The 288,358-nt window shown below is 43.2% G+C and overlaps 2 protein-coding genes and 2 long non-coding RNA genes across 8 annotated transcripts; 3 read left to right on the forward strand and 1 right to left on the reverse strand.

Moving 5' to 3' along the window:
• Positions 1–2,038: 2,038 nt before the first annotated feature.
• On the forward strand, positions 2,039–39,812 carry KBTBD11 (kelch repeat and BTB domain containing 11). 3 transcript variants are annotated; one of them, XM_053286185.1, is made up of 4 exons: positions 2,039–3,152; positions 4,556–4,625; positions 25,933–26,223; positions 29,227–39,812. In XM_053286185.1, the coding sequence occupies exons 3-4, from the start codon at positions 26,199–26,201 to the stop codon at positions 31,227–31,229; spliced, it is 2,028 nt and encodes a 675-aa protein (XP_053142160.1). In that variant the 5' UTR covers positions 2,039–3,152; positions 4,556–4,625; positions 25,933–26,198; the 3' UTR covers positions 31,230–39,812. The 3 variants fall into 3 exon arrangements, with proteins under 3 accessions (XP_053142160.1, XP_053142158.1, XP_053142161.1); XM_053286183.1 differs by lacking the exon at positions 4,556–4,625; XM_053286186.1 differs by lacking the exons at positions 4,556–4,625; positions 25,933–26,223.
• Positions 39,813–72,765: 32,953 nt separating this feature from the next.
• LOC128340702 (uncharacterized) lies at positions 72,766–76,621 on the reverse strand. The gene is made up of 2 exons (XR_008313898.1): positions 76,476–76,621; positions 72,766–73,203 (listed from the first exon to the last, which is right to left on the reverse strand). It is a non-coding gene; the product is annotated as an uncharacterized LOC128340702 (long non-coding RNA).
• An 8,851-nt stretch (positions 76,622–85,472) lies between these two features.
• MYOM2 (myomesin 2) lies at positions 85,473–205,389 on the forward strand. 3 transcript variants are annotated; one of them, XM_053286188.1, is made up of 37 exons: positions 85,473–86,047; positions 111,263–111,396; positions 113,706–113,822; positions 117,589–117,727; positions 117,894–118,051; positions 123,716–123,808; positions 133,613–133,701; positions 133,790–133,840; positions 134,973–135,137; positions 141,469–141,630; positions 143,253–143,394; positions 144,199–144,398; positions 145,981–146,034; positions 149,650–149,777; positions 151,505–151,688; positions 153,448–153,622; positions 156,200–156,321; positions 158,690–158,877; positions 160,388–160,514; positions 169,905–170,083; positions 170,205–170,319; positions 172,338–172,494; positions 172,602–172,708; positions 174,179–174,223; positions 174,709–174,845; positions 181,740–181,884; positions 181,988–182,047; positions 184,254–184,321; positions 187,816–187,929; positions 190,537–190,624; positions 192,361–192,399; positions 193,285–193,390; positions 199,402–199,565; positions 199,913–199,949; positions 200,156–200,178; positions 202,827–202,882; positions 204,449–205,389. In XM_053286188.1, exons 2-37 carry the CDS (start codon positions 111,290–111,292, stop codon positions 204,797–204,799), a joined length of 4,392 nt encoding a protein of 1,463 aa, XP_053142163.1. In that variant the 5' UTR covers positions 85,473–86,047; positions 111,263–111,289; the 3' UTR covers positions 204,800–205,389. The 3 variants fall into 3 exon arrangements, with proteins under 3 accessions (XP_053142163.1, XP_053142162.1, XP_053142164.1); XM_053286187.1 differs by lacking the exon at positions 85,473–86,047 and adding an exon at positions 97,779–97,892; XM_053286189.1 differs by lacking the exon at positions 85,473–86,047 and adding an exon at positions 98,671–98,690.
• A 1,162-nt stretch (positions 205,390–206,551) lies between these two features.
• On the forward strand, positions 206,552–221,465 carry LOC128339571 (uncharacterized). Its single transcript, XR_008313099.1, has 2 exons — positions 206,552–206,597; positions 221,092–221,465. It is a non-coding gene; the product is annotated as an uncharacterized LOC128339571 (long non-coding RNA).
• Positions 221,466–288,358: the final 66,893 nt, after the last annotated feature.

Raw genomic sequence — 288,358 nt, forward strand, 5'->3', positions numbered from 1 at the left:
GTGTTTCATTGCAGGATGACTGGAGAAAATTTGATCTTACACTGAAAGTAAAATAGTTGTGTAAAACTTGATGTTTTTATAAGGAGGGTTAGCCATGCATAAAACAAGCATTGTTGGCTAATGTTTCACTTCATGGCTTGTGCTCTGTTAAGGACAAACAGCAGCCTATGACAGTATGATTTTAAAATGGCACTGCAAGCATCATCTAAAAGAGCTAGAGCTATAGACTATTTCAACATAAGGTTGTATAGATGGATAGGGACCTTCCCCACACTTTCATGACTTTTGCTGTAGTGTATTGGGCCTGTTGTAGTTCTATTCTACACTGGTGCATACTTGTAAGACTATACATAGCCATTATGTGCAGTTCCTTTTGTCACTCTGCATCTGTCTACAATTGTCAATGGACATCTGACTGGTGGTCAGTTTGTTTAGTATGTTTCCAGGCAAAAAGGAACATACTTTAGGAAGAAGAAAACCCAAAAGGAATCTTTCTTGAAATGCATTCTCTGGATAGTAGAACGGAGCCACTGTATGGAAATGACTGTTTGTGGTAAGGACAAATAGAAATGGAAAAGCTTTAGACTAGGTGGGACTAATTTTATGATGTGGCTATTGATCTCCAAAACAGTAACATGCTTCAACTGTTCCAGCTCACTTCCCGTCTGAATCGAGCATAGAAACAAGTGCTCTGGCAGGTGCGCTAGCACCCAATTTGTTTCTGGGCTCATGTCAAGATGTTGGTGACATTTACAGTCCTAAATGTCCAGGTCCAGCATATTGAAGGAAACCGCTAAATTCAGGACAAAGAGCAAGGAAAAATACATTACCTACTGCCATACAAAAATGGCATCACTTCCCTACTGTACTTCATGAGTCATAATATTAGAAGGAATATATGCTCCAACTTCTCTCTCTTTGGAAACTGCCTCTACCTCTTGCAAGCACTTTAAAAATTAAATAAATAAATCAGATTGAACAACCATATTCTGTTCCTTGCCACACACAAGCTGGCACCTTGGTTTTCCCTCCCAGGACTATTCTTCTCTGCAGGAGTTATGCACAACTCTGTCCCCTGCCCCCATTTCTCTTGCCACAGGCAAAGCATACAAGTAAATTTAAAGAACAGGGTCCCCCTCAGCACATGCTCAAAATCAGCCCCAGGAGATTACAAAACATAAACCCATACATAATACATAAATCCCCCAAATGTCTTTCCTTTTAGCATTATAATTTAGAAAAAATTAAAATTAAAACTGTGTCTGTGATTGAGTCATTATGGATAAAACATGAGAGAGAAGTCTCTTATTGTGTCACACCACCTTAGCCACAATGCCACACGGGTTTCTAATGGGCTGAGCAACCTAACTGATAAGAAATCAAGATAAATGACTAAAGGGCCAGACTCATTCCATTCTGGGAAGGTTATTTCACATGCATCTATTTTGGTGGGATCCATGCCATTCCTAAATTCATCATGGTCTGCTTATACTTTTGTCATTTTTCACCAGCTTCGCGAAATCCAACCGGCATTCCCTTTGGTCACTTGCAACTGATTTATTCTTCAGTGCATTGTTGCATCACATCATGATTCTACTACCCCAGTATGCACACAAACAGGAGCATTGCAATGACAACAACGATCACGCCAACCACGTGTCATAACGCTCACTCACTGTGGCAGCACAGATACAAACTGGAGAAAGGTTGGATGGCTGTAGCTGCGTGCCAGCAATCTTAAGAGCACTGGTCGGGCTCAGTTATTAGTGCTTGACGACTTGCGTGGTTTTTCTGTTTTCCACCTATTGTCGTTCCAACGTGTCACGTGCAATGACCCTCAAACAATGGGAGCCACTTCCATGGACACTTGGGTTTGTTTTCGTGCGTCCCTTCCTCCCTCCCTCCCTGCAGCGCTCGGCGTTGCCTTGGGTAGGCGTTGGAGAGGCTACCGCACTTTCTGTGGCTTCGGTCCAATCAAAGGTGGCTCTAGCGCTGCTGGGATTGGGGGTAAAGAGGCGGAGGCTTTTTGCGCCAGTAAGTCGCGTGGGCTACTTCCCCCCATCTTTCTGCCCTGTTTTGGAAAGGGTGGCTTTGGTGCCAGCCAAACCCCTACTGAAAAGCAAAGGCGTTGCTGCTGCTGCTGCAACAAGATAGAAAATCTGCTTTTGTCACCGCCTGACTGACAGGAGCTGGTATTTCAGCATTGCACCTCAGGCAGCAACAGGTTTCGAGTGCCTGTTCTTCTCAAAGGCGAAAGACGACCCGGCTGTGAGCCAGAGGGCAGCTTCCTCCCCGTTACCTGTGAAAGAGTCAGGACTCGGAATCTGGCCGCACGTCCTAGAAGCTCAGCAACGACGAACGCATTGGGGGGAGGGGGCGGGGAGGCACCGAAAGGAAAACAAGAGTTGCCCGCCGCCTCGTTCCGCGAAACAAAGGGGCATTAAAAGGAGCAACGCGACACAGGGCCGGTGTTTGAGCCTCCCTCGTCTGCCTGTACAGGCAGGAGAGACAACCTCAAACAAAGGCATTCCTGGCAATCCCTTTCGCAGGCTCCTTCCGAGCACAGTCTGACCTCGAAAGCGACCCGCAGAGCCTCCTCAAGCAGAGGCGGCGGCGGCGAATCCCGGCGCTTTGCGCGCGCGGCGTGCCTCGCAGTGGCGCGCGCTCTCTGGCACACGCGCCCGCAAGCAAGCTCTGTGTGCGCAGGCGGAGGGGAGCACGCAGCAGGGGCCAGCGCCAGCTCCCCGTCACGCAGGGGAGGCGAGCGAGCCGGAGTCACATGCGGGGACACTCCCCTGTGGTGGCGCGGTGACCACTTCGGAGAGTTTGGCCCGTGTTCAAGCCTCAGCCGTGCCAGGACTGACTGTTGGGGATGGTTCTTGCAGTTGCTCTGGACTCGGTGGTGGCGGCGGCAGCAGCGGCGGGCGCGCTGCGCGTCAAAGCTCGGCCAGGCGCATCCCTCGCAGTGCCGCTGGCTTGAAGGCGGGACTGGCATTTGGCACGGCGACTTCCTGCGCTCCAGGGAAAGTGTGGGGTGGGGACTCCGGAGGAGAAGACTGCAACCGACCCAGCTCGTGGGGCTGCAAATGGGACGGGAGATCCGCCTTCACGAAGCGGCCGGGTGCCTGCCTGACAGTCTTGCCCAAGATGAGGTAAATGGCCCAGAGTCCTCCTTTTATGCACCAAATATACTCTGATCTCTCCTGGGGCGAGTATCTGGCGTGCATAATTGCCAGCGGGACACCCCCCCCGCACTTTTTTTCTTTTCTTTTTGCAAAAGATGCAATACACGTTTCTCTCCCCGCCCCTCCGCACCCCCTTTATTTTATTTATTTTTTATTTTAATCTCATCCTGTATTCTCTTAGGGCCCAGCAAAATATGCAGGGAGCAAATAGACGCCGGAACGAACTTAATGTCCATCCCTTATACAAATAAATGTAATGCGCTGGCTTTAAGGATGTCGCTTTCTGAGTTGTGAAAGGGTGAATGAAAGGCATGTATTCTGCATTTACTGAATCCTCGGCTGGAATTGTTTGGTCTGATTAATCCATCATAATGCAACAGTTAATTAAGCCGCAGTCTTGTAAAGATATAGAAGGCGAAGAGAGACGGATCTAGCCAGGGCAACAAGCGGGATGTGTTTGGTAATGGAGATTTGGAACTGTGTCAGTTCTAATCATGTTCCCCCCCACCCTCCGTCTCTTCTCACAATCCTGATTAATCCACTTCACTGCCTAGCCTGTATAATAGACCTGGAGCTGCATTGAGCATGCTCTCATATGCAGAGGCATATTCTCTTGTCTTCTTTCCTAAACCTAAAACCACACTGAGAATTTAGGATTTTTGTGGATTTGTTTTGTTTAATTCCCCCCTCCATTCATCTTCGTGGTCTACCAGAATTGCTAAGTGACATTGCAGCACTATTCCAAGACTATTTGGTGTTTTGAATGTTAAATATACTCCTTGGATGTCTTGAGTCTGCTATTAATATTTTATTAGAAACTGGCTCAGCCCCTCTAAAACCACCAAACCTTCAGTGTTACACAACAGTCATTGCCTTGCATCATGGTGGTTAACAACCCCTAGGAAATGTGGACCAGGACAGGATGACAGCAATAGGGTTTCAGTGCATATAATTCTAAAACCAATACCGTGTAATAACACTTCAGTTCTGTAGGTTTTTGTAAAACAGTTTTATTTTGGTGTACAAATTGAATTTGAGAGATGCACTTGTGGTCGTTCGCAAGAGACAAGACTGATTATTTCCAAGTCTCTTTAGTCTTTCAACTACCTGTGTAAAAAACATTTTTTCAGTTATACAAAATATTTTCTCCCCATTTCTTATGTCCAGAAACAAATACATGGTGAGATGCAGCCACCCCCTTCAAATCCCTTCCCAAAACCCTCCTCTCATGATGCATTTTTCTCAAACTGATACAGTAGAACTAATCCACATTCTGAAATAAACCTAAACACATATACCTGAATTTGTGTATATTCTTTCTTTTTGTCCTCTTTGTCTTGCTCTGTTCCCCCCCCCCCCTTGAAATGCAGATTGTGATTTCCTCAGGGCAGGGATCTGCTTGAAGCCTGCTCTGGAAAGAGGAGAAGCAGACCGGAGAAGGTAGCAAGCTTTTCTTAAAAAAACAAAACAAACAAAAAAACTTTCTTCATACAAACAGAAGGTGGAGGAGATTTTGAGGGGCTGGTATCTCTTTAGGGGAGAAATTCCTCTGTGTGTGTGTCTGTGTCTGGTTTTTGCCAGGGCTTGTCTTTGTGGCTGTGTAGCTTTCCATTTTAGTTTCTCTCTTGCCTGGGGAGAGCCAGTGGGAGGAGCCAGCTGGGACTGAGGTGAATCACAGCTGGTGGAAGGGGCCACATCCCTGTTGAGCCTGTTTGCCTCAGTTTGAAGCCTACTCCCTACATAAGAGAAAGCGGCCAGGGAGTTTAGCGAACAGGAATTAGCAAACAGTTATACAGGCGTTTAGCAGGGAAGTGCGCAGGGGAACTTGAAAGGAGCTCCCTTGATCACAAGTAGCCCAGCAGGAAGAGAAGGTAAGTACTACATCTTCTTTCATGTTCTCGGAAAATAAGGTTTGAGCTGTTGAATAGCTGATAACTTCAGCTAAGGCCTGACTTTCAAACAAACAATGTCCAGATTAAAAACAACAACCCACCACCCAATCATAAAGACAGAAAGTCTGCAGGGATGGGGCGCTTCTCAGTGTATTGCACAAAGTGTTGCATGTGTGACTATCTGCTCGTGTGTGTGTGTGTGCGCGTGTGTGCTCAGTCAAAGATGCTCCTGGCTCTCAAGAAACAGGTTTGTTCCCTCAAAGCTGAGGTGGCTGATCTGAAGAAGCTTAGAGAGTCAGAGAGGTACATAGATGAGACCTTCAGGGATGTGATAGAGGTATCCCACTCCCATGCTGATGGTTCCTCTGCTGTCAGGGAGAATGAAGGTCTCAGGTAAGGAGGACATCATTCTGAAGAAGAGGGATACACTCATCATTCATGGAACCCTCTCCATGAATGATGAGCCCATATCCTCTCACACAGGGGAAACCCCTCCGGGTGGGGGTGGTGGGGGTTGGTCTCCTGGTAGTGGATCATTCTATCATTAGGGGTATAGAGATATGGGTCTGTGACCCTCATGTAGACCGCATGGTGATTTGCCTGCCTGGTGTGAAGGTTGTGGATGTCACACAGCATCTAGATAGCTTGCTAGGCAGTGCTGGGAAGGAGTCAGCTGTCATGGTGCGCATCAGCACCAATGATGTTGGGAAATGCAGTCAGGAAGCCCTGGAAGTAGCAAAGTCCCCTTTAAAGCTGAGGAGAGCAGATCCATACCTGCTCCTCCTCCATTTGCCACCATTGCTGCCATCCTGGCACTTCCCCCAGTTGCCCCAGCGTGGCGCCAGCACACACATGACCTCTGTGCACAGGGGCAGCTGGGAGATGCCTCACCAGTGCATGGGCATAGCTGGGGGGCATAGCTGGGATGGCGGCAAGGTCAGACCTCAACTCTGCTTTAAAGGAGCTGTGTAAGCCCTCAATTTTAAAAGGAGGTGCCCACAATTTGGACAGCCAAGTCATATTTTGGCACATCCCTAATAAGTACTGTACATTAGTATTCTGCATATTTTGAATTCTAGAGAATTAATTTGGAAGTTTAAATACCACCTATATGTTTTATTGACTATCTGCCAGCCTTTTTCAGGAAAGGACATATTATTATTAAATGCTATATTCAGGCAAATGGAAGCACTCTTAATTTAAGTCTCATTGATTTAAATGGGACAAGTGCTGAAATCTCTCCTGTGGAAATCAAGAGCACTTCAAAATGCTTAACTTCAGATAGTTTATGCCAATAATCAATTAGCATTTATTTAGCTATATTTGAAGCCTTCTAGGGTATGTTTTCCTCGCACTGTTAACCTTGAACTACTTGGATTTAAGTGGATTTAGGGGATGATATAAATGTGCAGGGAAGCACATGCTCTGGCTAGTCCATCTAGCTCAGTATTGCCTACACAGACTGGCAGCGGCTTCTCCAAGGTAGGAGTCTCTCTCAGCTCTATCTTGGGAGATGCCAGGGAGGGAACTTGGAACCTTTGGCATGTGAGCATGCAGGTGCTCTTCCCAGAGTGCTCCCATCCCCTAAGCGGAATATCTTACAGTGCTAACACATGTAGTCTCCCATTCAGATGCAAACCAGGGTGGACCTACGTAGCAAAAGTGGCAATTCATGCTTGCTACCACAAGACCTGCTCTTCTCCCATATATGTAGGGGGCCACTTACTTAGTCACCCAATAGGGAGATGGGTTTGATCATGTTTCCATTAAGTTATAAGGAATATTATGCTGCATGTGCGTAGAAGTTTCTGCACACATATGTACATGTGTGTGGGGTTTTTTGTGAATGTGTATGTTTATCTGTTTCCATTTTGAAACAGAACCTGGTACAGGCCCTCTCAAATGCAGGGCACAGATAGGAAATGTATTACTATACATGAACTCAGAATGTGTAAATAACTGTAAGTTCGTACAAATCTACACATGCGTACACTGTACACAGATTGTACAGGTCTTGAATACAGGATAACCTTGTTATTCACAGAGGTTCCATTCCTCGCCTCCTAACAAATCAGTGAGTAACAAGGCATTATTCCCATGGGAAATGGGGGGTTAGGTTCCAGGATGGAGGGAAAGTGCTTTAAAAGTACAACCCACACCCACCCCCAATACACAAAATTATGTACTATACCATGCTCCCTGGGGTCAGCATGTGCCCAGGATGTGGCCAGGAATATCCCCCAAGCCACTAAAATCATGCAAGACCACAGAAAAAAATGAGGTTTTTATCAGGAAATGAGCCATAAAATGGCTCCAACAGACAAAATGGCAGCTGGAAGTGACCTCCACGGTCACTTCCAGCCCTCTAGGAACTGCAGATACATGGGTTTTAACCCTTTTGTATCTATGGATACTGAAAACAGGTGTCAGTCAGACACCCCACGGATACGCAGCGGAACCGTGAATAGCGAGGTTCTTCTGTATAACATTTGAAGAGGGCATACATGGCTTGACTTTACATACACATAGTTGCAGCTGTCCTGACATGTATACACTACTACCAGTTGTCATCTGAATCCACTTTTAGGATGTATCTGCATTAATGTAAGTTGGGTTAAGAGTCCTTTCCTCTTCCTAGGGAACCCTGGGAACTCATTCAGGGGTTGGTGGGGTGTGGGGGTAGATGTTTCTTACAGAATTCTCAGCACTTTCACCAAACTACAGTTCCAGGATTCTTTGTGGAAAGACATGTAGATGGACTCTTACAGGTGGTCTTTTGTGCCAACCGATATTCCTGTTTCTTGGGCACACCTGGTGCAGTTTGTACTCCATCTCAATTTTATTCCTGATTAGGGTTTCACTTGTAGATTTCTTTTATCGAAGAAGTGAGTGCTTCTTTAGTGTTTTTAGTGGATGATGATGATGAATTAGAGAATGTATATACCACTTTTCAACAACAAATGTTTTCAAAGTGGTTTACTTTGGAAGAGGAAATGATTCCCTGTCCCATAACAGCTCACAATCTAAAACAAGTGTAACTTGGACACATTATTGCAATTGTTAGTGTTATTGGATGTGAATTGTCTTTATTTTCCTTATTGTAAGCCACGTTGAATGTATTTTATACAGAAAGATATATAATGAATAAGCTGAACTTAAATAAGCTGTACTTGCCCCTTCACAGTAGCAGGTTGCTGCTTGCATCGCAGTGGAATACTCCCAGGAAGAATCTGTTCACAAGTGCAGCATAGTCTCTGCAGACAAAAGCTGTAACTGTAGACAGCGGGGTGGGGTGGGGGTCCTTGGAGCGCATCAGTGCAGGGATGGGGCTTGCAAGTGCCCTCTTGGGGACACTGCATGTGAATGCAGACTCCCTAGTTTTGATTAGCCTGGACTCTAGTCTTATTGAAATGAATTGTGGATAGACATGCATCTTTCACTGACTGATATCACACTTCCCCTTTAATTCAGTATTAACTAAACCACGTCTTTCCTACTCTTTCCCATGATAAACATTTTTCAGGGGCTTAAAACAGTTATTTCTGAAGTGTTTATGGATTCAGAGATGGAAATTTTTCTCTATCTCAAGCATACAATGATCAAAACCATTTACTGGGTGAAGAAGGGTCCTCTCATATTCCATTCTACTGATATGTTTCATTCTACTTGCTCCTGCAAAGAGGGGTGAACTGGATGATATTGCAGTGCCAGCAAGGCATCTTCTCCAATATAAGTTGGATTGGAGTATCTAAACATGCTGTGCATATTGGATGTATGTATTAGGGATGTGCGAAACGTTTTGGGTACAGAACGATCTGTACCCGAAACAGCGAATTTCGGGTGATTCGGAGCCGAACCGAATCACCCGCAGAGAAATCCGAATAATTTTGGATCCGAAACGAATCACCCCTGTTTCGGATCCGAAATATTCGGATGTTTCGGAGCTCCATTTTGTGGCCTTCTTTCCCCCCCTACATTTTGAGCAATGACGTCTATTTGAATTTCCCGCCTTTTTGCATCCCATTGACTTCAATGCAAAAAGGTCTGATGTGACGTCTGCTCAAATTTCGGGTCCCAGGGGCAAAAGAGTGGGGTGGGGTGGTAGTGCCTAATGGGTGGAGGCTACCACCCCAATTACAGTGTGATTGGGCAGAGGGCTGATTTTTGGTGAATTTCTGAAGTTTACGCGTTTTTAAGGTTTCCCCCCATTAGGTATAATGAAGGGTGTATCGCTTCACGTCGGGGGGAAAGGGGTGGCCTAGAGCGGTGTGGGGTTGGTGATAGTGCCGGGTAGGGGCAAGGAAGCTACCTGAATTTTTTCAAAGGATTTGGGCAGAGGGCTGATTTTTGGTGAATTGTTGAAGTTTACGCGTCTAAGGTTTTTCCTCATAAGGTGGTATAATGGAGCTTTCAGCAGCCCCATAAATGCACTTGGGGGGTGTTGGGGTGGCCCAGAGCGAGTGGTGGTTTCTGAGTGTGGAATCTATGATAGCAAATTAGAGTGGATTCATGGTGTCTCATAGAAAATCTCATTTTCTATCATAGAATCCACACTCAGAATACCTCAGAAACAACAGAACCCTGTACCCCATGGGTTAGAAACCCATGGGGGTGGTTGGCATCCTATGTGAACTACACCACCACTCGCTCTGGGCCACCCCAGCACCCCCCAAGTGCATTTATGGGGCTGCTGAAAGCTCAATTATACCACATGAGGAAAAACCTTAAAGACGCGTAAACTTCAACAATTAACCAAAAATCAGCCCTCTGCCCAAATCCTTTGAAAAAATTCAGGTAGCTTCCTTGCCCCTACCCGGCACTACCACCAACCCCACACCGCTCTAGGCCACCCCTTTCCCCCCGACGTGAAGCGATACACCCTTCATTATACCTAATGGGGGAAAACCTTAAAAACGCGTAAACTTCAGAAATTCACCAAAAATCAGCCCTCTGCCCAATCACTCTGCAATTGGGGTGGTAGCCTCCACCCATTAGGCACTACCACCACACCCCACTCTTTTGGCCCAGATTCCACGTTATGCCCCCAATCTGCCCCAAAGACACTAAAGCTTCAAAAATTCACCAAAAATCAGCCCTTTGGCCAATCCCTCTGCAATTTGGGTGGTAGCCTCCACCCATTGGGCACTACCACCACACCCCACTCTTTTGGCCCCAGGACCTGTTTTTTTAATCCGAATCGATTCAGTTTCGGATTAATTTGGATCCGAATCGAATCAGGGGTTATTCGGATGGACAATATTCGGATACAAAACAGAACAGGGGTGTTTCGGTTCAGATCCGAATCGAAACACCGAAAATCCGAATTGCACAACCCTAGTATGTATGCATGCCTCATTTACATATTACTTTAGGCTCCTACCCATAACACATACAGTATTTCTGCATTCATCTATATGAACCAGCTCTACGCTACTACTTCATAGCTATACAGTGAAGTCTGTTATCCAATTGTATAGGAATGCTCAACTATGCAGTATTTGGGACTGTCCTGGGTTTACTTCAGAAAAATGAATTTCATATAAGTAAAAGACCCAGCTCATGGAAATCTGCTGAGCATGCTTAGTTGAGTTTTCCAAATGATGGTTCGGTCTGTGGGAAGAGGAAGTTGAGGGAAGTCCAAAATGAGTGTGAAAAGGTTATGGAGGTTTCTTTCACTAAAGCCACAGTCCTAAGCACACCACCTCCTCTTCTACCACCACCTCCTCTTCGATGATGATGATGATGATGATGCTATTTACACACAGTCTACCAGATGTTATTGACTGGATTTGGTACTTTGACTGGATTTGGCCCTTTCCAAGGGTCTAGGATAACTTAAGAAAAATTAAAGATGTTGTTGTTGTTGCTTACACAGTCAGACAGGTGTTATTGACTGGTTTGTTTTATCCAGACATCGAGTCCTTCCCAAGGACCTGGGATGGCTGGATTTTATTATCAATGTTGTTGCTGTTATTATAGATATCGTCACAGAATATAGGCTGTTCCCAGTAAAGTTGCTTTTTGTCATTGGCTGATGGTGATTTCTGTGGCCCCTATGGTGTTGAGGTGCTCTTCAAGGTCTTTTGGAACTGCACCTAGGGCACCAATTACCACTGGGATTAATTTGGTCTTTTTCTTCAATTTCAATTTGTAGATCTTTGTATTTTGTGATTTTTTCTATTTCTTTTTCTTCTATTCTGCTATCCCTTGGTACTGCTATGTCGATTATTTTAACTTGTTTTTCTTTCTTCTCGACTACAGTTATATCTGGTGTTATTATTGTTGCTGTCCCATAAAATGTTTGCATCTTCTTTTTCTACAACTTTTTCAATTTGATGGTCCCACCAATGTTTGGCTACAGGGAGCTTGTATTTTTTGTAGATGTTCCAGTGTACAATCCCTGCTACCTTGTCATGCCTTTGTTTGTAGTCAGTCTGTGCGATCTTTTTACAACAGATGATTAGGTGGTCCACCGTTTCATCTGCTTCTTTACAAAGGCGGCACTAGCTGTTTGTTGTGGATTTTTCCATGTTTGCTCTTATTGCACTGTCCGGGCAACGGGCAATCCGGTATAGATTTATTAAAGTTATGTCTCACCATATTGTTGATGGGAGAGGCACTCTTTGTCTGGCTCCTCTGGTGAGACCTGTCCGGTATTGTTGGACCTCTGGCATACCTCTCACCTTCCTCAGAGCACACAAGCCCCACAACCACGCCAAGGTAGTGCCTAACAACAACCCCCCAGTGAGATTATTATTAATAATAATAATCCCCCAGTGAGACACTACCTTGGCGTGGTTGTGGGGCTTGCATGCTCTGAGGAATGTCAGAGCTATGCCAGAGGTACAATAAATATATACCGGATCGGTCGTCGCCCGGGTCAACAAGGACTGCGCCAGGTGCTGGAGTCCCTGGACATCTGGTGGCAAGTGGGCAACAGGACTCAGGATCTTCAGTTGAGCAACCAAGGCTGGAGACTGCAGGGTTACTGGAAGAAACGTCGCTTAACCGAAAAAAATATATGAAAAATGCCAACAAGGAAATAATGATCTGCTATTACAAGTCTAGTCCAACTGGAAGAGGTTATTTAAAAAGAATGTACCAATTTGGAAAGAGAAGCATCCAGATACAGAAATAACAGAACAAAGGCTAGCAGACCAGACAAGATTCATAATAAGAAATAAAGTATTCACAGAAGTTGAGCTGGGAGAACTGCAAAGAGCAACACAGGCTCAAGATATGGAAGAAGAATTACCACCAACAGAAGTTGCTCAGGCACAGGTGGAGGAAGTATAGGAAATAGAGGATGCCATTGTGGCTGAACTGTTTCAAAATCAAAACCAGGCAACCTCCCTTTTGCCTGCAACTCAAAATCCTGAATGCCGTTTAACAGGAAAGCAACAAGAACTAAAGCAAAAAATAACTGAGCACATGAGCCAAACAAGCACCAGGGTTTGACTTCTAGCTCTAAAAACAGTTGCCAAAAAACAACTTGCTCAGGCATTAAAAGATGTCAATGCTGCACTTGCAGAAATAACAACCAATAATTTGCAAGAAACAAACCAACTAATGTACAGTGCAGCAACAATAACAACACAAGGGCTCGGATATAAGAGAAGTGGACCTGTAAAAAAAGAAAGTAGTACATCACCTAAATGGAAGATTAGATTAGAAAATAAAATCGCCAGGCTTAGATCGGACGCTAGTAAATTGAAAGATATGAAAGACAAGAAGCTGAAGAATGAAAACACCAAAGAGTATCTGATCCAAAAATACCACCTAGAATCAAGGAAAATTAGAGATGTCCTGGAAATAATAAAGCAGCAAGTAACAGCAGTGTCAAAGAAGATTAGCAGATACGAAGCTAGAATTACACAACAGAGGCAGAATCTCCAATTGCAGTCGAATCAGAGACGTTTCTACCAAAGCATAGAAGTAGAAACTGCAAGAAACATCGAAACACCAAATAAAGGAGAAACAGTGCAATTCTGGGGGAAACTATGGGACAATCCAACAGATTATAATAAAAAAGGCTGGGTGAAAGAGGTCGAAAAATGTAACCAACAAATGCAAGATCTAACAATAACACCAGAATTAATAAGTGAAAGAGCAAAGAAAATTAAAAATTGGACTGCGCCAGGCGACGATGAACTGAATGGCTTTTGGCTTAAACACCTAACAAGCCTTCATAAACAACTATCAAAACAGTTCAATCACATTTTGCAAGGCGGTGATATTGAACAGTGGCCAACAACTGGGAAAACTCATCTCATCATGAAAGACCCAGCAAAAGGTGCGGTTACAAGTAATTATAGATTGATAACCTGCCTGCCAACCATGTTCAAATTATTAACTGGAATAATAGCAGATGAAGTAATGCAACACTTATTAACTAATAAGCAGCTTCCAGTTGAACAGAAAGGAAATTACCTGAACACCAGAAGCACACTGAAGTTAAAAGAAAAATTGGAAGTGAATACATCAGGAGAGTTAGAAAAATCCTTAAGTCCAAACTCAATGACGGGAACACCATACAAGCCATAAACACCTGGGCTATACCTGTTATCAGATGCACTGCAGGGATAATAGACTGGACCCAGGCAGAGCTAGAGATGCTGGATCGTAAGACCAGGAAAATAATGACCGTCAATCATGCTCTGCACCCCCGCAGGAATGCTGCAAGTCCATCAAACAGTAGAGGAGGAGAAAAGAGGCCTTGAAGAATATATCAAGGACAGTGAAGAAGATGCACTTAAAATGGTCAAGAACGAGAAACTATTCAACACCAATGAAACAAAGCAGGCCTACAAGAAAGAACAAGTCAAGAACCAAGCAGAAAAATGGAGAAATAAGCCCCTGCATGGTCAATATTTGCACAATAGAAGTTGAAAATCAGACATCTCCAACACCTGGCAATGGCTTAAGAATGGTTACTTGAAGAAAGAAACAGAGGGTTTAATACTGGCTGCACAAGAACAGGCACTAAGAACAAATGCAATAAGAGCAAAAGTGGAAAAATCCACAACGAACAGCAAGTGCCACCTTTGTAAAGAAGCAGATGAAACCGTGGACCACCTAATCAGCTGTTGTAAAAAGATCTCACAGACTGACTGCAAACAAAGGCATGACAAGGTAGCTGGGATGATACACTGGAACATCTGCAAAAACACAAGCTACCTGTAGCCAAACATTGGTGGGACTATCAAATTGAAAAAGTTGAAGAAAATGAAGATGCAAAAATATTATGGGACTTCCAACTACAAACAGACAAACATCTGCCTCACAATACACCAGATATAACTGTAGTCGAGAAGAAAGAAAAACAAGTTAAAATAATCAACATAGCAATACCAGGGGATAGCAGAATAGAAGAAAAAGAAATAGAAAAAATCACAAAATACAAAGATCTACAAATTGAAATTGAAAGGCTGTGGCAGAAAAAGACCAAAATAATCCCAGTGGTATTTGGCGCCCTGGGTGCAGTTCCAAAAGACCTTGAAGAGCACCTCAACACCATAGGGGCCACAGAAATCACCATCAGCCAATTACAAAAAGCCGCTTTACTGGGAACAGCCTATATTCTGCGACGATATCTATAAGAATTGACAATAAAATCCAGCCATCCCAGGTCCTTGGGAAGGGCTCGATGTCTGGATAAAACAAACCAGTCAATAACACCTGTCTGAGTGTGTAAACAAGAAATAATTTAATTTATATATTACCCATCCCAAAATGGCTCAGGGTGGTTAACAATTTAAAAAAAACCACTTAGAAATACATTTTAAAATATTAACAGAACAGAAAACAACTTTAAATATTAACATAAACCTCATTTAAAACCCTTGAAAACATCTTAAATATTATTAAAAGCCAAGCTGGCAAAGTAGGTCTGTGTGGCTCTCTTGAAAGCCTCCAGGGATGATAAGCCTCTTATTCCCACAGGGAGCATGTTTCACAACCTAGGGGTGGCTGCTAAGATGACTTGATCCCAAGTTTCTGCCAGGTGGACTGATGGCACCCGGAGACACACCTCTGGAAGCAAACACTATTGAACTCAGTAGCACTTCCTTCTCAATAAACATGTTGCTGTGTCAGATTGTAAGACACGGACTCAAGCCCATTTTTCCTGTGCCTCTGCATTAGAAATGGATTCTGCAGCCATCATGCTGTTTGGTTCTGCCAGAAACAAACGTCCTGTGGCAATGCAGGTGAAGAATCTGTTCTCCTTAGTAGAGCAGAAAACCATATATGTTTTTGTTACCTTTCTCTGGCTCCTGAATATTAAAAATAAAATAACACAATTTCTCACTAGCAGATCCACTGCTATAATATGTTTTCTATATAAATAAAATAAGATGTTAGAAGCAAACCACTTTATGATTTACAGAGTAAGTGGAGTAATTACCTTGGGTATCTAACAAATGTTTCCCTCGTATTGTTTAACATGCTCTGAATCACTGTACAAATAATAATAACATTTTCTAGAAAAGGAACTGGGCTGTTTTCTGTGTTTAAGACATGAACTGATTCAGATATAATGATAGTGGCTCATATACTGTGCAAGGCTCCGTCAGTCTGGGAATGGAGCATTTGCATTAAATTGCTCAATTGCACAAATGCAGTTGCGGTTTGCACAATTAAGTGGTATTGCGCAGCTGTGCAAATACTCGGTTCCTAGGCTAACGGAACTTTGTGTAAAATGTCAGCCAATATTGTTTAAGCCACAGACAGAGATGCCAGTCAGAATGAAGATACTGTTTGCTGGGACCTGAACAAACGGCTGTCTAGATAGAGTTGATGGATAGTATACTATTCCAGTGTGTTAGAAGATAGGCGTCTCCTCAAGAATACATACAAAATTGTTTAAAAGAAGTCATTATTTCTAAAGCCTCCATTGTATTTATTGATTGTAGGACCTGCATCCTGCCTTTCATCATGATATATTCAAGGTGACTTATTGTATTAAAAACAAACAGTGCTATCACAATTATAGGAACAAAAATATAAGAAGGATAGAAGGAAAATTACAAAGTCATGAAAAATGTTATGAGGGGAGCAAAGAAAAATTGTATAAAAGGCAGGTCAAGAGGACTACCAAAGGACTACCCAAACAAAAAGAGTCTTCAAAAGGTGGAAAGCAAGCAAAGAGTTCACTGTGGTGGATAGGTGGGTACATATGAGATACGGCAGGGGTTCTCGACCAGGGGAACTGTGCCCCAGGAGTACTGGAAGTGCTCGCAAGGGGGTACGCTGAGGCCTCCTTCCTCCCTGTGCTCCAGCTGCACTATTTGTTTTTCATCTTTGTATCACTGGCTTGAAGCCAATGCAACCTCAGCAATGTGGCCTCTGTATCAGGGGAGGGAGAAAGTGAAAACCTTCCTCCCTGATCGGCTGGCTATGTGCTGAAGCTCAGCATATCCCTCCCTTCATCCTGAATGACAGGCTTCAAAAAATTAGCACTGAGTATTCCCATTGAAATCAATAGAGCCCCATCAATTTCACTGGGAACACTCATGAGTAAACTTAGTCTTGTTGTTAGTCAGTGACTAGAGTAGGCTGTCCCATAACGGAAAAATTTCAGTGTGTATGTGCATTCGTGTTCATTCCCTCTCCCCCACCCTCTCTCTGGGGCACTTGAGCTGAAGGTTTGTGACAGAAGGAGAGGAGAGCTGGTCTTGTGGTAGCAAGCATGACTTGTCCCCATAGCTAAGCAGGGTCTGCCTGGTTGCATATGAATGGGAGACTTGATGTGTCTTCCCTCAGGAGATGAAGCTGCTCTGGGAAGAGCAGAAGGTTTCAAGTTCCCTCCCTGGCTTCTCCAAGATAGGGCTGAAAGAGATTCCTGCCTGCAACCTTGGAGAAGCCGCTGCCAGTCTGTGAAGACAATACTGAGCTAGATAGACCAATGGTCTGACTCAGTATATGGCAGCTTCCTATGTTCCTAAGGGGTACACCTGCTAAAATAGATCATGAATCCCTGAGAATAAGGTATGTCTTGGCCCGAGATTGTAGGGTTTTAAAGGTAATGATCATCACTTTGCACCTAGAAATGAATCTGTAGCCAGTGTAGTTGGTATATAAGAGGAATCATATGATTTATTCAGTTTGTCTGTTCTTCCATTTTCCCCTCTTCATAAAAGAATGAGATTTTGCTTTAAATTACTAGGTTGCAATCACCAGGTTGTTTATTCAAAAAGAGCTTCGTAAGTATGTCATTTGATAATTAAAGCCTTGCACCTATAGTCCAAAACAAGCATGGAATGTGGGTATAAGCTCATGAAACTTTATGGTGTCTCTGTAGGAACTTGGAAGGGGGCCAGATACTCATCCACTGAACCTCATACTCCCTCCACCTTGTGCAAACCTAGCACACAAATGGGTTGGATAGAGAAGAGGGAGGCTACTTATATTGGACCAGGAGGAAGCAGTTGGTTTATAATTCCCCTGCACACTGTTTTGGGGCTGTAGTCACAACATATTGTAGCCTCCAAACAGACTGTCAAAGCTCAAGATGTGCTGCTCCTAGACAGTGCTTGTAGAGTGCTCACAATGACTCATACCCCCTTGCACTACTGCCATCCATGTGTGCTCTTCCCTTGGAGGTGAAGACTCAGGGGAACAGCAAGCTGCTGTGTGCTCAGCCTGGGGAGCTGCTGTGTGCTCAGCCTGGGGAGTGCCGGTGCTGAGTCTATTGTGAGTCACCTCCATGGAACAACGGCTGCTTTTTGGTCACACCGTGCCTTTGTTTGCCCTCTGGATAACCAGTGAGCCCATAAGGGTTGCTCCTCCATGCAGAGATATCTACTGGAGGTGTGTGTTGGCAAAGAAATTGATAATTCCTTTTTTCTCTGAGACTACTCCCTCCTTTAATCACAAATGAGCATGGTCTCTGCTCAGACATTTCATATCCAGATTTCAAATTATACGAATGCTACATGTGCCTATATTTATTTCTGCTGGCATTTGTTCTGATAAAGTAGTGAACAGAAGGGAGAGGATGAGAACCTTGTTTAACCCATGGAATAAAGTCCTCAAAACTGTATCCTTAAAGCAATAGACCCTACAAAGAGGAATCTGTGAACAGATGTTTGATAATCAGCCTTTGCAGAACTGAATTGTTGCAAAGTTTAAAGTTCCAGCTGAAAGTCTACTGTCCCCTGTCTGTTAGATAGGTCAGTCTCTAGGACTAGGATATAGTTGCCAGCCAGCTTTGCAAGTTACCACAGGTGTCACCCACTAATTCATCTGAGTGACCTTTTACTCCTTTAAAAAAATGTATTTCCTATATTGCTGCAATTGATTCAGAATCAGTGTTCTAATTATAAATACTAACTAATTAGTATGTACTTTTATTTAGGAAATATCTAAATAAATTGTTTTAAAATTTTTAATTTGTGATTGAAATTGTCCTTTTTTGGTTATTTAAACTGTGACTTAATTCACCTTAATTTAAATTGTAGACACAAAGTCATAGACATTGTCAATATTTTTTGCTGTCCTTCCATATATATATATATATATATATATATATATAATATTTGTATATGCTTTATTTAGACCTACCTAGCTAAAGTTGATCTAGAATTTTGTGTTGCTAAAAGTCATTCAATTCATCCACAACATTTTTGTAGTATCTCTTGCAGAGTGCTCTTTTGTAGTATCTCTTGCAGAGTGCTCTTTTCTATTAATGACAACAGCATCAACAACACTAAACAAGGTCATTTAAGCAATACGAGAGAGAGAGAGAGAGAGAGAGAGAGAGAGAATGCTGGCTCTGCCTTGTTTTTTCAAAATCCTCTACTTATTATTGAGGGCAGCTGATAAAATCTGCTGATCTGCACTGTCAGTATAACTTAATAAAGATTCTGCATGCTCATGCTGGCTTCTTGGTTTTACAGTTCACACAAAACAGTTTCCAGAAGAATGTTGTGCACTGTGACATCCTGCTGCCTAACAAGAGAATGGCCCGTGGCTTTTAAATGAGAGGATGCTGAAGTCTCCTCAGTGGTGATGGGCAGCTGGAAATTTTCCATGCTCAAATGCCATGTTTGTTTTGAAAGATCCAAGGTGAAGAGTTCAGTCAGAGGAAGGGGATGCAAACTTGTTTTCCCTTATCTATCTCCCCAAACCCTGCTCAGCATAACAGAAGCACAGATTTGTAAGGACACCCAGGCTGACCAACTTCAGCCCTGTTCAAGGTGGCAGGATACACTGAATCTAAACATTTGCTAATGTTCCTCCCCTCATCTCTTCTTATAAACATCTAGAGAAGGAGTTCCACTACTACCCAAGACAACTGACGTTAAATTGCCTTTAGCTTTAGATTTTCTTCCACCATGATTTAACCTAAAATTTGCCATGCTTTGATTCTTAACATTTGTGCATCATTTTTTGAGTGTGCAAAGCATTTCACATGGTTTAGGTTCATGTAATCCTTACAGCAGCCCAGTAAGATAAGTGAATATTATCCCCACCTTGCAACTGGGGTAGCTGAGGTTGAGAGGGAGCAGCCTGCCTAAGGCCACTTAGTGAGATTGTGTCAGAAGTGGCATTCAAATTGGAGAATTCCTGATTCACAGCATAGTCTCTTAGACATTACAGGACCAGCTGTCATGCAGACCTCATGCAATTATCAAAGAAACTCAGAGCACCATCCTCCCATCAGGCTTGATATTCTGGTGTTAAGGGCTGAGCTCCACCCTACACTACCACTTACTAGAACACGATATATGTATTTTTGTTGTTGTCCAGTTTCTCTTCAGTTTTCATAACATGAAGAAAATGACAAGTTGTATATGAGCAATATACTGGGTATTTAATGTTAAGAAGTAACATTTTAGACTGTTCCACAGTCACACCCTGGGCAGAAATAGAAAGGCTGCCGGCATAGCTACAGCATACTGTCAGGTGCATTTCTGTCTTCCTCTCCTCTCCTCTGCTACTGCTTACTTATTGGCTCAAGAGATGAGAAAGAAACTTTACACCAGGTACAATAGGCAACGTCTGTGTGGACTAGAGCAGCACAATAAGAGATCATATACTTTGGGTGTGGACTATGCCCACTTCTCCAAAAGATTGGTCACCATGTCTTAAACATGATCAGAATCCTATAGTGACAGTTTCAGAAAGGAAGGTGACCTTCCTAAAGATAATTATAACTAGACTACTAGACCAGTAACCTGGATTAGCAGATGTTGGCTGAAATCCTAATTTACAAAGCACTGATGAAATGGGAGAAGCACTGGTGCTTCTGAAAAGTTCAACTTAACTTGGCTCCCCTGCTGGTCCATTGGTGGGGCGGGAGGGGTGGATTTAGATGACCTCTCCTTCTCCATTTCCAGGTGACACAGAGGGCCTCCAGTGGAAGGGGAGGTTCTATGTGTGTGCACGTGCACACACACACACACACACACACACACACACGAAAGTCCAGAACTTTTCAGAAGCACTGGTGTTGCACTGGTGCTTAAATCAGGATGGCAGCCACTATAAGTGTTAGTGAAGTCAGGATAGAATCTTGAAGTCATATATAAGGAAAGTAACACATTGGATGGATTCATACAACTTTGGTGAGGTTAGTCTGGGAGAGTGTGGCATGCAGACTCCTATGAGGTGTGTTGTCTGAACCTGTCACGCCCAGTTGGCAAACAGCCAGCCCAACCCATTACCTACCTCAACCTGAGATGCATAACCAAGGGCTGAAGCTGGCTTGACAAGGTTGTTAACAAGTTGGGTTGGCCAGTTGTTAACCAGACTTGAGCTAGTTCAGACAACATGCTGCTCAGGAAAGTGTGGGTCATGGAAAACCTTTGGTTTTCTCTCTTGGACTTCATAATAACCTGTAGCAGGTTGTGTAAACCCACCCACTCTTTTACATGCCTTACAAGCCTAATAGATCCCAGTGTGTGTTATGCTTCGTTCTATAGCAATCTAAGGGAAGAAGAATCAGTCCAATGGCTGAATAAATGCCTGCTGCATAATGATGTCCTGGCATTACCACACCTTGCTTGGTTGGACATTCAACCTTGACTGGACATTCAACCCGATATAGTCTGATGTGCAAGGCAATACAAGACTATGCACAAGGCAATGGCTGGCGCTGCCGCACATATGAAAGCCAGCTCCAGAGATGTTGTGCAGGAGTCAGGGGCATAGCAAGGTTGGAGTGGGCCCAGAGACAAGATTTTAAAATGCCCCCCCCCACACTGAAGCTCAGCTCATGAAGTAAACAAATCTTAAATGAGGCTGAATAGTGGTAACAAAAAGCATAGTAAATTTATACATATATACATACATATTAAAAAACCTATGTGCCACAATAGAACATTATCCTAAATTATTTTTTAAAACGTTTTGTAAATTGTGGACGATGCAAGTCATTTAATGGTACTAGAGAAAGACATGCTGTTCTGGTAGCTGCAGGTCTTAACACTCACATCCATTTCGGAGGATGAATACAACTGAAGGAAGCCCGGGCAGGTGTGTGGCTGGGGGAGTCAGTCATGTGACTTGCTTCTGGGGGGGCAAAGGCAGTGGGCCCCCAGACAACTGTCTCCCCTTGCCCTATTATAGTTACGCCCCTGGCAAGAGTGCAGTTGTGCAACTACTTTAAAAAGCATGCCTTCACTTATACAGTGCTACTTTCATTGGAAACCATGCAAGTGGCACGATGCAAATGTGAGTACTCTATGCAACTGTACCTCTTACACAATACTGTTGGGAGTGGCTTCCACATACACAGCAGCAACAACTGACTTGGAATCTCATCATGTGGGCTGCTAACATTATGTATTGTAAGTTTTTATTTAGCTAGAACTTGCTAATTCCTTGTGGGGTTGGAAGTAACTACATGTGTGGTCCTAATCAGGAAAACTTATTCTTGGAAGCTTATTTGTTGAAATTGCTTGAGAAATTTTGTACTTACTAGATAATTTTTACTTTTTTTAAGCACTCTGGAAGTGCAATATGGCATGAGGGGTCTTGAAGAAGTTTAATAAGTACCTTGAGAGTAGATGTAATGATACACTCATTATGACATAGAACGTAGTTGAGGAAAGTTATTCTATTATTTGATTACCCCTCTAGTTTAAAAAAGCAAACAAACCACACTCTTCCCCCCCTGAAATTTCCCATATGCGAATTTTCTCTCTGGTAGAGAATAAAGAGTGTTTTTTAAAACAAAGAAAGTTGCTTTTCATTTGCATGTTCACTTAAATGTAACACTTTTAAGGACCCTTTATTTTAATGAGCCAGTTAAGCACACTTTTAGGATGCTCACATTGAAATCAATTGGACTTAAAAATGCTTAATGTTATCCCCACACACACCTTTATGATGTAATGGATTTCCGAAACTTTGATTTATTGTTTAACTTTCAATATTGAGAAGGACAGCTTTATATATTTAAGACATTTATAACATTTTCTGGCAATAGAATAAAATGGCAAATATTTACAGTGTTAGAATGATTTATTAAAATATACTAGGTATACTTGAGGGCTATGTCCACTGTTGAGATTTTTGTTCACAAGAGCACTTGCAAGCCAATTCTTGCAATTTTTTTAGAATTTTTATACTGGCACAAACTCAGGGTCAGACTTGGATTTAAACACTTCTCCTACCTAATTTTCAGGAGTGATCTATGGTGGTGAAGAAAAGATGCATACTGCAACCTTCTTTAGTTAAAGATACTTTACTGCTGAATATCCTTTGAATCTCATTAAAACCGATGAGACTGATACACATGAGATAAGGTTGTACATTACTAGTGTCTATGTGCCACTGTACCATGTGGCATGGAAGCTCTGCCCACCAGTGAGTCAGGCATTTGATTAGAAGGGAAGGATTAATAAACATTTATGTTATATACCGCATTTGTATACCAACAGCCTTTCCTTCAATTAACACAAGGAAAGGAAAGAAATTTAAAAAACAAACGCCCAACAAAATTTGGAAATGTGTGTCTAAAATATGTGTAGGTAGGCAAATACTTAGGAAATATGACCTTCATTATCTAATAACAGCCTATCTCTTGGTCAAAACACCATCTCAGAAGGCTGTTATTGCTGCCAAGATTTTCATAGCCACGTTATGTCTCAGTTTGCTAGATCAGGGGCACATGTCCAGGATATTGCTAGTATGCCACTGCCAAGACTGTCAGCACAATTCATGGTTGCTGGAGATTCCCATGTCTGTTACTTTCTTACAGTTCCATTCATCTCAGTCTAAATCAATGGTGGTTAAACAAACAAACATCTATGAATGCATTTAGCTATCGTTTCTTTAATAAATGAAACGTTTCACATCACATTGATTGATATACCGCATTTTTCCACCAAGAACCCATGGGTGATACTATCTTTTTACAAATGGAAGTGGGGAGGGTGAGAGCTTAAAAGGGTGTGGGTTGTCTTCCTAAGCATAAACATTTCTCAGCCCGCCGGCTCCAAGCACCCCTGCCCCACAATCCATTCCAGGAGGCTGTTGGGGCTACTGCTGCATGCACTTGCTTTGTGAAAATCCCCATGGAGAGCAGCTGGGTGCAGGCTTTCAAATTGTCTTTTTATGAGGATCCTTCTGAAGTGCGAGCAGATGCTATGGGTGGAGACTATGTGCAAAAATAGGGTACACAACATTTTCTCTTTTTCATGGAAAACAAGCTTTTTGCACCTAAGCAGTTCGATTCTGTGGTCGGTCACATGGAACAAACTAAATAGGGCTGCTCAACTTTGTCCCCACCAGCTGTTTTTGGACTACAGCTCCCATAATCCTTAGCCACAGTGGTCAATAACCAGGGATTATGGAAGTTGTAGGCCAACATCTGCAGAAGGTCCAAAGTTGAGCAGCCCTATTTAGTTTATTCCATATGACTGACCACAGAATTGAACTGCTTAGGTGCAAAAAGTTTGTTTTCCATGAAAAAGAGAAAATGTTGAGTACCCTATTTTCGCACATAGTCCCCACCCACAGCAACTGCCACAGAAGGATTTACAATGAGGATGGTGTTAGTCCACATTTTGCCTGGAATTTAAAGTTCTAGGAGTTTTACATATACCTGCTTAGAGGCATTTTTGTAGCTTTGCTGAAGACTATTTAAGAACAGCTTCATTTATAACTGCAGCTTAGATTGTTGTTATGCTCTGAAATTAAAAATTAAAATGATTTTTTTCCAAAGTAAAGAACTTGCCAAACTTGTATAATAAACTTTCCAAAATAATTTATGGTTAGAGAGGCAAGTTGAAGAAATCCAGAAATGAACTACTGATGCAAACTAAACTGGCTTAAGTGGAAATCATGCTGCCAAAAGAAAACTGACTGCATGTTTTGCAACATTTCAGATTAAAATTGTTTATAGTTAAAAACTAGATTAAATTAGTTATGTGAATTACATCCTTAGCTTTAGTTTTAATTCCAGTTATAGTTTTAGTTTTAATTTCATTAAAACTGCAGTGTAGTTAGAACACTGATGAAAACCATGATAAATAGCATGAAGTATCCTTCCAAAGGAAACCGTTTTGTAGATCAACAGAATTACTTACTTGGCATCCTTAGAGCCAGGGCCAGCTTTAGTATAAACCACCTATGGCTGCTGCTGTGGACCCAGCTCCCCTTATTATTTAAGAGAACCTCTTCCATCTGAGCCCTACTGCTCATTGAGATCAACTGGAGAGGTCCATCTGCAGATCGATCTGTCTGTCTGTCTATCTATTTATTTAACACACTTCTATACCGCCCAAAACTCACGTCTCTGCATGGTTTACAACAAGCAATTAATCTGGTGGCTACTCAGGGATGGGCCTTCTCTGTCTCCCCCCCCCACCCAATTTCTATTCCACAGTGCCCCATGGAGCATTGCAAAACTACGTGAGCCATTGTGGAGGAAATGATTTAATCGGGTGATAACTGCCAGCTAAAACACTGTTGCTGCTGCTGGCCTTGTGTCCATTGTCATAGTAAGAGGAGGAGATTGCCCAGGTAGGAAGGGATCTGCAAGATGATTGATACCTTAAACCTGAAGCCAGCTCACTTTTGGCCCATATGCTTAGACTTGCTGATTCTGTAAATATGTGCTTGGATTACACTGGATGCCATCCTATGCATATTTACCTAGAAGTAAGCCTCGTTACAAGTAAATATGCATAGAATTGCACTTTCTATCAGTTGCCAGCGTGAGCCAGGAACAAAACTCCTGGCTTATATTTGTGTGTGTGTGTGTGTGTGTGCATCCTGTTACTTTCACAAAGGGTTCCTCAAACAGCTAATGTCAGACTAGTTTTACAAAGCTTGTATGCCTTCTAGAACAAGTGGTTTGAGGACCATGGCCTTATTGCTCCAATCCACTAATGGAGATCTGCATGGAAGTTTATGCTTTCATACACACAGCAGAGCTGAATGCAGATGTACACCTGCATATGGATTTATATACACATAACAGTTTTCATCTCGGCCCCATTGAATAGACTGGATTCATCTGTTGATGTGGCTGAAAATGCCTATCTCCATCCCAGACCAACTGCTTGTTACACCAGATTACTTGCTAGAGCAAGATGCATTTTACTAAATGGGTATGATAAAGCATTCATAATTAGTGCATTGGAGCATTATACTCTTTCATTCCAGTAAAAAGCAGGAGGATTCTAAAATGAATTGCAGTTTGGGGTCTTATTATCAGAAGACTTTCTGAAAAAATGTAGATTTAGTTTATGGGATAATCCAGAATCCAGTATTAAAGGGAACTCAATTACAGTAGTTATATAAAAGCTCCCTTGGGGAACAATTCAGACAAAACACATGTCATGTGGATTGTTTCATTGTGAAGTGGAAGAATAACCATATCTTTTTTATATATATTATAGGTGGAGAAAAAGTCTACAATGATCCTGTAAGCAATGGAGGATCTCTTTGAAGTTCAGTGAAAGCTCCTATGCCAGCTTGCTCACCAAGGAGAGACTAATGTGGAATCTCCTAAAATATTCTGACAGTGTAAAGTATAGCAATTAATTTATTCCACTGAGATAATTGCAGAAATAAATTTTGGAATGCTATAGTTGAGACTCACTGACCATCAAAAAAAGGGGACCAAATTTCCCAAGCACTACACACTGAAGAAGGAATACAAAGGATGCCATCCATCACGAGACCTTCAGGTAGCAGGACCTTAAACTAACTTCTCATTTAAGACTGTCAGCCAATTAGCAGTAACTGAATTGATTCTGTCTAAATAAATCTGTATATTGACACGCCCTCATGAAGCTCAGCTTTTCCCATTATGTTGCTGCTGCCCATTGTGGCAAATCTGCAAGATAGGGATCCTGTAGCTTTAAGATTTGTCTCAAAGGAATATCTGGAGCAAGAGCTGGTCAAGATCAGTGTGTGTGTGTGGGGGGGATGTTCAAAATCACAAAAGAATGCTTTGCTTAATTAATCACAGTGATTAATCTTTTGAACTTCAAACCTTATTTTGCATGTATATACTGATCTTTCCCTAGCAGCTGTTGCAGCCCAAGGCCCCGTGGCTGCTCCTGATGCGGGAGAGCAATATGCTACCTCTTTCTGCAGTGCCGGGAGTTTAGCCAAACCCCACCACTAATATCTGTCTGTCTCCCACTCACTTTTACACCACCACACCCCCAGCTTGTCATGCCCCCTTCCCTATTTACCTCATCCAGTAGTGGGCAAGCCAGAACTGCCCACCTTTGCTCCCACCCTTGGTTTTGAAAAGCCAGGGAAGGAAGCAGGAGGAGGAAGTGTTTTGAGTCAGCAAGTAGAGTGATGGCCTAGAGCATCTCCATGGAAACACTTTAGGACAGCATTCTGGCACCCAGTACATTTCCTTTTGCTCCCTCTGCCATCCTCTGTCTTTTAGCAGAGCATGAGCAGAGGAGGAGAGGGCCATCTGGGAGCCTCTCTTTAATGTAGCACCACTAAGAGTGGAGAAGGGAAGAAAGTATGTCAGTGGTGGGGCTTTCACCCCGTGCCCCCCAAATTAATCAGTCAATCAATATCTTTATTTTGGTCTTTGACCTGCATAACTCTCAAAACCTGCCATTCTAGGTGTCTGTCTCACCTCACCTCAGGGAAGCCTGGCCTACCTAGAGATTGACACTATTTGCAAACAATATTGTCCAATTGATCAATTGCTAAATCAACCCCCACATAATTCAGCCTGTTTTCTCATTTGGAAAATGCTCAAGTTTAGGCTTTTGTAAACTCATGGGAAACTAAATCAGTACATGTTGTATGTTTGTTTGTTGTGCTCTCGCCATTAAGCTTCAATCTGCAGAAGGGACTAAATTTCAAGAGGATGTTTCCAGGTGATGGTACAGAATTATAATATTAACTTGCCTGTTGGATATTGTTTGATACTTGTAGGAAGCAGTCTTGTACAAACCTGGATCACATATAAAGAGTGATTGGTGCTCTGTCCTAAACATATTTTCTTGGGAAGAAGTACATGTTGTGATGTTAGTTTGGATAAACATAGAAACAGGGCACTCAAGTTCCACTTTTTGGTGGTGCGGTAAGTTCTCAAAAGTTTTTACAATGTTGTGATTCATACACAGTAGGGACCTGGTTATGTATTGAAGCATGTGCAGATAATACTGGGTCACTTTGTGAACAAACTTGGTGCCATCAACTGAAGCCATGGATTGAAATTTGGGTGCTCTTCTGATGTGTGAGTCCACTGCTAATCTCATTGCTTTCAACTGAATGTTTTGCAACCTTTCTAATGCAATTTGTGTGCTTCAGATTACAGCCTTTATGAGGAAGTCATTCCCATTGGGTTCAATGGAACTGGCCTCAGTAAACATCCACAGGAGCATGCTAGGAAGTATGATTGCAGTTGGATACAGCCTTATTTGGAAGGAAGGGCCAGTAGTCTTAGTGAGACTATTCTGACTAAGTATGCACAAATCAAGCAGTTACTGAGAACTTGTTTCCACTTTTGAACAAGCAAGTTTCTTAACCTCAAGACTGGGCAAATAGTGAGGGATGCAGGATAGCTCAGCAGGTTTCATAATTTCACCACAGGATGTGGTGGTGGCCACTAGCTTGGATGGCTTTAAAAGGGGCTTAAACAAATTCAATGGCTACCAGTCTGGTGGCTATAGATGCCTTCAAATACCAGTTTTAGGGGGGTAGCAGCAGGACAGAGGGCATGCCCTCTTGCATGTGGGCTTCTCCCAGACATCTAGTATGAAACCAGATGCTGGACTATATAGCCTTGGGCCTGATCCAGCAGGGCTGCTCATATGTGGCATCAGAAGGCAGTGGATACCTGAGCGTGGGTTGGGGAGCATCTCCAAAACTGATTGCTTAATATGAGTCCAAGTTTCCCAACAAAAATACACTTTGTTCTCCCCACTTGCTGTCGCCTTCTTCTTTCTGTTGCCAGAGCAGGCAGGCTTATCAGTGGTCAGAGCAGAGGACTTAAAAAGCATGCGGAATAAATGTTGGGAATATAAGCAGATTTACTTTACATATAAACTTTGTAGGCCACAGAATTAACATTGTCTTGGGGCAGTATTTTGGTTATCTTGGCACCGTGTGTCCAGATGCTGCTAATATATGAATATTAAGGGCAAAGGCAGGAATGGGCATGAAGCAAGGAATCATCACTGTTGACCCACTAACCATGTGATGTGCTGAGAAAAACACACATTCACCGTGCCAGATTCCTGTGGTGTGGGGGGATCCTCTGCCCTCTTCTTTCCGCCCCACCTCCCCAGGAACTGAGATTTGTTATTGTACTTTAATCTCTGCGGTGCCACCCATGGAAGCTCTGCCTGATCAAACAGCGAGCGTGACCGGGCAGCCCGGTGGCTCCGGATGAACTATACACCCTTTGACGGTTCAAAAGTTCAGCGGTGAGCGGCTTTAGCTGCCACGCCTCATTCAGAGAGCAGCCCGCCCCACATGGGTACTGCGAAACGAGTGAGGAAATTGGTTGCGCCAGGAAAGCGGCGCTGAGCAAAAGCCCAAGTCCGTGGTCACTTCCGAAGCTGCAGAGCAGCACTTGGAGGGCGGGTGAGGGAGAAAGGTGTCTGTGAGAAGGGCAAGCAAGCGATGCCAAAATCGAAAGGGCGGCTTCAACCAGGAGGGTCCAGCCGGGAGAACTCAGTGCTCTCTTGTGTCCTTCCTTTCCCCAGGTGAGAATGGGACTGTCAACGAGGCGCAGAAGCGCTGCGGGGAGATGGAGCAGCAGCAGGTAGCGTCGCCAGGGAAAGGTGCCGGCGAGCAAGTGGCGGAGCTGGGTAGTTGCGAGCAGCCCGCCTCGATGGAAGGGCGCGTTGCTCCGGAGGAAGAGAACGGCGGCAGCTCCCCGGGACAGGGCGCGCAGCTGCCCTTGCAGGCGCCGTGCGGCTTCAGTTCCTCGCTCTGCTTCAGCTCGCCCGGCAGCGCAGACAAAGCCCCGACGCCGGAGCCCGACGTAGCCTCGTCCTCCTCCTCGTCTTGCAGCAGCAGCCGCCGCGTGGTTCAGAGCCAGTGGGAGATTAACAACGCGGCGTCCGAGTCCGAAGAGGAGGAGAGCGCGGACAGCGGGAGAAGTTGCAGCAGGGGCCCGCCGCCGCAGCCATCCCCTCCGGGCGCTTTCCGCCCAGCCCCTGAAGCTGGCGAGCAGCAGCTGGAGCCGTGCGCCTCGGAGGTGACGACGGAGGAGCCGGACCTGGTGATCGAAGTGTCCGGGCGGCGGATCCGGGCGCACAAGGCGGTGCTGGCGGCCAAGAGCGACTATTTCCGCGCGCGCTCCTCGCGGGACATCCTGCGCGTCAAAGGGGTGAGCTACGGGGCGCTGCGCCTGCTGCTGGAGTACGTCTACACGGCGCGCATGGGCGAAGTGCGCCACGACAACTTGGCTGAGGTGGTGAGCGGCGCCCGCGTGCTCCAGATGCCCTGCGCCTTGCACTGCGCCGCCGAGGCCATGAGGGCGCAGCTGCGCCTCGACAACTGCTACCAGCTCCTGTGCCTGGCCAAGAAGCAGCGGCTGGCCGAGCTGCGAGAGGCCGCCTACCGCTTCATGAGCGACCACTACTTGCAGGTGCTGCGCGAGCCCGCCGTCTACGGACGCCTTACCGGCGCCGAGAGAGACCTCATCCTGCGTCGGCGCCTGGAGGCCGGCAAGCCCTGCCTGCTGGTGGCCGAGGTGAGCGACGCCTTCGAGAGGCTCAGCGCTGGCAGTCGGCCGCAGAGCCGCGAGAGTAGCCGCCCCCAAAGTCCTTCTTCCGTGGTGTCACTGGACGAGAGCAGCTACTTGCTCTACAGCTTCCAGGAGGCGGCCAAGGAGTGGAGAGTGCTGACCCGCCTGCCCGAGGAGGCCAATGCCAAGGGGTGCGCCATGTGCGTTCTCTACAACTACCTCTTCTTTGCCGGGGGCATCTCCACAGCGCCAGGCGACCAGCGGGCCAGGCTCTCCGACAAGGTCTTTTGCTACAACCCTTTGACTGACACCTGGAGCCAAGTGAAGCCTATGGGACAGCCTCGCTCGCAGCTGAAGCTGCTGGCTCTGGATGGCTATCTGTATGCTGTGGGGGGCGAGTGTCTCTTCACAGTGGAGAAATATGACCCCCGGGCAGACCGGTGGAGCCCAGTGGCCCCTTTGCCAAAAGGTGCGTTTGCCGTGGCACATGAAGCCACCACCTGCAATGGGGAGATCTACGTTTCAGGTGGGTCACTCTTCTACCGCCTGCTGAAGTATGACCCCAAGCGGGACGAGTGGCAGGAGTGCCCTTACAACAGCAGCCGACGGCGCTCTGCTGACATGGTGGCCTACAAGAGCTTCATCTACCGCTTTGACGTGAGCAGCAGTCGGGAGCAAGGGCAGGTTGGTGGGGTAGAAGTCTTCCGGTACAATACAGTGGCCAAGCACTGGAGTCAGTGCTCTTCCTTGCGCCCCAGCAGCAGCAGCCCCGCTGTGCAGCCCTTCCGCTGCGCCGCATTGGGCAGCACCATCTACTGTGTCAACCGGACTGGAGTGCTCTGCTTTAACTTGTCCCAGAATGGTGAGGTGGAAGCAGATGGTGGGCTCAAAGGCACCTTTGACGCAGAACTGCTGAAAGCCCCCTTTGATACTAAAGGGGTCCTTCTTCCATTTGTGCTCACTCTGCCGGAGAAGGAGAAAATGGGGGAGCCAGAGAGTCCTCTGACATTGTGAGAGGTGGCCTGGGAATACCATCTAACACACGTCTCCTCTCAGTGCTCTGCCCCCACCTATCATTGTTAACAATGCAGGGCCTCCACCAAGGAAAAGTCTGGACTAGTGCATCTGCTTTCCAAACTTCAATGGTAGCAGAGCAGGTGGGTGGTGAGTGGGTTTCAAAGGCAGTATAAGCAGCAGCAAGAAATCCAAGGGTGGAATGCCATCTGTACATTCCTTAACACCTTTACAGCTACAGAAGCAAATTGAAGGCCAATGTCAGAAATGTCCTTCATTTTGACCTGCATGAACCAGTATGGAGAATTATTATGGTGTCTCACCTAAAGTGACCAGCTGGCTGTAACCATTCTAAGCTTTTTAGTATACTTTGTGTGTGGGGTGGGGGGAATCACCTCTTGGCATTACATAACCAGCTAGTGAAAAGCTGCTGAAATAGGTTAATTATTGCACAATGCCTGTGCCACTTTCCAGACTAGAATGTTGTGTGTTAACGTATGCCTGGAGCTATATAAAATTCAGGAAAGAAGAAGCTTTTAAAGGAGTTTCAATTACAGGATGGTTTTTTTGTACATACACATCTTTGAAAGAGGGTGTATTTTTGCCACCCTCTACTCTTGGTTTTCTTCTGGATGCTAGTAGTGAAAAAAGTTGCAGGCGTTGAGAGATTCAATAGGATGGAGGCTTTAGAAAGATTAACAGGAGAAAACAGAATATATCCTGTGTTTATAAGCAGTGGACTATCATCTGCGTCACCATATTTCTCTTTTCTATTTTATTTTCAAAGTGTAATAGAGTATATTGAAGAAATGGCATTGTGCAGCTTCAGGAAGTGGCAACCACAGTGCATGATTAACAGGAGCCAGATTTGAGACAAGTTAAATATAATATAATATGTATGTACTGGGAATAGGAGAAAACTGAAACAAAACCATTGTATCTTTTCAGTTTAATTTTTGCTTCATTTTTGTTCTTAACATAACTTTGGTGTTGTTTTTCAATCATGGTTTTGCATTGTAACTCGCATGGTCAAATCTTGACAAATTGGCAAGACTGAGCATATCACCAAGTTCTTTGTAGGGAACTTCTTGGTGTGGTGTCGTTTTTCCACTTTTCTTTTAGTGCACTGCTGTTAACTGCAAATTAGCAGAAGCCAATGAAAACCAATGTGGTTTACTTGAATGTTATTGCACAAAACCTGAAATACTTCACTTTTATGTCCAGAATCTGTTAACAAGAAACAACTCTTCTATTGCTCACATAAGGAAACAGGGAGAAGTTTGCTAGACAAGGTTATTTCCATTCTGCCCTGGCAGCACCCTAGATTTTAAATGAGGGTGATTTATTATAGTTAATAATTAACTTGTCAAGTTCATTACATACAGAGGCCATATAAGTTTGTTTCCATTCTAAATTTTCTGCTGAATAATTGCGTACCAGGCAGCACATTCTGAGAACGATAGAAACCTTCATGCTCATGGGCAGGTAAAGCACATTATCTGCCGTATTATACATGGATTGGTGTTGAACTGAACATTTTCAGTTATTTAAAGTTTGAACAAGGGTGATTTCAAGGCTAGTGATCTTCACTATTTTTCATGCAGGAGCCACTTTGGCAAAGAAACAAAATAAACCCACACATTCGAGGTGAGAGCCATTTCCTACTGTGCTGACCTCTGTACAGTGCTGTGCTTTTCTCAATGCTGGGAGGGCCCTTTAAGAGAGACCGAACCCTTAAGTTCTCAAGGAGAAAAGCGCTGGCAAAGGAGCTACACTTCACAGCACACTGTGCATGCCAAGATGGTGCAGGGACTCAAGAGGACACAGTTTCCCTTAAAGGAGCCCCCTGGTGCTAAGACAAGTGCAGCACTGCATAGTGGGAATGGTAGTCTCTGCATAGTATGCATAAACCAGATGGATCTGCACTATGCTAATCAAAGGCCATTTAATAAATATAGCCGGCACAACTAATATGAAAGAATAAATAGTAACACAATGTAACTAGTATACTAAATCCCCAAATCCCAAGTACACAGAACAGGAAATATATTCAGCATAGGTGGTGCAATGGAAGATTGAATCAATCTGTATTGTAGAAATCCACTCAGTCTGTTTCGTTAAAGTCCATTCTGTTACCAATGTATTTGCACATTTCAGGTGCTGTCTATAATATTTAAGAGTTAATAAAAATCTGGCCTTAGAGTGGGAGATGTTCTCCTGCTATTGGGTATACATAATATCAACTTGGAAAATTGCTTATGTCATTGAAGAAGTGCCACTTCTGTTACCCTTGGAATTGCCCACAAGTTAATTGACCTGGGCGCTTTCCAGACTAGCTGCTCAACAGCAGCAAAATGCCTCTGTTCAGGCAAGTCACATTGAAAACGTAAGCAGCAGGGGGAGCAGTCTCACAACAACTAACAACCCGAAAAAAACCAGCAACTTCCTTACGCCAGATATACGACATCCTAGCTCTGTATCACAGCGATTAAATTTGAGACAAAGCATTGGCAATGTGAACGGCACCCTGCTGTCCGCGTAGGAACTGTGGTGTCACAACACAGGAAGTGTGGAAGCACACTTCAGAGATCCGATGTGACCCTGTTGCAGGGTCTAATCTGGAAAGCGCCCTGGATCCAAAGCGCACTAAGTTGTAGTAGCCTAGTGAACCTTTAGATATTTGAACAGCTTTCCCCCACCTATGCCGTATCACACGCTGCTTTTGAAAGGACCCTCCTTTTCAAAACTGGTTTTCTCTTAAGCTTGAGGGAAGCAGAGAAAAACTGCTGTTGGAGGAAAACCAGTCTACACCTGGGCATCAATAATTAGTTTCATGTTTTTTTGAATTCTAGCTATCCCTCTTTTAATGAGAAATGGCCAAGGCCTATGCATGTTTCCTTGTAAAAAAAAGTCTAACCAAGTTCAGTGAGATTTAGTCCCAAAGTAATATGTATGCAGCATTCAGTTTCAAAATGCACTCTTAAGTGTAAGTCTTCTAAGCACAAAATATTTAAAAGGTGTATTTGCATTCATATGTGTGTGTGCATATATGTGTATCTGTGTATCTATTATATACATGTACACACATACAAACACACACAATAGATTAATTTGCCACACTGGTTTCTTTCTTCACTCAGATAAATAGAGTTGAAAACAGATTCTGTGAGTGTGATCTATGTGCACTGCAGGTATAGCAACCATGCATGGAGATTTTCCATAGACTCTACAGAGCTTTGCTTTCCCCTCCCCCTATGCATGTGCATGGACAAGCTATACATGGAGTGCAGCAGGACATTAGGAGGTGAAAAGGAGATTCACTCTGTAATGAATCTACATGGTGTCTATACGTGGAGTACATAGTTCCCATATTCCCATCCAGCTGTCTTTCTCACTTGTTTGTACTTGTAAGGTTGCTTGTTTAGAGGCCAGAGGAGAGGCTATATGGGGATATGGGAAGTGTGCACAGACTGCTCTTTCCTCCCAGTGTCCTGTCATGGTGCCTTTGTGGGTGCCTTTGGGAATCCTTCATGTGTGCCCCCAGTATTTTTTATCAGTGATAATTCAGCAACCTTGGTTTGACCTTACTTCTGAGAAGATTGGCTTATAGCACATAACAACTTTGCTCTGTAACAAAGGGCTATAGAAGACTCTTTTAAAAATCTGTCATTTTAGCATAATACTAATATTAAAAATGGAAATGTTCTATTTCCAAAGGAAGACAGCCGGTTCTACATGAACAATCTTCATGAGATTGTTCAACGGAAGCACAGCTTGCTGTTTCAGGGGAACCTGCTAGTGGTTGTGCAACACCTTCCACTGGCATATGAACTAGTCTGGAACGGAAGTTCCTTTCTTTGCACTACACCCTTGCAGCTTGTCCTTATGCTTGTGTAAAGGCATTAAGCTAGTGTTATGCTAGTCTGGATCCTGGTGACAGGTTCAAAATGATTGGCACAAGTATGAAATATTGAAGTATGCACGTTCTTCTTGAAGTGGAGAAGGACTTCTGGACCAATATCTATTAAAACTGACAAACAGGAAATTAAAAAAAAAAACACTCAGAGTGTTTTGAATCTAAACATATATTAGGGATTGGTAATCTACTTTTCTACTCAGTCTGTGGAATTTAGGAACAAGCCATGAGAGAGTCTAGCACAGGGATTCTCAAACTTGGGTCCTCAGGTGTTATTTGACTTCAACTCCCATAACCCCCAGCCTCAGTGGCCTTTGGTTGGGGATTATGGGAGTTGAAGTCCAATAACACCTGAGGACCCAAGTTTGAGAATCACTGGTCTAGCAGTAGCCTTTATTTATCAGATTGCTTATTTTCTTCCTGGTAAAGGTATTTTTCTCTCAACGCTGTTGCCCCTTTATTAAAGAAAAGTTAAAATCAAGTGAAAGACTACTATTGCTATGTCTGATATGAGAATTGTTTTGGCTAAATGAATGCATTGTAACTAGTATAATAATTGCATCCTTGAGAAATTTAGACAGAGGCTAACGTTCTGTGCAGTGGAACACCAGGTTTAGGAACCTGCTCGGGGCTGCTGCACAGTGTGAAATGCAGCCCCATTAATGTTATGCAACATGGCAGTTGTGCAGCACAATGACCATTGTTTCCAGTGCAAGTAGCACTGTGCATCTGCTGCCCAGAAGCTGCTCTGAGCTATTGCTCAGTTGCCCTGTCAGGCAACACCATTGGGGCTGCCTTTCACATTGTGCAGCAGGCCTGGAAGGTCTCTGATGCCAGCGTTCTGCTGCATGTAATGTTGGGCATTTAGTCCAGGCTCACCCCACAGTCCTTCACCACACCCTTTGTTTAGGGGGCATTTGTCTCCTTCCCCCCCTCCCTCCCTCCCTCCCTCCCCCATTGGCAGCCCATCTGTGCTCGGAGACCTGTACTTGTGGGAAGACTGCATTTCTAATGGCATGCATAGGGGACCAACTGGATTAACTCCAAAATGTTTCCAGGAGTGCAAGGAAGACCAAGGAAGACCAGATCTGTGTATTGAAGTGTTGATAGGCACATCTAACCTAGCTTGAAATGTTCCGTAACAGTCAGCTAACAGATTATAGTGCCCTAAACGAAAAGCAGAAGAAAAGTAGTGTTAGAACTGCCTGTAGTCCATGGAACAACATTTCCAGAAAGAGGCGAAACACTTCCATATACTTCAGCCAGCCATGCTCTGCTGCACAGTACAGGGGAACAAATGACACCATGTGGTTTCCTGGATATTTCATCACATAGCCTGAGACAGCATTTTTATAAAGTTCTAGTAAGGAATATACCAACTGTACCATTTATTTATTTCATGCCTAATTTGGCAGTATTTTTAACTTCTGCAGCTGGCTCAAAATCAGGAAATTGTAGCAATACTTTTATTTGTAGAATTATTCCCCTAAAAATCCAACTAGGCTTTTATATCATGGCCCGGCCCTGCCATGTAATAGACTCCCTGTAGATCTTCAGAAAGCATTTGTGAAGAACATATACAGAAAAACCTCATTAAGCAATTAAATGAAAACATTTATAAGCACTGTTCCCATTTTCTCTATTTCATCTAGTCCAAAAACATATGTAAAATTCTAATCTTGCAATACTGGTAAAAAGGCGTCCTCTTTGAAGTTAAAGTTGAGTACATGAGTGAGTTTTTCCAGGGCCATAATCTGGACTTAATTACTAGCCATTAAATGCAGTTTCCTTTATGTGATGCCTGCATAATCATAGCCAGATTATTGACTTTTCTAGCAACATATTGGCCACTTCTAAACTGATTTCCTGCTTGATGCCCTTCATTTTCTCATGCACAGGCCCAAATCAGTCCTGTTGTGCTTTTAATTACAACATTAAGTTGGATATAAAGCAAGTTTTTCTACCACACATTAGCTGAAAATGAACTCGACTGCACAATAACACTGAATACATTTATTGCTTTTTAAAACAGATCCGGTTTATGCCATGAACTCTTTTACAGGAATAGCTGAGAAAGGAATAACTCTACATTTGATCTACAAAAGATCTCATTAACTAGAATGGGAGTTGTGCGAATCGTACCTATTTAATGAATTAACTATTGTGCAGTCTTTAATGAGTATTTTATGCATAATGAACTCTCATATAAACAAACACCTGATACAATTTCAACTACTTAAAAAGAATACATTGTTCCCTTGAAGGAAGTATTTGTCTTGTGCTTTTGGTTAGCAAGCAGAGGAATTGCTTTCAGTACTCATCAAAACTTCCATGAGTGGTTTATTCCTGAGTTCCGCTCCTCGGTATTTGATTTGACTTAGCTACAGAAGCCTGTGGTGTCTACAAAATAACACTGATATATCAACACTGACACAAGAGCAAAGCTGTAAAACAGGAATTTATGCTGGCATTATAGAGTAATTACAGCAGAGTCCTATGTGTTCTGGTACAGGTTCTTAGAATGGGGGTGGCAATGAGGCGGCCTTTATAGATTATAGTGGTGGGTAAAGGCTTGGCAGGATGTAGATGGGGCCAGTCGGACTGCTCCTTTCTACACAATTGTCATCTGCTCAGGATCAGGGACATCAATAAATAATCAATCAATCAAATGGAAATTGCCCATGCGACTGGCTTTTCCCACATGGTGCCAGGTCTTTAAATGTCATAGCAACAACGAAGGATGAAACCATGGGAAAGCAGCCCCCATGACAAGACTTACTTCTGAATAAACTTGCATAGGATCAGGACATTCACTTTAAGGGACATTTTATTTTGATAGCAGAGTGGGGTCTCTAAGGTATAATAATGTTTTGTACACATCTATTCAGAATCCTCTTGTAGGTATTACCAATTTCAATAGGATTTTACCTGTAATTCAGTTTAGATCTGGAATATAAAACAATGAAAATAACCACAGACTGCTAAATTGATAAATTATTTGTTATGGAGTGATCTCGTGCAGAGTAGCTATTTTACAGAATAGGTGCATTGTGGCCATAGATCCAGAAGTCTTATAGTCCAATCTTTCAATAAATTCAGCCATATAGTATTTAATGATATCAGACAGACTTTTGTTGTGGAATGAGCTGATGGGCTCATTCACAAAATACAGCTGCAATTTTTAAAAAGCACATGGATGAATCAGTGCAGTCAGTCAGAAAGCCCCCCCTCCCCCAGAGGAGTTTCTAATGCCACCTACAATGGTGGTATAAAGTACCAGGAAAGTGTGCAGGCGGTGCATGTCAGAGGAAAAAGGAAAAACCTGTGGCATTCACATAAGGGCCGAATCTAACAAACTGTTACTTGGAGGAATACTTGAAATTTTAAAATAAGTTTTTTTTAAAGTTACCCTGATGAGAACAGAGTTCAGTCTAAAAAAAAAATCACAGTCTAAAACACTTTGCAGTTGGCATATTCATTTTTGGCCCATAAGGACTAATCTTTCTACAGGACTAATCTTTCGTACCTTATATTTAAGCAGCTTTCCCACTATGCATACATTTCAAGCTTTTTAAAAAACGAAAAAGTGCTTAGCTCCTGGCTCCACTGAAGTCAGGGGGTGGGGGAGCACAGATGTTCATCTTAGGGAGGGAAAATGTGAGTATATGTAATGGGCTTTCTTTTCCAAATCTATTTTTCACAGCAAAATAATAATGGGTGAAAAAAAGGAGATGGTACTCCCAGTGTCGTGCAAGTGCCTATGGACTGAGGTAATTGTTTCCTGATTGCTTGGTGAGATTCCAATGGATTTAGAAGGCCTTAAAATAATGAGTGTCCCATAGATTGATTTTTTCAGGGTTCTCAAAACATGGTGACCATGTAGCCCATTGGGTGTGAGATCCATTCAGGCAATTTAGAGAATCCCGTTCAACAATCCCTTGAAACAAACATTGTATGCTACACTGACTGAAAAAGTTACTGTAGGATAGGAAAAGAACAGTAATCAAAGCCCCCACCCCCAGCTGCCTTCAGTCCTATGGGACTATTAACAATAAGACTGTTAACACATGACTAATTGGATGCAGGACTGAAGCCAACTTGTACCATCATGAGCTCCATTTAATTCTAACTAGTTTTGAACACTTGACCTGTTTTCCAGCACATTCCAGCCAGTTTTCCAAACATGCCCATTATACTTAAAACAATATTTTAGTAATGGTTAGGTTTTCTTCCCTGCCCTGCCCCAGATTCTTTTCTGTAGTGAGAGAGCATCTTGGACAGTATATGATGTTTCAAAAAGTTGGTTTGGAGCTTTGTAAGGTTTGGAGTTTCTAATGGAAAATTCTGAATAAATTTCTTCAGAGATTTGTGTTGATGCTGCCACTTATCACAGATTAACTAATGCAAATGCTTCAGACACTGTGCGCAATTCAAGTGAACTACATGCAGAGCAAGTTTAATTTGTTACCAGTTTATAAATGCACAGGCAAAGATTTCCATAAAGCTTTTTATGTACTTTGGCATATGCTGTAATGGAATAAATACAAGCAGAAAACAAATGCAGCCTCATGGAGGTTTGCAATTGGTCAGTGTCTTTTTTTAAAAAAGTATCATTCTAACATTGTTTTATTCATTCTCCTACCACCACTAAAAAGGGTTGTGCTGAATTTCACGTTGTGATGTGTTGTGTTATGAATTCTAATATAAAAATCCCTCACACTTTGAAGACAACCACTAGAATTGCCAGAACAAAACATTTTGCTTTTACAGCATGTCATTTTGCAAGATTGGAAGACATTGTATTGAATGTGATTGGGTTCTCATGAAGCCTAATTGCACTGGAGCCTGAAGGCTGAAGTGCTTCATCAGCCTAAGTACCAGAAATAGCAAGAACTTGAGAACTGATCTTGTGGTAGCAAGCATGAATTGTCCCCTTTGCTAAGCAGTGTATGCCCTGGTTACATTTGAATGGAAGACTGCATGTGAGCACTGTAAGATATTCCCCTTAGGGGATGGGACTGCTGTGGGAAGAGTATCTGCATGCTTGCATGCAGAAGTTTCCTAGTTCCTTCCCTGGCATCTCTGAGATAGGGCTGAGAGAGACTCCCACCTGCAACCTTGGAGAAGCCACTGCCAGTATGTGTAGACAATACTGAGTTAAATGGACCAATGGTCTGACTTGGTATATGACTGCTTCCTGTGTTCCTGTGTTAACAATGCATATTGAATATGTCCAGATGGGACAAAACTAGAGAACTATGAACTCTTGTGCTACTTTTTTGATTTATTCCATGGCAGGGCTGCTTTAAAGGAAAATTTGGAACAATACAGTAGTATGTGATTGTAATTCACACATGTAGTGTGTGCCACTACAACATGTGCATTCTGTTTATTAGAAATGAATTTGCTGATGTTCAGAGACCCTTTCCTCCAGCAAATCTCTTAAGGTCTGGACTCTGATAAAAAACAGACAAGGGAAATAAGTTTGCATAAGGATACTTAAACATGATCTACTATAGCTTCAGATAGTCCCTTGTAGTACCAACCTTGCAGTATCAGAGTCTGGGGTTCTAGGAGTCTGGATTGCTCATTTGTCACATTGTTATCAGTCACTATCAGTTAACATGAGACAACTTTTGTATGTCTAGAATTTCTGAACTTCACAAATGTTTTCTGGAACTATTCCCCCCCCCCGCTTTATTTCCTCCTGGAACTCCATATTTTGTGTCTGGTTACATGTTTCAAAGAAAAGCCTGCCACATGGGGCAAATAATAGCTGGTGGAGTATTTCAACAGAGAAAATGGCACAGGGTTTTTTTGTTTGTTTTTTGTTTAAAGATCCCTGGCACTGCAAATTCCACCCCCTTCAACAGATGCTTGGTGATGGGGAGAAATAGTGGTAGAGCCTCTTCAAAGATTCTGCAGAAATTATGATTTGGCCCATAGACTCATCACCATTGTTAACACAGCTTTTTAGTTGAAGGACAGAGCAAATGTAGAGGGAGGGCAAAGTCATCCTGCTTGATGCCTGTAGGCCTTTCTCAAGCCATTGATGCTGATTATAATATAGATTTTGGACAGAGATTGAATAGTTGTTTCCACAAGCTAACAATGCCCTTCTCTAATCCTCTCCATGGCACATGGAGAACAGTCATTGTGGGCAGAGGCACTCTTACCTCCACAGCCCATGGGCCTCTCCAAATCCTCTTTAGTCTGCCCCAGCTGCTGTTGACATCTGGCTGAGCATGATGGTGCTTAATTTGCAGGGGAGGGAGGCCTCCAAAGGCCTTTAGGTCCAGGCTCCAAAATTACCTAGGTGCACCTCTGATTGTGGGCACTGTTCACACAAGGCCAGGAACAATATAGGCATGATTTTCCCCATGCCTTTCATTTATGTGTGTCTCCTGCTTCTAATGGACTGACTTGCTGCACTCAGTTCTAGCCCTACTAGCTTAAATGGGAGGCTCCCACACAACATATCCTGATGATGTGGCAATTTGTATTTGTGGGGCTCAGACACATACGCCTGTATAGGTCAATTTGCTCATTACTTATTTCTTAACATTTGCAGATGAGTTGTGGTTTTTTTTAAAGGGTGTGTACCTTAGTGTGTACATTAAAGCTGTAAGATTTTTTGTTGATATCTACCAACTGTGATGCTAAAGAGTAGGGGTGTGCACAAAACAATTTTTGTGTTTCAATTTGTACCAGAATAGAAACACCCCCATTTTGTTTCAGGTCTGAATCTGACACCCCCGAATCATCCCTGATTTGTTTTGTACCCAAATTATTCTGAATCCAAATCGATATGGATAAAAAAGGGTCCTGGGGGAAAAGAGTGGGTGGTGGTGGTAGTGGCCAATGGGTGGAAGCTACCACCCACATTGCAAAGGAATTGGGCAAGGGCTGGTTTTTTAAAGGAATTTTTGAAGTTTATGCGTCTTTAAGATTTTTCCCATAGGGAATAATGGGGATTCCAGTAAATGTATCACTTCATGTCGGGGGGGAGAGGGGTGAGTGTGGAGTGTGGTGAGTGGTAGTGCCCAATGGGGTCAAGGAAGCTACCAGAAATATTTCAAAGGGATTGGGCAAAGGGCTTATTTTTTGGTGACTTTTTGAAGTTTCCGCATCTTTAAAATTTTTGACTAGGGAATAATGGAGGTTTCAGCAGCCCCATAACTCAACTGGGGGAGCACCAGTGGCAGTATAGTGCTCATAGGGTGCCAACCACCTCCATGGGTTGCTAACCCATAGGGTACAGGGTTTTGTTGTTTCTGAGGTGTTCTGAGTGTAGATTCTCTGGTAGCAAATGAGAGTGGTTTCATGGTTTGTCATTGAAAATCTCATATGCTACCAGAGAATCTACACTCAGAACATCTCAGAAACAACAAAACCCTGTACCCCATGGGTTAGCAACCCATGGAGGTGTTTGGCACCCTATGTGCACTACACTGCCGCTCTCTCTGGGCACCCAGTGCCCCCCCCATTGGAGTTATGGGGCTGCTGAAACCTCCATTATTCCCTATGGGAAAAATCCTAAGGATGCATAAACTTTTTTTAAAAAAAATCACAAAAAATAAGCCCTTTGCCCAATTCCTTTGAAATCTGTGTGGTGGCAGGCACCCATTGGGGCACTGTCACTTGTCCCACTCTTCTACCCCCCAAGCCCCCTTTCTGCCCCAGAGAACATTAACAGCACACATCATCATCAACAGTAGAGCTTTTCAAAGAACCAAGTCTCCAAAGCAAGCATGATATCACAGATACAGCAGACTAGGGCCAACAACAGCATCAAATGTGCCCTGTCCTCCCTCCCCCAAGCCTTTTTTATCCACAAGCAACAGAGACACAGCAACATCTGTGGCACCCGGCCATAAAAACGGGTTAAATAAGGAAGAGTGCACTGCAAAACAATATTCTGCCAGTGGAACAGTGAGCTATGGCCCCCCTCCCACCTACACAAGTAAAAGAGTGATGATGACAGCAATGGCACACCATTTTTGGTGCTTTTTTTTTTTTTTGAGATTTCTGCCACAGATGCCTGTGGTACCAGCAAGTGCAACCTATTGTAGATGCAAGCAATCTAGTTTGAATAAAAGTGATATTGCTAGAAGTCACAATATGACCCAATCTTTATTGCAAAGAAATCTAGAGAGAGAGAGAGAGAGCCTGTCCTGTGCCCATCCATGATGAGGTCCCCAAAATACACAGGCATGCACAACAACAAACCAAACCAAGGCATTTGAATTGCATAATATTGTAACTACTAGTAGGGAACAGATACAATAGGGAAGAGATAGTACTGAGGGGGAACAATAACTAGGGGAACAACAGAAGATACAATAACAGATACAATATAATGGATTGAGAACAGAATAGATACAATATAACTAGGGATGATACAATAGCCCCAGAGAATATTAATACTGATGAATTATGGGGCAGCGGGCTGGAGGACAGACTTCTGTTTTTTTGTGTTTTTTTAAAAAAATGCCGCCCCCCCCCCCAATCTTTGGAATGGGAAAAAAAGAATTGTTTTTTAAAACCACAAGGCTACACTACCTTAACCACCTATTAATACTATCTAATGGGGATCCCTCCCACACGGAACACTAAACAACACACAACTTTTTTAATCCAATTGCAACCCAAAACCTCCCTCCAAACGGGGGAAAAACCCAATAATACAGGATTCCAGAGGGGTGTGTGTGTGTGTGTGAGTGAGAGAGCAAGAGAGAGAGCGAGAGAGAGAATGAGGTACACTAACTCAGTCTAGAGCTTGACCCACGTTGTGTGTCCAGTTCTCACTTCTGTGGTCTGGTCTCTGAGTCTACTCTTTCTTCTTCAATCTTCTTCTTGACTTCTTCTTCTCCTTCTTCAGTCTTCAGATTTGAAGGGGGCGGGAGCTGGGGCAAAAGCCTGGAAAATCGGGTGTGTGTGTGTATGTGTAAGCTGGTCAGGTGGCCATTGGCCACAGGGGCTGGGGCTTATGGTCGCTGCTGGCACAGACAGACAGTGATTCTCAGTCTCAAGGGGGTGAAAAAATATTTCTTCTCAGGATTCAGCAAAAAAATAAAAAAGTGATGCAGCAGAGATAAAAAAATGAATCCATTCCCAGGCTGGTAGCCACATTAGCCACTAGCCAGCCGGGGCAGGCAGGCAGGCTGGGTGGGCTCAGGCTGGCAAAGCAGCAGGCAATAGGCACAGGGCGGCAAATATGGCATGGCAGCATGGCAACTGCAAACAAAGCAAAGTTTTTCCTCTCTTTCTCCCCCACTCCCTCTCCCCTCCTATGAGTATGAGGCAGGCAGAACAAGGTAGAATGGTGCTGCTGCCTCTTTAAATCTGAATGATTGACTTTATGAATAAGAATTCCCTCCTTTAACCCTCTCCCTCCCACCCTTGCCCTTCTTCTACCCTTCCCCTGGCAAATGTGGAGTCAATCAGGAGTGGCAAGAACCAAAGGAACCAATCAGAGGCAAGGAGACAATTGTCAGCATATCAGCCAATGCTTTCATTCACTGCTCTGAAGGTGGGAAATTCAAAGAGACGTCAAACACAAAATGGAGACTACAGTGAGATCGCCACAAAATGGAGGTCTGAAACAACATACATTTTGTAGCTGAAACAGGGACGATTCATTTTGTCTACAAAACTTTTGGATCTTTAGAAAGGGTGATTCATTTTGGCTACAAAACACCTGAAATGGGCTGTTTCAGATACAGATTGTTATGTACCCGAAACATTTCGCACATCCTTGCTAAAGGGTGTTTCTAGCAATTGTTCCGCTTATCAACGATGCCACTAAGAATGACACTGTTATCACTTCAGGATAGAGAAGCAAAAACAGCTCAGCAGTGGCACCTACTTGGAAAGACTGAAAAACAAGTTCATCTGCAAGGGAATTTGATTTGAAGCTGAAAGGGGGACGAAGAAGTGTGTGCTGTCTTTACAGATACCCTTTCCATTAAGGTGCTGAGACCAACACTTCTAACAGTTCTGTCTACTTTGGGGCTAGAATATGAGAGGTCGTTTTTAGACTATGTCTGCTTTTTTCATTTGTCGTGGAATTGTATATCTCTGCCTGCACAATTCCAAATGACATGTCGGGCAAGTCTGCCAAGCTGGTAAAGAGCTTCCGAAGGGTAGAAAGTGCTTTTTCCTTCCCCTACTTGAATTTCTTTTTGTACTGCAGAAAATAAAGAGTGAAGAACTTGCTCTTCTTGTAGCTTTAGGATTTTGCCTTTTAGCCAACATGAAGGGGGCGGCAGAATCTCCGGACCCTCATATGCATTCAAATAACATAAATATATGTGGATATATTATGTTGTTGTATGCTCACTTTTATCAGTTGCATGCCAACAGTGAGGGTCGGTTTACTGTTGCCTCTGTGATCATGACAATTTATCCCTGAAGTGGGAATGCAGATAAAAGTCTCCTTGAAGTTCCATGTCCTGGAAAAGCAGGAAGCCCCCATCTCTGCACTTTGCTTACTGCACAATTCAATGTTCACTTTCTTGAACACAAATGCAGATTCCACTCTCTTCTCAGATACAGTGGTGACTTCCAACCATTAAATAATAGGAGGGTAAGGCAGTAATCTTCATTATTTTTCAAGCGCAGGGCCCTTTGGCAAAAGCCTGCAATTTGGCAGCTATTCCCCACTGTGCTGACCCTCACACAGTACTGTGTTTTTCACAATGCTGATAGAGCCCTTTTAAAGAGAGCACTAGGAAGAAAGCTCTTGGAACATAGGAAGCTGCCATATACTGAGTGAGACCATTGGTCCATCTAGCTCAGTATTGTCTGCAAAGACTGGCAGCAGTTTCTCCAAGGTTGCAGCTTCTTCAAGGTTATTATGTGCCACAATAGAACATCATCCTAAATTATTTTTATAAAGGTTTTGTAAATTGTGGACAATGCAAGTTATTTAATGGTACGAGAGAAAGACTTGTTGTTCTGGTAACTCCAGGTCTTAACACTCACATCAATTTTGGAGGATGAATACAACTGAAGGAAGTGGCCAGGTGTGTGGCTGGAGGAGTCAGTCATGTGACTTGCCTCTGGGGGCCTCCCCAAGGCAGTGGGGCCCCAGACAACTGTCCCCCCTTGCCCTATTATAGTTACGCCCCTGATCAGGCTGCCAATTATGGAAACATCCATAATCATAGCTATGGTATTTGCCACTGCAGATAATCGCTGCTGTATGTGACCAGTGCAGGCAATGAGATGACTAACATGCCAAGCAGGACTTCTGGATCCACTTTCAATGCTGTAATTGTGTACAGCAAGGTCTGAAGAGGGCTAATGACTCTGAGGGAGGATCTAACATACCCTGCAGAATAGAAATGCTGGCAAAATTCTCCCGAGTCATGCTCTGATAAGAATTTCAGGGTCCTGCTAAAGCCTCTGAATTATTATCTGACTCAATTAACATATAAGCAGAGAAGAATTGCTGGTTCCCTTCTTCCAATGTAATGAAGCTCCATAGCTCCATTACATTAATTGGAGTGGAATGGAGAATTTTGAAGAGCTGCTACATGGAAAATGTGAGGTGCTCGGGCACCTTAAGGTTAGAGGATCTCCTATGGAAGGTTGTTCTCCTCTCCATTTTCGAAGGTGTAGCCCTTCAGAACTAGGCCTGGGGCAAGAAGTGGAGATTAAGCTAAGCAAGAGATCATGTTTTGAGCCTCAGATTGGCTTAGATGAGGAAATGTGGTTTTCTCCAATTTGAGGGGCAATAACGACTCATTTTCAAGTCTTCCAAAGCAAACTGAAGAAGGTTTCACATCTCTGCCAAAAATGCACAGCCTTGCAGAGATCCTGAATCCAGCAGTTCCATTCGTGTAAGTTTTATGTAAATGTAGAAACAGTTTCATTATTTCTGCCTGAATGCTCTAAGGCAGACCAGACAATGCTAAGCCAGACAAGGAAAGTTGAAAATGAGGCTTCCTCAGACTTTAATTTCAATCCATAGGGGGGACTTCGATCTGGCAGTAATTTTATTAGAAAGGCAGAGCAGTCCAGGCAATTTGGGTACAATCTAATTAAAAGGAATTTCACATCCTCTCTGAATTGCTTGGGTAATTCTCTATTCTTGTCTGTCACTTAATTAAATTGAGATATTTGGGCCAGCAAGTAGAGCCGGTTGTGATCTCAACCACAAATTACTCTGTTAAGATTCTTTTATTGCTCACTCCCCATTTCCCCCCAAAGTATTTCCTCTCTCTTCTTTTTTGTGTCAAGACATTGGGTGTGAGAAGTAAGACTTTTTGATATGTGCATTTGAGTAAACTTCTTGCTAATACCATGCCTAGAAGCCGAAGTTTCCTCACAGAGTAACTAGTTTATTTTAGTGTCAAAGCAAATGGTGCATAAGAAACTGTCACTTAAGTCATGATATAATTTCTACACATTTTTGGAGTGACATAGTCACTGGTTACCTCTTAACGCACTAGTCTTTTAATGGTGGCCTCGGGACCCACAACTGGGTTGTGTCATATTGTGGTTTACCACCACCACCACCACCACCACCACCACCACCACCACCACTTTCTTTCTTTTATGTGCTTAGGGCTTTTTGAGGAAAAGAGAAAAGGAAAAAGTCAATAGTGTGAACTGCTTATGTGAGAAAGTCTTACACAGATTGCAAGTGGATCTCATGTTGGATGGGGCTAAAAATCTCAGGTCTGGGCCATTGCTAGGTATATATAAGATCCAGAGACTGAGCCCGAGGGCCTGGCTCAGGCCCATGACTGGAAAACTAGTATAGAAAGAAAAGCTAACAAACCCCACTTTCCCGCCCCTCCAAAAATAAACCACAAAAAGATACATTTCCTGAGAGAGGAAGCTATATTTTTAATCCACCTTATGTGGTGCAGTGGGAAATGCTTGACTGACAAGCAGAAGGCTGCTGGTTCGAATCCCTGCTGGTACTATATTGGGCAGCAGCAATATACAGTAGGAAGATGATGAAAGGCATCATCTCATACTGTGCGGGAGGAGGCAATGGCAAATCCCTCCTGTATTCTACCAAAGAAAACTGCAGGGCTCTGTGGGCACCAGGAGTCGAAATTGACTTGATGGCACACTTTACTTACTTGATGCTATATTTATAGGCTCCAATCCTATGCACATTTACCTGGAAGCAAGTCCCATTCAGTTCAGTGGGACTTACTTCTGCATAGACATGTTTAGGCTTGCACTGAGATTGTTTTTAAAAATGTGTATAAATTGGGATATGTATATATGAAAGTAAACACCCCCCCCCCCCCTGAAATGAATATTTACAGAAGAGAAAGCTGAAGATATTTATATATTGCCTTTAAAGTAGTCAAGTCCTTACTCTGTCATTCTCCACAAAGGGTTGCCTTGGGTCTCGCTCACTCTTGCTCTTCTACCAGTAAGTGGTGGAGATGGTGCCAAGCACAGCACACCTCCTCTAAGCTACTGTTTGCCTCACAGTGGTGGGAGGGGAGAGAAGAGGAAGGCACTGCTGCTGGAATACAGCATCACACTACAGGAGCTTCCTGCATGAGCTGGAACTTAGTGCATGTACCACACGGTAAGGAGGCTGTTGCTTGCTGCCATTGCACCATGGGGTGGGGGATGCCTGCAAAGAATGCAGAAGCTGTGCAGTGCGTGTGGCAGGGGGCTGCTAAGAATAACAGGGAAATGCCAAGGCTCTTAAAGGAACAGCACACCCCGTGTGTCAGACATCTCATGGAGCACTTGGACATTAAACAATTGTTCTGGGTTGTTTTCATGCAGCACTGTCCTCTTGCACCATACTTCAGGCTCAAAGAACCAACTGAAAATTAAGTAAACTTTGTTTATTGATAGAATGCTTCTCCAGCTAATATAGCCACTACTCTTTCTCTACATCTTCTGAACTATTCACTCCACCCATTCACTTCCTGTTCCTCCTCTAAACTCCATCTCCCCATTGCTGCTTCTAATACTACATATTGTTGCATGGGGCACATGCCCTGTTGGCCCAGTGCTATCAATACCCCTGACCAGGTCTGAAAAAGTCAAAGACTTGAGACAATAGAAAGAAGCAGACTGTTTAGACATGTACTTTCCCCACAGAATCACCAGAACAAATCATATAAAGCAACAAATACATTGGGAATGAAAGTATTAAAATTAGAGAAGAGGTTAATACTTGCTACTTTTATCCTTGTTTCTTACCTATAGTTTTTTATGAGTGGGGAGATGGATTTTGTTGTGGAGGGTGGTGGAGGAAAAACCCAGGCCCCTCCCCACTTTTGCTGCTGCCCTATTCCCTCTCACATCTCTCAATGCAACCACTTCCCCCTTTGCTCTGGCCCCACACTTCCCTCTCTTCTCTACTCTCATTCCCCTCAAGGAGCAACTTGCCTGCCTGCCCTGGTTGGTCTGCTCAGAGCCAAATGATGCATTTGAGATGGACCTTAAGCAGGAAGTGGACTTGAAGTGGCCCTTTAAGCTCCGAAAGAACTTCCATTTAGGAAACAAGGAAAGAAATGTCCTTTAGTTATATTTTCTCACTGATGAAGAAGGATGCTGACCTGTTGAAATAAATTAATTCCTCTTCCCTTTGAACACATGGACAATTCAGCACAGGAACATGGGGAGGGTTAACACTTCCCCTCCATTTCTGTGCCGAGAATCATGCTGCTTTTCAAATCAGCTGTTTGCAGAAAAACAAATGCAACCCGCAGGAAGGCCAGGTGGTTTCATGAAGTGTCTTCTCCCTTTCATTCCAGATGTGTGGGGTCAGGCCCAGTCTCAGTATGCTTAGGCAGGGGAAGCACCCTGCTGAGTTGGTACAGGAAGGAAAAGAAGGAGTTCGGAGCCACTTTCCCTTGGAGTGACAAAGCTGGAAACATGTATTTATTTGACCACCCATCTAAATCTGTGGCTGCAGGCGTCTCTTTAAATTATAGAACATTTCTGTCTAGTTTCTCCACATTCAACACAGATCGCTTTTCAGCGTAGGGGCCTGATAGCATACCTATTACTCCAAGAACTAGTTAGTGGATTGAGATCTTAAATATTGCTTTTGTTTTCTTTAAATAGCCTCGACACTGTGGAAGGGCACAATTTCCACAAAGCAGCGGGGTAGCTTTAATTTGCCTGCTAGGCACAGGAGGGGTCCCCCTAGCAACTATTTCATATATCTGACAGAGGGAGAGACAACTTGGAAAGACAAAATGCAGAAAAAGGGAGCTTAAGAATAGGCAAATGCAGTGAGTTGGAGCTGTTTCCCTTGCAAACTACAGCTATTTAAGTGTCTGTTACTCCCACATATGTCTTAATGTTACAGCAATTAAGAGGAAGCAACGGCAACAAACACCTGCGGAAATTTTGCAATAGTATTACTTTTGTGGTTGTAACTTGGTTCAGGCCATTCACATGCGCAGATTCCGGCTGCATTCACACAATGCCACACCAGAGTCCAACACGGCCATTTCAGTTTGAAACTCCACATCTCACTGCAGTCGTTCACAATGGCAGGTTACCGTATAGGCATTATAGGCAACTGCCTCCAGTGGCAAATCTTGGGGAGTGGCATCTTGGGATAGAGGCTTTAAAAAAAAACCACAAAAAAACCTTTTAAAATGTCACCGTGTAGCGGCGGAGACTCTGCTCACCTCCTAAACCATTACAGGAGGCAAGGTCAGGCACTGGAGGCAGGCAGCAGAGATGGTAATGAAACAGGTACTCACTCAAGCCTAGCTTACTTGCAAATGACACAGAGCGGGCGATTTTGAGTGAGGACCTCTTTCGCCGCCGTTCTCCAGTGCCCAACCTCACCTCCTGTAGTGGTTTAGGAGGTGGGTGGTGCCTCCGCCACCACATAGCAGAATTAAGTTTCCCTACCTGCCCCCTTACTCTTTCCCCTGCAGTAGTAAATCTTCGGCTGCCTATGGACAGCAAACAGATTAATCCGCCCCTGGATATTCACCAAACCACAGCCCACCAAACTCCAGTTCCAGGAGAGGGGAGCCCCTCCCTGCTGCTCAGCTTCCAAGGCAGATCCGAGAAAGCCCTAGGGCCAGACTGTGTGCAAAGTGTCACCATGACAGCAGGGCGGCTGCAATTGGCCACAATCTTGAAGGGGGCGTTCTGAGCATGATCGTGCATTTTCGGACTGCTCCATCTGCACTCAACAGGGAAAGGGCATTTAAGCCCTTTAAATGCCCTAACATGCCATACCATAGCAGCACTTCTGCCAGTGATGACACTGCTGACCCACAAGTAACCCAACACCCTGATAGTCCACAAAAGCACGAATTCTTAGGGGAGTTGGGGTCTTGTAGGGGGGCTGGTATTCCACTTTTAAAGGGAGGGGAACATTCAGACTTCCTAGGAGGGGATAAATAGATGAGGGAAGGCAAAGGATGCTGGGGGTCTGTCCCACCATAACCAGGGAAGATGTGAGGGGTAACCCCTGTAAAGCAGTCCATGCAGACACAACTGAATTCCTGTTGACAGGAAGCCTGGTGCCGAGCAAGCTTGCCCTTTCATGAGAGGGCCAGTCTACTGGGGAAGGCTGTGTCCATCCAAAGGGCAGTGCCCCACCCAAAGACTGCAAGTTCACAAGTGGAGCCAGCCCACCCACCCATGCACCCAAGGGGGTTCCACTTCTGTTCGGCCCCCAACTCTCAGTGGTAGAAAATAGAACAGATTCTCTGCAACCTCCCTCTCCCCAAATCCCTTTGAAGCTTTGCATGCACCCCAGAGGAAATTTTGATACCCCATTTGCCATAGCCTTGCTGCATGCACAGATTGGGAGTGAGAGGCCAGGATGGACATTTAAGCCCATCCACCGGGATAGACCTTTAAGCCATTCTGGGGCATGGGCAAGGGTGCACATGTATTTATTTATTTCTTTTAACATATTTCTCTCGGCAGTTTACAATTAAAATCACTTAAACATTAAAACCAATTAAACAATTAAAATCTTTTACATTAAAATGATTTTAAACCCAACATTAAAAGTATTAAAACTAGAAATCTAATTAAAAGCCTGGGTGAATAAATATGTCTCCAGTGCCTTTTTAAAAGTCTCCAGAGATGGGGAGGCTCTTATTTCAATGGGAGCACATTCCATAGCCTAGGGACAGAAACGGAGAAGGCCTGTCCCCGAGTTGCTGCCAGATGAGCTGGTGGCAACCACAGTCAAACCTCTCCAGACAATATTAACAGGTGATGGGGCTCATGGTGAAGAAGACGTTCTCTTAAATACCCAGAGACTAAGCTGTATAGGACTTTATAGGTAATAACAAGCACTTTGTATTTTGCCCAGAAACCTATCGACAGCTAGTGTAGCTCTTTCAGCAGCGGAGTAACATGGTCTGTCCTAGATGACCCAGAGACTAACCTGGCTACCGCATTCTGTACCAACTGCAGTTTCCAGATTACGTACAAAGGCAGCCCGACATAGAGTGCATAGCAGTAGTCCAGCCTGGAGGTAAGCAGCATATGTACCACCTTTCTGAGGTTATTCATCTCAAGAAACGGACACAGCCGGTGTATCAGCCGAAGCTGATAAAAAGCACCTCTGGCCTCAACCTGAAACACTTGGGAGAGGTTCGGATCCAGAAGCACCCCCAGACTGCCTACTTGTTCCTACCGGGGGAGCGTGACCCCATTCAGAACCATCAGATCAAAATCATTTCCTGAGTTCAACCCTGCACAATAAGTTCCTCTGTCCTATCTGGATCCAGCATCAGTTTGTTATCCTTCATTCAGCCCATCAGCAGCTCTAGACAGGCATTTAGGGAGGTTATGCCTTCTCCCAATGATGTTGACATGGAGAAATAGATTTGAGTGTCATCAGCATATTGATAACACCCTGCATCAAATCTCCTGATGATCTCCTCCAGCGGTTTCATGTAGATGTTAAACATGGAACACAATATGGCCCCAGTCCTGCACACACTCCCCACAGATGTTCCAGAGAGACAGCAGGCCACAATATTTCATGTAGATGTTAAACAACATGGAACACATGAGGTAGGAGTGGAACCACTGAAAAGCAGTGCCTCCCACCTCCAGTCCCCTCATATGTTCTAGAAGGATACTATGGTCAATAGTATCAAAAGCTTCCAAGAGAACCAAAAGAACCGACAGAGTCACACTGGTTGGAGATCATCCATCAGGCTGACCAAAGCAGTCTCCACTCAATAGTCCATCCAAAAGCCAGTTTGAAATGGGTCTAGATAATCAGTTTCCTTCAAGACCACCTGGAGCTGGGAGGCCACCACTATTTCAGTCACCTTGCTCTGCCATGGAAGGTTGGAGGCAGGCCTGTAGTTGCTTAACTCTGAGGGATCCAAGTCAGGCTTCTTCGGAAGTGGTCTAATAATTACTTCCTTAAGACAAGGAGGCATCCTGCCCTCCCTCAGAGAAGCATTTATAATCTCTACCGGGCCCTCTACAACAGCCTCCCTGCCAGATAGTATAAGCCATGTCGAGCAAGGATCAAGAGGGCAGGTGGTAGGCCGTACCATTCCAAGCAACTTGTCCACGTCCTCAGTAGTACAAACTGAAACTGATCCAGGGTCATCACACAAGGGGAGCTGCTGGACACCTCGGCATCAGACTCTGTAACAATTGTGGAGTTTGAGTCTAAGTCGGCTTGAATACAAAATATTTTGACCACAAAAAAACTCATTTAAAATGTCACAATGAGTAATTGTTGGTTCCAATTACTGATTCAAGGGGGAAGGGGCACACACTGGCTCTTTTCCAACCCTGAACATCTCTGCTGGACGTGAACTTGCAGATGTGATATGGGACAGACACTTTGACAGGGATCTGGGCGAAGGAGATGTTCTTATAGACCACAGCCACTCCACTTCCCTGCCCATGTCTCCTCACCTGCTCCTTAACAGAGTACCCTGGAGGGAGAAGCTGAGACCAGACTGGACCACCAGCATCCCCCAACCAAGTCTCTGTGATGCATAGTATGTCAGCCCCTTCATCCAGAATCAGATTATGGATGATTTCAGGTTTATTCTAGACTGACCTGGCATTACAAAGGAGCAAGGTGAGGCTCTGTGGGTAGTTGGCACTGCTTTCCAAGGTCAAAGAGCTGGCAGGATAGCCAGAAGGGGAAACAGCAATTAAGTTTCTGATTTCCCTTTCCCTGCAATAGCCTGCTGACCTGCCAACGTTGCTTCTTCTATTCCCCTCCACCACTGGAATAGCTGCCCCATAATCAGAGGATACAACCCCTGTTCTCCAGTCTCCAGACAGATGTAGGCACATTAAAAATAAACTCAACCAGGATTGCAAACAGAAGCCAGATTAAAATACCCACCCACCTTTACACGTCCACAAAGAATCCTGAGCCAGACAGATTGCCCCTTGCCTTTGCTATCCCTCAAAGTGGCTCCCCCAAGGGGTGACCCCCTTTGGTGTTGCCCCAGGCCCAGAGCTGGGTGTATGGTACCAGGAATGGCTGAGTCACTCCTGCTGGCCCCAGTCCTGCACACACTCTCCACAGATGTTCCACAGAGGCAGCAGGCCTTATACTATGTACACACGGGCAGGTGGGCTGGCAGAGAGCACAGATTCGCAGCAGCTTGTCTGAAGTCCCTAAGACAAGGAAAGCAGTGTCCTGTGTACCCCTCACCATGGCTCCCTTGCACACAGCATCCTGGCTCCATTTAGAGCCCCCATGGCCTGACACTTTAGTGAGGGAGGTGTCCATGGGACAAGGGCATGTTTTGCCATCTAACATCCAGGCAATTATCTCTGCTCCTTTTTGATGGTCCTTCTCATGAGTTGTGTGGGGATGTTCCCATGGCTTTTCACTCTCATGACTGAGCAGTGCACGCCGGGTTGGGTGGCCATATCTTAGCAGCAGAGCTGCAGCTTCCCACTAGGGGTGTGCATGGAACTGGCTGGTCTGGTCTGGTTTGAGTCCGAACTGGACCCAAACGAGCCGGGGCCAGTTTGGTCCAGCACCCCTTCGAACCCTCCGGTCTTGTTCGGTCCGGGGTCCCCCCCCCCACCGCAAATTGTTTTTTAAAAAAAATATATTTTTCACTTACCCCATCTGGGGGAGTCCTTCGAGGTGGTGGTAGTAGGTAAGCAGAGGCTCCCTTAAGCCATAATTCAGCCCTTAGTGTGGTGGCCATTTTGGAGGCCGCTGTGCCTGCGCAATGGACCTCTGCATGGGCCACACAGAGAGAGGGCCATTGCACAGGCACAGCGGCCTCCAAAATAACTGCTGTGCCAAGGGGGGAGGGCCAATGAGCTACCAAAGAGGAAGGTTGGCGGGGTGGGGGAACCTCCACAGACACCCCCCCGGCCACCTTGAACAACTCCCCTGGAGGGGGATAGAGGCTGCTCCCCCACTTCCCCTACCTTCTGTGGAAAGAATAACACTTGGCTGCTTGGGCATCCCTGCTGGGGGCTGCCTTTTAAACCCTGCCAAGAGCACCCCTCCCCCTGAAAACCATTCACATGGACAGTATAGACACCAGGCTCTGGCATGGACCTTTAAAGCCATTCAAAGTTCTCGGGCACGGTCCGGCGTGGTGCCATATGCAGATCTCCTGGCATGTGGATTCCCAGGAAAGGGAGCCCCAGCTTCTAGGGACCCTGAGACAGAGGGTTCGCATTTCAGGGCCACAGGCAAGGGTGAACATGTACACATGGGTGGGCTGGCAGGCAAGGGGCATGTTTTCAAAGCAGTTTGGCCAGGGCAAGCAGTCCCCGGGGCACCCTCTGCACAGCTGCCATCCACAAAGCATTCTGACTCTGTGCGAAGCCCCCGTGTCCTGGCACTCACTTGAGCAGACACTGTTCACCCTGGGTCTGTACCTATCCTCATCACACAGAAAGTAAGAATGTCTTCTTTTGCTAGTGCAATGCTGATCCAGCTGCCCAGCCCTACTCATGAATAAGCCTAGGGACTGCAAAGGTATCCCTGGGTAAGGGGATGAGCTTTCCTTCCCCAACCTTTATGGGGGGAAAAAAATAGAACTTTACTGCTCCAGAATCCCTGCTTGGGGTCTGCATTTTATACTCAACCTGGATACACACACAATTCCCCCCCACACAATTTGCTCCCATCCCAGTTCTGTGTTGGGTTATGGTGGCTTATGTTGTAATTGCCCCATTAATTTCAGTGGGACTACTCATGAGTAACATTGTCTGGCTGTTAGCCATGAAATAATCCTATGGCATTAATAGGGATTTACTAGGAAATAATTATTAATGGATACAGCCTACTGGTGCCTAACAGATACAATGGATTTCAGTAGGCTGGTTTAAAACTGAAGTACTTTTAGTTAACAAGTTTGTAGGCTCCATATATTCCCCATGCTTATTCCACTTTAGTGAATTTTCACTACTTCTCATTTATTCTCATTAGTGTCTTATACTGATTTCTTCCCCCCTCCTCCCCCAAATCAGTTTATTAAGCAAACAGAAATGAGTTTATCCTTTTCTACAGAGCTTGTGTATTCACATTTGAATATTCTGCATACTATTTGTAACCATCAGAGTTCCAAACTGCAGACTAGGGTGTAGTTTTCACCAAAGACACATAAACTTCAAAAATCACTTAAAACCCAGCCCTTTGCCCAATTCCTTTCAAATAATTCTGATAGCTTCCTTGCCCCCCTTGGCACTACCACCCAGCACAGTCTGCTCTAGGCCACCCCTTTGTCCCCGACGTGAAGCTATACATTTGCTGACACCTCCATGCTTCTTTATGGAGAAAAACCTTAAAGACGCGTAAACTTCAAAAATCACTTAAAAATCAGCCCTTTGCCCAATTCCTTTCAAATAATTCTGATAGCTTCCTTGCCCCCCTTGGGAACTACCACCCACCACACTCTGCTCTAGGCCACCCCTTTGCCCCCAAAGTGAAGCTATACATTTGCTGCAATCCTCATTATTGCCTATGAGGAATTCAAAAATACTTTTAAAATTCACCAATAATCGGAGGAGTGTCTGATTGCCTTGGGGTTTTTTGGGTAGTAGGCAACCCTTTTGTGACCCTAGGTGCTCCACAATAGGGGATAATGTCCAATTATACACGATGAGAAAAATAATTAAAAATATTTCAAATATCCATAAAAAATCGTAAGGTTGTCTGATTGCTTCAGAGTTTGGGGTGGTTCTTGGCACCCATGTGTGCTCCACAATAGGGAATAATGGGCTGGTTCAAGTCCCATTATACCCTATGAGAAAAAAATAAAAATAAATTCAAAAATCCATAAAAAATCGTACGAGTGTCCAATTGCTTTGGGGTTTGGGTGGGAGGTACCCATGGGTGCCAGCCACCACCCCATCCACTTTTGGAGGTTCAAACCAGTTCAAAATGGTTCAAATTCAAACTGAACCGGGGGGGGGTTCGAGCAAAACCAAAACTGAACCACCCCCTCCCAGTTTGGATTCGAACCAAACCGGGCAAACCGGTTTTGTGCACATCCCTACTTTTCTTTATTGCTTACCATCTATCTTGAAGAGTTCTGGGGAACTCAAAAGCTTGCTCACTGTCTTTTTCTGCTAGTTCTAACAGTGGCATTATTGTTACAGTGGCTGCTTAGCTTTTCTTTAATGCATGGCTGCATTTTTTTTTGGTCTACTATAGCTAGTGTTACCTATATACAGATGTTTTTCTGTAGAATAAAATATATGTATAATTTTAAATATGATAACAAATATATATGTACGGAAGCTCCATTTTCTTTTCTGTGGATATCAAAGTCACAAAACAGAACATCAAAGAATTCTGCTGACACCCCCTCACTCTTCTGCATCTCCCAGGTAACAGAGGCTTAATTAGGATTCATCTGTTAGTTTCTCATTGTAACTGTGTGAGTTGGCTTGCAATAGTACAAAGGGGCTTGGGGGCGGGCAGGCAATTTAAACAATCTGTTTAATTCCACTCACAGATCCTCAAGGCATACATACATTCATGCATTATACAACTAGCACAGGCTTGGGTTGGCATCAGCTACCACTTACAATTTTGTTAAGAGTAAGATTTAGACAAGATGTATTGTTAAGGAGGTGTTTGGTAGATATGTTTGCTCCAGCAGATGTTTATTCAGCCATAAATGATGGGTTTTTAAAAAACATGTTTATCCCATTCTTCCTTCAGGAGAGCATATAGGTCCCTTTCCCCTCACAAGAAATCCTCACAGCAATCTTGTTTAGACTAAGAGAGAGCAACTCAAGGTCACTCAGCTACATAGCTGAGTGAGGTTTTGAACATGGATCTCCCTAATCCTCGTCTGACACTAACCACTATACCACACTCTCTTCTCATGCCACCCAAATCCATGTATTTAATACATTTAATGGTCCAATGGTCTATTGATTTCAACAGGGCTTATTCATAACTAACTTGGTCTTGATCCAGTCCAGGAAATCTGACAGTACTTACTCTTGTTCTTACTCATAGCCTGGGGCAAGATGAAAAGAAAACAAGTCGTTCTAGTAAGAACTAATCAGCCTACTTTCCTTTCACTGTCTCTACAACTGAACTAAATTTGGTTCATATCAAGGTCCACAAGTTATACCTCTTGTACCTCAAATGTTCATGCGTCTGCCATCTTGGATCAGGGTGGATGACATCATTACAAACTACACAGTTGAGGTGTCCCTGTGTGTCACTCACTACAACTGTACCAAATTTGGTTCAAATCAGTTAGACAGTCCTCAAGTTAGTGCACTTGTGCCTCAAAAGTTCACACATCCACCATCTTGGATCGGAGTGGCTGACATCATCACAAACTACACCACTGGGGCATCCCTATGTGTCCACACAGCTGTAGCAAATTTGGTTCAAATTGGTTAGTGTCCATAAGTTAGTGCACTTGTGCCTCAAATGTTTACATATCCACAATCTTGAATTGAGTTGGATGACATCATTACAAACTATGCTGTTGAGGTGTCCCTATGTGTCAGCTGTAGCAAATTTGGTTCATATCAGTTAAGTGGTTCACAAGTTAGTCCATGCACCTCCAAAGTTTATGCATCCGCCATCTTGGATCAGGGTGGATGACATCATCACAAACTATGTCCTTGAGGTGTATGTTTCACTACAGCTGTAGCAAATTTGGTTCAAATTGGTTAAGTGGTTTACATGTTCGCCCACTTGCGCCTCAAAAGTTTACATGTCCTCCATCTTGAATGGGCTGGATGACATCATCAAACTACACCATTGAGGTGTCACTTTGTGTCCCTACAGCTGCAAAAATATTGGTTCAAATCGGCTAAGTGGTTCATAAGTTAGCCCACTTGCACCTCATAAGTTTACACGTCCATCTTGAATCAGTGTGGATGACATCATCACAAACTATGCCGTTGAGGTGTCCCTGAGTGTCACTCACTGCAACTGTACCCAGTTTGGTTAAAATTATTTGTTTGTTTGTTTGTTTGATTGATTGATTGATTGATTGATTGATTTTTATACCACCCTTCCAAAATGGCTAAGGGTGGTTTAAATGCGCTAGATAGTCCAAAATTCGCCCACTTGCACTTCAGATGTTCATGTAACCACCATCTTGAATTGGAGTGGATGACATCATCACACACCACACCATTAGGGCATCTCTATGTGTCCCTACAACTGTACCAAATTTGGTTCAAATCGGTTAAGTGGTTCACAAATTAGCCCACTTGCACCTCAAAAGTTTACGCGTCCACCATCTTGAATCAGTGTGGATGACATCATCACAAACTACACAGTTGAGGTGTCCCTGTGTGTCACTCACTGCAACTGTATCTAATTTGGTTTAAATGGGTTAGACAGTCCACAAATTAGCCAGCTTGTGCCTCAGATGTTCACACGACCACCATCTTGGATTGGGGTGGATGACATCATCACAAACTGTTGAGGTGTCCCTGTGTGCCCCTACAGCTGTAGCAAATTTGGTTCAAATCAATTAGGAGGTTCACAAGTCAGCCCACTTGCACCTCAAAAGTTTCTGCATCTACCATCTTGGATTGGGGTGGATGACATCATCACAAACTGCGCTGTTCAGGTGCCCCTGTGTGTCCCTACAACTGTACCTGATTTGGTTCATATTGTTCCAGGCATTGCAAAGTTGATGGCGGTGGGGAAACACACACGGATGGATGGACATGGACACACAGAATGCTGGGTGATCTCATAAGCCTGCTGTAAAGTAGGCTAAAAAGAGGAACCGGGTCGGGGGGGAGGCCCAAACCCCACAGCTGCCCCATAACTGATTATCAACACAAGAGAGGAGAGCTGGTCCTGTGGTAGCAAGCATGACTTGTCCCCTTAGCTAAGCAGGGTTTGCCCTGGATGCATATGAATGGGAGAAGTGTGAGCACTGTAAGATATTCTCCTCAGGGGATGGAGCTGCTCTGGGAAGAGCAGAGACTTACAAGTTCCCTCCCTGGCATCTCCAAGATAGGGCTGAGAGAGATTCCCACTTGCAACCTTGGAGAAGCCACTGCTAGTCTGTGAAGACAATACTGAGCTAGGTAGACCAATGGTCTGACTCAGTATATGGCAGCTTCCTGTGTTCCTATGTTCCTATATAGGAGCACATGGCCCTTGTGCATATCCTTCAGCTGTACCCTGGCCCTAACTGTATTATTTTAGCTTTTGTAGTTGAGATCTGGATGTTATAAGAACAGCTTTGCTCAATCAGGCCTAAGGCCCACCTAGTCCAGCATTCTTTTTCCCACAGTGGCCCACCAGTTGCCTCTAGGAAGCCCACAGACAAGAGCTGAGGGCATGCCCTCTCTCCTACTGTTGCTATCCTGCAACTGGTATTCAGAGGCATCCTGCCTTTGAGCTTGGACGTACCCTATAGTCATCAAGACTAGAAGCCATTGATAGATCTGTCTGTCTGTCTTCCATGAATTGTCTAAGCCCTCTTTAAAGCCATCCAAGCCCCTCGTCATCACCACATCCCATGGCAGGAAGTTCCATAGATTATTTATGCTCTACATGAAAAAGTACTTTTTCTGGGTCCTAAATTTCATAGCAGTCAGTTTCATGGGATGGCCCTTGGTTCTGGTGTTGTGAGAGAGGGATAAAAAATTATCTCTCTTTCCCTACCATGCATAATTTTATAGATTCTATCATGCCTCCCTTCTGTCACCTTTTTTAAAACTAAAAAGCCCCAGGTGTTGTAGCTTTGTCTCAAAGGAAAATGCTCTTGGCCTCTGACCATCTTGGTTGCCCTCTTCTGCACCTTTTCCATTTCTATAATGTCTTTGGTTTTCCTACAACGCATAATCAACTTATGGAATTCTCTGGCACGTGATGTGGTGACAGCCAACAACCTGGATGGCTTTAAGAGGGGTTTGGATAACTTCATGGAGGAGAGGTCTATCAACAGCTAATAGTTGGAGGGCTATAGGCCACCTCCAGCATCAGAGACAGGATGCCTCTGGGTACCAGTTGCAGGGGAGTAACAGCAGGAGAGAGGGCATGCCCTCAACTCCTGCCTGTGGCTTCCAGCAGCATCTGGTGGGCCACTGTGCGAAACGGGATGCTGGACTAGATGGGCCTTGGGCCTGATCCAGCAGGGCTGTTCTTATGATATGTTCTTATGTTGGTAAGATATAGTGACCTGTACAAGGTACTCCAAATCCAGGTACACCATAGATGTATATAAGGGCATTATAATATTAGCAGTTTTATTTTCAATTCCCTTCCTAATGATCCCAAGCATTTAATTTGCCTTTTTCAGAGCTGCCACACGCTAAGTCAACACTTTCAATGACCCCAAGATCCCACTCCTGATCAGTCACGAACAGCCCAGTCCCCATCAGTGTCTATGTAAAGCTGGGGGGTTGTTTTGGTCCCAGTATGCCTCACTTTACACTCAACATTGCTGACTGCTGTGTCAACAGATTCCCCTGCCCTCCTTGCATTTTCGAAAGTAGGTCTAAACTAAGCAATGTGAGCAATTTGGCAGACATGAGGGAGGCACAGGGCACCCTGTGTTGTACTTGAAAGCAGCACTGAGTGCTATGTCTGCAGACTGAAACACAGCCTGAGGGTCATATTATTGGACAGCCATCTTTGGCAGTGTCTCTTCAAGATGCTTTGCTATCATTGCGTCCTGTGGTTTCAAATTATTTTGTTGGAAAACAAAGCATCTTTAAACAATATTTATGATCCCTTTGAAATACTCCTTAAACCACTGAGGTTTCTGGGCTGAAACAAAAATGAATGACTGAAGATCCTGAAAACTGGTTACAATCAAGAGAATGAATATTGGGACTTTAGCACGCACTCTTTTGACCTTTCCCCTTCATCCTCCACTGCAGTGTTCTCCTAAGAGAAATCATGAATTGTCTGGATCCTACTGAGTGCATTTTTAGGGTCACCTAAAAATATGGGACCTTTAAAGGCTAATTTCAGGCATCAGAAACCCATTTCATACCTGCCAACATGTCATTTTCCCATTCATCAGAATGGGAAAATAGGGACATATTGGTAGGTATGCCATTTTGAAATTAATTGCATGACAAACACAAAATCATATCCTCTGTGGGGAAAAGAGCTCTTACAGAGCTCCTTTGCTTCCTATGGGAGCAAACATCTTTTAAAAAACAAAAGACTACACTACATATTACATGCAATTATGTTCATAAGAAAACTCAAACACAAGAGACCAATTTTCAGCTGAGAAGGTGTTGCATCCAGGCACAGTTAATTAGCTATGCATTGTCCCTTAAAGTACAAGCCAGACTTTCCCCCTCCCTCTCTTTTCTTAGCACAGGAGAAATCCTGCTGCAGGCCTGTGTTTCAGAGTCCTGCCAGAGAACCTGTTTATTAAACCAATTAAATTACCAACACCTATGTGGAGCCCGAATCTGTAATCAAGGTTCAACGCAATAGTGGCTGGTGAAGCTGCATTTTCCTCTGTAGGGTCCAGGCTCATGTTTTCAAGGGTAAATATATACACATCTGGAGCTTAGCAGTGGGGAAAACAGCTTGGGCTCCTGGTTTTGGCTTTGGTCTGACTGCTGCTTCCTCTTGCTCCTGGGGCTCTAATTGGGAAATGGTAGCGGTGGCGAAGAACCTGCAGCTAGGATTGTGCTGCTACTCTGGAAGGCTCACATCATTCTGTGTGTCCTGTCGCTCATTCACCAGCTCCTAAGGGCCAGCTGAAGTGGCTTGCCTTTGTCTGTCTGTACACTTCCCCCACCTCCCACGCCACCCCCCTTCTGTTCCGGTAGGAGAATGAATGGAACTGAATAGTTCTCTGGTGTCTTGCTGCTGCCTGAACTTCCTAAAGAAAGAGCAAAAGGAAAAGGCAGGTTAGCAGCCTCCTCCCAGCCCCAGTCTTATCTGGAGCTGTTAAGTATTTCCTTGTGCCTGCATTGCAGCATGACATGGGAGCTATTCCCATGATCAGGCAAAATCGGGCTAGGGGAGCCTAGCCTGATTTTGCCTGATCGTGGGAGCCACAGGGCTCGCAGGCGAGGCCGATGGCTCCCAGGTGGTTAACCCGCCTAAGTAGCCCTCCCCTAAAACTGGGTTTGTGGAGCGAGTGCTCTGCAAACTCGGTTTTCAAGATCGTGAGTAGCCGCGGCGCGGTTCTACGCTGCGGCTATTCACGAGGAGACCTCCGGAGGGGAGGTGAAAAGCTGCCTCCCAGCTCCGGGGGTCTGCACGCATGGGGGTGGCTGATCCGGCCGCCTAGGGCTCCCTCCTTGATCGTCTGTGGGGAAAGCGGGCTTAGCCCCCACTCTCCTCTCTGCTGCACAAACCGGGTCTCACTGATCATGAGACCCAGATCATGGAGTGCTTAATACAAAAGAGATGAAAATAAGGATCTAGAGATGAACCATAGTGTGGGGAGCCTAGTAGGCTGTGTACGTACATACACTCTTTCTCTTTCTGCAGGAAATCTAGAGCTGGAGGTCTGGATTTCCCAAACAAATGACAACCCTGCCTCTATCTGAAAAAAACTTCCAGTAGCATCTCACACTGTGCAGGAGATGGCAATGGTAAACCCCTCCTGTATTCTACCAAAGAAAACCACATGACTCTGTGGTCACCAGGTAAAAAAGTAAAGTAAATGACTCTGGGGTCACCAGGTAAAAAAGTAAAGCACAACTTTACTTTTTAGGGAGAGCCCCATCTCTCAAGTAATTGGGACCATCATTGAAACACTCTTTGAGGCTCTTTCACAATCGGTGAGAAGAGCCTCTAGGGCGTTTGCGTCCTCACAGACAGTCTGCTCTGGGTGGCCGCAGTGGCCACCCACACAACTGCCGGCTCCGTGATGGAGCCAGCGGGGGTTGGGGGGATCGGGGGCCACACGGCCCCCGGAAGCTCCAGTATGCCCTGCACGAGCACGCAGGGCATACTGGAGAGACCCCTGAGCCTGGAGGCTGCTTTTAAGCCTCCTGGCTGGGGGTCTACTCACGGGTACCAATGGTGTGGAGCTGCGCCGTGGCGTCGCACAATTTCGAAAACCGGGTTTGTGGAGCGCTCGCTCTGCAAACCTGGTTTAAGGAGAGGGGTAGTTAGCAGGTTAACCACCTGGAAGCCACCGGGCTCGCTGAAATTGCTAATGTTTTTTTCCAGCACCATCATTTCAATAGTCTGTAGGCTCAAACCTAAGGATATTTTTCCCCTGATTCTAATCTCACAGCAAAAACATGTTGTGATAAAATTAAGTTGGAAGAGATGTGCATGAATATGTTGGTTCTTCACCAATTTGTGCTTGAAGAACTGAAAGGTCTTTCTCCCCCACCCCCGTAATTAGTGACTCAAGGGAAATAATAAACTGTTTCTACTTTAAGAACATAAGAACATAAGAACAGCCCTGCTGGATCAGGCCCAAGGCCCATCTAGTCCAGCATCCTGTTTCGCACAGTGGCCCACCAGATGCCGCTGGAACCCACAGACAGGAGTTGAGGGCGTGCCCTCTCTCCTGCCGTTACTCCCCTGTAACTGGTACTCAGAGGCATCCTGCCTTTGAGGCTGGAGGTGGCCCTCCAGCTTTAACTGCAGTATTTTACAGTGTTGGTAAGAGAAAAGTGCTTGATTTCTACAAAGATAGTAAAGGAACATCTGATGCTATTGCCAAAATAATTAAAGATAGTCTTGCTGAATTCAGACTACACCTTTCATTTCTGACCACATACTTGGCCAAAAATGCCACTGTCAACTATAGGAAAATATCACTCTGTTTGGGAAGTGCTGTTGGTTCAGTGTTGGTCCATTGCCTCTAATACAACCAATTTTGCAGTCAAAAGTCTTGGGAAATGGATGCTGAGGCACTAGTGCCATGTACTATATTATGATTTATCCTATTCACCAAAGTATTGAAATGCTGTTGTGAACTTGGAATAGCAGAATGTAGAATGTCATGTCCTTATGAAGCAATTAGTTTACAGGAAAGTGATCTGTCATCTAGGGGCCTCCTACTATGATAACGAAACAAGCCTCCCTGTTTAGAGGCAGTGTATCTTTGTAACCTAGTTGCTGGAAGACAAACAAGGACTGAAAGGAAATGAGTCATTAGGGATGATGTGCTATGGCCCTCTCAGGGGCGGAGCCACCATTGTGTGAACAGGTTTAAAGAACCCAGGCCGCCAATGGGAAAGGCCACCAAAGCCCACAAGGGTGTGTGGCTCAGGCTCCAGAGAGCCCCGAGTGAGCTCTCCCCTGCCCATGCCAGGGCTCCAAAGAGCCCCAAGTGATCTTTCCCCCATCCATTTGTTTGCTGCCGGACAGCCTTTATTTCCTTTTCTCTCCCTCCAGCGAGGGAGAGAAAGAGAAATAAATGCTTTCAGGCAACAAGTGTTAGAGTTTGTAATTATTTTTCTAAGTGCCAACAAAGGAAGCTACCTACTCCAGTTACAGAGCAGAGTGCAGAGTTTTTGTTGCTGCAGTCATCTAGAGAACACACATGGAGATTGTAATACAATCTAAACTAAATAGGTTTATTGGTGAAGTGAAGTACATTCTGGATAGTGAAGACCTAGCCCCACTGTCTAAGAGCTACGTAATGGATAGATTGTGTGTGTGTGTGTGTGTGTGTGTGTGGGAGATGTTTCAATCGACTCTCCAAGAGGAAAGGAAGTGGAGTGACTCTCTACAGGAAGTACCTGAGCAGTCAAGGCAGGGGTTATAGAATAGAGGCAAAGTAGGGACAGGTAAGGAGACCCTCACTAGCTACCTGTACTCCCAATGCCCCTAGTGATCATTAGGATAGTTGGTGCAAAACGTTGATGCATTGAAACTCCATCTCCAACAGCAAGTGCTGCCTGAAATGGATGGGGGAGTGCTCACTTGGGTTATCCCAAGCCCATTGTGCATGATGTCACCTGGTGTGAGATGTCAGAGTTGTAGAACCATCGGGGAACAGTGACCGTAATGTGAACCAGTTCAGCTTATATGTGAGTGGCAATGCCAAGAAAATCTAACACAGATGTGTTGGACTTCAGAAGAGGAAACTTGTAAACAATGTGTGGTCTGGTATAAAGGAAGATGAAAGGAGAATTCAAGAGGGTCAAATCACTCCAGAAAGCATGATGCTTATCTAAAACCTAAATATAGAGGCTCAGTTGCATACCAAGAAGAAAGAAAGGTACCACCAACTTCAGGAGGACACCAGCATAGCTAACAAGCAGAGTCAGGGAAGCTATAAAAGAGAAGAAGACTTCTTTCAGAAACTGGAAGACCTGCCCAAATGAAGAGAATGGAAAGGAACATAAACTCTGGCAAAGGAAATAAAAGGAGACAATAAGGGATGCAAAAAGAGTTTGAGGAGCATATAGCTAAAAGGGTCAAGGGGAATAACAAAAACTTATTGAAATATATCAGAAGCAGAAAACAAGGAGGTGGTTGGATCCTTAGATGATGAGGGCATGAAAGGGATTATTAAGGAAGATAAGGAGATTGCAGAAAAACTGATTGAGTTCTTTGCATCTATCTTCATGGCAGAGAATAGTGACCATATGTCAACTCGAGAACTGAGCTTCTCAGGCTTGGAGGCTGAAGAACTGGTCCAATTTGAGGTGACAAACTATGTTGAAAAACTAAAAATTAACAAATCACCAGGGCCAGATGGCATCCACCCAAGAGTTTTGAAGGAACTCAAATGTGAAATTGCGGGTCTCCTAGCAGAAATATGTAACTTGTCTCTACAGTCAGGCTCTGTACCAGAGGACTAGAAAGTAGCTAATGTAACTCCATCTTTTAAAAAGGGATTTGGGGGGATCCAGGAAATTACAGGCCGGTTAACTTAACTTCTGTGCCAGGTAAATTGATGGAAAGCATACTTAAGGACAAAATTGTTAAACACATAGACAGGGCCGGACTGGGGGCACTGAGAGGGTGGGGGAATTTATGTGAGGAGGGCGCCAGGTTTATTATTTATTTATTTATTTGATTTTTATATCGCCCTTCCAAAATGGCTCAGGGCAGTTTACAATTTTTTAAGCAGAATGGGTGGGTTTCACCATACTTTTTTGGTTTCATTTAATAATTATTTTTTTCTGTTAACTTTTGATATCCGACCTCTGTTTTCTGTTACTTATAGGTTACTATAAATATTTCAAATGAAGTATCACTTGTAACTATTAAGAAGCACAATTCTATACTAATAAAATAGTTTAGATATATGTGTTCCTATGTAATCCAGTTCCTGCAAGTTTGTTAGAAAATGAAGTGGGTGGCATCTTAATAGCACTACAATAGCACTGTTTTAAGTTCCCTCTCCCCACCAATTTCCACAGGAAGCCTGCCCTCTCACCCCTCAGCCCTATACACCTACCCAAGAGAGGAAAATTATTTTCAGTTCCTAACAATATATATAGCCTCATAGAATTTCAAAGCATTTAAGCATATCATTGCAGAGAAATGGGGGTGAAGAGAAATGACGGCAGGGGGAGAAAATAAATAACTGGTGGAAGGGAGTGGATAACTATGTGAGACAAGGGCAGCTGGGCTACAAGAGCAGCCTGTAGTGTTTGGGTTGGGGGGCAGGGCAGAAGAGGAGAGCCTCACATCATGGCCAGGTGCCCCAGCCAGGCCAACCAGCTCTGATTCCTTCCCTCTCCAAGCAGGGACTCCCCACCAGCCTTGCTCCTTCCCCATCCAGCCTTCTGAGGCAGAAGTCTGCGATGTGTGTCTATACACTACAGAAAGAAAAGACACCATTTTGATTTCAAATAGGACAGCAGAATGTCATATACCGTATTTTATGGACTATAAGACTCACTTTTTTCCTCGAAAAATATCCGCCAAAATTCAGGAGCGTCTTATATGTTTTAACAGTTTAATATGTTAAAACTCTGAAAAACTGGATTAAAATTAAGGTGCGTCTTATAGTCCGTAGCGTCTTATAGTCCGTAAAATACGGTATAGAGTAACCCCAATTTTGTAGAATTTAAAGACAACCAATCATGGTACATAAGAACAGCCCTGCTGGATCAGCCCCCAAATGGCCCATCTAGTCCAGTATCCTGTTTCGCACAGTGGCCCACCAGATGCCTCTGGAAGCCACAGGCAGGAGCTGAGGGCATGCCTTCTCTCCTGCAACTGGGATTCAGAGGCAAAGGAGTTTCATGGGCAAAGGGGTTTTAAAAATGAGTTTCTTGTGAACTGATTTGCAAAGCCTTGTTTTGAAGCAAGTGTACAAAAATAGACTTTTGGTGGGGGAGCCTGCTAGAAGCACAGAGCAAAATAAAATAAAAATGTTTAAAAGGGGAAACATGCTGAGAGAGCCATTTTGTCATCTTTTGCTATTTAAGCCATTTTGAGAACTTTGTTGCTTGAAAAAGCTGCATATCAATATTTTTAATAAGGGTGGTGGTGGGGAGAAAGAAACCCACACAGAGAGACCAGATTAGAGATAGGGGCAGGAACAAAAACAACAGATCCATTTTATTATTATTATTATTATTATTACACCTATTAGAGTATTACTCCCCCCTGTCATACCATTCTTTTCAAAGCTCTTAATACTTTTGCTTGACTAATTTCCTCACAAAAAGTATACTGTAGGGATGAGGATTTTTCTTAAGTTTGCACTCGAGCAGTTAAGCTTAACACACACACACACACACACACACAGACTTCTGTAGCCTGTACAAAACACACACGGTTCCTGCGGGGGTGGGGAGAGCCAACACGGTACAATCAGCAAATAGTTGGGGTTTTTCTTACCAAATGTGTTGCTTGCATTTCCTTCTTGAACAAGAGCAAGCAGCTTGGCGGGCTCTGTAATTACAAATGGGGGGGGGGAGGAGCACAAGACAGACTCCAGAAGAACCAATCGGGCTGGGAGAAACATTAACCCTTGCATTACTCTCTGCTACTGCCAATCTCTGTGAAACTCCACATTCATTCAAAGGGCGTGCAAATACACTCTTGCACCCTCCTGGCAGAATGCAGAGCAGACAGAGAGGGAAGGGAAGCCGCCCGATTGAAACAGCAGCCTGTCTCTGGCTGCAGGGATTCCCTGCAAGAGATTCCTTGCAGAGAGAGGCAAGTGCCGGCGGGAGGGAGCTCAGGAAGAGGGTGGAGGGCGCAAATCCAGAGGGAGCAGGGCACAGAGGCGAGGGGCGCACCCGGCATCCGGCAGGCTGCCCGGCAGGCCAGTCCAAGCCTGCACATAGAAGAACAGGCCTTGCTGAAGGAGAAGCAGCATGGCTTCTGCAAGGAAATGTCTTGCCTCATTAACCTTTTAGAGTTCTTTGAGAGTGTCAACAGGAATATGGATAAAGGTGATCTGGTCGACATAGTATTCTTGGACTTCCAAAAAGCTTTTGACAAAGTTCCCCACCAAAGGCTCTTGAGTAAACTTCGCCATCATGGGATAACGGGACAGGTTGAATTGTAGATTGGTAACTGATTGAAGGAAAGGAAACAGAGGGGAAGAATAAATGGACAGTTTTCACAATGGAGGGAAGTTAGAAGTGGGGTTCTTCAGAGATCTGTACTGGGACCTGTGCTCCTCAACTTGTTCATAAATGATCTAGAAGTTGGGATAAGCAGCAAAGTGGCCACATTTGCAGATGATACTAAACTAATGAGGGTAGTGAAAACCAAAACAAATTGTGAGGCACTCCAAAAAGACCTCTCTAAACTGGGTGAATGGAAGACCAAATGACAAATGCAGTTCAGTGTAAGCAAGTCTAAAGTGATGCATTTTGGGACAAAAAACCTCAACTTAACATATACACTGATGGGGTCTGAACCGTCGGTGACTGACTTGAAGAGATATCTTATGGGTTGTGGTGGACTAGAAATATGCATGAAATGTGATTATAGCTCCGAATCTCAGCACATTCCCCACGCCTTTAACAGGGAGGAGAGCAGGTGCATACCTGCCCCTCCTCCTCTCAACACCACAGGAAGTTTGATGGTGCTTCCCTAGATAAGATCGTGCACTGGCAGGGCATTTCCCAGCTGCCCTGAAGTGACACCAGCATGCACATGGCCTCCGTCCATGTGCAGCAGGAGCTGGGAGATGCTGCACTGGTGCATGATCGTAGCTGGGGAACATCACCGAACTTCCTGTGGAGGCAAGCAGAGCAGGACGGGTATGGACCTACTCTCCTCCCTGTTAAATGTGTGTGAGATGTGCCACTACAATTCGGAGCTAGAATTATGTTTCATGCACATCCTTGTTGGTGGACAGCTTGTTGAAAGTTTTGACTTAGTGCGCAACAGCTGTGAAAAAGGCAAAATCCATGCTAGGGATAATGAGGAAGGGGACTGAAAATTTAAAAAAGGCTAATATTATAATGCCCTTATACAAATCTGTGATGCAGCCACATTTTGCGTACTGCATACAGTTCTGTTCATCATATCTTAAGAAGTACATTGTAGAACTGGAAAAGGTGCAGAAGAGGGCAGCCAAGATGATCAGGGGCCTAGAGCACTTTCCTTTCAAGGCAACGTTACAATATCTGAGGCTTTTTAGTTTAGAAAAAAAGACGACTGAGGGGAGACTTTACACAGGTCTATAAAATTATGCATGGCATGGAGAAAACTGATAGAGAGAAATTTTTTTCCTTCTCTCATAACACTAGAACTAGTGGTCATCCCGTGAAACTGATTGCCAGGAAATTTAGGAGTGACAAAAGGAAGCACTTTTTCACACAACATATTTTCACACAACCTTTGGAATGCTCTGCCATGGGATGTGGTGATGGCCACTAGCTTGGACGGCTTTAAAAGGGGCTTGGACAAATTCATGGAGGACAAGTCAATCAATGGATACTAATTGGTGGCTACAGGCCACCTCCAACCTCAGAGGCAAGATGCCTCTAAATAACAGTTGCAGGGGAGGAACAGCAGGGGAGAGGGCATGCCTTCAGCTCTTGCATATGGGCTTCCTAGAGGCATCAGGTAGGCCACTGTGAAACAGGATGCTGGACTAAATAGGTCACAGGCCTGATCCAACAGGCTGCTCTTATGTTCTTAAAAAATGGAGGAGGGCTCTTGCCTTCATGCACTGCTTCCCCAGGAGGATCCAGCAAGCCTTTGTTGCTCACAGGTTGCTGGATGGATAAATGTTGTTGTTGTTGTTTTAAAGGCAGGTATCTGGAAAATCCTAGCACCAAAGCTATTGGGGAGGCCAAAGCACCAAGCATGTGTTTATATTTTGGTGGCCACTAGCTGCTCTTATTACCAACGGCATGCTATTTATTTTTAGTAGGGAAGTTTCCCTGCTTCTGATAATTAAGTACACTCCTCTTCACCCCATTCATTCTCAAAAGCGTTAACTTTAAAGGGCTTCTATGTCTTAGGTTGGGGTAGAACCCTCCCAAATTAAACTGAGGATGCTCAGTAAAGATCCTGTTGGTAGACCAGCTCTCCCTGGTGGAAAAAAACACCACTTTGAGGCCCATTTTCCCAGACAAAAAGGTCTCAAAATGGTACTCAAATCACTCAAATTGATTTGGGCCAAATCTGGGGTGATTCTTTTCAACCCCGAATCAGGCTCTTTAATTTGATGATGATTTGATTCCAGGTTGAATCGCCAAATTGCCTTTGATTCAACCTGAATATATTTGAGGTCAAATCGAAAACAGTGCATACTTTTTGCCAGCAGAGGGAGATGTCTATAGGCTTGTTTTTTGTTTTTTTTAAATGCAAATCCCACTTAAAGGAAACATCAGAGTACTGTGTTTGTCAGTCTTTGATCTCCCTTTGAGGATTCTTCTTATCTCTTTGCTGAATTTCTTTCCTTAATCAGCAATGTATTAAAAAATCCTGATAAGTTGGGAGAAGAAATGGAAGGACTTTATTTCCCCTCTTTCATCTTGTTTTTCTCTCTCACCTCCTACTGCTGCTGTTACAGGATTTTAGGATTATTTCTTCCAACCATATTAAGAGTGAAAGAGTCTTAAATGTAAGATTTGTTTTTTAAAATCGACATCAGATGTGGAGATGTGTATAGATTGGTCAGAAGGAAACATATTAAAAGTAGGACAGTACTTGCCAATAGGAAACACATACTTGACGATAGTGATGTGTTGGAGAGAAATTGTCAACAATAGAACAACTTGTCAACAATAGAATAATAACCATTTCTGCCCATAGAGGGCTATGCCAGTAGGGGAAACCCACCCTTTCCACAACAGCAGTAGGAAAACTTTGCCTCCCATTAAGGAATCATAGGAACACCATGCTTGTCAACAGAGGAATTGTTTATTTTACCATTAGTAAGCCCACGCTTTCCAAAAGAGAATCACAGGAAAGCCATGTTTACTAAAAAGGGGTCTGCCAATGCTCAAGTTATTACTTTACATATTGTAGCAATTACTATAGTGCTACAGCTGCCAGTTGGCTGAGTGTGTGCTTTGCTGCTCTTCTCTCTTTCAGGTGCTGCCTTATTTAACCAAGGCTCTGCCGGGAGAATCAAGCCTTGGTTGTGAGCTGAAGGACGAAAGCAGAAGGGCTCTTGGCCTTTGTTCTCAGCCTGAGGTGCAATAACTATGATCCTTCAGAAGATTATCCAGCCTTTTCATTTATTTTGAGACGTATGGAGAAACTACAGCAGCTACAACCACTGCACGGTGTGGTCAATCTACCTGAGAGCCTCTTCTTTCTATCTGGCCCTCAGAATTCTGTAGGAGGAAGAAAGAAAGCTAAGTAATATCAGGTCATTCAGGTGCTATGGAGAAGAGAGAGAACTGCCTAGAGTGGACTGATTTGTTCTTCCATCCCCCAGACTGATCAACTTCTGCCTTGGCAGGGACTTTCTGGGGCAGGGGGTTGAACACTTTGACACCAGCATGCAGGAAGGTAGCTGCTGGCAGGTACACCACAACAGGGGGAAATACCAAGCGGGGTTACCCCTTTGTGTCATTTTTTCAGGGCACTGGGATGGTGCAGGCATCTGACTGCTTCCTTGTGGGTTTTGGGGGTGATCTCTAGTGAGAGAAGTGAGTACTCCTTTGACTTCTGGATTGGGCCAATTGTATAGAGCTGGTATTGATTCACCCACCTTGTTGGAGATGTGGTAAGAGCACAACTGAGTGTTTCCTTTGGGTGTGAGTGGGGAACAGAGGTTTATTGGGCAGTTGTGAACATTAGGGTTAGTTATTTGGTTGGGAGATTAGGGGCATGTGTTTAGGAGACTCAGAGTTGTGGGGAGGTCAGGGGGCTTCAATATATCGTTGTGGTTGGTAGAAGGAGATGGCAGTGGAAGTTGGACAAGCCATTCCAGGGGAAAGTTGCACAGACAACTGTGGACTGTACCTCCTTCTGGCCCTCCATCCAGCCCAGGGTTGTTGGGGTGTGCTGGCAATGTACCCTCAAGTTTGACAGTCCTGTTGCTCAATGCCAGGTCAGTTAATGGAAAGACATAAGTCATCCAGGATCTTATCCTGGACAAGCATGCTGTCCTGGCTTGTGCAATGGGAGCCTGGTTGGATGAGGAAGGTGGAGTTAATCTCACCCAGCTAGGTTCAGCAACAAGCCCATCTTGAAGCTTGGGGAGGTGAAGTTGCAGTAATTTATCATGAATCCATTTCCATCTCCAAATGTCCTATTGGACAATCTCAGAATTTTGAGGGAGGGCAAGTTTCCATCTCTTCTGAAAGAGGTGGCCATTAGATCTATTTTGAAAAAGCCCTCTCTAGATTCCTCCTAACTACAGGCCGGTTTGGGGTAAAGTGATGGAGCGTGTGTTGGTGGTCCAGCTGCAGAGGGTCTTGGATGACACACAATATCTGGACTCATGTCAGTCTGGTTGTCAACCTCATTATGGGACTGAAACTGCCTTGGTCACCCTAGAGAATGATCTGCTCCAGGAACTGTGTGCCAGGAACTAGACAGAGGGAATGTGTTCCTGTTGGTTCTGCTAGACCTCTCTGCAGCTTTCAACACCATCAAACGGTATCCTTCTGATCTGCTTCTCTGAGCTGAGGCTGAGAGGGACCATCTTGGACTAGTTCCAGTCCTACCTGAAGGGTATGACACCAAGAAGGTATCACTGGGGGAACTCTTGCTAGGCCCCATGGCCATTGGCCTTTGGGGTCCCTTAGGGCTTGATTTTTGTCCCCCACAGTGTTTAACATCTACATGAAACTGCTGGGGGAAATCATCTAGAAATTTGGGCTTCAGTTTTAGCAATACACAGATAACACCCAGCTCTATCTTATTATGTATTCTGATCCCAGGGAGGCAGAGGAGGTTCTGAGCCATGGTTTGAAAGCCGTGATGGGCTGAATGGGGACTAATAAACTGAAACGTAATCCTGACAAGACGGAGGTGATGGTGGTTAGGGGAAAACCTGATCTGGGGTATGGAGTTTCTAGATGGGGTTACACTCCCTCTGAAGGAGCAGGTTTCCAGGTTGGGGGTTCTCCTGGACCAAGTGCTGCTCCTAGAAAATCAGGTGGTGACTGTGACCAGGAGTGTCTTTGTTCAGCCTTGGTTAGTAAGACAGTTGCGACCATTACTTTAGACGGCTGATCTGTCACCCATGCCTAGTCACATCACGTATGGATTATTGCAATGTGCGCTATATAGGGTTGTCCCTGAATATTTGGAAACTACAAGTGGTGCAGAATGGAGCTGCCATATTGATTTCTGGGACCGCAGGCAGCAGTATGCATATTTCACTGATTCTGAAGGCACTGCACTGGCTACCTATTTGTTTCTGGATATAACTCAAGGTGCCTGTTATTACTTTTAAAGCCCTAAATGGCCTGGACCTTAGGGACTGCCTGCTCCCTGCTGAATCTACTCACCTGACTAGATCGACTGGGAGAGCTCTGCTCCATGTGCTGACATCTGTGAGGCTCATTTGTCGAGCAAATGGGACAGAGTCTTCTCAGTGATTGCCCCCAGGCTGTGGAACTCACTCGCGGTTGAGATCAGCATGGCTCCCTCTCTAGCAGCCTTTCAGAGGAAACTGAAGACAGCAATTTTTGTACAGGCTTTTGGCTAATGAGTGGCCCCCAGCGCTCTATTTAACATAGCTGTGTTTTTGTTTTGTTTTAGCAGTTTGTGTTTTTTGAAGCTTTATTACTCTTCTTATCTTGTTGTTAACTGTCCTGTGATCTTTGGATGAAAGGAGGTATAAAAATATAATAGAGTGCTGGAGAGACACGAGTCTCAACCTGAGTGCTTGGGGAGTCCCGAGTTCAAATCCCTATTCAGCCATAATACTTGCTGGGTGACTCTGGGCCAGTCACTTCCATCTCAGCCCAGAGATGGAAGTCACAGGGTTGTTGTTGTGAGGAGAAACTTAACTATGCATACTGCTCTGGGCTCCTTGGAGGAAGAGTGGAATAGAAATATTTTTCATAATAATAAATAACTTAAAAAAATGTAATTGTAGTCCATTTTAAAACTGTTAGTTTTAAAGGTTTTTTAAAATGAACTTAAATTGAAACAAAATACTTTCCTGAATGAAAGTCTGTATTCAGCATAGGGGTGTGTGTGTGTGTGGTAATTTACAAAGCTAGTTTGTGGGGAATTTTACTCTTTTATAATTAAATGATTATTTAATTATCAGGTTCATCAGAGTACAAAAGTATGAGTCACATTATTTTGAACATTCACACATTAAGAGAGATGAGCTGGTTGTCTGTAGTTAACATTTTACACTACTACAATGCAGCCTTTCACTTGAATATAAGATTGAAGCTTTGGGTTCCGAGTAGGTTTCCGACAGTCTGAAGTCTACATCAATACATCACTTGAATGTGTCTTGAACTTCTTTGTATCAAATATTGTTTGTTTCTCCTTCCCATTTATCCATATGCAAGGGTTTCTTGATGTATTGCAGATGGATTGAGGGAACATACCAGTCTCTGATTTTAGATTTTGCATAAAAATGTGCTTGCTTCTCTTATTTCTTGTTTGTGTAAATTTTTGTGTTGCAGACCTTGGAAAAACAGAAGAGATACATGTTTGTGGGCCTCCTTTGTGGCTGCATGAAATGCTGCCTATTCAAGCCTGACAATAGGCTCTTCCTCTTGGATTAGTTCTTCAAGCATCTTTCTCTCTCTTCTTTGCTGTCGCCACTGTTGTCCTCCCTGGATGACATTCAAGGAACAAATTAGGAGAGCCAAATGTCTTTGTCTGCACAAAGTGTCTCCCTCAAAGGGGCACAGTGTTATGTCTGACACAATATTTAATGCTTGAAAACTGTCTCTGGTTTATTTGGGGACCTATTTATTTTTCTAAAATCACTTTTAAAACAATGCACTTATTCACAAACGGGGAATACAAATCATACAAAACATACGTATGCAGATCCCTGCAAGCGCAAAGCCTTTCAAAAATTGGTGTTTATTACTTACAATCAAGTGGTTATGATTAAGTGATTGTAATGTCACCAAAGTGCAAGATGCAGGATTGCGCCAGTAATTACTTGCAGTTTCTTTTAAGAAGTCCACATAATTGTTCCATAGAAATCAAGTATAAAAAGATGAGAATTTTGCATGACCATGGCTGACCTCCCTGAAGGCCTTCAAGAGAACCATAAAGACACACACACACACACACACACACACACACACACACACACACACACAGCCTTTCAGCTTGGCTTTTAATAATATTGTTAATATTTTGGTAATATCTTAAATGGCTTTATTTTTTATTGTGAGCAGTCCTGAGCCATTTTTGGACGGTGGTATATAAATACATGTGTAAGGAGGGATTGTGGGGATGTGACTGGGGCTTGTGCACAGTTTCCCCAGTCCTTCTACATGTACACCATTGCGCAAATGGGGGAAATGCTTCCACTTCTGCCCATGCTTCAGAAGAGAGGAAACACGTCACCGAGGGACACTGACTCCTAGCTCCTGCTAAAATAAAACTACCAACTAGAAGACAAATAGAGAAACTGGATAAAACTCCTTTGCCCCGAAGAGGCTGCTTTCTCGGAAGTCCTACATGCTCAATAGAAGATTATGACACTCAACAGCATTATGAAGTCCCCAGTTGCTCACAACTGACCATCTCCATAAAATAACAATGCTTATTCAAGAATATTAACATACCTTCCTTGAGATTATATAAATGTAAGTTTATGTGTAAATGTTCAAGATAGGGGCAAGATTCATGGGCATTTAGAACCACAGTCTCAGAAGGGTGGGAGTGGTGGTCATAATACATGGTTCATAAGACCAGTGTCCTTCTCTGAGACTCTTCTTTCAGTCCTTGATAAATGAGCAGTGTACAGCCTAACCCTGTTCTGGGCTGTTGCTGTTTTGCTCACCATGGCAATTCTGTGCGTAAGGACCAGTGGAGTAGAGCTGGTTAGTTCTGTCCCACTTGTCACTAAAAGCAAAGAGGGAAACACTCTTAATTCTAAGCCAAATTTGAGTTAGCAGTTAATTTGAGAGAGGGCTCCAAGTTGATACTCTTAAGGCCTGGGTAGGTTCATATGTTTAAAGGTGGCCCTGTAGGTCACTCAATCCTAAATCTGGAGTTATGGGCCCACCCCATGAATCACAACTCCAGACTTAGGATCAAGTGACCTGAAGGACCACCTTTAAACATCTGAACCTGCTCTCTCCGCATTTCCTAAAAGTGTGGTAGCTTGTGCAATTTTATTTATTGTTTGATTTCTATACTGATTTTCATTAAAATAATCCCAAAGCAGTTTATAAAATAATTAAAACAATGCACCATTAAAATACAAAAGTACAGATATTATATCGGAACATAGGAAGCTGCCTTATACCAAGTCAGACCATCCAAGTCCATCTAGCTCAGTATTGTCAACCCATCTAAAAGTTTTTTAAAGCAATGTAAATCATTTCAAACAAGTATTGGACCTAAGCAGCAGTGGCTAATGCTTGCTTTCCTTTCAACACAAGGGCTAGGGCCGCTTTTGCCGAAGGTGAGCAGAGTTTCCCTTAGATCCAACAGTTAAAGCTCTGAGACTCAGCAGTATTCTGTATGCAACGTGCCCAATGGAACACAAGATCAAATTTGTAGCTGCGGAATCTGTCCATGATCAGTTTTCATAAGAAATCAACCTCAAGCTCATTTCAGCCACTCATTTGTTTGCTGCTTGAACCTTTGGGATTGTGTGGGTATTGAAGAATCAGAGGTTGAATGAATCTATCCAAAGTGTCCAGCTAATGGCAAAATTAAGAGGGGATGACAACTCCCCCTTACTTGTAAACAGGTGGAACATGACCGTCTCTACTGAGTTGCATCTATGTCCACATTTCTACAGAGAAACACAAGGATCTGTGGATAATCCAAAATAGCAGAAGGACTGTATGGTTGAAATGTCCTGGAATCCCTTATTCATCTTGATTTGGACCATGGATACAACCGGATGATAAGCCTATATGCTCTGCATTTTGGATGTGCAAATGTCACCCATAGAATGTGCCATATGGGCTGCTGCAACAGTGCAATGCCATGGATCATAATATTAAACCAGTGTTGTAACCAGATGTGCAGGTACAAGTATAAGTATGTAGGATTGGACTGAGTATGACCCTGTTTCATCAATAGGAAATTAGATGATGTAAGGCTGGTACTTTAAGAGGGGATTATCATGTCATAGTTTCGTGAAGCTCTGTTCTGCTGGGAGGCAAATGCCAAGGAAGAATGCAGACGATTGCTTGTGAAGCCGAGTTTTACTGAAGGCACATAATACTTTTGCTCTCTTGCCCCTGGCCTTTCAGAATGCTGGCTGACCTAAATAGCTGTTGCTGTTTTGAACAAGAGGTACTGGGGAAACAACTTCCTTCACCAAAGGAAGAAAAAGCCTGCTGGGGCATACTTTCTATGAAAGCATCCCAAATGAGGATGTCACTTTGCATGGCAGATTCATAGAGAGGCCTGGAAAGTTCATTTTCAGACATGCCATGAGACTGTTCAGTTCTCTTGGTCGTTTGGGCACCCAGTAGAGGCAGAGTTTACTTCCAAAAAGAAATCCCTGGCTCAAGTCTGTTTGGGAGAGTTATGTCCTTGCATCTGGAAACTGTGCCCAACCATGGGAGGCGGGAAATGTGCCTATAATTACTTTGCCTGAATCAAAACTGATTCGTGCCAATTAAGTGTCAGGTAGAGACAGGAGGAGCTTTTGTAGCTTGATTTGGGTTATGTGGAACATCTTTGACCGCACTCAGACTCCCTTAAAGGTAAAGTTGTGCCATCGAGTTGGTGTCGACTCCTGGCAACCACAGAGCCCTGTGGTTGTCTTTGGTACAATACAGGAGGGGTTTACCATTGCCATCTCCTGCGCAGTATGAGATGATGCCTTTCAGCATCTTCCTATATCACTGCTGCCCAATATAAGTGTTTCCCATAGTCTGGGAAACATACCAGCGGGGATTCAAACCAGCAACCTCTTGTTCCCTAGGCAGGTTACTTCCCCGCTTTGCAGCCACTCACTTCTTTCAGTGGCCTTGCCACCCCATGAAATTTGGCAGGTGGGGGTCTACTCTGCATTAATCTCTCACCCCTTGAGCTTTTAGAAAACATTTTGGACTGGAAGCTGAGATGCCTCTGGGCACAAGGGTCACTTGCTGCCCCGCTGGCTGAGAGCCTCTTGCCATTCCAGCAGCTGAGTGGCTGCTGGGAGAGAGGCCTGCCCACCCCACCCCACCCCTCCATGCCTGGCCACTGCCTTGCTGCTGAGCGTGAGAGCTGCCTGCCACCCCCTTCACCAAGCCTGGCAGCTGAGTTGCCACTACGCACAATGGCTGCCCACCACCCTCTCCAGCATGCACAACAGCTGGGTTATCACTGGGTGTAATGGCCCCCTTCACCATGCTTAACTACGGGTTGCCAGGGGTTGCCTGCTGCCCTCTCCACAGGGGCCAGCAGCTGGATTGCCACTGGGCACAAGGCCTGCCCGCCACCCCTTCCACCAGGCCTGCGTTGAGTTGCCACTGAGCACAAGGGATGCTGCTTGGCATCCCCTCCACTGGATCCCCTCCACCATGCACCCCCTCCACTGTGCCCAGCAGCAACTGTGTTGCCGCTAGGTGCAAGGGCCTTCCTCTACCCTCTCTTGTTCTGGAGGCCTGGGATGCCGCTGGGCTTGAGGGTTTCCCATTGTCCTCCTCCCTCCCTGGAACCTGGCACCTGAGTTGCTATAGAAAGGGAAGGGACAGAGACAGCGGAAATGGGGAGAAGGTCCTTGGTTCTGTCCCTCCCCGCTTTGCATTAGAAGTGCACAGGGGGTGGGGAGGATAGCGTAGCAGTGACAGAGGAGGGAGTAATGAGGAATGCCTGAAAAGTTCCAGCTCAAAGCATGCCCCTCCCCATGGTCTCCTGCTGCTTCCAAAGGAGGCCAAGGGTGGGGTATGGAGGGCCAGGCAGCCCATAGGTCTGGGCACCCTGCCAGGCAATGAGGGCATGTGGCCCTTGTGCCCAGTGCGCACCACACCGATGTCAGCTGCCATCCCTACCGGCAGCAGAGGCGTGTTGCAACAGGATTTGTATGGAGATAGGGCAAAGGTTTGTGCTGATAGGATACAATATAACTCAGACGGGAGGGCCAACCCAGAAGCTAAAGCATGCTGTACAAAGGGGTGTGTGACTGAGCAGCACTACGAAGAGGAAACGTTTACACAAACAAGCCAAAACATCTGTAGCTGAATTGGGACAAAGCAATGGAAAGAGAGTCAAACACTTCTCTAAAAAGTGTTAGAACTTAGAAAGCAAACTATAGGATGTTAACAAGAGTAGCAGCACTGAGAGGAGAGTGGGCTGGTCAAGAGTGGGAGTTGGGGAAGAAAAGCCTCAGAACTTCAGATGCATATAATTGGATTCTTTCCCCCTAGTCTCCAAGAATGTATGTAGAATTCAGTTGAGGAGCAAAAGGAATGCATTCCTCTTAAGAGGGGGTATGTGTTGCCAGACCTTTCCTCTCATTTGCTTACTGGACACTCTCGAGTGCTATGCAGACGTTCTTTTAGGAAGGCTTTGTACCCCTGGCTGGGCAGCTTGTGGCTGCATCGCTAGACCTGCTCCCTCAGCATGTCCAGCCTCCACAGGTTTAGGAGGCCTCCATTGTGGCTGGTGTGTGTGAGCTTCCAAAAGTGCAGTCTCTGCCGCAGAAAAACAAGGTGTACAGGTGGCCTGACTGGAGCTCATGCAATGCCTGGGGCCTATTGCTAGGTCCTGGGTGTCAGGGGCGTAACTATAATAGGGCAAAGGGAGACAGTTGTCTGGGAGCCCACTGCCTTGGGGGGGCTCCAGAGGCAAGTCACATGACTGACTCCCCCAGCCGCGCACCCGCCCAGGCTTCCTTCAGTAGTGTTCGAAATTGATGTGAGTGTTAAAATCTGGAGCTACCAGAATAGTATGTCTTTCTCTAGTACCATTAAATGACTTGCATCGTACACAATTTACAAAACCTTTTTAAAAAATAATTTAGGATGATCTATTGTGGCACATAGGTGTTATATATAAAAATTTTACTGTGCTTTTTGTTACCACTATTCAGCCTCATTAAGATTTCTTTACCTCATGAGCTGAACTTCAGTGAGTGGGAGGGGGGGCATTTTAAAATCTTGTCTCTGGGCCCACTACAACCTTGCTATGCCCCTGCTGGGTGTGTGTGAGGTTTGGGCATGTAGGGTTGGGCATGGGACCAGTGGTGGCACTCTTCTGCCCCCCACTTCAAAAGTACTCAAAATAACAACTGTGAAGGACTCAAACATGGAGTTATCGAGTGATATACTTGCATGTCTGAATCAGTCCTAAAGGGACAGATGAAAATGTCAAATGATTCATATTAGTAAAGTGCATTTTAACCTAGAATATTGTTCACAATAGGATAAGCAGGATTTTAAAACACCCACGCCAATACAATAAAACCACTAAATAACGAGCAATTTGTTTTATGTCACACTAACCTAATAGCCAAGATAAACCTAAAGTGAGAGGGGCATTTGCAGATGGGGATGATGGGAATTGTAGTCCAGCAACAGCTGGACAGCATTAGGTTGTCACTCTTGGTTTACTGGATCCCCCTGCCTTTATACTGACCAGTTTTTTGCTAGGTACTTAAAAGATCTGGTGCCTAGGCCCACAGCCCTTTCTTTTGATAATTAAAAGGAAACTGGAGGAGACAAGTGCTGTACTGGGAGCTAGGCAGAGCATCTGTTTTATCCCGACCACGGCACCTTTTCGGGAGGAGACTGGAAGCAGAGAGGCTGCTGCTCCTTCTCTCCGAACAAGATGGCTGATGAGATTCAGGGCTCTGAGCCATTCATTGGGGGCCCGAACCCCATGTAAAATAGAGTTGTGCTGTCAGGTTGGTGTTGACTCCTGGCAACCACAGGGCCATGTGGTTGTCTTTGGTAGAATACAGCAGGGGTTTACCATTGCCTCCTCCCGTGCAGTTTGAGATGATGCCTTTCAGCATCTTCCTCTATCGCTGCTGCCTGATATAGGTGTTTCCCATAGTCTGGGATTCAAACCCTGCTGGTATGTTTCCCAGACTATGGAACACATCTATATCGGACAGCAGCAATATAGGAAAGCTGCATGGGTTACCCTCTAATGATGTCCCTGTTAAAAACCAAAAAATTTCTACTTCCACTGTCCTTGTATGGTAACTAACTGGCATGTGACAAAGCTTCAGCCCAGATTATTTTAAAGGGATGTTAATTGTTAGGAAGGGACAAAGCAGAAACTTTCAGCCACTCAGATTGCTTTTCTGCCTCCGTTCCTTCCCACTCGAGAGAGAAATTTTCCCCTTTTCTGCATAAAATAGACTCGACTGTCATCATGCTCATACAGCTGTTCTTTAATTTTTGACAATCCTGTTTAGAGTGTCAATTCTTCTTACGTCATTTTGTCCATGTACTTTCTGTCAGTCTTGAGAATAGAGTGACATATTTCTCAGCACCCAATTCCCTTTTCTTTCTTTCTTTTTGGCATTAAACAGCAACACAAAAACTTTGATGACTTGTGGCACCATCTAGTGGAGGAAAAGATGAAATGAAAAAGAAAGAAATCATGGTAAATATGAACATCTTGTTCCTTAAAATAAAGATGATATGTACTGCTGCAAACTGAGCAAAGAGACACCTTTTAAAGTAGTGATTCTCTTATATTTAGCAGCAGGAGAGCAACTGGCCCTTTCCAACCCCAGCACAACATCTCTCTACTTCAAGAACTTTGGTTGAAGAGCTGTGTATAAATATTCATAGTAATAACAGATAAGAACCAGAGTACTCCTTCTGTTCTTTTTCTTTTCTTTTTGCATTTTAAATTTTTATTGGCTTTTACAATAGCGTACAATTTAGTAAATATTGACTTCCCGCTTACCTGTCTGCGTGGTTCACGTTAACTATACATATAAACCATTGCTATAATAATTCAAATCATAGATAACTCCACATTACTACTCAATTTTACCCAATCCAACCTGCTGTTATTACTATATTTCAAACCCTGCTGAAAAGTCCATATTAGAAAAATAGTACTTTAAGTAAAGTAAGAATGGTTCTCAATCTACTTTGAAAGATTCCAAATTTTCATCCCATATAAGTGCTGTAAGCTTTGCCATTTCAGCATATTCCAAAAATGCCGTGGTTGCATACATAAAAATGTTAAATTTCTTCTGGAAAACTCTCCTTGGGTTATTCCCAACAGGAAGGATTCTGGCCTCTTAGGAAATGTCACTTAAAATGTTTTCTTCAACTCATTATATATCATACCCCCCAAAAGCCTTTGCCTTCCTGCATGACCACCACATATGGAAGAAAGTTCCTTCACATTGTCCACATTTCCACATTTGTTTGAAACATTTTTATACATTAATGCTAATTTTTTCAGTGTCAGATACCACCTGTACATCATCTTATAATAATTTTCTTTTAAAGCATAATAACATGCAGTAAACTTTAAATCAGTTTTCCATAATTTTTCCCAAGCAGCCATATCTATATAATGACCCACATCTTGAGCCCATTTTATCATAGTCGTTTTAACCACTTCATCTCTTGTCTCCTCCAAAAGCAACAACTTATATATCTTAGAGACTAATCTTTCATCATTTTCACACAACTCCTTCTCGAATCTTGACATTTGATCCACAAATCCAACTTTAAGATCCTTTTTATAAATTTCATTTAGCTGATGATACTGAAACCGATTACTAACCAAATTTTGTACTTCAGTTAAAATTTTTAATTTACAGCCCTTCTCTTGAAAACATAACAAATCCTTATAGGTGCCCCATTCAGATTGCATATTTGTCTCTTTACAGAATACTCCTTCTGTTCTGACACCTCACTGAAACCAAAGGAGTTAGGTAAGATGGGAAAAGATGTTCTAATTGGGCTGGTAATCGTCTCGGCAGCCAATCCGGACACCCTGATCATCTGCAGGGAGAGCAGGTCAAGCCTGCTCTCCACGTAAACCCCATTTCGGCTCTACACATGGATCATGTGTAGAGCCTTTTGGTTTCCTCCAAGGGCAAAACCCTCATATCTCCTTTCCTCTCCCCTAGTTATGTCTAGTATAACAAAATGACATGACATCATCACGATCCTAGTTTCTTTGCTCCCTCTTTTTAATTGGCTGTGGCTAGCAGGGATGAGGAAACTACTTAACCTCAGAAGCAAACTGCACTGTCTGGAACTTTCTGACCAGAATGGATAATATGTAAAAATTTCATGGAAATTTCTAGACTTTCTAATACATTTTAGAAAGAGTTGGCAACATGACAATAACAGAGAGATAGATTCCTTTCAGTTTCCAACAGTATTCCACATAAGCTCTTGGAGACCTTGTATAAAGGAATCTTATTAGGCTACTGGAGTTTTGTGGCTCTCCACTCTTGCACAGTGCAGTTGCGTCACATTATGTGTTTTCTCCTCCTTCTCCTCCTTCTCCTTCTCCTCTTGAGAGAGCAAAGAGGAGGGACTGCTGTTTTCAGGGACAGCTATGAGCCTCCTGTTACTTCTGGTTGTGACATAAGTCACAAACCTGAAGCAATGTATGACATTGCAAGTGCCTTCAGATTTGTTCCCCGAAATCGCACTACCTTCAGAGAATACATTATTTGCTGCACAATGCTTGGTTTAAAACAAACAAAAAAATAGCGATATAGTCATGTAGACCCTTCTTCCAGAAGTATTATTGACCATATTTGATGGGTGGGTGAGGGTTTCTGAGTGAAATTGTTTTCTGGACTCTGAAAGCTTTCTTTTGGAATCCAAATGAGAGTACTTCTCACATTCAATCCTTTGTCATATCTTCATTATTTACTGGCTCTTTGTATACTTACTTTGTACTGTAGTTGCATCACTACAGTATACTACTGTTGCATAGCCAAGAGCAAAGAACAAATGACCCAAATATGGACTACGAAAATACCAAGCAGGAGCTGTGAACATAGTGCTGACCTTTCTGTTTTCTTCTGTTTGTAACTCTACTGGGAGCTAATTCTCTTCGCTACTTGGGAGGATGAGGCAGACAACCAGCATACCAGCTAGTTATGCAAGCAAGCACATAACAGTGAGTAACTACTCAGTGAAAGTTCATCATCTATATCCATCCTTTGAAATAATGAAAGGATCTTAGGAGAGACCGAGATTTGTGGCCTGTTTTCTCTGCAGTAGCTGCAGATTTCCAAAGTTCGCCAGCAATGCTGCTAAAGCATGTGTGGCACTTGTGGAAAACTGCCAGCAAATGTAATTAGACGGGACAGTAGTCAGCGTATGGTGGGAGAACAGCTGTCTCAAGAGTTCAGGGCTTTGCATTCAATGTGATCTAGGCTTCAAGACATGTATTAAGCTGGAAGGAAGCCTTTTTTGGTCCCCCAACACTGGCTGGATTAGAATTTACATTGATCCAACCCCTAGGTGTAGCAGAGAGTGAGAATGCACCTTCTAGTCCTACTTTCAACACCAGTAGACATCCACACGTGTGCATAAGGTTTTAATAGGATGCACCACCCGGAAGGTCTGACATGCTCATGGTTAATATTCCAGATAAAATCCAGGAATTGACCGCAGTATTTGAACTTACATCTTCTTGCTATTGGGGATAACAATGGGAATTCATCATGAATTTACTTGTAGAAGGGCTATACATGAAAAAATATAATGTAGGAATGTCAAAGTCCATACTGAAGGAGGTGCAATGCCCGTGTGAGAAGTGTCGATAAGTTCCAGAAATCCAGTGATACACAGAGGTACACATTACGGATACAACATGTGTGCCCACCACACAGAACAGGCTTTGCAGTGGCTGCTGCACTACATCTAAACGGCCTGGGAGAACATGACTGGAGGATGTTTAAAGGACACCTCATCCATGCAAAGTGATCTTGCGTTTGTACTCCTGGGTGTAGCTAATGGTGGTGTTCCTGAGTTGAACTTTCCTATAGCCAGAAAACTGGACTTTTGATTTAGTGTGAGAGGTCCAGCTAAACTTTGTTTGTGGTGGTGGGGGCAGTATTGGAATAGCAACTGTAAGTATAAACTTAAGACTTGTGTTTTGTGTTTATAAATAACTGGCAAAATGCCTGTTGTCATGACGGGCTGGGTGTGTGGATGCAATGCTTGTATCTCTTCCAAGATGCTTAGGGATGCATTCTGTTTCTCTGTGCTTAGCAAACAGAGAGAAGTATTCAGGGATCCACAAATTTTGACTGGCCTTATAACCAAGCCAAATCGCCAGGCATTTTCCACAACTTGGGGCAATGGGATCATGCCCCCTACTCCAGCTCCAAGACTGGGAGTTAAATTTGGGCATGCTCTCAATAGAGGCTGGCTTAACAGTTGAGGCTGGCTGAACAGATGTCGATCATGTATAGTGAAATAAATTCTGGAAGAATGTACATATTATCCTCCTGCAGGATCTCTGTTGCTAAGGGCTGGGCAACATGGAGCTAGGGGGAGCAGCTTTTCCCACCCCAGTATACTGTAGTCTCAAGGTACAGTGCTTTACTTTTCCACACATGAAGGAATGACAAGCATTTACTTACATGGGAGAAACAAAGAGGTGCACATGGACCCTCACCCTGCTTCATGCCCCTGCTGATCCCAGCCTTTGAGAATCAAGCCTGCTTCCATCTGTCTTTAGCCCCAGCTATTCATCTTCATAGTCATTCATCTGCATATTCATATGGGGTGGAGATTGCCTTGGATGGCTGGTGATCTCCAATTGGGAATTGACAGAGGAAGTGTGACTCTCTTGGTCCTTTGGGACCTCTTGGCAACTTTCGATACTATTGACCATAGTATCCTTCTGGAGCGTCTGATGGGGTTGGAGGTAGGAGGCACTGCTTTGCAGTGGTTCCAATCCTACCTCTCAGGCAGATTCCAGCTGGTGTCCCTCGGGAACTGTTGTTCTTCAAAATCTGAATTTCGGTATGATGGATGTTCATCATGTCAATGGATTCAGTATTGTCTCCGATGTTATTTAACATCTACTTGAAACCGCTGGGAGAGATTATCAAGATATTTGGTGCTGGGTGTTATCAATATGCTGATGACAACCAAATCTTTTTCTCATTATCAGAAGAAGGCATAACCTCCCTAAATGACTTCCTGGAGGCAGTGATGGGCTGGATGAGAGATAACAAACTGAGACTGAATCTAGCTAAGACGGAAGTACTTATTGTGAGGGGTTGGAGCTCAGGAGATTATTTTGATCTGCCAGTTCTGGATGGAGTAACATTTCCCCAGAAGGAACAGGTACGCAGTCTGGGGGTGCTTCTGGACACAAAACTCAAGTCTGTCTCATCCTGGACCATTTCTTGGTCATGGCGGTATTTGATGGAATCTCGAAAACTGGATATCAAGAAGATATCCATACACATTCCCATGAACATTTCAACAATCATTTCAACATGTTTGTACTTTTCAGATGCATCCCCTGCCCCCAGACTATTTACAAAGATTTTGCCTTATTTTAAAAAATTAACAACAGATGTTCAGCTAGCCAGTTTTTGGTTTAAAAATGTATTATTAATTAGAGTGGGGCATTCCTACCACAGGCAGCAGCAGAATATTTTACACTGCCCTCTTCCTTGTCTGCTCATTGCAGGATGCAGTCACCCATAAAAATAAACACTTGAAAATATTTTGCTGCCCTAGGCAGCCCTGTGATCTAAGTATGTTCTTGCACTAGCCCCACATCAACTCTTAAAAAAAAAAAAAATCATACATCAAGGCAGGCTTATGTACCTCTCTGAGTTCAGTACCTTTCAATTGACTTCATAAACTAGGTACTTAGAAATTAAATTGGTATTGACTGATTTCCAATACTTCTTCCTCCTTTCAACCCTAGTGTTGCAGTACAGTGGCTCAAGAAACCAAAAGCAACTGAATTGTGGTGGGGAAAGCGGGACTTGTGGACAGGGATAAAAATGCTGTACTGAATACTAATTCTTTCCTGGGGATAGGGAAGTACAAAGCATTCAAATGAACTGATTCAAATTCAAATTGATTCGATTCTAAGCTGCTCACACAGAATGGGATTCATTTGGATCTATACGAATCCAGGTGAATTCAAATGGATTCAAACAAATCCCATTCTATACAAACAGTTTCAAATTGAATCAATCTGAATTTGATTTGAAATCAAATCAATCCATTCAAATTTTTTGCACATCCCTACCTGAGAGAGAACCCACTGCCATAGAGGTGACCCAAGGTATTACAGTGGCTGAGGCATCCTGCCTTACATACCTGCTGGGGGCCTGCCCCCTACAAAACTGACCCTTGCAAGCTTCAAAAGTGGCATGAAGAGGTGGGAGGGTCACCAGCAGCTTCTTCTCATGCTTCTCACATGCTTGGCAAGGAGTGTGAGAAGAAGGCAGCCTTCACTCTTCTGCTCACACTCGTTGCAATGCTTTCAAGGATTAAATCGGTCCCGAAGGGCTGCTCCACTGATGGCAGCTGTGGATATCTTGCTATCCTATTCAAACCTCAATAATCTGCCACCTGAGGCAATCACCTCCCCTGCCTGATGAAAGGACCACCCCTGCACTGCCAGATATTTCCCATATTCCCCATTCAAGTTGCTGTTCTTTGGCATGATCTTTTCCATACATGCACTGACTTTGCATCAGAGACAAGTGTAATTAGGGTTGGGGCAGGTGCAGACTGCAGGTGAACAGTGTCTCTAGGGTACAGTCTATTCACTCCAGTGGGGGAAAAGTCACACATTGACTTTGGGACATCATTGGATTAGATCTCATTGGGATGGTAAACCTGTATCTGGGCTGTACCACTTCATACTGTTGGTAGGAGCTCACATAACTGATTCTTCCTCCATGCAATCAATCAATCAAAATTCCCCACATGAAATTCTAGCATATCTCAACTCATATCTCATATCTCATAGCTCAACTGTAACTTCTAACTAGTTTTCTGTGTGGAGGAAGTTCTTTTGTATACAGAACCATTCAAACAGGTATGCCTTTGTAGGCAGTCTAAAGTGGTACAGCCCAATCTCAGATTCCTTCCTCAGGGAGAGCTAGGCCATTGTGGTGGGAGAGAACATGCCTTTCACCTCTGGCTCGTTCGTCACTGACAGATATGCTGTTGGAGTGATGTGTGTCTCTAGCCCTATTCTGATATTATGTTGAACATTTGAACAATGCACGTACAGTGTACACAGGTACAATTCTTCACATGTTGTTGAACCTTGGTACAGGAGTACACTTCCTGTCTGTACCATCCATCTCAGGTGACTGTACCCAGGATTACTTTTTAAATTAACTAGGTGCAGTCATTCACATGAAAACATATATGAGTATACAGACACTCATACAACATAATAAGGGTATTCACATATGCAGCCTAACTCTGGCTAGGGCGGCCCAGCCTGGGTTAGGCTGCACATATGAAGTGCTGGGAATGAGGTAGCTCCCAGCGCTGCCCTCACACCAAGCTCCACTTTTTATGATGGCATTTAGCTGTAGTTCTCTGAACAGGGGTGTAGCAAGGTTGGAGTGGGCCCAGAGACAAGATTTTAAAATACACCCCCCCACACACACTGAAGCTCAGCTCATGAAGTAAAGAAATCTTAAATGACACTGAATAGTGGTAACAAAAAGCATAGTAAAATTTATATATCTATCTATCTCCTGTGTGCCACAATAGAACACCATCCTAAATTATTTTTTAAAAGGTTTTGTAAATTGTGGACGATGCAAGTAATTTAATGGTACTAGAGAAAGACGTGCTGTTCTGGTAGCTCCAGGTCTTAACACTCACATCCATTTCAGAGGATGAATACAACTGAAGGAAGCCTGGGCAGGTGCGTGGCTGGGGGAGTCAGTCATGTGACTTGCCTCTGAGGGGCCCCCCAAGGCAGTGGGCCCCCAGACAACTGTCTCCCCTTGCCCTATTATAGTTACGCCCCTGTCTCTGAACCTCAGCCGGCAATTGTCTGGGTGATTGCTGCTGGGTTAAATCGTTGCCCCCTGGCCTGCTGCCTTTCCCAGCAGTGAGCGAGCTGGAGGGCAGTGAGCTTGGGGAGGAGGAGCAGCTGCACCAAATGCAGCAGCTGCTCTAATGAAAGCGGCCACTATGCTCGTGACCCCGGGCACGAATGCCAGCCACTCATCTGGCAGGGAAGGCAGGTGAGCTCTTGCCTTCTCCACAGTGAAGTCGTTTGAAAGATCTCAATGTCTGAATAGGGCTTTGGTGGACAGGTCATCTATCGATGCCCTCCCACCGTCCTAAGCATTTGACTAATTTAAATAAGAAATGAAATATATTAGGCTGCAGAAGGTTGCCTATGGTGTACAGAGAATTTCACAACTGAAACGCATGGCAGCAAGGAAGATTCCCAACCAGCAATCTCGTGTTTGTTTGACTCCTGTAATTTCAGTAACATAGTGTCATTTCTGTTCTGTGGGTGAAAAATCTTAATAGACAGTTGAGACTTCAGAGATGACAACTGTAGATCTCAGAGAAATGTATATCTCTGAGAGAGTGAGGATGACAGACATACCAGCAGATAATCAGGCCTAGGAGATGTCAGACTAATTAAATCCTTTCAGTGACTGCTTCTGAGAAACAGGGATGCACCTGATTGTGCATACAAGTACCCAGATGCAGAGTCCTGATTGCCTACCAATGCACACATAACTCCTGTTTTCTTCAGTGGAGGGAGCAAAAAGGGACAAACTGCACATGACATTAATGTTGTTGCAAGCATATTAGGGCATAGATGCAGGAATACAGAACCAGAGCAGGGGCAACGTGTTGTAGGTCCTCTACCCTCCTGCCATGGTCATGATCTGGATCAGCCTCCATGCTTGTGCTATTTAGTAAATATCCTTGGCATGTTTGTAAGGAACTGTCAACAGCACATATAGTTTGGCCCTGAATGTGGAAGTCCATGTCGGCATTCATTGATGGGCTGATGGACCATATACTGGCAATGAGGGGGTGATGAACGGTGAGGTAGCCAAATTCAAAGGCGGCATCAAAGTAGTAAAATCCAAAGCAGGCCATGAAAAGCTCTAAAAGGACAACTCCAAATTGAGTGATAATGCAGTAGAGATGTGCATGAAACAAAAATTTCAATTTGTTTCAAATTCAAATCAAATTTGGATCTGGTCTGAAAATTTGATTAGAATTAGAATTTAATTTGAATTGATTTTGACCCTGTTTTGCTGCCTTTCTTAACCAATCAGGGTTCCTGAATGGTTTTTAAAATGTGCCAGATCACTCTCAAATCAAATTCAAATCAAATTTCAAAAATCTGATTCAAATTCAGATTGAATTGCCCTTTGAAGGAGTGATCCAATTTGAATTTGAATCACCCAGATTAGAGTCAAATCAATTTGAATCTGAATAGATTTGCACATCCCTACCAAGCAGTGTAAGTGCAAAGTGGGCACTGGGGACAAAATAAATCCTAGCACAGATGCTGATAGGTGTCTAAATACAGTCGTCCCTCGACTTACAAACTACTCAACATAAGTATTTTTCGAGTTACAAACGGCAGTTTTAGATCCGGTTTTAGATGCGGTTTTTTCGACTTACAAATTTTTAGATGGGGTTTCCTCGACTTACAAATTTTTAGATGGGGTTTCCTCGACTTACAAATTTTACATGCGGTTTCCTTGACTTGCCTGCCTGTTTACTGCCTGTTTATTCTTGAAAAGAAATGTTCCTGTGCAGTTTGCAAGCCTTACTGGGGGTCTGGGTCTTTTTTCTAGGCTCCAGAACGCATTAATCCGTTCCCAATGCATTCCTATGGGAAACTGCTTTTCGACTTACGAATTTTTTGACTTACAAATGTGCATTCGGAACGGATTAATTTCGTAAGTAGAGGGACCACTGTACTAAAGTGGCTTTAGCAACTCAGGGAAGGGATACTGGCTTATAATGGAAAAACCTAATTGACTGTAGCTGTTGTGGTGGGAATGTCTTTTAGTCAAAGAGGCTACCACAGTACAGAAAAGAGTGATCACACAGAGCATCTTGTCTATTAATAAGGCTTAGGGCAAGGACTTCCTCTGATTTTTATAACACATGCAACAATGACTGGGCAGCATCACACAGGTTTATAAACTTGTGCTTGAAGTAGAGAGGAACTTTGTGGGCTCAGCAGGTTTTGGGTTTTCTGAGCCTAACAAACCACAGCTAGTTGAATCATTTGACCCAGCCCACCGTCTAATTCCCATTTTACTCTCTGGCAAATCCTCACTAATTTTAGTGGAAATGAATAGCATTCATGAGCAGAAATGGTGGTAATCTATGGTAATGGCTGACATCTGGACTAATGAAGTGTTTGTAAGAACATTGTGTAGCTCCACAAAGTCATGGGGATTTTTGGAACTGCACTCTTGGGCAAAACTTCCCAGCAAGACATATGAATTGCACCACAGATTGTGCAACATTAGTCGGGAACCAAGGCTGGCCCTAAGATAAGTGCCTTTGGCAAACAGCCCCCCGCCCCGGTTAGTTAATCAGTGTTGCCCAGCAATGCCTATGAAAGGGTCCAGAGCTACTCCTCAATACTTTGTGACTTTGCTGCCAGTACCCTCCTGCCCCAGTTCTGGGAGGAGCCCACTGAAATCTCATGGGCCTTCTGCAGATTCTTGTTCTCTTTCTTTGCCCTCTCTTATTAAAAGAAGACCTTTCTGCTTTTTCCTTCCCAGCAGACAATACACTCCAGAAACAGCCAGTCACTAAGCTCAGCTTGTTGCCCTCTTCAGAGAGGTGCCCTAGCAACTGCCTGGCTCACTCACCCCTAAGACCAGCCCTGTCTGGAACACAAGCTCCTGACTTAGAGCCAGTAGCTAGCACATTTGTGCAAGTGCGCTGTTAGTTGGGTTGTCAGCCAATAACTCTGCCCCTTCACCAGCCTCCTCCTTAAGGCTGCAGTTCCATCAAGAAAAAGATTTATTGTCTTCTTTTTTTAATGAGAGAAATAGATGGAGAGAACTCCTTACTCAATTTCATCCATCTCCAGCCTCCTTACACACCACCCACCCACTCTCAATATCGCTCTAACCTGGTTTAACTTTCTTGACAATAACTACTTTATTTGACTGCCTCTAAATGCTATCAGAAGCCCTTGGAAAGCCAGCAATTAAATTTAATAGAAGTTATATTTCTTTCCTCTCCTGCACCACTAGATCTACCATCTGGTTTCACAATTGGTAAAAACTTTCAAATAACAGTGATGCTATATTAAAGCAGAACTCCATTCTGGCAAACGTTCCAATTTCTTTTCTCTTGTTTCCCTTTTTTCTGATGAACAATAGTCCACAGTCAGAAGTGAGACAGGTGCAGGAATCGGTTCATATACTTTGTTGTCCCTCTTTAAACAGGAATGATTTGTCCCCACTACAAATTCCTGCTGCTTTCACTTCAGTAGGAGTGCAACAACCTTGCATTGCAGACATAAAGCCAATGCTATTTCTCAGTTTGCTGTCTTCAGATCTGAAGATTTGTTTCCACTATTTCCATCAGCAATGAAAGTGAATATTTGGTCTTTGCTGTGTATGTATTTTGAAACCTCACTGTTTCTGCCTGCCAGTCTTTAAGTTATCCTCCCTCATTAGTAAAGTTTTGTTTTGTTTTGTTTTTTGCTTCTTAAATTTTTATTAGATTTTACAATAACTTTAACATTCAATTACATTCATTTCCTAACTCTACACATAGATAAATATTGACTTCCAGCTCACTTATCTGCACGGTTCACAATAACTATACATATAAGCCATTGCTATAATAGTTCAAAATATACAAACTGCATTCGATACTGCTCGATTTTACCCAACCTGACCTGATGCTATTACTATATTTCAAACCCTGTTGAAAAGTCCATATTGGGAAAATAATTCTTTAAATAAAGCAAAAAAAGGTTCCAAATCTTCTTTAAAGCATTTGAAATTATCGTCTCTTATAAGTGTTGTAAGCTTTGCCATCTCTGTATATTCCAAAATTTTTATCAGCCAGTCTTCTTTCGAGGGCATTTTAGTGTCTTTTCACTTTTGCGCATAAGCTATCCTGGCTGCTGTGGTTGCATATATAAAAAGTGTTAAATTTCTTCTAGGAAGCTCTCCTTCTATTATTCCCAGCAGGTAGGACTCTGGCCTTTTGAAAATGTCATTTTGAAAATTTTCTTCAGTTCGTTATATATCATATCCCAAAAGGCCTTTGCCCCCCCTGCACGACCACCACATATGAAGGAAAGTTCCTTCACATTCTCCACACTTCCAACATTTATTTGAAACATTTTTATACATCAACGCTAGTTTTTTCATTGTCAAATACCACCTATGCAGCAGCTTATAATAACTTCTCCCTCATTAGTAAAGTTAAATATGCTGGAGTGTTAACCTTTCCTCAGAGGACTTGCATCCTTAGCCTCTTTGTTTTCTTGCTTTAGAAGCTCCTCCAATTCATCAACACACAGAGCTGACCTAACAACTTTGGAGGGAACATGCTGTACTACCCAAAAGGGAAATGCAGAGTGTGAGCTAACCAGGAGCTTGGAGCAGGACTGAACCGCATGGTGTACTGTTCCTTGTGAGTTGCTGTTGCATCCCCACCCCAAGCAAATCACTAACACATTCATAGGCACATACTCCTTTCCTAAAGCTACTGTAGTTGAACTTGCCCATTGCTGTGCATGATGAGAAGCATGGGTACAAGTGAAAACTAGCCATTCCAGCTTACTTGGTGCACCACACACAGACTTTAGACTGAAGCTTCACAGTGGGTTTCACTCAGCCGTTCATTTGACCTAAACATATAATTGTCGATTCAGAAAATGACATCAACGCCAGAGTTTTGTTGTTCCTTTCTCAAAGAATTGATGTGAGCTTTGCAGGCTTGGGACAGCATCAGTTAAGCTGGCAACTGACAAGCAATACATGAAATGTGATTTAATTACCTTACATCTCAAAGTGCTCCGTTGGAACAAGTCCTACTCTATTTTTGGCAATCTATAGAAGATTTAGATGAGCACACAAAGGAAATCGTGTAGACGATGTTGAGAGATAGGAATAATTTCATTCACATACTCACCACATCAGAGCATTTCCCATCCTCTTGCTGTGCTTTCATCCAGCGTTTATCCTTTCCCATTTCCTTCCCTAAAATGATATAATTTGACCCATGTGGTGCCTCTCTATAGACATTACAGATTAACACAAACATGGACCACAGCAAAGAGCTGTATGGTACATTATACAGGCAATCCTAAAGTGGTGATGGGCAGCAGAATGTGGCCCCACATATTATATACGGTCAGTTCTAACTTATAGTTACTAGGTCATTAATTTTGATTTTCAGCTAACATAGCTGTCCGTTGCATTACTTTTTATGCTAGATGCCACAAACTTTTCAGTGTATTTTTATCCCTCTCACACACCCACTTGCATCTTGTCCTCACTCCTTCGCACATAAATTGTTATGGTATCTTGTTACCTTGAAACCAAAGATTAAAACTGTATGTGCATTCAATGCCCGCCCCCCCCTCCCCCCCGCCACCCCTTGTTCCTCTTTATATGGCTTTTTGTGCTGTGGAAGACTTAACTGCCAGGGGCACAATCCAGCCCAAAGTGAAGCACTTGCGGATTTTAAAAAGGAGAATTATAGTCCAAACTTGCTCAGGAGGATTTTCAGACAGCAGGCTTCACTGCAAGTTTACTGTGACATTTTACTGTGAATTAGAAGTGCCCCCCTCCCCCAAATGATGCAAAAAGTGATTCTTTTACCCTGGATATACATTGGACTACACTCTAATGTGCAATGAAAAACCTGAATCATGTGTGAAGTGTTTCCTGATAGCTTGCAGGGACTTGGGGGGTAAATCTGGCCAACATGTGAATGCACACCCTCCATTCCGGAGGAGATGCGAACTAAAAGCCCTGTGTTAAAAACGCCCAGGTTTGCTCAGAAGTAAATCCTATTGATTTTCATTGGACTTATTCTGAATACGTTGGATTAGAACTGCAGGCTTAAGCATGTGCTTAGGTTGCCAACATTGAAATGAACGTGGTGGAAAAATGGTCAACTTTGCCTAGCTTATCATCTCTACTGTAGTGTGGCCATCATTGCAAACTGCTGCTGAATCCTGCCTTTTTGATTTCTTACACTCTGAGCTCCTCTTCTCCTTCAGGATATATTCTGTATTCCTCTGCAGTTTTGTGTAATAAATGGACATCATTCCAATCTTCAAGCAAGTTAGCTGTACAGTACTGAAAACCTGGCAGCTGATGCTTTGGAGGCAGAGCTAAGAAGTGATCGTAGGAGCTGGCCTTGATACCTTCTCCATGTTAACGAGCTTTTTTTAACTTAGATGATGTGGCTTAACATATGGCAACCATGTTTTTGATAATCCAGGCAGCCCTTAAAGAGACTTTGGGGAGGATCAATTTACAGCTTGGCCACCACGGATGATCTCATGTCGGCCCTAATAAGATTTTAAAACTTAATGGCTCTTCGTTAGCCTTTTTAAACACTGTTGCTGCAAATCCACCTCTTGGATATTAAGTGGTATTTTATAAACATTTTCTTCCACATGACACTCTTTTTTAACATATCGTACAAAATACACAATTTTAATATATGTCAATAATTAATTGTCATGTATAAGGCTCAGCCCACCATAAAAAATGGGTTCCAAATGTGGTTACTTGGGAATGTTCTTTCTCTTCGATCACACTTTAATGCTTATTAGACAGATCTCTGGTTTGTAAGAGCAACTCAATTGATTCTATATATAGCATCATGGCTGTCCATAAATGGGAGGGAAGGGGGCAGTAGCCTTCCTTTAGAGTTAGATATTATTTTTGTTTTCCTCAGCCCAGAGCTTGGTAAGCTGGGCACGGCTGTTCTTCCTTCTGCTTTGCCATTTTGAGACCACACAGGTAAGTATGTGTTAGGTTTTTTTTTATGATATGCATGATTTAGAATAGAAGAAATGCTCTTTTGAAATAAGTATATTTGCTTTTGTGTGAAATTAATGACACATGTATCCAAGAACAGGCAGAAACAAGGATAAGTTGAATTGCGAACCTTTCATTGAATGTGCTTTCCAACTACTAAGGCTACAACCCTGCACACAGTTAGATGGCTTAAATCCAATTGATCTCTTAACTCCTGAGAGATTCTGAAGGAGCTTGATGGGCAAAAGAGTGCAACCTAATGGTCCAACCCAGCAGTCTTAGAGTCAATGAGCATGTAACATGTACATCAATAAAGGAATATTGAACCCTAGAGCCATTTACATGCAAACAAGTACAGATTCTTCCTTAAAGAGAAGTATATAAAATATCAATATGTACTTTATTTATATGGAACATCAATATGTACTTTATATGTACTTTATATTTTAGAGTGTGGTTATTAGAGATAGTTTGGGCAAAAGCTGTTACCAGAGTTGGCCAAGGAATTATTTTCAAGTAGCCAAAAATAATTGTTTTCAATTCAACAAAGATGCCATTAGCAAAAAATGTCAAAGCACTTGGTGTTTTGTTTTGTTTTAAATCCATATTCTGCCTGACCTATGTTTTCACCTCCTCTCTTTTAAAAGATGGAGTACTGTTGTTTGGCATGGTCTAGGGTATACTGCTTGGTATGTTTTTGTACCCAGTTTTGAGTTTGGAAGTGCAGTTCACGTTCCTGAAAGGATGCCTGCAAGAAAGAGGGACCATGGAATCAGATGAGTAAGTTACACAAGCCAATGAAAGTGTTGTAATGAAGGATAGCAGGAGTTGGGATGGCTGGAAGCACAACTCCTTCTCATCATCTCACTTGTTTCACCCTCTCTGCTGTCTAGTGCAAAGGACAGGAAGTATTCAAAGCACAACTGGAATCTTCAAACTTAACAGGGTGCCTACTGCAAATCCCTTTTGGCTGCAGGGAGTTTAGTGGATAAATTTTTCAGATTAATCCAAATTAGGCTGCAACAATTTGTAGGTCGATGAGTCCCTACTAAAGCATGTGGATATAGATCCAGACCAAATTATTCATGACTGAATCACATTGAAATTCATGGGACTTCAATTAGTCCTAACTAGCTTGTCTCATTTATTTCAATGGTGCTTAGTCATGACTAACTCAGTCTGGATCTTGCCCAATGCTTACAGCATTTTGTCATTGCGTATTTATAGCAGGTTGTAGACCCTAAGAGGAAAATTCACTTCTCCTCAACCCTAAATACTGCATATAAACCAAAAGGCAAAATTCCTTTCTTGTGCTCCCGAAATGGTATATTTTTCCATGTGATTAGGACAACGTAGCTCCATGACTCCCCTCCCCTCTCTCTTATCAAAGAATATTGTTTTCAGAGAAAGAATATGCACCCAGTGGCTTATGTGATTTTGAACTGTTTTAGTTCACCAGCTTCTCAACATGAGCAGGATGGGGATGTCATGGGGGTATGCCCATCCTGACATCACTTCAGGACATCCTGATGTGCTGTCAGGACATCTTTTAATTATGTGAGAGGGGCATTCATCTGAATTGCCCATCTATACACACTGTTTAAACAGGGTTTCGGAGTGCACGTAGAGATGTGTTTAAACAGTGAGGCTTTTCACACGAATGAGCAAAACCAGGCTAAGGGAGCTCAGCCCGGTTTTGCTTGCTTGTGAGAGCCACCAGGACCGCATCTGATCCAAGTGGCTACACAGAAGCAAATCCACCTACGGAGCCTCCTGATTAAATGAGGTTAAGGGATCGAGCGCTCCCTTGACCTCATTTAATTGATTGTGTGTCTGCTGCGGCTGCTTGCAGTTGCGGCGGTCACACTCAGGGGGGAGGTGCATTATTTGGATGGTGCATTATTTCTTGTGTGGTACATTATTTGGGCTCGGGGGTGTGCTGCTGCGCAGTGGCACTTCCCTGCACCTGACCCCTGGAGTGGCTGGACAAGCTGCAAGCAAGCCGCAGAAGAGCTGCCACTTGTCTGGGCAGGCGATCCACCCACCCAGCGAAGGGCAAGTGCTCATCTGAGGAGAGGGTGGGGCAAACCTGCTCTCCCTGCAGACTTCCGAGGAGCTCTTCTCATTGATTGTGAGAAGTGCTCCAGTGTTTTGGAGCATGTGAACTTTGGGGTGATACAAATAGGACAAGAGAACATATACATTTGATCAAATCGGTGACCATTTCAAAAGCAGGCATGTATAAAATAGTTTTTAAAAGCAACTTTCAATGGATATGAGTGTGTTCCTGGCAATTACTCTTTAACATATGTCTCTCATGGCCAACTATATTGTATTTTCCAAATTGATCTGGCTAAGTATAGACAACAAGGACCATTGGCCAGGTTAGGAAAACTATATGGAGTCAACCCAACCACACTCTCAATAAAATGAAAAAGCCCAAGGTAGCACACATGTGGTACTTTTGCCGATGCATGAAGGAAGCCAAGATAGCTCCTTAACTATTGCTTTGGGTGAGGCAGACTTTGGCTGAGCATGCTCTGGCAATTTCTGCCTCCAAGACGAGCAACAGGAGACATGGTGGACGTGGGCTGATGGAATGAACCATGGCCCAAGTCAAACCTCTGAGGCTCTTTCCTTCACTTCCTCTGGCTCTGCTGCCTGATTCACAAACAATGTAAGTTGAAAGCAAAAAGGAGACGGAAGTAAGCCTTTGTTTATTTTTATGTATTAAAAGAAAGTGTGTGTGTAACTCCATCCTGTGTAAAATTAATCATATATGGTTTTGTACATACCAAAACTCTTCTCACGTTAATTGAGAAAAGCCAGAGGGGAGTCTGTGGGGAAGAGGGATTAAACCTACCTTCCCCGCAGATGATCGAGTCGGGATTGCTGGGTGTGCTCCCATGTGCCCAGACAATTCCCCATGTGCCGAGGCAGTGGGGAGGGCCAAGGGCTGGGACGTGTCATCCGGGGCCCCGGAAATACAATGGCGCACTGCGAGAGTGGTGACACATTATGGGGATCCTCCCCTCCCTGTGCTCCCTCCCTCCCCTCCATGGACTTCAAGCAGCCATGGCTGCCACATGATCAAGAAAATGGGGTTAAGGGAGTGCTCGCACCCTTAACTTCATTTTCAAGGGTGCCTACATAAGTAGGCGGGTTTGCCACTGTGTGGCCCCTGGGGTCAGCCCCGATCCTGGCAATTCACATGCACTTGCAAAAACAGGCTGGGCAAGTGTGAATAGCCTCACTCTCTTCTGCTCCAGCTCCTTCACCAACCATGTGTGAATATATGCATGTAATTTATGGGGTGTGTCTGTATTGGTGTGTGCATGTAAGTGTGTGTATATGTGTGGGTGGAAGAGGAAGGCAAAAAGATGATTTTCATTTCCTAGCCCATCCACCATGTGTGTATAATTCATGGTGTGTCTGACCATGTTTTTGCAACATTCATTCATTCATTCATTTATTTCACATTTTATATCCCGCTCTTCCTCCAAGGAGCCCAGAGCGATGTACCACATATTTAGGTTTCTCCTCACAACAACCCTGTGATGTAGGTTAGGCTGAGAGAGAAGTGACTGGCCCAGAGTCACCCAGCAAAGATCATGGCTGGATGGGGATTTGAGCTCAGGTCTCCCTGGTCCTAGTCTAGCACTCTAACCACTACACCACGCTGGCTTATGTGTCTGCGTGTATGCATTCTCATGATGGGTGGAACAAAAGGATATAGGTTTATGCCTCGGGGGCCCCTCCTCACCATAATAAATCATATGCCACTTATATATTTATAGTAGTTTTAAAATAATATTTCTGTTGACAGCAGGAGCTCTGCACTAGGGAGATGAGGTCAAAAATACTACTTCTGTTAGGAATTTTCAACCAGAAGTCCAAAGCTATTCATGATGAAAGGACTTGCTATAAATGACATGATCGTCATTTTATAGAACTGTGGATTCTCAGGCTCTTGAAGTCTGTATTGAAATTGGACTAGCCTGGGTACATATGTGTTGTTGATCATCAGCTTCAGAGTTGACAGGAACAATGAGATTAGAACTCTGATTCTTTCTATTTGGGTTGTATGCATTAATCCACTATCTTCAATAAAGAATTTCTGGTGGCCATGGCCTGATCATAGCTAGAACTCTTCCCTAGCCCTTGAAGCCGCCTCCTCCATGTACTGGGAAAGCCGGGGCAGGGAGGTGGGATATCTGAAGGACAAGTCATAAACGGCTTGCTTACAACCGTTGTGCCTCATTTAAGAATTGAGATATTTGGCCCTCAGAAATGCTTGTAAGAAGCAGGAGGGTGATCTCTACAAATGGAAACAGCTAAATATTAATGATTAAAGCTAAGACCATTAAGGTCATTCTTTGCATTTTAACACATTTGACATGTATTGGCTTTTTGATTTGACAAGAACTATCTTATCTGTAGTCATTACTATTACAGTTGGTCTAGATCTGGGTCTAAGGCCTCCCTGCCCTTCCAACAATGATGTTTAAGAGGAAGACAACAACCAGGGTGACCTGCCTGACCCTTCCCTTAGTATAGGTTCCTTCTCTTTGCACAACCCCAGTCTATGACCAGGAGTGCTGCAAACAGAAATAACCTCAGTGTTGGTGGGAGTATCCTGCAAACAAGGTCTAGTCCAGGCCCTGTCTTGAAGGCTTCTCTGCTGGGATGCAGATGAGGCTGGCATTATAGCACCATGGGGTGCTCTCGCCGTATACACAGAGGGCTCCACTGTGGTTGCAAGTGCCAGAAATCCTGCAGAGCACTTCTTGAGTTGCATTTGCATAGAGGCCCCCATACCTCTGTGCATGGAGGTGGGGGCTAGATTAAAGATCAAATACTGTCTCTATGTACTGGAAAATGAATTATACAGAAAAAATATTTTTAAAATAAGCTTGTTACATATAAATTTAATTCTGATTCTCTCTGGCTTCTGGTGTGTGTGTGTGTGTGTGTGTGTAATTAAAATATATTCTTATCTTGCTTGCATACAAATTTAAACTGTTAGCAATTTGTAGCTCTGAATGTGCATATAGGTTGCTCCTAACCCATGTGCTCAAGCCTTCCACTTGAAACACTATTGTTTTGTGTTTGAAAAGGCTACTTGTAAAAACAGTGGTCAGATCTATATTTAACCAAATCCTGAAAAGGGGAATCATTTCTATGGTTATATACTTGTCTCATTTAGATTGTGACAGTGGAATTCTTAAGAAAGTCTCACCATAACAGAGTGATGGGAATTTTTTCCCCTTTTGTTAACTTATATGCACACAGCCAATTTCCATGGAACACACTTCAGACGTAAACAAGTTACTTGGGACTGTGTGCAAAGACTGGAACACCAGGAACTTGAGGGTGGGGGCTTGAGAGTGGGTGGTGGGCAAGGCAGCAGAAGCTCACTTCATATTTGCATAGCTGATGAAATTTTATATAAGAACAACATACAATAGCAATTTGTTGCTCATCAAATTGTGTCAGCTTCTGAAGCTCTTTGTATACTCCTCCACAAGGTGCATACTCCAGGATAAGGTAGACTCTCATAGCATCATGGAAATAGCCATATAAGTGGAGAATATTGGGATGCCAAAGATGAGATTTTATTTCTACTTCTTGCTGCAGCTGATGTTTTACACCTTCTTTTTGTAACTGTATTTTAAACAAAGCCTTCAGTGCGAGGATGAATTTGATTTCTTTTTCACGAGCCAGATACACATATACTAAATTACCCTTTCCCCAAAGGAGGACCACTCTCAAAGCAACCACTGTTTTTTTGTTGTTTCAGTTTTTGGATTTGATGTTCCTAAGCCCCACCTTCCTTTCTAACTGAAATTTCAATGCATTGAAGTGCCTGGTTTAATTTTCTCAAGCCAGCCAGAAAACGGATAATATGAAATACACTGAAGCTCTAGTTAGATTTTATGGGGCCCTTAATGTGCATGCAGTCAGAGGTGTGAAAAATCTTATGCAGTCAGTCTCCCTTCTGTTTCTAGCCGCCAAGAAAGTCAGAGAAAGTAATAGGCTTTCCCTGTTTCTCAAGGGAGCAATAAGGAATGACCTTGCGGCATCTCCTGACACTCTTAGAGAAATGCAGTTGGCACTCTCTCCCACATAAAAAAAAGGAGTACTTATCAAGTTCCTCTTGAGCACCACATGTGTAGTTTTTAGTGAGACCAATATGTAGATAAGGTCTCCCTACGAAAGCTGACCTAAGTAAGAACTTGAAGTTCTGACCCAGAATGCTCTCCAGACCTGGTAATAACTTCAGCCACCACTGTAACCTGATCACCTCTGGTGTGGAATGTGATGCATGCACTACTGCTTATAGCAGTACAACCTAGCCATTTAGGACAGGAAGTGAAGAACTCTTACATCCAATTAAAATTTTGGGTAAAATTTGGACAGGCAGGAAGTGATACTGAAGGCCAGGAGATTGGTGATACCACATCTTCACAAGTTTCAAGAAGTGATAGTAGTAATCATCTTGAATTTTGAATAAGCAGAACTGGCTTTGCTAGCACAGTAGATTCTCTCAGTGTTTGGTAATTAGTTTAATGCTGATTCAGTCACAGTGAGAAGCCTGCCACCTACAGAAAAGCAGTAACATTGCTTCCAGCAGGTTCCCTATTTTAATCATATCAAACCCAACCATGCTTTGAACATAACATAAGAACAGCCCTGCTGGATCAGGCCCAAGGCCCATCTAGTCTAGCATCCCATTTTGCACAGTGGCCCACCAGATGCTGCTGGAAGCCACAGGCAGGAGTTGAGGGCATGCCCTCTCTCCTGCTGTTACTGCCCCACAACTGGTACCCAGAGGCACCCCACCCCCAAGACTGGAGGTGGCCTACAGCCCTCCGACTAGTAGCCATCAATAGACTTCTCCTCCATGAAGTTATCCAAACTCCTTTTAAAGCCATCCAGGTTGTTGGCTGTCACCACATCTCGTGGCAGAGAATTCTACAAGTTGATTATGCGTTATGTGAAAAAGTACTTCTGTTTGTTGGTCCTAGATTTCCCAGCAATCAATTTCATGGGATGACCCCTAGTTCTAGTGTTAGAAGAAGAAGAATTTGCCTGGAATGGATGTTAAGCTAACCGGCCTGTAATTTCCCGTATCACCCCTGGATCCCTTCTTGAAAACTGGTGTTACATTTGCTACTCTCCAGTCCTCTGGTACAGAACCTGATTGCAGGGATAAGTTATATATTTTAGCAAAGAGGCCAACAATTTCACATTTGAGTTCTTTGAGGACTCTTGGATGGATGCCATCCGGGCCTGGTGATTTGTTAGCTTTCAGTTTTTCAAGACAGTTTAGAACATCATCTCTCGTCACTTCTATCTGACTCAGTTCTTTAGCCCCCATCCTCGAAAAGTCTGGTTCATGAACAGGTATATGCTCAGTATCCTTTGCCGTGAAGACGGAAGCAAAGAACTCATTTAGCTTCTCTGCAACCTTCATATCCTCCTTAATAATCCATTTCACTCCCTCATTGTCTAAGGTCCAACTGCCTCCCTGGCAGGTTTCCTGCTTCTGATGTATTTAAAGAAGTTTTTATTATTCCCCTTGATGCTTTTAGCTAAATGTTCCTCAAACTCTCTTTTTGTCTCCCTTATTGTTGCCTTGCATTTCTTTTGCCAGAGTTTGTATTCCTTTCTGTTCTCTTCATTTGGGCAGGCCTTCCAATTTCGGAAGGAAGTCTTCTTCTCTTTTATGGCTTCCTTGACATTACCATTAACCATGCTGGCATCTTCCTGGACTTAGTGGTACCTTTACTCTTTTTGGGGTATACAATCTACCTGAGCTTCTAGTACTGTGGTTTTGAGTAAACTCCATGCACTCTGGAGCGAAGTGACTTTCCTGATTTTCCCTTTCAGCTTCCTTTTCACCATACTCCTCATTTTAGAGAAGTTTCCTCTTCTGAAATTCAAAATGTCTGTTTTAGACTTCCTTGGTGATTCTCTCCCCACATGTATGCTGAATTTGATGGCACTGTGGTCACAGTTCCCTAAAGGGTCAATGACACTGACATCCTGCACCAGATCCTGGGTGCCACTCAGAATTAAGTCCAAGGTTGCCTTCTCTCTGGTCGGTTCCAAGACCAACTGTTCTAGGGCACAGTCATTTAGCGTATCTAGAAATTTGACCTCTTTGTCATGACCTGACTGTGAATTTACCCAGTCTATGTGTGCGTAATTGAAGTCACTCATTATTATAGCCCTGCCTCTCCTTGATGCCTCCCTGATTTCCTGCTGCAACTCCCTGTCACTGTCAGCGTTTTGATCAGGAGGGCGATAGCATGTCCCCAGTAGCACGTTCTCTTTCAGGCCTTGTATTGTCACCCACAGGGTTTCTGTGAATATGCTTTAAAAGTGGCCCCTTGATATACAGAGGAGTTACGGGGTCTGAAGCAGCAAAGTAGGAGACTGGAGCGCAAGTGGAGGAGAACTCGGCTTGAATGTGACAGGACACAGCATAGAGGTTTATGAAGGTTCATTTGAAGGTTTGTGTGGAGGCAGTGCGTACGGCAAAAATAAATAAATTCTGGTCTGTGTGCATTGTTTCTGCAGGTTCGCATCCTGCAGAGCTGTCCTGAGTTGCTCCTTCCAATTGCTCCTTCCAATTCAAACCAATCCCCAGGGACTTTGTTCTGCTGCAATGCTTTTAATGGGTTCTTTGCGGACAAAATATCTTGTATCCGGGCCGACTTGGACTCCACTGTTTCTGCAGAGTCTATTAAGGTGGTGTCCAGCAATCCCTCTTGCAGTATTACATTGGATCAGTTTCAATCTGTGATGCCTGATGACGTGGACAAGCTGCTTGGGGCAGTGAGGCCTACTACTTGTTCTCTGGATCCTTGCCTGACTTGGCTGCTTCTATCTAACTAGAGATTGTTAGAGATGGCCTAGTTTATATCATTAGCTTATTGTTGAGGGAGGGTAGGATGTCTCCTTGTTTGAAGGAGGCAGTGATTAGACCACTTCTTAAGAATTCCCTAGATCCATCAGTGATGCATAGTTATAGGCAAAAGTTGGGCAAAGTGATTGAGAGAGTGGTTGCTAACCAGCTCCAGGCAGTTTTGGAGAAAACTGATTATCGAGACCCATTTCAAACTGGCTTTAGAGTGGGCTATGAGGTTGAGTCTGCTTTGGTCGGCCTTATGGATAACCTTTACTAGGGAATCGACAGAAGGAGTGTAACTCTGTTGGTTCTTTTGGATCTCTCGGAGGCGTTTGATACCATTGACCATGGTATCCATCTGGATCGCCTGGGGGAATGGGGGATAGGAGGCACTGCTTTGCAGTGTTTCCGCTCCTCTCTCTCAGGCAGATTCCAGATGGTGGAGCTTGGTGGCAGTTCCTCTTTAAAATGGGAGTTACTATATGGAGTCCCTCAGGGCTCCATTCTGTCACCAATGCTTTTTAATATTTACATGAAACCGCTGTGTGAGGTCATCAGGAGATTTGGTGCAGGGTGTTATCAGTATGCGGATGACACCCAAATCTATTCCTCCTCCTCCTCCTCCTCCTCCTCCTCCTCCTCCTCCTCCTCCTCCTCCTCCGGAAATGGCATTCATTCTCTAAATGCCTGTCTACAGGCAGTAATGGGCTGGATGAGGGATAACAAATTGAAGCTGAATCCAAGCAAGATGGAGGTGCTCATTGTGTGGGATTGGAATTTAAGGGATGAGTTAGATCTTCCTGCACTGGATGGGGTTACACTCCCCCAGAAGGAACAGGTACGCAGCTTGGGAGTGCTCTTGGATCCAGGCCTCACCCTGGTATCTCAGGTGGAAGCTATGGCCAGGAGTCCTTTCAATCAACTTTGGCTGATTTGACAGCTGCATCCATTCCTTGAAGAGAATGATCTCAAAACAGTGGTGCATCAGCTGGTAACCTCCAGGCTCAACTACTGCAATGTGCTCTATGGGGGGCTGCTTTTGTACGTAGTTCAGAAACTTCAGTTAGCTCAAAATGCAGCTGCCAGAGTGGTCTCTGGGGTAACCCTGAGAGACTATATTATGCCTGTCTTAAAACAGTTGCACTGGCTGCCATTATGTTTCTGGGTGAAATACAAAGTGCTGGTTATTACCTTTAAAGCTCTGAATGGTTTGGGTCTGGGCTACCTTAGAGAGTGCATTCTACTCATTGAGGTCATCTGGAAAGCTCCATTTCCAGTTACCACCAGTACGTCTGGTGGCGACTAGGAACTGGGCCTTTTCTGTAGCCGCTCCTGGCCTATGGAACGCACTCCTGGCAGATATCCGTAGTTTAGGCTTGCTGTCAGCCTTTAAGAGAGCCCTAAAAACTTATTTGTTTGGCCTGGCCTTCCAAGGTTTACAAAGTGTTTTAAAAAGTATTTTAATTGGGTTTAAATGGTTTTAATTGTTTTTGAATTGTTTTTATATTGTTTTTAGCACTGTGTTTTGAATTGTGTGTTTTTATATCTTTTTAAAGTTGTTGTACACCACCCAGAGCCTTTGGATGGGGTGGTTTACAAATGTAATAAATACATAATAAATAAATGATAAATTGATTGTTTGATTGATTAAGTGCCATCAAGTTGCTGTCGACTCATTGTGACCACAAAGATAGATTCTCTCCAGGATAATCTGTCTTAAACTTGCCCTCTAAGGTCTCTCAGTGGTATATTCATTGCTGTCATAATCAAGTACATCCACCTTGCTGCTGGTCATCCTCTTCTTCTCTTTCCTTCAACTTTTCCCAGCATTATGGACTTCTCAAGGGAGCTGGGTTTTCACATTATGTTTCTGAAGTATGATAGTTTGAGCCTGGTCATTTGTGCCTTGAGTGAACATTCTGGATTGATTTGTTTGATGATCAATTTGTTTGTTTTCCTGGCTGTCCATGGTATCCTTAAAAGTCTTCTCCATCACCAAAGTTCAAAAGCATCAATGCTTTTTCTATCTTGCATCTTCAAAGTCCAGCTTTCACATCCACAGACTCTCATGGGGAAAACCATTGTCCAAACGATTCTAATCTTTGTAGGTATAGACACGTCACGGCATCTAAATATCCTTTCCAAGGCTTTCATTGCAACCCTACCAAGTGCTAGTTTGTGGCCTATTTCTTGACTGCTGGATCCTTTACTGTTGATGGCCAATCCTAAAAGGCAGAAGCTATCCACCACTTCAATGTCTTCATTATTAATTCTGAGGCTGGTTGCTGTACCCGTTGTCATTAGTTTAGTCTTCTTGACATTTAGTCATAGCCCCATTGTTTCACTGTATCCTTGACTTTCATTACTACTGCTTGCAGATCATCCGCATTCTCAGATATCAGAGTGGTGTCATCAGCGTAGCACAGGTTATTAATGCTTCTTCCTTCAGCTTTAAAACTATGCTTATCTTCTTCCAGTCTAGCTTCTCTCAGTATATGTTCAGAATTTAAGTTGAATAAATAAGGAGAAAGTAGATAGCCTTGTCGTACTCCTTTGCCAATCTGGAAGCAGTCTGTTTCACCATGTTCTGTCTGGACTGTGGCTTCCTGTCCTTTGTATGGATTTCTCATGAGAATAACGAAATGTCCTGGGACACCCATTTTTCTAAGGATATTCCACAAGTTGACATGCTCAACGCAATCGAAGGTTTTTCTTTAGTCAATGAAGCACATATTGACTTCTTTTTGGTATTCTTTGTCTTTCTCAATTATCCAGCGTGCATCAGCAATGATATCTCTTGTTTCTCGTGCATAAAACTCATCAACTTCCTCTTCTTCTGCATCAGTTGTTGGGTCATGTTAAAGGGTTGTCCACGAAATTGAATTGATATTAGTCAGTCACTGACCGCATTAAACCCAAGTACTATCATTGCTATATCCTTCCTGACTATGAAAGCAATACCGTACTTTCTTTGGTTTTTGTGTCCAGGGTAGTAAATGGTATGATTTCTGACTAAAGTGTTCAATTCCAGTCCATTTTAATTCAGTGATGCTCGAGATGCCAATCTGTAGTCAATTCATTTCATCTCTCACTGTGTCGAGCTTTGCTATATTCATGCTTCTTATGTTCCATGTTCCCATTGTAATTCTGTCTTTGCAGCTTTGGATTTTCTTTTCCTGCACGGCAACATCAGCTGCTAGATGTTCAAAAGGCTTTAGTCTAAGTGCATCATAAACACCATTGGTACTCTGAGAGATCCTCAGCTGTGAGGGGCCCTTCATCTGGCACCACCTCGGCAATCGTTCTATTTTGTCTATCCTTGTGGTTTTCTTGGTAAAATACAGGAGTGATTACCATTGCCTTCTCCCATGCAGTATGAAATGATGCCTTTGACGTGATTGTCCACCTCCAACCCTAACCCTGCCACAGCCCCTGCTTTGCTCAGTGTCAGCCATCCACTCTCATCCCCCCATCCCCATTGCTTGCTTGCTCACTCGCCCCTCCCCGCTGCTTGCTTGCTTACTCCCTGCTCACTCTCTCACTCTCCCCCTCCCCACTGCTTTGATCTCTTACTTGTCCTTGCTCACTTATCCCACCCCCCACCGGTTGCCCCCTCCCCGCTGGTTGCTCACTTGCTTGCCCCCTCCCCATTGCTTGCTTGCTTGCTCCCTCCCTCCCCGAGGCTCACTCACTTGCCACTCCCTGCTGCTTGCCACTCCCTGCTGCTCACTCACTCACTCCTAGCTCACTCTCTCACTCACCCCTCCCCACTGCTCTCTCACTCGTCCCCTCCCTGCTGCTCACTTTGCCCCCTCCTCGCCACTCACTTGCTCATCCCCTCTTCACCACTTGCTCACTCATTTGCCCCTACCTGCTCCTCTTCCCTATCTGCATTTGGAACCCCCACTGCCGAATCACCATGGATGGCACTTCTCTTCTGTTACCTCTGATTAGTATAGCACTGTGTGGGTGGGGCTTGCCCACACAGTGATTTTTGTGACTTTAGTGTATTATATGTATAGATTGTCTGACACTTTGCTGTAACATTCCAATTTGGTGGATGAGGGTATGAAATGGGGAGCTGGAAGAATTTTAGGGGGAACACCTGCTACCCTTTGCAGTCATCCATGATTGCCCATAAGGTCTCAGTCTTATACACACTTACCTTGTAATGTGTCTCATTCAGTCTAGCAGGACTTTCTTCCAAGTAAACATGCATAGTACTGGGAGTGTGGGTCTCAGCATAGAATTTTTACATTGAATCCAGTGTGTTTGGTAATATTTGCCATCATCTTATACTACCGCAGCAATTGGCATTCCCTGTCAAAATGTCTTGTTTTGGTGCTGCAGCCCATTTTAGCATCAGATTGTAAGGAAAACAATAAAGTAGGTTGAAAGCCTAGGTTAAATATAAGTGCCACTGTTTCTTTCAAAGGGCCAGTGAGCTGCAGCAGATTCCAAGATGTCTTCGAAGAGAGTGCCATTCTACCAAAAGAGACACAAGCATTTTGATCAATCGTATCGCAATATTGAGACAAGGTACTTGCTCCAAGAATATGCAGCAAGGAGGTAAGCACTGCACTTCCCACTACCATGTGAACATGACTTTTCTGCTTGGCCTATACTGTATGACCATGCATAAGCTCTGACCCATGAAGATGCATGAATTTGTAGGAAGGGTTGATTTTAAGGGTTTAGTGCTGTTGTGTCGGTATGGGGAGGGTGCTCAATGGCAGAGCACATGCTTTGCACACAGAGGGTCCCAGCACCTCTGTGCATTTCTTGGTAAGCAATGGGAAAGACTTCTGTGCCTGAAATTCTGGGGAGGCACTGATAGGTCAGTGTAGGCAATACTGAGCTAGCTGAACCAATGGTCTGGCCAGCTTCCTAAAACAACTCCATATCTGCATACTAGTCACTTACCCTTTAAATGATGCTGGATTTTATGTACGCATTTATTAAAATATTTAAGTCTTACCTTTCTGTGCTAAGCAAAATGATGCTTCAAGGCAGCTAAAACCATCACAAAGACAATATCAATAAAACAAAAAACTGATGACCATTCCAAGGTATCTACTTACAAAGGACATGCAAAGGTGCTTACACACTACATGTGTTGAAGATGATCAGGGCCAGTCTCAGAAAAGTTACTGCATGGCTTAGAAGGCTTGTAAATGGTGTAGCAATGTGGTTTTGTACTTAAGCAATATGAAGATCTCTCTTGATAAGCAGTGAAAAACTGGGCAGACAAATCCAAGCACAGGATATTGTTTTAACAGCTACTGAGAAAACTGCTTCTTTAGTTACAGCAGCTCAAATGAGTGTATAGCTAAAATGACACCTACTAGTATTATTTCTCCAGATCTGAATTTCATTATAAAATAATTTGTGCCGTCAAGTCGGTGTCGACTCCTGGCGCCCACAGAGCCCTGTGGTTGTCTTTGGTAGAATACAGGAGGTTTACCATTGCCATCTCCCGCACAGTATGAGATGATGCCTTTCAGCATCTTCCTATCACTGCTGCCCAATATAGGTGTTTCCCATAGTCTGGGAAACATACCAGCGGGCATTCAAACCAGCATCCGCTTGCTCCCCAGTTACTTCCCCACTGTGCCATTAGATGGCTGGGGGAATTTCCCTCTTTGAACTCTATTGCAAGTACATCCTCTTCATGGCTATTAAGCATTCTTCTTAAACATGTAGGTGTATTTGTTGGCATTGAGAGAGAGAAAAAATCACATTCTGGATACAATTATTTTCCAAAATTCAAATATGAATTTCCTGAATGTCCTCAAGTTTTTATGAGGTTTTTGTTTGAACAGTGAAACTTCATTTTTTTCCTGGTTGATGAAATGTTAGTTTCATTTGTTGAAACCTGAAGTTTGAGTTTTGCAACCTGTCAAAGGTAATTAGAATTCTTGTCACAGATTAATCTTAGTGCCTAAACTTTGGTTTTTATAGTAATCAATATAGAAATAAGTTGTTCCAAATATCTGTGAATTTCCCCATTGTATTCAGGTTGCAAATGACTGAATGCACTTCCATATTTTTCTTTTTAAATCCACTTAGATTTTTTTTGTTTATCCTCACAACAATCCTGTGAGGATGTTAGACAACCCAATTATAGTCTAGCTTTCTATGAGTAGGGATATTTTTCTTTGCCAGGGGCATTGCATCATGAGAGTTCCTACCTACTGTCTGAAATGAGAGCATCCAGAGATAGGTTTTTCACTTCAGCAAGAACTCAGCTTAAGTGTGGGTTTGATTTTCAGATTAATGTTAGTTCTGTTGCTTATTGATGTAAAATGCTTTTCAGCTTTGGGTTTACTTCTCTATCCCTTTCCCCTCCAATTTATGCTATGGACAGTCAGACTAAAACTCTCCCAAAATCTTGTGGCACAGTTCTTGTTGTCATGTGTTATGGGGTCAACTGCTTTCTTGGTGTCAACTCTAAAAATTGGTGTTGTATCAGATACTTGAGAAGATGGCTTCCTTCTTGTGCCCATAGTTAAGAAGGGCTGATGGAAAAAGCTTGTTCCATTGAGATGTCTTTTGTGACCTTTGGGGCATGCTACCAGGCTATTTGTCTCGGTGTTTCTTTGAGTGATGCAGAGTTGATTAGATTCATGGTTCAAGGTTGACATTAAATAAGCAGAGCCCCTTCCTTCATCTAAGCTGCCTAGGATCACTCCCTCTTGAGTTTGAAAGACATGTGACCGTTGTAGCTACTTAGACACCTTGGTCTCCTCTGCTTCAGTGCTGGGCCAAGGAACATTTTAAACTCACATATATTTCATGCATGCAAGGATGCCAATGGCTAGTAACCCCTTCAGTTGACACTGCATTATTTTAAGTTATCATTTCTTTGCTGTTTGAAGGGCTGCCTCTAGGCAAGCCTATCAGACATCTTCTAGCCTGGGAAAAACAACATGTAGACTCTGCGCCCGGAAGTTCCATGTCTCATCTGAAGAGGAGTCACAGGAACTCCAAGCAAGGTAAAGCTTTCTTCAACCTGTTTTTCTCTGGATATTATAATGCATTAAGGCATTTAGTAGGGGTGGTAGGGAGAGGGAGGGCAAAGAAAGGGCTTAGTGGAGTAGATGGGGGTAGGGAAAAAGGAGGCAAGGGCCACAGGAATCAGCAGGCCAAGAGCATTTGATGGGAGGGAAGGCATAGGAAAGGAGGTTTGGCGAAGAAAGAGGTTGGTCCAGATGAATGGGGTGAAGAGGGCCAGAGGGAGGAGTTTGAGACAAATACCAGATGAAGGAGTGGGCTGAGAAAAAGAAGTAAGGGAGCAAAAGTGAGAAATTCATTAATTTGGAATGACCAGTGACATCTTTGACAGGAAGCCTCTAGTTTCCTTTTAATTGTCACATGGAGCACCACCTTTATCTCTGTGGTACCAAAGAGTTGTGCTAACAGACACATCACTAAATGGGCCTAGGAACATATTTACAATGGTTGATTTCAGATTTAAATAGTACTGAAAGAAGTGGTGACTGCCCACCTTAAGAACTCTTAAAACCTCCTCAAAACCCAGGTAATGTAGCTTTACTGGCAGACCTGTCAACATGATGAGATTGTAGTGCACCAGGTTCTTCATTAATTTATTTGGCCTGGAATACCAAAGCATTGAGTGTCTCATAAATCTTATAGCTAACATATGCCAATACTGAAACTACACTTTTAAAAGTGGATTAAATATAAATCTCTACTGAATATGAGTTTTGTTTTCCTTCAAGCAAGTATATTGTGTGCTTTTGCTCATCGCTAAAACTCCATGTTTGAAAAATGTACTCATAATCTAGTTATCTTCCTCACATCCTGTTTATCACCAGGGGGATTTAAGGTGACATCTCAATTTCAGCCGAGAGATGTACTCCTGTCATAAATATGCTGACTGCTCTATTCCTGTTTTGTGAGTGGATGTACGCCCACTGACGTACCGTACAACAAATATACCAGAGACATGGACACAGTGTGTTATGAAAGGTAGAGCTGTGGAAATGTCATCACCTTTTCCCTCCAGACAAGTTAAGGATCTCAAGTTACTTGTTGGCAATGGCAACACTGATACTGCAATGAATGAAAGATGAATGCTGATATTAGTTTAAAACACCTAAATTTGAATATTTAGTCTACTGTAAATATCAGGAAATAAATAGGAAATATCAAAACTGGAGCATGATATAATAAGAGTTGATTTCATATGATATCTTTCGAAATGGTTGCTATTACAGGGCCACTCCCCTGTGACAGGCTTTCATGTTGCATCAGCAACATTTACTTACTTACCTATTACATTTTGTACCCCCCTTGTCCTAAGATTCCCGGGCAGTGAACAACAAATTAAAAACCACAATAATAAATGTTCCATGAAAAACACACTCAAAATAAAGCAGATAAAACTACAGTCAACTAAAAGGAAACAGAGTGTCAAAGGCCTAGATAAAAAGAGTACTCTTCAGTTTCTTCAGACTGGGCATGAGGGAGCCATGTTCATCTCATCTGAGAGCAATAACTGAGATGGCCTTGTCCCAAGTGCTCAACAATCAGACTTCAGCAGATGTCGGAAAGTGGAGCAGAGTCCTCCCAGCTGGGAGCAAGTGGCCATTAAGGTACCTGGGGCTCAAGTCATTTAATGTTTTTTTAAAAAAATAACCAGCACCTTGAATTGCATTTGGAAACAAATTGGCAGCCAGTGCAGTGTCTTCAAAATAAGTGTAATATGCACACAACAGGCAGCTTCCATTGGAATGTTTGTATCTCATGGCTAGGCTGATGGATACTTCTGTGCTATCATTAGCCCCAGCAGATCCTCTCCGTTCCCAATGGAGAAGGGACCGTAGCTACCTCTAGGTTCAGAGGCAGGATGCCTCTGAATACCAGTTGCAGGGGAGCATGCCTTCATCTCCTGCTTGTGTGCTTCCCAGAGGCAACTGGTGGACCACTGTGAGAAACAGGGTGCTGGGCTAGATACGCTAAATCTTCGGCCTGATACAGCAGAGCTCTTCTTATGCACTTATCCTAGATATCAATGTTTGGGTGCCAACCACATCAATCTCTTACCTAACTAAAGGGGAAAGAGAATGGTATAGTAACATCCAGGTTGCTTTGGGGGCATGTGAGAAAGTACCAAAAGATGCAATTGATGCACTTTGAGGTTATAGCAGCTGGCTAGGTAGGATGATCAGTGATACAAAACATGGTGCACAGCTAACCAAGCACCAAGAAGGGGGAGTTTGCACTCTTTACGGACCATGTGGATTTCTTTGCCTTCTCTGTATCTCAAACAAGTGGTCTCTTACATACATTCAAGCCCATTGTAGTGATGGCGCCCCCTCCCTGTGATTCATAAATAGATTGGGTATACTGGACTATTTACCCAGTTATCTGAACGGAGTCTTGGCATTTCAGAAATCTGAAATGGTATCTTCAATTCCAGAAATACCAGTCCCTGGTGCTTAAAGTGATTCCAGGTTGTTTCTGCAGGCTTGCCCCTGCTCAATGCAACTTGGCTTTTTCAGAAGCTGGGTATTCATGTGATCATTTTGCCTCCTCTGAGAACAGGAACATTCTACAGGGTAGACTAGACTATTCATGAAATGAAGGAAAGTTGCAATATTATTAATTCCAGAAGAGACATTCCTATCATTATTCATAAGTGATAGGAATGTTATGGACACAGTGTGTGATGAAAGAGAGAGGTGGCCTTATTATGTGTCAAGGTGTAATGGCCGTCCCAAGTGTTAGAAGATTTGGGATTAAGGATAGCAGAGTAGGAGATAGGCTGCTCCACTAGGAGTTTTCATGACTAAGAGAATTCCTTTTGACTGCAATGAGCTAGGGGTTGTTATCCCTCCTGTCTGAGACACATCCTTGTCACATTTTGAGTTTGACAATGAAAATTGTTAAATTTAATTTTGACTCATTTTCAAGCCCTTTCCCCACAACTGAATATGTTGGGGTGTTTGTGTGTGTGTGTATAGCCCTGCTCCAACTTACATGCGTTTGGTATACTGAGTGAACAGATCCTACATGTATGCAAACTGTATGCCCATAGGCTTCTTTGTGTAATGGGGGACCTTAGTTTTTGTTGCTGCTGCTATTGCAGGCCCCTCAATGACACGTTTAGAGAGCCTAAGCCTATTGCACACAGGTTGTACATACATTGATTCTGCTTGCAAGCCCCTTTCAAATGTCCTAAGAAGTGTCCATTTGGGGAGTGGCATCATGGTGGTAAGCTCAGCCTAATATCTATGTGTTCAGTAGAGAGAGCCTTCCATGCATATTACAGTGCACACATTTCAGTTGGTGCAGTCCTGCTCAGCTCCCCATATGCATCCATTAGAAGGTCTGAAAGGGCCTATACGGCATACTAAACACATCTGCTCCCATGACCCCAGTCCCCTCCCTGAACATTCCATCACCTTCAATATCTGGTGTGGAAAGGTTTCAGCTAAACTGGGGGGAAAGGAAGACCCCACTGGCTGTTCCAGTTGGTACTAGCTAAGGTCTAATTCTGGGAGCCAGTCATAGCGAAGGAAGGACAAGAAACCAGAACACCCATGCATCTGTTTCCCAAGATTCTTGTTGCATTATAAAGGGGAGGGGAGGAATAATTCACAGTAAAGTATATGTATCTCCTTAATGCTGCTAACGAGTTGTTGCAGCCATCATCTGCCTGCAGCAGCCTTTCCAGAAGAATCTGAGACTTTGATGCTGGGTTAATCTTGTATAGTTTTTCCTCTGATCACACAGGAGTCACGAGCAAAGGTCCCATGCAAGTGAAGAAAGAAGGATCCGGTTTACCACCGATTTGGCCTCTATAGAATCGGAGATTCGTTCAGCCAGGCTGCTTGCTAGAGAACAACTGGATAAAGTTGCCATACAGAGGATGGTACTGTAAGAGCATTTTTGTTCCATTCTTAAGCACTGCAATACATTTCCAACCAGCTTAATCCAAAATCCCAAGAGTTGCTTGCTTTTCTTTGCTGCTCACATGAGGACAAAACTAGTTCTCATTGGCTTCTGCTTTTTATTTTTATTTTCTGCTTGTATTGCAGGTTGAAGAAAAGATGGCCTTGGAACGGTATGCAGTTGCAGAGACAATAAGCCGGGCTCCTGAAATTTTGGTCCGACTCCGGTCTCACACTGTTTGGGAAAAGATGGCTGTCAGGCTGTACTTCACTGTCCAAGGATTTCCCACTCCTGTTGTACAATGGTAAGACTTTCACCCTTTCCAGGAATCTCAACATGGTGTCAAGCTTTCTTCATTTGGTTTCAGCAGCTCAGCTATTAAGTGTCACATATATAATGGCTCTGTTAAAAACCCTTTATAATCCTCAAAGATATGCCGGATGGTTACCATTGACATTGCAGTAAAAGGGGCAGAAGGCTTGGAGTTTATATTACAGACACACACTGGATATTTCAGAACTCATAAACTGTAGGATACTACTCTAATGACTAAGAAAAGGGCAAGGGAAGACACATGATCTGCTTTTCTGAACAGCATCAATTCGAATATACTTTACTCCAATGCAAAGCAATGGCAGAACTCCCACTGGTTTTAATGGAGCAGGATAGCAACCAAAGGCTCCAGTTTCTGGTTGAAAATAATTAAGCATTGTAAGGTGACCTAACAAAATTAGAGTTAGTTGGGACACTATACACAAACATATGTGTATATACCCCTTAGCTAAGCAGGGTCCACTCTAGTTGAATTTGAACAGGAAACCACATGTGAGCACTGCAAGATTTTCCCCTCAGGGGATGGAGCCACTCTGGGAAGAGCAGAAGGTTTCAAGTTCCCTCCTTGGCTTCTCCAAGATAGGGCTGAGAGAGACTCCTGCAGCCTTGGAGAAGCTGCTGCCAGGCTGTGAAGACAATACTGAGCTAGATAGACCAATGGTCTGACTCAGTATATGGCAGCTTCCTATGTTCCTATGTTTTAAGTTCTCTAAGTAATCTGCTAGCAGTATTTGGTGTTTCATCAAGATAAATCATTCTTAATAAGCAATAACTGCAAGTTGGTTTTTCTGAGTGAGTTCATCACCCAGTGATGGCAACATCAAGTGATAGCGCTCTTCAAATAGTCTTCACAGATGACACCCCTCAGACAGAGCTTTCACACACCATCTCAAACACTGATCAACTGAACAGAGTTTTGTATTCAGCTGAGAATCATCCAGCAATAAGTCACTAGGTGGCTGGTTATTCGCACATGGCTTCATGCTTCGGGGTAAATGTTGTGAAAAGCCACTTCCAATCACACTTCTGGCACTGAGGGAAGCAACTACTCCCCTCTGCTCTCGGGTTTTGTTTTGATGCAAGTTCACATGGCTGCCTCTGTGTTTTCCTTCTAGCCAATGGTGTGGAGGAAGAGAGATTACTAAAGAGCCACATCTGCATTTCTAAAGAGAGTATCCCTCTTATCATGCTAATGATTCTACACTAGTGCCTCTCCCTATTTGCTCTGGTGTTTTCAGAAAAAGTAGCTTAAAACCAGCATTTTAAAAATCTGGAAATACCTTGAGATAAGCTAGAATTCTCAAGACAAAGCCCGACTTGTGTGTGGAGTGGGTCCAAGGATCTTGAAGGGACTTTGGGGTAAGTTTGGCTGGTGTGTGAATGCACACACTCTCTCCTGAAGGAGATTTGGGGTAGAAGGCCTGTCTGAAAAGCCTCCTGGTGGCATCAGCAATGTGTAAGTGACTCAGCACACAAGTAAATCAACCCTTAGTCTAACTTCAGATTGCAGCACTTGGATAACTCTCCTTTACTTTAACTGCATAGAATAGGCGACTCCATTTTTCTTTAGAAAACAATGACCTGTGCCTTCTCACTTCAATATTGTGTCTGACTTTGCCTATATATGCATCCGTTAAGCATGTTCGCAATCTTAGGGGTGTGTGAATGATGGGTTTCCACTGTGCTATATGCTAGCAAATATGTTTGCTGCCCCAAGGTTTTCCACTGCTGTATCTATCCGAGATTTATATGTATACAGGAGGCGCTGTTGGCCTCTTTTAACTAGGGATGTGCATGGCTCCGAACCGGTCTGGTTTGGCATGGGGGGTGGTTTGTACCTTTAAGGGCAGGGGGGGTAGTACTTACCACCCCCCCTCGCTGCTCTTCCCCCTCCGGCGCTGTGGTTTTTGGTAAAGTTTCTGGGGTGGCAGCGTTCCTCCCTGCCACCCCTGCCCCCGTTGTTAGCCTGCCAGAGCCTAAGTAACACGCATGCGCCCGTTCCGGTGTGTGTGCGCACCTGCTGACACTGCCACACACGCACTCCACATACATCACACGTCGATGTGTGACGTATGCGGAGTGCATGTGTGGCAGCGACGGGTGCGCATGCACGCCGGAACAGGCGCATGCATGTTACTCCAGGCGCATGCATGTTACTCACTTAGGCTCTGGCAGGCTAACAACAGGGGCAGGGGAGGCAGAGAGGAACGCTGCCACCCCAGAAACTTTACCAAAAACCACAGCGCTGGAGGGGGAAGAGCGGCGAGGGGGGGTGGTAAGTACTACCCCCCGCCCTTAAAGGTACAAACCCCCTCCGTGCCGAGCCGCCAGACTGGCTCAGATCCGAACCGGTTCGGAGGCCTCCAGCCTGACCTCCGAACCGGTTCGGGCACATCCCTACTTTTAACCTGTCCTGCTATGCTGCAGAGCTGTGTTCACTCTTTTTGTCAATGGGTGGCAGTGCATAAAGACCAACACTGACAAAAAGCCCGGTGAGACAATGTGACACAATTAGTCACATCTACTGGGAGATTTGGACAGCCATTACATGATGGGCAATCAAAGCTTACTTCATTGTGTCTGTAACCCAATGTGGAAACAGCCGCCTGCAGTTTTGGACCATATAGGCTGGGTTCACACTATTGCAAGGATCGTGGCTAAAGAGTTAATCAGAATTAGTGAGCCCTGTGGAGCCGATTGTGAGAACCCACAATTTCAGGGCAATCCTGAAAATGAGAATTGGTGTGTTTTTGTATAGATTGTTAGTTGGATGGCAAGTCAAACTGCTCCCATTAACCAGCATTTAATCAGCATTTGATCATACAGTAAGCAGTTGAATCCTAGTTATTTTTGTAAAATGCTGGTTAATGGGAGTGGTTTGTCCAGGCCTTTTCTGAGTTCTCACAATCAGCTCCACAGGGCTCACTAATCCTGTTTAACTTTTTAACCAGGATCCTTGTGATTGTGTACCCAGCCATTGTTGAACTCGCATTTCTCAGTGCACCATTGAATTGGAAGCTACAGCCATTTAAAAGCTTATTGTGTGGAGCTTCTAACCATATAAGTAGACACATGGTGAGAAGCTCCATACAGTGAACTTTTAAATGGCACCTGATCATCTGAACTGACCCATCAAGCAAAGAGAGCCAGCAGTGACTAATCGGCTAATTAGCAGGACTAGATGCCAAGGAAGACCTCTTATGCTTTAATAATTTTGTCAAAGAGGGACTTATAGCAGGTGCAGCTTGTCACAGATTTGTCATATTACGTGACAAGGGCTTTTTACTGTGAACTGCTTTGAATATTTTAATAGAGAAGTGGCATAAATATTTGTAATTAAACAGTTGAGGAAAGTGGCACCTCCTGAAATTCTCTCTTCTGTACAATTAGAATAAGTGTAGGGGTTCCATCCTTCTTTTGTGGCTAGCTCTCCTAGATTAGACTGAGCGGTGAAAGATAGTTGTGAGAAAAATAAGAATTTTGTAATGGATTGTGGCATTTGGTCTGAGTCAGGGATGTGTGTAAAGTTTATATTCAGTTGTTTTTCACCTTAGATGTTACTGTGGCTTATATATATGTATATATCAGTGATTCTCAAACTTGGGTCCTCAGGTGTGATTGGACTTCAACTCCCATAATCCCCAACCAAAGGCCTCTGAGGCTGGGGATTATGGGAGTTGAAGTCCAATAACACCTGAGGACCCAAGTTTGAGAATCCCTGGTATATATACTTCTGTCTCCGCTGCCACCAATGAGAAGAGCTTTCAGGCTAACTGTGGGGAAGGAGGGTTACCTTACCCGGAGAAAAGCCTCCATTGGTCTCTGGGAGGGCAGATCGCCCGCCCAGATGAGCGGTGGCTTCCCTGCGGTGCTCCCACTCCTCACTCGGGCACTCAAGGGGTTGGGCACATGCGGCACCCTGCCCCCCGGAGCCCCAATAATGTACTGCATGAGCCCACTCCCCTCCTAGTGTGTCAGCTGCAGTTGTAAGCAGCCACGGCAGACACACGATTAAAAAATGAGGGTAAGGAAGCACTTGCTCCCTTACCCTCATTTAACAACGAGGCTACATAGGAGGTTTTGCCACCATGTAGCCATCGGGATCGGGCGCAATCCCGGTGGTTCACACAAGCAAACAAAACCGGGCTGGGCTCCCTTAGTCCGGTTTTGCTTACTCGTGTGAATAGCCTCATCGTTTCTTTAGCCTGATAACATGGCTTTGCGGACCTGATGAGGGTTTGTTACAGAAATCACTGAGTCAGATGTACTTTAAAGCAAAACAAGAATATTTATTTTGATATGTTTTCTGAAGTCTGTTTGTTTCACTACTGAAATTTTGCTTGGTTACAAAGTTGATGGTTTGAACTTCTTACAGCATTTAGTTACTTTATACACAATATATAAGGCTTTACACCTTTGAACCCAGTTTGTTCCTAGAATTTTACTTCACAAACCAGTCTGTAATACAGACTGAGACTCTTCTCACAAGCAGCCCAGCCCTGGCTTAAGCAGGCAAGCCTTAGTTTGGCTGCCTGTGAGAACCGCTGAGATCAACGCGGATCCCAGGGGTGTCATGGTGCCAAGCCCAGAGCTGGGTCCTGGCCTCAGAGTGATCCGCCCTGCTGTAGGGATATGCATAAAACTGCCTGGCCCAGTTTGGTTTGAGTTTGAACCAGACCCCGACTGGACCAGGGCAGTTTGGTTCTCCCCCGCCCTGCATCGAACCCTTCCATTCAGTTCATTTGCGGGGGGAGGTCATCAAACTTTTTTCCAAAAATCTTTTGGAACGTAGCAGCACTGATTGCGCATTTCCACCAAGCACAGCACAATCATCTGCGATAGGCAAGGTTTGCAAAGCCTTCTGCCCGCCTGCCAGGTCATGTGAATGGCTCCACTGTCCTAATAACTCAGTCTTTTATTTTTTAGACTCTCTTATCCTTTGAGTCTCAGAACAACTCCTCTTTGAAACTGTTCCTACCCAGACACAAATCCCCATTATAACTGAACTTCACTTCCCACTTATTTCACTTTCTAACTGCTTGCTATTTATTTATTTATTTATTTATTTATTTATTTATTTATGTTCCGCTCTTCCTCTAAGGCGCCCAGAGTGGGGTATATAGTTCTGTTTCTCCTCACAACAACCCTGTGAGGTAGGTTAGTGATTGACAGGTCCAAAGAATTCTAAGCCAGTTTGCACATAAGCAGTCCTGCACCATTTCATCACATGGATAGTCATAGAGGTCACTCACACAATCAAAAACTGTTCTATTTGGGTTTGGGAGGTGTGTTTGCTCCCAATTTTCAGTTGTGTGAAAGGAAGATAGGAGGAAAACCTGGGTAGAAGTTATTGTGTGGAGTAAGGTAATAGGAAGACCTGGGTAGCTGTTCCTCCTATCTTGCTTCCACACAACCAAAAATTGGGAACACACAGAGCTCCCAAACCTGGATAGAACAGAGTTTTTGATTGTGAGAATGACTTCATAGTTTTGGCATTAGTGGTTTTATTTATCTGTAAGTCATTAAAATGGAACACTCTACATTCTTACTCTTTGTGTCCAAACTGCAGTAATTCTTCTGTATTTACTGTTGCAGTGTGTTTACTAGTATAGTGTTTTTTCTTTTCATTTGTCAGGTACAAAAACGAAGAATTGATTACTCCTGCAAGTGAGCCTGGAAAGTACAGAATTGAAAGTAAATATGGAGTTCATGTGTTGGAAATAAACAGGTAAATTATCCTCAGATCTACAGAACATTATCTGACCAAATGAGTAAATGACCTCTTTAAAAGTAGTGTACTGTGCAGCAACAATGTGTGATGTTGATCAAATGATCCTTTTATTAGGTCAGAAAATAATAATTGCCTATTTCAGGGATTGGCAACATAAGGCCTAAAGTGTGTATCTAGCCCAGGCATCCCCAAACTGCGGCCCTCCAGATGTTGCTGAACTACAACTTCCAGCATACCCAGCCACAAAAAATTGTTTCTAGGCATGCTGGGAGTTGTAGTTCAGCAACATCTGGAGGGCCACAGTTTGAGGATGCCTGATCTAGCCTCTCAAGCTTCCCCTCACCCCTGACCTAAGCAGACCACATTCCTTCTATCACATGATGATTTTTATCTCTAGGTCAGTTGTTTAAAGGGGAAACAACTTTTCTTGGGAGTGGGAAGATAAAGATTGTGAGTCTTGCATTGCGTGGTCCTGATTTAACATAGACAGATGAAACTGATACATAACTTTAACCCTGTGCAACCTGCCATAATTATACAATGTCAATGATGGTTTGGCCAGTCAGATGATTAAAATCAATCAGGCTGCCATCCTCTGCAGCAACTACTGGCAGAAAACCGAAGCAGCCATATGCTAACAGAAGAAACAGAAACACCCCGAAAGCCGTTATTTAAAAAAAATTCTCTCATATCCATTCCCCAGGTGCGGCTCATGAACACGCCTCCAGGGGAGCGGCGGGTGGCTTCTTTAAGGTAAATGGAGCTGGTGCTCCGTGCCTCCCAGCAGCCCCCGCGGCGGGGAATCGCCTCCGCCACTCATCTGGCTCCCGTGAAGGCAAGCCCCCGCCAGCGGCCAGGTGAGTGGCGGAGACAATTCCCCGCTGCAGGGGCTGCTGGGAGGCACGGAACACTGGTTCCGTTTACCTTAAAGAAGCCGCCTGCCACCACCACACCCGGAGGAGAGTTCACAAGCCACACCTGCCATTCTCTATAGGAACGATAGGAGAGGAATTATTTGCTCTCCTAGAAATTAAAAGCATTTAACCCTCACCACAAACCCCTCTAACAGCTGCTTGGGCCCTGCCCCAGTTTAATATGTGTGGTCTTCTGCAGTTTTTTGTTCAGAAACTGACTTTTGGGCAGGGGGCTCATATCATATCAGCCTTCATAACATTTTGGTGATATTGCTTCTTAGAAGCCAGTTGCAAAAGAAGAACTATGGGGAAAATATTCCTAGAATCTAAGGAAAGGCCAGTGAATTAGGGATGCTGGGAAATATCTAAATTTGTATTTTCTTCTGTGTTCCTTCACTGCCAGCACGTGGTGCCCTTCTGACTTAAGGTGTGTCTGAGTGAATGTGAAAAATTTTGGACACTTTATGGAATTTTTTGTGAACCTGCTTAGGTGGAGAGCTAGATGAAAAAGAATTGGATAAGTTTGGTGATGTATACGAGTGGAAAACTTGAATCACATTACTTTTTACATAGTTGTCTAAGTGACAGTTGATAAATTAATGAGTACCAGTGAGTAGCTGGATAACACGGAGTTATATTCTCCCTTAACATTTCTGGGGATCTCTCTCTCTCTCTCCTTTCCAAGTGCTCTTTTCTACACTCATGCACATTAAGACACCTAGGTTTTATTAACTGATAAAATTGCCTGGTGATCCTATGCCACCATTTGACATCCTTATTAGCCTATTTCATCATAATCTCCTGAGCTCTTCTTTCCAGTTAAATATTCATGTGCACTGTTGTGAATTATGGCTAAATGATATAATAAACTAAATTGTATTACTGTATAAGGAAAGGCACCTATTGTAGCTGCTACTTAGAACCTTTTCAAAGTGAGCAGAGTGCTTTACATCACAGTAGTCTGTACAACAGCCCTCTAAGGTAGTCCAGTATTATTATCCCCATATTACAGGATGAATCTGCATGAAGCTGAGGTGGAGGTGGAGATATTGTTGGTACCAAGAAATGTAAGTCTAAAATCAGGTCAGGCTTCACATGACAGGATGGAAGGATGTAGGAACTCCCTCTTCACGCATCTCAACCATCTTTGGAATGATGGGGGGGGGGCGGAGGTTAGGGAGAGGAATGGGTTTTTTTTAACGGCAGCCATGAATGTTTGCATAATACAGTCTATATTCACAAGTGTGTGTGTACACACTTTTTTCCTAATGACCAGTCATGTACATGATTGGACAATTTGTTATGGTGAGGCTAACAAAGTTTATTATTATTTATTACTATTTTCTTATTACACAATTTATCCTTGTACCTTTGTTCACAAAGACAAGCATTAGCATTCACTAGGATGAGACTTAGTGCGTAGCACTATTGTCCTCAGGTAATTCACAACTGACTTGTTCAACAAGCATGTAAAGGTAAAGTGTGCCATAGTGTTGTTGTCGACTCTTGGCGACGACAGAGACCTGCGGCTGTCTTTGGTAGAATACAGGAGGGGTTTACCATTGCCTCCTCCCACGCAGCATGAGATGATCTTCCTATATTGCTGCTGCCCAATATAGATGTTTCCCATAGTCTGGGAAACATACCAGCGGGGATTCAAACCGGCAGCCTCTGGCTTGTTAGTCAAGTCATTTCCCCGCTGCGCCATTAGGTGCCTTCAATAAGCAGACGTCAGTAAAATTAACTGATGTCACTAAAATTAACTGGTTTCCAAACCAGAAGCAAATAATTTAGTTGAATGAAAATTTCTTGCGGGGGGAAAGAGAGAGAGAGAAAAGAAACTTTCTAAAGGAAACAAGTTATTATTGGATATTTTCTTGTATTTGTGATTGGTTTGCAGGAGATACCAAACTACCAAAGGGGGGGTATTAGATTCATTATTAGATTAATTAGATATGAAACGAATTTTTTGAGTCCTGAAAACCTGCTTCTTTTTTGGCATGGGCGAGGGGACAAAAAATATCTGGTTAGTCCTTTTTCAGTTATAAATATTGGAATGATTCAAATATCTTTTACTGTTAAATTATGGGGATATGGAACAGTTAGGATTCTCTGCCTATTTCAGTATTCTTCTCAGCTGTTCATACCAATATGCTGAGCTTCAAGTCATCTGATACATGGCCACTTAAAGCAGCTTAGGAATGTCTTGCCTGTCATCTTAGCACTTCTCTGAAGCTTATACAGAGAACTTTTCCTTCTGATGCAAGTGTGACATTGATTCCTATGAATATACTGGGTGCTCCCTGGCTCCAGTGGAAAAATTCTTGAGGAGCCAAAGAGGTGGCATCACCCCATCATTTTAAATTTGCAACTGGATATACTTTCCTCTCTACATATGCCCCTCTGAAGGCTCATGCATCTGTACAAAATTCTGCCAAGTTTTTGCTCTGATTTTTACAATCCCATGCTGTACCCATTTGTATTTGTGCTGCGGCTATTTTTGTGCGCTCTTGATTTTTATGTACCTGTTTATTGGATATAAGCAACAAGACAAAATGGCTTCCCACTGACCTCCACGGCTTTGTAATTGTCCTGTGTTTCCACTTACTTTTGGAATCAGCAAATGAAAGCCTAATGTATAACTCCTTCATCATATGTGAGATTTCTCCTATGCTCAGTGAATTATCCACCATGGCAATATATGATTAATAATTATGGTGATGTGCATGAATGGCTTCATTTTTTAATTTACAATACACATACAATGTATAACCCAAGATAACTATCTACAATTTGTTGAAATTTATAGGAAGAGGTTCTGCTCAACCTTGAGCTGCCAAGCAAAAACAGCCCAGCAGCTATGTACCCTGCCAGGTCTTCCATAATATCCCACAGCTTCAGCCTCAGACCCTTGAGCCCTTTAGTGATCCTCCATACATAGTGGGTGGGCAGAGGCGTAACTATAGGGGGGGCAGGGGGGGCACGTGCCCCGGGCGCCATATTTTCTGGTCACATGGGGGGCACCGCCATGACCAAAAATTTTTTTTAATTTTTTAATTTTTTTTGTTAATACAAATGTTTCCTGCTCAGTGCAGCAGCGCTGCAGCAGTCAAAGGAGCGCGTCGGCACCCCCTCCCCCACGAGCGGTCCCTTCCACGCCGCCTGCGCCCCCCCCATTGTTTTGCTGGCGCCTGGTGGCCAGTCAGTGGCCTGGCTTGGCGGCGGCGGCGGCGGGCACTTGTGAGGAAAAACCTAAGTATAATGTAGTATGTTGGGGGCGGGGGGGCGGGGGGCGCCATTTCAGTGCTTGCCCCGGGCGCCATTTTCCCTAGTTACGCCTCTGTGGGTGGGCTGTGTTTGGTTTTCTAACCTGCAAGTTGTACAGGCTTGATCCAGATTTTTATATTCATGTTTTAAACTCCCCATAATCAAAGTGTTTCTTATGTGAAAAGAAAACCTCAGAAACTTCTTTTCAGGAGGAACTGACCAATTCCATGATACTAGCTGGGTGACTTTGGGCCAATCACTGTTCTCTCAGCCTGACCTACTTCACAGGGTTGTTGTGAGGAGAAACTCAGGTATGTAGTACACTGCTCTGGGCTCCTTGGAGGAAGAGAGGGCTATAAATGTAAAAATAAAATAAATAAATAAATAAATAAATAAATAAATAAATAAATAAATTCCGACAGGGTTTTTCCTTTCCTGGATTGTTTGGATCAACATAACAATATAAGCTCCCATTGTAGAATCAAAGAATAATAGAAACAGAGAGCTGGAAGGGTCCCCATGGGTCAATGAAGCCAACCCAACTCTCCTTAAGAAGCAGGAATCCTACTCAAAATTAAGCATGTAAAAGAGGGATCTGTAATGGACATAACTGTTTGCAAGTTGGCTTGCCAGTTGACCAGAAAACATCCCTTGCCAACTAGGCAAAGAGGCACCTTTTAACATGGTGATTCTCTTTATTTAGCAGGGGGAGAGTAACTGGCCCTATCCACCCCCAGCACAGCACCTCCAGTGACTGTTGCTGGTGTCTATCTTATGTTTCTTTTTAGATTGTGAGCCCTTTGGGGACAGGGATCCATCTTATTTATTTGTTATTTCTCTGTGTAAACCACTCTGAGTCATTTTTGGAAGAGCGGTATAGAAATTGAATGAATAAAAATAAATAAATAAATAAATAAATAAATAAACCAACATTGATTTTGGGGGGGGGGGGGGGCTCAGTTGCCAAAGGCATTTCTTCCATTCTCATCCTTTTCTTCCCCCCTTCACCTTTAAAAAAACCTGCACATTTTAGGTGAAGGAAGCGATTTTGTTTTGGATTCTGCTTCCAGATCCACCAAAAGCAGCTAGGCTCTGTCCCCAGATGTACATTAAATCAGATTTACTTTAAATGTCACACCCTAATCCATTCTGATGATGCCCCCCAGCTTGCCCAGATACTAGAATTTTTTGTTGTTGTTATTTCAAAAGTTAGTAACCCTACTGGCTGGAGGATAACTCAAGATACACTCTGCTCATCCTGTATCTGGGTTCAAAACTACATGAACTACTCCAACTAAGTGCTTGCCTAACCTGATTAGAAGCCGCCAGGAATGAAGAGTATTGGCAGTTCAGAGGTAAAACACATGCATTGAAAGCAGAAGGTCCCAAGTTCAACCCCTGGCATCTCCAATTAAACTTAGGAGAAGACCCCTGTCTGAAATCCTCAAAAGCTGCTGCCAGTCTGTGTAGATAATACTGAGCTAAACATATTTCACCTCACCCCTAGTCAACCTGGCATTGTGCTCTACTGAGCTTGGAGTTAAAAAGTGCTTCCTAAATCTTTTCAGCTTCAGTTTGAGCCCTTTATTGTTGTTGTTATTTTATTATTCCTGTTGGCTTTTATTTGAAATCTGGTGTCAAATCCTCTCTCAGTTTTGTTCAGATATAAGGAGACTATGTCCTTCAGTCTTTCCTTGTAGGTTAAATTCTCTAGATTTCTAAGTGCTCATCACTGGATTATTTCCAGCTTTTCTATGGGCCAAATTACAGAAGATCTAGCTGACATATTTTTGTTTATTGCAGAGCAGACGTTGGACTGGAGTTAGGCTGCTAATTTGATCGGAGAAGCAGTGGTAGGGGAGGGTTTTTTAAAAAATGTCAAACTATTTTCCTTGGGGAAATATAAAAGAATGGGGGAAATGCTCTCCACCAGTGATGCTCTTGTGATGAAGGCAAGTAAGGATCTTGAAGCTAGAGTGTTCAATTATTGTGGGTGCTGCTGCTATTAATCGTGTTCTTTGGATGCTGATTTTTGTGTTTTATATTTGAAATGTTGTAAGATGTTTGGGTTATTTTTGGTAGCTGTAGAGACATTCCTTCTAGCCCCCACCCCTTTCTCTGCCCCTTTTGCAGGTGATGGAAATGGGCATTTTGGAAGTTGGAGAGCTAAGAAATTAATAAAAAGTTTCAAGGGCAGCTTACTTCTGGTGACAACTGTCCTTTCTTTTTAAAATTATTCTGAACTTTCCCCCCTTGGTTGTTTGCTTATGGTCTGCAGTAACAACAGTGATGGAGCTCTTTTGGGTAACTGGCTTCCAATGTCTGTGATGTGTTTATATCCAGAAATGACAGCACATCATGATAAACAGTGCATCATGTTTGGAGGAGGCTTCTGGGAAATAAAATGGTGGCTACCAGGGTGGGAGCCAATTCTTAACGAGAATTTCACCACTGCTGGTGATGCAGCCAGCACTATACAACTTGCAAAAGAAGTTTGAAAGGGAAAAAGAAATGACAGCCACTGCTGCCAACCAGTAGTGCATACTGTAGTCCTTGAAAGCAGTATATTCAGAGATGCACCTAGGTAATTTTGGAGCCTAGACCTAAAGGCCTTTGGAGGCCCCATCTCCCCTGCAAATTAAGCATCATCATGCTTGGCCGGGCACCCACACTACCCATGACAGACTCAAGAAGATTTGGGGGCTCCCAGGGCCTGTGGAAGCCCTGGACTTCGGCCCTGAAGTCCAGGGGTAAGAGTGCCTCTGAGTATACTACTGATTATCAGTTGCTGGGGACAAACAAAATGGGAAGGATCTCACCTTCATTCCCTGCTTGTGACTTTCCAGAGTCACTTGGCTGGCCTGGCTGCTATGTAAATAGAATTCTGGACCAGATAGACTTTGGTCAGATTCAACAAGGGAAAGTCTTATGTTCTTATGAAGAAAGTTCATGCTACACTATAGTTTTTCCTTATTGCTGGATTTTATGCCTCAATGTTAATGCTGAGTAATATGTCAATATTTACATTTCTTTCTGTATTTTGTAAAATGATTTTAATACAAACTTGAATAGGAATACGATGCATGATATTATTATATAGGCTAAATTAATTAGTCAGCATTCAAAACATCTTAAGAGAGGAAGACGTCATAATTTAACCCATCAGTTTAACCTTTTAAAAGTCTGGAAACAGTTTTGAGTACAGTTTGTGCTTTGAAATAATCCACTGTAATCCATGCTAATTCAATGCAAGTATATTCCTTGCATCCACAACATCGTTCCCCCACCCCTCCTGGTGGCTATGGAATGCAATTTTGTGATGAGAGACTTGCGTTTGGGGTGGTATATAAATGTGTGTTAAGTAAAATAGCACTCTCTATTCAGTACTCTATGATTATGAATTGCGCTGCTTTGCCTAAGATTTTACTTTTGCAATGCAGGAGTGATGATCTGCCTCTAGGAGGAGCTATAATCCTTATATATCGCTAGAGCAGTGTTTCAGATTTTCTATCATTTGTAAGCAAGATATCGAGATGAAGTTGTGCATATTCTACTTCTCAGTGTTGTGTAAAAGACATAGTGCGCACAGTGGAGGCTGTGGCTACAAGTCTGTCCTTTTCCTCTTTTTCTTCTTTCCTCATCTTCTTCCTGTTCTTTTCCCTTACATAAAGCAGGGCTGTGACATATTTGCCTTTCTTTTCTCTCATAAACTATGTAGCATGCCACAAAATCTACAGCCCCGTCACACTTGAGATCCAAATTCTCTGTGTAGTTCTAGTCTGTTGAATTGTGTGTTCACAGGCAACTGTGAAAGCAACATTTATTCACCTGACTTTAAAAGAAGGTGGTGACACATTGATATTTGGAGGGGAAATCTGATGCAGGCATGCCAAATGTTCCATTAAAGTCATGGAAACTTCAAAGTCGTGACGTGGGGGGTGAGGGTTGGAGGTGGCAGCAGCGGGGAGTTTGCACAGCAGATAGACAGCTCTGGTTAGGACATAACTGGATTTCACACAAGCCTATGCAAGCACCTATTTTCAGTTAGGGAAAACCAGTGTAGGAGTGTGCATGGCAGCTGACTGTGCACATTATTGACTGGCGAGTGCCTGTGACATTGCAAACCCAGCAATCCTCGTGTCGTCCCCAGAGCAGCTTTGCTTTTTTAAAAAATAGGTTTTGGTTTTGTTAAAACAATGAAGGGGCAAGACTGAATCAACATCCAGACTGCTGTTATGTCAGTTTGTTGTTTTCATAGAAAAGCTACGAGGAAGCTGGACTAGGGCACAGCTATAATTGAACAGATAGGGGTGGAAATGTCCCTGGGCCTCTGGAGGGCCCCCCTCTGCCAGCTGGGTGACCACTCACACTTTTCTCCCCCCCCCCTTGTGTTTCTCTGGAAGAAGTGGGGGCAGGGGCTCATCTTGTGAATAATTCTACCACTAGTCCAGTTCCTTGTTAATGCGGACTATTATGTAAGCATCTTGTGCTCTGAAATGATTTTGGTCCAGATCTAGTAAAGTTTCTTGGTCCGTCTGTGTTTATCTTGCTGAATTTGTGCAGAAGGGCTAGAAGCAGGTGATGCCCCTCTGTGAGGGAGGGAAGCAGAGAGCTGATGTCCCTTTCTTTAACAAAGTATCTTTAGGAGCATACGAAGAGATGAAAAAGCTGCAGCTAGTAGGGGCCACTGAAAATGCTTTCGCACTTTAAGGCTCTCTTTCGGCTCTTGTAAGCTGTGATAGAATCACAACTACGACAGGAAGACAAGAATGCATAACCTTGACTTTGCTTTTGCTTTCCATGCATTATGGGCTGCTTCGGACAATACTGCCTTGCCCAAATGTTTGGTGAGGTGCATATGTGTGCATGTGGTGCACATTCTGCCTCACTGTCTCGCTACTGCATAATCACATGGTGATTTAAATTCATGCAGTAATGGGAATGTCAGGCATCTTGCCCCTCCACTTGATTATATGGTAGCAGGGTGGCGCTGGGTCGGGAGGACACATGCGCATGCATACCTCCCCATGTGATTTGGCAGCATAGTTAGGACTATCAGCTCAGCAGGCATACAATTGCTTTGTTTGCCCTTGCTTCAGCCATGAAGTGCGATATACGCGACTGTAGAAATATGCAACTGCAGATGTCTGTACACGCAGAGACACACACGCATGAACATGCAGAGTTCTTCATGTTCGGTTGGCCATCTTCCATCCAGATAAGACCCTCTTGTTTCTTTCTTTCAAAGCTGAGGAAGGTGAAACCCACAGCTATAGCTTCTCCCATTATAATTTTGCAATGATGGGGGAAACGGCAAAGCCCATGAAGCTTGTGACCCACTGAGCTGAAGATGGCCCACCCGTTGCTTATTATGGCCTTCCAGGCGATTAACAATGTCAGTCCACCCCACTCCCTCCATTTTTATGGTCCTAGGCAGTAAAAACAGGTTTATGGAGCCCATGGTGGCTACCATGCATGAGTAGAGAGCTACATTTGGCTTGGTGACTCATGTGGTGTTCAGGTCTGCTAGATTACACTCCTCTCTCATATGTCAGCATTTGAAAGTGAATATAAATGATTATATTTCTCTTTAATGCACATCTCTTTTTATCCTATTTAGATCTCACTATGATGACACCGCCACTTATACCGCAGTGGCAACAAATGTGCATGGACAGGCATCCACCAATGCAGCTGTAATTGTGAGGAGTAAGTAAGCCAGAAAGAGCTGAACTTGGAATACATATAAGCTGGGCTCTCTCATGTGCTTTGTACTACAGCTGTTGTTTTGTTCCAGGGTACAGAGGGGATGAAGAGCCATACCCTGCTGGACTCCTGTATGGTCACTGTAAGTCAACTTTGAAATAGATCACAGTCATTTGGGTTTGAGAAACCAGTGGCACTCTTTTTTTCAAGAAAAATACAAGTGGCTTCAAGGTTATATATAAGCCATGGGACCAATATATCTTGAGTTGCCTCTTTGAAAGAGCTTTCCTCTCCGACTTTTCCTACACTTCAGCAGGTAGCATCTCTTGGGTTATACCTCCTGACAAATAATATCTGCAGGGGCTAATAGCAGACCCTTCTCAGCCCTGGTTTTGTGGAACTCTCCCACCCCCAAGAAGCTCACCAATGTACATTCAACACTTTAAACCTCTGTGGGAGACTAAACTATATTGTAGTGAATGTTTAGCTCTTAAAATTGTCCTCCCAATTTTTGCATGAGTTTGTAAAGTGGTATGAAACTTCAAAAAATAATTACTAATAACTGGAAAACTTTCATCTTTGGGTTCAGTGTTGAGCAAGAGGGACCAGTTCTTCCTGAGAACATTGTTCAATTTTCTTTCTTTTTTGAACATTTTTCAAATAGATAGTGGGTGTGCACAAACTCCTTTTACCTCATCGAGAAAATTTGCTTTGAGCACACGTTTCTCATACCCCTTGGAAACCACACACACAACTGACATGATCAGTGAAGGCTGGATTGGGGCCAGCTATAAATCACAGAGTGGACTGAATAAAAATAATACCTAGGGAAGATAGGATGGGGATGAAAAGGTGGATAGGTGAGATCTGGAACTTGGTTGTGACTATTTACATAAACTATTTAAATAAATATTTAACTGTTTAAATAAATAATGGTATTATTTATTTAATGCCATTACCATTTGACAATGCAAGAATATATACCAAAGTATATATTTTTTTCATCCTTTGGTTTATTCAAAAGCATACATCAAAGAATTAGAGAGAGATTTGCCAGAGCAATAGTGAGATTGGTGGACATAACACCGGCATAACATCTCTATCGTACCACCTTTAACTCTCTGGAAAAGTATTATTTGTCTTCAGCCTTTGAATGTGCCCCTTAGTCCTCTGCATCATCACTGCTCCAGAATGAAGGAGTGTCTTTAAATTATGTATAATTTGTATTTCTTCATCAGTACGTCTCACTAGACTTATTCTCACTTTGCATACAGTGCCTATGCCATTGGACATATGCTTCACCCATTTTGATGTTCAGTTTTTGGAGAAGTTTGGTGTCACCTTTGGCATGGAAGGGGAAACACTGACCCTCAGATGTAGTCTTCTGGTCACACCAGAGCTGACCCGTCTTCGACCTCGTGCTGAGTGGTACAGAGATGGTAAGAGTTTTTAAAAGTCTGGGTCTGACCTAAAATTGTTGTTGAGTGTTTCAAGAGGGATCATATGGTGCTATCACTTGGAAGCCTGCACTGTAGGTGTCCTTGGGATGCTTCTTCACCTTCCCAAGAACAGCAAATGTTCTTAAGATGACAGCTATCGCTATGCAAATCTGCTGTGGCTTCCACATTCCATTATTAATAGTGTTAGACCAGAAATCTGGTAGAAAAACCTTTTAAATAAGAAGGTTACTTACTAATAGACTGAGTATGATGACTCTTCTCCTAAAAGGTTCTGATTTTAGATTACTTCTACATAAAAAGCCAGGTTTGCATTGCCCATGTCATGCAAGTCATGCTTCACTTTTTTTAGTTATTAAAATAATATTTTATTTTTTCTCCATCTCCCTTTCTGAGTTAATTATATGAAAGACAAGCTGCTGAGATGGACTTCTGTGGCTTCCTTCTGCTAATTAGGCCTATAAGCATACTGTGCCTGCTCCAAATTATGAGAGTTTAAAGCATTTATCAGCCATTAAACTCTGGGGGATACAGTATATATTAAATATCAGCTGCTGTGGTGTGGTTCACACATTGTGGAAAAAGACACATTTCAGATTCTTGTTGGAGATTAAAGTACTAGAAATCCCATTCCAAAATCATTGGAGATTAAAGTACTAGAAATCCCATTCCAAAATCATTTGTGAAGGCCCTGATCCATCTCTGCCAGGTATCAGACAACTGGCAATCATATTGATCCGCTGTTTGCTTGGGAGAATGAGGAGAGAATCTAGCTGTTGTTCTTCCTTCCACACAGCTGCCCTGTACTATCAATGGCTGACATTCTGACTAAGGAACCACTGGTTCAGCAAGAGGATCAGAATAATAGTGTTTCCAGATGAAGCATCAGTGCACTGGGGAAGGAGCAATTTTTGATGACCTCCCCTTCCCCAGGGAGCCCTTGTGCCACACAGAAATACATCCCTGAGGGCTGTGCAGCCCTCAAGGGAATATTTTCAGTTGGCAAAGAGACCTTTAGAGGGAAGGTTTGAGCAGCAAAACTTACCCTTCCCTGAGCCAGTGCCAACACTGCTGTAGTCTGGAGCTTGTACACATGTGCTTCCTTTGCTGCACACTCACTTCATTAGTCAGTATGTCAACCAGTGTGCATCATCCAGACTAAGCTGATCATGACTAATTTGCCTCATTGGTTTCAGTGGTGCTTATCCATGACCAGCTACTTGTGTGGTGTCCATTGTGAGCAACTCCTGTTTGCATATTAGAATTTAATTATCTTACACTCATCTCCTGTCAGTGGACACGACCATTTGATTTAAGTCATGCACAGGAATCCCAGGCAAAAGGCAAAGAAACCATGTCTCCTCAAACATTAGCTATTCAAATGATTATTGTTTTGAAAAATTTGCTAATACAAATGATTCTCAGACAAATTGCAAGGTGCTGTTTATTAGAATCCTTCTGTAGAAAAGTATCATAGTAGGTTCCATTGTTTAATAATGGGAAAAAACCCCTAATCATAAAATAAATTTTTAGTGCTTTAAAAATGGTAGTATTAAACCATTGTAATAAGGGATGGACTATGGTTAAATTACTAAACTGAATTTGTTGGGTTCCAAAACACATGGAATAATGTAAGGAAAGAGACAGGCAATGGAGACAGATAGTTATAGAATGACCATGTGAAATCAACTAATATCTGCCCCAGTATACACAAGAGCATTTATATGGATACTAGCTGATCTCACACAGAGCATCTGTGGGGCAGTACACTCCCTCCAAGCCTTCTGCCCCACTCCCCTCCCCCCAAGCCTTCCTCCTCGGCTTTGGCTCCATCCTCTTTCCCCTCCTCCTCCTCACCCCCTCTAGGCCCACCATTGGTCACAGCTGCAGCGGGGGCGTGGCAATGTCTACAAGAATTAATAATACTGTGCGCGCTTTCGGGCCGGCAGTTCCCTCCCCCTACCTTCTGCCCCTGTCTTTCCTGCCCTCCCCCTATCTTCTGCCCCAGTCTCCCCTGCTCTGCCCCCACCCGCCTGGGCTCCTCTTGGTGGTGCAGCTCCACTGCCCGTCTCCTCTCATCCCCGTGGGTGCGGCGCAGCTCTGCTGGCCGCCCACCCACCTGGGCTTCTCTCAGTGACACAGCTATGCTGCCCACCGCCTCCTCCTCTTCCTGGTGGTCCAGCCACCTCTCCTTGCCATTGCTGCCTCCTCCTCACCGCCACCACCTCTCGCTTCTGCCCCCCACTTTCTTTCTCCCCTCCTGGTGACCAAGCCTGGGCCTGGGCCTGCCCGCCACACATCCCCACACATCCCCACGCATTTCCGCCCACCATGCACATCTGGCCGGCTTAGAGAAATAATTATATAGATATTCAGGCTTCTGTTTGTTACCTCCTAGAATATGGATGGTGATCACTGATTGCATTTTTGGTTCTTTTTCAATGTGAAGAGCTTGAGTCCCTAAGCTGATGGTGGTGTCCACTGACAGGAAATGAGTATAAAATATCCATACTTTCTTCCAGCAACCAAGACTTAAGAATTATATTGTGAATTAGTATATAAATATTTGTAGTAGTAGTAGTAGTAGTAGTAGTAGTAGTAGTAGTATGGGCTAGCGTCCACGTTGCTTACGTAGACAAGTAGAGATTGGCAGCCTGTGGAAATGTTGTCATTGAACCTTTATATTTAGTTAATTAGTAATTGATTGGCACTCAAGCTCAAAAGCTATGGCTTTCCTCTTCAGGTTTAGTGTTTTATAGAAATTCCTGTGTAATCCAGAATGAACTTTTCTTTTGATAAATCAATCCTAAAAGCTCAAGCAAATTAACAACATCTTTTTCAGAAAATTGAATAAGTGACCTAATTTTCTAGTAGAGTAATTATCCTGCCTTGTATTCAGCCCAGATCTTTGCTGCTGCTACTACTCCTACTACTACAGTGGCGGCCCATGAACACGCTGCTGAGGGGTGGGGATGGCGGGAGGCACTTTTAAGAGTAAATGCATTAGGTGCTTACCTCCACAGCCACCACACCTGAATGCTGTGCAGAGAAGTGGTGTGCCGCCCAGCAGCCCCTGGGGTGTGTGTGTGGAATCACTGCCGCCACTCACCTTGCTGACATGGAGCCAAGCCCCCACCAGCAGCCGGGTAAGTGGTGGCGGCAATTCCCCACCGCAGGGGCTGCTGGGTGGCATGCCACTTCTCTGCACAGCATTCAGGTGTGGCAGCTGTGGAGGTAAGCACCTAATGCATTTACTCTTAAAGGTGCCTCCCCCGCCGCAGTGTGTTCATGGGCCACCACTCTACTACTATGACAATGATGAACATTTATATTTATATACCACTTTTCAACAAAAATTCCCAAAGCGATTTACAAATAAATAAATAAATAAAATGGCTCCCTGTCCCCAAAGGGCTGACAATCTAAAAAAGAAACATAATAGACATCAGCCACAGCCACTGGAAGGATGCTGTACTGGAGTTGGATAGGGCCAGTTTGTTTGTTTGTTTGTTTGTTTGTTTGTTTGTTTGTTTGTTTATCATATTTTTACACTGCCCAAAATTTATGTCTCTGGGCAGTTTACAACAAGATTAAAAAGTAAAACATTAATTAAAAACAAAAACAAAAAATTTAAAAGCAAGAAATCTAAAACACAATTTAAAATTTTAAAACAATATTCTAAAAATGATATTAAAACAATCAAAACAATATCAGTTAAAAGTCTGGGTGAAGAAATGCATCTTTAGAAACTTTTAAAAAGTTGTCAGAGATGGGGAGGCTCTTATTTCACTAGGGAGTGCATTCCAAACCCTCGGGGCAGCAATGGAGAAGGCCCGTCCCTGAGTAGCCACCAGCCAAGCTGGTGGCAAATGCAGACGGACCTCTCCTGATGATCTCAATGAGCAGTGGGGTTCATAACGAAGAAGACGTTCTCTTAAAAACCTAGGGCCCAAGCTGTTTAGGGCTTTATAGGTTATGACCAACACCTTGTATTTTGCCCGGAAACATATTGGCAGCCAGTGTAACTCCTTCAATACGGGAGTAATATGGTCTCTCCTAGATGACCCAGAGACTAGCCTGACTGCCGCATTCTGGACCAACTGTAGTTTCCGGACTATGTACAAGGGCAGCCCCACGTAGAGCGCATTGCCATAATCCAGTCTGGAAGTTACCAGCAAATGTACCACTGTTTTGAGGTAGTCTAACTCAAGAAATGCATGTAGCTGGCATATCAGCCGAAGCTGATAGATGGCACTTCTGGCCACTGTCTCAACCTGGGACACCAAGGAGATACATGGATCCAGAAGCACCCCTAGACTGCGTACCTGTTCCTTCTGGGTAAGTGTGACCCCATCCAGAACAGGCAGTTCAAAATTGTCTCTCGAGTTCCGACCACACACAATGAGTACCTCCTTCTTATCTGGATTCAGTCTCAGTTTGTTATCCCTCATCCAGCCCATTACTGACTCCAGGAAGGCATTTAGGGAGGTTATGCCCTCTCCCGATGATGACAGTTGCTCTCTCCCTGCTAAATATAAGAGAATCACCACTTTAAAAGGTGTCTCTTTGCTCAGTTAGCAGGCATCAATACATACATACATACTTATATGTGTTGTTAAAATAACTTTGCAGACCATCCAAGCAAAACGATATAGGCAGTATCTAAAAAGCAACATATAGGAAATATTCAGATGAGTTTCTGATGAAGAGATGAGACACAGATATTGCAGCATGACACATTTTCATCAGAATAAAACATACAGAAACTATACAAGTGACAGAAAAACAGATTGCCCAAAATCCTGACTTACGCAGCACTTATGCTGTGTGAAGAAATTCTGGAGCTGCTGACGAGTTCCCAACTTACACAGCACAATAAGAGCCTCCCTATCTCTGACAACTTTTAAGAAGGGAGTTAAGACACATTTGTTCAGCCAGGCTTTTAATTAGATTTACAGTTTTTATATAGTTTTTAACAGTTTTGTGTTAAATTTTAAATTCTTTAAATGTTTTAATTCTGTTTTAATTTGTACTGGGTTTTTTTGTAAAGTACCCAGAGACATAAGTTAGCCCCCACTCTGCGCTATAGCTGCTGCTGAGTTAGTTGAATCCACCCACAGCATGAGCTCATCTCACGTAGCACCGATACTGCATTAGTCAGGATGTCAGCCATTGTTTTGACCTGTTTAAGCAGATGGTTGTGTGTTACTGCCAGCCTTGTGTGAAAATGTGTGGCACAGTTGTCAATCATGGTCTCTTGACTGTCCAATACATGTAGTCTCTGTCCAGGTGCCCTTCTGATATCTTTTAAAGTAGCCTGTGTGCATTTTATTGCAGCAACAGTGGACTGTTCAGGCAAAGTTCTGCGAAATGCTCTTTATAAAAGGGCTGCATTGATTAGAATAGTTCTGTACAGAACAGCTCTAGGGAACTGGGGTGGAAAACAGAATAAAAGCAACCAATCAATTATTGAGATAATAGCCAGGAACAACAGTATTTAGGAACAGGTAGAAACTTCTCAAGAAAAATTAAAATATTCTGCACATTTCATTGCATCAATTGCACTAGTCAATCAGATTAATTTACATTAATCTTGAGTCACAACCTCTCACCTGTGAGAAATTCAAACTTAATTTGATTCACTGCTCAGCAGGAATGCCCACAAGATTTTAAATTAAGTGTGTATTTATAGCAGGCATCAGATTAAACTGAATTCTGGCCTTAAGTCATTTTTCCTCCTTCAATTTAATCTGACACACACGTTCAGTGGGGAAGTTTATTAAAAAGGATCAAAAGTGCATAGAGTGATAACTCCTGATTAAGGACGCCATCCAGCCAAAGTTAAGCCTTTTTAAGTCCCATTGATTTCAGTGGAAAAGCAAAGTATGTGCTTAACTTGCTTCCATTGAAATCAATATGACTTAAAAGTGCTTAACTTTGGCTGGATTATGCCCTAGATTAGATTTTCATTACATGGCTTCAAAAGAACTCTGTGTGTGTGTGTGTGTGTGTGTCTAGGTGGGTTTGTTTATTTAAAATGGCAATGGGAAGACATCCGGTTGTTAGGTCTCCAAGGGACAGTGCAGAATAGTACAAAAATAGAGCACGTTCATCTTTATATAATCACAGGTGGCATAAATTTGAAGGTTGACAGTTCAGTCCTTAAAGGTAGAATTTCAGAATATTTCAACTCCCTACTGAATAAATTTTCCCTACAATGGCTGTCTCAATGAATCATGCAGGGTAGAATCGGATGAGGGTCAATCATCGATGCTAACAGGATGACATATGCTTAATTGCAATTCTCTTGCAGATGTGCTCATGAAAGAATCCAAGTGGACAAAACCATACTTTGGGGAAGGTCAGGCAGCACTGTCTTTCAGCCACCTGAACAAGGATGATGAAGGTTTATACACACTGCGCATAGTCTCCAAAGGTGGAGTGAATGAATATAGTGCATTTCTGTTTGTGAGAGGTATGGCATTTATTCCCCCCCCCCTTGTTGCATACTACTCCATTTATTATGTCTCTCGCCATCAGAGCTGAAAAAGCTAAGGCTCCATTGACTGTTTCTACCTGACCCTGGTTAGGGGTCACGTGCCCAGGAACTCTTTCAGATGGTGACTTTATAGTGACTTTACTTTGGGAGGTGGTGTGTGTGTTCACATACCAGCCAGATTTGCACTGAAGTCCATGTTATAATTCAGAGAGCACTTCACACACAATTTGGGTTTTTCCTTCCGTATTAGAACCTAGCCCAATTTATGTCCGGGGTAAAAAAAATCCTCTTTTTTGTGACAGTGTATCTGTTATGCCCTGAACTCGCAGTAAAGCCTCATGGTAAACCTGAGGTAAAGCCTGCTGTCTGAAAAACAGGAGGGACTTAATTTGAATCATGACAGTTGTAACTGACTGTCACAAAGAGACCAGTTTGGAACTTTTGTGTCCCCATTACAATGTCCACACCCAGTAGAGAATCTAGCCCAAGCTATGTAATGCCTGAGTAAGGGAAGCAACAGGAATACTTAAAGAGTTAAAAAAAATTTTCCTGCCCATGAATGAAAAGGAGTGAATACATTAAAATAGACAGAGGGGCATCATTTGACCTCACATTTACATTCACAATTCCCCATGCAAGTCAGAATAAGGTTACACAAGTCCTTATGGGCAGAAGCTCAACTTTCCATTTTTATTTCTTTTAAATGAGCACAGTTTTATATGTGCAGCTTTTAGATTCTGTTCAGGCAGACTCCTAAGCATTGTCTGCTGAAAGCAATGGAGCTGTGCTGATTTATACTCTTTGGCAATTTGGCTCTTATTTGGAAGTAAGGGAGCCAGTGTGGTGTAGTGGTTAGAGTGCTGGACCAGGACCGGGGAGACCTGAGTTCAAATCTCCATTCAGCCATAAAACTCACTGGGTAACTCTGGGCCAGTCACATCTCTCTCAGCCTCACTTACCTCACAGGGCTGTTGTGAGAATAAACATAACCATATACACCACTTTGGACTCCTTGGAGGAAGGCCGCCATTGTTTTTCAAGAAACAATGAAAGGATAGAGAATTCTGCCTCACAAGACTAAAGGTGGTGGAAGCAGGACACAGAAGCTCAGTGTTCACAGTGTCTGCCTCTAACTTGTACCCACTAATGGATCTTTGAACTGTTGGGGAGTCAGGACTGTTGGAGTTTTGACAGGATATTTGCTCACTACACTACACTACACTACACACGTGTAGTGGGGGGGGCACACGCGGAAAGTATGTAATATGCCTATGAAAGAACATTTCTTCATATACATAAGACCCTTTACTTTATGAGATTACAATTGATTCAATAGCACAGAGGCAAGCGCTCTCTCTCTCTCTCTCTCTCTCTCTCTCTCTCTCTCTCTCTCTCTCTCTCTCTCGCATAAATGAACCATGATGTAGTGTACTGAAATGCCAGTCTGGAAGGTTTAGGATTTGACTTTTTAATGCCAGTGGATTTACTCCTCAATTGAGTTTAACTGAGATCCAGAATGAGGCACCATGTGCCATCTTTACAATATCCATTGAGTCCTAGCCAAATCTGATTTCATTTGCACTTCTCCTTGGTTTCAGATGCAAATGCACTAGTAATAGGGGCACCAGGAGCACCAATGGATGTGAAGTGTCATGATGCAAACAGAGATTATGTTATTGTTACTTGGAAACCACCCAATACAACTCATGAAGCTCCAGTTATTGGATATTTTGTGGACAGGTATTTGTTTTATGGGATTAGTGTTATTTTGTATGTCCAATCTTTGAACAATATAATTAAGGAAATCAAACTGTTTATCCTGAAATATTACAGCAGTTTTGCTTCCTTAGGCAAAACAGAGTAATATTCAGATCTCTTTGTTGATCTTCTTTCTGTGTGGTGGTGTGATGTCTCCAAAAGCAATGTCTCTCTAGCTTAAGCTCCAGGACACTTTGAGCCATTTGTACATGCTCACGCATCACTTAGTTTTTCATGATGTGATTACTTAATAAATCACAGCTGAATGTGTGAACCAATTCCACTGAGCATTATGTCTTGAGGTAACATGAACATTCTGTAGTGGTATATGATTTGTGATGGTCAGCAAGCCAACATATAATGTGGAAGTCATCAAGTGGTGGATATGCAAGTATGAACCATTTTGTTGTCCAACATTTCTTGTAACAGCACCTATTTTATGGATCACTGCAATTTGTGATTCTCGGTTAGATCACCTAACCACTATGTTCTGTTTGCACCTTTACTTACAGTAGGTTCCTTCTCACGAACTATTGCTGATTGATCCTACTTCACATTTAGGGTGGTTGGAACTCCTGATAAATGTAGCAATAAAAAAAATGCATTCAACAAAAAATAAGCCTAATACATACAGTATACAATGAACTTCCTGCATGTCTGCACATTCCATGTGATTCCATTATCCAAACATTCCTGGCACAGCATGGAATCAAGCCACAGGAAAGCATCTTATGTTCGACAGAAATTGGTTTTTATGAATTTTCTTTTTGTCATTTTTAAAAACAGGTGTGAAGTCGGCTCTGAAAACTGGGTTCAGTGTAATGATGCGCCTGTAAAAATCTGCAAATATCCCGTGACTGGCTTATTTGAAGGACGCTCCTACACATTCCGTGTGAGAGCGGTCAACCAGGCTGGTATCAGCAGGCCATCTAGGATCTCTGAGGCTGTCGCAGCTCTTGACCCCCTTGACTTGGAGAGGTTGCAAAGTAGGTAACATATAAACTAAGAAACTCCTCAGTAGCAGAAAGGCAAATGAGTAGCTATTGCTACATTTGGGTGGGGGAGTGAGTCTGCTTTTTCTTTTTCCTGAGTATCTCCAAGACAATGCAACGGGGAACAGACCTTGTGGCAGACCTTGATATATTTGCATTGCTTGCTGTTAGAATTAAAAGTTAGATTCTAATCAAGTAATATCCTTTATTTGTGCTCAAAAGTCTGAGTGCATTTTTAAAAAATGTAACATTATAGTCCACTATCCAGCTGTGATAATCAGAGTAGTTTTCCATAACCAACCAGTCCCGCTCCTACCTTTCTTTGGTTCCTTTTTCTCACAAGCCTCTGGAACTATTTGGATTATTACAGGTTACAAAGCAGAGCTAATCTAACATTGATCCCTAGTCAGTTCATTTGAAAAGTCATAACATTCTTGTCTCATTCTTGCCACTGATGGGGCCCTAGAGAAATGAAATGATGTTTATTTCTCTATGTTCCCATCCCATCAGTGCTGCTCCAGAGGGTGGCCACTGCAACTGACTGGTTCGGAGGAAGTATTTACTTTTGAAGAACTTCAACAATGCACAAATTGCCAGTCAAAACCACCATGTAGACTCCACCTGAGATCATTTATGAGTTGGCCCATTGTACATGATTGTTTCCATTCATCAAGGAAGTCAACATTATTATTCAAAGTAGTCTTTGTTTACAATCTTATTGAACTTCATCTTGTGGAAACTTCTTGAGGAGGTTCTGTTAAGCTCAAACCCAAGAATATAAGAATTGCCTGCATCAGACCAAATATCCACCTAGCCCAGGACTCTGGCTAACATCCTAAGTAATATTGCGTGACCCTCAGAAATATATTTCTGGGTTGCACAGAGCACTCCTGGGATATGGAGAGATCAGTGAGAATGACCCCCCCACCCACACACACACAAGCACCCATGCTTCAGAAGTGGGAGCACATCCACGGTATGTGTACTTCTTTTGGCTGCATTTGTGCCACATTAGTTAAAATGTCCACCTTTATTTTCAACAGTGACTAGTCAGATGCCCCCGGGATGGCTAACAAATTGAATCCAATGGAAACAGCCATTCTCTATTGCTTGTTTCATGAACTTGGTGGTCAGAACTGTATAGCTCATGATGCTGGGGGTTGTGTTCATAGCTAGTAATAGACCTACCCTTGATGTATTGGTCTAATCCTTTGCTGTCACATTAACTTCCATAGTTTAATAATGTAATGACCAAAGCACTTAATTTTGTTAGTAATAAACTATCAATTTAATTGAATAATTCTACTTTCTAGTGTTTTGAGACACCATAAGAAGATGGTTTCTAATCAGCCTATTAATCTAATCAGTGTAAAAATAGGATTTTTACTTCTTGGTTAAAGTTTTGGCATAGTTATCTACCCCTGTACATCTGAATCAATAAAATCATATTGATGAAACCAGCAGCATTTAATTGAATGATATTCCCGATGTAGAAATCCATAATATTGGGTGGTGATAGCAAATGGAGATCCATAAAAGAGAATTATAAAGAACTAATTTTTCTTTCAATCTTCAGCTGTTCATCTGGAAGGAGGCAAGGAGATTGTTATCTATCAAGATGATCTTGAAGGTATGTTGCTTGTCAGTTATTTTGCTTCTAGGCACTGTACCAGTGCTCTTCTGTGGATTATGCTTTGTTTCATCTCTGGTTTTCCCTTAATTTTTGTCTATCACCCCCTTCGTCCATACATGCTCCTCATCTTGGCTCTTTATGTAAAGCAAAACATGTGCACATTTACCTATACATATACAAATAATTTTAGTGGGGGAGTGACCTTGATTTCTCAGGGGCTAGGGATATCAGATGATATCAATTCTGAATGCTGGAGAAAGTGGGGTGCTGCTGTCTTGTGTATGTGAGCTATTGCTATATTTGCAGGGTATGTCTATACTTCTATGTTATTATCATGGTTTCCTCCAAACAAAGCTGGGAACAACAGGTGCTTAGCAATCCACTTCCCCAAACTACATTTTCTGGGTGTTGAATGTTAAATAGGGCTTGGGCTGAAAGGAAACAGGAGTCAGGTGTGGGGGATCCCTTCATATCATGGTTAGGACTGTGGGGCAGCAGCAGACCCAGTAATGAAGTGGTCCTGCTGGCAATGGTCACAATGAGGAATGTCTTGAGACCTTTGCTCAGATAAACCCAATTGGCACTGTGGGAAGTGCCAAGTGTTGTCTGGATCAGCTCTTGCCAGCTGGGCTGGAGCCAGTGATGTTGCTGTGCTGTGCTGCCCCTCCCCAGCCAGTCAGCACCCCCACCCTGCCTCATGGGTTCTGATATTGTTCCTCTTTCCTCTTGCCAGTATGGCAAGGTAATATGGAGTATGCAGAGGCGTATCTAGGGGCAATAGTGCCTAGGGCAAGCACTGAAATTGCACCCCCTGTCCAAACAGCTGACACCCATCTTTCAGATAACTTTACCATAATAACAGCTCAAAAATACAAGTCAAGCTTGTTAATCTTTTAATATTTCAAAAACTATTTAGCAGTGGACGTAGGCAGACCAAAAAATGCTGGAAAACTACAAATTTCAGTATGCTGGGGCTCATGAAATACCCAAATACTATGTGGAGGTGTACTTGGAAAACTAAACAGAAGTGTCTGTCTAATTCTCTACTATGCATTGTTGCATCACTATTACATACATTTTAAAAATAAATGGAGAATTTGACTTTTCCTAGATACTCTGAAAATAATTAAAGGAAATGCACAGTAAAATGTGTCACTGCTTGGAATATATTCTAGTATTTCAGAAAGACAGTTAAAATGAGAGAAAGAGAGCAAGAAACTCCCAGTGGCCCTTAATTACTAAGGATTTCACACTGATTCAAAGACAAACTCACCATTAATAGCCATATTATTAAGACATCACATTTAACTCATTTATCACAAGAAGCAAAGTAAGAGCAAATCCTAGCTCCTAGATACAATCCTAGCTCATATGTTTCAGCTCAGTATTCACAAGCCCTGATTCTCTGTACATAGTGCCAAACTAAATATGTGTACAGTGACTTATATTAATTTTTTTTTACATGTAGCCCCTTTGGGGGGCTTCCTGAAGGCCATGGGGGGGGGGTCTGCAAAGTTTCCCCATCCCCCTGCTGGCCTCTAGGGCCTCACAGGGACCATTTGAGCATGTGTGGTGACCATTTTTTAATTTTTTTTTTAATCGCAGCTGAAAACAAAATGGCCACCATGAGTGCTCAAATGGCCTCTGCGTGTTCTGGCATGGCCTGGGGCTCACAGAGGCCATTTGAGCATGCGTGGTGACCATTTTGTTTTCAGCAGCCATTTTTTTTAAAAAAAATAATTTTTGAAAATGGCGCACCCATTCAAGTGGCGGCCGGGCATGTGCCCTGCCGGCCCCACCCTAGATATGCCCCTGGGAGTATGGACCCAGTGGCAACAACTTCACCCGCTTGCCGCTTCTCAGCACTGCACCAGCACTCTTTCTTTCTCTCTCCTCTCCAGCAGCAAATCATGTGTGCTTTGTCTGCTCCTGACAAAAGTTTGGTGTTGGAGGAAAGAGAGAGAGTGAGCTGGTGTTGGCCTAGCAGCGGCAATGAAGAGAGGCCAGAAGGCCACTGGATGCCTGCTCCACATGGCCTTGCCAGCCTACAACAAGAAGAAGCCATGCACCCCAGAAGGGTGAGGACAGTGAAGGGGGGAGAAGGTGGCATTGGACCTGATGAGGTGGCGGTGGGCCAGTGAGGGGACTAGTGATGAGAAAATGGCCCAAAGACAGACAGCAGCAGCAGTAGTAGGGAGGAAATGGGGCTGCAGCAGCAGGCAGGTGGGGTGTAATGCATGGCAGGGGGTGGGGCGCTCATACTCACTGCCTTGTGGCACACTTTCCACATCAGGCTGTGGTCTTATTTTGCTGCATGAGAGAGTTAACAGTTCCACCCTTTAAGTGGCTACGATACATGGATGTTAACCCAGTGTTTTCTGCAGTCAACACTAAAGTATGAATGACAAGAATACATTCTTAAAGCCCTTTGAACATGTGCCTTGGGAGCCCTGATTAGTCGGTGGTTCCCTGATGCATCTACAGGGCACACACTTCTGTTATGCTTAGTGTTATTTGTTTCCTGGGGGAAACAGCTGGTGTGCCCAACAAACATGATTGTCAAATAAACTAGGGATCCTCTAAGAAGAAAACTAACTAGGCCAGAAGAGGTTAGGGTGGATGCAGCATTTTTGCAATAAGCAGCTGCCTTATTGCTCCTCCTCTCCCTTCCTGTAATGTCTAGTAATACAAAACACATTCTGATGATGTTGTTATACTCTGAGTTCCCGTACTCTCCTTCCCTGCTTACTTCTTGTAGGAAACATAGAATGTGACAGTGTCACAGCTCACATCACTGGACGTTTCAGGGATTAGATGAGGCGAGGGTTTGGGGCTCCTTTTTTCGTCTTCCATAATGTCCAGATACACCCTCAAGGGCTTGACACAGAATAAAGTGCCAACCAGACCAGACAGACTCTGATTTTTAAGGAGGTATCAGGCAAACTCAGCCACTGCAGGTAGATGCTTGAACTTCTCATCACATTTCAGGTTTCCCAAATTATAAGTCTTGAATCGCTGCTTGGTGGGAGTATGAGTGCAAAGGTGGCTCTAACAGCATTCATTCCTGTGTTATAAATTACATTGTTTCTCATTGTCATTACTGGAGTAGAAGAGAGATTTCTTCCATGATGCTTTCCTCTCCATGCTCTACCTGTACTGTTTTATATTTAATTGCTGTGATCTTTCAAGCGGATTCTTCTCCTCTCCCATTTTGCAGCAACGGCAGCTCTTAGGCGCGTGTCTTTGATCAACCCTGTCTTGTATTTGCATAAAGCGCGAAGACTTTATCAAGCCATTTAGTACAGCAGATTAAAGCGATTCAAATGTGATCAAAGAAAAAATCTTGTGAGACGAATACACATAGATTTTTCTTGCCTGCTGAAAATTTTACTTTCGCTGTGAAAAATCGATGCTCCACTTTTAATTGGCTGGTTTGGGTTTCTTAAAATAGAAATGAAGTAACTTTAATAAACTGTAAAGCTGATATTATAGGCCTTAATAGCCAGGCAATGCACTCTAGCGAGGGAGTTCAGAAAGACGAGTTCTTGCATAAGCACTGACCTGGGAGGTTAATCTGGCATTTAACACTTACTGAGTTTATTACTCCTCTAGGCGATGTTAAGATTCCAGGACCTCCCACCAATGTACACGCTTCAGAAACCAGCAAAACATATGTTGTGCTCAGCTGGGATCCACCTGTTCCCCGTGGCAAAGAGCCATTATCATATTTCATTGAGAAGGTACTGTGCCATATAGTTGCATTGAGCTGCAAGGCATTCTGTGGCCACATACCATTTCATTTTCAAATCTTTTTCTCGGCAGAAGCAAGAAAAACAATACAATTAGTAAACCTAGGCTAGGTGATGGGATGATAGAGAAGGCATGGCATTCTGGGGTTTTGTTGCATTAGTTAATAGGAGTTGAAACACAAGACACAAAAAATAAAGGGCTCTTTCAGCATTTGGTTAGTCTTGGGCAGAATGAGAACAAGGATTGTACTGTATTGTAGGGACCACTGAGAAACTCTGACATTTTCATCTTCCTATTAGTGTGGCACAAGGCAGAAGTGCCAGGAGTGAACAGGTAGCCTGGAGAGATGCCACTTCCCAAGAGAAATGAACTGGGCCCCTTTCTTGGAAAGTGAGGTTCACTTCTCCTTTAATGCTGGCAGATATGCTAGATAGCATCCTGGTACACCATCAAGCCTTAGCCATATTCTGGTGCATTCTGGCCTGTTTTCTTCCAGCAAGCAGGGGTGGAAGCGAAGTCAGTTGCTCCACACGACTAGCTTCAGATCAGTGCAGGTGACCAAGTGTCAAACTGGATTTGATGGGGCAGATGTGAGCATGACTGCTCATTCATATCTGAGGTGGGAGTGTACTCTTGACATAAAAAAGATAATGGGTGGGGGGAGGAAAACCTGCTCTCCCCGTCTGCCACATCAGTTCACTCCATTTTGTTTTAAGCCTGGGTTCGATACTAGGGCTGGGCTGGGAGAAAGCAAAGGAGCACAGTGATATAAGGTGGGGAGGGGAACAGGTTCCTTTTCATGGGGGAAAAAACATGCCACCCCATTTATGAGGCAAAAACTTCCATATAATATACACAGTTAGCTTACCCATGGCAACATTGATACTGTTGACACTGCTGCCTGCCTGCCCCATCCTCAAAATTTGCAAATTTCTAATAGATTTCCCCCACATAACTGATATGGGCTTCTTACCCCTGTCAAGTGAGCAAAAAATCATCAAAATTTCAGCAAAATGCTGAGATTGAATAATTTTGACTCAGCCTAAAATAAATGCCTTCATCACGACCAAGCAATTTTCACAATGTGGTTTATCCCCAAATTACTTTTTTAAAAATTCCAAATTCTCACAGAGAACAATTCCTGCATCTGGTTCAAGAGTCTTTCCAAGATCAAAACTAAACAAAAACCCCTCTTCTTGTTGTGATTCTTTTGATTGTGTCAACAAATATAGTATTAACAAATTGCTACAAGATGAAAGAAAATGATCGCCATATGTGCAATTTGGCTGTGTGAATCCATGCTTAGTGCTATCATATCAAGCAGATAACTAACCAGAGAACTGGCTGTCTGCTATCAAGGAACAATAAGGATTTGTGCCTATGATTCATTGATTCCACCTACTTACCCCTGTTAATCAGTTGAGACGCACCTTTTAAAACGGTGACACTCTCATATTTAGCAGTGGGAGAGCAAATGACCTGTTGAACTCAGGTTAGCATCTCTCCCAGTGATTGTTGCTGGTGTCTCACTTGTATTTATTTCTGTATCAGGGCAGGAAACCCATCTTCTCATTTGTTTGATTTGTAAACTGCTTTGCAAACAATTTTTGACAAATAACAGTATTTAAATGATAGAATAAATAGTTGAAGCATGTCACAGCAGAGAACTTCTGTCTACAGCTCTTTCAAAGTAGTAATCTCTTTCATGTTTTCCTAGTCTGTGGTTGGTAGCGGAAGTTGGCAGAGGGTCAATGCCCAAGTGGCAGTCAGATCTCCACGCTATGCTGTGTTTGATCTTGCTGAAGGGAAGCCGTATGTGTTCCGCGTGCTGTCAGCAAACAAGCATGGGATTAGTGATCCCTCTGAAATCACAGCTCCTATCCAAGCGCAAGAGGCCATTGGTAAGGTGGTGTTTAAAACAAAATGATGCCAAAAAGCAGTATGTTCTGTCAACAAATGCACTTGTCCATTTACAATCATATGTATTTGTTTGCTAACTTAATGGCTGACATGTTACACAGCTTTCATTAGTGTTTCTGAATGGCCTGTGCTGCTGCGAGTGTCTAAAAAAGTTTCAGCACTCTTGCGCAAATACTTAAAACCAGCACACATGCACTTCAAGAGTACTTCTTACATTGGAAAAGATTGTGGGCCAATCAGAAACACTGGTATAAGCATGTGTTGTTACCCACTGTAATAATTTTCTACTTTTCCTTGACATTATAGCCCATGCAACTAACAAAACAACAACAACAACAATTCAACACATTACAAGAGGTTTAAGATAACCATTCGAAAAACACAATACAATGAAACACAATAAAATAAAACTAGCTAATTCTACCAAAATCCAAAATAACATTCATGGGTCTAATGTTTCTTAGAAACTAGCACTTTTCTAAATCCATAAACCAATGGGTCATCGGCTTTGGAGTCTAACCTGTCTTGTTTGAGATTTTTCATGGTTTTCACACCTCTAGATGGGAGTTAAGATTCTTTATTATTAGCATCATGAGTGTGCATGTTGCTTTACAGTGTATAAAAGGGCAGGTCTCTTTGAGGAGCTTACTGTGTAAAATTTGACTCAGGAGACAACAGAGGAAGGGAATGGAAGCAGGAGTAGACAAGGGCAAGATATGCAATTATTTCAATCACACACATTTAGGTTTAGTTACTGTAGGGTATGGGGACTAAGAGGTTGTGCCAAAGGCTTCATGCAGAAGAGGAAGCAGCAATGTTAATTTTAACCAGCAATCTTGATTAGCTCAGTACTGGTAAATGTTTGTGTTGGTATATCTGTCTGCAGAACCAGAGCAACATCATCATGTTGCCAATGCAATGTCACAAGGCACAGTGGCTGACACGATGCACACTGCTAATGTAGATGGAGTGACTTTCAGAGCTGCTATTGCAGATAGGGACTGTCTGCCACAAGAGCTAGTCTTGTGGTAGCAAGCGTGACTTGTTCCCTTTGCTAAGCAGGGTCTGTAAGATATTCCCCTGTGGGGATTGGGAAGAGCATCTGCATGCTTGCATGCAGAAGATTCCATGTTCCCTCCCTGGCACCTCCAAGATAGGGCTGAGAGAGATTCCTGCCTGCAGCCTTGGAGAAGCCACTGCCAGCCTGTGTAGACAACACTGGGCTCAATGGCAGCTTCCTATGTTCCTAAGCTCCTAGCAGTCCTGTTGCAGAGAATGGACATCAGCGCTACCTGCAGTACTGTATCTCTTCCTGTTGTCGTAAATGGGAAATAGTGTGGCAACACTTCCAGTGCTAGCGCCCATTCTGTACAGCGGTGCCACTGCTTCCCTGCCTGCAGCAGCAGCTCCACAAATCACTCTGTCTGTATGATCAGTCAATATAATGTCAGCCAATATAAGCACCAGTATAATATCTTGAGGCACAATTCAGCCAGCTAAGCTAAAGGTTTGGTGGAAGAAATAAGCACAGGCTTCAGCTTTCCTGTCCAGATCAGTGAGATTTCAAAGTGCTTAGCTGTGATGGCCCTGTGCTAGTTCAGCCGTTGGGATACATTCTCTTAGGCACTTACAGGTTTGTGCAACAAGTCTCAGGATTTGGAAGTAAGCTGGTTACATGCTGACATATATAAATTATAAATTACATGCTGACATATATAAACGCTTCTCTCTGTGGCACAGTTGTTCCATCTGCACCGGGACGTATAGTGGCAACAAGAAACACAAGGACCTCTGTTATTGTGCAGTGGGACAAGCCAAAACACGAAGAAGATCTATTTGGCTACTACATTGACTGCTCTGTGGTGGGATCAAATCACTGGGAACCTTGTAACCATAAGCCTGTCAAGTATAACAGGTAAGTGAAATGTGTTTTATTCATTTATTCCATTAAAAAACAAACCCAGCCCTTCTTCCAGATTGCTTCAGAAACACAGATAGCTTCCAGATAGCTATCATTCTGTTTCAGACACTTTGTCCAGGCACAGGCCAAGGTCACATCTGCTTAGTTTCCGAGATGGAATTACTCAGATACCTAGATATCATTCTCGGGTCCTAATTTTTTCTTAGTTTGTAATAATAGCCAACAAGTAGCCAGTGGAGTGTAGGGGTTAGAGTGTTGGACTCGGACCAGTAGATCTGAGTTCAAATCCCCGGTCAGCCATGAACCTTATTGGATGACTCTGTGCCAGTCACTTCTCTCTCAGCCTAACTACCTCACAGGGTTGTTGTGAGGATAAACATAACCATGTACATCGCTCTGGGCTCCTTGGACGAAAAGCGGGATATAAATATAAAAAAAATATATAAATAAAAATACCCCTCACCGCTCATTCAGTGACTGATGTCCATTCTGTGTCTATAGCTCTCTTTGCTTTTGTGAGGTGTGATGTGACTAAAATGATATTCCATGGCTTTGTAACTTGAGTCCCAGCAATGAAGTACAAGCCCCTATTGATACATGGCTGCTGGTGTGTGTGGGAGTCACTTTCCCTTGACCTGGTTCCAAATCAGTCGGGAATTCATTTGCTCCTTTCTATATGAGCATTGCCTAATTTCCCCAGGAAGGGACACTTTGGCACAGGAAGGAGCCATATAATTTGCTCCATCTAGGCAGAGAGGTGTAGAACTGGACCACAGAGAAGAGGTTCTTCCACTGCTGTGCTAATGTATACATCTGTTCCCAGGGGGAGGTGCCACAGCTTACTGGCAGAACACATACTTTGTGTGCAAAGATCTCATGCTTAGTCCACAGGATCTCCAGTTAAAGGATCTGAGGTATTAGTGCTGGGAAAGACTTTTCCTTAAGCTCTGGCTTGCCACTGCCAGTCAATGTACATAATACTGGGCTAGATGAATTGGTTATCTGACTTAGTATAAAGAATTTCTCCATGGCTTCAACTGCTGCCTTTGGTAGCTAAAGCTGGCATAGTATAGAGAGTTTCTTCCTTCCTGTTGGGAGGTATGGGGGCTGCCATCTAGACTAAATTACTCCTAAGTTGTTCTATTGAAATTAAGTAGCCCTTTGGAGTAACTCTTGAGTAGCACATTGAGTTAATATTCCGTAACTTAGTCTAGATGTCAGCCACCAGCTTCCAAAAGCCATATTGACTTGTAAAGTTCTAAGCAACATGGTCCCTACTTCTCAAAGAGGGCATCTCCTTGTTTATGTCCCTTTGTGATCTTTAAAGTCAGTCTTCCTGGTGATACTATCTATTGGTGTCATATCTGACTGATGAGGGCATGGAGAAAGATATTCCAGGTGGCTATTCTACAGCTAGGGAGTTTCCCTTCCCTGGAGGTTTCTCACCATCTGAGTATCTTGAGGATATAGTTTCATACAGGCAGATGCCATCTCGTATCGGTAATTTCGTAGTGGTCACTGAGCAGCTATGGAATATTTCAGCTTTGCATTTTTAACACACACACACACACACACACGTGTCATCACTCTTGCTGAGTTATGATAGGTTAAAAAAACCACAAATCCACTAAGAGCCTGCTCCAGCCAAAGTTAGACCAATCACATCCAAGAACACAGTTTAGTTTTGTCTGAAGTGTGCCCTAATTAAATAACAGTGCCCTAGTGAAGGGCATCCCTTTTACATAAATCACAAATAACAAACAGTGTTTGCTTCAAAGTACATCACACTGTTTGTAAGAATTGTTTGTGACAAATTTAACCAAGGGCTGAACAGAATTCTTGTTTAATTTTTATTTGTAATGACCTTTATTCACTTTGGTAAGTGTTGCCACTAGCTAGCTGAGAAGCACTGCTTCCTCTTGTGCTGTTTTATTTTCCCCTGTACCCAAAAGCACTAAGTACCTTCTTACTGATATAAAAATAATGCAACATCCATACAATAGCAATGCAGGTAATGGCTGCTTCCTATGACAGATAGCCTATATATTGCTGTAAGTCAAAAACACATAGAAATGTCACTTTATATCACTAAGTAGCTTCAGGATGTCAGTGTAAAAACTGCACTTCCTGCAAGGGAATATGAATCAGTCTTTAGCTTTGAGCACACATATATTTTGTCATGTTCTTTGGTTTGCCCTTTGTCTCACTATTAGGAATGAGAGAAGCATCCATAGGAGAACCAGTTACTATTTCCCCAGGAGCATCTCTGTACTTTAATGGAAAATTGACTTAAAATGGAAAGCTGTAGAGATCCTGTGATGTGGTCCGTGTCCATTGTATGGACTGGCCAGACAGCCACAGACTATGGAAACCTCCTATATTTGAACAGTTGGACACATCACATACTTGCCTCTTTTGTCTACATTGATCTCCCACATTTCACCGACTTCTTATTCTTCATCTTGTGCCCATTCTTTTTCACATGGAATGTACTTTTGACGCATATTTAGGGCAAAGATTCACATTCTGTTATACAATCCAAGCACAACCTAAGCCTCCTATTTCTTCCAGGTTTGCTGTGCATGGCTTAGCCACAGGAGAGAAATACATCTTCCGTGTGAAAGCTGCAAATGCAGTGGGAATGAGTGAAAATTCACAGGAGTCTGAGCCTATAACAGTGCAGGCAGCTCTCAGTAAGTGAGATTATGTAAGGCCTAAGTTGTTGAAGGAGCAATAAAAGACAAACCTATCTGAGAACCCTTTCTTACTCACATGTGTATAAAGGCTGGTGTACACATTATCTGATCCTTACCGCAGCCAGCATTAATGTGTAACTCTGCTTCTCACACAGAGAAGAAGTGAGTTTTCATTCCATTGCTGGATGTTCATGGATGGAGGCATCCATCATTTGCACAAAAACTTCAATATGAACAGAAGTTTCCACATGTGAAGTGATGTGACATGTATGGCCAACATCCCCACTAACAGTGCAGAGGTGCTAGGTGCAAAGTGCCACTGCATTTAGTTATGCAGAGTCCCACTGTGCACATGAATGAGAAGCAATTTCTGATCTTGCTGTCCCCTAGAAGCACTCTTAAGTATATGAAAATATGTCCCTGGGGGCTGTGGGGCCCTCAGGGACACATTTATGGATGTTAGAGTATTTCTAGGGGAAGAAGAGATTGGCAAAAATTGTTCCAATGGGCATGACGTGGGACTTGGGGTTACTCCGTGCTATGGAGGCACATTACACAGAGTGCCTCCGCACTGTTAATGAGGATGTCAGCCAACATGTATATAGAGAAGTGGCTTTCCACACGGATCAGCTAATGTGCAGTCTGCTCTTGCTAGTCTGGAAGACTAGCTTATTACAGGAAATAATGGTTTTAAATAATGCTTTGGTTAACCCTTGGTTGATAGCAAGATGTACTGTATCAGTCTGTTTTGGGGGTCGAAAGTGCCCCCAGAAAGCCATTACAATAAAACACCTGGGGATGGTATTAAGCATGACACTATTTGTAAGTTGTGGTTGTTTTAAAAGTCTTTATTAAAAACTTTCCATTTTCAATAAAACAGCAAAGAGCTCATCAGGTTCAACAATGCCCAACAGTGTAATGTGTGTAAGACCTACAAGATCATTGTTTGGAGTCTAATGGACCCCACTGGTTTTTAAACATAAAACAGCACATTGTGTCATTTGCTACATATAACATAATTATAACAGTTATATATGTCCCCCAAAGACTATACTAATCAATTTTTCACTAGATTTAAGCAGGGTGGTGAACAACAGTTATGCAGTGCAGTGATCATAAATTGTGAATTACTTGCAACAAAAACAAAATTTACAGAAATTGTAACCATAGCACAGGCTACAGTCCCCCCCCCCCCCATGGAGTACTTTTGGACTATTTTTCTTCCCTCATTTGCTAGTCAGAAGCAGCAAGAACATGACTAGCTTGCTACAATGTTTGCTATTCAGAAGCAACAAGAAATAGAATATCAATAATCAACCACAGTAAGCAATCCAACTAGCCTTTATGATATGACTTGAAAGGATATCTCTTAAGTTTTTTAAAAGATGTAGGACCTAACGAGTTAAGACAAAAAAAATTCCCACCACTGATTAGCTAAATCTGCATTTGTATTACAATGTGCTGATTGGTTTCAAAGATGCCCGAGAAAAGAGGTCATCCAAAAGTCCTTGACTGAGAAGTGCCATTAATTCTGGCCACCTATTCAGGTTTGAAGTTGTAGCTTGCTTGTAAACATCTGCAGGTGCTTTTGGGGACCCCAAAAGCAGAATTAGGACATTTTGCTCAACATGAACTCTGCAAATAGCTCCTACTGAAAAAAACAGGTTGTGCTGGATCACAAGGAAGCATCTAACTTTTAAAAAGTTTGTAAAGAGGTTTTGTAAATCTGTGGGGTACTGTTGACTACTTAAACTTCTTTGTTATATTAAGAACATTAATAAATATGTCTCTTCATAAAATAGACAAAAATATTGTATTTTCAACCTTTCTTCTCCTTTCTTACTAGAAAAAATAGGTTCTGATCTAAGCATTTGCAGACATAAAGAGTAACTAAAACATTAACTATCAGTTTGAAGGATCCTAGAATCTTATATGCATGCTTTTTGAGGGTTTTTTGGTCATGCAGCTAGGGGTAGAATAGATACCCAAAGCCGTAAGACCACCCTAATAATTTTTTTCCTAGGTTTAGGGAGGGTGGGGAAACAACACATGACAATTCAAACCTTGGGGTAGTTGAAGAATACATGAAGCATGGAGTTGTAGAAGACTTACATAAAAGTTTATGAATTATTTCCATCACCATTGGGTACATTTGATCTCAGCTGTCAGCCAAGGGTAAAGCTTGCCTCTGCCTCTGATGTGTCGAAGCGTTAAGCGTATAGTTTTCTTAAGTTAGGGCAATCTCAGAATCCATTGTTTAACCATAATCCAACTGAAAGATAGAAGAGAAGCAACTGTTAGTATTTATGTGTGCAACTGCATTTTTGGCCATTATTCTAATGTTCCATATGCTTATCTTTTAAAGCTTGCCCATCATATCCTTATGGTATCACACTTCTCAACTGTGATGGCCAAACAATGACTATTGGCTGGAAACTTCCAAGATACAGTGGTGGATCAAACATTCTGGGTTATTACATAGACAAACGGGAAGCACATCATCACAACTGGCATGAAGTCAACTCTTCTCTTATTAAAGAGAGGATCTATACAGTCAGTATTGTTTTGTACCGTTGGTGTATAGATTTATTTTTGCTTTCTTTCTCCCGTTTCATCATTAGGATGTGGAAATCACATAGCTGTACAAATCAGGTTGGCTGGTTAGTTAAGCATTTGTAACCCATCTTTCTATGATAGATCGTACACATGGCAGCTTACAAATATGAAATATATATTTCAGCAAATGTAAGTAGAATGTCCCCAGCATGTCCCCCATAATGCAGTTTTCAAAATATTGACTGAAAGGAAAGGAACAGTCAATCCTCCCACTTGTGCAGCTGTGTGTGCATTGCAGAAACAGGATCAATGGAGCCCCTTAGACCTTAGCCAGCCATGGGTATATAGCACCATGTGTGGCCATTACATTATGTGGAAGACCATGCACACGTCCCATATGCAGATTCTGCTACTTCTCCTGGTTTGTAAGCATGGGTTACTTATGTTCCAAAATAGGCTGCCTTCGCACAAAGTGTGAAACCACAGGGTGATGAACCTGAGGTTAATCCTGGAACCCTGGAATCATCCTGCAGACCATCTTCCAACCTGGGTAGGGCAACCTCTGGATTCAGGGCAGAGCAGCCCCTCCCTTTTCCTGGTCTGCTGTGGCCGCATCCCAGCAAGCTCCATAGCACTCGGGTTGCCAGATTGTGGGCAAGGTGTCAGCATGTCAGCAGGGCAGCAGCCATTGGCCATGAACTTCAAGGGGGCGTGCCCAGCATGATCATGCCTTTTCGGCATGGACTGCCCACCCTTGGCAGGGAAAGGGCATTTAAACCCTTTTAAATGGCATTTAAACCCTTTCCCTCACAACACTTGCACTGCCACCTGTGTAAGAGCCCCACAACCAAACAATCTCACAAAAGCACAATGACTGGTAACAGAGGGGATTGAGAGGAGTACTATTTTTTCTGTTACTCTGGGAAAGGATCATGATTACTTCCTAGGAGGGAATATGTATATGAGGGCAGCCAAAGGATCCTGGGCTCTGATCCACTGTGACAAAGGATGGTTTTGTGAAGGCAAACCTGGTCAAAGCAGTCCAGGAACCCCGAACACACTCCTGCCCCCCCCCTGACCTGCTAGGGATTAGCTCTCTCATGAGAGGGCCAGCCCACTGGGGAGGAAAAGAGGCTCCCTGAACTTCAGTTCTCACTTCTCCATTTATTGCCTTCAAAACTCTCTATCTCTCTTTCTACCTAATCCAGTGTTCCATGCCTTCAAAGCTCATATCTCCAAAAGTTAACTATTAAGGTACAACAGATCACTTTTTCTTTCTTTCTTGAAGTAGACCAACACACTTACTTTCTCTTCTGGAACTGCCCAGAATATTATGTAGCAAAGCATGTAGAGCAAGATGTTTTTGCACACTCAACTCTAAGCACCGCAGTAGAAGTTAACTCTGAATGATTGCATTGCATCATGAGATTGCGTGTTTTACTTTTGTTAAGACAGACATATGACTCTCATCTGCATTTTATGTTTTTATTCCAACTGTTCTGCAAAGGTAGAGGACTTGACAGAAAATGCATATTATGAGTTCAAAATTGCTGCTGCAAATATAGCCGGTATAGGACAGGCCTCTGACCCTAGTGAGCATTTCAAATGTGAGGCTTGGACAATGCCAGAACCTGGTGAGTAGTTTGGTAACCTGTTTTTTGTTTTTTTTAAAATAAATTGCAGTGTAAGATTTGTCATATCAGAGTAATAATTAGCACTTTTGATTTTTAAGCATGTTTCCCAATTCTCCCCTGAGAAAATGTTCATACAATCAGTTAGTGAGAGGCAACATAAAGTCAGTGAGATCTGAACAGTTAGCCTAGTCTCCCAGATGTGATGATTCAGCCAAGTGAGGTGATTATGGTTGAGAAGCCTTCAGAAGAAAAGCCTTGGTGGGCCAGACTGTGAAACCATGCCTTCTCTTCCAGTACCAGTGGGCATCTTTTTAAATGGGTTGTGATGCCCACTTGCTCGATGAGACAGGATTTTGTGACTTTTTAACCTTCTGCTCCTCCCCGTTTCAATCCTGTCTCGCTCCTGAGCAGATCTCTACAAAACAGCTCCAGCCTCAGAGTTTTCTCTCTCTTTCCTTCTACTTTATTCTTTGTCTCTGCATTCTCCCTTTGTTCTCTGCCCTTCTCCCAACCTTCCTCCTGTGGATTTTATCTACTTTAAAAAAACAACAACCTTAAAACTTCTGTTTGCTTCTACTTTCATTTTCTCCTGCATTCTTCCTTCTCCCCTCCCCTGCTGGTATACTTATTCTTTGAGGCCATGCAGCAAAGAATATAGTTGCTCTCCCTTTCAGAGAACACTTACACGATACAAGCAAGGCAGAGAATCCGAGCACGCAAGGATCACGGCCGTGTGGCCCAAAGACATGCACGTAGGGCCCTTTCCAGAGAACGGGTGGGGCCTTCGTGGTGCACACACCAATGCTCAGCGGTCCCCTGGGCAGATACTTTGTTGAGAAGGGCTCAACTCTTGGCAGCTCAATCCACTCAAACCTTCCCAGAGAAGGAAAGCTCATCAGCACCCCACCACTCTCCAGTCACTGTTTGGGTTCTAGAGCACCAAGAAGAAGCAGCACAATCGCCCTTGCAGCAGGAGCCCCTGAAGCCGTCTAGCTCACCGTTGCTGCGTGAATGGCCTGCTAGGTTTCCAACGCACGAAGAACTTGTGAAGCACCCCCCAGGACCAACCACTCCAGAGCTGTCTCCTCCAGAGCCACCGGTAAGTACCCCAGCTGCCCCATGCTCCCCTCCGACCCCAATCTTGCCACGCTAGGTCCCCATGCAATGGCATTCAGCACCCTCATCGCCTCTCCCTCCCTCCCTCTCTCCCTCCCTGGAGAGTGTTTGCCGGCTGATCTCTCCAACTGGAGCTTGTTACAAGGGAGATTTGTCATCTCCGAGGCCCTCCCTGCTCCCCAGCTGGCAGAACCAGCACCGCCTCCTGTGGACCGACCCTCCAGAGCCTTCCCTTCCCAACCAGCCACAGAAACTGGATGAAGTTCCTGTGCTACTGCCCCCTGCCATTCCCATGCAACCAAGGCCCAGGGATAAAAGTTCCCAATCCTAGGTGCTGTCCAGCCCTGCTCATATACCTATACCACCCTGTGAGTGGGCCTGCTTTAGACCAGGAGCACATTTTGCTATCACCATAGATGCAGGGGCAGATCTTCAGAGAGTGGCTCCAGGTAATCGCCTGACCCCAGAGACTATCACAGGGTAAAGCACAGTTGTTAAAGAAGCAGGTCCCCTATTAGACATAGGAGGTCCAGATCCCACTCTCACCGTGCTGGCCCTTTGCCCAGAGACACAGAGATGGGGTTCAGACGTAGATGGGAATGCTCTACCATTGGTGCCTAGCAGACCTGTGGGGCCTATCTCCGTTCATTCTGCATCAGAGTTCTCCTTACATGCCCACCCAGTGCCTTGAGATTTCAAAGGTGGTGGTGCTCTTCTGCTACCCAGGATTCCCCACAACACTGGCACCACTTCAGTACCATTGCCCCCACTCAGATGGACCCCACCCATCCACCAGTCCCCACTCAGGAATCACTCATCCCAATCTAACCTAGATTCAGGGACAGACCCCCCAAACATGTAGGAGGCGGAGTGGTCTTCAGAAGAAAACCAGGGAGATGAAACCTCCTACCCAAATTGTTTAAGCATGAGGACTTTGACATCTTTTTGGTCAAAGCATGTAAAAAACTTGCAAACCAATCCAGTAATCATAACCACAGACAATGTGCAGCTCCCCCACATCAGAAATGTTCCCCACATCTTCTTACAATGCTAAACCTGTATTGTCCTATTCAAGGAGGTCGTACATGAGGAGTGGGAGAACCCCACATCATCAAAGGCACCCAGCACACTTCCTAAAAGATTTTACACCTAAGGACATGCAGGACTAGCTGGCAGCCCCCTGGTTCATGCACCGGTGGCCTCCCTGGTATCAGGTGTGGTCCTTGCTAAAGAGGGGGAAGAGTGCCTCAGGCCCCTTAAAGATAGAAAGAACGGCTGTTTATTGAGAAAATCCCATGAGGTGTCGGCCAATGCCCTGAAGTCATCAGCTGCCACCTCCATATTTGCCAGGGCCTCCATAGTATGGGCCAAAGACCTACTAAACCAGCTACCTCCAGGCCGGCATAAGCTCAAACAAGGCTCGTCCAATATATCCAAGACTGCTTCCTTTATGGCTGATGCCAGCCTTGATAGGATGAAGTTCTCTGCACAGACCATCGCAGCAGATGTAGTAGTACGCAGGGGACTCTGGCTTAAGTCGTAGAATGTGGACCTTAAGTCTAAAACCAATCTGACATCCTCCCCCTTTCATGGAGCCAAGTTATTTGGGGCTTCACTAGAACCAGTGTTAGTAGAGATGAGAGATAAGAAAGGCTATGGCTTCTTCTCGAGCAGGGGGGAGGGACTGTGATAGGACCTAGGCATTCCATTTGATCTAACACTTTCACTCAGGTAGAGGATCCTACAACTGCTCATGAGACACTAGACATGCTTGCCCAGCCTGGAGGAAACAGTGGGTCACTAAGGCCCATCAGCCCAATAGGCCAAACCAACCTGTTGCTTTCACCAATCAGTAGTTCCCTCGGAACATCAGCAGGAAGCAGACCCAGCAATGATGCCGTGCCACCTCCTGTGGGGAGATGGCTTTTGGAATTCATTCAGCAATGGTGCCGCTTCACACAAGATGTCTGGGTCCTGGACACCATCCACAAAGGAGACACACTGAACTTCCAATCCACACCAAGGGAGAACTTCAGGTCCATGCCCCATTCCAAGAAACCAGAGAAGCATGCCCTGATGCTGCAGGCCATCCAGCATCTGCTTCATACCCAGGTGATAGAATCAGTCCAACCAACAGAGTCATGGCAGGGCGTTTACTCAATTTTATTCTTGGTTCCAAAAAAGGACGGTTCCTGGAAGGTGGTGTTAGACCTGAAGAACCTCAACAAATTCATAAGGAAGCACAAGTTCTGGATGGAAATGCTTCACACCATACTCCAATCGTCTATGTAGAGGTAAATGTGTAGGCCCTGAAGGGGCATGTGGGCTACCAGCACTACCATCAATTTGGTGAACACCCTGGAAGCCGATGAAAGACCCAATGGTAGTGTCCGGTATTGGTAGTGTTTGCCCATGTAGGCAAACCTCAGCAACCTGAGATGGGGCAAAAAGATATGTAAATATGGTATGTAATATGGTATGTAAAGATAGGCTTCCTGGAGAACCACTGAAGTAAGAAAGTCTCCCTTATGAGTGCATAAGGGAGACTTTCTTACTTCAGTGGTTCTCCAGGAAGCCTATCTTTACATACCATATTACATACCATATTTACATATCTTTTTGCCCCATCTCAGGTTGCTGAGGTTTGCCTACATGGGCAAACACTACCAATACCGGACACTACCATTGGGTCTTTCATCGGCTTCCAGGGTGTTCACCAAATTGATGGTAGTGCTGGTAGCCCACATGCCCCTTCAGGGCCTACACATTTACCTCTACATAGACGATCTCCTGGTCAGGTTGCGCTCCCTCAGGCAAGCCCAGGAGGACATCCAGCTAGTCATCTTCATCCTCCAGAAACACGGTTTTCTGATTAACTTCAACAAGAGCTCCCTAGAACCATCACAGTCCCTGAAACACCTGAGAGTCACCATACCAACATGGCCAGGATCCATCACCTTCATGCCAGACAGGAAAACCAAGCTCTGCACTCTGGTTCAACTAGTACAGTCACACTCGACTGCAGACCTTATGACTCTAGGGCAACTGCTAGGCAGCATGATCTCTTGCCTCAACACTGTTCCTCAGGCCAGATGGCACTCCAGAGTGCTCCAGTGGGCATTACTACCACACCATGACATCCTAGCCACCAACCACATTAAGATTCCAGTATCACTATTCTTACATCAATCATTGAGCTGGTAGTCATCCCCGGCTCTGGACAGAGACACACATCTCAAGATACCACAGAGGAATTTAATCACAACTGATGCCAGCACCACTGGGTGGGGAGCTGACTGGGGTCACCACTTTGCACATGGCACATGGACCACTACTGAAGCCCATCACAGCATCGACTGGATGGAGCTGAGAGCCACTCACCTGGTGTTACTCCACTTCACAGATGACATAGCAGGTTGCCATATCTTGATCCAAACAGACAACATGGCAGCCAAAGCACACCTCATCAGACAGGGTAGCATGCAGTCCTGATCCCTCATGGAGGAATCCAACCAGGTCTTTACATGGGCTGAACAACACCTGGACTTGATTCAGGCAGAGCACCTTCGTGGGCAGGACAACACACAGACAACACATGGGCTGACTGGCTGAGCAGACACCAAGTAGACCAAGCAGAATGGCACCTCCACCCAGACGTATTTCAGCTAATCTCTCGACACTTTGGTCACCTGGACCTAGACCTCTGCACAGCCCAAACTAACAAGCAGTCACCAGCCTTCTTCAGCAGATACCAATGTCCCCAGGCAGCAGGTACAGATGCACTGGTGTCACCGTGGCCACAGGGGCTGAATTACGCCTTTCCTTCCATAGCACTATCCACACATTCTACAGAGATTCTGAGACCAATGCTACCCTCTCATCCTGGTAGCACCATTCTGGCCCCAGAGGCTGTGGTTTTCGGACCTCAAAGACCAGATGGCAGCGGCACTATTCCAAATGCCAGACCAACATGACCTACTATCTCAGGGGCCACTCTTCCATCCCGATCCATCCTGGCTTCATTTTCACACCTGGCTACTGAGCGTGCCATCCAGCCAGAGGTTACTCGAAACACACTCAAGCTCCTTGCCACTTGTAGACAGTCTACAATATGCATCTACCAGAATATGTGGTTGTCTTTCCTCAAATGGGCCAAGCCTAAGTGGATTGATCTCCTCAAGACAACAGTGCCTCAACTACTGGACTTTGTTCAAGCAGGTCTGGACAAAGGCCTCAGACCAGCTACTCTGAGGAGGCAGGCTTCCACCCTCTCATCAGTCTTACACCCTCAGGCTAAGGAATCTCTTGCAGTTCACCCAGATGTGAAACGCTTCCTCAAGGGAGTGGCCAACCTGGCCCCACCGACAGTCCTCAGATTTTCCACGTGGAACCTCAACAAGATGCTCAATGCGCTGACTCTGGCCCCCTTTGAATCCATATGTACAACATCACTGAAACTACTGACATATAAAGTGCTTTTCCTTGTTGCCATCACCTCTGCCAGGAGGATGTCTGAGTTGGGAGCACTCTCCATGCACAAGCACCTCTGTATATTTTAGCAGGACTCCATTGTGCTCATTTTGCCCCAAGGTGAATTTGATGTTCCATCGCAACCAGGACACCATACTCCCATCCTTTTGTCCTGAACCAGTTCACCCTAAGGAAGTCCTGTGGCATAAGCTGGATGTCAGATAGGCTCTGAAAATCTACAATGGAGCTCCGGCACACCAACGCATTGTTTGTGTCCTTCCTGCCAGCCTCGCTTGGAACCAAACAGTCCAAGGCCTCCTTAGCACAATGGATTAAGGTATGTAGCACCATTGTGTATGAAGCACTTAACCTAACCCCACCTCTCAAGATCACCATGCATTCTACCAGGAGTGTGGCTATGCCAACAGCCTTCTTGGCAAACACACCAATTGAAGACATTTGCAAAGCTGCCACATGGACGTCAACCTCACCGTTTGTGAGACACTACAAGCTCTCCGTGCATCAATCAGCCCAGGCAGCGTTCGGGCGCAGGGTGCTTCAGCAAGTGGTCTTAATCCAACCTCTTCTCTTAGCTTTCTTCTATCTAACATTGCCTTCTCTCCCTCTGACTACTGCTTTGGTATGCCCCATTTAAAGGGATACCCTCTGGCACTGGGAGAGAAAGGAACATAGACTTATCATGAAGGTTCTTTCTTCCCAGTGTCTGGAGGGCATCTGACACATCCACGATGGTGGGTCCAATTTGTCTTTGCTGATCAGGCTTGTTTGGAATATTTACCTGTTGTGTTTTCCCGAACTGTTGGTCATTGTTATGTCTGTATTATTGTTACTAACACTTCTCTCATTTATACTTGTTACTTATAGCACTTTCACTAGGGGTGTGACTATTGTTGGTCATCTGTATACCCTCTCACCATGTTGCCTGCTATTTTTAGGTCACTCTGATTTACACACACACACACACACACACACACACACACACACACACACACTTGTACTTCCTTGGAGCTGGAGCACTTCCTCTTGTTGCATCGCATCATCATGAAACAGTCTCAAAACTGGGGAGGAGCTGCACTGAGGCAACATGGGCAGGTTAAAAGATCATGAGATCTTGTCTCATGGAGCAAGTGGGCATCACAACCCATTTAAAGAGATAACCTCCGGTCACTAGGAAGAAAGAACCTTCACAGTAAGTCTACCAATGTTCCTTTCTGATGCTTACTCTTGACTTAAGAGATAGCCAAGCCTCTGATAGTCCTGTGCTAATAGCTGGATTTTAAAATTTTATAAGATTTTGTTTCAGACGTAATTTTAATTTAAAAACCAAAGCAAACTGAAGACTTTCTGGGTAATGCTGTTTTTCTGCTTTCTTTTTGATGGCATGCCTGTAATAGCAAGTTCTTGATTCTAAATAGGTTCATATATAAGACTGCAATTGTCATGCTTATATCAGTGGAATATAAGTTATTTAGTTATCAGTGGAATATAAGTTAGTTAGGCTGACATCCTAACTAACCAAGCACTGGTGCTTCTGAAAAGTTTAATTAGCTCCGCTCCGCTGCTGACTCAGCTGTGAGGACAAATTTTGAGGCCCACTCTTCCCCAGGAAATGCTCTGTGTGCCACTCAAAAATATGTTCCTGAGGATTGCACAGCTCTCAGGGACATATTTTCAGGTGACAGAAGGGGCTTCCAGGGGAAGGAGCAGTCACTGAAATTCCCCCTTCTCTCTCTCTCTCTCTCTCTCACACACACACTCTCTCACACACACACACACACACACACACACACTATAGCAATGCTTCGCCCATTGCACTGGAACTTTGCTGTACTTTAGCCCTGGTTTATTTATTTTGAGAGTGTTTATTTCTAGCTTGAGTCCTTTCTCTAACCTTCCACATCAGACAATAACCTTTGCATATGCTTGCAAAATGTTTGCTGAATCTCCCACTGGTCTTTCAATCTTTAACAGATGCATCCAGAACAGAGAAAACACTGAGTTTTTATATACACACTGCCTTGTCCTGTATTTTTCTTTTGAATAAAGAACCATGTTGAATTAAATTTAAAGTCTTTCCCATAAACCTGCTATGTTTTCTCCTTATATGAAGGTATTTTAATACACAAGTATAAATATTAATACAGTGAGCTGTGTTGCACTGGAACTATTTCAACAGCAGTCATTAAAAAATAACTATGAAGTGAAAATTCAGACTCTCAACACAGACAGACACAGGGAAGGCACCTGCTTCTAGATGATGCCAAGGGAATTATTGTTCAACTCTTTTTTCTCTAACCTGCCACTTCATGCCCTTTCTTGCTCCGTTAACATGAAAAGTACTTTCCCACAAAACATAAGGAGATTGATATGAAGCCCCCTGAGACAGAAATTCATAGGCACTTGCCATCTTGGTGAACTTCTATGGAGACTCCTGGTTTCTATTTCATGCATGCTATCCATGTGGAAAAAGTAAAATCAATATAACTGGAAATGAAATCATTTGTATTCAGTGACAGGGTTGATTCCAAACTCAGTGGAGCAGCATGGTGCATCAGAATAATGAATTAAAAAGGAAACACATACAAACACACTTTGGTATGAACTCATGGAGACTCTTCTCACAATTAGTGAGAAGAGCCTGGGGAGGGTTTGTGGGGTGCTGAAGTGGCCACCCACACAACTGCCGGCTCTGTTATGGAGCCAGCAGGGGCTGGGAGGATTGGGGGCTGTGCAGCCCCCGGAAGCTCCAGCATGCCCTGTGCAAGTGCGCAGGGCATGCTGGTGAGACCCGAGCCAGGAGGCTGCTTTTCAGCCTCCTGTCCGGGGGTCTCCTCATGAGTTGCTGTGGCGTGGAGTTGCGCCGCCGCAACTCATGATAAAAAAAAACAGGTTTGCAGAGTGTTTGCTCCGCAAACCCGGTTTAAGGGGAGGGGTAGTTTGGCAAGTTAACCACCTGGAGGACACTGGGCTTGTCTGTGAGCCCAGTGGGTTCTCACAGCCCACCAAAATCAGGCTAAGCTCCCCTAGCCCGATTTTGGTGCACCATTGGAATAGCCTCATGAATTTTGCCACTAAAATGCATCTTACGTCAGAATTAAGGTCTAACTTCTAGGTAGCAACTTTTGCTCTTTAAAGATATCACTCTTATACAAGGAAAATAGGTTGAATACATGTGAACATTTACCAGTGCTTAACACTCCACCCCCCCTCCTGTGTGTGTGAAAGCACTTCATAAGCTGATCATCCATGTTGTACTACTGAGTAGTGAGGACAATTTTATATTCCTTTGCTTCTTCAGTTTTCTGATTGGGTACAGATGTGTGGTAGAACTGTTTTTTAATAATATCCCAGATGACCAGTTCACTAGTTATTGTACACATTGGGCAACATCCAGACTAAATTAGTCATTACTAAGTAAGTCCCATTGAAATTAATGGGACTTTAGTCACGACTAATAGTCTGGATGTTGCCCAGTGTTTATTTTTATTTTAATAATTTATATACCACTATAATTTTAATAATTTATATACCACTTTTAGTAACAAGGCAACTAACTTGCTATGGTAAGTTACCCATTGGTAAATGGACATGTGTCCATTCGGACCCAAAGTAGAATAAAACCACAACAGAAATTAGGTTTGTACCTTCTAACCAGGGAAATGATTATAGGAAGGAATCTACCTCTATCAGAGAAGAATGGCGGTATAATAGAAAACATTGTAAGAGAGACCTCAAATGTTGAGAAATGTATATTTGACTTCATTGTTGATATCCTGTATCTAGGACCTCCCTATGATCTTACCTTTTGTGAGGTCAGGAATACGTCCCTTGTGATTCTTTGGAAAGCTCCCGTATACACTGGCAGCAGCCCTGTTACTGGATATTTTGTGGACTACAAGGAAGAAGAGGGGGAAGAATGGATCACATTCAACGAGAAACCAACATCACACCGTTACTTAAAGGTAGAATGTCATTTGCTGAAGTGTTTTATTTTTGCTATAAATTTGGAATGTTGCTAGCTTGGATTAAAATTGGTAGTGGGTTATTCGTTTTAAAAGAGCTTCAATGTGTGTTTCCTTGAAGGTCACTGAATTACATGAGGGTAAAACCTATGTATTTAGAGTTCGTCCGGTGAATGATGCTGGTGTAGGCAGGCCATCTGATGTTTCTGAAGCTGTGCTGGTTCACGCTAAACCAGGTATGTTCAAATGGTGTTGCTCCCAGCATTTCTACAATGCTGAAATATTTACAGTATTGAAGAAGTATACACATGGCTGGGTTTACATGTAGCATAGAATCGCTAGTTTGGCCAAGCTGCAGCCCTGGCACATGCATACATGAACACTACTTCCAGTCTTGGGAACAATATACTGATATTGGGCATGATGTACACAACCACCAATCTCAGCATATTTTGCCCTACTTTTGGCACAGAACCAGACACCTGTAACTGAGTGAACGACAGACATGATGATATAATAACCAACTATGTGTTTTAGATGTCCCTATGTGTCCCTGAAGCTGTACCAAATTTGGTCCAAACTGGTTCCCACTTGTGCCTCAAATGTCCATGTGTCCGCCATCTTGAATCAGGATAGATAACATCATTACAAACCATGCCATTGAGTAGCGCCTTTGTGTCACTCACTACGACTGTACCAAATTTGGCTCCCACAAGTTAGCCCTCTTGCACCTCAAAATGTTCATGCATCCACCATTTTGGATTTGGGTGGATGACATCATTACAAACTTCACTACTGAGGTGTCCCAGTGTGTCACTCACTGCAATTTTACCTAATTTGGTTCAAATTGGTCACACGGTCCACAAGTTAACCTACTTACACCTCAAACATTTACGCATCTGCCATCTTGAATCGGGGTGGATGACATCATCACAAACTACGCCATCGAGGTGTCCCTACATATCCCTACAGCTGTAGCAAATTTGGTTCAGATCGGTCAGGCAGTTCACAAGTTAGCTCCCATGCGCCCCAAAAGTTTACCTGTCCACCATCTTAAATCGGGTTGGATGACATCATCACAAACTATTGATGATGCTGAGGTGTCCCTGTGTGTCACTCACTACAACTGTACCAAATTTGGTTCAAATCGATTAGACAGTCCACAAGTTAGCCCACTTGCACCTCAAATGTTCATGCATCTGCCTTCTTGAATTGGGGTGGATGACATCATCACAAACTACACCATTGAGGCATCCTTATGTGTCCATACAGCTGTAGCAAAATTGTTTCAATTTGGTTAGGTGGTTCACAAATTAGCCCACTTGCACCTCAAATGTTCATGCATCTGCCATCTTGAATTGGAAACGATGACATCATTACAAACTATGCCATTGAGGTGTCCCTGTGCGTCCCTACGGTTGTACCCGATTTGGTTCATATTGGTCCAGGGATCGCAAAGTTGATGGGGGAGACAGACACACGGACATACACACAGAATGTCGGGAGATCTCACAAGCCTACTGGAAAGTAGGCTAAAAACTACGAAGGAGGGGTTAACGTTTTAAGTTCAGATGGGTGGAAGCAGAGATTGTGAGGTATATTTTTTTTAACTGCTTGACTACAGGTCGTGGGTGGTATCCAAAGAGTCAAGTGTGCACCCTGGAAGTGACTTTTCTTTCTGGTAGCAGCTTGTTGCAATGTGTCATTTATGCTGCATTACAACTTTTGCAATGTGGCCCATCTTTGATATCCCATTCCATTAGATTAGGGTTTCCAAACTTGAGTCCCCAGATTTATTTATTTAAAATATTTCTATACCAACCAAAACTTGCGTCTCTAGGTGGTTTACAATTAAAATAATTTAAAACATTAAATCAATTAACAATTAAAATCATTTAATCTGACATTGTTGGACTAAAACTCCCATCATTCCCACAATAGCCCAGCCTATATTAGGATTTTAGGATGACTTTATTTATAACCCACCTTATGTAGACATCTCCAGGTAGTTTATATACTGTTGAAAAACAACCACCCACAATGCCCCCCATTTTTTCCTGTTGCCCATTCTAAAAATAAAGTTGTGGTCTTTTTTCTATTTGTTAGCTTTGCATTCCTTCTGGCAACAGAAGCAAATTGACCTAATTAAAAAAAACAACTTTCTGAACTATAGAAAACAAATGCTTTATTGAATGATAATTTGGAAAAATTGCAATTAATAAATTGCATTTCTAACAGTAATCATATATTACAGATACCCAGGAAATCAGTGCAGGTGTGGATGAAGAAGGTAATATTTACCTTGCCTATGAGTGTAAAGAAATTACCGATGCTTCTCATTTTGCTTGGAGTAAATTCTATGAAGAAATAGATGATCCTGACAGGTTTGAAGTTGAAACAGTTGGAGACCAGTAAGTTCCACAGACCTTTATGGAAGTCAAAAACTGAAAATGAAAAGAAAAAAAAAAACACCCCAAAATAATTATTCTTACATTCTACTTTTTTTCCTTTTTTAAAGTTCTAGACTCTATTTCAAAAAACCAGACAAAGATGATTTGGGAACCTATGCTGTTGCTGTTAGTGATACTGATGGTGTTTCATCCAGTTTTATTATGGACGAAGAAGGTATGAACCAACCCTTTCCCCTTGAACCATAGCACTCAGTTTTCTGATGGCAGAGTTATGTAAAACATGACAGAGTTATGTGAAAGAGGTAAGGTGTTGTAAATCAAATTGAAACCCAATGGATGCATCTGACCTTTCTTTGAGATGCTTGCAACCATAAAATAAAATCTTTGGAAAATAAAATAATTGGAATTTTCAAATTCTGTAGTTTTTGGCATTTTTGTGTGTAAATTTTTATTTTAAAAATTACTTAAATAATAAAAAATGTTCCAGTGAGAGTTCACTGTATTACTGTACAGTGGTCCCTCTACTTACGAAATTAATCCGTTCCGAATGCACATTTGTAAGTCGAAAAGTTCATAAGTCGAAAAGCGGTTTCCCATAGGAATGCATTGGGAACGGATTAATGCGTTCCGGAGCCTAGAAAAAAGACCCAGACCCCCAGTAAGGCTTGCAAACTGCACAGGAACATTTCTTTTCAAGAATAAACAGGCAGTAAACAGGCAGGCAAGTCAAGGAAACCACATGTAAAATTCGTAAGTCGAGGAAACCCCATCTAAAAATTTGTAAGTCGAAAAAACCGCATCTAAAACCGGATCTAAAACTGCCGTTTGTAACTCGAAAAATACTTATGTCGAGTAGTTCGTAAGTCGAGGGACCACTGTATATCATTTTTTCAGCTCCACATTATTATTATTGCTATATATCTTTATTGGACTTTACAACATTCAGAGTCTTTGTTTATTACTATACATCTCCCATGCCTCACTATTCAGCTCCACCCATTCCCACAAACTAGTAAGAAAAGCTTAATAAAGCTCGGAATGAATGGGACTACCTTGTGCATTAATACATTTTTAGATGGGACTACCTTGTGGATTAATACATTTTAAAATGAGACAGAAGATATGTTGGTTTCTTCAGTGATTCACTTGCTAATTTAATCTTTTCTTTCTTACTTGCAAATGTGCACGCCATGCAATTAGTTCCATTTTCTGAGCCTTTATTAGCAATTCTAATGTTGTAAGGCTAATCTCTAATTCAGCTATGTAGAACCCAGCCTTTTGCACCATTTCTGTGAGGATATACTGTACTGACATATGCATTAGATCTCTGTAAACATTTCTGTCCATCAGCTTTCACTCTCTTTTGCAAACTGTCTTTTGCAAAAGAAGGCCCTTTTGAAATGATTCGCCTGGGAACGGGGGACAGATGAAAGGAAGCAATAGAGGCAGATGTTTTATCGACTTGCCTGGCCCAGAATCCTTATTAAACCTGTGGGCCACATTTTTAACATTGAATGTATATTCCCATCCCCCCCCCTTTTTGTTTTCAGAAACTAAATTTTCATAGGTAATTCCTCATTAAACTGAAGAAGATTATTGGTACTTGAAGATTTCATACACTGTTCTTAACATTTATGTTGACTGTCAGAATAAATTAAAATATGAAAATTGTTCTTCATTCCAGAGCTTGAACGTCTGATGACACTAAGCCATGAAATAAGGAATCCAAGTAAGTAGGACTTCTGAATCTAATATTCAGCCCCAGAAGGAATATATTTACACACCGTTGATTGGAGTAAAGTAATGAAAACTTTTTTCCCCATAAAGAGCAGCTTGCTTATCCTTCTATTAATTAAATGCAAATATTAGTTTCTGTTTAAGAGAGATCTTCTTCACCACTGCAAATGTATTGGGATGAATGGATTCAACTTGGATATGACTAATATTTACTGGATTATGTATTTAAAGGCCCTAAATTGTGCAATAAATACGCACTTCAGCTTCTGCTCTGACTCATGCAAAAACAGCTTTAATACACATCTGTGCAAATACAGTTGAGAGTTTCCATTTAGCTTTCATAACATTTCACTTGTTTGTTGCTTAAGATTCTCAAAAGCTTTAAACCACTGGGGCTTATGTTTTGCTAAGTTTTGCTAAATTATTCCAAAAGGCCGTCTTCACGTGTTTATTTTGTGCTGTGCTGTTTTCCTGCAGCAATCCCTCTGAAGTCAGAATTAGCCTATGAGGTTTTGGATAGAGGACAAGTTCGTTTCTGGCTTCAGGCTGAGAGCGTTTCAGCAGATGCCAGCTATAGATTTGTAATCAATGACACTGAAGTTGTCAACAGTGATGTAAGTACATGACTAGAAATCTGGCACTCAAAATCTAGTGCCGGATTATGCTGAAGCCACTTTTTGTATGAGAAGTATGGAAGTGAAGGAAAATATTAGATGGCATCTTCCCAGATAGATATATGGGTGGTGCAGACACTGGATATGATCTGATGAATGGCAAATCCCCACTGCTACCAGTGAGATACTTCATGTGAATAAGGAAAGGAAGTTTTAATTTATTATCATGAAGCATGAATGATGCTCATCTGGGAGCTGGTGAATAGCATTAGTGCAGCAATGGGATTTTGTTTTCCCCATCAGAATTGGATTGCAGGATAGCTGTGGAATTGCTTCAACTCCCCAGCCTGTCTTCATACCATCCTGCCCATGCTTCTTACTGCCAGCCCATGACATCCCCTGTGGTGGAGAGCCAGCAGTCTTGGTGGATTGAGAACAAGCACATTAGTCTATAAAGGTCCAGAAGGACAGATCTTACTAGCTCCTTTTATTGTGTTTCCCATATGGAAGCTGTATATCACCAATGTTAAAATGCAAACCATCAGCTTATATAGAGGGCTTCTTCTTTCCTCTGATATACACATCTGTCATCTGCAATTTTCCACCATTTTACAGGAGGTGGGCCCAATCCTAGCCTACACCACACAAGCAATAGCTGCTTGTAAGATCCTTAGCTTTTTTGGACCCCTTGTGAGTTATGGGCCAAGCATTCCTATGCCACACCTCCTCCCACCCCATTGTGAGGTCTGTAGTATAGACTGAAATTCCTCTGAACGTCTCCTTTTTGTGGCCCGTACTGCACTTAGAGTACCACTGTAACTAAATAAATGTGTAGTAGTAGTAACTGCAATGTATTTAAAGAACACATTCTTATTATTCTTCTGCACTGGAGTGGCTTTATAATGCTGCTTAAGAAAAAGAAAAACTTCCCAAGGCCTTATGTAAGAGAGCATTTTTGTGTGTGAATCCTTTCCATTTTTGTAAACTCTCAAGAGTAAGGATAATTTCACTGGTTTATATATAGGCAGACCTACATAGACAATGTTCTCCATTTAGCACATCATCTTTTCCCTATATTCCACTTCCTTATCTGAGCAGTCATGTTCAGGGACTGTTACTTTTTTACTATTTCTAGATCTGAATCATCTCCCACGCCTGCCCTCCCTCCCTTCCCAACTTTGTATTTTTAGCAAGGCTTCAGATCATTGGCATCAGAGCTACCTTTTTTAAAAAAAAAACCAAAACAAAACCCTGTAATATTATGTCACCTCTTTAATTAGCAAGCCACAGGTGACGTTTGTATTTGGAGATTTATGATATTTTTGTGGAAATTCACATAAAAGCCTTGTATTTATGGTTGCCATAAAACCATTGAACTTCATCTTGCTGCATAATGGCAATAGCTAGAAACCTAATTATATTCTAAGACCTGCCTAGAGACAGTCACTGCAGTTGCTGATCATGTTCAATAGACCATCATACTAGCAAGAACATAGTTTTGTTCTCGACACTGGCCAAAAATAGATAATTTCTAACGAGGCCTTAATTGGAACAACTTCCTTTGGCCTTCCTTTCAGAGGATTTTTGAAATGAAGTCACATAAAAATAGGACTCAATTGGATTGTGTTTTCAGGTGGCAAGTTTAATCTCAACCCTGTATGTTACGCAGCCCTCAGGGATATATTTCTGCAATTGAAAAGGACTTTTGCAGGGAAGGGAAATAAGCCAAAATCACTTTCTCATCTCCTTCACTCCCCCCTTCCTTGGGCTTCACATCAAGCCTACAGTGCAGCTAGTCTCTCCAGGCTGCCTGTGAGGGAGGAGCCATTGTCATGTGAACCAATGAGGTCATTTGCACAATCAAAAATTGTGTTCTACCCAGGTTTGGGAGTGTGTGTGCTCCCAATTTTCAGTTGTGTGGAAGCAAGGTAGGAGGAAAACCTGGGTAGAAGTGATCATGTGGAAGCTGGGTAGGAGGCAAAGCTACCCAGGTTTTCATCTCACCTTGCTTCTGCACAGTTACTTCAACACAGGTTTTCCTCTTTCTTTGCTTTCACACAACCGAAAATTGGGAGCACACACAGCTCCCAAACTTGGGTGGAACACAGTTATTGATTGTGTGAATGACCTCGATATTTTTAAAAAATCTAGCTTCCTGAAACAACAAAGACTTCCAAGACTATTACAGTTGCATCCATCTTTTATGAAAAAGACTGCCAAGCTTTCTTTGTTGAGTGCTTTCTTGGAAAAGAAACCCAGATCCATGGTCAAAGTGGAAGGGCTTTCTCAGGCCCTAAAACAGTTTGTTCCTTATAGCCTTTGCCTTGTTTTGTGGTGCTCAAAGCACAGAGTCTGTATTAATGGGCTAGCTTCCCTCTAAGCTGAGCTACTGTGTGCCCTCCCACAAAACTCTAGCCCTCTGCACAGCAGTTTCAAACAGCCACGCAATCTCACCCCGCGCTGTGATGGGCTGCTTGCGACTTTTCCTTCCCCACTTCCTTCTCCCTTGCAGCAGCCCTCCCGTCTCTCCTCCATGTGCTTTTTTAGATGGCCCATCCTGCCCCTCCGCTTCTTACTACCGCCTGCTCCTTTCTAGCTGTTTCCCTGAGGAGGCACTCCTCAGACCATGCCCTCCGCTCCTCTCTGTGAGCAGGCGGCGAGTGAGACTTGCCACCGCCGCTTGCTCCTTTGCAGCTCATTCCCACCGGCTTTCCCCAGACCTTGCCAACTGCTGCAGGCAGCAACCCTTCTGTGAGTTTTTTCTCCTTCAGCTGCAAGGCCCCCTGCTCAGTTCTACAGGGTCACATCCTGGAGCGTGTAAACAACCTTGGTGCTTGCCATAGTTGAGTCAGACATGCTCCACAAGTGAACAAGTCACCCCGCCTTCTTCCACAAGTGAACAAGTCACCCCTCCCGCCTTCCTTCCTCTCCCCACGTGGCATGAGTGTTCTGCTCCACCAGGGACTTTTAAGCACAGAAGGTTTCACCCTGGGTTCATGGGAAGGCTTTACTGCGAACTCCAAGTTGTAAACTGCCCCCCAACACAAATAGTGGATTTTTTTTTTACCCTGGATATAAATCGGGTTACACTATATTATAATGCACAGTGAAAACCCCGAATTCTGTGTGAACTGCTCCCCAATAACTTGCAGGGGCTTTGTCATAAATCTAGCCAACATCCCCCGCCATTCTGGAGGAGATGCGAGTTAAAGGGCTTCAAAAGCCCCACGTGAAAAGCTTCCAGGGCCACCACGAAAGGTGTCGGGGTTGAGCTGTGTTCTCACCAGTCAGTAGCTGTGGCTCAGCGGTGGCTTTCCAGTTGGGGATAGAAAAGGCCTGTCTTCAATTTATGTGTTACTGCCATCTCTGCCTGCCACTTGCAAAGCTCAGAGCTCTGTGGCTGTCTTTGGTAGAATACAGGAGGGGTTTACATCTCCCATGCAGTATGAGATGATGCCTTTCAGCATCTTCCTATATCGCTGCTGCCCAGGGGCGTAACGATAGGGGGGGCAGGGGGGCACGTGCCCCGGGCGCCACCCCGGTGGGCCACATGGGGCACGCCAAAAAGTGGCTTCCCCCCCGCCCCCCTGGATCACCCACCGAGTGGCGGTGGGCGGGTGGCAATGTGGCGGTGGTGAGCGGCGGCGGCGGGTCGCCCGCCGAGTGCAGCGGTGGCTGGCTGGTGGCGATGGGCTGCCTGTAGCACGGCCCGAGCGGCGGCAGTTTGCCCACCGAGAAGTTCAAGCAGAGCGACGCCGAGCCTGCCTTCTGGCCTGGCGCCGCAAGCAGCCCATCGTCGCCAGCCAGCCACCGCCGCACTCAGCGGGCGACCCGCCGCCGCCACCCACACCACCGCCACATCGCCGCTGCCGCACGCCGAATTGCCGCCACCGCGATCTTCCGCCTGGGGGGCGCCGCCGTGCCCTCACAGGTATGTGGGGGCCGCTGGGGGGGTGGGGGGCGCCATTTCAGGGCCAACCCAGAGCTTGCCCTGGGCACCGTTTCCCCTGATACGCTACTGCTGCTGCCCGATATATGTGCTTCCCATTGTCAGGGAAACATACTAGCAGGGATTCAAACCAGCAACCTATGGCTTGCTAGTCAAGTCATTTTCCCGCTGAGCCTACTTGTGAGTAAATCTGATTGAATCCAGTGGGACTTGCTTCCAAGTATACATGCATCGAATTCAGGAGCCGCTGGTGCGGGCACCACTGTGGGGGGAGGCATCAAGAGGCACCTTTAAGCATGAATTAACAGGTGCTTACCTCCACTCCAGCTGCAGCTGCAAACTCCTCCAAGCAGCAGGGCGCTGCCCAGCACTCCCTGTGATGGTGGATCAACTCTGCCACTCACCTGGCTTCTGTGGAGCCCATTCCCCCACCTAAGGAGGATTGGCCTGGATATTTTACTTCTGTGCAAAAAAAAAAAGGGGGGGTGGAGTTTTAAAGACAGCAAAACACTTTGTTATAGAGGGCATAGAAATGTTTAGTGGAAAGAGTTTGTAGAATGTCACCTTAGACACCCAGTTGTGGAAAGATGCAGCAGTGTTCTGCAGAGCATTTTCCTTTGATATCCTTCTGTCCCTTTTAGCAATCTTTATATCTACCTTTACTAGTTGACACCATAACAAAGCACTGGCGCTTTTGAAAAATTCATCTAATAGAGGTTCGCTGCAGAGTCAATGGTGGGGCAAATTTCAACATCCTCCCCTTCCCCAGGAGGCTCTCTGTGCCATCTGAAAATATGTCCCCGAGGGTTATCTAGTTCAGGTGACACAGAAGGCCTCCAGAGTAAGGGGAGGTCATTGAAATTCTCATATGCACACACAGTCAGTGGTGGCTGGTGAGGGCAAAGCTGGGGAGGGAGTGGAGAGAAGTACCCTTACAAAGTGGTTACTGGTGGTACTGCCGGCATGTGCAAGCTTCCATGAGCAGTGGCGCCTTGCCTGGCATCCTGTGTGGCAGCTGTCATGGCTCTGGCACTCACCTGCACTCTGTGCATGCACAGAGTGATGTGCATTTACATCCAGGTGAGTGCTGAAGCTGTGGCCCATGGGAGCTTGCAGTTAATCACTTTTTAAAGGTACCTCCTGCCATCACACCTCTCCCCCCTCCCAATTCCCTCACTGCTCACCAGCCACCATGGACACTGACACTGGTGCAATGTTAGTCTGGAACTCCATCAGAAGCAGGGCTACACCAGTGCTTCATTCCTCAGGATGTCTGTTACTTTAAACATAGGCAGATGCCTTTCCTCCCTGCTCAGCTAAAATGGGATTAGCAACCAAGGCTCAGCTTACATTTTCCACAGGTTCTTTGTTCAGGCTATTTCAAAGAGTCCAAGACCGTGCTGGTTGAATAGACTCCACCCACTTGGCCTTGGAGCAACCCACCATTCCGTTAGGTAATTACCCGTTTAAATCCAGCGCAAAGAGTGAGTGAGTTCTTAGTCCTGAGTCCTCCCCCCGCAACCTAAAATGTGCCACATTACTGAGAAGTTCAGAACTCCATGATTCCAGGTCCCTGGGCCAATCAGAGGTGTAAGTAATGAATGGCATCGTGTACCAGAACTGAGTAATCACACCTGTGCTTGGCTGGAAACAGTTTAAATGTCAAGCAAGCATGTTGAGAATCTGAGGGGAGCAGGCAGCCTCAACAGAATATACATACACCCAGTGTGTGGCAGCCAGGATTAAACAAAGGAAATACAACATACAAACATACTGATTTAGATTGGCTTCTTTCTAGGCTCCCCAAAATGGAGTTTGGAACACTAAAAAAAATTTTTTTTTGCCATTACACATAGCTCTAGTCTTATCCTGTCCATCCAGGCAGTTTTTGTTCTTTATAGATACCATGAGGAGAGAATGAGGTTGCTTATTTGCAACTGCTGTTTTTTTGAGTGACCATCTGTGTGTTGTTACAAAACTGTTCTCCTACTCCATTCTAAGTGATGTGGTGGGTCTTTTACTGTGTTTTATTTATTTAGGCCAGGATGTTGCCCTACAGATGTAGTTGTAGGGCCAACAAATCTTGGCCTACAACTCCCATAATCCCTGGCTATTGGCCATTGTGGCTGGGGATCATGGGAGTTGTAGTCTCAAATCTGTTGGCGGGGCCTAAGTTGAGCAGTCCTGATTTAGGCATTTGTATTCCACCCTTCAGTGGCTGACATGCTGACTATCGAAGTGCATGTATAATGAGGGGCGGGAGGGTGCAACTGTAGCTCATATGCCCCTATTCCTTCTACAAGCACCCTGTTGCGCAAGCAGATGAAAAATCCCTACACAGCCTGTAATCTCCAAGCTATCTGGAAGAGAGGAAACATGGTGCTGCTTTTCGTCTCCTCCATCGTGTTTCCAGAGCATGGGGTGGAGCAGGGATGTTTCACCCACTAATGCAACAGTGTGCATGTAGTGGGACTGGGGGAATTGTGTGCAAGTTCCAGTTGTGCTGTTACAATCCCTCAATACATGTGTGCTTTGTTAGGATGTCAGCCGGTGTTCTCATTTCCAGAGTGGTTTACAAATATAAAACATTAACAGTCCATAAAACAACTCAAAACATGGTAAAGCAGCAGAACAGCCTGGTGAGTATGAACAGTATATACAGTAGATGAGTGCAGAAGCTCACAGTATGAAACTGAGCAAGGCAGCACTGGTCCTTTTCTTCATTCTGTATTGGGCAATACTGATGGCTCCACAGATAAGAAACATACTATTCTTTTTATAGTGTTTTCTTGCACTCTAATCCTGAACACTTCATGTGGTAGCAATTCCCATTGATTTGTTTTTTAAATTGTAAATGACTCATGCTCTGTGTTGCACATTGTAAGAATGTTCATCTGTAGCATACTCAACCTATAAATATTATCCTTAACCTGTCTCATTTCCAGACTCATAAAATTAAGTGTGACCATTCAACTGGCATTATTGAGATGGTCATGGATCGTTTTACTATTGAAAATGAAGGTACTTACACTGTACAGCTTCAAGATGGAAAAGCCAAGAATCAGTCTTCATTAGTTCTGATTGGTGATGGTAAGTTACCTGAGCTATTTTCTCTTAGACTACACTGTATTGTATGCATTTCTGATTATCAGAGCAATGGCCTCATTCTTTTTACCTCTCTCTGTTCTTTAAGCATTTAAAGATGTATTGGCTGAGGCTGAGTTCCAGAGGAAGGAATACTTGAGGAAACAAGGTAAAATGGAATGATTGGTACATCAGCTTTGATTTTTCTTACCTGATGGAATATTCCTGAGAACAATGCCTACCCTTGATTCTCACTGACTTCAGTGAATGCTCCAAATGCCAAGCACTCCAGTAATCAATACTTTGTATGGCTGGGCCTTTGTTTCCCAAGAAAGAAATCTATAACACACAGTGTTTTCATGTGCTGCCTTCAGTATAGTAGGGCTGTACGTTTTCTGCCAGTTTGGGGCAAAAACATTCTTTAATTTATAACATATATTCAAGCTGCAATAACTTAAAAGCAACAGCTTTAATCAGTTTTGAGTTTTCTTTTCAAAGCATTTACTGTTTGCACACTTCAGGGCATGCAATGTAGTGTCAGGAAAACAAATTATTACCATCTACTTCCACAATCCATCTGCAAGAGAAAACCTGGAAAAGAATACGGCATTACAGTATGTACAGAATACAAGAGGATGTGGCCTTAAATATGGATTAATACAGTACCATGAAAACAAAGTGTGGCTTTTCTTTGAACTAATTTCTTTCTTAGAGTATCATTTCTTTCTACATGTCTTTTACAAATGTATTTTGTTTCCCCTATGTTATGCCATTAGTGGAACCTCCAGTCTTGCTTTATAAATAATAATTCAATAGTATGTTTTGTGTTGGCTACAATTTTACACTGAAAAAAAACACCTTATGCTGTTTACTTCAATAACGCTTTTCTTGGGATTAGTGATAGGTGAACATCCCCTGCCTTCTTGATTGAGAACAGTCTCAGCTAAGATTAAAAACTTGAAAGTACATTGTTTTATTCCAATCTTATTCCAAAGTCTGGGCACCTTTGCATTCACCTCTCCACATTGGGCAAGATCCAGACTAAGCAAGCCATGCCTAGGTTTCAGTGATATTAATGGGACTTCAGCCATATTTATTTCAATGATGCTTAATCATTACTAACTGCGTTTGAATACGGCTCACTATCGCCATTCGCTTTTCCCTAAAACTACCTGAAGACAGAGGCAACAGGAGGACCTCAGAATAGCAAGCGGGCAGCTCCTTTTTGTCCTGGAATGCGGCTCTGGCAAAATCCTCTGTGCCAGGATCCATGGGAAATGTTGTTCCCAGAGCTCCTGACATCACCTGCAAATTTCTAGAACACAATGACTTATGATTGCAATAACATCTTGGGCATCTGGAATCCTGGGAAACTTAATTTTCAAGACATCTGACATCCCTAGTAAGAATTCAGGAATCCTAGGAATTTTTCCAGGGATCCTGTTGCTTGCAATGCCCCCCAAATAACATATTAGAGACCCTGTAGCAAGGCATCTCTGTTCCTACTGCCTGTAAAGCTAGGGTGGGAAGCTGTTGAAGTGAAGGGGATACATAGATGGCAAGTTCAAGTGGGGCTTGAACTTGGTTCAGAATGTGCTTAGGGGGTGGGGATTGACTATCCACATTCATATGATGAACCCAGGAACAGTGTCAAGCATGTGGCTCCCTTGGGCAAATACCAGGGACTTAAGGTCACTGTGACTAACTACCCCATCCCACGCACTATTGGGGCCCCAATGTGCCCCAGTGCCTCTGTGTCAGCACCATTTTTCTTTTTCAAGACTAATGACCTGTGTTGTATGTAATTCTAAATATCTGAGCATGGTGGTCCTACATCAGGGGGTTGAGGCATCTGGGAAAAGTAAAATCATGCCACCACTCTGCCGCTTCATGGACAGTCTTGTATGATGTGTGAGCAGGCCCTGGCAGGTTTACTGGGGATGATGGTGGCATCAACAGTGGCAGTGGAAGCCTCTTGCTTTCAGCACTACAGTGGCTGGAGGTGTGGCTCCATTTCATTTTTTCTAGATGAGTGTTCTAGCCTTCTGACATAGTGTTGCCATGCCAAGGGGCAGGATATTAATTTGGGAAAGTAACCTGGTACTGCTGCTCCAGATGTGGTGGTGCTGGAAGTGAGCAGCACCTGGCACCACCCAGCACTGTAAGAGGGCATGTCCACTGTATGAACCAATAAGTTCACTAGGGCCCAGGTGGTCTCCAGGGCCTTTCCACACAGATGCAGGCCAGTCATCAGGGGACGTGGGCCCAACAGAGGGCTTGGCCCAGAGGCCCAGAGAGCCTGGAGCCTGTCAACATTTTGACAGAAGTCAAATAACTCAATAATATATATATGGTAAGTCTCTCTTATGTTTTAGGTCCTCATTTCCTGGAGTATTTATACTGGGATGTTTCAGAAGAATGTGAAATTTTACTGCTTTGTAAGGTAAGGTTTTCTTAATGCTTTTTAATAAAATGACATTCTCAAAGGGACAAAAATCTAAGCAACTGTGATATTAAACAGAAACAAAGGTGTTTCTGCCATATTTTCAAAGAGTTTTTTGGGGTGTAAGTAAGGGAAGTAAGGACTCTATTTTGAAACTATTTATATGGGGGGTGGAAAAATGGAAAAACAATGATGAGTATGATCCAGCCAAACTTGGTAGTCCTGTGTATAGTTCCTTGAGTTCATCAGAACAACAATGTGCTAGATGGAAAGATGGGAGTTCTGTGCTCAAACATGGAACCCTCAACCTCTCTGAATAATATAGTGGCTGAGATGCCAAAAGCTGCTTTAAGCATGCCCAAGAGCTTGGGTATGTCTGGTATACTGTAACTTTTGACTTGTTTAAAAGCTGTGGAAACTGGTTTGGAAGTCCTTACTTTCAAAAGTGGTTTGCTATGTGGCATGCTCAGTTCCCATACTTTGAGATAAATAACTTGCTTTATGTAGAACTGTGTAGTTGTGTTGATTCAGCCATTGTAGCTGGGAGTACTCCAGCAACATCTGGGAAGCCAAGGGTGGGGACCCTGATCTAGAACCTATCCAAAAGGGAGACAACAGGGAAGGGGAAGCAATTATCATCTTCACATTACAGATTCCACTATCTTGTGATGTGCTTACTGTATATTGGTAATTTGAAAGAAGCTTAGTACAGTAACAAAGCTGCACGTTCTCCCCACACAAGTACTTTCAGGAACGTTTCACTAGAACAGAACTCATCTCCTTTGGCTTCAGTCCTATTCTGCAGCATATGCTAACTTCATGGTTATCTCTGTTCTGAATTTGAGCCTAGGAGAAAGAACTTGGTACTACCTTCATTTAAAAAATAAGTGATAAGCACTCAAATGCTCATCAGCTACCCCAGAGCTTTTTCATAATCAGTAACTCGGCACTGATTACTTTTCTGAGCCAGTTCAAGGCTTCAAAAAATGTCCTCCCCCATCTCTGACAGCCCCCACTATTTCACATAGCCCACCACACCAACCCTACACCTTTTGAAACACCTTCCTGCTCTTCTATTTACCTGGTGAGTGACAGGGTGACAGGATGGTCAGCTGTAGCAGTGCCAACTTGCCAAGAGACATCCCCTGCCTCCCTCAGTTGCTGTGACACACTGGGCAGCAGCATTGTAGGATATGAAACCTTGGGGTGCCATGGAAGAGCCTAGTTGTCTCAAAAGCCACAAGCATTGCAGTATGGGAATGCAGTGAGGGAAGCTGTGATTTCTTCCCCAGCTCAGAATTTGATCCGGTGGGTAATAATTTTGAGGCTTTAAAAGCTGACCTCCTGTTTGAGATGGGATATTATGATCTCTCAAAGTTCTTCTCCAATCCTGGCTTAGGGAACTTTGCCAGCAACTCTCATGTATTTGCACTCATTTCAACAGAACAATGGAAGCCAGAAGCAGGTTTATTTCTTCCAGAGCAATTGAATTGAATACTTCTTGTAGCAGCAATAGTATCTCCATACTTAAAAAGCTTGAGTCTTCAGTTGATGTAAAATATAGGCAAGATTAATTGTTGAATTAATTATGAAAATAATTAATACCAAAATGTTGTCTTGTGAATGTAGATTTGTTTGCTAGAGGTACATAAATGCAAATAACAATGCTTTAAAGTTCCAGATATGCTTGCAGTATATTTTCTGGTAAACTATTTCAAAAAGCAGGCAGCTCTTCCTTTTACTTTTGGGTCCTGTATTCAGGGCATTTTCCCTCTGTGTGATCTGTCCCAGCTAATTCAGAGGTACATTGCTCCAGAGGTGCATAGCACAGTGCTATGGACTAGGAACCTTAATTTTTCAGTACTGATTTTAGTTTTGGCATTTCTGTCATCCCCAACAATACAAGAAAGGCAAAACTGCAGCTACAAAGTAAACAACAGATCTCTGATGGACAGACCTGCCCAGCAACATAGAACAGTCTCTCTGAATAGCAATCGTTACCTGTTCTTTTTGAAAATTTCTCTCTAAAATTGCTTTTTCCAGTTACAATTTAAACTTGCTCATCCAGCAGTATTTCATATATCAACCAATGCACAAATATATTTCAAGAATAAAGCAACATGCTGGTTCTCCCTTGCCTTTATACTACTTACAGGAATGCTTCGAGAGAACTGACTTTAAGCAGCTTCTCTGTGCCCATTCCTTCTGTGGGACATTGTGTCCTACAGAGGGAGGCTTTTGCTCTCTCAGGATCCCTTCTCCCCAGGGATCATCATTGGTCCCAAAATCTAAACTTCTGCAGAATTGTACAGTCAGGGGCGTAACGATAGGGGGGGCAGGCAGGGCACGTGCCCTGGGCGCCACTCTGGTGGGCCGTGGGGGGGCGCCAAAAGTGGCATGCCCCCCGCCCCCCGGATTGCACGGCGGTGGCGGGAGTGAGCGCGGTGGTGGCGGGTGGCGGTGGATCGCCCAGTGCGGCGGTGGCGGGTGGTGGTGGATCGCCCAGTGCGGCGGTGGCGGGTGGCGGCGGATCGCCCAGTGCGACGGTGGTGGGTGGCGGGTGGCAGCAGCAGATCGAGTGCAGCAGAGCAACGCCGAGGCCTGCAGTCTGGCTCGGTGTCACTTCCCAACTGCACAGGCGCGCCTGCGCAGTTCATAGAATGAACTGCGCAGGCGCGCCTCGCAGTTGGGAAGCGATGCTGGGCCAGAAGGCAGGCCTCGGCGTCGCTCTGCTGCACTCGATCCGCTGCCGCCGCCCGCCACCGCCGCACTGGGCGATCCGCCGCCACCCACCACCGCCTCACTGGGCGACGATCTGCTGCCGCCCGCCACCGCCGTGCTCACTCCCGCCCCCGCCGCCGCGCTCACTCCCGCCACCGCCGCGCTCACTCGGGGCAGGGGGCGCACTCAGGTATGTGGGGGGGGCGGGGGCGGCGCAATTTCAGGGGCAGAGCTTGCCCTGGGCACCGTTTCCCCCCGGTACGCCACTGTGTACAGTTGGTTTGCAAACCGGTCTAGCTTAATCAGTTTCTGACAGCAGTTCATGCACATTTCAGTAAAGCCCAAGAGAGTGCTGTTTGGTGGATCCTGCTTTACTTCAGTCTCACAGAAAACAAAATAGGAAATTGAAGCCCAACATAGGTCTGATTTCTGGCCTACTATGTGAGTGATTTAGTACTTTTTTCACAGTTGTCATGTAAATAGGCTTTTGGTCTCATTGATTTCAAAATTGTTTGTGTGCACATAATTATGCTTAGGAGCACAGCCTGAATAATCACTCCAAAATGAATATTTTAGTACCTTTTGTGATAATTTCTAATAGAAACTACGCTGGTGTTATGAAATATGTTGTCTTGCCATGATAATTTCCAATAAAAAACCATCACACCATTATAAAATATGTCTTCTGCTGGCCAATAAGACAAACAAGCCATCAAGGCATATTTTTGCTTGCTAAAAGAATCTCATACTTAATTTATTGTGTTGTTTTTCAGGTAGCAAATACCAAGAAGGAGACCATTTTCAGGTGGTTCCGAGATGGAGCTGGAATTGACGTTGAAGAGTTGCCGGACTTGCAGAAAGAAGTGTGCTGCCTGACTATTCCAAGGGTATGCTGCAGTGGCTTCTGAATGAAACGCTTAACTGGCCATTTCATTAAGATCATGAACAGATAAGCTTGGTGGCTGTTGCACACATTTAGAACTTGCCCCTCATTATAGAACAAACTTTTTTCTGATCTTTCTCTTAGCAGAAGTTAAGCTTCATGTGTGTTATAATTTTTTTTTTAAATGTTGGGGATTGTGCATCTTGTGGGCTTGCATCTTGTCTGGAAAAGCTCACATGGCATATGGGACTGCCATCCCTTCAGAATATTAAGAAGATGCCTAGCACTAGGCTTCCTAGTAGCTTTAGGGATAGATTCCTATGGGAGGTCCACCATTCCCTGGAAACATTCATCACATCTTTGAAGACTTTTTAAACTTGTACCTAAATCAGAGATCATTTGTTGTCATTTTGGAGCCTTAAATATAAACAAAATGCAAATCTTACTTCCTTCTATTTTTCTTTTGTTCATGTATTTCCTTTCACGTTTTTACACCTTCTCAACTGATAGTGCCTTCCCCCCTAGTTGTTAATCAACAAACAGTGTTTGAAATCTATTAGCCAACATAGTGAAGAATAATATTAAAATATCTGGGCTCTCATTTGGTGATCTGGAGGCAGAGAGAAGTTTATTCTCTCTGACTACTCTCAGAGCATGCACGTACAATGAGAGAGGTTGTTTAAACCTCTCTCACCCTGAAGCATTGCTATACACTAGCCACAGTTAGACTGGGCACAGACAATGCAATGTTCTGAAGACAGTTGATAGTGGACTGAGAGGTGTTTCACTTCCCAACATGGGCATACACATTTCTTTTGTCTTACAGATGGCTTTGGTCAAACTGGTTGAGCAGGTTTTTGAAACAATATAAAACACTGAAAATCTGTTGAACAGAAGCAAAAGACTTGTGATGCCTCTTTTGAAACATACTTATCTCCCCAGAAGAGTTGTCTTCTGCCTGAGCGCCTCTCCTTAGTTCAATTTGGCTTTTAGCTCCAGCTCTATAAAGGTACCTTGTAACAGAATAGAATGAGATCTTTTGGACTATTTAGCAGCATTACCATCATGCACTAACCTTTTCTGGTTCTATTTTTGTTCACGTACCAGGTATTGTGGGTCTATTATAATATGTTGTAATTCCCATATGACACTTCTGTATTTTAATTACCTCACTTGAGACTTTTGATCGTTAGACTAGCTGCTTTTAATTTTAATTTTAAAACTTTTCTTTTTTTAGAGAAGTACCACTGTGGTACTTATAATAGAGTTTGCTGAGAGTTAGCCAACCCCTCCTAACTATGATCTAGCCAAAGTTGAGCTTGAATCCCATGGGTTTCAATGGAAAGTAAAGCATGTGCTCAACTTTCTTCCAATGAAATCAGTGGGACTTAAAGGTGTTTAATTTGGCTGAATCATGCCAGGTGTACTCATGCCAGATGCACAATGCTGTGCATTGTGCATCAAGTCTCATTGATTTCAGTGAATCTTATTCCCTGTTGCATTTATGTTTTTAAGTGGGTATTGTTACTTAATTGACTCTGTTGTGATTGTACCTTGAAATGCCTCTGACCTGGATATAAAGGCTAAGAGCAAAAATTGAGTAGCAATTTTTGACAACTTTTAAATTAATCTATTATTGTCTCTCTGCCACAGTGAATAGTTCCTTGAACTTTACAAAGCTAGTTTTGATATGCATTGGTTGAAAATGTTGTATTTAGCCTAGAAATGCTTGATAGACAGCTTTGTAAATTTAAGCAGTAGATTTAACAATATACATGCGGTAACGACTTTATTTATTTATTCATTTATTTAACATATTTCTATACCCCCCAAAACATGCATCTCTGGGCAGTTTACATTTAAAATCATTAACATTAAAATCATTTAAACATTAAAATCATTAACATTAAAATTATTTAAAACCCAAATTAAAAATATTAAAACTATTAATCTAATAAAAACGAAGACATTCTCTTAGCTTCCCAGGGCCTAAGCTGTTTAGGAGGTTATAGGTAATAACCAGCACCTTGTATTTTGCCCGGAAATGTATCGGCAGCCAGTGTAGTTCTTTCAACACAGGAGTAATATGGTCCCTCCTAGATGACCCAGAGACTAACCTGGTTGCCACATTCTGGACCAACTGCAGTTTCCGGACTATGTACAAAGGCAGCCCTACATAAAGCACATTGCAGTGATCCACCCTAGAGGTTACCAGAGTATGTACCACTGTTTTGAGGTCATTCATCTCACAAAATGGATGTAGCTGGCATATCAGCCAAAGCTGATAAAAAACACCTCTGTCCACCACCTCAGCCTGGGACACCAGGGAGAGGTTTGGATCCAGAAGCACCCCCAGACTGCGTACCTGTCCCTTCTGGGAAAGTGTGACCCCATTCAGAACTGGCAGATCAAAATCGTCTCTCGAGTTTCAAGCCCGTACAATAACTACCTCTGTCTTAACCAAGCTCTCATGTCCATTTTCTGTCATGTAATCGTTGTTCAGGTAAAATCCAAAGAAAAAAATTCTTTGTGGTATGGAAAATGTAGCACATACTTAAATGGCTTGTATTAGATTAACTTTCATAATAACCATACTGTATTTTATTTCTAGCTGTCTAAAAAGGAGCAGGGTGAATATAAGGGAACACTGTCAGATGACAGAGGTCAAGACGTCTCTGCTCTTGATGTATCAGGGAAAGGTAAAGCTGCATTTCTCTGCACTGAAGTAATGAATGGTTAATAATTCTTCCAAACCACAGGAAATCATTTCCTTTAGCTACAGTAGACAGAGCCAGAGAAATGAGAGACTAAAACTGAAGTTGTCAGAAACTCTGAACTATAGATAATTCTGAAAGTTTCCTTCCCTTCTACAATCGGGCTATTTATCCACCTCAACTGCCCAGTCCTCACAAACCTCTGCAAGGTGCTGTATGATGCTTAGAACCCCCCCTCCACTTTTTAGCCAGTCCAATTATTCTGACTTCTAAAGATTCCAATAGGCTACATTCAGATGTAACACACTTTAAAAACTCACACATGCGAGAATGCTCCACAGTGAGTCTTGGGCTTGCACACTCCCTCTTTCTCCTCTCTCCTCTTTCTCATATGAGCTTAAACCTCGCTGTGGTGTGTTCTCTTATTAATAAACCATGGTTTGTTGTTACTGGTGCAAAGAAACGAACTGTTGCCAGGATATATCATGGGCATTAAACTGATGTGCACACACCCTTAGCACCACCAAGCTTTGTTTCTCTAATCTGATATTGTCATGTTTAATGGTAGAAAGGTTTATGTTAGCAGGTTTCGTTTTATTTCCCAGCTGTTCTTTGTTTCAAAGAAACAGCTATATTTCCTTTGAGACAAAAATTTCTTTCAGGCATGCTAAAACGAAATGAGGTAAAGGGGGGATGGGAGTGGGTTGCTTAGCCTCGCCCTCATCAGTGGGTTGGTTAGCCTTACCCTCAGTCATCCTCCCTAGCTTCTCTGAGGGAGGCAGGGCTGAACATGGGAGACATTGTCAACTCACTTTAGGACCCTAGGCATTCCAGTACTCTAAATGGCGTGAAGCAAGGCTCCCCAGGTTCAGTGCTGCCCAGCCCACCTCAGTCAAATGAGGAATCTGAGGGTGCCCACGGTGTGTGTGGCCAAGGCCCACATAAAGTAGGGCTGGGCTTGCCACATACTCCCATTCCCTTTCTACCTGGGTATGCTGTACCCTGTTTAATAATGTCTGAAGCAGACTAAATGGTATTGCTGTTGTATAGATCAGTATTTATTGCTTTAAAGCCACTCGTAGTCCTAGTAGAGACTGTACCTCTTTGTGGAGTCATGTCCCGGAGCCCTGCTATTTTCTGGATATGGTTGTGTTCATCTGCTAAAGTCAGTCTGAATCTTGGTTATTTGTGGATTTGGTTAGGCTATGGACATTTTTTCTTTACTGGCAGTACCCACTGACCTTTGGATGCTCCCTACCATTATATCTCCACCATTGTCACCAAACACTGCTGCTTGCCGCCAATGGTGCCATGCCATTGCTGCCATTTTAACAATGTACATATTATATTCAAATGGCAATAATGGTGGGACAGCAAATAGGACAAGCTTATTCAAGTGTCCATCCTGATGTGAATCTCCAGATCCAAAGTCTGAATGTGTGTGTTTTGGATGTATCCAAGGCCATCTGCATAGCCTTCCTATGGACAAAGCTCCTAGGTGCTAACTGCTAAGTGCAATAGGCAGATGATATCCAAGGACAATGTAACAACAAAATACAGTGCGGGTCATTCTGTAAAACCCTGTAGAACTGCATTAAACCCTTCCATAAAATATAGTTAAACTATTATACCATTGTCTCAATCTGCTTTCTTATGTGACTAATGACTGCATAGCTATATTTTCCATGCCAACAATATATTGTTTCCCCTCCTTTTCTCAGTATATGACGATATGATCCTGGGATTGAGTAGAGTCAGTGGTAAGTAAATGCTAATTCCACTTCATTCATACACACACACGCACGCATACACACTGTATCATTTATTGGAAAGGAGTTAGGACACTGCAGTTTACTAGCTCTGTGGTAAGAAGTTACAATGAGAGACCAGCTCATTCTCTTGACTCTTGATGCAACTATGGAGAGCATTTTAAAATGCTGCATCAGTATAAAATTGCCTTGGATTCTGGACTGTGCTTAATATAGTAAAGTAGCAGCTTATATTGAAATATTGCACTATACAGAAACAAATGTGTTATGGTAAATATCAGAAACTTGGGTAATGTCAACATTTACTGGTAAATTCTTAGGAATTTAGGAGGCTCAGCAGAAAATGTCTGGAATGTTTGTGTCAAGTGGGTAGTTTTTGTCATTTACTTGCATTGGTAAATGTTCTTTACTAATACATTATGGAAATGTGGATGACATTTTAACATTTACTGAGGGCACTTAGTTGACTTTGTGATATACCAGTAGATGTCAGAATTTTCTGACATTTCTCTCTGGCATCTTCACATCTTGTCAGTAAATGTTAAAGCTCTCTAGATTTCTGACATTTACTATAATATACATAGAAGACATAACAGTAATTCCTAAAAAGAGTTTGTTATATTCCTCCAAAAGGTTTGATTAATAAAACCAATGGGTTGATGGGGGAGGGGAATCCACTTCTTTGTCTTAACTATGTTGATCTAGTTTCATGGCAGTCCTTTAGCAGAAGTCCTACTGGGGATTTTGCATTAACTGGTTCCTAACTGAAATATGGGTTTTGTAGGTAAAGTGAACTATATTAAGAATCTCTGCATGCTTTAGGTTCTGATTTGAGATCTTATAAACATTGCATCTGAAAAATGTTTACATCTGCAGGCAAATCTGCTTCTGAGCTGAGAATCCACTGTACTCCAGAGGGAATAAGATTACAGTGTTTCATGAAGTATTATACAGAGGAAATGAAAGCGAGCTGGTATCACAAGTAAGTGAGAGCTAAGTCCTGATTCCTGGGTGAGTTTTACCTGGTATTTGGAGGATTGAAAATAAACATTTTGGCACAGATACCAATATAGAAGAAAAAATTAAACCCCCATTTCTCCTTTCTTACTTGCTTAAAACAAAACAAAAAATTCTCAGGCGACAAATATTTCATAAGAAATGAGCCAATCCTTGTTTTTCATGCTGTCATCAGCACAGCTGGCATCATTGCATGCAAATCCCCAGCCAGCCCTGAATCATCCCAGCACTTTGCATAGCAGGGAGCATAAAACAAATCCTAAAGCCAGCATGCAATCATCCACTCATTGCACTGCAGGGAATCTAACAGAGTTTCCATCTAGAGGTTTGCTTGGTCTAGTGAGCTGAAGCTAGTATAGAGAAGCAAAAGCTAACTTATAATATTTCATTCTTTTTCACATTAGGCCTTTGTCATCATTAGGCCAAATCACCCCCATTTGAACTTTTTTTTTTTTAGCTGATCAAAGAGAATCTGGTCTGTATTCATGGAATTATGTGAGGGGATGGTTTAACTGGTAAAGGTAAAGTGTGCCGTCAAGTCGATGTCAACTCCTGGCACCTACAGAGCCCTGTGGTTGTCTTTGGTAAAATACGGGAGGGGTTTACCATTGCCTCCTCCTACACAGTATGAGATGTTGCCTTTCAGTTTCTTCCTATATTGCTGCTGCCCGATATAGGGTGCAGTGGGGAGGAAACATTTATGAACCAGTTTGTTCTGATATAGGTGTTTCCCATAGTCTGGGAAACATACCAACGGGGATTCGAACTGGCAGCCTCTGGCTTGAGAGTATCAATATTGGAAAATAAAGAACTCTGTCTCAGTGCTGGGCATTTCTACATTCCAATTCTAACTGCATCATTTTAAAGCATAAATGAGATTCCCCAGTGTACTTTTGGCCAGTCATTGGTTGACATCCTCACTAATGGTGCTCGCATGCAGCTAAAAAGGCATCTGCACAGTGCTAGTGGCCCCACTTCTAAGGCTTGCAGCCACTAGCACTGTGCGGGGATGGGGTGATCCCCTTCCCCTCTTAAATACTCCATGCAACCCAGAAATAGTATTTGCGGGCTAGTAACTCCCTAAATTACCATGTATGTGAGCATCTGTACTTCAGAAGCTAGTGCTTCCCACTTTTTGTGATGAAGCACATCATTTTGTAATGAAGCACATCATTAGTGAGGATGTAAGCCATTGCTTACAGACTGGTTCATAAATGTTTCCTCCCCACTGCACCCTTCATTTTGTTCTTTCCAATCCATTGGTAGTCTGTGTTAAAAGAACAGCAGTTTCTCTGAAGTGCAACAAACACAAAGCATGTATAGGTCAGCAGAAACCTGTACATGCTTTGTATAGGACTAAAGCATCTATGGTCAGAACATCAGGAAATCTCTTTGCACATAGTCAAGGTTCTGCGCGCAAAAGCAAGTGCGTTCTTTTAAATTTGAATCCCAGATGCCCCTGCCCCCAAGAAGACAAATCTCATTTTAAATATCCCAAACCCGATCCAGTTGCACTTCCAGCAATCATGGCAGTTACCACATAGCCCTTATCAAAGAATCACCAGTTGGACCAATCAGCTGTTTGACATGGAAAGGTGGACAGTAACCCTGCTCTCCTTCCCAACAATTAATCAGTGCTAGCTAGCGCTGATAATTTGATAAGCTGCTGGATGGATTGTCCACTCACATGTGTTTCCTCATGCAACTAGCTTGTGTAAGGCTATAGTCATGACCGCAAGGGGATGCGGGGGAGGGTGGAAACTACCTTCCCCCCAGATGATTGATGTTTTCTCCCTTTGGTATGCTGCTGCGCACCCAGAGTGGACTGCCCTAGCCTGGGTTAGGCTGCTCGTGAGAATAGCCTTTGTATGATGTCACTATGGCTGGACTGGGGAATCCATCTTTAAAGCAGAGCTTAGAGTTTGACAAGGGTAGTGGAATGAAGATGTAAACAGAACACCTTTTTGCACAGATTTTGGAACCATAGCGGTATCATACATGACATTTTTGCCTGGTCTTGAAACGGATAAAGCAGTTGGATTTGGCCAACGTAGGACTTTCATACAACAGCCACACAAAGCCCTCTCCTCTCATATTTGGAGAGAAGAAATCACAGTAGTCAACATCCTTCAATTCAAAGGACTAATTATCTGCCAGGATGATTGGGTGTGTATGGCTGAGGGCTAAGACATGACATTAATTACCTCATTTGGTCCTGTGTGTTTCTTCTGTGTCAAATAGCAGCCAAGGAGAAGCTGCCAACAGCACCACTGACATGATTAACATCACATCTAAGTTGGCCTTGGGTCATCCCTTATCACTCCTTCCATTTTACCTTGGCAGTAGAAAGTCGACCCTCCTTGGCTCTAGAATATTGATCATAATAGCCAGTTTGAAGTGCTGCATGGTCTAAAATTCATTCATTCAGTAGCAGCCCAGATAAATACTGAAGTCTTGCTCATTCTTTTTCAAGACTGAATTATAGGATTTTATTCAAGTCATGCGCTTTTGTCTCTCATTGGTGCCTTTTACCATATGCCTACAACACCCTCTCTTAGAAATCCTCCTCATCCTTCAGATTCAAGCCTACTTCTTTGACAGAGGCCTTGTTCCTCTGCCTCTCCTCACCTTCTGTTCACAAAACTTGACTAATCTAATCATACATGTACCTACTATTGCTTGCTCTCCCATCGTGTACCCTTTTATCTCCCTGCTTTTCCCTTCCCTTTGCTGTCACTCTTCCTTGGCTTGTCTCTTTGCATATGTCTCTTATTTTATGCTGAAAATGCAATGCACATCTTGAAAGCACTATAAATGATAAATAGCAGAAGTAATAGAACCCTCCCTGGGTGACAGATGTTCTTCCTTTAAAAAAATCCTTTTAAGCTTCATGTAGATTATTACATTGAAATATGAATAGACCAAAATTAAGGATAAAATAAATTTAAAATGAAATAGCAGAGAGAGTCATGGGCATTAAAGCAAAACCAAAACCAAAACAAAGTCAGAGTCTTCACCTTTAAAAAAAAAACTTCCAGAAGTCATAAAACTGCCCTTAGAACTGTCCTCTGGAAGTAGGCACAGGGTATGGTTTTATTGATGATCTTGGATGATTCTGTAAATTCCATTTTATGTTGCTTAAGGCCAGAGCTGATTTTTAAAAAATCAATTGAATTAGAGAGCAAATGTTTCTGCCTCTAACCCCTGGCTTGAGGAATCACCCCTCAGTTGCAGGAAAGTTCTTTGAAAATGCAAAGAAGCATCTCCCAGATCATTAGTGGTTATGCAGTATGCATAGCTTGCTATAACCAGTACAGGGATGGGGCTGGAACAGAAGTTCCTGCCTTTTGCCAGGGGAACTATTTGCACTGCTGGTGGTGTAAGCTAAAGCAACAAGCTGAGAATGTAGGAGAATGCAGACATGCCATTAGCACAGTGATTTACTTTTGTATCATATCCAAGGGTTATGTATTAAGAAAGGTGAAATAATTTTAAGAGTTTTTGCTTTCCATGATAAACCCACATATTTCATGTATCTCTGACCATTGCCACTGACCAAACAGTTTTTGGAAATACAAAATCTGTTTACATAGGAAACTGTCTTATACTGAGTCAGACCCTTGGTCCATCTAGCTCAGTATTATCTGCACTGATTGGCAGAGGCTTCTCCAAGGATCCAGGCAGGAATCTTTCCCAACCAGGGATTGAATCTGGGACCTTCTGCATGCAAAGCAGATGCTCTACCACTGAGCTACAACTTCATCCTTTGACTCTCTGAAGCAACGATGGTCTGTTTCCAGCCTACATATCTGACCACGCATAGAAGATTTGACCACTTGGAAAAGATACAATACCCTCCATTTTTATTTTCTTTAAAAAAAAAAAATTACTGAATTCAGATGCTGGATGTGATATGCAAGTTGCTTCTTCTAGTAATGTAAATGAGTTAGTTTCCCGTCCAAGTTTGGCTGAAAATGCTAACCTCTCTGTGGAGACCTTGACATAAAATATTAGCTAGAGATGAAGATCCTAATGTACTGGCTGCATTGTGAATATCTGAAAGGTATTATCTAGCTAATGGATAGAGAGTTAATCTTTGATCTAGTCCCACCTCTGTCTTGGATGCTATGTGGCCTTGAATAAGTGAGAAATGAGAATAATAGTTATGGGATAGCTTAAGGTCATCCCATAAGGATGACCGCTGCTAACTTGGTAAAGAGGCACCTTTTAACATGATTCTCTTTATTTAGCAGGGGGAGAGTAACTGGCTGTATCCACCCCCAGCACAGTACCTCCAGTGACTGTTGCTGGTGTCTATCATGTTTCTTTTTAGATTGTGAGCCCTTTGGGGACAGGGATCCATCTTATTTGCTTGTTATTTCTCTGTGTAAACTGCCCTGAGCCATTTTTGGAAGGGCAGTATAGAAACTGAATTATTATTATTATTATTATTATTATTATGAAAAATAACAAAATACAAAGATCAACAAATTGAAATTGAAAGGCTGTGGCAGAAAAAGACCAAAATAATCCCAGTAGTAATTGGCGCCCTAGGTGCAATTCCAAAACACCTTGAAGAGCACCTCAACACCATAGGGGCCACAGAAATCACCATCAGCCAATTACAAAAAGCAACTCTACTGGGGATAGCCTATATTCTGCGACAATATCTATAATAACAACAGCAACAACATTGATAATAAAATTTAGCCATCCCAGGTCCTTGGGAAGCACCTGATGTCTGGATAAAACAAATGAGTCAATAACACCTGTCTGTCTGTGTAAACAAAAATAATAAATAAAATAATAATAATGAGAGCTGATCTTGTGATAGCAAGCATGACTTGTCCCCTTAGCTATGCAGGGTCTGCCCTGGTTGCATATTAATGAGAGCCTAGAAGTGTGAGCACTGTAAGATATTCCCTTCAGGGAATGGAGCTGCTCTGGGAAGAACAGAAGGTTTCACGTTCCCTCCTTGGCTTCTCCAAGATAGGGCTGAGAGAGATTCCTGCCTGCAACCTTGGAGAAGCTGCTGCCAGTGTGTGAAAACAATACTGAGCTCGATAGACCAATGGTCTGACTCAGTATATGGCAGCTTCCTATGTTCCTGTACTTCCAATGAGAATATTGTAGTTTCACTAATGTAGTCCAGTAAGTTGGACCCACGTTATATCTGATTCTGTCTGATTTAATTTTTGGTGGGGGAAAGAATTATTGACAATTTGATGTGCAAACTCTTGTCCATAGTGATGCTCTGAGGGGGGAAAATAGATATGGCACAACAGTGTTCCAGAAGGTGCAAATGGAGCACAGTCTGATGTATCCAGCTAGGAAGTGAATGTTATCATCACTATGAAAGTGAGCTCATTAGTTGTCAGTAATGATATTTTCTAAACCAGTAGCCAGCATCCAAAAAGCTCGCTCAAGGTGTGTCCAAGTATTTGAGCAGGACCAACAGAACATATTTTGTCTCTTTTTCTTTTCAGTGACAAGCCCTTATGCCTTATCCCAATTTGTTTCTGAAAGTTCTCTTTTTCAAAAATGGGTTGCCCAGTGGCATGGAAACCGCTGTTCTTTATACACCCATCTCAGGGTATTATTATGGGTCTTTGTGAGATTCAGTGTAGTGTAGTGGTTAGAGTGTTGGACTAGAACCGAGTAGATCCAAGTTCAAATCCCCATTCCACCATGAAACTCACTGGGTGACCCCAGGCCAATCACATATCTCTCAGCCTCACCTAGCTCATAGGGTTGCTGTGAGGATAAACATAACCATGTATATCACTCTGGGCTCCTTGTATACACTGGGCTCTGGGATATAAATGTAACAATAAATACATTCAGTGAAGGCACAAGATTAGTGTAAAAAACTAGTTGCATGGTTCTTTAGGTGCTGGTTGATATATTTTTCTTTACGCCCAGATGCCAAAACTCTGTGTTGTGTTTGTTGAAAAGTTCTTCTGTTCATCTTTGTAGGGAATCTAAGATTTCTTCTAGTGAGAAGATGAGGATTGGAGGTAGTGAAGAAGTGGCCTGGATGCAGATCTGTGAACCCGCAGAAAAAGATAAAGGGAAATATACCTTTGAGCTGTTTGATGGCAAAGAGGCTCATAAGAGGACTCTAGATCTATCTGGACAAGGTAAGACCTTTAGCAATGAAACAATGGTAGAAGAAGGTAGGACTTCTAGCGATGTTATAGCATGTATCCTGCTGTAATTTTCACACATCTTACAGTGGGGAAATTATCTTATTTATTGATTACTAAACATATATTTCATGCCAGCAGTATTCAAGGCACAGTACTGACTTCATTTATGCTATGCCTCTTCTCATCAGGGCTGACTTTGATCCCACTTCTTAGATTTTGTTTGATGTTTCTATACTAGGTTATAGGTTCAAAGAAAGAAAATAAACACAAATATGTGTGACATTGTTTATGCTGACTCAAAGGGAAACTTTATAATACTTTCAAATATTTCCTTGCAGCATATGATGATGCCTATGCAGAATTTCAGCGGCTCAAGTAAGCTATCTATCGATCTATCTATCAATCTATCTATCTATCTATCTACCTACCTACCTACCTACCTACCTACCTACCTACCTACCTACCTACCTACCTATCTTTAATTCACACTCATTGCAATTACCTAATCTTAGCTACTAGTGATGCTCAAAAATATTGTAATATTAATCTTTGTTGTTACCTTTCTTTCTTTTCAACTTTAGGGCAGCAGCTTTTGCTGAGAAGAGTAAGTAAAATATTTATAGTAGAAGCATGTTAATTAACACGTAAGAGCAAGAGCTAGCATTCCGCTGACAGAGCCAAGGTGATTATATTATGGGTCTCTATGAGATTCAATGAAGGCACAAGATATCCATATCTGTCATCTCCAAATAGGGCTGAGAGAGACTCCTGCCTGTAACCTTGGAGAAGCCACTGCCAGTCTGTGTAGACCATACTGAACTAGATGGACCAAGGGTCTGACTCGGTGGAAGGCAACTTCTTATGTTCCTTTGACATACAGTCGTAGGATGGTGCTTTCCATCAATCCCCTTTTACAAGTGTGGTTAAAAGGAGGCACAGTGGATAGTTACACATGTTGCCTTAGGGCAAGTCTGCATAACTTTGGACTCATAACGCTGAATACAGCCCGCAAGCCAGCTATGGTGATTTCCCACAAATGGAGGCTTGATAAACCTCCTGTTTTTGCTGCCTCCCAGGAACTACAGCTCTATTGAAGCCGGGGATGGTGGGGAGAGAGCTTGTCAAGCAGGCCAGTGTTAGGGATGTGGATGGAACTGTGGCAGGGTGGTTCGAAGGCAGCGGGGGTCTCCCTTTAAGAGTGGGTGGAGGGTGCACTTACCCCTCCCACTGCTTTCCCCCTGCCGGCACTAGTTGTTTTAAAAGCCCATCGAGGCGGCAGCGTACCTCCTTGCCGCCCCGTTGTCCTCATCTTCCAGTCATATCCAGTCATAAAGGGCCTCCAAACTGGTTCCGTGCACATACATAGTGTGTGTTAGTGATCCAAACGCCTGTAGCTAATCTTGGGAAGTGAATCGATAAGTTGGAATAATTGAACATCAATTTTCCAATTCAAAAACCACGATAAATTCTTAGAAGCAAGCTTATGCCAATGATACCACATAACAGGTAAGTATATATAAAGCTGGCTACAGTCAAAGGATGATAGATTGTATGTGATGGTGGCAAGGATAGGGACCCATATGAGTGATGCAGAAGTTCTGGGAAGTAAATAAGACTGTCATTGAGCAGTTTCAGTTATATGTTCAGCTCCTTGACCCTAAGCATACTTAATCATTATGATCATGGAATGAGCTTTGAATTTCAGCCTAAAATAATAGCTTCCTGGGAAGTGCCTTATTCCGTTACACTGCATTATGGTTTTTGAACTATGATGATGACATACCATGAGCTAATAATTTGCTATTGGCCTGGCAATCATGTTACTTGAAACAGTCAGCTGGAATGTTTATCTGTTGTGTATGAAGGGCCAGCTGAATCATAGAGCCAAACTAAGCAACCTCCTGGGCACTGTTCTCTCTCATTTTTTTTCCATCTGTGTGCGGAATGAGTTTTGTTCTGGGCAGCAGTATCAAGGCAGTGTGTGCACATATGCATTCAGAGTGGGGCCTTCCTGGTTCAAGCTGAGCAGGCTCTAAAATTAACTGAGCAGACATCAACAAATTTGTGAGCATGCGCACGTGCGCACACCTTAGAGTAAACACTGTTCCTGGGTAATTTCTACCCAGAGCAACCTCCTGGATAAACTCTGGGTTTTACAATCCTCTAGAAATGGGGATTCTAATGTATGCTAGTGATAATGTCCTAGGCGATGGCATAGTATTTGGTTCAGATGAGCCAGTGTTACGCACTGCAGCATGATAGTTAAATTACTGAAATTGAAAATTTAAATAAAATAATATCTTAGTCAACTCCTGATCATTTTATGTGCTTTTGTAATGCAGCACAAGATATGATAAAACATAAGGGAGGTAAACTACCAGAAAAAATAATAATAATTGGGCCAGCTCTGTGTATACAGTACGTATAATGATAGTTTGTGATACTGGTTGATATCCAGACCAACACTGCAGCAATGCGCCAGTGTCTTCTGTCACACAGCAAGGGAAGGGAGATTTTTTTACAATCTTCCCTTCCCTCTGTAACCACCTATGCTTCCTGAAATTGTGTCCCTAAAGAGCACACAGCCCTCAGGGCCATACTTTCAAGGGACACAGGCATCTATAGAAGGAAGATCATCATCATAGCTTTGTCTTGTGGTCCTCCATGTAAAGGTCTCTGTTTCTATTGAGCTAGGAGGGGTGGACATATTACATGGACTTTCCATTTCTAGAAAGAAACTGAAAGCATTGACATCTTGTGTCAATATGTGTATCTTGGCATTTGAAAACTAAATATGTGCCAAAGTAACAGTGAATGTTTGTAAGTTCCAGTATCCAAAAGCTTAGATGTTTTCAACTTTTAAAGTTTCCCAGAAATCTGTTTTTTGGAGATTTTAGTACAATTTGATTTGTAAATGAAAACTTTTGAGAAAGCATGGAATAAATTGAGCTTGAAGATGATGCACAATGGTTGTACTATTTTATTTATTTGCTTTCTATAACACTCTTCCAAAAATGGCTCAGTGCAGTTTACACAGATTATTCAACAATCTGTAATATATAATTGCCTGCTAATGCTGCATATACATTTTACATCTTTTGCATTTTCCTCAAAATTCATTACAGTTTGTCACAGCATTTTAAACCCATCCTAATGTAAGCCCCCTTGATTAGACCAGGATTCTATATGCTTGCCTAAAATATATTCATTGACAATGAATGAGTAACAAGTTTGTTGTTTTTACTATCCTAGATCGTGGTAAAGTCATTGGTGGTTTGCCTGATGTCGTGACTATAATGGAAGGCAAGGTAAAGATAAAGCATGTTGCTTGGCTAGCTTGACTGTTTTGTAGTGAAGAGGCAGTGCCAGTAGAAAAGGGCTGGGGGAAAATATTAGTTCTTTTAAAAGGCAGCCGGAAAAGTGTGACAAAAAGACTTCTTAAGAGAACAATACTGAGAACACACCTATTAAAACACACGGCTCTATCATTTGCTGACATAGTACACAGGATCAAGCTTTGGGCAAGTAATGCCAGTACACAACACTTGTGATATGAAAGTGGCATTAGGATGAACAAAAGCAGTGATACTATATTCTTGTGGGTGCATTTTCTTTATTAGGACAGATAAGTGTTTCTACTGCCCTGTAACCATCTCTTATAGAATTATGAGAATACTATGTAAGAATCTTAGTGTAGGAATCTGGCATGTATTTTAAGTGGCTAATGCTGAACCAAACCAGTTTCTCAAACATTTTCCTGAATATCAAAAAGTCTTCTCCATTGGCAGTATGAGGCACTCAAAGGGTATGAAAATGTTTATGGGACAAGGCAAAATACTCTGGAATTTTGGAATTATGGGACAAGGCAAAATACTCTGGAATATAAAAACCTTTTATGTGCATCAGCAGACATCCATGGGTTTTAAAGTCTTTTAATGCACATTAGCACAGAGCAACAGACTTCTAAAAATATCTTTTAATATATGAGCTAGGTTATACACTAGCCCATATTACAAAAATTTGGCATAGCAGCTAGATTTTATTGAGCACCAAACTTCAGTACTGGGGCAGAACAACACAAGAAGTCATTCAGTAATAACATCAATATTAATTAATTAATAACCAACATTAATTAAGCTTTCATGATAGTTTATCTGTCTGAAATTGTTTGCTCAATAATCTCAAGAGCTATGCAAGAGGGAAACTTCAAAGCTGTTTTAAAATATATCGTCTGAACATCGTATCTGGCTAATGCTTTGGTTGGGGGCCTCCGTCAGGGAGGTCTGCAGTGACATTCTGACGCCACACAATTCTGCCCTTGGGGGCTATTAATGCAGGATCATACTAGCTGGTAAGATAAAGAATATTTGTATTTAACTAAGTTGGTTTTAAAGGTAAAGTGTGCCTTGAGTCGGTGTCGACTCCTGGTGCCTACAGAGACCAGTGATTTTCTTTGGTGGAATACAGGAGAGGTTTACCATTGCCATCTCCCACGCAGTATGAGATGATGCCTTTCAGCATCTTCCAATATCACTGCTGCCTGATATAGGTGTTTACCATAGTCTGGGAAACATACTAGCAGGGATTTGAACCGACAGCCTTTGGCTTGATAATCAAGTCATTTCCCCGCTGCACCATTAGGAATATGCTTTATGCCATTGTATTGCAAGCAGCACATGTCTTGCACAAATTCATATGCAATATTAAACAGCAGCAGCACTACCTTACTGAAGGTAGAAAACAAACTTAAAAAGAGAGCTTAACTAATTTGCAAGTGTGTTTTGTTTTTAGAGCATGTCTATGGTGACAAAATCTTTGGCTCACTAACTGACACAGTGAGCTAGTGCCTGATTTTGCGTTTCTTTTTCCTCTAGACCCTGAATCTGACCTGTACTGTGTTTGGTAACCCAGATCCTGAACTGGTCTGGTTTAAGAATGACAAGCTGCTTGAACTTAATGAGCACTATGTAGTTACACTGGAGCAGGGAAAGTATGCTGGTTTGGTCATCAAGGGGGTATCATCAGAGGACTCAGGGAAATACAGCATCAATGTTAAGAACAAATATGGTGGCGAGATGGTGGATGTAACTGTAAGTGTGTACAAACATGGTGAAGAGATTCCAGACATTAAACCCGGTGCAGGTGGCAAAGCAAGGCCAATACTGGCAGAAGCCGCTCATGAACCCACCAAGCATGATAAATCTGGGGCAAGTGGCAGGAAGTAGATGTTGAGGTAGTGTGCTGACAAACAAAAGGCTAGAAAGAAGCTGTAGTATTCCTATAGTGTGTCTGCAATAGGTAACTGGCAAGGTCCAAAGAGCAGTTAGTCTTTCTGAAGTGCGCACCACAGTCATGCAATTACATTGTTATGAACAGAAATGTGATGTGGCTTGCAGACAGCAGCAGGCCACTACAATGGCAGATGTCATGAATTTGCATTCAGATCACAATGATTTCTGTGGGGTGCAACTCTGCTTATTACCACTGCAATAGCAGACTGCTTAGTCATGTATAATTTAGGAACCGAACCTTGCTTCTTAGTATGAGCTGTGACCCTAAGTGCTTTGGTGAAATCCTATTCAACTCTGATGGGTTGCAGAGATGTAAACACATTTAGGACTGCAGCCTCAAATGAATAAGATGAGTTGAAAAGGTTATCCTTAGTAGCATTGTCCTTAGTAGCATTGCTGTTTTGTAGTGCAAGCTGATCTTTGATAGTATTTTACAATCACCATGGACTCATCTCAAGCTTAAGTTTCACAGTTGTTTATTTCCCCCGCCCCCTGCTTTGTGCTAATAAAAACTTTAAAAGTCACCTTGTGTTTCTCTCTGCACCAAATTACACTTAACTAGTTCTGTTTACTCTCGTTCCCTGTTTAATTATGGCTTATTGAACAATTTCACAGCTGGTAGCATGCAGACAATGGATTTACAATAAATAAAAGAAATTATGGTTTATCATAGTCACTCCATAGTACTTAAGCCATTAATTTTACAATTTATGACGTGGTCAGCAAGCAGTTAGGATCTAGTACCAGGAAACACCTATGCCATTTTGAAGCTTCCTGAAACGATTAGGCTTCCAAACTGGGTTTTATCCCATGAAGGCAAAGTAAAAACTCTCTTTATTTTCCATAGCCATAGTGGCTGATCATAAGCACTGTTCTGCAAATGTTTTACTACTTGCAGGTGTGTGTCATTTCAATGGGATTACTCATGTGCTTTGTGGTAGGTAACAGTTCAATAATATTATTTCATGTGGCTGTAGATGGCACAATAAATCTATAATATGTTCACATGGCCAGCGGATAATTGCCTTACAGCAACTCATTTCCAAATTTCCAGTCCTGAGTTTGCAGACCCTGCCTGGTTTAGTGATGATATCACATTGGAAATATTGTGGTGTCACTTGTCTTCCTCAAGTTTGGATTATTTCTTATATAGGCACTAGTTAAAGTATTCGAGAATGGCCATGGCTGGAATTAACCTTTTCCTGCAAGGGGATAATCGGAATGGAGAAAAATATGTACACTGCTGCTGTCCCAACGCCCCCTGGGAATCCTGTCCCTTTGTCGGGAGGTTGGTTCCCACCCGGTTCCTCCTCCTCCTCGTGGCTCAGGCCTCACCGTGGTCTGATCTCTGGCCCTTCCAGGGCTCTCCCAACACACACCTCCTCGTCACTGGCAACTTGCTCCCTAAATAGCCCAGGGCAGGTGAGGTAGCCGCCGCCCTGCTTTTTTAGCCCCGTCTCCCTTCCCCAATCGCCCTTCTCCCTCCTGGCCCCGCCTGACTCCCCTCCTCTGGATGCCGGTAGGAGCCCGGCTGGAGCCGCCCATCCTTCTAGCTCCCTGGTCGGCCACCCCCGCGAGCGTGCCCGGCCCCAAACTTCGTGCCTCGGCGTGGTGTCATGTCCTGCTTTGCGTCGGCTGGAGCCAATAAGACCGGCGGCGCTTCTTGCAGGGTCACTCGCCGGACAACCGCCACGTGTGAAGTGCAGCAAGCAGGATGAAAACCACTGCACGGGTAATCATCACATGGCAAAAGAATAAAGGAAATAATCTGAGTGGGTAATGAGCTGTAATGGGCTGTGTTTTCCAGGAATCCTTTCATTTTGGCAGCCGCGGTTGCAGCATTTCAGGTGCCAGAGGAAAGAAGGGAGGCCGTTAGAGACTTCCCAGCTGCCAATTAAGTTTGAGGGAAGGGAGAACGGTCCAGGTTCACAGCAGGAATGTGGGCTCACACAGGGAAGTTGGGAGAGGTGATCAGAAACCCCAACATGCTTATAATTAAATCAATGGGAGCAAAATGCACTTTCTAGATTCAGAATTGGACTTTGGGGGGAAAGCTTCTGATTTTGTCAGAAGTAGCTCAGTTTCCAGAGTCCAATTCCAAATTGGGCTTTACTTTATTTATTTCTATACTGCCTGACATGTGCAATCCTAGGCGGTGTACATAAGCTAAAATACAGCAAATATTAAAAAGAATAAAATAATTTAAAGTGTTTTATGATATAAAACCAATTAAAATTAACTAAAAGAAAAGTTAAAAGCTTAAAAGCCTGAGAAAGTGCCTTAAAGTGCCTTAAAGGCTATGGCGGATTAACGTAGTAGCAAATGTAGCATTTGCTATGGGCCCCGCGTTTTCGAGGGCCCCGCATGCCTGGCTTCCAACTGGGAATTAAAGTTAAAACTTTACCTGTTTTTTTTGGTCCATGTTAGATAAAATATCCCTTTTCTGCTAAATGTGCCTTTTAAGAGAAGGCCCAGCACAGCATCTGTCCAGTGGCTGTTGCTGGTTCCTACCACATTTTTATTTTTAGAGTGTAAGCCCTTTGGAGACAGAGAATCATCTCTCCACTCTTTATTTTTTATGTAAACCACTTTGAGAATTTTGATTGGAAAATGGTATATAAATGTTCCCTGTTGTTGTAGTAAGTGTGAGTTTGTGGCTTGGTCTCCCATAATCCAAAATATAGCAAATGAAATGAATTACTTTCCTATGCAAGTAAATAATTTATGTTTTAATATTTATGTGCATTTTTTTAAATTTAGGGCCCCTTTATAACATAAGCTATGGGCCCCGCACTAGCTTAATCCAGCCCTGTCTTAAGGGTCATCTTAAAAATAGCCTGAGTTGGAGAAACTCTGGTTTTAACAGGAAATGCATTCCAGAGCTCCAGGACAGCCACAGAGAAGTAGCCACCAAATAAGTTGGTGCTAGCCATAACTTCCCCAGATGATCTTAATAGACAGGAGGGTTTATGACAAAGGAGGCGCTCTCTTAGATACCCTGAACCAATCCATTAAAGGCTTTATAGGTAATAAGCTGGTTATTACCCAAAAGGATACCATGGTCAATGGTATCGATAGCCACGGAGAGATCCAAAAGGATCAACAAGAGTCCCACTTCCTCTGTCAATACGCAATTGGAGATCATCCATCAGGCCAAGACAGCCTTAACCCCATAGCCCACCTAAAAGCCCATTTGAAATGGCTCTAGATAATTTGTTTCTTCCGAGACTGCCTAGAGCTGAGAGGCCACCTCCCTCTCAGTCACCTTGCCCAAGAAGTATCCTGCCCTCCCTCAAAGAAGCATTTATAATATATACCAGACCCTCTCCAATAGTACTATTGGCAGATGAAATGAGCCCACTTTGGCAAGGGTCAGGCGAACAGGTGGTAGGACCTATAGTCTGAAGCAGCTTTTCCATGTCCCCAGGAGTCACAAAGTGAATGTGATGCAATCTGGTCCCATAAGAGGAGTTGCTGGACACCTCCCTAGCACTGGTCACTCCAAGGTGCGTGGCTGTGTGTGCACTCACATTCTTCAAGCCCCCTGCACAGCAGTCTTTCAGAGCCATTCACTTGCCCTGGCCCTCCCAGAAAGTGCCACTTCCTCTGCAGATTCCGCTCTCCCCGCGTCACCTTTCTCCCATCGCCCCAGACTCTGGAGTCTGGTCCTTGCCTGGCTTCAGTTGCTTCTCTCACCCACCCCCTCCTCCGCTTCTGTCTCTGCCTTTCCTGACCACCATTGCACTCGGCATTCTGTCTTCCTCATAGAAAGAGAAAAGGTCTAGAGTCACATTATCTGCAGGCATTAATGACACCTCCTGGGTGTGATTAATGCCTGCAGATAATTTGATTCCAGACTTTTTTTTGTTTCTACAAGGAAGAAAGAACGCTGGGTGCAACAGCGACACTGTTTCCGCTCTCACTCTTAACTTCCAAACTTCCAGCTTTACTTTATGCCTATCTCAATATTTCGCCCTCAATATTTCCTGAGAACTGTGAGTCCCCACAGTTTTAAAAAATCTCTTATGTATCCATCTTGATTCCAGAGGTGCTCCCCACACCAACGAGCTTGGTTGCTGTGAGTGAGTAGCACCCCCCCCTTTTCCGGCCAATTGGAGATGCCTACGAACTTTCCAGACTAGCTGCTGAAACAGCAGCAAAATGCCTCCGTACAGGCAAGTCGCATTTGGATCATAAACAGTAGAGGGAGCAGTCTCGCAGCAAGTAACAACCCCCCAAAACAGCAACTTTTTCACACCGGATATACAACGTCCTTGCTCTGTACCGCAGTGATTAAATTTGCAACAAGGAATTGGAAATGTGAACAGCGGCCTCTTGTCCCCGTAGGGACTGCAGTGTCATGACACAGGAAGTGTGGAAGCACACGTCTGAGATAGGTCCTGACCCCACTGGAGGGTCTCGTCTGGAAAGTGCCCTGGGAGTGGAAAGTTTCGTCTTTCATGGCTGCCTGATGTAGGTTCTGCATCTGGCATTTCTTGTGCGTGTGCATTGGGGCTAGTGAGCAGTTCTTCAGAGCTACGGGAGGTGGGGGGGATATGGGGATATGCTATGGGAGGTGGGGGGATACGGGGATATGGGGGGATATGGGCATTGGGGCTAGTGAGCAGTTCTGCAGAGCTACGGGAGGTGGGGGGGATATGGGTCCTTACGTGCTCGCGTAAGGACTCTGCCCTTGGCTTGGCTGGTCTGAGGCATGGGGAGATTGGATGTGGCTGCTGCGACCTTGGGTGTTAGTGGAAGGAGGAAAGCTCAAAAGAGCTTCTCCTCTGAATTGTTCCTTGTTACTGTCAGAGTTTCTCCCCCAGCAAATATAGACTACAGACTGCTCCCTCTTCCTGTGTTTTAAGTCTGTCACCTTAAAAATAACCTTGGGTGGAGAGTGCTTTTGAGCATGTGCAGAGCTACTCCTAACCAGAGAAAGTCTTTTAAAAATATGATGTAAGAATAGTGGACTTGAGTATATGCAAGCAGTCCATGTTAAACAAAAGGATCCGTTTCCCAGCCATTTGTAACATCACAGTACATTATAAATAAAGAAGCATGCAGACAAAAACCTAGTGCTGTCTAACCTGATGGTCTTATGCCATCATGTGTTCCCTCCCTCCCTCCCTCCCTCCCTCTCCTTTTCCCATCTCCCTTTTGCCTCCTAAGATCTCATAGTCTCTTCTCTTCCCTTCCAATTGTGTGTTCCTCCTCTTCCTGCTCCTCCCTCTCTGCCTCCCTCTTCCTTCATATATTGTGTGATAGCCATTAATTCCTCACCCCGTCTTGTATAGTTTTGTATTTTTGGTGCTTCAGTGGTTGCCAAATACTGTTATTCATACTGTACTTCTGCTACGAAAGTGTTAGGCAATGTTCATTGCTCTGTTGCTGGCTCAAAATATCTTCTATGAACAGCTAGAGATGAACCGGCTCACACATACCTGCTACAGTCTCACCTTTGCTAGGCACAGGTTCAACTGCTTTGCCACCCACATTGCCAGATCTTCAAATGTGCTCTGTGCTGTAATCTATTGGATTTACATCAAGTCTTGGTCCACTTGCATTCTAGTTGTCTACCTCGCTGCTTCAGTCCTGTAATTCTTCCGAATACCATGGTGCTAGTTTTGAAGAAGGTCGGATAGGACGCTTAGGAGTGATTGTGTCAACTGCTCAAGTTATATTGTTCTTCCATTTTTGCACCAGTGCAATGACAGAATCCTCAGCAGAGCCAGCTCAAAACCCTTCCAAGGCTTCTTGGAATCCTATCTAATAACCTTCCAGTAACCTCCTCAGGTGGACTAGCCTAATAGGTCCTTCACCACTGCAAAGGTGCATAGTTGTAATGGCTGCTATAAACTCCTGAGCCGTTCCAGACAACCCAGTTCCAAAGTGAATATTGAAGTTCCCCACTACCAACAGTCTGGGTGACTCCAGCACCAACTCCACAACCAGTTAGGGACTCTGTTGGGCAGTGATGTGGTTGGTACACCCAACAGAAGTCCCATACTATCCTTGGTCCCTAGGCTTAGGTACACACATTAAATATAGGCCTATTCCCTGATAGGGATCCTGGTAAGTGAAAGTGTATTCTTGTAAACCATAGCCGCACTACCTCCCTGTCCACATCCTCTCACCTGCTCCACCACAGAGAGAAGCTGGGACCACACTGGACTACTAGCCTTTCCTAACCAGGTCTCCATAATGCATACCCTGTTGGCTCCTTCATCCACAATCATGTCATGAATGATCTCAAGATTTATTTTGGACCAGTCTGGCATTACAAAGTAGCAAGCTGAAGTTCTGTGGGTGTTTGTCACTGTTCCCCAAGGTCAAAGAGCTGGCAGGCCAGCTGGAAAGAGAAACAGTTATTAAGTTTCTAATTTCCCTTCCCCTGTAGTGGCCTGCTGACCTACCAATGGGATGCGGAATGTGGGGGGAAGGGAGAGTTTGTCTGGCACTAATTAAATATAACTGGATCCGATTGACCCATAGCTCAAGCCTGGATCCCCAGGTGTTGTTGAACTACAGTTCTCATCATTCCCAGTTGCAAAGCCTTTGACCATTGGGACTGGGAATGATGGGAGTTGTAGTTTAACAAGACATGGGGACCCAAATTTGAGAACCCATTTGTTAACCTGATAAACATAGCACAGAAAGCCTAGGGAACATCCAGTTTTATGTTATGGTATTTTACAGTACAGTTTATATTTAGCAAAGGCTCAGATTATTCTTGTGTTGTGACAGCTTTTTAGAAGTATCTTTCAGCACTGCAGGCAAGGTTAGACTCATCTTAGCTGTGCCTTTAGCTAGCCTTTTTAGCTAACAAAGCTTCAGCCATTTCCTTTCAGGTAGAGGGGAAAGAATTTATGGTGGCATTTAATCCTTTGCTGAAGCAGAGAAATTAGCACTTGCTGGAACGCTGTTTTCAAAGGTTTGTAATAAGCACAATATATTTTTTTCAGCATACAGGCAGCAATTTTTATTTTTTGTGCATCTTTTTAAAAAACAGTGCAAGTAGCAGAGACATTAATCATAAGACCTGCCGTTTTAACGATTGTTCAAGATATTAGATTGCGCATGGGCTTTCCAATCCAGCCAGGGGCTATATGTAGACTAAAGCAGTCTCCTATGCATGGATGCCTATCTGAATTGGGACTTTGCACGTAAACAGTTCCCTTCCTAATCCAAAAGCTAATTTTAACAAACAATGTGGGGCTGCACACTCTTAGCTCTTTGGATTCATTCCCTTCTCCATTCTTTCCCCCTGCAAACAGCTGATTCATTCATCAAGTTTATTCATAAATTCCCAAATGGCAAAGAGTATAAATCAAAAGATATATGTAAATAATCAACAAAATGGCTGATTATATTGATTATGATCTATAGGCAATATTATTCTAACAATGTAACAATCTAATCACAAGCAACCAAAAACAAAGCTAGCAACAGCAGTATCAATAATACATGAACTAATTTCAAATACAAGTACAGCAAATGCAAGCATAACTATATTAATAGCAATGCAGATATTACATTACGTCCCCCAGGAAAACACAACCTCCCCACAGGAAAATTCAGGCTCCTCAGCTCCAGGACACATGCCCTGTGCTGTGGAGAGAAGCCCAATGGAGAGATTAAAATTCCCCTAGCGTATGTGGTATATGTGTAACACACTTTTCAGGGATTTGTGGGAAACTGCCCAGTTTTCCTTTGATGTTCTGAAGTTGTGGTTTGAGTTTAATCTGTATGTGCAGTGAGTTAAAGCTGGGAGCTGATGCTTATCTGGTACGCATAATCTATTAAGAGCATGAAAAAACCAATGAATATATCACCCCTGGCATGAATATTTTAGAGCCATCCCACTGTCTTGTTGTGTCTAGGTCCTGCACCAGGGTTTCCCAACCTTGGGTCCCCAGATGTTGCTGGACTATAACTCCCATCATTCCCAATCACAATGACCAAAAGCCATTGTGTCTGAGGGTAATGAGAGTTGTAGTCCCACAACATGTGGCTCCCTGAGAGCCAAAGTTGGGAAGCCCTGCCCTACACAAATAGAGCACCGTGCTCTTACTATAAAGCTAAAAGGTCATGTCAAAACAGAGGGGAAAAGACAGTTGACAGGGGATTCAGGTTTTAAAAAATAGGTTTAAACAGCCAATATTAAAGTTGGAATCATTTGAGCAGAAGTCTGTAACAAAATTTTACTTAGTATGCTTTCTTGAATTGGTAGTCCATACACATGCACCAAGGAACCAGATTGTTGAGCGCAGATCCAGAATCTTCTATATATATATTTCTCTTAAACGTACCCATCACTAATCCCATGTATGGCAGCTCTCGCGAAAGTTCTCAAGCAGCTGCCAGACAGCAGCAGGGATGGGTGGACGGTGGACAGGCCGTCCGTCCGGTGGGTGGGAAAGGAAAGAGGTGTCCAGGCCGGTCAGTGGTGGGGGAAAGCACTGGCAGGCGGGCAGTGAGGGAAAGTGGATTAGGAGGGGGAGAACAGACTGGGGCTGAAGGGAGGGGGGAGAGTGGACTGGGGCTGAAGACGAAATGAAGTTGGGAGGGAGAGACAAGGAGAACTAGGGGCGCAGATGCTCTGCGCCGGATCAGCTAGTATTCCATACTCAAAAGACTGCAAGGTATGTAATTAGCCACCATCAGCTCCACCCCAACCCATCCAGGTTGCCAACTCTGACTGAAGCTATTCCTGAAGTTCCCCTCCCTCAATATTTTTCACAATGCTGTAGCAAGCCATTAAAACCTCCAGTATTGCATTCAGTAGTTCCCTGGAGATTGATGGTATTTCCTGAAGATTCTGGGACAACTGTGGCACTTTGGCATCCCTCCCTAACCCGCAAGTTGTTGAGGAAAGCAGAGTTGATGGTAACAGAAGAACATGGTACTCCTTGAACACAGGTTGAATTGGCCAATAGTTGAAAATTTTTGGCAAGGGAACCGAAGCGGGTAGGCAATCATTGAAGAAGAGCCAGAATATAAATACAGGTAGACTAATAAGTGATTGGTAAAATATGGCCTGTGCACTTTTGCTTATATCTCCATAAGTAAATGGGGCTGAGGATTATTTAAAAAAATGAAATGGCAACATTCAAGAATACAAAGGTCGGTGACCTTTATTACAGTCACCAGCCAGGTAAACAATCACCATACAGTTTGCAGCAGACTGCAAGCGCCTGCATCAGAGTAAGCATCTCTGAGTATTTCACAAGCTATAAAGCAAAATTTAGTCACATTTAGAGAAATGAGATCGTAATTGGAGAAAAGGTGCTGCAGATAAAACATATCAAGTATGGCCGGGATAATGTACTAAAAAATGGTGAGATAAAACTATTTCGGATAGCAACATTCAAGAACCAGCCTGGAACATTCCTGAACAGGGCAGGCCCTCTGAGACCTGTCCCTGCTGCTACAGGCCTAAGGCTCAGCTACCTTCTTTGTTAGCCTCATCCCAGGAGCACACAGAAAGCTTGTTAGCTCCTTCTCACTGCTGTCTACTAGGTCCTGCTCCGTGACCTGTTTCATTTACCAGAACATTTCAAATAATAATTAGAAAATGGCACTCCCAACTCTCTGATAATGAGGGAGGAGTCAAGTAAGGGTGGGATAAAAAGCAACTATGTGAAGGGACAGATAAAAGCTGAGGCAAGGTCCTGGTCTTGGACTAAAGAGTGTCAGAGATGCAGCAGGACATTAAGAAAGATAACAAAGGTTGACATACCTAGTATAAAGGAAAACTGAAAGCAATCTTCAGACTGGCCTGCAACGGTGGCACCAGAAAAGCAGCCAACCAGAAAGTAGCCAGGGTCATGAAATATAACTGGCTGTGGTTCCTAGGCTACAGAGCTTAGCTAGGCCGTAGTCGACTTTTAGATCTCAGTTGTGCACAAGGAGCAGCTGAACAAGCTAGACTATGACACAATTTCCATACTGAGTTTAATTAAAATACACACGCTAAAGCTAAGTGAGAGAGCAAGGCATACTTTTATTAACTGCTAGAGAGCTTGTGCTGTTCAGCATAGCCTTATCAAAAGCAATGAAGTGGTGGTAAACTACAGCAGCTGGAAGCTTGGTCTCTTTCTCCACCCCACCCGCCCCATCCAGGAGCCCGTTACAGAGAGGTAGCTGCTCCTGATGGGAAATGTTTCTTATTAGACTGATTTTCTGTTTTACAAGCGAGCTGCATGTTGGGCAACGTTTCCTGTTGTGCTTTTCGAGGCAGTAACAGCATGAAATGGAGCATAGTTGCCTTGTCACAGGAGGCAGATAAGATGTCAGCCAGTTATGCTGACGGGTGTGATGTTGCTTCCGGCTCTGTCATGTTGGCAGACTGTCATGAAGCTGCCTTAGCTCCAAGCACCTGCTTCTTTTACAGCATCTTTAATTTGTGTTGTGGCTTAAAACAAGTCCTTTGCCACTTTCCTCACAAGGGCAATTTACAGCTGCTGATTTGTTTTATAGGTGGAACGTGTCTTATGACTTTATTGTCCATTGAGCTGAGAAACAATTTGCACCAAAGGGCTTCTAGCACAAAGGAAACCCATATCTTATATAATCTATTGATGTATGTTGTTTGGGATGGGGGGAAAAAGCTGCTGAGATCATTGTAACCAAAATGGTAGTAACCTACAGATTGTTCTTATTTTAACGAAAAGTTTGGGGGAGAAAATCAGACATGTTCTTTGCAAAACTATTGTATGATGATGAAGCCTCTAGGTGGCACCAAAAGAACAAAAAAATAAATAAGGAGGTTTTTAAAATTTCTCTCAGCTTTTTCATATCAATCGTTTTGATGCAAACCCATCACTTAGGGAATAGAAGATTATTAAGAGCATTATACTTCTGCCAGGGATAAGGACAGGTCCAGCAAATTATGGTTTCCAGGAAACCGGTGATTTTTTGCAGTAATGCAGCGTATTCATTTTTGCATGATACGTGCTAAGATGAAATCAAAATCCAGGCTGAGAGAGATTATAGGGCCCTTATGATGTTGGGATTGTGCGTAGATGGTGACAAACATTGCAGGCAACACATCCATTGTAAAGAATTGTTGAAAAATGCAACAGACGGTTAGAATTAGGCAGATTCCACTAGCCAGAGCTTTCTGCTTTACATAGTTTACATAAAGACTCACTCCACTGTTATGCTCTGCGGTCCAGGATCTTACTGCAAGCTAGAGAAAGTAGCAGTGGTTGCTCAAGGCCTGAGTGCCTGAGGCAGGGTGACAAGTGCCGCTCCTGTCGGCTTGTGTGCAACTGAGTCCAGGTGCCAAATGCCATCGCTCCACTTGCATGCACCCTGCTCCCCACTTTCTATAGCAGGGGGATCTTGCTACCTCGCTGGTGCCCCAATAATCTGTTGCCTGAGGTGACCAGCTCACCTCATGTCATGGAAGGCCTGCCCTTGGACAGTGGTGACAAGATTGGAAGGTTTACAACTGCTGAATCCCCCTTCATAAGTTGGTGAGCGCATGAAGAGGGCGAATCGAGCAGGCTGCCTAGCCATGTTCTCACACTGACACACTCCTTGGCCATGCCTCCCTGGATAGCCATGTGTTCAGTGCTTGTCTGCAAAGGTAAGCTCTGATCACAGGAATACTGTTCTCTGCTTTGGAACCCTGGCTATCCACACCTAGCTGGCATTTTCCATTCTCCCTTTCTCCACATTCAATGAACAAAAAGAGATAACATATGAAGATGCTTTGAGGAGGAACACAACTCACCATGGTCTTACAGCCTGGGTGGAACTGTTGTAAGCACTTCATCTACTTACAGCCATGCAGTGTAATATTTCTATTCCCAGTATTCCAAAAATATACTCTGAAAACTCTTGTATATTCAAAGGAAATTTAGATTCATTGAATTTTGTCAAAATCATTGAATGTAATAGTTTGAATCTCGTCTTGCATGCTTTGGGTGATATGGTTCTCAAGGGATTTTATTATTTCCAGAGATAAAATAAATGTTATCACTGTGCTTCTATTATTGTTCTCCTGAGCCATCAACATGGGGGTCCCATTTCATTTTAGATCTTGAATGTAGTTGCAAAGGAATCTTAGTTGGTTAGCTCATTGTACACTCCTTGGGCTAAAGAGCCATCTTGGCTTTTTAATATCTTCCCTTGAGCAAGATAGTTTAAGAACTCATATTAGTGACAACTGTAGCATTTGAGTAGGTAGAACATATCATTGATATTTTGCTTGGTCATTCAATATGAGTGAATGAAAAATTGTTCCTTAGAAAAAGGATATGTTCAAAACAAAATATTTGCTCTTATGGTCTTCTCATGAAGTTGAACTAAGAGTAATTTTAACCATATGTCTATCATATCATGATGCTACTGAGTAAATAGTTATAGAGAGCCACTTCTCATCAATATTCTCATGAATAATTTGCAACTTACTGTCATTCTGCCCCCCCCCATAGTAATGGGTTGCAGCCTAGCCCAGACCTCTAAGACTGGAGAAATCTAATAGCTGTTTCCCCTTCCAGCTGCCCTGCCAGCTCTTTCACCTCGGGGATCAGTATCAACCACACTCAGAACCTCACTTTGCTCCTTTGTAATGCCAGGTCTGTCCAGAACAAATCAGAAACCATTCATGATTTGATTCTGGATGCAGGAGCCGACCTGGTTTGTATTATGGAGACCTGGTTGGGGGAGGCCGGTGGCCTGGTTTGGTCCCAGCTTCTCCCTCCAGGTTACTCTGTTGAGGAGTGGGTGAGGGACTGTGGGTGGGGATGTGGAGTGGTTCTGGGCTATAAGAATAACATCTCCGTTACGAGGATCCCTGTTGAGATGCTGGACCATACTGAATGTGTGTACCTAAGTTTGGGGGACAAGGGATAGGTTGGGACTTCTGTTGGTGTACTGATCGCCCTGCTGCTCAACAGAGTCCATAACTGAGCTGACGGACTTGGTCTCGGGCTTGGTGTTGGAGTCCCCCAGACTTGTGTTGCTGGGGAACTTCACTGTTCATTTTAGGACCAATTTGTCCAGGGCAGCTCAGGAGTTCATAGCGGCTGTGACAACTATGGGCCTATCCCAAGTGGTCTTGGAACCAATGCACATTGCTGGTCACGCGTTTGATTTGGTCTTTCACTCTGATCAGGGTGGTGTTCTGTGGGTGGGGATGGACCACCATCTGGTTAAGGTTGGACTCACAATCACTTTCCACCTTCGCAAGGCTGAAGGGGCTATTAGGATGATCCACCCGAGAAGGTTATTAGATCCAATATGATTCCAAGAAGCCTTGGAGGGGTTTAGTGTTGGCTCTGCTGGCAATCTTGTTGATTCTCTGGTGGAGAACTGGAATAGCAAACCTACCAGGGCAGTAGACAAACATAGCAAAGGGGGCGGCAGGAAGATAGGCTGCTGCCCTGGGGATATTTGAGGAACCGAGCACCGGTGGGGAAAACGCGGCGGGGGGGGGAGTGCATCCTCCCCCACCCTTAAAGCTGCATCCCCCCTGCCGTTGAACCAGCGGCCGTTTGAGCCGGTTCCGTGCACATCCCTAGTAGACATGATTGCTCCTAAGCATCCTCTCCAAACAGCTGAAAAAATGGGCCCTTGATATACGGAAGCACTATGGGGGCTGAAGGAGCAAGGTAGACGACTGGAGCGCCAGTGGAGAAAGACTCGGCTTGAATCTGACAGATTGCAACATAGAGCTCATTTGAAGACCTATGCTCAGGCAGTACGTATGGCAAAGAAGATACTCTTTTCTGCCCATATTGCATCTGCAAGTTCACATCCGGCGGAGTTGTTAAGGGTTGTGAGAGAGCTAGTATGTGCCCCTCCTCCTTTGAATCAGAATCTGGAACCATCAATTACCTTCTGTGATGTGTTTAATGAATTCTTTGTGGGGAAAATCTCTTGTATTCGGGCCGACTTAGACTCCATCTCCACAATTACTTCAGTGTCTGATGTGTAAGTGTACAGCAACTCCTCTTGTGTGGTTAGTTCCAGTTTGTGACTCCTGAGGATGTGGACGGGCTGCTTGGAGCGGTGCGGCCTACCACCTGTTCTCTTGACCCTTGCCTGGCATGGTTTATACTATCTGGCAGGGGGGTTGTTGTAGGAGGCCTGGTAGAGATCATAAATGCTTCTCTGAGGGAGGGAAGGATTCCTCCTTGTCTTGAGTCAATTATTAGATCGCTTCTGAAGAAGCCTACCTTGGATCCCTCAGAGTTGAGTAACTACAGGCCTGTCTCCAATCTTCCGTGGCTGGGCAAAGTAATTGAGAGGGTTGTGGCCACCTAGCTCAAAACAATCTTGGAGGAAACACATTATCTAGACCCATTTCAAACTGGCTTCTGGGTTGGCTATGGGGTGGAGACTGCTTTGGTCAGCCTGATGGATGATCTCCAATTGGGAATTGACAGAGGAAGTGTGACTCTGTTGGTCCTTTTGGACCTCTCAGCGGCTTTCAATACTATTGACCATAGTATCCTTCTGGAGCATCTGAGTGGGTTGGGAGTGGGGGGCACTGCTTTGCAGTGGTTCCGCTTCTACCTTTTGGGCAGGTTCCAGATGGTATCTCTTGGAGACTGCTGTTCTTCAAAATCTGCTGTTCTTTTGTGTGGTGTCTCTCAGGGCTCCATATTGTCTCCGATGTTGTTTAACATCTACATAATACTGCTGGGAGAGATCATTAAGAGATTTGATGCAGGGTGCTATCAGTATGCTGATGACACCCAAATCTATTTCTCCATGTCAACCTCATTGGGAGAAGGCATAACCTCCCTAAATGCCTGCCTGGAGGCAGTGATGGGCTGGATGAGGGAAAACAAACTGAGACTAAATCCAGATAAGATGGAGGTACTTATTGTGCGGGGTCAGAACTTGGGAGATGAGTTTGATCTTCCTGTTCTGTATGGGGGTCATACTTCCCCGGAATGAACTGGTGTGCAGTCTGGGGGTGCTTCTGGATCTAAGCCTCTCCCTAGTGTCCCATGTTGAGGCAGTGGCCAGAGGTGCCTTCTATCAGTTATGTCTAATACACCAGCTGCGTCTATTTCTTTAGATAAATGACCTTAGAACAGTGGTATATATGCAGGTAACCTCCAGACTAAATTATTGTAATGCACTCTATGTGGGGCTAGCTTTGCACAGTATGTAGTTCAGAAACTACAGCTGGTTCAGAATGCGGTAGCCAGGTTGGTCTCCGAGTCATCTTGGAGAGACCATTTTACTCCCATATTGAAAGAGCTACACTGGCTGCCGATAAGTTTTCAGGTGCTGGTTATAACCTATAAAGCCCTAAACGGCTTGGGCCCTGGGTATTTAAGAGAACGTCTTCTTTGTCATGAACCCCACTACCTATTGAGATCACCTATTGAGAGGTCCGTCTGCTGTTGCCACTAGCTCGTCTGGTGGCTACTCATGGATGGGCCTTCTCAGTTGCTGCCCTGAAGCTTTGGAACGCGCTCCCTGCTGAAATAAGAGCCTCCCCATCTCTGACAATTTTTAAATAATCTTTAAAGACACATTTGTTCTTGTCCCAGGCTTTGGTATTTAATGAAATGGTATTTAATTAGTTTTAATATTGTGTTAAAATATTGTTTTAAGGTTTTAAATTGTTGTAATGTTTTAACATTTTGTAGTCATTTATTTTAACCAATGTTTTAATTTCTCTGTTGTCATTTATTTGTTTTAATTGATGTTTGAACTTTTCTGTTTTTTGTTGTAAACCACCCAGAGACATAATTTTTGGGTGGTATAAAAATATGTCAAATAAATAAGACCAATAAGGCCCCCCCCACACACACACATACCTCTTTCCCATGGCTGGGGCCTGATAGAAACATATATCTGAACCATCCCAGTAAAAAGGGTACCCTCATCATAACTGTATTTGCATCTATGGAACTCTTGTAGAATTGGGTACTTCATTATTCTAAATATATATGCTCATAAGAAGAGCCCTCCTGGATCAGACCAAGCTTCTGTCTAATCTGGCATCCTCTTTTCCACCTTACCAACCAGATGCCTCTGAGATGTTCATAAGCAGGGTTCAAAGGCAATAGCTATCCACTGTTGCATCTCCTCAGCAATTGGTGTCCAGTGGCTTACTGCTTCTGAACATGGAGGTTTCATTTTGCCATCATGGGCCATCACCATGGCCAGACATTTTCTTCATGAATTTTTTTCAATCACCTTTTCTTTCTTTTTCTTTTCTCTTTTTAAAAAAGCAATTTTTTTTGCAGTTTTCTGTTGCAGTACATCATTTATAATAACGAAAGTCCCTTATAACAACCAGTTGGGATAACAATCGATCATGGGAGAGAATGACAACAACCAAATCTGTTCTGAATCTTCTGCCAATCAATGTCATTGAGTGACCTCCCAAGTTCCAATCTCTTAGCCTGCAAGTCTACATCTCTCTATAAACATGGAATTTCAATTAGCTAGACGTTTCTCTCTCTCTTCCCCCACTTTTTTGCAGTTCATTGATCAATCAGAAAATAACACACTGCAGTACCCCAACGTTATTATTAAATGACCTGTATTTAAATTTGTGCTAGGAACACATGTTATCATGGAAAACAAATGCTAATAATAAAGTGTTCACTTATGCTCATATCTGTTTTCTGGTCACAAAACTCTCTTATCTGTGCAAGGAATTCTCTTGATTATATTCACTGAACAGCTCACTTGCTACAACATACCAGACAAAACAATAATATGATGTACAGCTTTAATGACATGCTTTTATCTTTAGGACGCAAACTCATAAATAAGCCCTCTTTATCTAGACAAATGTGCTGCCCTTCTTATTCTTCCAGCGTGTGTTGGTGTGATGGCAGAACAAATTACTTTATGCTAATTAGCATAATTATCAACTTTTTGTGTCAGGCATCTTGAATTCAAAAACATCTTATTGCAAAGTTTTCTTTTCTTGTCAATATAAATGAAAATGCTCCCACCTCATAGAAACAGAGATAACTATAGCTGAATCTCATCCTTTGGCAGAAAAGCCATCCATACATAGCCACTATTTAAACTATAACATTTAAGGGCTTAAAACTGGTTTCTGCATTGAGAGGACAATTTTATGGTCCAGTTACTCCACAATCTCTGTATATTACACCAGTCTAAAGCAGGCATGCTCCTCAGCACTCCCAGGAGCTGGCTTGAACTTTGTGGCAGTTTGGGAGGGGTGAAAGGAGGCCAAAGCTCTAGATCCCCTTTTCCTTTCTTTGCTGCCACTGTTATGTATTCTGCAGCAATACATGTCTTCTTTTGGTGGCCACTGCTGGCAGCTGCCATTTTCCTCAGAACCCAGTTCATATAATGTTGCTATGCCATGAGTAGCAATGCGTAGAGTAGTGTTTTGGAAGAAATGGCTGCTGCTGGCAAGGAAAAGAGTAGGGTTGTGCGTTTTAGTTTTCCCCCCGTTTTGTTTTTGGCCTGAATCCGAAACACACCCATTTTGTTCTTTGTTAAAAATCAGCCAATCTGAAACACTCTAATTTTGTTCTTTATTCGAAATTGCAAAATCCAAATATGAAACATTTTGGATTTTAAAAAATGGTCCTTGGGCAAAACTAGTGGGTGGGGGTGGTAGTGCCCAATGGGTAGAAGCTACCACCCAGATTTCAGAGGAATTTGGCAAAGGGCTGACATTTGGTGAATTTTTAAAGTTTAAGATTTTTCCCATAGGGAATAATGGCAGAATTTTTGATATTTCTGCAACAAATTGGAGCCGGTGGCACTACACAACCTATGCAAGCAATCTAGTTTGAATAAAAATGATGATGATGCTAGAAGTCACAATATGGCTTAGGTCACCAATCAGAAGCCTGGAAGGGTGGGGAATTTAAAGAGATGTCAAACACAAAATGGAGACTGACTCAGAGATTGCCACAAAATGGAAGTCCGAAACAACAAAACGTTTTGTAGTCGAAAAAGGGATGTTTTGTTTTGTGTACAAAACTTTCAGATTTGGAAAATGTTTTGTGTACAAAACACCCGAAATGGCCCATTTCGAGTACAAAACATTTTGTACCCGAAATGTTTTGCCTATCTCTAGAAAAGAGCAGGTGTCACTACCTGGGATAGTTTTATTGCCTTCCCAAATTTGCCCTTACCCTACACAATGTACCTGTTTTCTCCCTGCCCATGGCTAAGATCGAAAGTGCATTTTGGACCAGACCTAGAGAAACAATAGATAATGTAGCAACACTCACACAGCATCCACAGCAACTCTGTTGTCACCCCCCAACTATGGCATTGCTCACCAGTGAGACCTTCACAATCCCCTTCCTGGGAAAGCAAAAATCAATAGATAGTGATAGCAAGACACAATGTGGATGCCACCCACACAACTTATTTTGCATTATATAACATAGCATACTTCCAGAAAGAACCCACTGTGCCTCCCTTGTCCCATGATTTACGAAGGTTGCAGATTACCCCTAATCAGGTACACAAAGGGAGCACTTTGCACAAACAGCAAACACTCAAATGCTGACAACAAAGTAGGAAGAACAAATGAATGGTACTTGTCGTCTCAGATTCCTTACAGGTATGTGCGCCTTAAGACTGTTGAGGGGGTGTGAGGAGAAACATTAGTCTTCACACAGCAAAGTATGCTCTGGTGGTAAAGGCTTGATCCCACAAGATTATCTGGAGACAATAGGTTAAGTTCAAAAACAAAGATTTATTAAGAAACTAAACATCATACACTAAGAGAGAGTTACTGAACAACATATTCAAGCAGTCTCTAGGCTTCATAACAACTTAATAATTCTAACTCACTCTTAACTGACCAAGACAGACCTAGTAACATTTCATCATGCCTCTAGTGGCCAGAACTGGTCACTGCAGTGCTAAGAGCAATGCTTAGAACTCTCACCTCTAACAAGGGCTTTTCCAGACATATTAAATACTCACCTGGTTCTTAAATCCACTGCAACTCTACACAGGTAAGCAAGGAGGGAGCCAATGTCTCAAAGCAGAACTCCTGAACATCTTCCATCCTTCTCTCCTAAACATCTCTGGGTGTACAGCACACTCTGCATTGCTTCATTTCTTTCTGCCTGACTGCATTACCTGATGGCATGTATTCTGCTGCCCTTTTCTTCTCTACCTAATCTTAGGCAGAAGTATTGCTATTATCCATTTGTTTTATTATGCCAGCCACCCAGCATGTGGGGAGAGTGAGCTGAGAGAGAAGCAAGAACATTTAAAGGGGCTAGAAAAGTTATTTCAACCGTATTAATTCTAAAGAGAACAAAGGATGTGTATTTGATCTAATCTAACCTAATCAAACAAAAACACCAGCAATGGCCACTGAGAAGATGTTATGCTAGGCTGAATGGGAAGAGTTGCTCTCCTTCTGAAAAATATAAAAAATTAGATTGTTAGTCCTTTGGGGACTATTACTGTTTCTACTGGGTTGACAATGATCAGATGATAATGTTGTTGTTATTGTTATTGTTATTATTATTTATTTGATTTCTATACTGCCCATCCAAAAATGGCTCAAGGCGGTTTACACAGAGAAATAATACATAAGTAAGATGGATCCCTGGCCCCAAAGGGCTCACAATCTAAAAAGAAGAAACATAAGATAGACACCAGCAACAGTCACTGGAGGTTCTGTGCTGAGGTGGAGAGGGCCAGTTACTCTCCCCCTGCTAAATAAAGAGAATCACCACATTAAAAGGTGCCTCTTTGCCAAGTTAGCAGGGCTAAATAATAATAATAATAATAATAATAATAATAATAATAATAATTATTATTATTATTATTATTATTATCATCATCATCATCATTTCAGCGGTATCATTTTCTTGATGATTAGCAGACAGCAAATGGCTCTCCTCCCTTGTTACACACCTCATACATTTTTAGGAAGGGGCTCAAAAGGGGAGAGGGAACAGTGAGTTATTTACCACAACATTCCCATTGAAGCTGTGGGTCTACATCTTGCCCATAGCTTTGTCACCAGCAACAGTGATAGAGTTCAGTGTCCATCTGACTCTCCCCCCAACCTCGCTTAGTGCTGATGTCACACAGCCTGCTAATGAGGCACTGTGAGGTGGTTGCCTCAGGAGGTGGATTTGCAGAGGCCACCTCAGACAACCCGCCTGCCCAACCACAAACTCCCATTAGCAAGCAGCTGGTGGCCACCTCCATCTGCCAGAGCAACTGTAGTGCCCCTGCTGCCGCACCGCTTTTCTTCCTCTTGTACATAGCTGTATTGTACAACTATGGCAGTGCCTGCTGTCACCCCAGCAGGTGAGAGGTTGGGGGGGAGGTTTTGGCTGGCATGAGGGTTGGATTGGTGTGGATGGAGAAAAATTGGGGTGGGTGGGGGAATGAACTAGTGGGTAGCAGTCAGATTGGAGGGATGGGAAGATTGGTATGAGTGGCTGGCACCACCAGGTAAGAAGATGTGGGAGGGAAGGTGATGTGAGGGAATTGGATTGGGGTTGATGGAGAAAATCAATGTGGCTTTGTGGGGGAATCAGCTGGTAGGTGAGCGTTGGATTGGGAAGGATGTGGGGTTGGATTGGGGAAGATTACTACAAAACTATGACGCGAACTCATAGGATACCAAACCGAAGTGAGCTGGTTGGTCATCTCCATCTGCTTTGCATGTAGCTCAGTGGAAGAGCATCTGCTTTGCATGCAGAAGATCTGAGGTTCAATCCCTGCATCTCCAGATAGGGCTGGGAAATACCCACTGAAACCCTGGTGAGCTGCTGACAGCCAGTGTAGATTGTACTGAGCTAGATGGGCCGATGGTCTACTTCGGTATAAGGCAGCTTCCTGTGTATCCTGTGCTTCTTATGATGGGTGGGCAGGAGCTGGACCAGAGTGGGGGAGAGAAAATCAGGTTGAATGCAATGGGATTGATGCGCTGTATGCTTTTCATGCCACGAGGGTAGAGGGCAACATCTCATCATGCCACTTCAGGCATCATGAGGTCTTATGCTGGGTGACTATGATAATATACTGAGCAGTGAAAGTTCAAGAAGTATGCTGGAGTGGAAGATCTTGGTGAAGAGCAAGCAGACACTTGCTGTCAGTAAACTGCACTGAGGGGAAACATGACTGAAGGGGATGATGAAGGCTGGAAAAATGAAAGGCATCCTGGGGCATGGTTAAGTCAACAACTATGAGTATTGGTCTATATGCCAAATCTATCATATGGTTTTTATCTACTGTTGGAGATGAACTTCCAGGGCATCGACCTTTTGCACCAACTGTCCTAATGTCCACTAGGGGCATTGGGAGTAGAGACAGTGAGTCAGGGTCTCCCTATCTGCCCCTACTCTATGACCCCTGAACTGACTCTGCAGCACTTCCTGTGCTGAGTCACAATCCTTCCTTTCTTCCTAGAGAGCAGATGGAAACACCTCTCTCTCTCTCTCTCCTTACCTATCCACTCTGTAGTCCTTTAGATTAGATATAGGTCTTTTCTATCTAATATATCTAATATACCTATCTAATAATACTAGCTGGGTGACTCTGGGCCAGTCACATCTCTCTCAGCCTAACCTACTTCACAGGGTTGTTGTGAGGAGAAAACTCAAGTATGTAGTACACCGCTCTGGGCTCCTTGGAGGAAAAGCGGGATATAAATGTAACAACAACAACAACAACAACAGCAACAACAACAACAATAATAATAATAATAATAAGTGTATTTAACCAATAAATATTTCGTGTTTAGTCATACAAGGATCTCTGTGTGTTTTCTCTAAATAGCTGCAATATCCAAACCGTCCTCTGCTACCTCCTCTGTAACTGGAGTGTGTGCTCATTCCTTAGTGCTCTGCTGTTTTACCTATTGTGAGTTAAAAATATTAAAAAATCAACAACCTCTAACATCTACTATCTCCATATGGTCTTAGAAGTCTATGTATGGTTCTTCTCAGCCTTTTTATTCTAAGAGTCTGCAACCAGAACCCTTTTATGTGAGGCTTCTGCTGTTCTGCTGAGTTACTGCTCCATGAAGGAATTCTTTCATTACTGAACTTTATCCCAAGGATCCCAGGCTGTGTCATGGGATATACTGTACTAATGAAAGACTGCAAGGGGCTATTATGTATCTTTCTTCTGTCTTCTTCCATGGCTGTGTGGTTGATATGTTGCTCTTTTAGCAATTTGGCTTCTATCCTGCAGTTTCTTCCTTTTCAGCCAAAAGGAGTGCCTTCTCCTATAACTAAGAAACCTTTCAAGTGACCAGCCAGCTCACATCGGTTTGGTATCCTATGAATTCGCTTCATAGTATTGCAGTAATTCATTTTCCTAAGGCTTCCCCCTCCCACTTGCCAGAACACCATTACAGATGTGTTTTGTGCAGTATACCTTCAATGTCTGTGTGGCATCTTTGATACATCACCAGGACTTGAAATCTTATAGCCTGGGTATCTTACAGCCTACAGGTTGCAAGTCTTTTAACTACTGGGCTGGGGGAGACTCTTGACAGTAGAGGTGCTGTTGGCTGTTCGTAGCAGCTAATGCTTTAGTGTTATGTGTGGGGAGGGGGTATGGGCTCTTTGTGTTGTTATCTAAGCATTTCCAGAACTGGCATGCATTGATTGATGTCTTGCTTGTATGGCTGCTGTGGAGTGTTGTCAGCAAGTGTCATAGTGATTGGTCAACAGTGATGGAGTTGCCAGCAGGAATACTGTGAGAAGTGATTATTGCTGTCATTATAGTATTGTTTCTCATGGCATTATTTTGCTTTCTGCTTGGTTGCTGGGAGTATGCAGGATCTATGTGCTAGCTGCATTCCAGGATCACTGGATCAGTCTGCCAATTTACTAAGGTTACTATATCCAAATTTTCAAGTACATTTGTTCCTTAGCAAACAACCCATTCAGAAGACTATATTCTATCACTATGTCCTGTCTAAGAAAAGTATAACAACAGAAGAGGACATGGATTCTCTCCATGAGTTATCTAGTTGCTTCAGTTCCTCTGAGAGATTTTATTTGCAAAGCAGTGTAAATAACCTAGGTGTCCAAGTACAAATCTTGGCCAATGGCTTCTCTTTCTCTGCCTGTTATTTCTGACGCAGATTCCACTTTGGCTGGTTAAGCAGAAGAGCTAATTTTGTTTTAATTGCAAAGCCCAGATCCAAGAAAGCCCCTTTAGCAGTATCAAAGGACTATTCATCAAGGAAAATGTTTTAACAGGAAAAGCAACATTATTACAGAAATTATCCTTCAGCACAACATCATTCTCCCTTCAGTTGTCTCAGTATGATCACATTATCACATGTGGAAGCTGCCTGCCTGCTTGGATGCCTGCTTTTGGATGATAAGTATTATCTATTGTATTGCAGAGTTTCTGTCAGCGCAATGTATGTTTTGCAGCATTCCAAATATATTCCAAGATCTTAACTTCAGCCTTTTATCATCTCTGAAGATAAACTCACTGAAATGAATCTAGTGAAAGAACCCAAAGCAACATCTGCAGCCAGGGACACTGGTATGGAGGAGATCTACAGTGAACTGGAAGAGAACAGGGCAATCCTAGCATGGCAATGTTTCCACATCATCTTGGCAAATAAAATCCATGCTGTTTAAGTCACAAACATAAAGCTCTTAGGGCCTGGCAGAACTACAAATCACCAGGAAAAGTATCCAGCTTGTAAAAATTTATGCCTGCCTCTCCTTATAACCTGATAGACTGTAATAGTTCTTTATGTAGGCAGCTTCTAAGGTTACAGCTAGGAAAAAGTATTTGCTCACTCTAGTATGTTAGAATTTTGAGGGCAGAAGCCCCTCAGAGATGATTGTTGTTGTTGTTGCTACTGTTAAGAAAACTTTTCAAAGTGCTTTACACTTTAAAGCAAAGAGTTTCCTGTTCCAAAGGGGCTCAAAATCTAAAAAGATATACTAGGAGATACATCAGCCACTGGAGGGACAGTGTGTCTGACTGAATAGGGACAGTTGCTCCCTCCCACCCCTGCTGCTAGATGAAAGAGAGTTGCCATTTTAAAAGCTGTCCCTTTACTAATACTAGTAGTTAGCAGGGGTATGGTAGAATGAGTTCCTAGTCAGAAGCTATGGTGCTGGTGGGGCCTGTTGTCAGAGTCCTGTCCAGTGATAGGAAAACTGATTCAACTGGGAGAATGGACAGACTGGAGGATGACTCATAGGCTTGTCAAGAGAGTCCTTCACTCAGCTCTTTTTCATGACGCACATACTGGAATATGTCTGCTTTAGGAGTCATTTTGGAGATTAAATATGGCTTGGAAACTAAATACATCTCGACAGGAAACATTCTCCTGCAAGATGTTCCCCTCTTATTCCTCACAATGGGCATAATGTATTCTCAGACACTGTAAATATACTGATATTATATTGATATACTGTATTTTGTATATCACATTCATTGCAAAGGGCCAGGACAGCATCTACAGCAAAATGACTGGGATGCCTCACCAATAACTGATGTTTTCTAGCATGGGCTGCAGGATGGGCAGTCTCTTACTGTTGATCCATTTTTTATGTCAGTGGTGTAATCTAAGGAGTTCACACACACACACACACACACACACACACACACACACACACACACACCCTCTGTAAGGGCTATTAGTGCATGACAGGTTGTGTTGTTGTTGTTGTTGTTGTTGTTGTTGTTGTTGTTGTTACCAACCCTGTGTGATATGGAAAACCAACTATGGACTGTTTACTATAGGTTCTTGTTTTCTAAGGATGTTATTTAATTTTATTTTTAAACATCCCTTTAGTGGCTCCCTTAGAGCATGTCTTCCTTGCCCTTGTCTTCCCTCTTCCCCTGCATTCAGTTTGTGTTACTGTAAGCAGTTTGGGCATGTTGCCATTGTTCTAAGGCTGGCTAATATTAGATTCCTTCTAAATGTTATTGAAATATCAATTTTTCCCCACCTGCTTATGGATCTGTTAAGTTGCCACTTTTGTACAGCTGCTATAATGTTGACAGTTTAAATTTGTTTCGCTGGAGATGCCAGAAAGCTTATGAGTGTTCATAGTGGGTTGTCAGGCTCTGAAACAGGCAGGCCTGTATTTGTTGCTGAATGCAAGTGATTTGTACACATATTGCAGGTACTTCCTTAAAAGCTAGTTTAACTGATGGTGTTAGATTTTTGATAAGATAATTTCTGAGATCAGTAATTTTGGAGATGCTTTTCCTAACAACATCACACTGAAGCTCTATTCATACATTAACCAAAGCGTGGACACTGTATCCTGATACAGCATTCACAGCAGCACACCAGCAAGCCCCACCCCCCATGTGGGGCTCTTCCACAAGTACAACATTTGAGGATACAAATGCTGTTCTTAGGGAGAGATTCTTCCTGTGATTAGGAATGCTGGTGATGGAGTTACCATCCCCTTGTGATTATGCAGATTCAGGGGCAGCACACCAGGGGGCAGTGCCAGAAAGAGTGCGTCCATCCGTTTCTTGAAGTTCGTGATCTCAACACAGTAGTACACTTGCTGGTAACCTCCAGACTTGATTACTGCAATGCGCTCTATGTGGGGCTGCCTTTGTACGTAGTCCGGAAACTGCAATTAGTACAAAATGTGGCAGCCACGTTGGTCTCCGGGTCATCTCAAAGAGACCATATTACTCCTATATTACAGGAGTTGCACTGGCTGGCGATAAGTTTCCGAGCAAAATACAAAGTGCTGTTTATAACCTATAAATCCCTAAACAGCTTAGGCCCACGGTACTTAAGAGAGCGTCTTCTTCTGCATGATCCCCATCGTCCACTACGTTCATCAGGGGAGGCTCGTCTGTGGCTACCTTCATGTCGTTTGGTGGCCACCCAGGGACGGGCCTTCTCTGTTGTCACCTGGAGACTTTGGAACGCGCTTCCCATGGGAATAAGAGTCTCCCCATCTCTAGTGGCTTTTAAAAGGGGTCTAAAGACTTATCTTTTTACCCAAGCTTTTTAGCTTTTTAACTTTTTAAACTTTTGATTGTTTATTATTTGTTTTAAATTGTTTTTAGTATTTTGTTGTGAACTGCCCTGAGACCTTGGGTTAGGGTGGTATAAAAATGTGCTAAATAAATAATAAAATAAATAAATCTCCACAGACAGTGGGCCACTGCTAGGACAGTTTGTTAACCAGCCCATTGTTAGAGATGGACTTCCAGTGCATCAACCTTTTGCACCAACTATCCTAATGACCACTAGGGACATAGGGAGTAGGGATAATGAGTAAGGGTCTCCCTGACTGTTCTACCTGTCCCTACTCTATGAGCCCTGGACTGACTCTGCAGCACTTCCTGTGCTGAGTCACAATCCTCCCTTACCTCCTAGAGAGCAGATGGAAACATCTCTCTCTCTCCTTACCGATCCAGTATGATTTATCCTTTAGAGTAAGTTTAGGTCTTTCCTATCCAAGTGTATTTAACCAATAAATATTTTGTATTTAGTTCTTCAAGGATCTCCATGTGTTTTCTCTAAATAGCTGCAAAAACTAAACCATCCTCTGCTACCTACTCTCTAACTGGAGTGTGTGCTAATTCCTTAGTGCTCTGCTGTTTTTACCTATTGAGGGTAAAAATTAACAACCTCTAACACCCATATTGTCACTTCTGGGAGAAATGGGTTGAAAAACTAATCAGACTGTCCCAGCCAGTCTCCTGAAAAACTGGAGAAATCGGCCTGGAGAAATACAGTTCCCAGTTCTCCTTGTGTCTGATATGCTGTCATGCCAGGCTTCAGGGAGGGGAGCAGGGAAAGAAAAGTCTCTATTCTTATGCCGCTGCTAGATCTAAAAGAAAGTGGGAGCAAGGAGAAGAAGAGGGGGCTTGGAAGCAGGGAGTGGGGTAGAATAGAGGAGGCAGAAAGAACTATTTTATTTTATTTTATTTTATTTTATTTCTTCCTTTGGATTGGATGAAACTGTTTTAGTTTACTACCAAACTGTGTTCAAGATGGAACGAGTTAGCATCACCAGTAGGCACCCAATGAACATCTCATGGAAGACATGGTGCCAGTACAGAAAAGGCCCTGTTTTCCATTGCTACTCATCTTACCTCAGAAGGTCAGGGCACCCACAGCAGGGCCTTTCATAATGATATACATGAATAGATAAGTTGGTCCTTCAGATATACAGGTGAAACTCGGAAAATTAGAATATCGTGCAAAAGTCCATTAATTTCAGTAATGCAAATTAAAAGGTGAAACTGATATATGAGACAGACGCATTACATGCAAAGCGAGATAAGTCAAGCCTTAATTTGTTATAATTGTGATGATCATGGTGTACAGCTCATGAAAACCCCAAATCCACAATCCCAGAAAATTAGAATATTACATGGAACCAAGAAGACAAGGATTGTAGAATAGAACAATATCAGACCTCCGAAAAGTATACAGTGTACTGTGCTTGACTGGCCAGCAAACTCGCCTGACCTGACCCCATAGAGAATCTATGGGGCATTGCCAAGAGAAGGATGAGAGACATGAGACCAAACAATGCAGAAGAGCTGAAGGCCGCTAATGAAGCATCCTGGTCTTCCATAACACCTCATCAGTGCCACAGGCTGATAGCATCCATGCCATGCCGCATTGAGGCAGTAATTGCTGCAAAAGGGGCCCAAACCAAGTACTGAATACATATGCATGCTTATACTTTTCAGAGGTCCGATATTGTTCTATTCTACAATCCTTGTCTTCTTGGTTCCATGTAATATTCTAATTTTCTGGGATTGTGGATTTGGGGTTTTCATGAGCTGTATGCCATGATCATCACAATTATAACAAATTAAGGCTTGACTTATCTCGCTTTACATGAAATGCGTCTGCCTCATATATCAGTTTCACCTTTTAATTTGCATTACTGAAATTAATGGACTTTTGCACGATATTCTAATTTTCCGAGTTTCACCTGTATTAAGGGCTATATGTTAGTTAAATGAAACAGAGAGAAAATGGTGAGGACAACAGCTTGATAATGGAGCAGATGAGAACATGTATGGTACAAATGTTATAGGCTATCCTGTTTTTCATGCTGTCCTGCTTGAGTTTTGGCATGGCTTGGTCTCTAACAAGGAATGCTATTTCATGGGCAATCTTACAAACAAATGGGTATTGGATGGGAATTGAAGCAAGTTTGGACTTTGATTGAAATATGATGGTAGGGGAATAGAAGCAGCTATATACTTTTAATGAGCATTTTTAGTTTTCCTGACATATATAACACAAAAATACAGATATGAATTGGGTGGAAATTGGGTGGGAAATACAGATATGAATTTGGTGGGGAAGATGGGGGAAAGTTGAATTGTGGGTAGCTGAATTTGCCGCAAGTTCTGCCTTGGGGGAAATAGAAGACTTTTGAGGCTCCAACTATATTCACTTTAAAAAGTTATGGAGAAGCCCACTTGTTTCTTTTACATAAAATAACATGTTGAGGACTATGGTGAGAGGAGAGCAGGGCTTTAACTGCACATGCTGTTTGACCTGGGAATGGATGCGTAGCGAAGGGAGAGTGGACTTGTGTTTGCCTCTCTCCCTGGCAGCCCCTTCTGCACATGAGTCACACTCCTGTGTGTGAGATGTCACACACAGGAGCATGGCCAGCAGCCGGAAGGGCCCTGTACAGCCCACTGGAGCTCATTTCCCAGCCATCTTTGTTGTCGGCTGGGTGTTTTCTTCATTCTCTCTCTGAAAGAGAGAACAAATAAAACACCCAGCCAACAATGAAGCCGGCTGAGAATAAGGCTAGCTGGAGTGTGTGGGGTGGGGAGGGGCAAGCTGGCAGCTCCTGGAAGCTGGGTAGCTCATGTTCTTTGAACTCATCTGCCCAATTATCAGGGGCATATCTATAGTGGGGCAGGCAGGGCACGTACCCCAGGTGCCACTTGAAGGGGGCGCGCCATTTTTTAAAATTCAAAATTTTTTAAAAATGGCCACCGAAAACAAAATGGCCACCGTGCATGCTCAAATGGCCTCTGTGAGGCCCTAGGCCATGCCACACCTTGCAGAGGCCATTTGAGCATGCACAGTACCCATTTTGTTTTCAGAGGCCATTTAAAAATATATATATTTAAAAATGGCCACCACACATGCTCAGATGGTCCCTGCGAGGCACTAGAGGCCAGCAGGGGGAGGGGGAACCTTTGAATACCCCCCATGGCCTTTAGGAAGCCCCCCCAAGGGGCTACAGGTAATTTATTTTTTAAAAAATTAACATAATGTAAGTCACTGAACACATATTTAGTTTGGCACTATGTACAGAGAATCAGGGCTTGTGAATACTGAGCTGAAGCTTATGAGCTAGGATTGTATTCATTTGCTCTTACTTTGCTTCTTGTGATAAGTGAGTTAAATGTGATGCCTTAATAATATGGCTATTAATGGTGAGTTTTTCTTTGAATCAGTGTGAAACCCTTAGTATTAAGGCCCACTGGGAGTTTCTTGCTCTCTTGCTCTCATTTTAACTGTCTTCCTGAAATACTAGAATATATTCCAAGCAGTGACACAGTTTACACTGCATATCCTTTAATTATTTTAAGAGTATCTGGGAAAAGTCAAATTCTTCATTTCTTTTTAAATCTTATGTAATAGTGATGTTACAATGCATAGTAGAGAATTAGATCGGCACTTCTGTTTAGTTTTCCAAGTACACCTCTACATAGTATTTGGGTATTTCATGAGCCCCAGCATACTGAAATTTGTAGTTTTCCAACATTTTTTGGTCTGGCTACATCCACTGCTAAATAGTTCTTGAAATATTAAAAGATTAACAAGCTTGACTTGTATTTTCAGCTGATATTATGGTAAAGTTATCTGAAAGATGGGTGTCAGATGTTTGGACAGGGGGTGCAATTTCAGTGCTTGCCCTAGGTGCTATTTTCCCTACATACGCCTTTGCCAATTATAGCTCCACCCCTGCCAGGGAAAATGTTCCCATTGGTGCCAACAAGAGTTTCCCAACAGGTCAAATAGGCTCTGTGTGTGTGTGTGTGAGAGAGAGAGAGAGAGAGAGAGAGAGAAAGAGAGAGAGAGAGAGAGAGAGATCTAGTTTGGGGTCATGGTGGGGACAAAGAGATCCCCCCCCCCAGCCTGGTCCTGAAATACATTGGCCACCTACACACTATTTTGCAGAAAGAACAAGTGCACAACTGCATAGCTTGTGCCTAATGTCTCATTTTGACCCTAAGTCTGGGTTGATCAATAGCTGGATTTGGCTGGTATGAGGCAGCCTTGGGGAATTGTAAGGATAATGAGCTTAGGGGACTATTGCTGTTTGAGAACTAGCACATTTTCTGTGTGCATGCTTGCTTCCCCACTTGCTCTACCTTTATAGTTGTAAATAAAATCAGCTACAACTTTTACAAAAACACAGTTCTCCAGGACTCACAAGAAACAAAATCTTATACATCTGGCCATGGAGCATCTTACTGCTCCGGGAAAAAGAGCAGGTATCTTCATTATAGATATCCACCTACATTGTGAATATTTTTAATTACACAGTGTCTGCCTTTGCAAAGAATATGCCAAGTGCTGTTAGAACAGCAAATGTGTCCAGCAAACATTCGAAGATCCTCTATGCACAATGCTTTGTTTTGTCATGTAATTCACAGAGAGTCATGTTAAGGAAAATGTATTTGCTTTTTTGGCATTGTAATGTGTGTGTACTTTTTGTCCTGGTCACACTGTTCTGGAAGTTCATTAGTTCCTTTCGAATTGATGGATTATTTTGAAAATGAAGCAATAGGTGGTCTTGCCTGGTTTAAATAGTGTACTTTTTTTAAACTGTGAAAGGTAGAGTATGTTTCATGCCTTGTTGCCAGATGTAGCTTTGAGTAATTCCAGCATTTCTTTCTTATTTGTTTCTGGTTTTGCATGATGTACCATATCATCTTTCTGTGACAATGCTGGCTCAGTGTTACATATAAGAGAAAGTCCTATGCCCTTTTAAATAGGGATAAATTTATTTATGTTTCTAGCCTTGGATGGATTCAGGCCAGTTAAATCCTCTTCTGGATGGCATCTTTTGCATTTGGTACATGCATCTCAAGCTTCAACATGGTTTACTTCAGATTTGAAACGGTTTCATTTGGACACTCTAATTTCTGTTCAACACAGTTTATCAGATGATGACAAACTGATTTTGAAAACTTGCAGCCTATTACTTCTAATATTAGATGACAAAGAAGACAGGGAAACTTGAGATAGTGAAGACAATAAGGTATATCTACAAGATTTCTGTGATTGTGGTATTGTTAATAGTGCCTGTCATTTCTATGCCTCAGTCAACACATTCTTAGCTGAAAGTGTTGCCAACTTGCCAGAAGAGTTGCCAACTTTTTGACCAGTCTTTTCTCTCATACCTGATCTGCAGACATTGGCAAATAACCCTCATGTCAAGGCTATGCAAACTGTCCCCTATTGCTTTCTGCAGATCAAGCTGCCTGTAAAGGCACAGAGTAGGCCAGGTCATTTTTTCTAGTGAGCTGACAACCCTACATAATGGCCATATAAAAAGCCAGTTAAATATAAAACAGCCACCTGTAACATTTTAGTTACAACAGGGATTATGATTAGCTAAACATTTCATTGAACCAAGCAGGCAACACCATAATCTAATGGAAGGGAGAAGTGTTTCTGTTCCTAGGGAACAGGAATAATGTCTCATTTTTACTATAGCCATAGATAAAAATATAATACCTACACTTAAACAGCATGTTAATGTCTATAGGGCAAAATAAAATTATTTTCTGCCTCACGTAAAGGTCCTGTGATACAGCAGATAACTCAACATGAAAGTGGTGAAACTGAGCTAAGGGGATTTCATGTTTTTTCCCCTTTCCAATGCTGAATTATGCAGCTAATAACACATTCAAAATGTACTGAAAGTTGAATGAAATTTACTACAGTTTCACCCTGCTTTTTTCCTTTTCTAAAGGGTAATTATAACGATGGGAATTTATCACTTGGTAAAAATGTAAAGCTGCAGAAGAAGTGCAGAAAATTCTTTGCAGGCTGTAAGCATGAATGCCACATCTTGTTACTTTGGAGAAATGTATTTAGTTAAATAGAGCATCTGTTCTCCGCCCGCCCATTCCCACCACCCTTCCTCACAGAAAGCTAATTCCTTTGTCTTGCACTGGATTATAGATCCGAATTGGCTGTATAGCCTGCAGTGGTCAATGGAATTCATAGCTGGAGTTTAATTTGTAGGGTTGGTAGAGTTTGTGCATCTCTGTCAGCAAGACAAAGAAGCCATTAGCCCCTGCAGCTAATTAATAGAGATGAAATGAACATTGGATCCATTCTTAAGCCTCTGCGAGGTTTGTGTAGGAGGAAGGAGGCTTGTCAGAATTTTTGTGGTGGAACAGTTTCCACGAACTTCGTATGTGTAGATCACTGTTCATTATAGAACTTAATTGCATCTGTGCACTTGTAGGAAAACTCTGCCTGTGCTAACAGATCAATCTGAAAATAAAAGAAGAACAGAAAACCAATTTCTTATTAGATTTGATTCCGGTTCCTGATGTGCTTGGTGGATTTGATGGAGTTCCAATTTGAGCCATTAATAGAAGTATAAAGCAGTTTGGTAACTGGGATAAAGCAGTTAAATCTCATTTGTCACTGTGATATGCTTTTTACTGGGACACAAGGCTCGATTATGCAAGATTAAGCTGGCATATTAAGAGCCCGAGGAAAGAAGACTGGCCTGACAGACAGCACTAAGACTAATGCTACAGAGTGGGATCTTCAGTTTTTATTTCCCATAAATCTATAGAAGTAGAACAAAAGGGATGGATTGAGTCAGTGGAAGAGCATCCGCTTATTTGAGTGAGATGCTTTGAAGCTGCTAAGCATTAGACTGTTGCAGGCAGGCTCCCCAAAACCCTGGGTACTTGTCAGCCTGCCTTACTCTACATATGGGCTGCATTCGCACATAACATGAAACCGGAGGTTGACGAACCCACAGTTAATATTTGAAACTGTGAATCACGTTCATCCAACCACAGTTTGGCAGCCTCAGGTTTCAGGACAGGGTGCCCCCTCCATTCTCCTTGACCCCTGGGGCCATATCCCAGGCAGCTGTGTGCTGCTCACATTGCCAGACTGAGGGCAGGGGGTCACCATGTCATCCAGGTGGCTGCCATTGGCCGTGATCCCCAAGGGGGTGTGTGTTGATTGTGCTCAGCTCATTCCAGCTTCAATGGCCAGCTTCTCCAGGCTGATGACAGTTTAACCCCTTGTTCACTGTGCTCCCAACTATGTCCTTGTAATAAATAGTGCCACTCTTCAAGGTGGGGGCACTTTATTCTTTAAAACCCTAGACATCTGACTGGATATGGGTGGTGTTGGAGTGGGAGGCCTGGGGAAGCCTGCTTGCCATTCCCTGCTTCATTGTTGCCAGATAACTAAGCTTTTCCTCCCTCCACATCCTCTGCTCTCTAAGCCTAAAGATCCATGGATTGACACACTCCAGGTTAAAGAAATGAAAGCCCTCCGCATACCACAACCCCCCAGCGCTGTCCTTTCTGTACACAGCAATGGGTGGGGTGGGGTGGGGTATTCCATGTCCTCCCCATCTCCATCCAACCATCCAAACTGCTCATTGCTCTTCCCACCACTGGCCAGATCTTTGGAGGGAACAGTGCACTTACATTTTGAAAGAAACACACCGGTTTATTTAAACCTTCTTACCTTTATTGAACAGCAGTACACTGGCAGCCTTTTTCTTTGTGTGGTGGGGACAAATGTTTGCAATCTCTGATCCCGCTGATGCTATAGCTGCAAGCAATGACCCCATGCTACCATCTCCAGTTGCAGAGAGGTATATGACTTCCATTCTTTGTGCCCTGCCTGGGGCAGAGATTTGGCCAGCTGCTTGTGGCACCAATCCAACCCTTGACTTCATGCTGACAAGGCATGTGAGCATGGCCCATTTATGGCCTCCTTACTGCACATCCTCCTTGGTTCTTGGACAACTCAAACTCTTTAATGTCTGAATGTGTGTGGGCCCCCTCTCTACCTCATAGCCTAAATTCCCAGCCCATGGATTTCCTTCTTGGCAGGGGAGTGTGTGCGACCTGGGCAGGTAGCAAGAGCAAGCTTGTATGTCTTTTCTATTACCGCCCCCCAACAACTTCCTTTAGGACATTGTGAGCACATCCATGCTTTTTTTGTGCAAGCTCCAAGGGGGCCCTCCCAGAACTTAGGTACTGCCATGCACACGCAGCCCCTCAATGTGTCAGTGCTGACTAGGGGTGTGCAATTCGGATTTTTGGGTGATTCGGCTCGGACCCGAGCCGAATCACCCCCGTTCTGTTTTGTGCCCGAATCTGGGTCACCCAAATCACCCTTGATTCGGTTCGGATTCGGATTTAATCCGAATCCGAATCCGAATCGATTCGGGGGGGTAAAAAGGGGCCCAGGGGCAAAATTTTGGGGTGGGGTGGTAGTGCCCAAAGTCTACCACCCCAATTTCAGGGGGATTGGGCAAAGTCCTGATTTTTTGTGAATTTTTAAAGTTTTAGTGACTTTGGGGCAGTTCGGGGGCATAGCATGGGATTTGGGCAAAAGGAGTGGGGTGGGGTGGTAGTGCCTAATGGGTGCAGGCTACCACCCCAATTTCAGGGGGATTGGGCAAAGGGCTGATTTTTGGTAAATTTCTGAAAATTTCATGTCTTTGGGGCATATTGGGGCATATTGGGGCAGAAAGTGGGGGCTGGGGCAGAATAGTGGGGTGGGGTGGTAGTGCCTAATGGGTGCAGGCTACCACCCCAATTTCAGGGGGTTTGGACAAAGGGGTGATTTTTTGAGAATTTTTGAAGTTTTGGTGACTTTGGGGCAGTTTGGGGGCAGAAAGTGGATCTGCCCCAAAATAGTGGGGTGGGGTGGTAGTGCCTCATGGGTGGAGGCTACCACACCAATTTCAGGGGGATTGGGCAGAGGGCTGATTTTTTGAGAATTTTTGAAGTTTGGGTGTCTTTGGGGCAGATTGGGGGCAGAAAGTGGATCTGCCCCAAAGGAGTGGGGTGGGCTGGTAGATAGTGCCTGATGGCTGGAGGCTACCACCCATCCCCAATTTAAGAGTGATTGGGCAGAGGGGTGAATTATGGTGAATTTATTTGTATGAGGTTTGTCTTCATAAGGTGAAGTGTGCTAAATTGATTACTTCCTCATATTATTCATAGTAAAGGAAAGTGTGAAAAAGTGAAAGTGGGGTCATGAGAGTTCTTTAATTGAAAAAAAATCTCATTTGCTATGATAGAATGAGAATTCACACCTCAGAAGTTTTTTCTGAGGTGTGAATTCTCATTCTATCATAGCAAATGAGATTTTTTTCAATTAAACAACTCTCATGACCCCACTTTCACTTTTTCACACTTTCCTTTACTATGAATAATATGAGGAAGTAATCAATTTAGCACACTTCACCTTATGAAGACAAACCTCATACAAATAAATTCACCATAATTCACCCCTCTGCCCAATCACTCTTAAATTGGGGATGGGTGGTAGCCTCCAGCCATCAGGCACTATCTACCAGCCCACCCCACTCCTTTGGGGCAGATCCACTTTCTGCCCCCAATCTGCCCCAAAGACACCCAAACTTCAAAAATTCTCAAAAAATCAGCCCTCTGCCCAATCCCCCTGAAATTGGTGTGGTAGCCTCCACCCATGAGGCACTACCACCCCACCCCACTATTTTGGGGCAGATCCACTTTCTGCCCCCAAACTGCCCCAAAGTCACCAAAACTTCAAAAATTCTCAAAAAATCACCCCTTTGTCCAAACCCCCTGAAATTGGGGTGGTAGCCTGCACCCATTAGGCACTACCACCCCACCCCACTATTCTGCCCCAGCCCCCACTTTCTGCCCCAATATGCCCCAATCTGCCCCAAAGACATGAAATTTTCAGAAATTTACCAAAAATCAGCCCTTTGCCCAATCCCCCTGAAATTGGGGTGGTAGCCTGCACCCATTAGGCACTACCACCCCACCCCACTCCTTTTGCCCAAATCCCATGCTATGCCCCCGAACTGCCCCAAAGTCACTAAAACTTTAAAAAATCGCCAAAAATCAACCATGAACCGAATCACCCGAATTTTTTGTGCCCGAAATTCGGGTGATTCGGCTCGTGCCCGAAAAAATTCGGGGGGGCATCAGGGGTGATTCGGTTCGGCCCCGAATCACCCGAAATTGTTCATTTCGGGCACAGATCGTTCTGTGCCCAAAATTTTTTGCACATCCCTAGTGCTGACCCACCTTCCAGCATGGACATGAACCCCCTTGTCATTGGTATGCGGGCAATGAATCCATGGGCTACAAGAAACAGTTTTCAAAGAACTAACAAACGGCATCCTCTTTGCAAATTTCAAAAAGGAAAACTAGCAACAGGGAAGATTTGGAACAAGTGGTTGTGAACATAGTACTAGAAGCTGTGTGTAGGCTTGAAAGCTTGTGGTTTGGGGGTTTACAAATGTGTGTGTGGGGTCTAAAGCTACTATAAAGTGCCTTCTAAACATACAGCAAGGCAAGGCAGGGTGCGGCTATGCCGGATTGGTGGCATCCACCTGTTTAGGAACACCGTAGACGATGTTCCTAAGAGAGATCATCCTGATGTACCCAGAGAGAGATCATCTGTGATTGGGAATTCTGGGGTATCAACAATCCCAGTCATAAGGAGGATCTCTCCCCAAGTGTTCTGCAGACAAATGCTGTACTCATGGTTGGCACAGTAAATGTGACTGCACACCAGGCCAGCATGGAACCAGGTCTTTCAGTTGGTGTCTTGTACACACCATATACAGTTACACACTGGAGCCATTCACATTACCTACCGGGCAGGCAATGGGAGGGTTTTGCAAACCTTGCCTTCCCCCCAGATGATTGACCTATGCTTAGTGGGAACACGGAGCTCATTCCCACACAACCCACACTGCTCCATACAGCACGGAGCAGGGCAGATCACTCTGAGGCCATGACTCGTAATCTCAGCCTCCAGGTATCCCACCATGCACCTCACACCAAGCCCTGGGGAATTCCCCAAGGGGATGGGTGCTCTAGGTGCCCAACTCTGTGTCAGTGTGAGCTTTAAGCAGCTTGTGCTTACACACAATTCTGGCAGCCAGGTTAAGGGCACGTTTATGCCTTTTACCATGGCTAAGAGCTGGACTTCAGGACAGGATTTGGTGCCATGGCACCGCCAGGATCCATGTGGATCCTGGCAGTACTCACGGGCAGCCATGCCCAGGCTTGGCTGCCTAAGCCTGTGCATGGTTGTTCATGAGAACAGCCTCGCTGTATACCTGAATAGGGCTATAGACAAATCTCTCCTCACAAGAAGCTTTAATCTAAAGTAGACAGTAAGAGAAAAATGGAGCGAGGAGGGAGAGAAAAGGATAGGGAGGGCGGAACTTGAGCAAGTGTTGCATGAAATGTTTGGTTACAACTTGCTTACTTAAAGCTTGAAAGCTAGATTAAGGGGACAAGGTGATGGCCATGCAGAAAAGCTGAGGGTTCAGGAGGGATGAAGAGAGAGCTGGTATCACATATATGTTTAAAAAGTGCATATATGTTTCCCAACACATTTGGGGCGGCAATAAAAAATTGTTGGAGTAATTTAAGGAAGCAGGAGGCTGTTGGTCCGATGAGGGTGCAAGAGTTGGAGATGTGGGAGACAATACTCTAATTAGTGGGGGAAGCAGAGATAGTCTGGTTCTTCTGACTGATTGATTGAGTTGGTGATGACTCTTAGTGACCACATGGATAGATTCTCGCCAGGATGATCTGTCTTCAACTTGGTCTTTTAGGTCTCTTAGTGGTTCATTCTTTGCTGTCGTAATTGAGTCCATCCACCTTACTGGTGGTCATCACCTTCTTTTTCCTTCCACTTTTCCCAGCATTATGGACTTCTCAAGAGAGCTGGGTCTTCGCATAATATGTCCAAAGTATGATAGTTTGAGCCTGGTTATTTATGCCTTGAATGAAAATTCTGGATTGATTTGTTCGATGATCCATTTGTTTGTTTTCCTGGCTGTCCATGGTATCCTCAAATGTCTTCTCCAGCCCCAAAGTTCAAAGGCATCAATACTTTTTCTATCTTGCTTCTTTAAGGTCCAGCTTTCGCATCCATAGAGTGTCATGGGGAAAAATATTTTCCGAACAATTCTAAACATTGTAGGTAATGAAACGTTACAGCATCTAAATATCCTTTCCAAGGCCTTCATTGTAGCCCGACCAAGTGCTAGTCTGCAGCATATTCTTGAGTGCTGGATCCTTTACTTTTGATCCTCGATCCTAAAAGGCAGAAGCTATCCACCACTTCAGTGTCTTCTTTATCAATTCTGAGGCTGGTTGCTGTACACGTTGTTTAGTTTAGTCTTCTTGACATTTAGTCATAGCCCCATTGTTTCACTGTACTCCTTGACTTTCATTACTAGAGCTTGCAGATCATCCGCATTCTCAGCTATCAGAGTGGTGTCATCAGTGTAGTGCAGGTTATTGATGTTCCTTCTTCCAGCTTTAAAACCATGCTAATCTTCTTCCAATCCAGCTTCTCTCAGTATATGTTCAGCACATAAATTGAATAAATAAGGAGAGAGTATACAGCCTTGTTTTACTCCTTTGCCGATATGGAACCAGTCCGTTTCACCATGTTCCATCTGGACTGTGGCTTCCTGTCTTGTGTATAGGTTTTTCATGAGAACAATGAGATATTCTGGGACACCCATTTTCCTAAGGATATTCCACAACTTGACATGGTCGACACAATTGAAGGTTTTTTTGTAGTCAATGAAGCACATATTGACTTCTTTTTTATATTCTTTGGCTTTCTCAGTTATCCAGCATGCATGAGCAGTAATGTCTCTTGTTCCTCGGCCTTTTGTGAAACCAGCTTGAACATCCAGCATTTCCCTTTCTACATAGGGCTCTAATCTGCATTGGAACATCCTGAGCATTATTTTGCTAGCATGTGAAATTAAGGATATTGTGCGATGGTTTGCACAGTCTGTTAAGTCTCCTTTCTTTGGTATGGGTATCTAGACTGACCTCTTCCAGTCTGTTGGCCACTGTGTCATTCTCCAAATTTGCTGTCATAGTTTGGCTAGAGCCTTGACTGATTTTTCTTCTGTTGCCTGCCATATTTCTGTAGCTATTCCTTCAATTCCTGTAACCTTCTGACTTAATAATAACAGGAGTGCTGATCTAACTTAATCTTCCCGTACTAGATGTTCTTGCAAGTAGGGAATATCTTTGAGAGTATCTTGGATGTTGACATCCCTGCAGTACAGATTTTCAGTATACTCCTTCCATCTCTGTTTGATCTTCTCTGAATCAGTTATTATCTGTCCTTTGGTATCCTTTAACCAACCAATTTGAGGTTGGAACCTCCTTCTGAGTTCAGAGATCTTTTGAAAATTTTTCCTTGTTTTTCCATGTCTATTTCTATCCTCAATGTCTTTACAGATGTCATTGTAGTACTGCTCCTTGTCTCTTCTAACAGCTTTCTGAAATCCCCTATTAAGTTGTTTCATGAGGTCTTTATCTGTTTCTTCTACTTTTATGAAATCCTCCCTTAGCTACAATGTTTAGAAAGCTATAGAGGGCATAATTTATCTAGAATTGTGGAAAATAAGGGGGTTGGGATTGTGGATTTCGTTCAGGGCCCACTACCTTTCCTACTACAATTTCAGCACTAGTTGGGAGATAACAGGAAATGAGAAACAATGAGAAATAACAGGAAATGAGAAATAACGAGAAACAAGAGAAAAATAGATTGAGCAAGTTCATGAATAGTTCTAGCAGTAAAAATAAGGAGTCCACATAAAATAATAATATTTGTTCTTGAGGAATTGTTCAGAATGCCTGTTTGCCTGTTTGCTACCTGCATAGTGCAGTCTAGATTGTTAAAATGAAAACCAGGCAGCCAGACAGTCACAGAGTGGTTCTGTGAATCAGTCTTATAAGCAGATACAAAAGCTGAAGAGAAACATGCCCTTCTGGTGTGGTATGCTTAGTCTAGGACAAAGCTCTTCTCCTACCCTTACTTGTAGGTGGAATCTAGCTGTAAATTTCTCAGTAATCCACTCCCAGTTCTGGGAGCATATTTCTTCCTGTGGGATTTCTGCAGTAGGTTGTGTCTATTCAGTTAACACAGTAACCAAATTCCCATTTCAGACATTATGTTGTCCATGTCTGTACACATGTACATATTTTGAGAATGACTGCACATGTGTTCTTTTAAAAAATGAACTAGAGTACAGGCCCCCTTAAATTCAGGATACAGATGGGAAGTATATACTGTGTGTGTGAGTGAATATATGCACGTGTGTAAATATCTGTATGTGTGTACACTGTATGTAGATAATATGTGCATTGAAAATAACCTGTGAAAAAGGCTGTTGAGTAGCCTGGTTAAGGATGTGATATTTTGCACATTTGGGAATAATTTTTCAGTGCAGAACATGATGTGCAGTTCTCCGTGGCCAGGAGGAGGACTGTGGAGGCTGCAGGTCTGCCAGAAGCCTTCAGCCAAAAGCCATTTCCATTTGTATAAATCTGTTTCTGAGTGCTGTATGTACCCATAGGAACAGATTTATATAAATGGAAAGGACTTTTGGAGGGAGGGGAGAAAGACGGAAATTACTCTCCCTTTTCCAATTACACCTAGTTCATTGAGGAAAGAAGCGAAAGAGGAATCCACAAATTTAAGCATAGCTCACTAGCCAGTCATTATTTGTGGTTGCCACTCGTCCCTCAGATCCTTTCCTGGTACAGAGTCTTAGGAGAGAATCTTCTGTCATTTGCACTGAGATAGTAAAAACCCTCTCCTACTGCTCAGAAAAGATTCCTGCTGTTTTTTTAAAGTGTGCTGTCAAGTTAATTCTAACTTCTGGTGCCCACAGAGCCCTGTGGTTTTCTTCGGGAGAATACAGGAGGGCTTTACCATCGCCTCCTCCCACGCAGTATGAGATGATGTCTTTCAGCATCTTCCTATATTTCTGCTGCCCGATATAGTACCAGCGGGGATTCAAACCAGCAACCTTCTGCTTGTTAGTCAAGCATTTCCCTGCTGCACCCCTTAATGTGACAATGGAATGAGACTTCTGGTGGGAAGATCTGTGTGGTGCTGGGTGTTCTACTTGCCAGTGGGCTTAGGGCACCCACCATTGGTGATCCTGTGCTTGCTTTGCATAGAGAGGAGAGCTGGTCTTGTGGTAGCAAGCATGACTTGCCCCCATAGCTAAGCAGGGTCTGCCCTGGTTGCATATGGATGGGAGACTTGATGTGTGAGCACTGCAAGATAGTCCTCTCAGGGGATGAAGCCGCTCTGGGAAGAGCAGAAGGTTTCAAGTTCCCTCCCTGGCTTCTCCAAGATAGGGCTGAGAGAGATTCCTGCCTGCAACCTTGGAGAAGCCACTGCCAGTCTGTGAAGACAATACTGATAGACCAATGGTCTGACTCAGTATATGGCAGTTTCCTATGTTCCTAACAGGCAAATAGATTTCCTGTGATGGAGAGCTAAATATCATGTAAACTGCTAGGACTTACTTCTGAGTAAACATGCATAGAATTGTGCTGTTTAAGACTTTGGGGAAATCCAAGTGCCAAATACTCATTCTCTTAACTGAGCTCAGCATATCTCTACTCTATAGTTACTATCGGACTGAACTTCTATAATGTACATCCGTTTGGGGGAAAATATGTTTTTTCCTTGGGATATAACTGCATGGAACATGATGTTTTGCTATTAATTATAGAAAGAGTCAAATAACATTTTCATTTATGATAATGTATTCCAATGCCAATGAAAGCATGGCTTAAAGTACAACAGTTTTTACTTCTGAAATGATCAGATGTTTCTTTTCTTTTAATAGTACATTCATTATTTGTTATTGCCATATTCCTGAGTTGTCTAGCTGTTTTATTGCAAGTGTTCCTTCATCTGCAGCTATCAATAAGTTTTGAACATAATAATTTCCATAGACTTTTAATATTTTACCCCAATATACAGTATCTAAGTGAGTACAGGGCCAGTGTCAGAGGACCATATCACTGGGTAGATGGCAAGGGCCCACTGCAGATTCCTGAGACCACCTCTGTGCCCATAGCCTTTGGGTGGTGGTGGAGGAACATTTCTCAAGTAGGATGAAGTCCATATAGGACAGTTTGCCAAGGTCCCCTTGAAACCTGGAGTTAGCCCTGCAAAGTCCAAAGTCCCACCCTGAACAGGAAGCCAGTCTAGTACTTCCTGTTGATGAGAGCCAATGGCCACTCTACATGAGCAGGGCCATTCTGTATTAGCAGAGCCACTCCAGTACCTGGGAACTCTTCACTCTTCATCGAGAAAAATGCTCGATCCTGTAGCCCTGATAGGATAGCTGTGCAAAGAACTCGAGATTCCTGGTTCTAGCCACAGCAACTCTGACAAATGCTCACATATTCAATTAGGCTTTAATTTTTGATTTGCAGCAATCATTTCCAACAACTTCCATACCATATTACTGGGAAGAAAGAGAGAGAGAGAGACAGGTTGGAGCAGGTTGTTTTCCTTTGCTAAATGGGAAAGGAAATGATGTTATTCACATGTAACACTCAGAGGCCAACTCTCAATTTCGCTTAAGGTAAAGAGAGGCCATATTCTAGTAAAACAACCATTAAAGCCAACTGGATTTGTGAAGTAGTAAATTAACTTATTGGTCCATCTGCTCAGTACATCTTAAAAGCATCAACATTTGAGGCTTTGCGTGCTGCACAGAATATCAATGTTATGGGATAAAACTGTTACCGCACAAGCTCTTGTCTCTGAAAGGGGAGATCTGCCTTTGGCAAAAATCTCAGCAGGTTTAGCAACTAAGAAGTCTAAATAAATGTTAACTCTATTTGCCTTATGAAGGGAGATTTAGACATCCCAGTGTCATGCTGATATACATTCAGCACAACTCTGAGATTGCTAACTTTGCATTGCAATAACATATAAAAATGTTGATGCATGCCGGACATTTAAAGAGAGTTTACTGTGATTTCTGGTTTGTCTTGGAGCACTTGCAGATGTTATCCATTCTTGTCCTGCCATATTTTTCTTGATGGCCCATTTATTCATTAATTTGTCGTCTTATTGATTGTTCCATTTTTCAGACAAATATTGTCCCTAAAAACAGCTCATGTCAATAATAGAAATATTAGCTATAGGCCCTGCCCTCAGGCTTACAAAAAAGCAAAAAGCAAAAGGGAAGGGGTGTGGAGGTAAAGACGGAGGAGGGATATGCTTTTGTCAATGCCAGAATGAAGTGATGAGTTTAAACAAGCATTTGTATCCAGCCTGGGTCAGATCGGTGTCTTTTCTTGGGCAGATATGGTGCGACTACTGTATATTGCCACACGGAATGGCACTTCATCTGAACATACAACATAATGTGGCAGCTGAGTTGATTTGGATACTCAGATGTAACGGAAGCGTGCTAACATAGGATGGGGTGGGCCTATGTGAGTCAACAGTAAAGAACTTCACAAAAGTACAATGATTTTTGTGCACTCCACAATAAATCATTTGAGACGCCTTGCTTTCAAGCATCAGCAGTATTTTTGCCTCAGTTGGATATGATGAATTTATCCATTTTGTGTGACTTGCAAAACTAAACCTAACAATCAGTGAGCTGGATTCACCTGTCCGTTATCTTGACTTATGTCTGACAGCTTTTAAAATGGAGGGGCAAAATGCTTTGGTGTTTAAAGCAGCCCAGAGAGAGAGAGAGAGAGAGAGCGAGAGAGCGCACACATTGTTAGAAAGAAAGGCCATTAAAAAGAATCAATTTGTTATGTGTTTAATTAGCCCATTACTTTCTAGAGCATTATTTCTCACTGTACTTGAATGTCACTTCTCTTCTTTAGCCCACAAAATTCAGACTTTTGATTAGGGAGTGGAAAAGCATATGCAAAACCTATAGAATATTTGAGAGGCTGATATAGGTAGTTGATGGGTTGTGATTTACATTGTTCAATAGTATGCTACCTAAAGTAGGTTTTTACTATTTATCAAGAGATGGCAAGTTGAATCAATTATGTCTGCCATTCTTTTTCGAATGAGAAGTCTTTGTTCTCATATTACATGAATGACTGTCATGCCAATGTAGAACTGGAGGCTTTTGAGGTTTTTGTTTTTTTTAAAGAGTAAAAAAGACCTCGAGGGAGATAACTGAAACCAATGTAGTTATGGGACTACAGACTCTGGTATACTAGAAGGCAGAAAACATAACATTGTTTTCTTAAATGTCAGATGTTCCATTCATGTTCATATCTTTAAAAAAATAAAGACTGTCAACTCTTTCTTCACTGTTCACTTTCTGAACCAAATCATTTATATTTTCAAAAAGCACAACTTGCAATACCCATCCAGGCATCAACCCACGCTCACTTTTCTCCATTTTGAAAATGGACCACTTATGCCTTCCTTCCATTTCCTGTTTTTTTAGCCAATTGCTTATTCTCTTTCTTGCCATAACTATTTCACGTTTTGACACCTTCGCAATTGGGCTAAAAGCTTCTTGAAATTCAAGCATTTGGGGTCGATATGATTCTTATCTCTAAATTATCTGACACCTTTAGGATCAAAATATATGGTTTTTTTTGTATCCTTTAAAAACCTTTGTGTTGACTGTTCCTTTTAACAATCTTGTACATTTGAAGAAACACCTCTTACAACATGCACTGCTTCAGTCCTTGAAATGTACTGGGTGGGGTCATCTGTGGGTCAAGTCAGGCCATATGTGGGTCAAGTTAGACCACTCAGGCCCCCTTTCAACATTGCACTGATTATGTGGATAATGTGAGATGTCCTGGGACATGTGGGAAGAGCATGTGCTACATTCCACACCATCGAGTGTTTTAGATTTGGGACCAATGGTTTGACAATATAAGGCAGTTTCATACAGTCATATGCTAAGATATATTTTCCTTCCTTAAAGCAAAATATTTTCTTCCACGACCTGTACAAAAATAAACATACCACAAGAGTTGTTATTGGTCCTAAATTCCCAATACATAGTTTCATAGTATAATATTATTGGGGGGGGGGATTCTAAAGGTTGATGGCTACAGGCCACCTCCAGCCTCAGAGGCAAGATGCCTCTGAATACCAGCTGCAGGGGAGCTACAACGAGAGAGGGCATGCCCTCTGCTTTTGCCTGTGGGCTTCCCAGAGGCGTCTGGTGGCTACTGTGTGAAACAGGATGCTAGACTAGATAGGCCTTGGCTTGATCCAGCAGGGCTGTTCTTATATTCTTAATATCTTATGAATATTATCCATCATTAAAAAAACAAAAAACCTACTCCTAGAAAATGCTGACAGGTTCATCTCCTGCCCTTGACTTAAAAAAAAAAAGTTTTTGGCAGCTCCTGAACCCTTCCTAACTTTTGGACACAAAGGATGAACTATTGATTTGAGCCAGCATGTTAAAAATGATATACAAGCATTTTCATCAATACTATCTTATTTCACTTAGCTGACAAGTACGTACCCTGCTTGATGTAAAGAGGGAGAGAAACACTTGGACAAAGCAACTGTCCAGGAGTTTGATAGATTGGGAGCCTCCTACTCCAGCACTTAAATTTAGAGTAGGCGGCTATTTGGGAATTTGCCCCACTTAGAAGAAATGAGAATGCCTATAATCTCCATGGGGGTGGGTGAGTCGGTAAGAAGTAATTCTGTGCAAGGAAGTTGTATACTTGTATAAGTAGAGGCACAGTCTTCAACCCCAACTGCCTTTGGGATTTGCTTACTCCCTAGACCCTCTTTCTGGAGCCATTTCTCCTTTCCTGGAAGCTGGTTTATGTTTGTCTCAGCCAGTGAAGGGTGGGGAGTACAGCTCTGGACATTTCTGACCATTTTTCCTCCTGAGGTGGAGTGGTGTCTTCCTCAGGATGCTCGCCCTGTCTCGGTCTCTAGCCCCCGGTCCTCCTCTAGAGCTTTCCTCCTTCCTTTATAGGGGGTGACAGCAAGCGCCCCCTTCTGCACACCTGATCTGCCCCTCATTCTTATCCTGGCCCACGGCCCCAATTTCTCTCTTTTTGACTTGTCTGACAACTGTCATAACACAGCGATGTCTCTTCTGTATGATGGCAGCTGTGGCTGAGTCATGCAGCTCATTCATCAGCACATGTATAGGGATGGGAAAGGGTGCCAAAATACTCCAACAGGAATAAATGAATTGAAACAGTAGGCTCTGTTTTAATGTGGACTCTGCTCTATACATCTCTTAAGTACATGCACTACTAGAAAAGTGAACTGAAATCTGGGAACTCCAGTTTCCCCAGCAAGGTGAGATTTTGCTTTAATGCAATAAGTTGATAAATGTGCATCTGTTTGTTTAACTGGTCATGGTGCGTTACACCGAAATGTCTTTTCTTTTCTTTCTGTATACCATCTTTAATTTCTTTTTGTGCAATAAAGGTCTTTTGTTGAGAGTTGAGAGTTAATACAATAACTCACCAATTGCTGCTCATTAGTTGCACAATATATTTCTCCCTGGAACATTAGAGCCACATTGTGGACATTTCAAGTTTCATTAAGGGCCTGAATCACCCAAGTGGTTCATGGAACTGCCAAGTCAAACCATTGGTCTATTTAGCTCAGTATTGTCTAAACTGATTGGCAGCGGCTTCTCCAAGGTTTCAGGCAGAAGTATTTCTCGGCCCTACATGGAGCTGCCAGGGACTGAACTTGGGTCTTTCTGCATAGAAAGCATGTGCTCCCACGCTGACCTACAGACCCATAAACATTGAGCCCTTATGTCCCTTTCCTTTTGAGACATGGGTGGGAACAACTGCAGAACTGCTTGTATCAGTGCCACTCAGTAACACTAGAAGTCTGCAGTCATGTGGGAGGAGTCTATACTACCGCTTCCTCCCACATCAGTGTTTTAACTTTTGAAAAATGTAACAGTGTGGCAATAGGAAGGAAATGGAACTCCTCCATTGTGACCCTGGACTTCTGATATCATTTGTCAGGGAAACCAAACTATACTAACACCAGTTTCTCTACAGGAAACATGAAAAAGAGCCCCTAAAGATATGGATATGGATATGGGTATGGGTATGGGTATGGGTATGGATAGGGATAGGGATAGGGATAGGGATATGGATATGAATATTAGGGAACACAATTCTTTTTTTTTTTTTCCAGTCTTCAAAATTGGCCCAGTCCATCTTCCTGTTTTCTAGGTTGGTAGGAAAGTCCACTGACGTTTTTAGGATAAGCACTATGTACATATAACCTGATGTGTGTAGGCTAAAATAACATAGTTAATTGTGCAATTAATTATACGTGCACAGGCATTCATTCAAGTATTGTGTTGTCAGAAAGAAAGTCAGGAAGAAAGAGTCACTTGAAAAATACATGGAGGATTAAATGTTCTGGAAAAAATGCCTTTCAAAGTTTATATAATCTCAAGCATAAACCTCTTAAACCTCAGAAAACCTGCAAGATTTTGATGGTGAAGTATGCCATTTCTGAGGAAATGTTTTATATAATTGAATAGAACAGAACACTACTTTAAAACCCCCCTCTAGAGGGCAGAATGGTCCAAAGAGTTTATGCCTCTGAACACAGCATGAACCTTCGAATATATTCAGCAACAGCCATAGTACTGCGGTTCAGAAAACAACAAAGGATTTCACAAGGAATCTGACTGCTGCTTTCAGATTCAGAAGGGAAAACCTCAAGAAGAATGTTGAGTCTAGGTGTCTAATCCTGGAAACCAAAACTGACTCATTAAGAGAAAATGCAGGGAGTATATGTCAATTGACAGAATTATAGTAGAGGATCTCTGATTATAGTAAACACCAGGAACATGGTGGGAGATTCTCCAGATTTCCGTAGAAGACAATCCCTGCTTCCCTGCTTCCTACATCTTCTTTGCTATGAACCCCACCACCCACTTAAATCATCCGGAGAGGTATGTCTGCAGTTGCCACTGGCTCATCTGGTGGCTACTCAGGGACAGGCCTTCTCCGTTGTGCCCCAAGGCTTTGGAATGTGCTCCCTGTTGAAATAAGAGCCTCCCCATCTCTGACAACTTTAAAAAAATCTTTAAAGACACATTGGTTCACCAAGGTTTTAATTACATTACAGTATTTACAGTTTGAATACTGTGTTAAATTTTAAATTGTTGCAATATTTCAACTTTTTAAAAAATTATATTGTTCTGTTGTAAACCACCTAGAGACATCGGTTTTGGGTGATATACAAATGTGCTAATTAAATAACAATAATAAATAAAATAAAATAAAATGAGAGAGGGTGTATGAGAATGCCCTCCTCCCTCACTGCCTGGTTGCATGGAAGCCTGGGCTGCTTGTAGCCTGAGCTTCCATAGAGCTGGGCAGCAGGAGTGCCCAGTAACTCCCCCCATGCACCATGCTCCTCATACAGTGCATCGCAGGATTCTGCCTATCGCTGCTGCACCTGTAGTCTGGGTGCATGATTGGCAGAGCCAGAAGGAGCAGTCATTCATCTGGGAGGAGGCAGGTAGTCCTCCCCACCACCGTGTGAATGACTTTCTACTGAAATTTAGTAGAGCTATAGAGTAAATCCTGAGAAGTATTATTGAGCGGCCTAATCTAAATGTTGCTTATTAACTTTAAAATGTGGTTCAGTAACTAGTTCAGATACTTTGAACAGGTTTAAACTCATTTCAGGCAGAATAGTATGGAATGCTTTTCCTTGCAGTGCAACTCTATAAAATTATTTATTTATTTATTTAACATATTTTTATACTGCCCAAAACTCATGTCTCTGGGTGGTTTACAACAAAACAAGAAAACAAACAAACAAAGTTAAAACATTAGTTAAAATAAATGACAACAGAAAACCTAAAACATGAACTGAAACAAAATAAATGATACAGTAAAAGTTAAACATTACAACAATTTAAATTTTAAAACATTTTAAAGCAATGTTAAAACTGTTAAACAATATTCAGTTAAATGCCTGGGTGAATAGATGCGTCTTTAAAGACTTTTTAAAAGTTGTCAGAGATGAAGAGGCTCTTGTTTCAGCAGGGAGCGCTTTCCAAAGCTTTGGGGCAGCAGTGGAGAAGGTCTGTCCCTGAGAAGCCACCAGACAAGCCGGTGGCAATGGAAGACAGACTTCTCTTGATTATATCAATGGGCGGTGGGGTTCATGATGAAGAAGACGTTCTCTTAAATACACAGGGCCCAAGCCATTTAGGGCTTTATAGGTTATAACCAGCACCAAGATAGGGCTGTGAGAGATTCCTGCCTACAACCTTGGAGAAGCCACTGCCAGTCTGTGAAGACAATACTGAGCAAGATAGACCAATGGTCTGACTCAGTATATGGCAGTTTCCTATGTTCCTATGTTCCTAGATCTTTCAATACGGGAGTAATATGGTCTCTCCCAGATGACCCATAACCTGGCTGCTGCATCCTGTACCAATTGTAGTTTCCTGACTACACACAAGGACAGCCCTACAGGGAGCGCATTGCCATAATCCAGTCTGGAGGTTACCAGCATATGTACCACTGAGGTCTATATCTCAAGAAATGGACGCAGCTGGCATATCAGCCGAAGGTGATAGAAGGCACTTCTGGCCAATGCCTTAATGTGGGACACCAGGGAGAGGCTTGGATCCAGAAGCACCCCCAGACTTCATACCTGTTCATTCCGGGGAAGTGTGACCCCATCCAGAACAGGCAGATCAAACTCATCTCCTGAGTTTCAACCCCACACAATGAGTAACTCCGTCTTATCTGGATTCAGTCTGTTTGTTATCCCTCATCCGGCTCATCACCGTCTCCAGGCAGGCATTTAGGAAGTTTATGCCCTCTCCCAATGATGGTTACATGGAGAAGTAGATTTGGGTGTCATCAGCATACTGATAGCACCCTGCACCAAATATCCTGATGAACTCTCACAGCAGTTTCATGTAAATGTTAAACAACATTGGAGACAATATGGAGCCCTGAGGGACACCATACAAAAATTCAGATTTTGAAGAATAACTGTCTCCAAGGGACACCATCTGGAACCTGCCTGAGAGATAGGAGTGGAACCACCTCAAAGCACCGCGAAGCAGTGTCTCCCACTCCCACTCCCCTCAGACACTCCAGAAGGATACTGTGGTCAATAGTATCGAAAGCCACCAAGAGGTCCAAAACGATCAACAGAGTCACACTTCCTCTGTCAATTCCCAATTGGAGATCATTCATCAGGCCAATCAAGGCAGTCCCTACCCCATAGCCCTCCCAAAAGCGAGAATGAAATGTGTCTAAATAATCAGTTTCCTCCAAGACTGTCTGGAAAATGAATGAAATGATAACTATTCAACTTAAGAGAGAGAGAAATCTCAGCTTTGTTTTTGAAATTTTAAAAATGCTTTTACAAACAAAATACATATAATGCTAAAAAAAACCAGGAGAAAACTCAGTTTAGGATGAATGATAGAATGGCAGGAAGGAAGAATCTCAATGACAAGGGAATACAAGACACTCCCAGTCTTACTTAAAAATTGTCCACACTGATGCCTTTGCTGGACAACACCCTGTGAGTGGTCAAGCTTTTTCTTACATACCAGAGACTACCGGTTCTCAATCTTGCCAGCCTATCTTGTCGGCACTTCCTCCAAATATAGCGGGAACAGAGAGGAGCCTTACCAACCTTCAGAAGTACCTCCTGAGTGCCTGAATGATGAGTTTTGAACCAGTTACCACTTTTTTATGATTAAGGGTTTAGTTGCAGTTTAGGTTCAGGAGATTTTAGGTTTGGGTTCAGTTCTGGTTCACTGAAAAACCTTCTCTTAAATCACTTTTCGGTTTCAGTTTGATTTCCTGAGAGACTCATTGCAAACCAACGGCAGGACTGTTGCACCAGTGCTTACAGTATTAAGTTTAAACCACTCCTTTGATTTCACTGTTTCTTAATTTATTAAGCAATTACAATATGACGACCCAGAAAAAGCTCCTAGGGACTCTGGCTTCAATATTAGCCCGATGCCCTGCAGTGCCACCTATGAAGATAATTTCTGTAAGGGGATTAAATAACTTGTAGAAAAGTGAATGGTCCAATAAAAGTCTCATACTACTTACATCCCCTCAACCCCTGTTTGTTTGTTGTTTCTCTGTGTAAACCACCCTGAGCCATTTTTGGAAGGGTGGTATAGAAATTGAATTATTATTATTATTATTATTATTATTATTATTATTATTATTAACAACAACAACAACAACAACAACAACAACCCTGCATTTCCCACAATCTCTAGGCAGAGTATAAGCTCATTCATATGACCAGCCCTAGCAGGGCTTGCACAGCCCTACCTGGGTAGGGCTGGTTGTGTGGAGCACTAGGATTGGGACTCATCCCAGTGCTCTGCAGTGGGGTAACCAAATTTTTTTTAACCTGGGCTAATAGTGAGGTAGAAGGACATGAGCACGCCCTTTTACCCCACTCTATGCTTGTGTGAATGCTCAGGCTGCCTGCAGCTCAAGTGTCCATAGAGCCAGGTGGCAAGAACGGCCAGTAGCTGGGAAATCCCCCCAGTGCACCACTCTCCTTGCACAGTGCATTGTGGGATGTGGGAGGACACAGGCTGCTTCCCTCCTGTCCCCTCGCTGCTCCTGGAGCCAGTTGTGTGGGCGTATGGTGCTGGGAAGTCTGGGAGCATCGTTGGTTGTGGCAGGGAAGGCAGGAAGGCTCCTGCCTTCCCTCCAGGCCAGGTAAGTTTAGTTCTGTGAACAATCTCCATGTGTTAAATGTTCATATTACTTGTTGCATGATTTCAGATAGGAAATAACAATAATTTTAGTAAGCTCCAAAATAAATGTTAGTTACATGCGGTTTTTGCATGTCACTCAGTTAGTGTGCTGCACAAAAGATCGTATCATATCCTTGCTTTTTAGACAAAAATGAAATGAAGTTGGGAAGCTGGTAGAGAGCTGTTAAATTAAACAAGGTCTCTCTAGCCTATGGTTTGGGTACATTTTATCTGTCTGATCAAGGGGCTCACTAACAAGTTGTCCAGTCGCTTGATAGTATAAAGTAAAGTAAAGTTGTGCCGTCAAGTCAGTGTCAACTCCTGGTGCTCACAGAGCCCTGTGGTTGTCTTTGGTAGAATACAGGAGGAGTTTACCATTGGCTCCTCCTGCGCAGTATGAGTTGATGCCTTTCAGCACCTTCCTATATCTCTGTTGCCCAATATAGGTGTTTCCCATAGTCGGGAAAACATACCAGCGGTGATTCGAACCAGCAGTCTCTTGCTCACTAGGCAAGTCACTTACCAGCTGCACCATTAGGTGGTATACTCCACACCAAACAGAATGTTGATCTCTGGTGCTAATGGCATTGTCAGATTAGAGTGAAAAAACAGAGTGGCCTATTCTTTAAAGAGAGTTTAATTTTTTCTGCAAAAATTATAGTCAATGTAGCCAATTAGAAGTAGGCAAGAAAGTAAATACAGCCAGTGAGATCTTCCTTCCTTCCTTCCTTCCTTCCTTCCTTCCTTCCTTCCTTCCTTCCTTCCTTCCTATCTATCCATACTGCTTTCCAGATGAACCTCCCAAAGTGGTTTACAAATCAAATAAAGGGCAATACATCAAGCCACATATTTACATTTTTACATGGGCCTTAGTCTCTCTTTGTTCCCCACCCTACAGAGCAAGACAGTCCCTGGCTGCGCTATGGTGACTCTTTAGCTGGAACAAGGAGCTGGATAGTGGCAGCTCCCCAGCCTGTCCCTTTCTTTCTTATCCCCTCCATTTGGATCCTGCTCATTATTTCTTGATGTCCTGCTTTCAAAATGCAACTTACATTTGTTTTTTGCACTTTAAAAAATGGACAAAGAAAAACTAAGCTAGTTTTGACTAGGACTCATTGGTATTGGTGAGTCATGGGTGTCTTGTGGATTTCAGTGGTGCTTAGTCATAGGATGCTGCCTTACACTGAGTCAGGCCCTTGGTCCATCTAGCTAAGTATTGTTTACCCTGGCTGGTAGCAGTTCTCCAAGGTTTCAGGCAGGAGTCTTTCGCAGCCCTTCCTGGAGATGCTGCTTGCCTGGCACCTTCTGCATGCAACGCTGATGCTCTACCACTGAGCTGCTCAATCTTTACCTTCTATTTTCTGGGGCAGGAAGGCAGCAACAGGGTTCCAGCGACCAGGCAGGGGTCCAGGAACCTAGAGTAAATCTAAAAATGAATGGGACCTCACAGCCACGAATACTGGGCAGCAGAGGCGTAACTAGGGAAAACGGTGCCCGGGGCAAGCACTGAAATGGCGCCCCCCCACTGCGCCCCCCCCCGCCCCCCCAACATACTACATTATACTTAGGTTTTTCCTCACAAGCGCCCACCGACGCTGCCAAGCCAGGCCGCTGACTGGCCGCCAGGCACCAGCAAAGCAATGTGGGGGGGCGCAGGTGGCGCGGAAGGGACCACTCGTGGGGAAGGGGGCACCGACGCGCTCCCTTGACTGCTGCAGTGCTGCTGCACTGAGCAGGAAACATTTGTATTAACAAAAAATTAAAAATTTTTTAAAAAATTGGTCATGGCGGCGCCCTCCACGTGACCAGAAAAGATGGCGCCCAGGGCACGTGCCCCCCCTGCCCCCCTATAGTTACGCCTCTGCTGGGCAGACTGGGTTAGGAAAAGCCAGTGTGGAGGTGAAGGTCAAGGCAGGGCAAGATGGAAGCACCAATGCCAAGATCATGTGGAGAGGTTCGTCAGTGGGTGCTGCCAACATTCCTGGCTGCTACTCGGGAACAGGCCTTCTCCATTGCAGCCCTTGGACTTTGGAATGCGCTCCCTGTTGGGATAATAGCCTCCCCATCTCTGGCAACTTTTAAAAAGGCACCGAAGATGCATTTATTCACCCTGGCTTTTAATTAGATCTATGGTTCTAAAGATTTTTTAAAAAGCCTTAAAAATACTGGGTTTTAAATGTTCTATTTTTTAAAATGTTTTAAATTATTTTAATTGTGAACCGCCCAAAGACACAACTTTTGGGCAGTATAGAAAAGTAAACAACAACAACTTGTTTATCATTATTTTATCATTATTAAATTATCATTATTTATTTATTTATTTATTTATTTATTTATTTATTTACACAGTCAGACAGATGTTATTGACTGGTTTGTTTTATCCAGTCATCGAGTCCTTCCCAAGGACCTGGGATGGCTGAATTTTATCATCAATACTGTTGGTTATTATAGATATCATCGCAAGATATAGGCTGTTCCCAGTAAGGTGATTTCTGTGGCCCTTCTTCTTCTTCTTCTTCTTCTTCTTCTTCTTATTATTATTATTATTATTATTATTATTTCCATTTCTATACTGCCCTTCCAAAAATGGTTCAGGGCGGTTTACACAGAGAAATAATGAATAATGAGATGATGATGATGAGGGGAAAAGATTGGTGGTTCAAGGTACGCATAAGGCACTGGTGACCAAGAAGACACACTGACTGATGGTGCCTTCACCAATTATAGGCAGATTCTTGCCTGAGGGTGTCATGCTAAATGCACCTTGCAAAGGCAGACAAAAGAGGCAAAGCACAGGACATGCCATTGTGCTGTTCAAAATCAAGGAGTGGACTTCTTGGACAAAGACTAGGGAAGGTCTGAAAGACCCCTGTTCGACAAAATACAGTCAACCCATCAAGGGATATCTCACGTCTTTTAGAATCTGTGGAGGTGGCTCTAATGTTTGCAAACAAGCTAGCCTCCTGAGCTTGGAGTGAGCTATCAACATACTCGTTAGCAAAGATGATGCCTTCTAACTGCTTTATTAGTTCTTCCTAAGTAACTGATAACATGACTTAATCCCTTCTGCCATCATAGGGAGAATTTTTGGCTTTCTTTGAAAGAAAGGCAATTAATCATAGCTGCTTTGGCATTTCTCACCTGGATGCAGCCAGGGAGATGTGCACTAAGATTCAGTCTCTGCAGTGCTGAAGTAGAACCATGAGCTCAGAGAACAATGGTCCCAGGCAGCACACTAAGCGATATAACATGTAAGTTAGCTAGAAATGAATTGAAAATGGAAATTTGATGATCCCATGAAGTCTTGGGCAATGCTGGTGGGCATGACAGTTTGGTAGCCCCAAAACTAGGTAGAGAGTTTTGGGGGGTACCCTCTGGGGTACCCCCCCCAAAGGCTTTGTTTTTAACACCCCTGTGCTTCCCTTTTAAGATTCTGATTTGCCTACACCCAGGCTGAGAAGGGTCTTCTCTCAGGCCCGTTTTTAATGTCCTCCCTTCAGCTGTGTTGGAGGGCAGATTTCGAGGGATCCCCTTGGAGGAACATTTGTGCCCACGTGGAGCTGCTGAAGTGGAAACATTAACACATACTTTGTTTAACTACCCTTTCTATGATATTGCCCCTTCCATTCAGATCGCCCCCTATCAAAAGAAACATTTGGATTGGTCTGAGGAACATTTTATTGTTTATTTTTTAGGAGATAGGCATGAAGAAGTTACTGATAGGATTGCTTGCTTTTGTTCGGAGGCATGTAAAATAAGGAGTCTGCAAACTGGTTTTTAAATTTTTGCTTATGTTATTGTATTGTACTGTATTGCTCTTTGCTGTAGTGTTTATTTGGTTGTTGACTGTAAATAAATGAGTTCAGTTTAAGATTCTGAGCCTCTTTAAGTTAGGAAACCATCTTCTCATTTCTTTTGCTATTCAAACAGTGCTGAGAACTTCTTTGGTTGAAAAGTAGCATAGAAATATTCTAAATTAATAAGTAAATTCAAGTGACTGAGTCAGGATTTGAATCCAAGTGTGTTCAAATGGTCTTAGTCTAGCAGTCTGATCACCACACTGCAAGCTCACCGCAAACTAATCATAGGTTGCAGGCCAGAGTTCTGGGGAGAGGAGAGAAGGCTGAAAAAGGTATAAGGGAAATGTGCTTCATTAAAGTGAAGGCCAACATGCTGCAGTGCACATGGGTGATTGAGGGCCAGCAAGGGAGGTATGAAAGAAGGCTCAGTCAAGTGCTTTGCTGATTCCCTTCCCTGAGGACAAATTCACTGGTGTGGAAATGGATCAGGTATTGCATTTGTGATTAATTGTATGGACAAAGAAGAATCATCAGATGGAACATTGATGGTTCTTAGACAGCTTTGTTTTATTCCATGATTTGTGAGGAGGAGTGGCATATGGTAGCAAATGCTGCTTTGAATGTTGGGTCTTTATTCATGTCAGAGGTTTCCATTTCACATGGCCTTGATTATATGTTTAATAGGCTAACCCTGAGTCATTCAAATGGACATGGCCATTTTCTTAAAACCTTCATGAGTCTTCCTGGCAGCCTTTCCCTGTCAAATCTCCCACTCCTCCAAATATACATTTTACTCTTCGCTCTGGAAGTGCAACAACAGTACTGGCAGTGAGTGTGTATGTGGGTTCATTCTCCCCAATTCACCCTATGCAGAAGTAAAGAGGCAATAAGCTGAGGCCGTTTTTCTCTCCCCTCCTTTCTTTCTCCTGACCTTGCATGCTGGGTCCTCAGGATGTGAAGAACAAAAGGATTGTGGGTGTTGGGCACTGGAGTCTTTGCAAGCAGCCGCTGAACATTAGGGGTGTGCACGGAACCGCACAGTCGTGGTCCGGCACTGTGGAGGGGGTCCCTTTAAGGGTGGGGAGGGTTTACTTACCCCTCCCGCCACTTTGCCCCCTCCAGCGCCCGTATTTTGTGTAGAAATTGGGGCGGCAGGATACCTCCCCGCCGCCCCTTCTGCCTCCTCATTGCAAAACGCGGCAACAAGCCTTCTGAGCACGCAGTGCGGTGCGCAAGCTTCACATTTACCTGACGCGACGGGTAGACCGGGCCTCCAACCGCCGGCGATCGGAGGCCCAGTCTACCCGCCGGGACGAGGCCGGGTAGACCGGGCCTCCGATCACCGGCGGTTGGAGGCCCGGTCTACCCGTCGCGTTGGGTAAATGTGAAGCTCGCGCACCGCGCCGTGTGCTCAGAAGGCTTGTTGCCGCGTTTTGCAATGAGGAGGCAGAAGGGGCGGCGGGGAGGTATCCTGCCGCCCCAATTTCTACACAAAATACGGGCGCTGGAGGGGGCAAAGCGGCGGGAGGGGTAAGTAAACCCTCCCCGCCCTTAAAGGGACCCCCTCCACCCGGACCGGACCTGCCAGGTCCGAACTGGTCCGGATGGTCCGGAGGCCTTTACAATGGCCTCCGGACCGGTCCGGACCCACCCCTACTGAACATAAGAACAGCCTTGCTGCATCAGGCCCAAGGCCTACCTAGCCCAGCATCCTGTTTCTGGCTGGAGGTAGGAATCTTTGCAACTAATCCATTTCTAGTTCAGAGTGTAATCTGGTGGCAAATATACTTTCTCACTGATGTGCGCCCTCCTTCACCGTTTGCAGGAAGATAATAGAGTGAAAGCATCCCCCCTTTGCTGAATCCAAATTAACAACAGAGGAAGATATAAGTCCAATGACAGCTTACCTTTATAGCAGGAAAAAAAACCCAATACATTCATTGGAGAAATTGAATTTGTACTGGAAAAATTATTTATTTATTCTCAGCCTTGTTTCCTAATAAAAGTTGTTTCTTCATTAAACCACCTGTAGATGTTTTGTTCATCACACCTCTTGAAGTACAGGACAATTCCCATTTCTCTCATAAAACAATATCCTCTTAATTGCCTTAGAGATCAAATCTGGATTGCAGTGTGTCAGCTACCTGCCACTGGAGTGCCATGTATTGAAATCAAAAATCAAATTATGCCTTTGCCTAGAATGAGGACACCTTTGATTAAAGGCTTGCTGGTAAATCACTTTTATCATTCAAAATTTATATCTATAATATGTATAAAGCTTTTTTCTTTGTGTTCTGGGCTTTCATGGAATCTGAGCTTTTGATTTATGAGATATATATTAAAATACACAGTTTGTGAGCTGAGCTTCCAGTGGAGCATACTAGGTAACAGTAGAAACCGGGTGAAGGATACAGATCTGTATCTATCACCGGTTCTAAATGTTGTTTCAACCAAGTCTAAATTAACTGCCAGGGTCATATGCATTTATTTATTTTTACATTCTTGGGCCAGGACTCCTCTGTTAAAGTGAGATAAACAAACTTTTACTCAGTTTATCCTTTAGTAATACAGTCAATCAATTATGTGAAAGGCTGGCGTGATCACATATCCTTATGTATGCCCATACCATTTCATCAAACAATTAAGCTTCCATCAGGATCATATTTGCCTCACTCTAGCTATACTTGAGCAAAGGATTACAGGATTGCTTCCATTATTGTCCCTCTGGTTTGTGCTCTTGATCCAAATTTCTCTCTGGATTTTGCAGTTCTTGATTACCTAGTTTTGTTTCCCAAGGTAACAGATCTATTTGGAATTCTCCATTGTTCTGTTGTTGTTTTCAGAACCATGTACAGAGCATTGTGCTTGCATAGTTTGCCATGCATTTCAGTTCATTCTTTTCATGTGATGGCGAAAAAGGCAGAATGTAGTTTGGGCAATAGTAATTCATTTTGCAAGCATGCCTAACTTGTGTGCAGATATGGGCTGCCATTTTCTTGCCCCATAGATCTATATCATAAAATAATATATTGTCACTTTCCAATAGGAGACAAGCTCGGAACCCTAAAAAATCAAAGCTGCAAAAAAAGGGGGGGTCCCTTCAATTGTTCCAATTGAAGGAACAATTGAAGCAGTTGAACTCCCCCCCCCCCAAGTCCTGCTATACTGCCTCATCATGGTAGGGGGGTGTTCCTGGGAGGGATGAGTGAAGTACGCCAGGAGGTATACTACCAGTAGGGTCACCCAAAGCGCGAAGATCATCCCAGCTGCCCAGCTAAAGCAAGCAGGCACCTATATTGGGCAGCAGCGATATAGAAAGATGCTGGAGGCGCACAATCACTTCCATAACAACGACAAAGGCATCATTTCATACTGTGTGGGAGAAGGCAATGGTAAACCACTCCTGTATTTTACCAAGAAAACCACAAGGATAGACAAAATCGAATGATTGTTGATGTAGTGTCAGATAATGGGCCCCTCATGTCAGATGGTACTCAACATGCTACTGAGGAAGACCTGAGGATCTCTCAGAATACTGATGGTTTTATGACGCGGTTAGACTAAAGCCTTTTGGACGTCTAGCAGCTGATGTTGCCATGCGGAAAAAGAAAATCCAAAGCTGCAAAGACAGAATTACAATGGGAACGTGGAACATAAGAAGCATGAATATGGGAGAGCTCGACACAGTGAAAGATGAAATGAATCGACTACTGATTGACATATTGGGCATCAGTGAATTAAAATGAACTGGAATGGGACACTTTCAGTAAGAAAATCATACCGTTTACTACTCAAGACATGAAAACCAAAGAAGGAACAGTGTTGCTTTCATAGGAAGGATATAGCAGTGACAGTACTTGGATACAATGCGGTCAGTGACCAACTAGTATCAATTAGATTTCGTGGACAACCCTTAAACATGACAGTTCTTCATGTCTATGCTCCAATGACTGATGCAGAAGAAGAGGAAGTTGATGAGTTTTATGCTCAAATTCAGTCTGAAATTGACAGAACATGCAAGCAAGATGTGATGCTGGTGGTTGGAGACTGGAATGCCAAAGTTGGAAAAGGTAAGGGGGAAAACACAGGCGGGCCTAAATGGCCCAGGAAACAGAAATGAAGCAGGAGAACAACTTATTAGTTTCTGCCAAGCCAAAGATCTCTTCATTGCTAACACATTCTTCAAACAACCAAAGTGACGCCTATACACATGGAAATCACCGGATGGAGTATATAGAAATCACATTGATTACATTATTGGTGCAAGGAGGTGAAAGATCTCAATTATAATAGCAAAGACATGGCTGGGGGCTGATTGTGGAACAGATCACAAACTGCGCATGAGCAAGTTCCAAGTCAAGCTAAAGCGGAAAAACAAAGCTATCCAGCTCCCATGATATGATCTTGAGAATGTACCCACCATTTTCAAGGAGAACATCAGGAACTGCTTTGAAGTTCTGAACCTCATTGATAGGGAACCAGAGAAACTGTGGAATAAAATCAAAGAGGTTGTTAAGAACGAATGTGAAAAGAGACTGCCAAAGACCAAGAAACAAAAGAAAGCAAAATGAATGTCAGAACAGACAGTGGAAATTGCCAAGAGGAGAGAAGCAAGTGTCTAGAAAGTTAAACACCTCAGGAAGGACTTAATGGGGAATTTCAGAAAGCTGTTAGAAGAGACAAGGAGCAGTACTACAATGACATCTGTAAAAACCTTGAGGATGGAAATAGACATGGAAAAACAAGGCGTTTTCCAAAAGATCTCTGAACTCAGATGGAGGTTCCAACCTTGAATTGGTATGTTAAGGGATACCAAAAGACAGATAGTAACTGATTCAGAGAAGATCAAACAGAGATGGAAGGAGTATACTGAAAATCTGTACAGCAGAGACATCAACGTCCAAGATACTCTAGAAGATATTCCCTACTTGCCAGAACCTCTAAGTACGGGAAGTTGAAGTTAGATCAGCACTCTGGTCATTACCAAGCTGGAAGGCTACAGAAACTGATGAAATAGTTACAGAAATATGGCAGGCAACAGAAGAAGAATCAGTCAAGGCTCTAACCAAACTATGACAGCAAATTTGGAGAACAACACAGTGGCCAACAGATTGGAAGAGGTCAGTCTACATAGCAATACCAAAGAAAGGAGACTGAACAGATTGGCCAAACCATCGCACAATATCCTTAATTTCACATGCTAGCAAAATGATGCTCAGGATCATCCAATGCAGATTAGAGCCCTACATGGAAAGGGAAATGCTGGATGTTCAAGCTGGTTTCAGAAAAGCCGAGGAACAAGAGACATAATTGCTCATGCATGCTGGATAATTGAGAAAGCCAAAGGATACCAAGTCAATATGTGCTTCATTGACTACAGAAAAGCCTTCGATTGTGTGGACCATGTCAAGTTGTGGAATATCCTTAGGAAAATGGGTGACCCAGAACACCTCATTGTTCTCATGAGGAACCTATACACAGGACAGGAAGCCACAGTCCAGATGGAACATGGTGAAACGGACTGGTTCCAGATTGGCAAAGGAGTAAGACAAGGCTGTATACTTTCTCATTTATTCAATTTATATGCTGAACATATAATGAGAGAAGCTGGATTGGAAGAAGATAAGCATAGTTTTAAAGCTGAAGGAAGAAACATTAATAACCTGCGCTATGCTGATGACACCACTCTGATAGCTGAGAATGCGGATGATCTGCAAGCTCTAGTAATGAAAGTCAAGGATACAGTGAAACAATGGGGCTATGACTAAATGTAAAGAAGACTAGTGATGTGCAAAAAATTTCGGGCACAGAACGATCTGTGCCCGAAATGAGCAATTCACTGTGAATTCTAATTCAATCATAGCAAATGCGATTTTTTTCAATTAAACAACTCTCATGACCCCACTTTCACTTTTTCACACTCTCAATTACTATGAATATGAGGAAGTAATCAATTTAGCACACTTCACCTTATGAAGACAAACCTCAGAAATTCACCAAAATTCACCCCTCTGCCCAATCACTCTGAAATTGGGGACGGATGGTAGCCTCCACCCATTAGGCACTATCTACCAGCCCACCCCACTCCTTTGGGGCAGATCCACTTTCTGCCTCCAATCTGCCCCAAGACACCAAAACTTCAAATATTCCCAAAAAATCAGCCCTCTGCCCAATCCCCCTGAAATTGGGGTGGTAGCCTCCACCCATTAGGCACTACCACCCCACCACACTCTTTTGGGGCAGATCCACTTTCTGCCCCCAAACTGCCCCTGAAATTGGGGTGGTAGCCTCCACCCATTAGGCACTACCACCCCACCCCACTATTCTGCCCCAGGCCCCACTTTCTGCCCCAATCTGCCCCAAAGACATGAAAACTTCAGAAATTTCCCAAAAATCAGCTCTTTGCCCAATCCCCCTGAAATTGGGGTGGTAGCCTGCACCCATTAGGCACTACCACCCACCCCACTCCTTTTGCCCAGATCCCATGCTATGCCCCCGAACTGCCCCAAAGTCACTAAAACTTCAAAAATTCTCCAAAAATCAGCCCTTTGCCCAATTCCCCTGAAATTGGGGTGGTAGACTCCACCCATTGGGCACTACCACCCCACCCCAAAATTTTGCCTCTGGGCCCCCTTCCCCCCCGAATCGATTCAGATTCAGATTAAATCCGAATCTGAACCGAATCAAGGGTGATTTGGGTGGCCCATATTCGGGCACAAAACAGAACAGGGGTGATTCGGTTCAGGTCCTGAACTGAATCACCGAATACCCGAATTGCACACCCCTAAAGAAGACTAAACTAATGACAACGGGTACAGCAACCAGCCTCAGAATTGATAATGAAGACATTGAAATGGTGGATAGCTTCTGCCTCTTCGGATCGATTGTCAACAGTAAAGGATCCAGCAGTCAAAAAATACACCTCAGATTAGCACTTGGTAGAATAGCAATGAAGGCCTTGGAAAGGATATTTAGATGCTGAGACGTGTCTACACCTACAAAGATTAGAATCAGTCAATGTTTTTCCCTGTGACACTCTATGGATGAGAAAGCTGGACTTTGAAGAAGCAAGATAGAAAAAGTTCCTGGTGCTGGAGAAAGTTACTTTGGTGCTGGAGAAGACTTTTGAGGATACCATGGACAGCCAGGAAAACAAACAAATGGATCCTAGAACAAATCAGTCCAGAATTTTCACTTGAGGCACAAATGACCAGGCTCAAACTATCATACTTGGGACACATTATGCAAAGTTCCAGCTCTCTTGAGAAATCCATAATGCTGGGGAAAGTGGAAGGAAAGAGAAGAAAAGGACTCCCAGCAGCAATGTGGATGGACTCAATTAGGACAACAATGAATGCACCACTGAGAGACCTTAAAAGCCAGGTTGAAGACAGATCATCCTGGCGAGAATCTATCTATGTGGTCACTAGAGTCGACACCGACTTGATGGCACTTAATCAATCAATCAATCAATCAATCAATTGTTTATCAAATATGAACAATTCCTCCTTGGTCCCCATTCAGAGTGACCAGTTACCACTCAGCTGCCCCCTTCTTTCCATTGTGGATTGTGCTGCTTGTCTACCACATAAGTATCCTGAAGAGAGGCAAGAATAAGCCTTTTGTATGCCCATTCTTGCTTCTTGCCTAAAATACTCCAAAGTTTGGTATCAAACTATGGCTTTTGGCAGGGGCGTAGCTATAATTGAACGAAAGTGTTCAAAGAACACGGGCCCCCAGCTCCTGAGGGCGCTCCAGCTCCATCCCTCCCTATTTTCTTCATTGTCTCCCTCACTCTGGGGGGCCGCCCGAGAGAGGGATGAACACAGGCCCCCTCTCCCCTAGCTGCTACCCTGGAGCCTTTTGGGATACTTTGGCCAAATCAGGCCTAAACTGGGCCTTGCATAGTGAAGTCCTTTACTCTCCTGCTAACTGATCAAAAAGGTATCTTTTTAAAGTGGCAATTCTCTTTATTTAGCAGCAACTGGCCCTATCCATCACCAGCAGCACAGCATCCCTCCAGTGACTGTTGCTGGTGTCTAACTTATGCTTCTTTTTAGGGGCTCAGAATTTGAGGGAGGAGTTAGATATTCCTGCTCTGGATGGGGTTACACTCCCCAGAAAGAGCAGGTATGCAGCTTGGGGGCAGGCATGAAACACCCTGGCCTCACCCTGGTATCTCAGGTGGAGGCTACGGCCAGGAGTGCTTTCTATCAAAATTGGCTGATTCAACATCTGCGTCCATTCCTTGAAGAGGATGACCTCAAAACAGTGGTGAATCAGCTGGTAACCTTCAGTCTTGACTATTGCAATGAGCTCTACGTTGGGCTGCCTTTGTATGTAGTTCAGAAACTTCAGTTAGTTCAAAATGTGTCAGCCAGATTGGTCTCTGGGGCAACCCGGAGAGACCATTTTATGCCTGTTTTGAAACAGTTGCTACTGGCTGCCAATATGTTTCCGGGCAAAAATACAAAGTGCTGGTTATTACCTTTAAAGCCCTGAACGGCTTAGGTCCAGGTTACCTTAGAGAGCACCTTCTTCTGCACGATCCCCACCACATATTAAGGTCATCTGAGGAGGCCCATCTCCAGTTACCACCGGTATGTGTGGTGATGGCTCAGAGGTGGGACTTCTCTGTAGCTGCTCCTGGGCTGTGGAATGCACTCCCTGCAGAAATCCGTAATTTGAATTCATTATTGGCCTTCAGGAGAGCCTTTGAGACCTATCTGTTTGGCTTGGCCTTCCAGGGTTTTTAGATTGTTGTAATTGTTTTTAACTTTTAAATTGTTTTGAATTTTTAACTGTTGATTTTTTAATGGTGTTTTATATTCTGTTTTTAACTGTGAATTTATTTTAATTAAAGAGCCCCTGGTGGCGCAGTGGTAAAACTGCCGCCCTGTAACCAGAAGGTTACAAGTTCGATCCTGACCAGGGGCTCAAGGTTGACTCAGCCTTCCATCCTTCCAAGGTCGGTAAAATGAGTACCCAGAATGTTGGGGGGCAATATGCTAAATCATTGTAAACCGCTTAGAGAGCTCCGGCTATAGAGCGGTATATAAATGTAAGTGCTATTGCTATTGCTATTGCTATTGCTATTGCTAATTGTTTTGTTTTTAATGTAAACCACCCTGCGCCATTTCTAGAAGGGTGGTATATGAATCAATCAATCCATCAATCAATCAAATAAATAATTGTGAGCCATTTGTGAGCCATTTGGGGACAGGGAGCCATTATCTATCTATCTATCTATCTAAACTGCTTTGGGAACTTTTGTTGAAAAGCAGTATATAAACCTTCGCCGTATTCGTATTCCTTCCCAGCTCTTCAGCAACCCTGTCTGCACAGGGTCTGCTCACCTCCCTGCAGCTTCTCTCATAATGTCACTTTAGCATCAGCGAGGCTATAATACTGAAAGCCAGCCCAAATATTGTGGGCACAGGAAGGATCCTGCCTCCCTCGCCATGCATGCTCCTTGTGCTCTAAAAATCAGATCCCTTGTATGTGATTGGAGCAAAACTGGATTTCCACAAATGGGTCTGCTGCTGTCACATGCAGGTTGAGTCTCACTAATGCAGCCAAGGGGTACAAACAGTCGAATTTCCTTTAAAAATTAGTTCTAGTGAAGTTACATTTTGATACAAGATGGGTTTTTCATATTTATTTTGCCTCTCACTAGTATTCCTAATATTTTTCTGAGTGCTACACCAAATATTTCCTACATGTGGATTCTATTGCCATTGAAAACAAAAAGAGGACATAAACCAGCAATAATGCTGAAAACAAATACACTTTCCATTTCTTTGTAGTTGCTTTTGCAGATGGCAAATTGGCTGTTTATGTTTATAGGCAGCTCTTCTTTAATGGTTCTAATTTGTCTGTCCTTTTAAGTGCTTAAGCCAGTTTGATTTTATTGAGTCTAGAGATTTGTTGCTATTTTAATATTTATTCTCTTTTCTTCAAAACTGAAGTTCAAAAGCAATTTTTTAAGTGAAGCACCATTTCAGAACACCTGGTCTTATTTTTCATGTCTCTTGTGTTTGCTTTTATGCAAAACATGGACTTGACTGGCAGTACAGACAGATTTCTTGATTCAGAGATTGCTTACAGGTGCAGGTGTATGCAGGAGTTTTCCCACAAAAAAGAGTTCTCTGTTCAGAATATGTGCACATAAATTCTCATGAAATGAATGGGGTGCATCATGTATGCATAAGCTCATGTGTGTATCAAAAGTATAATGGCACCGCTCAATAAATGGTACAAATAGCATCCTCGGGCAATATTCCAGGGTAAGTGGGAAATTCCTTTGGGGGGACACAAGGCCCCGTTAAATCAGAACCTTGGGACAACAGGGTCTGCTGTATGGGGCCTATTTTGTCACTGCCTTCATTTTCCCCCTGTTTGTTTTCCTATTGCTTCCTGGAAAAACAATAATGCATCTTGCCCCTTAAAAAAAGTCATCTGATTTATTAAAAGGTTTATTTCTTAAAGCAAAATCATACTTGCACATAGCACCATTATTTAGGGCATGCAGTTAATTTTCCCATTGTCACAATTTGATTTGCTTAAGCATCCAGCAAGCAATCTCATCAATTATCTACTGGCTCCTGGGAGTTTACAGGTCTTGTAGGATCACAACCTAGACCTTTTGTATAATTAGCAGAGTGGAAAGAAGTGTTGCTCTCTGTATTTATAGACTATTCAGTTCCTGAGAGATTTCCTGAAACAAAAACAACAAGGAGTCTGGTATAATTTTAAAGTCTTAACAAATTTGCTGTAGCCCACATGTTCTCTTGTCCCTGAAAGCTTATACTAAAATAAAGCTCTTGGTCAACATCCTGGCTAACCCAATGCTGACATGCCAGAGTTTTCTTTCACAGTGAGTGGTGTACAATTTTCTGTGATCTCCCACTTTTCACTGTAGCTACTCACCTCCTGAAACCATATTGATGAGGGTCCAGCTGCAGAGGGAAGGTGGGGATCACGGAACATATCCCCTCCCTTGTGTGACACAAAATCCTGGTGCATCAATATACGGTCTGGATGTCTAACATTAGTCTTTGAGGTGCTAGTTTGTTTTGGACTATTCATTGTGATTCTTCTACACTTTTTGTTCAATGAATTGTTTGGGAGGAAAGAAGATTGTTCATAAATTCTACCACTGAAAATTATCTAAAGCTTATTGAACCTTCAGTTGAACAAGAGGACTATCTCTGCTGATAACTGTAGGGTCAGAATCAAACCCAAAGTAGTACCAGCAAGGTCAGCATTAAGAGATGAATAAGATGCTTCAATACCATGAAGAGTGCAAGAAACGTTTTATCAAGAAATAGAGAATGTAGCTTCCCCTTTGTTTGGAGTTGTCCAGCCATTGCCTACCAAAGAAACTATGTTCTACTACAGCTTCTTGTATTACATTGTTCATTATTAATATGACTATAATCCATCTCACTAAAGTATTTCAAAATAACACATCATTTATGTCAAATGTTCTAGAGTAAGTTGAAAAAGACATTCCTATATGCTTCTCGCATCAAAGTCTCATCTATCTATCTATCTTTCTCTCAGGCACGGCCCGTGAATGCGCCTCCAGGGAGGCAGCGGGCGGCTTTTTAAAGTGTAAACAGAGTCGGTGCTTCGTGCTGCCCAGCAGCCCCCACGGTGGGGCATCGCCTCCGCCACTCAGCTGGCTTCCATGGAGGCAAGCCCCTGCCAGCGGCCAGGTGAGTGGCAGAGGAAATTCCCCACCGTGGGGGCTGCTGGGCGGCACAGAGCACTGACTCCATTTACACTTAAAGATGCCACCCGCTGCCCCCCCCAGGTGCATTCATGGGCCCCGCTATCTGTCCTATCTATCTATCTATCTATCTATCTATCTATCTATCTATCTATCTATCTATCATATTAGCTGCATTATCCATACATTCTGTAACAGTTTAATCTATTCTGTTCATCAGAAAATTATAGTATCTTGCTTTGTTTTAAGCTGGCCCTAGGACTGTGAGAGCTCCTCTAGAGGATACAATGAGCGTGCAACCACCTTCACCCTATTCATCTTCCCTGGCTTCACCTTCCTAACCTATTTCCATTGGGTTTGTTCTTGTGCAACATCATTTATGCAACTTGTGTGTACACAGTGTTATTGGGCTGATGTACCCTTCCTTGGCAGGGTAGCCAGCACAGTTTGTATGAACATGCTGGCAATATATAGCATGTTAGCAAGCACAATTTGTATGAGCCTGCAGGAGGTGTGTGTGTGTGTGTGTGTGTGTGTGTGTGTGTGTGTGTATGAGAGAGAGAGAGGGGGGGGGGTTGGGCTAGCTACACTTCGCAGTAGGCTGGACATAAGAGAATAGTCCACACCTTCCAGCTCGTCTGGGGGGCGGGCGCCTTGCCCCAGCCTTCGTAAAGGCATGAGGCAGGCACTGGCAAGCCATTGGCTGGTGGCCTGGCTGGGGGTGGAGCATGAGCTGCCATTGCATCTTGTGTCCCGCCCCAAACTCAGTCCAGAGTTTGAGAGTGACCCCTCCCACCCATCCCTGGCTATAGTGTGGGCTCTGGCTGGCCGTCCCATTGGGGGACCAGGTAGGAATTTTTCAGCCTCTGATTGATTGTCTTTGTTTAGGGGTCTTTTTTGCCTACCTCACACTATATGCCTTACTAGTTAGTTCAGGTTTGTTCCCTTGGTCACAGCAGCAGGTGCAGTGCAGTTTCTTGGGTTTTTAGCTTCTGGTGAGCACCTTTTCAGGCACGCATCTGGCATCAGGAGAGGTCATTGCCAGTCCCTAGATGCTGTATGGCTCAGGGAGTGCTGGTGGTGGTTTACTTCAACCTGCCAATAGGAATCAACACCCTCTTAGGCTTTACGGCTTGGGGATGGTGAAGATTGTGGCAGGTGCTTGCACATTAGGTGGCTATGATGGGCAGGGGACAGCCTTAGGCTTGATGCTGCCTGAAGCAGAGGTGTATCACCCAAGGTTATTCTGTCTGGCTTATGCGTAAGCAGCAAGTTCTTCAGAACCACACTGTGGGGAGGGTGGTGGTGGAGTGCCAATCTCTTCTTTCTTCATTCAGTTAATAAAGTTGTGGCCCTATTTGATTCCAAGTATTTTTTGTCTCGTGTCTTTATTGTCTGGGTGCAAATTGTAGTGCTTATTTAGCACCAGTGTCTGGAATACCTTTATGTGACAGCAGTTGAAATCCATGGGTTGTATGATCAAAATCTGTGTTGTTAACTTATGCCAGTAGATGAATGTTGGTTGACTGTGTTGTTCCATCCTTTCTTCTTGACTGGCAAAACCTCTTCCTTTCTTGGCTTCTAATTGTATCTTTGGAGCTGCAGAAAGGAACCCTGGCTCAAGGATTCAGGGTCCTGCTCTTTCTTTCCCAAAGCTGCCCTGCCAACTCTTTTTCTGAATCTCAGACTACTGATGAGGAATCCGCAAGCTGAGCTACCCATAGTTCACTCTTCACGTGCCCCCTCTTTGTCTTAATTGACTGGGAATCATTCCACTGCTTACCCCATCTAAAAAAATTTATAATCTCTTGATATTAATACATTTTTATTGTTATCTCCCAGCAAACTTCCAGTTAGCTCATAATATTATACATTTATCTATATGCATACGGTTTGAGACTTCTTATTTCTTTGCTAAGGATATTACAGTTGGAGGTAGGCACTTTAATAACCCTGTATTAATGAGCTTACTTCCTCCTTTATTAGCCTCTATAAATTCAGATTTAATCTTACTAAGCTCATTTCCACCTTGAGTGCACACTTCAGTTTTATCTTTTTATCACCCTCCTTTTACTCCATCCTTTTCTTTTTCTTTTCTTTTCTTTTTGCTTATTACCTTCTGTGCATTTACTGGTTTTCCTCTCCTTTTCTACTCAAAACTCCTTTTCAGAAATCTGAGGAGGAGGGAGGGAGACTAGTCAGTGAAATACAAAGTCTGCAGGTGCAGCCAAAAAAAAAAAAGCATGTGTGCAGCAATCATGGCCTGCTCCTGAAGTATGGATGTGTCCATGGGTGGAGGGGGCAATTTTCACGGATTCCCCCTCCCCCTGGAAGTGCTTCATGTGACCTGGAAGGAGGTCCCTAAGGGCTGTGCAGGCTGAAGGGATCTACTACCAGGTTGCATGGAGCACATCTTGTGGAGAGAGGGAGATTGGTGAACATTTTAAACAAAGGCTGACATCCTAACGCTATGTTTGCACAATAAATAAGGTTGTGCGAATGTGAAAAGATGGTGTAGTTGTGCTGAATCAATGAGATTTTTGGAACTGCGCCTTGTACTATTACACAATTGTGCAAATGTTTCTTGCAAAATATATGTGGTGTGCCCCAGGGGGTTTGCCTGATTGTAATGTTTAAAGATAAGGCTTGTGCTTTTCTTTCAAGGGGACATATATAAGCTCAAAATATGGCAATGCCTCATGCATCCCTAATGAGTTGGGTATAGAAAATGCCTTGCAAGTTTCACCTCAGCCTTGAGTCTAAGCTAGTCTCAAGGCAAAGCCTGAAGACTTGCTGCCAGGAGAGAGAGAGAGAGAGAGAATGTTTGTTTGTGTGTACATAAAGTATGAAACTGAAAGGGGAGATCTCCACCTTTACCCGAAGCCTAGTTATTTTTAGCTTGTATGGGTCTTGTCTTAATAGCCTGAATGCTAGTGTCAGAATCAGAATGTCAAGCAGGCATGGGGGAAATGGAATTGTATTAATCATCTTTAATCATTTTACAGAACCTAAAGGCTATGACACTTATAAAAGTAACTATATTACCAACAGTGGCTTGCATGATGAGAAAAAATATTCAAATTAATCCCATTAAATTAAAATGACCAGTTAGGCATTGCCTAATTTATTCTTTTAATTTCAGTGGGACTACTTTGAGTAATTTTTCTCATCATGTCAGCTAGCATCCTGAATTGTGATGTCCCCACTAGATGAGGAATCACATTATCCCAACAATATATATTGGTGTGGGGATGAGGCACTATTCCTGAAACAGAAATATGTTTGGCTTTCATGGTACAAAAGACTAAGAACCAACAAACTTTGACTTAGGATCAACACGTCTTTCAGAGGCCTGAAATTGCCCACAAAGAACTATGAACAGAGCTGTTAGAGCTACTTGGGAATAAATGAGAACCAGGTTTTTCTGGAAGACTAGAGGAATCACTATAACTGCTAAAATGTATTTTAATGAACCTTGAAAATCAAGTGAAAAGCTGCTGTTGCTTTCTTTGCGTTTGGATTAGCCCTGTAATCCACTTGCCAACACAGTGTTAACTTCAGTTTAATGAGAAGAATGTGCAAGCTTCGCTAAGTCAACACACCTGCAAAGTATAGAAGATTACTGTAAATCAATGATTTTGGAAGAGATTTCAGCAAGAGTGGAAGGAAAGAATGAAGGGCCCATTCTGTAATTACAGCTATTGTGCTTTAATGGTATTAGATATAAATCAATTTAAATTACACATTTCAAAATGAAACTGGCTACATACTTGTTTATTCAGTACTAACCAATAGATTTCTATGTTAGTTAAACCTGGAGGAGTGATGATATTTATTATGCTATCAACCTTTCTTTGACAATCTGACAATTTGAATTGGGTTATAAATGCGACTGTTAATTGATTAACTGAATGCCCACCTTATCACATCCATACTCTCAAAGATGCAAGATCAGGTGTTTTCCTTCATGCCACTCTATATAGAGTGGCATGAAGGAAAACACCTGATTACACTTCTAAAATTAACAGACACCAAGTCTGTGCTTGATTGCATCATTTCTTTCTGATTTTTTGTCAGTAGGGCTACAGCTTGCAGTCTGGACATAATTTTAAATCTACCAATGTTGTAGGAAAGAAGGCGGGACTTAGGCAAATTCATGGAGGGCAGATCTATCAATGGCTACTACTCCTGATGGCTATAACCTATCTCCATGTCCAGAGGCAAGATTCCTCTGTTCATGTATATCATTAGCTGTGTCTGCTATAGTGATACATTAAATAATGTTTGAGTATATAGTAGTTGGGCCACTGTATGAAAGAAGGTGCTGGACTAGATATGACTTAGGCCTGATCCAGAAAGGCATGTTCTAAAACAGGAGAACAGGTCTTGTGGTAGCAAGCATGACTTTCCCCCTTAGCTAAGCAGGGCCTGCCCTGGTTGCATATGAATGGGAGACTAGAAGTGTGAGCATTGTAAGATATTCCCCTCAGGGGATGGAGCCGCTCTGGGAAGAGCAGAAAGTTTCAAGTTCCCTCTCTAGCTTCTCCAAGATAGGGCTGAGAGAGATTCCTGCGTGCAACCTTGGAGAAGCAACTGTGAGTCTGTGAAGACAATACTGAGCTAGTATATGGCAGCTTCCTAAGTTCCTAGTTGTAGCCTCTCCTGTCCATTACCACCCTGGCCCTGTTATGTGCACCCAGTCCTTACCTGCTATGGTGAGAAGGATTCCAGATGTGCCACACAGCAGGTGTTCAGTGTCTGGGTTATGAGGCAGCCTTTTTGTCAGATATGAATATCATCCAATTTAAGCTAGCCAAATTACCACGACCATGACTGAATTAAAATAATTTTATATAATAGTAAATTAATATAATACATTCATTTTTTAATTTCTTTATATTTACAAGTCAAGAATGGCTGGGAAGATATGGGTAACTTTCAGATTAATTACACTGACAACATATTGTACATTAAAGAGGACATTTATGAAAGGGAATAAAGTTTGAGCCCCTGTGTGTTGTACATAGAGAACTCTTTCTCCAACATTCAAGATGGATTTGAATAGTTAAACCTGGTGTGAAGATTACTGTGGGCTTATTGATAAATTATGTGTTCTTTAGCATAGTCAGTATTCAGTGGCTGCATTATATGGCATCACACGCAATTCAGTAGCTTGGTTAGTATTCCTTTGTTGCATAACAGGGCTGTGTGCCCTGAGAGGAAGGCAGGCAAAGAGGTGCCCAGGCCAGGGGAGAGCATAACATCGGCTTCCCTCGAGACCAGCACTGGCCTATGATGACTGTCGAGTCAGCCCCCGCCACCACCTTCCCAGGAGTCCTGAAAAGCCTCTGTGTCCTGAGAGGAAGGCAAGTAAGGAGGCTCCCAGATGAGCGAGCTCTTGTCCTCAGCTCCTGAAAAGACCAACAGCCTAAGACAACGTTTTATTGATCTTATGTAATTTCCTTATTTTAATATTGTAAACCACTTTGGATGTCTTTATCAAGGCAGAAAGGTTGTATAAAATGTAACCAACCAACAATAAATATCATAATTTATGTTAAATAAATGCTGGGGGGCGGGGGCGGAAACAGAAGGCATGCTGGTTGACATCTGAAGCAATGGCCAACAGGCATTCCCAACATCCATTGCCACACAGTGCTGGTGCTTGTGCTGGACTCACTTTCTACAACTTGCCTACACTCTGGAAGTGCTGTATTAGAGAGGAAACACATCCCTTGACCGCTGTGACATGTTTCCACTCTAACAGCTCTTCCAGTGGACGGGCGAATGCTGAAAAGTATTTGCACTCTTGCTCAAGACCTCAAAAGCGTCCACCCTTCAGGGAGTGCAGTTACCAGCATGAGGGGATAGTGCTGTGTAGCCAGGGGCGTAGCAAGGTTGGAGGGGGCCCAGAGACAAGATTTTAAAATGGGCCCCTCGCTGATATACACACACAAACACACTTCACAATATATAGTGCACTCATAATCACATCCCCATTATGAATACAGTGAATATCCAGTTCACATTGAATCTAGTTTTTTTACTCTCTGCTCCTGCCGATCTCCAAGAGACTCAACATAATTCATAGGGAGTGCAACATGGCGGGTGGGGAGTCATGTGATGTGCCTCTGGGGGCCCCTCAAGGCAGTGGGGCCCCAAGATGACTGCCTCCCCTTGCCTAATGGTAGTTACGCCCCTGTGTGTAGCAGTGGACATTAGGAGTGACCATTGCTTTGGATGTCAGCCAGTGTGTTCTAAATATAAGTTTAGAACAGGTGCAGGGGTTTCAGGAGGTAACTTACCTCTTGGGTAAAAATGGCCTCATTTATTTCAATGGAAAGAGTCGATTCATAGGTAGAAACAAATATACAAAGGGATAATCCCTTACTGAAATAAATGAAGGCTCTATGCATATGAGATATCTAGATGGACCTCAAAGTGTACATAGAAATTTGGTTGTAGTGATACCACCAGCCTCTGAGGCAAGATGCCTCTAAATAACAGTTGCAGGAGAACAACAGCAGGAAAGAGGGCATGCCCTCACCTCTTGCCTGTAGGCTTCTCAGAGGCAACCAGTGGGCCACTGTGGGAAACAAGATACTGGACTAGATAGGCCTTGGTCTATCCAGCAGGGCAGTTATTATGTTCTTAGATAGCCTCTATGTATTCCTTTAATTCAGGGTGTCACAACTTTGGTCCCCCTGAGGATGTTGGACTACAACTCCCATCATTCCTGACAAATGGCCACTGTGGCTAGGGATTGTGGGAGCTGTAGTCCAAAAACAGCTGAAGTTGTTCAGCCCTGCTCTATTCCTTTCTTAGATGTCTATAATGCTAGTAGCCACCCAGTTCAAGGGGTATGCTTGTAAAGAGGAATCTGGTAAGGATTCTCCTTTACAAGCGGGGGTAGGGGGCAGCTTTTAAAATACTTCTAATAGTGGCTCTGGGTGGCGAGAGGGCACCTTACCACCAGCGGCAGCTCCTCCTCTAAACTCCAGACCAGGTCTGGTGCTGCCAGCAGTGCAGCCCAGTTTTGGCCTTCTCACATGAATTCCAGCCTCACTGGATTCCCCTTTACGAGCATATCTCTCAAACCACTGAACTGGTTCCATTCAAAATGGGTTTGTTCAGTCCAAACTCGGACTAGCACCCCCTTTTTGGGGACCAGCCCGGTTTGAATCGAACTGGTTCCACTCATCTCTACTTAAATCTGCTGATCCTTAACTTAAGTGAGTGATCTTCAGTTTTTCTGTTCATAGTATGGAATACAACAGTGGCTCACTCAACTATTGAGCCACACAGAGGACAATTGTTAGGGGGCAGCTAATCAAGTTATTATTTATTAAACTCACCCACATATTATCCAACAACCACTTCAACTCCCATGGAGCTAGCTAAACTGGCATGAGACTGCACATCTCACACATTGTAGTAGGCTTTTATGCTGGGATTTTATAATAGGCTGGTTGAAGCTATATCAGAAAAGATGGCATGGTAACTATCCCAATGCATGGTACTTGGCATCCTATTGCAGCTCTTCTTATCTATGGGATCAAAGAGCCAACATAATATTTTCTATGAAATGTCAAAAAGACTCAGACTTGAGCTTAACTCTGGTCAAAATTTAAAGCAATATATTTTACCCTGGCAATCCTGCAAAATCCATGGATTCTTTTGTTGATATGTTGTCAACTGAAATTTAAGGACTATAAATAAGAAACATCCCATGGATTTAGCCTAGGAGTAGTCTGACATCTTGGATTCAAATTGCAAATCACTGTAAAGACATGATTTACTGCTATAAACAAATGGAATCATTAGAATAGAAAGGCCAACACACCAAGATAACTGAGAAAAAATTCTAGGAAAATATGTTTCATATCACAAATTAAGCTAATAAAGGGAACATTCCTGCACTTTTATTTTAGAGGATGTATTAGCTATATCTACACAAATCCTAATAGACTGGTTTGCAGTGACTTTCCTCTGATTTTTCCCTTGCTTATAATTTTCATTCCACTGCATTGAACAGCATTTTGATTTAAGTCTGCTCCCAAGAAAAGCTTCTTACACAGGCATCCGCTTGAAAAGTAATTTGACTTGAGACGTAAATGATCGCAACCCACTCAGTAGCCTAATAGAGGGAGAAAAAGAAAGATTATGTAAATATGTGTGACTTGCAAACAGAAGAAATGTTCAGTGAGGCTTGTTTACCACCCACCATCCTGACTCCTTGCTCTGCTCCATATTCACTTTGTGTTGAGCTTTTTGACAGAAGGGAATTGTGATGGGTTTGTATCTTTTAGTATTGTTTGTTAAGGTTATTTTTTGTCGTATTTTATATGTATGTGTATATATATATTCAAATCTATGTTTCTAGAAATGTCTAAGTATGTGCAGGACGTTGATTGGCAGGAGCAGTAGTGAGACCCTTGCAGGAGGGATAAGGAAACCCTGCTTGGAATGCAGGAGGAGATAGAGGTGACAGAAACAAGTTAGTTGGATGACAGTTGGTTGGATGGTGAAGAAGGGAGTAGAGGTGTGTATGGAACTGGGTAGCCCAGTTTGGTTCGAGTGCGAGCTGCACTCGAACCTGACCAGGCCTGTTTGGTCCGGCCCCCATTGCACCCCCCCGTCTGGTCCGGGGTGTTTTGGGGTTTTTTTGCGATTTTAAAATAAATAAATAAATAAAATTTTTAGTACCTGTAGCCCCTTCAAGGGGCTTCCTAAAGGCCGTGTGTGTGTGTGTGTGTGTGTGTGTGTGTGTGGTCTGTGGTCAAACCTTCCTTTTTGGCCCTGTAAATCGGCGTGGTGGCCATTTTGCCTTCTGCCACACATGCTCAAATGGCCTCTGTGAGGGCTGGCATTGCCCAGGGCAGGCAAAATGGCCACCGTGCCAATTTACAGAGGCCCGAACAGGCCAAAAAAGAAGGTTTTATGGGCCATGGCAGTGATAAACAAGCCTGGCAGTGGGAGGGGGAACCTTTGCGGACCCCCCTACAGCATTTAGGAAGTGCCCTGAAGGGGCTACAGGTACTGATTTTTTAAATTTATTTTTTAAAAAATTAAAAAAAATTCACGAACTGATGTGGCGGTTCCAGTCCGGATGGAATGAGGCAGCGGGGTGTTTGGTTCGACTCCGAACCCCCAAACCAAACTGTCAAACCACAAACCCACAAACCAGTTTGCACATGCCTAGAAGGGAGAAGGAGAGCCAGAGGCTTGGAGAGAGAAGGGTTTTGAACAGGGAGATTTCTCTGGTGAAGAGAGACGTGGGGTTAGGTGGAGGCAGGAGTGAATCTGTTCTCCACTGGAAAGTCAAGGCCTGTTCAGTTCAACAACAACAACAAATATTTATATATCACTTTTTAACAAAAGTTTCCAAAGTGTTTTACATAGAGGAATGAATGAATGAATGAATGAATGAATGAATGAGATGGCTCACTGTCCCCAAAGGGCTCACAACCTAAAAAGAAACATAAGATAGACACCAGCAAGAGTCACTGGAGGTACTGTGCTGGGGGTGGATAGGGCCAGTAAAGGGAGGGAGGGAGGGAGGTTAAGTAGAAACTCTGTAACTAAACAAGGTGGGCACAGTCTCACCATATTAACACATAATGGGAAACCAGAGGTGAAGGAGCCAGAGCTTGGCAAATCTATATGTGGGAATGTATGAAACTCCAGTCCTGTCAGAAGAGTGACCTGAGGTTTCCCTTGTCAAAATCCAGTTTGAAACCTCAGGTTGTAGTGAGTTTCGCTGCTTGTACCCAAGGATTCCTTTCCAGCTGCCTGCTGTATGTCCAAATGTGGAGCTGCAGGCTACACTGGCTGAAAACGGAGTTGAGGGAGGAAGCTTCTCCCTCTCTCCATCTGTTATTGGCTGTTGGGGCTGTCTTTCATGCCAGAAGGAAGCCCGCACAACCATTTCCCTCTCCTCTCTGCAGTCTCCCTGACTGCAGTTCAACTCCTGAACCACTACGTTTAAAGGACATGTGTCAAATAATAAATCCTACTGTTTAGTTTTATTTATTCATACAAATAATTTATAATAAATAAATAATTTATAAATAAATAATGCATTTATGTATTTCTTAATTACTTATTTTATTTCTTGTCCCACATCACTTGAAGAGAGATACGATGCTACATAAACAAGAGGAGGGAGAAATGAGAGTTGGTCTCAGATCTTGCCTAATCAGACCTGAGTTGTGGCAGCAAAGGTACCCTGAGTTTTTGCTTTCCCCAAACCACCCTGAGACATTTTGTCACATAATGCTAACGTTAGGGCTAAAGGAGGTCTGATCAAGTAGGCAGAGAGGGTAATTAATACAAGAGACCCTCTTTTTTGTGGGTTCTCCTATCACGATTTTTTTTTTGTTCCCGAGTGGATCATAGGGACCCAGTTTCTTTGTTTGCAGGCCAAAAAGAGCCCTGTTTTTGGCTATTTGTGGTAAAGAGACTCGGTTTATTTGTTTGTGTGCCTAAAACTAGGGCTATTTTTGACTATTTGTAGTATAGAAACCTAGCGTGGGGGAGTTGCACAATAAACGGGTTATTTTCAGCTATTTGTGGCTAAGTGCCACTCGTAAATGACTTCTAGTGTCCTTTCTAGTGGCCATTGTGTGCCCTTTACACACACGCACATAGCCTGCAAAACCTATGATTTGGCTGTTGGAGGGCATTGCTTTAGAGCTGGAGAGTAAGGTAATGTGCTTTACTACTCTACCCCCCTACTTATTAATGAGATTTTAGCACACAATTGTGCTGAGGTACCTAACCCCACAGTTTCCGTAGGCTCAAGGTTTCTTTTTTCACGGTTTCCCTGTTTACAGCAATAAGCCAGAATGGAACCCCCCGCAAAAAATGGACCTCTTGTATGCCATTACTTTAATTGATTAGTAAATGGTCTGATGTAGCATTTTCATCACAAGCTACATCTTCCGTAGTTGTAAAATTTCTCTCCAGCATTTTCAGTAGGGAAGGAAACCCTAAAGAGATAGTTTCTGATAATGGGACTCAATTTATCTCTTTGGAATTTGAAACGTCTCTAGCAGAACATAACATCATACATAGGAGAACACCTGTATATTACCCCCAGGCGAATGGGGAAACTGAAAAGTTCAATAGAACCTTAAAAGATAGCTTACAAACAGCAAGACTAGAAGGCTAAGCATGGAAAACCTTTACTACTGAATTCTTGCAGGCATATAGAGCTACATGCCATGCAATAACACAAAAATCACCTGCAGAATTGATGCATGGGAGAGAAATGTGGACTAAATTGAATGTGGCTGGGGTAGTAAAATTAAGACCAGAGATTTATTCAAAGCAAGATGTGAGGAGAAAGGTGCAAAAGAAACAAGAAGAGTCTAGTGTGTATATAGATCAGTCTTGGGGGCTAAGGCGTGAGAATTTAAATGTGATTCATATGTATGGGTCAAGAAACCAGGAATTAGAGGAAAAGGGAAGAGTAGATTTACATATCCCCGTAAAGTCCTTGAAAGGAAGCAAAAGTATACCTATCAATTGTTGGATGGAAGAGTGTGGAATGCTTCCCATTAGGCCCCTATGAGTAAGGAGGAGGGTGGTATTTCACAGACAGCCTCCATTAATTCCAATTCAGTGGCTGGATTTCAATCGAGAGAAGAGGTCCAAAGGACCCAAAGGAAAAATGAGCAGGATCAAGAGAAAGGAGGAGCTGAAAGGTGGTCAGTTCATCCAAGACGTTTATCAGTATGGACTAAGGATTATGTAATGTAAAATTGTGTGTTAATCTTATTTAAGAATGGGAGAAATGTGGTGATGTGATTTTAAGGTACTGTCCCTTTAAGGGGTTGAGAATAAGAAACCAGCTGAAAGGGATCAGTGTTTATCTAATATATAAAAGAGAGCAGAGAGCAATATAAGTTAGTCTTGCTCTGCTTTGACTGATTGCTTGCTCTGCTCTTATGATGTTTGTACTGTCTTGAGAAGACTGCTTACAAAAAAGAACTTTTATGGACCTTATAGCTTTTGTATATAGCATGCTAGGGTTTCAATGAAGGCCTTGGAAAGGATATTTAGATGCCATGATGTGTCTATACCTACAAATATTAGAATAGTTCCAACAATGGTTTTTCCCGTGGCGTTCTATGGATGTGAAAGCTGGTCTTTGAGGAAGCAAGATAGAAAAAGCACTGACACTTTTGAACTTTGGTGCTGGAGAAGACTTTTGAGGATACCATGGACAGCCAGGAAAACAAACAAATTGATCATCAAACAAATCAATCCAGAATTTTCACTCAAGGCGCAAATGACCAGGCTTAAACTATCATACTTCAGAAACATAATGTGAAAACCCAGCTCCCTTGAGAGGTCTATAATGCTGGGAAAAGTTGAAGGAAAGAGAAGAGGACGACCAGCAGCGAGGTGGATGGACTCAATTGTGACAGCAATGAATGAACCACTGAGAGACCTTAAAGGCCAAGTTGAAGACAGATAATCCTGGAGAGAATTTATCTGTGGTCTCGAAGCAGAGGCGTAACTAGGGAAAATAGCGCCTAGGTAAAGCACTGAAATTGCACCCCTGTCCAAACAGGAATGATGGGACTTGTAGTCAATAATATCTGGAAATCCTTGTTAAAAGGAACACTGTACCATCTAGACATGGTTGTTGATCAAAACCTGAAAGTATGAGCCATCTCTGTAAAAGACTTAGAACAACAGTCAGGAGTTATGCGAGGATTCCAAGTGTCATTTTCTCTGCCTCCTCTCATTCTTTTTAAAAAACATGACTTTGTCCTAGAGGATCACCTGCCCAAATAGCCACTAGCAAAATAGGGGAAGAAGAAGAAGGTGGTGTCTATAAACCAGTGAATGATTCCTGCCACCCTTTGTCTTATGATGACTGTTGGCTCATGATGGGGTATATGTGCATTCACCACACCAGTGCTTACTTTGACACCGAGAGGGAGGAGGATACATTAGTTTGCCACACTAGACAGAGGCATTTGCAACAGGAACAGACAGCCAAGTTCTGCCAGGGCCAAAACCAGCCCCTGCCAGACTAAGAAATCATTGTAATTTGCCCCTTCCTGTCACAAGCAGTGTGCTGTTCTTTTATTATTGACTCTAACTCTCAAATATCCCAGTCATGGATGGAAAATTCAGGGTCAATTTACAAGAGACACATTTTCTACATGGAAGTTTCTTCTGTGCAGGTGTTGTGCAGAAACCCATGTGTAGTGACCGCCAGGGGCATAGCAAGGTTGGAATGGGCCAAGATGAGATTTTAAAATGGGCCCCCAGCCCCTCAAAGTCCAGGGCCTCCACACACCCCAGGCCCCCAAGGATTTAAGTCTGATATTTCAAAATAAGTGTGCTGCCTGGAAATACATTTCACTGAATACACACTTCACAGTATATAGTGATATACATTGAGTACTACCCCTGCTAACTGGGCATTGAGTAATACCCCTGCTAACTGGGCAAAGAGGCACCTTTTACCGTGGTGATTCTCTTTATTTAGCAGGGGGAGAGTAACTGGCCCTATCCACCCCCAGGACAGTACTTCCAGTGACTGTTGCTGGTGTGTGTCTTATGTTTCTTTTTAGAATAAGAGCCCTTTGGGGACAGGGAGCCATCTTATTTGTTATTTCTCTTTGTAAACCGCCCTGAGCCATTTTTGGAAGGGCGGTATAGAAATCAAATAATAATAATAATAATAATAATAATAATTATTATTATTATTATTATTATTATTATTATTATTTCTTGTTTACACAGTCAGACAGGTGTTATTGATTGGTTTGTTTTATCCAGACATCGAGTCCTTCCCGAGGACCTGGGATGCCAGAATTTTATTGTCAATGGTTATAGATATCGTCGCAGAATATAGGCTGTTCCCAGTAAAGCTGCTTTTTGTAATTGGCTGATGGTGATTTCTTTGGCCCCTATGGTGTTGAGGTGCTCTTCAAGGTCTTTTGGAACTGCACCCAGGGTGCCAATTACCACTGGGATTACTTTGGTCTTTTTCTGCCACAGCCTTTCAATTTCAATTTGTAGATCTTTGTATTTTGTGATTTTTTCAAATTTCTATTAGAGAAGCGGCTGCCGGCCACCAAGGGAAAACTAGAGGCGCAGATGCTCTGTGCCAGGTCAGCTTGTTGTTGTTTATTAACAACAACAAACATGCATATAATGTTCGCCAACCAGAAGGAGAAGGAGAAGAAGAGTGTCCCAGATGTTGTTTATATGCAAGTGTGTCTGTCAACCCACCTCACTTGAGGAGAAGTACCATCAGAAAAAGATGAGGATGGGTAAGTTATACCATGTTTTCCGAGACTGTGTTTAGGGACTCGGTGATCTTAAATATGGGAGAGAAATGCCAACATGTCATCTTCCCTTAGGAGCAGTGATAAGGGAAAGGCTCTGTCAATATAGAGTTCAGAGCTTTTGTAACATCAGCAGCCAACAGACTAGTCGTCTAATTCTCATCTCCCCTTTGATCTCACCTCAAAATTCTGAATAGCAAACTTGTCCTTGCCAGGGGCGTAACTACTATTAGGCAAGGGGAGGTGGCTGCCTGGGGCCCCCCACGCCTCGAGTGGCCTCCCAGAGGCAAGTCACATGACTATATATTGTGAAGTTTGTGTGTGTGTATCAGCGAGGGGCCCATTTTAAAATTTTGTCTCTGGGCCCACTCCAGCCTTGTTATGCCCCTGGTCCTTGCTGCAGATTTCAAGTGTTCTCACCTCTGGTGGGTATATGGCTTCTTGTTGTTGTTGTTAGTGCAACACCGCCCTGAGACCTTGGATTGGTGCGGTATAAAAATGCGCTAAATAAATAAATAAATAAATAGTGATGTGTTATTGGAAAGAGAAGGCTAATGACCACACTGTTTCTACAATGCTGATATATGTTTATTTCTGGCATGCATTTTCAAGCACCCCAAAGGGCACAGTTGTTGATCTGTTTATGTTCTGGAGTTGCAACTTTCTACTTTTACACCAGCCCATTTGAAAATATTAAATTGGATACAGTTATTGCTAAATTTTGCTGAGCAATTTAACAGAATCTTCATATCACTCAGTTGCTAATGTTACATTTTAATTAATAATCCCATTGTTACTGATTAAATTAATCAGCAGGTACAAATGTCTAAGTCATTAGGAACAGAAATCTTGCTATCAAGTAGGCTATGAGTAAATTACAGCCTTCTTCAGTTAATTTAAAATCACCGTTCTTCCCAAATTATATATAACTATGGGCATGATCCAGTTGAGGTTATGCATTTTGAAGGTCCATTGACTGCCATGGGAGAGTGCAGCAAGTGTTTAACTTGGTTCGTGAAAGAAAAATGTACTTAATTTTGGCTGCCTGGACCCTTGGTTATATGTAATTGGGAGGGAAGAACAATTTTGAATGAACTATGGAGGACTGTAAATTACTGAGTCTCTGTTCTTAATGACTTAGACATTTGTGCTTGCTGATTAAGGCACTCATTTAATCAGTGGCAATGAGATCATTAATTAGAATATAAAATAATAAAGGTATTGCTTTACTATGCCAATATGGACCAACATGGCTACTTGTGCATTTTATCTTCTTTGAAGGATACTGAATTTAGCTGTTCAGAAGGAGATTTTAGAACTGAGGACCATGGAGAATCTTCTACCTAGGTCTTTGACCACCAAGCTACCATAACAGGACGTTGGCTAAGGGGGAAAACATGTCTTCCAATCACTAGGAGCTTTCTCAGACATCAGGCTTTACCATGGGTTTTCTGTGTGTCTTTACTGTGAATTCGAAGTTGCCCCACAAAACCAAATGCAAAAATGCATTATTTTTACCCTGGATATAAAGTGGGCCACACTCTAATGCTCAATGAACAAAATCCACATTGTGTCTGAAGTGCTCTCTGATAGTTCGCAGGGCCTTCAGAGTAGATTTGGCTGATATGTGAATGCACATCTCCATTCTGAGAGAGGAGATGTGAACTAAAAGCCGGGTGTGAAAAACTTCCAGGTAAATTTCTACCCAATTTGGCTTTTATTGATTATCTACTTAGTTTATCATCTAAAAACAATATCTACTTTTGCTGATAAACTATATTATACTATGATATTTTTGGCTTCTACTCCCTGCCTAACTGAGATCCTGTGTGTTCTAATGAATTGTTCTAGAAAAATATTAGATTAACTGTAAAGGTTGTTTTAAAAATCTTTTTGCATTTCAGACA

Source organism: Hemicordylus capensis, chromosome 1, assembly GCF_027244095.1.
Source record: "Hemicordylus capensis ecotype Gifberg chromosome 1, rHemCap1.1.pri, whole genome shotgun sequence".
In the NCBI taxonomy this organism is placed as follows: Eukaryota; Metazoa; Chordata; class Lepidosauria; order Squamata; family Cordylidae; genus Hemicordylus; species Hemicordylus capensis.

Excerpts from the sequence above, each read along its gene's own strand:
- KBTBD11 (XM_053286185.1), top strand. The coding sequence starts at position 26,199 with ATGCCATCCATCACGAGACCTTCAG. Across the intron at positions 26,224-29,226 it reads ATCCATCACGAGACCTTCAG|GTGAGAATGGGACTGTCAAC; the intron begins GTAGCAGGACCT and ends TCCTTTCCCCAG.
- MYOM2 (XM_053286188.1), top strand. The coding sequence starts at position 111,290 with ATGTCTTCGAAGAGAGTGCCATTCTACCAAAAGAGACACAAGCATTTT. Across the intron at positions 111,397-113,705 it reads CAAGAATATGCAGCAAGGAG|GGCTGCCTCTAGGCAAGCCT; the intron begins GTAAGCACTGCA and ends TGCTGTTTGAAG. Across the intron at positions 174,224-174,708 it reads CCATGAAATAAGGAATCCAA|CAATCCCTCTGAAGTCAGAA; the intron begins GTAAGTAGGACT and ends GTTTTCCTGCAG.